Genomic DNA, 240,393 nt, shown 5'->3' on the forward strand with positions numbered 1-240,393 from the left:
AGCTTGTGGAATCGATGTCATATCTGTATTCGAGGACATTGTGAAAACTTTGACAAAGAGACAATTTCAGACGTACTCATAGCTCAGAATTCAGTTGTTAATAACAATAATTAGAATTGATTGCAATGAACCTTTACAGGTATGAAGAATCCAGCAAGGAAGTCGTCTGTGTCTCTGCTTGATATCAAAACAGTCTCTGAATTATTCAGGCCGGAGGGTGTGAAAGAATTAAACTTTTGAAAAGTCAACATGTTGCAGCGATTACAAGATGTTTAATCAAATGAGACACATCTCATTAACAGAAAGGTCCTCCAGCTGCCGTGGGTGGTAGAAAGCCATCTGTTGTTAGCTCTGAGCGTCTCTGTGAAACTTGGCGTTGACTCGGATTGACTCATCCATCATGTTCGCTCTGGGAGGAAACAAATAGGCAGCGATCAGAGGAGGTGAAAGAAATGAATCAGGCCAGGTTCAAGTGACATCACTGATCTACATGTTTACCTACAGGGGTGTTTTTTCACATATTGAAGAGTCATTTTCACACAGTAATTTATTTACTTACCTTCAGCATGTCTCACATGTCCCAAAGTAATAAACAAGGTATGGATCAGGTTTGATAATTATTGGGAGCCAATGACTTTCAGTGCTGTAATCATGAAGAAGTTATTCTGCTCAGTTTTAAAGCTCCCGTACAGTTAGCTGTCATTATTGGAATCAGGAAAATGAGTTTTATAATTAAATGCAATTTATAAAAAAGGTTATTGATTGCACAAACTTGCAAACTTGAAGTCTCACAGACAGAACAATTGTTGCAAGGTACCTGACTGTGACTGCCTGATAAAGATCAGATAAGATAATCCTCCCTCAGTGGGCAACTATTCTGTTTAAAATGATGTAAAGGAAAACATCTCAATAGTCTATTTGTACTTTTGCATTTGTTGGTGGTCCTTCTTAGTCTCTTTGTAGTTGCTTTGTTTCACTTTGTTTTTGTGTTTCCTTTTAGTTGTGTTGTGTCTCTTCATGGTCATTTTAGTCTCTTATCCATCAGACCTTGTCGGTATTTAACACGTTACATTTACATTATCTCTCTTATCTTTAATTATGGGTTTAATAATGTTCTGCAATATATACGTTTAATCATTTTCCTGGTGTTTTATTAAGTTTAAGCATTTTCTACCCGTGCAAGTTGGGTGTCTGCCCCTTTAAAATTTCTGTTCTCTTGTGTTTATGTGTGAGGTTCTCACTGTGTCCTTTCCCCAGGACTAATCTACAGTATTGATTCACCTATTGTTATGTCCTATTGTGTTGTGTGTGTGCTGACTGAGTGGGTATAGATGTGGCTGATTCCAGGAAACACCTCTGAGGGACCGTGGGCCTTAATTACAAACCATCTTAACACGTGCCCGTTTGATAACCTTGAAAACAAATTCACAATCACGTATCACAGTTTCTTTGTTAAACCTTTCCAGACTTTAAACATCCTTTCATTGTGTATCGACACGTCCTTATTCCAAAAAGCCTGGTCAAACACAGCCCGAGGTCACATCCCACCTGGAGTCTTCATGCTTGTCTGTCTGTTCTCTGCCTGGCTGCAGCCTGTTACAATATTTGGATGTGTCCTCAGTTTTATTTTATCTCAATGGTTATCCTGTATAACCTGTATTTTATGGCTTTTAATGGTTTTCTTGCTTTTGTCATACAGGCTCTCTCAGGATCTGTTTGGCTAACAGTAAGACACTGAGATGGATCAATGTGCTCTGCCCCTGCAACAAAAATAAAAATCCATAAACTCACTGTCTACGTTGGTCCCATGAGGATGTAATACTCATTAGAGACCAGAGAACAAGATTACTGGATAAAAGAAAAATGAGGAAACATACACACGGACGAGAAATTAAAAGAAAAAAAAAAAACAGAAAATGTCCTCGTAAGTACCTCAGAGGACACATGTCATATATTTGGAATTTAGGGAATGTAATGAGTTGAATGTCGGGTTTTTAAGGCATGTTTTGTTATATTTTATGGCTGCGATGTGAGTGTGCTCACGTCTGTCTGGCTGATTTCACGTGTGCAGCTTGAGGCAGCGTTTGTTCCTGCAAAGTGGAAGTGATGCATTATGAATGGGGAAGCAGACAACCTGCAATGCAGTTACTCAACACTGTGCAAACCTGAGATGTTCTCACTTAACCATCTGACACAGCACACACACACACACACACACACACACACACACACACACACACACACACGCACACGTAATATGATTCTGAGGGATTGAAACCAAATAATGTGTCCAGCTGTCTTACTGTTTGCTTTGGAACCTGTGAGTCACTCTGTCCTCCAACGCTGTCCGTAACTCAGTTTTCTGTTAGAAAAGGAGGACTGAGTTCATATTTAACGTATACAGCCTGGCACACTATCATAACTCCAGCTGTCCTGAAGGAGAAAGTGAAAATGTGAATTCCTGGATAAGAATGTGTGACATTTTTCTAATCTGCTGCATGTAAAACCAATATTTATGATGTCACGAGGCAACACCACCCCACAGATTACTCACCATAACAAAATGAATTAAGTTTGCTGATCAAAATATTAAAAATATGAGATGAAAAACATCACTCAATCTAATCCACATCTGATAAATTGTTCATTCTTCACCGTTGTGCTAATTTTTTTCCCTAATTGATAAAATTCCTGCATATTGCATCATTTCATTAATTCCTCAGTGTGTTTTTGTGGCACATTAAATGAAGGACGATGCTTCTACACACTCATTTGCATAAGTTACATACGGTGGATTTTAGCATTACCTTAATTTGCATATTGCTGAGCAGCGTCCTGCTGTTCAACAGCTGGTTGTACTGCCAGCCCCAGCCAACCTCCCCGACGTAGCTGTGCCTGGGCAGGGGAGGGTGGGCGTGTGGTGCAGCTCGGCACAAGTAACTGAGGTCACCTGTGGCCTCAGGTGATGATGAGGCGCCCACACCGATGTACCGGGGGAAATAATTTGATCTCGGCCTGTAGTCTCCAATCCCATCCGGGCCTTGTTAGAGGACATGTGAGAGAAGAAGGTAAAAAAAACAAATCCAGATGAAGCTGAATCTTTTACTCACAACCTATCTACAGACACACGTAGAGAGAAGTTCAGAAAAAGAAGAAAGAACGATTGTGCAGCACCCAAAAATAAAAGTTCAGTTATTATCATCTCACCCTCATGCTGATGGGAAGTCGGGTGAGGTGATCCACAAGATATTTTCTGGAGCTTCACAGACAAACAGTGTTGCTGTAGCATTCTCCTAAACAACTGAAGAGGACGGAGACTTTAAAACATAAAAAACAACTGAAAGAAAACATGGAATGGCTCCAAACAGGTCATCTGGTGCTGTCTGAGTCTCTGGAAGTCTGGAGATCCCAAATTTGATTTGAAAAAATATCACATGAACCCCTTTTTAAAGATCAAAATCAATTTGGGATCTCAGAGCTTCGGCAGACTTGGATTATGCCGGACGACCTGAATGGAGACATTTGATGTTTTTTCCTGGTTGTTTTTGTAAAACAAGTCCCCGCCTACCTCAGCTGGTTAGCAGAATGCTGCAACGCTGTCCTGCTGTGGAGCTCCACAAATGTTTTGTGGTCTATGAAACATCACCTATCTTTCCAGCAACATGGAGATGAATAGATAGCAACTAAATTTTCATTTTTGAGTGAACTTTTCCTCTGAACTGAAACTGTCTCAGTGTAGCAGCCGTTTAGCTGAATTCAGAATCAGAATCAGAATCAGAATTCCTTTATTTGTCCCGCAAATGGGGAAATTTCTTTGTCACAGCAGCCAAAGGACAGTAATTACAATAAACAATAATAAAAAGTAAAAAGTAAACAATATAATAAGTAGTATTATAATAGTATTTCAATAACAGTATCAACAGTAATTCAACAGAACTTGAGAAAACGTGAGGCAGAGGATGATTAAAAAGATAAATATGTATACACTATTCATGTAAAGTAAAAGAAAAACAAGACAGACGGGATCCATTCAGCTTTTAGCTTCAGGAGGTTTGTTACAACTAATTATCTTTCAAGAGGAATTGCAGCGAAGGATCGGTGTTTTTCATGCATTCTCTCTGATGTTCCCTTTGTTGTTCAAGTAAGTGTTTATCCTGATTAATAACAGTTACATAAAGAAAACATAAATTATTAATCCTGAGAAAATGCTTTGTGATATCATGAATAGACGGTAACACAAAACACTGTCGGTTCTGTAATGTATTAATGAATGCAGTGGATTGGAGCTCACATGTCCTGGAGCAATGAAGACACATTCTGTAGAATAACACAAACTCACACAGACACACACAGTTTGTCTCACTCTGGGCCTGGTTACAGTGCCATCATGTGCCCAATTACAGTCACATTTGCTTGGACAGAGAACATATGCTCGTATACTCGTTAAACCAAACTCTGGGGTCTTTGGTTAAATCTCACAGGAAACTGGGTTACAGCAGTCTGACAACACATACTTTCCCACCAATCAGCTGTTTTGTTTGTGACAACAATAACAGCATACCACAGCTACAACAACTTTTTGGCAACACATTCCCAGAATTGCACTCAGTTGCACTCAGACACAACAGAATTGTCGTACCTGTAAAGATCATCCTCTGTCCGCTCTGTGCTCGTCCTGCAACTTCCTCACTTTTTTGCATCATTTTTCCACTGTTATGTTTGGAGTATTTGCAGACTAGATGTTCGTATATATAATGAGTGCCCCCTGGGTGAGAACTTGAGCCCAGCGGTCTGCTCCGTCCTTGGGGTCATGGCTGGTTGTCATGCAACCACCGGTTGTCATGGCGTCAGTGGTTGTGTCCTAGTTATATTGTAAAACCAGGGGACGTGTCCTCTATTGAAGCATGTCCGCTAAATATACCTCCAGGGATCTTTGTTCTGTTGATATGATGTTTTTTTTTAATCTCATGGACATGTTTGTGTTTTAATAAGAATAAAGTTGATTCTATTCTATTTGTCTAATTAACGTGGAGGCAGAAATGTGAAAAAAATCATCTTTGCATTGTACTGAGGTAAAGTTGTTGTATACCTTTTCTAGCATGTTATAAACAGAGTAACAACTACAGCAACATTCAACGTGTATATTGTTAAATACATACATATACCTATAAACTTATACTAAATATGTACTTCACACATCATGGCTGCTGGAGTTTCACCCCTGAAGCTGCTTCTTATGCTCATTTCTTTAATCTCTTATTTTATTTTTTATTTATTTCATGTAAGAGTTCTGTGTCTGTTTACCTCTTAGGCTCTCTGTGCTGCCGTAACTTGATTATCCCCTCAGGGATCAATCAAGTCTTCTTATCTTATCTTAGCTTATCTTACATTTTAACACCCTATGCAGATACACAGTGTAATGGTCCCTGTAGGATCTTGTGACGTTGAACATCTCATGCCAAAATAACTGAAATCAGGGTGACTTTGCCAGAGACGAGTTCCACAGGGAACTCTGTGAATAAGCAAATTCTTCCCTGTGAAGCACTGAAGCAGCCTCTCTGGTGTTTCACACACACATTCATACACTGATGGCGGAGGCTGCCATGCGAGGTGCCAACTGCTCATCAGGAGCAATTTGGGGTTCAGTATCTTGCTCAAGGACACTTTGACATGCAGCTGGAGGAGCTGGGGATTTGAACCAGTCACCTTCCAATTGCTAGATGACCCGCTCTACCTCCTGAGCTGCAGCCGCCCCAAACTTTACCTTGCAGTACTCTGTTATTCCACATTATTGCTAATATTGCTACAGGATGTTTATACTAAACTACCAGTGGTGGAGTGCGTTTACTAAGTACAATTTTTATGTACTTGTTCTTTTGCTTTTATGCGATACTACTGCTTTGCAGATTCATATTATTTATACAACATATAAATCCACCAACAAATGATGTATTATTACTGATTAAGCTACCTGCCGGTATAAAAAGCAGTTAACATTCGTTCCACCTTTACCAGCAGCAATATTACTGATGCTTACAAATGAATGTGTCACTGATTATAATACAATAATATAAAATGATATGTATTATTCTGAAATGAGGCATTCTGCATTATGAGTACATTTACTTTTGGTATTTTAAAGGACCTCTTTGGTAGAAAAGTTGATTTTTGAGTCTCATTCCCGATTCATCAAGGTCGGCTACCATCCCAAGGCGTCCATTTTTTGACAAATTGTGAATGAGCCTCAAGAATCAACTTTTCTTACAAACAGGCCCTTTAAGTACATTTCAATGCAAATACTTGTAGCTACTTTTTATTATTCAGATTACAGAAATTGTATAATTTTTTCTTATTTAGTATTTTTACACTGCGATACTGCTACTTTTACTTAAAGGTGCACTGTGTAGTTTTAGATAAGAAACGCAGAAAGGTAACATTTACAATTTTAATAAAGGTGATTATACAAACTCCGATATTTATGCATTTATTTAATATATTTTCACCAGGTCACACTGTTCGAAGCCAGAAATGTGGCTACTTGGAAGGGACCTGCAAATATAAACAAAGTCATGAGTGTGTTTTAGTTTCTTTATTCAGTGTATTCAGAAAGCCAATCAGTGGAGATTGTTTAAGTGCACCTCTCAGAAAAAGATCTGAATACTTCTTTCTTCTTCTGTTTTCTTTCTTCTTCCCCACCTGAGCCTGCAGGACCTCTGTCCGTCACTAGGTGGCCCCACAGCACCGCTCCGCCGCACCGCTCTCCTCCTCCTGTTCCCACTGTTTTTCCTTTCTTGTTGGATGGACTCGCCCCTGGTGACCGAGGCTGTCAAGTCACACACGCATACACGACAGTCACACAGGAAGTGCCATGATTTCACCTTCAAAATAAGATAGTACATTTGATAACGCCGAACATGCACAATTACAAGCAAAAACATAATTTAGACGCTACAGTCACCGAGTCGAAAATATTCAGTGGGTTAAATATTGGAATAACTAAAAACAGAAGATTATAATTGCGTCATGGCACGTGGTTGTCTATGGTAAAATTCATTGCATGTCATGGAGTCTATTGTGTGATTCAATTTGACTTTTTCGATGTAATGGGCAGCTACACGTTTCTGGTATCCTTTGCAAACGTTTTGTGTATTTAAAAAGACCCTCGTTACACACTGTCTTTTTGCATTAACTGCACGTTTCTGCCGATTTGAGTAGTCTACGTGCAGATAAAAAAATGACATCATGGCTTTTAGGGAACAGACGCACACACACGTGCATTTACCGCATCTTCCTCCCGGAATATGCCGCCGCCTTTTCATTGTCTCTTTGTGTCGCCGTCAAACACGTTGTTCTCTCTGGAGCTTTATTTTGAAAACCCACCACGGAAGTGCGACCGCTAACTGCGTCCGGCTTCACCCCGCCGCGTCAGTCACCATGGTGGCGCACAACAGCGCGCAGCGGCGGCGGAGCTCTCTTCACTCTTAGACCCAGGAAAATGGTGATATGATGAATCTTCTCAGCGAGCGCACTCGGGTCCAGCTCTCGTCATGGACGCCAGGCTGTCGCTGACGGGATAGCAGATAGCAGATAGCAGGTAGCAGATAGCAGGTAGCAGTTAGCAGTTAGCAGTTAGCGTACTTTCTGCGGCTCCGACGCGGATTTGGGCTCCGTCGCTGGCACAATGCTGAGCAGACGAGGACTGGCTTTGATGAACGCTGCCGTGAAGAAAGGGACATTTTCCAGCCTGAGAAAATAACTTCCAGAGACAGTTTCAGCCGCGCGTCGTGAAGCAGTCCGCTGCCCCGGTGTGTCGGCTACAGAGCGGCGGACAAACCCCCCCGAGGAGACCGCTCGGCTGTCGGGCTCCGGTCGTGGCCTGGCCGCGGGCACTCCCAGGCTCACCCGCTAGCATCGCAGCACAGGCGACACGAAGAGAGCGAGACGGCGGGCTGGACTTTCCTTCTGCTTCGTATCCGCGACGCTGGATATTAACACACAGTTTCTACTGGGATAGGAGATTCAGAGACTCCTCCGGACGGCGTCTCCCGAAACAATGGCGTCTTATGTGGATAACAGCTTTCGGCAGGCGGTGATGATGAATCCGGCTGAAAGGACGCAACAGGTCAGGAGGAATAATCCCTCAATGTGTGTCTGTAACTGAAGGGATCTGTGTTTAAGTGGTGATTTCTGCCGTGTTTCACTGTTTACACGGGACCAGCCGAAACTGCAGCACACTTGTGTAGGTGTGTTTGTGTTGTTGGGTTGTGTGGCTCCGTATCAGCGCAGATAATCAGCCACTCAACATAACAGGAGCTGCGCAGCTTTGGTGGCTCTCTAACCTGAAGTTTGTGCCTCTTGTTCCTGCGTGTGAGGGCTCCGGCATCGCGCACAGGTGCTCCTGGGTGAAACCAGCTTTTGCATTTTGCAGAAAAATTAAATAAAAGAAGTTAAAAACAGTGAGATGAGTGTATGAGAGGTACAAGCTGTGGCTAATCCTAACTTAGCCATTAGCCCATCAGCAGCCAATCAAATCAGAGCTTAGCCCTCATCTTTCTTCTTCTTCTTATTGTTCATCTGAGACACAGTTTAAAGATAAATGCCTCTAAATTAGTAGAGTTAATTAGTAAACAGCAGTGAAATGCTTTATGAATCATTTATAAACAGATGCACCTTTTTATAATGCTCATGCTGATAATGTCACAGTATTTAACATTTACCAAGTATTTTAAACATCATTTGCAACTTCAAATTGAACGATAGCGTAATAAATAGTTTACAAAGGTTTTCATGTGTTTGTTAACAGCTAAATAACTATTCACTATAAGTTAGAGCCCAACCGATATATCAGTTGGCAGATATTATATATTATTGGCCTATCGCACGACGTATATGTTGTCTTATATGCACCGATTTGAAATTATTTTCTTTAGAGATTATAATGCAGAAAAAGATTTTTTGGGTAATATAAAAGGATAAATTCCCAGTGAACTGGTGTCCTTTCAGACAACTCATTTTATTGTTGAACTGTAAAATATCCTGCCTCCATTACAAGTGTTTTATAACCACATTAAAGGGGTCATTGCTAAAATAATGTGTATATTGGCTGATATATCGATATAGTATCAGTAGTATCGGTCAGGCTCCACTATAAATTTACCATTTAATAACGACCATATAGTTTGTTCCTGGTCTTGTTCTTCATTGTGATTTAGGACTTTATTGGACGTCACGTGTTGCCTCATAATGTTTTGCCATTAGTTCCTCTGTGACCGCGTTTTTATTGGATGATTCCTGCTGAGCAGAAGGACAAACGTGGTTTCAAGTGTTGCAGTTACAAATAGATATTATTTGTTTTTCTTTAAATCAGTGCCTTCCCAACGCATTATCACCTCAGTGTCATCTAGAGCTGCAATAAATAGTCAATTAACCATCAGGTGTGACTATTTTGATAAACAACTAATTGTTTCAGTCATTTTGCAAGCAAATATGTCCACCATTTACTGGTTCTGACTCTTTCAATGTAAGGATTGGCTGCGTTTCTTTGTCATTTATGATAACGAGTGAAGAGTCATTGGGGTTTGGACAGTTGGCTGGACCAAAGAAGCAATTTGAAGATGTACCTTTGGACTCTGATAATTGGTGAAAGTATTCAGTGGATTAATCAATAATGAAATAAACGTTTGTTGCAGCGTTAGTTTAATCTGATCCATACCAGTTTTTCTGGGAAGTTTCTTGTGTACTTCTGAATGTGCAGTTCCTGGTTATTACCCTTGAGCCTCACACACACGCCCAAGCTCGCATGTCTTGAGTTATTAACAGTTATATTTCGCTGATAAATCCAGTTTGGCTGTGAAGATGGTATCATTTCATTTGGGCAGCGCTTTCACTGCGATTGGATGCTGCTTCAGCAAAGGCTTTACACACAATGGACAATCAATAGGCCACCACTTAAACCAGTGGGCTACATTTAGTGGCACGGCCGCCTGCCCGTCTATCTGACATTGAGGAAACAATTATGGTGTCATTGACAGCCTGTTAGCTGGACCAGGCTCATGGTCTTTACAGCTTTATGCAGGCTATAATTTGTCGAAGTGACAGATGCCGTAATGGATATGAAAACAAGGGCACAGATACTGACTCTCAATGGCATCAGTAGCAGCAGTGTTCATTTAAGACATTAGTAGTTTACATTCTGGCTGCAACTAATGATTATTTGCCTTCTTGATTAATCTGACCTTTGTTTTCTGGATGATTTGTTAAAAAAAATCTCAAAATGTCTTTGAGCTCGTAGTGATGTCTTTTAGCTGCTTGTTTTGTCCAACACTCTAAAACTCGGTCTAAATCCTCACATTTGAGACGCAGGGTCTAGATTATGTTTGGTGTTTTTACTTGGGAAAATAACTCAAATGATCAAATGAGAACAGTTGCGAGGTAATTTAACTTATCGATTCAGCCACTAATTGTATCATGTGTGGATGGGTTGAACTGCCAAAAATGGCTGTTTTATTCAGCTGTGATGGTCTAGTTTTTGTTTTATTTACTTGAAACTCAGAGATTTCCTCAGTAGGAAATAGCCGTTTTGATGATATGATCCTTGATATAATCACTGGAAACAGATTTTTAATGTTCCTCACTCATGCTATGGAAGCGAGGATGAGATTTAAACACATGATGTAATCTGTCTCATCCTGCTAACCCAAAGTCTCAAAGTTGTTTTTGGACCTTTTTGAACCTGAAAAGAATATTTGAAAGTTAATTAAGCACTTGGAATTTCTGATGTGGAAAATGCGGATGAAAAGATACCAAGGCTTGGACAAAATATGTCCTACTACTGGGAGATTGACCAAAAAAACTCTGCTATGTCTGTGGTCCTTCAACACTTGGAGCCGTGGTATGAACTCATGGTGTGTCAGTATGCAAACATTTCATTCGGGAGGTCTTTGAAACAATGAAGAATGAGCGGAGAGGCGAACTATGACGGCTTGAACAATGACTAAATGACAGTGTTTCGAAGTGATTTAGTCAGAGGTAGAAGTGTAATGTCCTGACAGGATTTGGAAGTTTTCAGAAACACCACATCCACGTCATTTTGTAGTTGCGTCACAGCGAGTTGCACCACTAGGAAGCCTGTGATTATCCTGCGGAAAAGCAAGAAGATATGTTTATAATAACCAAGAAGTCTTGTCAACACAAAGCGTCTTGGTTCTGTCGGTCTTCGCTTCTGTGTTTCTGAACAGTAACACCTTCCCTAGTGTGTCTAGCAGCTCTGGTGGCTGACACAGTTTGTCCTAATGGTGTTGGCAGGGTCTCTCTGTCAGGATTAGCTAACGGTCAGAGGGATCTGTCTCTATCGCTCAAGACTGACCAGAGTGGGATTTGACCCTCTGCCTCATCCCCATTGTCACATGGCAGGTTAAATAACTGACTGCTCGACAGCTAGCGTTCACATTAGCACACATGGTCAGTTTCCTTTTCTTGATTTTTGGTTGTTCACCACTGTCAAAATTCTAGCGTGCAGAGTACAAATGGGGCAGACTGATAGTCTGGAAAAGCAAAGGGAGGAGGGTACGTTTCTCTGTGAAGCACTGCTGCACATTTTTGCAGTCGTGATGTGAATTAAGATAACATGACATGGCTATTTTATCTTTAATTTCTTTTTCATGTCCAAATTGAATAATCTACTGGGGAAATGACATCCCTTTTTAATAAAAAGAAGGGTGGTTCGCAATAACACCCAAATGTTTTGCCGGGCCTGATTTGGGCCCGTCCAGTTACAAGATGACTTTGAGAACTATGAGGAACACATTACAACTATTTTTACCCAAATCCAACCACAAATTTTCCTTTTTTTAAAAAATGTAATCTTAACTGTGTTGTACAGCTGATGGATTTCATCAAGTAGACTCAATCATCATTTTATCTCACCCAAGCTTCTCCTCCACTGACTGCCCATAGGGACGTATTTTTCCCCTCTGTACAGATGTCTGCAGGAGACGGTCACATTATCAGATTTGCAGACGAGGCAATGACAGCGAGCTGCAGCAGCAGGATTCTATTATGGACCCATATTTAAGCACCATATAGTCATGTTTAGCAGACTTGCTAAAACTTAATATAACATTAATCAGAGATAAGGCCGTTGATTTTGCAGGACACCACAGACTCTCGAAATACCAAACATTCTGATACAACTTTTTTTTTTTTGCAGTTTTGAGTGGTTGCTTTCTTTTCTTGTTTCTCTTTCGCCTCTCTTAACTTACGGTGGGTGCTGCTCTTCATTGTATGACATGTGTTGAATAACTAGGGCTGCAAAATAAATTGAAATATTATCCAAATTGCAGAAGCTGCAAAAGGTAGAATGAGTCACAAAGCAGCATCATAATGAAATACCATTGTGCTGTAGAGATGCCCTGGCCTAGATCTTCTTCTCTAGGTGTAAGAAAACATATTTGTTACATACAGACTACATCTGTCAAAAATAATCGCAATATGAGTTTTTTCCCCGCTATATCATGCAGCCATATCAGTAACCTGATCAAAATGAAGACTAGTTGCTTCCTGCGAGTGCATGTTCATTATCGAACATGAAGCCTGGGCGTTGTGTGTGAAAGTTTTATCTATGACGTATGTTTGTTTGTCAGGTCAGCGAGTGGGGGTTGGGTTATCCTTAGCTGTCTAAACTGGGCATTGAACTCTGAGATCTAGGCTATCAAAACACAAGTTTTAGCAGATGGGGAAGCTTCAGTATTATACTCTATAGCTATTTCCATGAGCTCTTCAATTTGGAAATAGTTTTTAAATTGGAACGACGGGTGCTGTCTGTATTGAGAATTGCTTGTTTATGTTGTTGTTCCACATTTTGCTCAGGGCCACACATTTAATCTCATTACTTTGAACCATAAAGGCACTGAACTGAACTGCACTGCTTTGATGCAGCATCCATCTCTTAATTGCATCAATTAACTGTGTATCGTGAAGTACCAAGAATGTGAAACCAAAAACTGCACCTCCCAATCAGGAATTAGTGAGTAAAATCAATTTCTTTAGTGGTACAGGAACAAAAATCTGGACACACACACGACTCTACAATGAACACTTCTACTTTAGCTGGTCTGTTAATCTGCTGCAGGTCGCTAGCTCAGGACTCAGGACAGACATCTCTCCTCTTGTTTAGCCAGGTGGCAAAGCTAAAGGCCACAAACGACAGTCCTCTGCTGCGGTGACCCTGCTTCACAGCCACATAGCTGCAGGGACAAGCTGCCTACTTTACATTGTTTCCACATATTCTGGACCAGCACAGGAGATCAGTGCAGGCGTGCAGTGACTGTACTCTGCAGAGATGAGAGAGAAAAAAAATGGTGGATATTCTTGACCCCAGTGACTCGTAGTGAGCCAAAAAAATCTTAATTTCTAGGTCATTAGCTGGTAATTACTCAAACTCAGATACAAACAGCGAAGACTTTAATGGTCCAGCTAAAATAACAAACAGACTTTTGTCTGAATAACAACCATGGCATGATAGAAAACATACTAAGTAGAGACATTAACGGGTCAAATATAAAAAAGTATAAAGTAGCAGAGAAGCAGAGAAGCAGTACCTCAAAATTGTACTACAGTACAGTTCTTGAGTAAATTGGAGGAGGTTACAGTCCATCAGTGGTTATTCTAGATTTGATTTAGAATAACTTTTAATTTAGATTTTAATTTTTAATGCAATCAAATATTAGTTATCAGTTTCCTTGATTACTAATAATTGTGAAACATATCCGTTGATGCCCAGTGCGCATTCTTCATATATAAAATTGTGTAGCGGTGTAGAATACTGGTCCATTGACAGTATTTGTGAATCACATTTTGTTTAAAATGTTGGCTTTAGATGTAAAAAAAACCCAAAACAAATCCATTTGCAGAGGTATAATCATAATTATGGTTATTTTTAGCCAATAATGTGCAGCCCATGTAAATGAAAGTGTACATGTCTATAAACCTGCAGAGGAAGTTCTTGTTACAGGTTGTAAACTGACTGATGAGCTCGGTGCTGCCCTGTCTCTCAGCATCCTGCCTGGTGTAGGCAGCAGGAAGAGGAAAGGCGTCAAGGATGCATTTTGAACTTATGCCGGAAGAAAGGTTTCACAGCAGAACCTCTCCCCCCTCAAGCTGTTTTGATTTTCTGAAGCTGGGTGTTGTTTCATGACTGCTTCCTATTTCTGTCAGGATGTCAGGAGCATGTGAACGTCTTTTTAAAAACCCTCCAGATTTGCAAGTAGGACGGACTTGTGCTGCAAGTTTTTGTGCTGGAGTCTTAATGGTGCAATTTTCCCAGGCAACGCAGGGTTTTCCAATTCTTCAAAAAGCTCCCATCCGTCCTGTAAATTTAGGCAGTGCTTGCCTTGGCGTTTTGCTTGCGCTCTGCAGAAGAAAAGTGATGTCACATGTTATTCCTGTGTTGAAAGTGGAGGCTGAGTGTAGGCAGAAGTGGTTACACACCGCGGTCACAGTGACGTATTCCTCCCAGTTTAAATACAGAGAATGATTTCAGGAAGGGAAGAGAGAAACAAACGCACCCATGTACCATACCCACACAGGAGACTAACACAGCTTCTGATTGGCTCATTTGAATCATGCTTTTAAATCCACAAAAGCCTTTTTTCATAATATTGTGATGGCAATAAATCATAGCACTGTCTACTGGTCAGTGGAGCCATAAACGGTATTGATTGTTGTATTAAAAGTATTGATTCTTCAGTGTTATGACTGTACAGGGAGCAACTGATGAATAGGTTGAATCTTAAATCATACATATCGCCTCTTTACTGCAGGAAGATGGCACGTATGGCTGTTTTACAGTTTAATTGCGCTGTTACAGCTTCACTGTACAGATAAAGGTCTGATATAAGGGCGGACTACAAGCCAGAGAACATATGCATTCCAGAAATGTCCTTACTGGAATACACCAGGATGTTTGTGTAGTCCTGGGCGCCTGTTACTCCCTGAAATCTAATAATGAAAAGACCAATCCAGTGTAGTTTGTGTTTGAATGCACCACTGAGATTGAAGGAAGTCAAACACACTCAGTGGTTTTCAAGCCCTGAAGCCTGATTTTACACAAGTAGAGCACAAAACCAAACAGGAGCTTTTCATTGTTTGCTAACGTTTGTGTATTTCTACTTGTCGTCACACTGATATCTTTACTGATGTCTTTACTGGTAGGTACATATTTTAATATTGCCTTGAAATATAGTTGTAGATTAAAAGATCAAGTGACATTTCATCCTCAGACACTCCTTATCATATTTGATATCAGTCTAAGATGAATGTTCAGCTAAATTGCAAATTTTTTGTGCTCTCTTGTGGTGCACATGTTTGAAAACGAGTCGAGAGATGGCACGTGGCAGCATTGCATGGAGATCTGCCCAATGATCGTTTACCTTATTGATCAATCGTCCAGGCATTTTCTCGACCACTCTGTTTGGTCTATGAAATGTAAAGGAAGTAGTGCCGAATTTGACATATTAAAATAGCTTGTTCTGTCCAAGCTGCATTAAAAACCCAAAGGTACTGAGTTTAATATTGCAGAAAATGAAAGAAACCAACAACTATTTTTATTTTAGAAGCTAAAACCAGAGAAGTTTTGGTATTTTTGAGGTTGATGCCGATATTAGGGAGTAAAAATAGATTATCGATATATGGGTTGATGTACACACATTTTTTGCAATGATCCCTCAGATGTGGTTATCAAACACTTGTGACAAAGATCTGAATGTAATGGAGGCAAGATATTTTATAGTTAACACTGAACTTCATTGTCCCAAACTGCACAGTGCACTGACGCAGTAAACGTCACTGTGAATTTAATAATTATAAATTACCCCAAATATCTTTTTCTACATTAAAAAAAAAGTTTTAAAATCAGCACATACTGGACAACATGTATGCTGATACAGATGTATCTGTGTTAGGCCAATATGGGCTCTATTAAAGACTAAAGAAACCAATTAAGAAGCCACTTTCAGTCATCAAAATTGTTGCAGATGTATTTTTTGTTGTTTGACATCAATAAACAGACGAATCATCTCAGACTGTAGAAAGATTCTGAGGGACTGAGGCTAAACCTGACATTTCCAGCTGGTGTTTAAGATTCAGCGCCTGTGGCAGAAGTAACTGAAGATGATACGTCTTGTGCAATGTTTTGAGAAAGTACAGTGAAATATAAAAAAGAACAAAACCAAACAGTACAAGATTTTTGACAGCGTTGAAGGTGGACATTTCCTCAGTAGGTGCATGTGAAAATGTTTTCATTCTGCCACGTTTGCAAAAGTATCCTTGATATCCTCCAGCAGAATTATACCAGTGCCTTTTTAAACAATAGAGGGTTGGAAGAAATTAAATTAGCACATTTCTTACATGTTTATCGAGAGACCCCATGCTGGCTTCTGAGCTGCTAACTCTGCAGTCTTTCTGTCTGCTGATACTTTCATATTCCTATCTTTGAATCCAAGCATATGGAGGGCTCACCCGAGGTTGTGTCATTCATACACTGCTGGTTGCTTTGATCTGTTGAACCTTTCTATTTTATTTATTTTTTTAAAGGGAAATGATGCTTTTCGTTTTGTCAGATTGCATTTTTTAGTCTAAAGCTCGTCTTTTTCTATTTGATTGAAAATGTCAGTGATCGTGTGTGTTTCTGGGGTTGTGTTGCCACCAGATTTCATCACATCAGATGGACGGGGATGTTTCCCCCTCAGGGTCACACTGTACATTTGTTGCAACTGAATCACATGCATTGTAATGTCAGAGGCATGTTTCGGTTCGTAATGTTCGCATTCCTTGAGATATTTTTAAAACAAAGAAAAACAGCTATGGAGTCGAGGCTCCGGGAATTCCACTGGCCTTCACAGCAGAAGGCAGTGGAGCTCACGCCACTGAGCGACCACAATCTTTACATAACTTAGCCCGAGACCCACTTGGCTGCTTGGAGAGCTTAGAGAATAAACCATTCCTGACGTGCAGTATTTACATGACTGCTATTGAATTACACTACTTGCTGTGGCTGTCATTAAGAGCTTCATTCCTGAATGAGAATTTGGAAATTCCAGCATTTGGAAAATGTGACACCTACAATACAGAAAAGATCGATAAATGAAACAAATCTTTGTACTTTGTAACCCTAAATCACACCACATCTCTCTATTGTAGTGTCACAGAATAATACTGAATATATGTTTATGAAAATTGTTTTTATTATCTGTAATATCATTGATGTAAACAACTGCCAGACTTCTTTGAGTGAGTGTGCATGTTAGCCTCAGTCCCACGCAGAACAGGCTCACTCTGGTGTATAATCTGCTGTATAATCCTCCTCTTGGTGAACTGCTCAGACATGAAGTGGATCAGATGGAGAGCTGATTAATTTGTGTGATTAGAGATCTCTAAATCCCAGTATATGGGTTCACCATGCAGCTAACGCTTGTTTACAGTGTTTGTAACAATGGCACTTAAAGATGCTGTTGCACAAAAGGGGTCAAGATCAGGGCGTCGTTTCCGTCGGAGCTGCGTATAAACAAAACTATAATGCTATTGTATAAATAAAAGTCTTTATTTGGCAGAACACATTTTTTGTTGAATTAGATTTATTGTGCAGACGTGTTTACTATCACAAGTGTTTCATCAGGAGAAAGCGCCATTGGCACCTTATGTCTCCATCCTACTCTTCAGCTGTGGAGCCACAGCCAGGTTCATTAGCAGTATGGCTCTATGTATCTGTCCACTTGCAGCAACTAGAGCCAGTTTCATTAACGCTATGCCTCCAGTGGATTACTCACCTTCTTAAGTTAAAGCTTTCAAATATTCATCAGGGAGTGACTTCCTCCACTTCCTAACCTTCCTTGCTGCACTCACAGTACTCTGAAATCTTTTACAGTCTATATTATGTTCAGTTTCAGAACCCATAGGTCTGAGACAACCGAGCCTCCGGGACAACGGCCAATGTTTCAGGGCTTCCGGTGTAGTCAATAACAGATATGTGGGCCAAGACTTCCTCTTCTTTGTATCGGTCATTGTTCACAATCTGATTAGCTACTTGACGTAAGAAAGGATTTGGAGTTGAGAAATCCCTGTGAACAGATATTTGCATATGAATGCAGATAACTTTTTTTTTAAATCGTCATCACGGTAGCCACTGGGTTGCAAGATTGTGTTTTGGCCAATGCACTCCAACTTTTTTCTTCTCCACATGGACTTTTTACCTGCATGCAACCAAAGCACGCTCAAATGTGATCAATACTACTTGGACTGCAAATGGACCTCAGAACACTTCCAATACCAAAGTCTTGTCCCTTGCTGAGAGATTCCACATTCATATGCAGATATCTGAATATAGATATTATAGTATATTCTGCCAATCTCTGTGTTTAGAATATTATTATTTATTTACAATATTCACAAATCAGTTTTGTTCAGGTTGGTTTCTTATTCGCCACTCTCCTTTTTTTTCTTTTTTTTAACTATGTTACACCTTATGATGTTGGACTGCTACAAGACATTAGCATACGTATCCTGCAGTGTATGTTTGCAGGGTATTCTTAGATTGTTTCCTCTTCATTTTCCTTGATGATGAAATATAATCATATTAATCATTTTATGACAAACCATACAGTAGAGTTTAGTTTAGTTTATTGAAGGGGCCTTTATATAACATTTTTTTTGTAAATGTATTAATCACTTTTTTTAGTGCCCACATGTGAGCAGAGTGTAACGTCACGTGAAAATGAGACCTTCCTCGTCTGTCTTGGTTGCGTATTCAAGCCTATGGACTATTTGTTTAAGTTGTTTAATGCTGCTGGACTCTGGACTTCTTTGTGGAGGACTCAGGTTGGATTTTCCATGACAGTCCAATGGATATGACTCTACACATGTTCTCGAGTGCCTCGTATCAGTGCCTCTTCTTGGTCAGCTAACAGAAAGCAACAGTAGCTAACGTTAGTTTAGAAATGGAGTCCGCTAACATAAACTAACACAACACAGAACTTCTGGAGCCCCTTTGAGGGGGCATACATGTCAATGATGACATAACAGAGGCTTATTTCCATTGTCGTTCTTGATGTAAAGATGGCAGAGTTGCAGTCAAATGCCTATATAATTACAAAGACACACATTTTAAGTCAAACATAAAAAAGACGTATAAATTATAACTAGGATGTAAAGCTTCCACATATCCTTCTTTGAGACCTAACAAGCATAGTTTCATATATTTCTGTAAGCATTGGGTAAGTGCCAAACTATAAGCCAATGAGATCGAAGCAATACAGCTCATCTCCTTCCGCCAGCCAGTTGTGTTACAGCATGTATAGTAAAGGAAATCCACCCTTTTCCAATGTAAACAAATACACACCACAGAGTGGAGGAGGGCTGGTGTGTAAAGTGAAAGTATGAGGTGATCAAAACAGAAAAGCGTATTTTCATCACGTCCTTCAGCCGAGACATGTTTCACCTGGTGGCTAATTTTCCATTCTTTGGTGAACACCTTCCAGCCAGTGTGCGGCTGTAACATTGAGTTATACTGTTTGGACTGCTGGATGTGCCTTTGATCCTAATGCGGCCCGTCACGCCTCATGCAAACTGTGGTTTATTAACAGCTGTGCTGGTGGCGGGCAGGTAATTACTTGCCATGTGAGCTAAAAGAGGTGATTCATTACAACGTTGGTATGAGCAAAAACAGCTGTCTTTGCTAATGGATGCTTTCGTCAAAAGTGAAACTGCTGCAGCAGCAGTCCTCGAGTTCTGCCAGTGGGAACCTGAGGCAAAAAGGGAATAAAGAGCCCTACGGAGACCAAAAAGACAGCAGTCAAGACGAAAGGAAAAAGCGTCCACACAACATTGTTTTCCCTATTTAAAAATCAGTGATTAGGAATACTGTTGTTCCACTTCCTGTGTGCAGTAGAGCGGATTGGTGTACAATATCTATCTTGTTGTAACCTTATCTTTGTAATTGGTCCCTGAGGGTTTGTCGAACCTGTGTCTGGTCACGTTTCCAACTCTGCAGCCCTCTGTCCCTCCGTTGGCCATCAGGGAAAATGTCCGTTCATTACCAAGGCCTCAACGTAATCTGATTCTTGCTGGAATGTTTGACAGTTTCTCCCCGCTTCCTGCTTTTGGGAAGAAGGGCATAATTATCTTAGCTCGCCTGAACTGAACCACCGATTACATTCTCTTTCTAACGGAGTACAAATCGCTTTGGTGCCAGTCTGAGATTATCAGGACGGTCTCTCCTACTCTGAAACCACAGAGCTTGTGTGTGCCCAGATTTTTTAGGATCCTACCTCTGGGACAAGTTTGTGGAAACACATTTATTGCTGTGATGCAACATTCCCCTTTCAGCCCGGCTGACATTGACTTCGCTCTGGTAACATTGTGGTATGCATTCCAGCAAAAATGTCTCACTAAATGCGGTGATGTCAGTTACAGAGGAGCATTATTTATTAAACGGCATTGGTTCATCGGCGCCTCAGACCTTGACCGGGCTAATTGACACTTGCCTCGGTTGACCTCAAACAGCCATCCTCTGCCAGACGTTTTCCCATATGGCCCTATATTTCCTTCACACTTAAACCATTCCTGCTGAGAGCAAACCCTCTTCATTAATCATTCTTGCCACGATTAGTATGCAGATCTCCTTATGTATTTTGTAGCCTTGATGAAGAAAAGAACAAGTATCAAAAAATAGGGTTACATAATGCCACATTAGCGGTTCTTCAGAGAGGCTAATGCCTCTGCAATCTTCTTATATTTGCTTACCAGTGTTTGTGATTGAGTAATGCGGTTAGCTCCTCTGTTCTGCAAGCAAACCCTCACAGGAATAGGCTGCACAGTGGACTATTATTGGGGAAAAGGACCGCAGTATGAACTGTACAACACAACACAATGGGAAACAATCAATCATAGTAACAAAGGCCTGGTGACGTCAGTCAAAATCGCAGAATCATGATGGTCCTGCAAGTTTATTAGCTGTGAAACCTCGGCCTCTTGAGTGCATTTTGCGTCATACATATTGCTAATGTGAGTCTGTGTCAAGAGTGAGTAGTTGTACAGTTTCGCTGATCAGTCAGACGCTGCTGCATACGCGTGAAGTGAAAAGATGATGAGAAATGATTCAACCCAAGGACAGAGAGAAATGGCTGATGCCGGGGCGATATTTCTCCCACTTGAAAATTAAATCCTCCTAGGTGCAGTAGTGTCGCAGGAAATGAATCCAGTGTAACTGACAAAAAAGCTCCACATTTCACACATCTTTTATATATTATTTACAATAATTTGACAGTGGTATTTCTTGAGATTTAACCAAAATACTTCCCTCTGTATTTGTTGGTAAAAGTCACATTTTGATCCTTGGAGAACGACTCATGTGGTTAGGGTTAGGAAAAGATCATGTTTTTTGGCTTAAAATACCTGTTTTGTTTGCCACAAACACGGTTGGAGATGTCCCAAGGTCTCGTCAAAAATATCCAGTTTCGTCACCACAAACACAGCGGAGATTTATGCCAAGATCTCCCTTAAAAATATCTGCTGGTTTCTCACTTAGAAGTGTTGAAACACAGTCCTGAACTGCGGTCGCTTGGCTTGGCCATCTCCCCGTAACTCCACCATCATGTCCTCCCCACTGACAGTAAGGTCATAAACGTGTTATGTAGAAATGTCAATATGGTACGTAGCCTGAGACCTATGAATGTGAACATATCAGTGGTTTACAGAAACGTTAACTGCCAACATGTTATCCTGACAACTGGGCTGCTTATTGTAAAACAAACATGAGAGTCACAGTCTTGAACAGGATGTCATTGTTTAAAGAGTTTTCTATAGTTCTTTAGCAGTTTGTCTAATTTCTGTGATAAATGTGATTTGAAAAGATGACTACAAATGTGACTGTGTCCATAAAGCCATGCCCTAGAGTATATTTAACTCTGTGCTGTACTTGTTATGTCCTCTCACTGTCATTAAACATGACTCACTTTCTGACAGCGTTGTCATGTGACGGTCTTGTCCCCTTGTGTAGGTCTGACCGCCTGCGTCTGTGTTATTATTGGGCTAACTGAAGACTGTATATGATTGTAATTGGAGGGAAAGATGCAAGCTATTCATGCATGCTTGGCTATAGGCTCGGGTGCTTTGAATCCACCGGCAAGTGTGGTGCAGACCCAACACAATGACTCCCTGTTACAACCAGCTTCTGCTTGTCAAAAACAGTTAAAATCAGACCAATTATTTTGTCGCTGCACTGGGAATAGCTGTTTTAGCTCAATTGTACCAACTGCAGTTGTACACATGCCAAGCAGACTTAAACAAAGACTTGTGTTATAGCCCAAAACCCCCATGAGTTACGATCTAACATCAAGCTTAGTTTTACAGGATGGTACATGAAAAAGTTTGATATTTGCAGTAAGAGAACCAACCATTTTTATGAGGAATGATATAAAATATTCACTTAATCTCTAATGTATGGAATGAATCTATTAAGGTATTTTCCATCATTTGTGCCCAATGTTTTATGGGCTAAGCAAAACAGCCGTGTTTTCAGCTTTTTAGGAAAATAAAAAAGGATTTTGATTGTTTGGTTTTTTTTAATCTAAAATCGCAATAAATCTACCTTAAAACTAACCTAGACAAAATTAAATAAGATAATAAGAATTAAGAAAATGAAAAAAGAAGAAAGATCTCCAGTATTTTTCCTTAAGTAGTGCCAAGGAAGGGGAAAACCTTAACTTGTGGCTGAAGTCCTAAAAGATCACAATGGTTCGCCATGTTTCTTTTGTAAAACATCCTCAGGATATAGCCTGAAATCCCCATCCGTCTGGAGCTCAGGCCTATTTTAGTCTGAGTGAAGTGAAAGGCCTTTGGTGGGATCATAAGGCAACTCTGTAAACAGGAAACTTCCATTCAAGACGAGGCGAGCTGGGCGCACCAATGTAGTGCAAATGCTTAACACAAGAACACTGTGATCAGTTACTGAGCAGTGCATCTCCTTTAAGAACTGACACTTTCAATACCACACATCACTCACAGCTGACATTAATGTATGGTTCAATGTAGTGCTTAGGAATATAATCCATGGTTTTTACACTGGAGGCGTGGATGGCTTTATATACTTAAGTGGCTCGCATAGCACCTTTATCTCTTTATCACTGTTGTGACTTAAAGTGGCAGCTCACACGAGCTGAAGTGTTTCCTTTCACTGGCTTTTGAAAACAACAGTCTCCTTTGGATGGCACGTTTACAGTGTGACAGTCACAGCCTTTTCGAGATAAAAAGGTGAGGAGTCACACCTCACACAGGCAGGCGTTAGACCTCGCTCCATTGTGATGGCAAATCATGAAAGAGCATAGATGACAATGTCGTCTAGTTACCAACAAAGGCAGCGCTGCTGGCTTGCTCCCAGCTCAGAGGGAACATGCTGTTCATGTGCTGATAGTCCTGCAGCCCAGAGACCCTCTGGAAACACTCCAAACATGAGACCACTGGCACTGCCAAGGCTGCATTTAAAACTCATTTATGAATTCAGTGTGCACATTGCTAAATTTAAAAACCGTGAATCATATTAATTAAGTAATATCTTTATATTCAGCTTCATTCCTGCATGTTTTCATGTGGAAAATTATGTCTCTAATAGATTTGGTGGATTTGTTTTGAGCCATAGCCTCTCTTTGTTTATTAAATCTGGCAGTATTTCATTTTTGTACCATGTGGCTCGTGTTCACTGCAGGTACTTGCCAACTGATGGGATGACTATTGATCACGAAATATTAAGACAATGAGATATTTGATAAATAATCATCAGTAACGTGGATATAATGATTAAGTGGATAAAGGCAAATATTAGAACAAAAGTCGTAATACGATATATAGTTTCATGTCATGATATAATGCCCAAATGTTGTATCTTTTTGTTTGTTCGTAATTTTCCATTATTTGGTAAATGTGTGAAGATGTGTAACCCTGTTTCTTGTGTCAGAAAACGGCGCTCGAAGATGGAAGAAAATCAAAGTAACCTGTGCACTATAAGGATGAAAAACCCATACCCAAACCCCCTTCAAAACCCATATGAAAAAACATAAACTACACAAATTATATGTTTCTTTTTACGTTGTTTAAAAGTGATACATGCTTAAACGCATCCTTTCATGCTACAACAACTACATCAACAGTACAGGCTCCCGAACAACAGAATTTACAGGAGATGTCATACAAACAATGACCAATGCGTCCCTCTGGCGACCAGGTAGTGTTCGTGGTGTTGAGGCCCTGAAAGAGAAATCCGGCTTGTGTGAAAGCGGTTCTCGTAATGAAAAGAGTTTCTCTGGTTGTTCCCTAGCAACCAGCAGCCAGAGGAGCACTGTAATGCTGGAATTGCTTTTTGCAGAAGGCCATAGGAGAAAGCGGCAGAGATTTAAAAGATTGATTATTGAATTTCATAAATATTTCAATGGGATTAATGGCTCTACAGGGGAGGAAACAGACCAAATGGATGCAGTCGCAGCAAAGTATTGAACGCAGGCAGAGTTGGGAATCAGTGTTATTTTTCTCCCATTGTGGGGCTCTGGGGGATTTCATTAGCAACTCTCCTCCAGCCTTTGGCTTCTATTTGTGTCAAGTTAATTGGACAGAAGAAAGTGGGGGAAGCTGGAACCAAGCATTTTTGGATCATTGAGGCCACCAAGTAAGCCATTTGCTCTGGGAAGATTAAAGCACATCCCCGTCCCATTTTACCCAGCCTTCCTCTTTCTCCTTGTTTTCCCTTTGAGCTCTCGTGAATTGATCTTTATATGATGTTGCGTAACTTTGTGATGATTACGCTGCACCTCTTTGAGGCCTTTGTTTGAGCGAGATGGAGCGGGTTTCATTTGGCCGGACAGTTGGCTTTGTTCCCGGGGACGGACCTGCTACGATGAGGTTCAGTAACAGAGCAGAGAGATCTCTTTGTGTCCAGTATTGGACTCTTTGAGTCCACCGTTGAATCTACATTGAGCCATTGTTGTGGTTAAGGCTGCATGTTTGTGGCTAAAATAAGTGTGGTGCTTTTACACAAGATATCATGGTGATTATTAAACAGAAGGGTTGGTGCACATTTTCTTTTTATGATAATTTTAGCAGAGCGTGGTGTTAAAATAAACGTAATTAATATTGCTGATGCAGTATTTGTCATTGGTTATGCAAAGATGACATGCATATGTAAAAAAATGATTTTTGCAATTAATCCTTTTGGTCTATAAAACAACAGAAAACACTGAAATATTCACTACTCTCTGGAGCCCAAAGTGATGCTATACTGTAATGTTCTGGTGCTGAAAGTCTTTGAAATGCCCACTCTGCCTCTACAGGATCTACATTGTTGCTTAAAAGATACATTAATGAGTAAATGATAATGACAGTGGTTACAGATTAATTTTCTATCGATGAACTAATCAGTTTATCGAGTGCAGCACATATACTGCATTTACGACCATGTGTGGTGTTTGAAACTGGATCACTGTCATTTTCTCAACTGAGATTCCAACTCAGGATTTGTTATTATTAATTGTGTAGATGCAGTGTGTGCGCTGAGGCTGTGTTTATAGTTGGGTACAGTGGTTGACTCTGAATGAGCCTGCGGTCAGAGAAGCGGTTGTCATGGTGCAACACTGTGGTCAAACACTGTGAAAGAGGCAGTGCAGACTGGAGCCTGTTTGCTTATATTGAGACAAATATGGTCCTGATTTTGGTGTAAAAATCATAACTGGTGTTCAGTACAGATGGATGGAAAGATATCACTGTTATCCGGTCCAAGAACAGACTGTGTTAAAGCTTTAGAGCTAATCTTGACAGCAAATTAGTTGGTACACAACAGCTTGGAAAAACATGTTCTAGCAAGTCTGCTGTTTGGGGATATAGTGATGACAATACCCAGAGAAGACACTCAGTAGCTGTAGTTTAACCTCCTCAAGGTAAATCTTTAAATTCTACATGTACTGTTGACACTTTTCGTATGCACAGTTGTGCTGAAAGCAGCTATAGTTGGTTATTTTATAATTACAATAATAGGGGGTCACTCGTAGTGATAAACCTACAGAGACTTATCACCCGAATCTGCAGCTCACCCTGGCTTTACAGAGCTTATAACAAGTGTCAGCTCAGTGTTTAGTCCAGGATGTGTATTATTTTTACAACCTACAACTCTTGTACTACGAAAGCCTCGGCTGCTATGGGAGTCACAGGGGTTGTAGTTGGATAAGTATTGATATTAGGCACTGAAGTTTAAATGAGACAAGAAATAGCCAACTAGTGACAGCAATAAAAGGGACATGATGGGAATGCAGCTGTCAAGGCCTTCTTCATCCAGACGTTTGCGTAGTTTCCTTAAAAGTAGGTGGGAAAATGATCGATGCATCGTGTTCCCAAAATGTACTGCTTTAGTCCACCTTCACAAGTCTCAAAGCATCATTTACATCAGGCAACTGTTTTCAGGAGGAAAGCTCTAATCTGCACCAATCAGCAGACAGACACAGTGGTGACAAGCTGATAGTGGAGTAAATCTTCTTAAAGAGCCAGATATTTCCCTCAGGAGCTGGTGGAGACCAAAACCAGAGCCAAAAACAATATTGACTATTGGACTTGCGTCCACCAGGTAGACACAACTGAAAGCTAATGTTGCTTCTTAACTGCTGCAGGCGTAAAGAAGCAGCGTTACATAAGAGGCTTCCAAGTTTGGCTGGTAAAGTTTAATCCCAGATCTTTAATTTATTCTGGTGATGCTGTTGATAGCTTTGACTCCTTGCCCTGTGTGACAGCACTCTGGTATTATGGGGTGCGACTGAGTCAGCAAATATCATTCCGTGCTAATTAGATCGCTGTGAGATCCTGTATCCGTGGGGCTTGACTAATGCTATGTGGACAGTATTAAAAAGGAAAGTTCATTCTTTCTTCTGGGACAACTTCTTGGTTTGTTTTTACCCTCAAGGACAGCGGTGCAGTATTGTGTCCTTACAGTTTACTGCAGATTCTGAATTAGTAATCAGTACACACTATGCTTTCTCACCTTTTGCAGTTCTGTTTAAATCGTATTGTTAAATGAATTAATAAAATGTTCTGCACTTGAGCTGTGAACAATGCAGCTCTTCTTTAATGCTGACCACAAACTCCTTCATCACCCTCCTCATAAATTATTTCCTCTCTTGCACCTTAACTTAGAGCGACTCTTCCTCGGGTACAACATGGTGACTGCAGTATTTTTTTTTTTTTCTGTAGAGCTCTTCCATGTTTCTTTACTTTAATACTCATAAAAATGTCGGTGTCATGTCAGAGTCAAGGCAGGGGGCCGTAGTAGTAATATTAAATTGTATCAGATCAGCAATGGTTGCTAATTGGTTGTTAAACTATCGTATTTCTAATATTTTTATCATTTTTTTCACCTGAAGTGTTGTTTTTTTGGCACTTGCTGATTTGCTATCACGCAGCCATCAGACAGAGATATGAGCTGCAGCAGTGAGCTGTTCTCAATGCATTCTGATCACTGCAAGATATATTTTGACATGGCACGACGATACTCAAGCCGATTCTTTATATAACATGATCTTTATCTTTAGAAGAGGTCGCTGTAGCTTTGCTTGCACAATTCTATTTTTTGAAGCTCTTGGCTAAAGACACACACACACACATGCACTTTGAAACCAACATCTGTGTCAGCTGGCTGCAGCACTGATCGAAGCAGATGGGTTGGAGAGGTCAGTCAACCCTTAACATTCATTTTGACATGCATACTGCCAGGGCAGATTTGTTAGCTTTCTATGAAACATGCACGCCTTTTTAGAACATAGCACATACCCTTGAATTGCTGCACAATTCTTGCAAAAAACTTCTAATGAAACTCTCTATCTGCTGCTGCCTGTGCACTCTAGCATGCACCTTAATTTCCATGCCTCAAGAGACCCAGTGCATTTTTGTTCTTGAGGGGTTTATACTGGCAGGCAGCTCAAGTAGGTGCTGTTAAGCTCATTCACATGCCTCCCTTGATTCCTGTTCCAGCCAGTCACCATGTCCACCAGCTGCCTGACCATGGTGGGAAATAAACAGCAGCTCCCAAGTGCTTTTAATTTTGTCTGTGACTGCGAAGTCGTTCTGCTCCACTGGCCACTTCAGCCACCCACTGTCATTCAGAGGTGCAATTCTACTCAATAAATTAAATCAAGAAGTGAATGAAGTGAGAGTGGAGAATGGCTGGACTCGCTTCCTGTAAGACAAAGAGGCATCTTTTTTAAACATGTCTGAGCAGGTGGCAGTGGAAGTGTGATTGTCTTCCCTGTTCTTAATTCAGCCTCCAAGGCAGTGACGAAGAAGCAGAGGGCCATGTGATCTGCTAGCTTAACCTGTTGAGTTAACACCAAGTGCTTACTGTTAATAAGACTGCTAATTAGCTTTGCGTAGTATGTGCCAACTTCATTCAGGTGGCACATGGTTTTAACACAGTCCTAGTGGCAAAACACGAGGGACACTGGAACAGTTGTGTTCTTTTTTTAATCAACAGTTTGGAGAGTGTTGCTTGATGCTCTCATTCTTCGTTAGTTAAAAATAGGGCTGCAACTAATGATTATTTTCACGATTATGTCTTCAGATTGTTTCTTTTGTTCAACCAACAGTTCATAACACAAAGACTCTGCATTTATGATCATTAATGACAAAGAAAAGCAGCAAATCCTCACAAGCTGGAGCTACTTGATTGTGACACGTTTGCTTGAAAAATGACATGAAATAAAAAAATACTCAGCTGACTCACTGTTGCAGCATTAGTTCAAAATATTAAGACTTGGTTGTTAAATTGCAGTGAGCAGCACTTAAATTCTGTCTGGATCCTTTTATTTTCTTTAGTATGGTTATCAGCAGTTTTGTTTTGTCCCCCCCACACACACACTACATTCAAGGAATGACTGTAGTGTTTTGGAAATGAGCTCTGCCACTCTGCCAGTGAAGCCCTTTGCTATCATCACATGCTGTGTCTTTGTTAAACGGGCACTCAGACCTCGACGTTTAGACCGAACAAGCCGCAGATAGCAGCGTAGCGGCACGGCTTGTCACCGTGTGACCTTGTTGTAGCCCACAAAGCCTCCACCTGCTCTCTCACACAGGCTAATGGATAAAAATACCCAGCAGATCCCACACTCTCTGTCAATAGAGACTCAAGGACAGCTGCTGGCCACCCTGTTAACAGAGAGAATGTACAAACAAAGGCAAGGGAATACAGACATGCACACACACACACACACACATATTAACACAAACAGACAGACATGCACACAGTGGCACCCAGTGGAACATCACACTGCTGCCCCTGAGGTGGATGATGAACGTTGTGCACATTTTGGAATAAACTGCCGTCGCTGCTGTTTCGTCTGCTTCAGGGGGAGGGGGCCGTCTTCCTCAGTCCCACTTGGCACACTGACACAGACATGCTGCGGCGTTTGTGCTGAGGAGACAATATAATGCAATATATTGCCATTAGCAGATACTGCACTGTAGGCAACATGACCTTCCAACCTTCAACACTGGCTGTCTGACTCCCAGTGGTCTGTTTACCTCGTTACATGGCTACAGGCTGTTTACCTCCCCGTACAGCAGCTTTATCCATTTCATTATGCTCCAACACTCTCTTTTAAATTGTTTTTCAGTCTCTGATGCAGCCATATGCTCTTTATTAGACAGCCAGACATCGATGAGACTGACATTTCATTTTAATGTAATGCCGCATTAAAGTCCACTGCGGAGATCTGGAGAATGCACAGAAGGGTTTTTGCTGCCTGTGGTTGCTTTTTAATGGAAGTGACATTTAACAGTTTAACTAATGACTGGCACTAAGACCTGAGCGACAGTGTGTTTTGATGTGCTGTCGGGTAAATTATAGCTGCAGCTAACAAATATTTTCCTCATGGATTAATGTTTTGATTCATCTTTTGATCTTTGAAATGTCAGAAAAGAGAGAATGCTGTCCTTTGCAGTAGGCGTCCACAATCTAATTTTCAGGTGAGTCATAGAGATCCTGTTATTAGCGTCCTTTTACTTATTCTTTTCTCTCAGTTAACTGATCAAATAACTGAGTCGTTATCAGCTCTAGTGTAAATATACAAATCAAAACTGTAATCGTAATGACAGAGTGAAGAATTTATGCAAATATAAGTGACGACTTATTTACAAGCATCTATAATAACGGTACTTTGAGGCAGTTCATTCACCCTGCTCGTTCTGTCTTCATTGTTACGCTTAAGATTTATCATTAAGTGTCGTTTTTTAATGGGAAACTGCAGAAACATCAACATATCCCCAATTATGTAATGAAATACTAAGGAAACGCAGATCACTTTAATATGTCGGTATCTCTTGGATCTGAAACGATAAGTCCAGTCTTCAATCATTAGTTGATCAACAGAAAAACTATTGGCAACTATTTTATGTGCAGTATGTAGAATTCAGGGTGATCTATTGGCAGAAATGGATTACTTTGGATCCATTTCTGCCACTACTGGACTTTCATTGATGTTTAAACACTTGAAACTAAAAACCTTTTTGCATTTTTCAGCAGACGCCATAGAGTAGGTTGAGGTGAGGGGTGTTGCAATCTGCAACTTAATTGCTAGATGCCAGTAAATCCTACACACTGGACCTTAAAGTATTTATTTAGTGAAAATACCATACATGCATGATATTCTCTACTTCCACCTTCCTAAGTTAGTAGCTTCTGATTTTTGTCTTATGTTGTGGGAAACTGAATATCTTTGGGTTTTGGACTGCTGGTTTCGAACAAAACAAGTTATCAGAAGGCATCAGGAATTTATGCTCTCGTACAAATTTGTCTTTTCATTATTTTATGATGTTTTATAGATCAAACAGATCAACTGAGAAAAGAGTTAGCAGATTAATTAGTGAAGAAGATGCTCATTAGCGTAGAACTTGTATCTTTCAAGTCTGGCAGTGTCCCTGCAGGTCCCCCACAGATGCATGGTGTTAATAGTTGACCCAGATGCCTCCTCCACTTGGTATGCTATATAGTACCTTCCATAGGTTGGCCAACAGTAGGGGGTGGGAGGCTCGACTGAGATGGCCTCTTTAGGCCGTGTGTGTGTGTGTGTGTGTGTGTGTGTGTGTGTGTGTGTGTGTGTGTGTGTGTGTGTGTGTGTGTGTGTGTGTGTGTGTGTGTGTGTGTGTGTGTGTGTGTGTGGACACTGAGACATTATCTAGCCAGTGTCATCTGAGGAATGCAAGCCTCACCCCGGCCTGACACACAAGACGGCCCCAACGCTGTCACGGTAACAGGATCCAGGAATACCGAGGCATCACTGAATGAGGGGTCGCTGGTGCAGACAGGCAAACCTGGAAAAGGTCAAAACTTCAAAAGGGAATGTTCTGGATCATGACGTGGTTTGGAGCAGCACGAAAACGAATGGATCAATACATTAATTACAGGAAGCAGCATTTGTTTAAATATAAATATGTTGCAATTTGCTTCTAAATGGAAAAGATTCAGAGACGTAAGAATCTCATTTTTTGCTGAATAATGGAAATCAGACCTGTTTGCAAACATAAATTAGCATTTGGTAACTTTAATCATGGTTATGTCACCCTAATGAGGTGTCTTTTTTGCACAGCACGTCGTCATTGTTTGATTCCAACCTTGGAGCGGCGCTGCAGTAAAGTTCAGAGGGTGAAGGTACGGAGTTAAAAGCTCACCCCGCAGTGACAAGTGAGCAATTGTTGTAAAACTAGGTCGTCCTCTCTCCCCAGTCGCGGGGGATTAATTTGTGCTTTTCACAGCTATTTTCTGAAACAGAACGACAACAAATCCTCCCTGCGCAAAGTGCCGTGATTAGAACGGCCATTCCTTCTTTGACTGCCAGGGATCAAGGGCGTAAGCATCTTAGACGAGGATGCAGTAATGAGCCGACTGGTAGGAAGATGCAGCTTGTCTCTTGAATGCAGCCCCTAGCAAACTGGAAATACTGCAGTTGTGACGTGATGTTTAATTGCATTATTTACAAACTTTGGTCGAAATTTTTCAGACTTTTTTTCACTCCTTCCACACGTCACGGTCTGCAGTTTGTCATAATTGTAACAACAGTCGTCAGAGCACAGGCCTGCTCCTCTGACCGCCACCATGGACAGAAGGAACCAACAAAATTTACCACAGTTTGCCAGTGAGATGTTACTCAGTGTGAAAACTCATTCAGACAAGTTCTTTACAAGTTTCCTGGCAGTGCCGACAGAAGTACATATGCCTCACAGTAGGCGGCCACCCTGGTTTCTCTCCCACTCTCTCTGCCTTTCTGTTCCTCTCTCTGTTGGCTTGATAAGAATGGCAGTAGAGTTGGCAGACAGACTGGAGGGAAAATGATGGTGATGGGAACTTTTTACTTCTTTTGTGCATTTTATAGACCAAACGATTCATCAAAATCCATTAATAGACAAGAATTTAGCTTAATAGAGCCTTTTTTTAATTTAATCAAGCCTGTGTTTAAATTCATAAGATCTGGATTTTTGTTAGGATCGTACTACAAATATCTAATAAATACACCATCCAGATGAATTTGTTGTTCCTTGAGAAGTGAAGAGAAATGTTGAAAACACCCTTTCTCACAGTGTTAAAGAAAGATGGAAAACATTCTTGGATCGGTCTTTTTATCCAGATCTGTACCAGAAGTTAATGGGGTCTATTCTGGGCCAAGACCCATCCTCCATCCGCTAAACCTCGGGTGAAAACATAACCTCCTTGGCGGAGGTAATAATGATAGTTGTTGTTCATTAAATCACAGTTTTAATTGTTTTAAAACCATGATTTTGATTTATACCACTCGCTAGTCCAAACAAGACAGATATAGATGTCACTTTGACAGACTGTGCATTCAAGAAACAAAGCTCAATAAAGAACAACATGTTTTGTAGTTTGGCCAGAAAGCAACAAACAGTTTCCTCGACAGTAACCACGAGGCGTGCATGCACACACGCAGACAGCTGTGGATGCTAATGTTGTCAACAAAGGAGACACCATCATTGATTTACTCTGCTGGCTGACTCAGAGAGGGCAGCTTATCACTGAAACAGCCACCATGCGTCTGCTTTTATGGGTTTATGACACTTAATCGCTCATTCCTAAACCAAATGAAAGCATAACCTCATCGCCTGCAGTTTGCTTTAATAGTCCCTGGACACACATTATCAGATCAGTCTATCTACTGTCGATGGTGCTGGTACCCCTTTAAATCCACAGTAGTTTGTGACAGCAGATTCACGATCAAACCAGATGTTAAAAACAGCTGATTGTTGTTTTAAACTAGACTCCTTGAGATATCTCATCCATCAGATACTGAGGTCATCAGACATGTCCTTCACCTCCCTACCTGAGACTCTTTTGTTTTTCTCTCCCACAGTGACTCATTGTGTCTGAAAGGTTTTAGCCCCTTTCTTTGATGTGTGTCTACAGTGGGTGATAGATGCATGCAGAGAGCTGCTATCTGCTCTCAGCCAGGGCCAAATGAATAAATGGATTGACCATTTGTGCCGCAGTGAAAGGGCCCGACTCGAGGAAAGCCTGCTATCTGGCAAACAGACACTGTGGTGTTAAGAGATAAGAAAAGCAGAGACATTTGCTAAGTATAGTGTGGGGTCACCCAGGGCCGTGGAATTATTCCAAACAAATACTTCAGCTTTTTGCAGCGGTTTTCATAATTAATCAATTTATCAAGCAAAAATGCATTATCTTGCTTATTAGATGCCATGTTTGCTCATTTTGTACATAGAAATGTAATTGTAAACTCGTTGGGGCTTTTTGACTGCTGGTCAGACAAAACAAGTAATTAAGGAGATCAACTGGGGCTCTTGGAAATAGGGTTGCATCTGTATGAGATGATGATGATGATGATGATGATGATGATGATGATGATGATGATGATGATGATGATGATTATTATTATTATCAATGACAATGACCTTTAAAGGAATGACAACAGAAGGGTTTTCTCAGCTTACCAAATGTTTAATATTAGGCATAATTTCACTAACTATTATGACCTGACCGACATGAAAATTTACGTAAATTGAAATATATATATAGTTTAAACAGCACTTTTATGTTAGAATTCAATCCTGTAGATAACCAAATGTACACAGTACGATAAGTGTTAGTTTTCATAAGTTGTGATGAACATTTTACACTACTTCTATGCAATACATGTATACAAAAACAATACTCGAAGTCCTAGACACTTAATAGGAGATTTTTTTTAACCCCAACCCAGACAACCCTGCACACAGTACTGGTGCCTAAAAGGTCAGTGAACACACACCAACGCATTTGTAAATAGAATTGCACTCAGTAGAGCGCATACCTCCACCAAAGCCCGACAGTCCCCTTTAATTCAATCAAACATAATCCAGTATATCAAATGAATCATATTTAAATCGGCTAGATTTGCATTTTTATTTGGATCCGCATCAAATTGTACTCAGTCATAGATACCAACCACCTGAAAGATGTCCTGTCTCGCAATGTTAAAGAAAGTAAGAATAAATTCTGGATCCGTCCCTTTTTCCGGATCTGCACCAAAACTTAAAGGCTTCTATCCGTCCTCTCGTTCGTCCTATTTGTGTAATCCTGCTGACCAACCAACCAATCAACAATCAAACAGACTCTAGTGAATACATAACCTCCTTGGTCGGGGTTTAATGTTAATATCTGTGCAGCCTTGAGTTGATAATCTGATTGTTGACTTGTTTGTTTTATAACTTCAATACTTTCAAAACTATCAAATGCAGACATCGTATTGTTTTGAACACATGTTATTGAAAAGTAGCAATAAATTAATCAATAACTCTAGAAATAAATAAAAACTGTTGTTTGCAGCCCCTGTTCAATTCATAATTTCCTTTACCTGTTTCCTTGTGTCACCGTTCACGTGAACGAAACAAACAGCATTCTTCTTTTCACCAGTCTGACTTTTTACACCGATACCGTTTCAAGTGAAACTGTAATTGTCTTCGCTGCAGCCTGAATCTGTTTTCTCGTAAAAGTCTCAATGAACACAATGCAGGAAACACATCACAACTTCCTTGACCTGCCTTTGCCCACTGAATGCTTTGCCACTCAACAAGCTGGCACCGTGCCCGACACTGCACCATCTCCCTCTGGGCCTGAACATAATGGGTGGAAAATGGAGGGCGTCTTGGTGTGTATGTGTGTTTTGTGCCCCAAGCAGGGAAGACAAGGCTCGCTATTGTTTAATTTGTATCCAGGAGAGGAAATGCCTCCACTTGTTTGGCCGCATTTCACTGCTACCATCTGTCTTACAAATGAAGGTGTAAAGCGATGACATATTGTGTTGCATCAAGGAAATAACTGGGGAAGGTTAGAAGAAGGTTCGATTGACAGTATGTAACTGGTATGCAAGGAATGCCACGGGGAATTTTGCGCAAACAGCTTTGAAGCATCGACGAGGGTTTATCAAGAACAGCATCTTGGTTTGTTTTCCCTTCAGTGGGGGCCACCTGTGTTCCTGGAAGGATTACTGTGGAAAAGGAAGGAGGAGGGATTAGATGGTGTTTAATGGTGTAGAGTTTGAGCTACACCCCAAAAGCCCAAAAGCCAGCACTTAAAAAACAAAGAACAAGCTTTGTCTTTATTCAGCAGGCACAATGAGCAGAATTTTGGCTGGATGCAGCTTTCATCAGCATGTCCTACTTACAGCTACCCACTACTCATCATGGCCTGATCTGCTTCCTGTTTCTGTTCTTTGTGAGACTGCTGGTTCTTCTTTACGCTAAAGATGTGAATGAAAGTGATGCACGTCACCAAAACGATGCTAAAAGATTAGATCGAACACAGTAAATCTTCTTTTGATCTCTGAACTGAAAGCCAGTGAGAGCTTTTATTTTTGAATGTTAAATTGCTTGAATTAATTCTGTTTAGTAAAATGAAAAAGCACTGAAACACGAGTTGGAATTGCAATGGTTTAGTTGTGATTTAATGATTCTGCCCATGTCCTGAAACTGTCCTGTATCCCCTCTCTGTGCACTTTGTGGTGATTGTGTTTGGCTCCGTCCAAAAGGAGACCAGACAGAGAAAAAGAAAGAAAATGAGACTGGAAAATGTAGGGCCCCGCGAGTGGAAAAGATGGGGTCCTTTACATTCTTTCCATACAGTCAATCTGAAATATTTGAGACTAAAGCCACAATTGATGGTTTTGCATATTTCTCCCTGTGAGGCAGCTTTTGAGTGGCGCTGTTTTATTCACAGTGATGTCACTGTGGAGGGAGAAAAAGAAACCTGCAACACTGCCACCTAGTGGTGACCTTCTGTCTGCATTATTGGATACTTGGTGCCTGAGATGTGAAGTTCTTCACTCCATAGCCAACACGGTCAAAACTGACCTTTGTGTCACAGGAAGGTGTTTGTAGTGACTCTACCTGTTGTGTCGCTTTTCATGTTTGTTCATTCTTCTCTTGTTCACTTTCTGTTTAGCACAGTAGTCAGTGACAGGTGGTGTGTGGTTACAGTGGAAACCGGATGTGAACCTTTGTGGTTACAGAGTTACATAAATGAGGATGTTGCAGGTGCTTTCTGTTGCCGTTGATGAATCAGAAATATAACAGATTTGGTGCAAAGTTGTTGTTACTTTTGTCTCTTTTCCACTCCAGTAGATAAGTAATCATATTTCATCCAAAGGGGGACTTAATGTATTTAATGTTTTAGGTGTTTCAAGTCTTTCAATGAAGTTTACTAAAGTTCAAATACTTACACGATGTTAGCCCTGGAACTGTAATTAACTGTTTGTAGCACAAAATAAGACTTTATAAATCTTATAAATCCACTAAATAAATTACAGAATAATCAGCTAGATATTTTTCTGATGAATCAATAAATCATTTGGTCTATAAAATATCAGAAAATGGGGAAAAATACCCTGCACAATCTCACAGGGTCCACTTTGATGTACTCGCATTGCTTATTCTGTTGACAAAACCAACACATTTTCACATTTGAGAAGTCTGAACCAGTAATTATTTTATTTTGATCGGTTAATTAGTTCTGTGTATAATGTAATGAGTTAATTGGCTTATAATTTCAGCTCCACCCTGCACAGAGTTAAATACATCCCACAATATAAACCTGAAGGGTTATATTCAGATAATTACTTACCGACTTCTAGTTTTCATCCATTTCGTAACCTTCTATAAATGAGGTTGACATTTTAAATTGCGTCTGCAGTTCAGTAGAAATGTGTCTCATTAGTTGTGACTGTGTTTGTGGTATTTACTCCAGCTCAATATCTAAAATGCACCCGGTTATTAGAGGCTGTAGTTCCTCAGTTACCCAGTAGGTGGCAGTATGTACCTGAGCTCCTGTGCATGCTGCTCCACTGACCACAGACACTTTGAACATAAGGATTCAGTTAGTGAGGATAACACAGTGTGATGTAACAGGCCCGGCAGCCCCGAGGACACGTTTCTTTGTGTCCGCTTCATAAAGGCCAAACCCAAATATTAAAAAAAAGGACTTCAGGGGACAACACCCAGTCATGTAGTTTCATAACAGTTCGGACATGAATTCATAGACTGCAGTCATGTGTCACATATTTGTTGATGATTAGATTTACATGGTTATTACTGTCAGGTGGTGAGAACAGTGAGAACTACACTTTTACTCACGGAGTGTGGTGTATTTTCACTGGCAGAACATAATGGGCGTGTTTTCTTTATGTGTTGCTTATTTGCCTGCTGGGTTTTTAAATGTTGTGTGCTTTATTACTCCAAGGTCACGTGAATCATAACAAAAGAATAATGTATTCACTTAAGTCAGTCTTTGACTCACCTGCACACATAAGTCAAACACTATAGTTTCTACTAGGGCTGTCACGATATTCACTACTCGATTATTATGACCAAATAAACTCACAAGAACAGTTTTATTTATTCATGAGTTTATTTTACAGGGACAATACATGAAGGCATTGTTATATTTAATGTAGAGGCAACCGATACAATGTATACAGGACTTCTAACCATAGCCAATTTGCAGTCCTTGTCCCTGGTTAGGCTTTTGGGCAATAAAATCCATGATACAGCACTCAGACATAAAAACCAACAATAAAACAGACCAAGACAAGCAGCCACTAGAGACAGTGGTTGTAACAATGATTGAGAACAATGACTGAAAATGACAGCTAAGGACAGACAAAAAGAAAAGTGATGAAAAATAAGGTAATATGATCACAATATCTAAAGAAAATCTGTCAGTCAAATCCATCTTTAACTGAGCTTACGGTTTGTTTTGTCTCTTTTTTGGCAAATACATGACGAGTGTAGAGAAGTGGAGGGAGAGCAGGTTTTTGTACAGTCATGGTTACAGACTAAAAGAACGATAACACTAAATAAATAGTGAAAAGGCAACAAGATGAACTGACAAACAAAAGATCCACAAGGCCTAACATCTGCACTGGATTATTAACACATCAATTTTTCTTTTTTTAATATCACGGTTATCATCAGCACCGATACATCATCACAACCCTTGTTTGTACATTGTGGGTAGTGTCTTGCATTGAATATTGCATCAGAAACAAAGTAGTTGTTGTGTTACCAACGTGACTGTTTATTATTTTTGATTTCTTAAATCATCATGGATCAGCCATCGAAAGGCTTCTTACACTGCTGTGATTCTGGCCGGTTCTCCTCTCCTGACAGACATTTGGACACCAAACCAGCACAAACAAAGTGTTATTCAGCTTCTGTGGTCAACATTTCATAAAAATCTTCAATAAGCTTATGATTGCAGTTCTGAAACATAACCTAGAGACAGGGTGGCCTTTGTGTGCGCTTTCATATGTGTGTGTTTGGGGTCCTCACACAGGGTCTCTGTTATCCCTCCGCTTCGCCGTCGCCACATCTACCTCCAGTTGCCGCCGACAAAGGCATCCCAGTAGCTGCAACCAGCACCGCAACACACACACACACACACACACACACACACACACACACACACACACACACACACACACACACAGCGTCAGTGCCCCAGTGTGCACAGATAGACAGTGGAGGAGCTGTGCTGGCTGCCAGCTCTCAGAGAGGGCCACTTTGTTTCACCTCTGGTTTGGATTCACGCCAAACAATCTGAGAGCAGCTCACTGGGTCACTTGATGAAGTAATTGAATGGGGAGTTCATAGTTGTGCAGTGTACTTCCTTTATTTTTATTTTTTTCTTCGAGTTGCTTTATTGCTTTCTATTCCAGTGTGCAGTGGCACAAATCAATGTCACTGTCTTTGTAAAAGGTTTTCTGTTGTATGTGTAGCCAGTTTGTCCACAGCAGAATGAGCGATCAGTATTTTCAGCATCAGTGCGACTACACAATCACTACTCGGCTGTTTGAGGGTGTTTCTGTTGACACTTTTTGCTCATAGGGATGGAGTAGGCGTGGTGAAACGATTAGTGAATGAAGCAGATAGTTTGTTTGAATGAAAATGAGTTGGCAATTCTGATAATCAGTTGATCTTTAAATCATTTATTAAGGAACATCTTCAGTAGTTTCAGCCTTACAAATTTGCAGATTTTAAAAGTAATCTATAATGCAAGTTATCTTTTGACCAGCCAGTTCTGATTGCCAGCTTAAATGACTGGCCACTGCAGTGTGTTTTTGGGTTGTATTTCTCCAAAGGTTGATCCTGTATAAACTTTTAACTACAGCCTGAACGCACTGCGCTTATTGAAAATTATTGGAAGGACTGTCTTTTTTTAAAGCAACCCCTGATTTGGTTTGAATGAGGTCTAACTCATATTTTTGGCCGCCTGGTTGCATTGCACCAAGAAGTTAACATACATATGACATATGGTCTTCTTATAAAGTTGATGTGGAGGAATTGTTGGCGAGCAGTTTTCCTATTTCCAAAATATTTGTCTCCTTAGCTGCTGAATGCTCCACCAGCTAGTCGCCAACTTTATCTGTCTGCCATTTGGCAGAAGGGAGTGCACAGTGGCTTTATCAGAGGTCGTTCACTGAAAACAGCTGCCTGCTGCGGCTGGAAAGAGGTTGATGAGAGCTGTTAGAGTGAACCTAAACAGTTACAGTAACAGTCGTGGGCCATAAAACCAAGACGAGATAAAAGTGGCTGTGAAACTCCGCCGAACTGAGGGAAACTTGAAATTCAGTCATAACATGGTCATTTTATACATTGTTTATATAAAGAATATTTATTATCTTTAAAGTTCCTGCATCTAACAACACGTCTCCTCTGTTCCACAGGACCTGGAGATCGTCTACTCTTATCTCCATGGGATGGAGGCCTTGTCCAACCTGCGAGAGCACCAGCTGAGGTCAGTGTTTGCACACATTCTTGTTACTTAATTAACATAACTAAGAGCTTAATATTCCAATCACATGAATTTCAGATGCTAATTAAAACCCAGTGACAATTCTTCAGTGTCTGCTTCACAACGGTTGTAGTGAGGGCTGGAAAATGAACACCGAGCCAGCCAAACGCTGGAGAAAATGGTCTGGGCTTTTAATACAGCAGCCAGGCTGCATTACAACCACTCATTGTTTTACTGCCTGAAAAGCAAATCTGCCTGTGAAAAATCAAAGTGACTGAAATTTGGCTGTTACTGTGACTTGTACATATAAACTTACATTTTCCAGATTGGTGTAAAAAGTCTAAAACATAATTTAAAGCACGATTATTTGTCAGTTTTTTAGTACTTGTTGAGCTTATCGCTTTTCTAGATAAAGTGATAACATCTGTTGGTTTGTGTAAGTGTGTACACATTAACATGATATGAGATGTATCAACCTGCAGCTGTTCTGAAAGAGGGATTTATTTTGGTTTTAAGTCAAATGAATAATATTAAACCATATCTGACCCCACAATCCCAGCAGTAAGCTCATATTTTTCAGCATTTGCACCTTCAAATAAATCTGTGAACTCTTTTAAAATGACCTCTGAATTCTCCAAAAGTTGTTGGAAGCAGGGTTTTATTTCTAATTCGTGGATTGGCATTAACAGGGAGGTTTTAATTTAGCCAGGAATTTTTCAAAAGGCTCTATTGTTATATCAGGGAATTTGACATGTGAAGAAATTAACACGTGCCCTCAGATCAAGTGTTGTTAAAGGGGAAGTCCTCCAATTTTACACATCAAAGTCTGTTTACAGGTGTTGGGGGAGACTTTTACAGATGTAAAGAGAGACAAGTTTCACACCAAAAAAACAAACCAGCTAAAAACAGGCGAATGACTCTGTTGTGTCGTGATAAATGTCACGGACACGCTGGAAAACAGGGTAGAGCGCCGCGTGGAGGCCAGTCACAATGATAGGGTGGTTACTTCTTTATTTCTTTTACTTCAGTCTCTCTTTTAAACTCAGCACCGACTGAAGGATGTTCGAGCGCTGCTTAAATGAAGAGTGATTGAAAACTATTCACGCTGCAGTGTCATTCAGCGTTCATCAGAGCATCACATCGGAAAAGGGACGAAAAATTGGCAGGGCCACCGGGTTTTATGCTATTGGAGTCATTTAAAACAGGAAGTGAATACAGATTGTACTCTTTTCCACTGAAGACAAAAACCAGATGTTATCGGGTTTTAGTGTGGGTTTTTTTTTTATGTGTGTGTGAAAGGGTTTAAAGTTATATAAAAGCATCTCTCGGCTCAAAAGGGAGCAATTTTTATACTTTTTTTAAACTGTTCATCATGAGTCTGACAGTGTTATAGATGTGCAATGCCAAATTGGTGGAGTATTTTTGAAATAAAGGTGTCTGTACGTAAAAATCTCAAAGTTGACCATACTAGCCGGATGTGAACATGCTGTCCTGGTCTCCATACATGATTTTGCCTTTTGCTCTCCTGTCACCACGTTATCCTTCCAGTCTTTTCTGTCTGGCAGAGACTTTCCAAACACTGCACGTCAGAAGTCTGTTCCCAGCATGCCTTGTGTGCATACATGTGGATTATACTGGCGACGGAACAATGTAGCAGTACATGACCCGTGAGCTGGAACATTCCACTGTGTGACCCCTCGGAGGCCTCCCACCCCACAGTAACCCTTCTGCCTCCTCCCTGTTTGGATCCCGAGGAATGTCCCCGTGGTCCCACAGACCAAACCACCGCTCCTGCCAACTTTGGTTTTCACAACTTAAAAAAAAACAACAGAAAAGTCTCCCAGGCGTCCAGACATCCCACTTACTATGGGATTATCTTATAGTTCTTTTCATTTCATCTGGGAGGAATGTGTTGTTTTTCTTCTTCTTTTTCACAGCGACTTGTTTTCTAGAGCCAGGATTGTTTTTTCGGTCGTTGTGCAATTGGGGCTGCAACACGCCGGCCGCCCCCGGCTATTTTTGAAGTCTTTTGTGTTGTGATCAGCTAGCTACTGTTTACTATAGCTGCCTGTCTGTAATGTTGATGCACACTTGTCTTCTCTGGAGGCGTCCTGGGGAAAGCCTGATGTGGATGACTTTTTCACACTTCATGTTTGGAAAAAAACATGTTTCATTCCAAAATCTGAGATTTGAAAAAATGTGACCCATTATTTACCCTCACAAAAGAACTTAAAGTTAAATCCTTGATTGAATCATGAAAGTGCTTTCAAATTATTTTTTAAACACTACTTAACTTAAGGACAACAGAGCTTAAATTCACTAATGGGAGCAGTGGGAGCACAAAGTGAGTCTAATTTAGGAAGAGAAACTAGTCCCACCGCAGTGAGCTCCATCATTTGGTTAAACCTTCACTCTCTAAATATGCATGTGACCTTGATAAATGACACTGGCTTTGGGAGCAGAGGCACAAACAATTTTGTGACATACAAACGTTAATTGTTAAAATCTGAAACCTTCCTTTAAAAACATCTCTCATTGTGCAGTTGAGTAACTGTGTCCCATTCTTTCATCAGCGCTGTCATACACAACAAACCATTAAAGTGACAATGGATTAAAAATAAAACAAAAACAATATAACAAATAGAAAAAAAGATGATAAAAGGGGAAAAGGAAAAGCTTAATAGCTGATGATGTAAGATTCTCCCACATAAAAGCCAGATTAAAACGTCTTCCATTTCTTATTAAACATGATGAAGAAAAGCTAATGAGGGAGTTTATTCTGCAGCGTAGGGACATGAAAACATAAAGCAGCCTCACCACATTTTATAAGAAACATCTCAAAGAAAGCTAGCAGAGATCTGAGCCTGGGATTAGTGTAAACCATCATTTTTGCATCACATTTTTCATTTTCACTAACAGAACTTTTAAAATCCTGATGATGTGATATTTGTTTTCATACATCTGAAGAACAAGAGTTGTAGTCCATCTCTAACTTTCAACTTCATTATGCTGTTTTGCCACACAGTTTAACTTTATCAAAATATTGCAGCTTCGTGCGATCTGCATATTGCAGTTAGCCATATTGGGATGTAGACAGTTGAAAGTAGGAACATGTATCTGAAACTTAAGCAGTAATTGTTCGATTTTGGTGTTGGCCCTTTGAAATCAAAGTTCAAAGGCTCCTGCGTAACAAACTCACATTATAACCAGGAGAAACAGAAGAGGCAGAACAAACGACTTCCCCTCTTTCAGTGGACCGCCGTACAGACGGAAGTTGTTATTCTCCACATTTACGATACGTTATAACACAATTATAGTTCTCATCAGCGACACGATCCCTGCCTGTCACTGATGGTGGCTGAAAGTCTCTCTGATAATGTAGAGAATCACTAGATGTGGGTCTGCCAAAAAAAAAAAAAGATACTTGATCTTAAAATGACTCAAAAATCCCAAGATTATGTTTAATTATGTAGTAGGATCAAGAGTTGAAATTAAAAGGATTTAGTATGCGAAGCTACACCCTTTTTTAAGTCTCGATCTGTACCTATTTTTTCTGTTTTCAAAACATTGCTAACCAGCCAAAGTTATTTCCTCTTCTTGTTTACTGACTCTGACTCTCCCCTCCCTCTCTTCTCTGTCCCTGCAGGATAATGTGTGAGACGGTGCGTTACGAGAGACATGAGGCCAATGAAGTGCTATACTAGTAAGTACCACAATGCCTTTAACTGCATGGGCGTGAACCTCCGTGTGTAGATGGATATTGATGATATTTGGTCAAAATATCTCTACCAGAGTATGATCACAAAAAAAAACAACAGGGGCGGCCGACTTGACAATATTTCAATTGTGTGTGTGATCAAAACACACGCCGGGCCGTTACTAAGAGTTATTGATGAGCTGAAGCACACCGGGTCCACTCAACGAGCGACCTGGTTGACCGAAATGAAAACAAATGTCCATAAAGCACAGAGGCAGTCAGATGAAGCCTTTATTTCGGCCTCTGTGTGTTTTTCACTGTCACACAAAACCTCTCTACAGCACTGCTCAAGACAAAGAAGCTAGAAGGGATTTCCAGTCTAATTTCAGCCTGATTCAGTATTAAGTCAGCGTGCATTGAAGTGATGAAGAAAAACTGTAGCTCTAATACCTCCTAAAAGCATTTCCTTCAAAGGGGAGACGGCTGGCCAGTCACTAGCGGTAATGCTGTATGCTTCCTCCTTTCAGCTGGGTGCTGCGGAGGGTCAACATGATGGTAAAGATGTATTGACAGCTTCCTGACAGCTCTGAGTGTGTTTGGACCCTTTTTGAAAGGCTGCCACAACTGTAATAAGCAGAGAGCACACGCAGTGTTTGACTGCTGTCACATGTTGACGTCTCCCGAACACCCATGGTGAGAATTAAGACCGTTAATTAACTCTATCAGCCTCTCGAGGGGCTACAGAGAGGACGCTTTGTCCCTTTCTGCCTCCTGATCCCCTGTGTAGGTTTGTGTGTGTAGGTTTGTGTGTGTGTGTGGGTCTACATGTGTGTGTGTGGGTCTGTGTGTGCGTGGGTCTGTGTGTGCGTTGGGGGATGTCGGGGAAGAGTCAACACCTCATTAGAAGCCCACTCGGTGGTGTGGGAGCTGATTAAACAATAGGAATGCAGATTAAGCTGTGGTCGCATAATAGACTTCAGTTTCAGCAAGATTCCCTCAGGTCTCCACACACACACACACACACACACACACACACACACACACACACACACACACACACACACACACACACACACACTTAAAGCCTAGCCTATAGATAAGAAGCTCACTTTGCATTTTTAGTAGTATTTAGAATAATATGTCAACATTATAAAATGATTAAATCTTTAAAAATGCATCGTTTTTCTCTCAGTTCTGGCTTCTGCACACATTGAGTTTGTGTTTCTCATACATGAAGATGGTTTCATAGTGGAAGCAGACAATAAACCTCTTGGAAGACTTCGATGTAAAGTGTAAACCCACTTTAATGCCACCCAGTGGTTTGAGGACTATCGTTTTGAAGCCTCGAGTTTGGTATCACGGCCGTCACCATCTTGGTTTTTTGGAGCCAGAAATGACCAGATTCTGACCAGATAGTGGAGCTGGGCAGGATATCCTGATTGGATCTGATTTAGAATCGGAGGGCACGCTGTGGTAGCCACGCTCTAAAGCATACCTCACTTCATCTTCTATTTCACTATAAGTGGGACCATCATGTTTTATTGAAGATGACTTGAAACTAGCGACTGAGACCATAAACTCATCAGGAAACTGATTACTGAGGTAATAAATTGAGTGCGAAGGTCATTTTCTCATAAGCTTACATAGAAATCGGGCTTAGTGTTGTGACCAGTAGAGTCGAATGCAGGTTTAAGGCACCATCTCCATCCATCTTTTATACAGCCAGTGAAAGCTGTCTTGTAGTGAGCATTAGTAAAGTAAGAAAGCCAACTTTCTGTCGCCTCTAACCTAATAAATCATTTTGAATACAGCTGGCTAAACAATAGTGTAATCATTAAGCTGTTATGTTTATTGTGTCAGTGTGGACATCATTTCTTACATGCAAACAGTATTTCCAGGTGTAGACCGCTCAGTGTGAAGGGAGTCTAATACCCCACTTGGACCGTCATGGGTCAAACGTGCATCAGTTTACACTTCCTCACGACTTGGACGCTGTTGGACTTTGGCATGAAAGTGTTCCTTAACATGTGTTGCCACAGAGAAACATGATTGAGATTAAATTGAATTATATTGATGTGTAAACATCGTTTTATCTGCTTCCATGAATGAGAGCTATACAGCAACAGAGATAGAAAACGTGCCAATGAGAGAGGAGGCGTGTGCACTAACAGGAGGAGATAAATTAAACTAAAACACTAATGTTATTTGGTGATTGGTAATAATGTAATGTGATTCAGTGTAATTCTCTGGTTTATCAGTGTAGTGTATTGATCTGCGCTGCAGACTGGAGTCTCTGCCAACAGTGACGACCACAGATCAATCTGTGAGGCTGCCTCACATGATTGGGTCCAGTGCAGGAGGAGCATGCATTAAGTAGACCTGCATCATAAATGTGCTTCCTATATACAAGATGATTAAGAGTAGAGGAGAGTAAAACTGTCTGTCCTTTTCCTAATTTACCTCCAGGCTAAAGCATCAAAACACAGCAGGTTATTGTGGCTCTGGTTCATTTAATTAGCACAAGCATCGAGGCATCGTTTCAAGTGTTTGCATGCTTTTCTGTATATGTGTACACGTGTTTGTGTTCATGCATGTGTGAGCCTATAAAAGTCTGCCACTGCTCTCTCTCCCTGATAAGAGCCGGGTGTTAAACAGCAGCAGATTAGATTGACTTTCCTCCTCTGCCAGATCTTAATCAACTTCTCTTGTGAAAATACACGCTTTTAACAGCCCGTCTTCATTTCCTGGTCTGTTTATAACAATGGCAATGATATGCTGCGGAACGAGGGCTCTAAAAGTCAATGGGGGAATTTAATTGTGATAGTATCTCTATTAAGTTGTAAAAATTGTATGGCCTGCGCATTGAGACATATCTCAAGCGGCTGTAAAGATAGTTCAGTCCCTTAAAGGCAAACGCCACCTTTAAAGATGCTTCAAGCAAAGCAAAGTGACTTTTGTTAGAGGGAAATGTATGTTTTCAGTCGGAGTAACTGTATCTTAACGTTTAAATGGACATTTGTATTTGTAGGGAGTATGTCTTGTCATATAGCCTGACCGATGTGCTCAGTCCTGGAAGTGACTGGAGGAGAACCGAAGGATTGAGGATGTGATTACCGGGTCTATTGGATATATGTGATGACATGTCAAAAGCTATATAGTATACTGTATTATGGATATAGCACATTTTCTTGTAGTTAAATTGAGAAACCTTTAATGGATAATTCCATCTGATAACACTGGGTGTCATTTAAAAACTGAACTTGTGATATTTTAAAACAAATCCTCCATATCAGTGAGTAACAAACCAGTGTTGGGACTTCACCAGGTGCTGTTGCAAACACATGAAATAATCTTTAATGATTTTAATGAAATGTGATCACCAAAATAGAAGAATCATTTTTGTTAGCGCTGCAACAAATGATTATTTTCCTTTTTGATTAATTTGGTGATTCTTTTCTTGAGTAACTGATTCATATGTTGGTCTATAAAATATCAGAAAATAATTTAAAAACTCATAACTTCCTTTAGCCGAATTTGGGGTCTCCAAATCACCTTGCTGTTCAACCAACAGTCCAAAACCCAAATATATTCATTTTTCTATCACATATCACAATCACATGCTTACTATTGAAAACAGAACCTTTGACTTGAATGATTAAAAGATCAATTAAAATGTATGTTAATCAACTAACTAGCAAAATTTTATTGGTGATTGTTTTATCTTTTGAAAAGCTCCAAAGATCATTCGCCAAACTGTAACACAGCCTCGAAGACATCAAAACAACGTTTTCCTTTTCCTAAGCTGCAAATATTTTGGCCCCTTCTTCGTATACTGGAACATAACTTTTGTAGCCATTTTTCTTCTGGACTTTTCTCCTTTGATTTAAGAGAAGTTGACATCCAGAAGAACATGTTACATTGGCTGATATTTATATATATATTTTCAAACACCCTTAATGTTGCATAAAACCACTCAGAGTCACACAAATGACCTAGTTAATGACCCGAACACTCACAATCTCTCTCTGACTATCCTGAACAGTTGGCAGTCCAGGAGTAATGAGAGGAGGAAAACGGTAATAGTAATAAAAGTACTCATTTTTCCTGCCTGGGGCTCTAGATCACTAGAGTGCACACACACACACACACACACAGTCACACACAGTCACACACAGTCACACTCAATATCTCATGAAAACATCCCATACTGTGAGCGCCTGAACCTCTCAGGATTTACCATCCAGAGATTATAGTGCTAAAGCCCTCCTGAGACGGAGGCTGACCTGGCACTTTTTTGCAGTGGCTGGTGAAGAGCACTAGCAGCTTCTCGTCGGCCTTTAACCTTTTTTCAATGCGACCCTCGACCTTTGACTCTCTCTGGTCTGTGTGGTCCAACTGAAAATCCAATGCTTATGATTTTTCAATGGATTGGCGCGTTGCTGTTTTCTGGTCGAGGAGCAGGATCAGCCTTTTTTGGGAGTCTTGTGTTTTTGTGAATTTTGAACTTCGGCCATTAGAGCCCAAACTGTAAGTATTCCAATTAATTACAGCTAAAACATTAGACTATTTATTGATTAGTCACTCATATGACCTTCCTTTACAAGAATTAATATTTGCATTCTGTGACAGTAGACTGAATATCTGTTCAAACTAGACATTTGGAGACGTCACGTTGGACTTTTTTCAAACATTTTTGACTGTCATTGACTGAACAATTAATTGAGAAAATAATTATCAGGTAAATCAGGTTTTTTTTGTTTTCTCATGAATAAGGCTAGGTGAAAGGGTCTTTAGGTTATATCTGGATACACAATATATATCTCGATATTTTGAAATCCCCTCAAAAGCAGATTGCAAAGGCAGTCTAGGCACTCCAACAGAGAAAATATCAAGAAACGAGGAAGAATAAATTAAAAAGCCTTAATTGTCGTGGCTAAATAATTTAAAGGCAATAATTAAATCATTCAATATTCATGCTTCATAAATGCTACGACTGGGTGACAAAATCAAATAACATGATGTTTTTGACCAAATACCTTGATTTTAATTTTGAGACGGTATGGTAGGGATGACTATTGATACTTATATATACAAAAAAAAAAATCAAAACAATTAGATTTTTGATAAATAATCTTCAGTAAAGAGGATATAATGATGAAATGGGTAAAGGCAAATATTTAGTAAAACAGTCTTGTAAGTTCAGGAAATGTCATCACTCTTCTGTGATGCAGCCTTTAAAACTACAGAAACATAATCTCCTATCGTGATATTAGAATATCCTAAAATAAGTCTAAGACCATATATAATCTCATATCACGATTACAATACAATATTGATATAGTGCCATGCCCTTGTCATGGTGAATGTGAAAGTCGAGCCAAAATGCCACAAAACTGAAATCTTCCTTCTACACACGTCTGATTTTTCCGCCCTGTGTGACCGTCATACTGACATCCCATTTCACCCCCACAGTCAGAGAGCTATACATTTTGATTGAAATTATTAAAAAGAGGAAGAAGCATCTGTCTCTTGACTGTGGACTGAATCAGCCCAAATCAAACAGCTGAGTGCATGGCAACAGTGTCAACAGTGAATCTCAGTTTACCAAAAACTGCTCAACCAAAGTGTTGCCAGGAGAGAAAAACAAAAACACTTATTTTACAACCAGCACTGCGACAGTTAGGTGTGGCAACCCACAAACAGTTGTTTCCTTCCTTGTTTGCCATATATAAATAGTTAATATTGGTCATTATGTATCATGACGATACTACAGAAGAACACTGTTAGTACACTTTGATATTTTAACCTTTTTAACAAAGGAGCTTCAGTGTGAGTGACGCTTCAGTGCAGCTGTTGGAAAACTGTCCCCCTCACGCAGCTCCTGATCTCTGTGATACCGTGAAACTGCTCGCCCTCAGAAACCACGTCACAGCAGGCCACACGAGGAAACTCAGTGAAAGATGGAGCTGAATAACTCATCACATCCCAATGACCAGTTAGCCTACATGATTATACATTCCAGTACATGCAGAATGGCGTGTTTTCACTTGGAGTCATTAGTCATTTGAGAAGTATCTGGAATGGAGGCATATGAAATTCAGTAAAAATGACAGAAATACCATAATGTTTATCTGGAGTGATGTGGTCCGGAGCACACAGTCAGAGTTGGAGCTTTTTGATAAGAACAGATCTTACTGTGACCATGTGCTCCGGACCTTACTGCTCCAGATCCAGACTTTAGTGTCCTGTCTATCAGAACCATGATTACCAACAAGGGATACATGTTCACTGGGTGGTAGAAAGTTTGTGGAACAAATAGAAACATGATCTAGTAAAAAGTAAAAACTATATATATTGACATATTTTGTGTTTAGTAAGATAATGAAAACACAAACATGATTACAAACTGGTCTGAGGCTGATCTTCAGTGTATTCATTGTCACATGAAGTAGCTACAGTGAGACTCAGTCAAGCACAAACCTCCACCAAGTCACCTTTTGCACTCTTTCTTACCCAAATACACCGCATTTTGTCATCAAGCTATGAATTGTTCCCTGAAAAACTGACAAAAATATTGAAAAAACGCAATGTTAAAGAAAGTGGATCGGGCACCAAAAGTTAATGGGGTCTATTCTGGGCCGAGACCCATCCTCCATCCAAGTTTTGCGGAAATCTGTTCAGTAGTTTTTGTGTGATCCTCCTGACAAACCAACCAACCAACAAACAAAACTGACTCGGGTGAAAACGTAACCTCCTCGGTGAAGGTAATCAGCTAATGACTGTCAGTAACATCTTTTTCCTTGAAATTATTGTTTCCACTTTCTTATAATCCATTGTGTCAATAAAGTCCAGGTTAAAATCAGTTCAAATTAAAGTATTTGAACATGGCGGCTTGATGTTGACGATACAACACAACATGTTTGGGAGACAAAGGAAGCTCATGACACAATATGTTGGTGTTGTGCAAAATCTGCCAGTCAGAAATATTTCATTGTATTCAGACTGTGCCTCTCACACCCCCTGAGCTTTTTTTAGCTTTAATTTTTGGAAAAACAACTTTGCTTTTAGGACAATTGGACGATTGCAAAAGCAGTTTGAAAGCTCTATTTCATAATGTCCCCGGAGTCTCGTGGTGAAAACATCACAACAATTAAGATAGTCATGATTTAATTTGCTTGTTTATGTAGGGCCACAGAATATGCCTGTCAGACATACTGTACCTCTGTTGTGTTGAAAGACGACCGTCCTGCTGTCCAGACCCAGAGGCACATTGTTATATCCTGTTAAAAAATTAAAGTACAATCTAGAGTGAATGTCTGAGCCTACTTACTATTACTGCAAATGTGACTCAGTTTCACATTTTCGAAAGGGGCATTTCATTCTTGGAATTTGTAAAAGTAGATTTCCTGAAGGTCTTGATGCTAAAATCACCCTTCCCGCATCATTTTACCTCCTACCCGCGCCTCCATGGCACTCATATAACCCTGTTCAAGGCTTCCCGAGAGGGTTTGGTGGATGATGTTTAGCATTTGACAATCGCTTCCAGTACGAGTGACCCAGTTCAGTCAAGCTGTCGTGGCGCATAAGAGTCTCCTATCTCCTACTTTTTGGTGTTGTATCTTCTCCCCCTCTGCCTCCTCTCTCTCAGCCGTGAGAGGTTCTCCCCTCGTTCGGCGCATCTGCGTGCCAGCAATTAATAATTGAGCATTTCATTCGTGTCATCTCTGAATGCGAGGAGGAACCATAAAAGGATGGAAGGAGCCTGAAGGGAGGCGGGTAGAGATCAGTAGGGGGAAAAGGAGACTGTTGGAGGGAGCGAGGGAGATTTTGCACCGTGTCAGTAGGGTGTGCTGTCTGCATCCTCATTAGCTCTGCAAGGAAAGTGTGGTGAGGAGGAGGATGAGGAGGAGGCGGAAGGAGGGGCGAGACTTTGTTCTCAGTAATTAGGAAAAAAAATCTCGGTCAGCACTGACGCTTGGTGTGAATATATGTGTCTGTGTGGGGGCGGGTGTGTAATAAGTGCACCCATCCTTTACATTTCTGTAAGCAGAAACCAGTCCCACCTTGCTGATGTCTGCATTGATTTTCTTTCCCCTCTGGTTTCAATTAAAGAGTCTCACTCAGACCAGGTGAAAATGTTCAGTGATAATCACTTAAGCTGCTGCCTTATTAACACCAAAGCACCTTCAAGTACAAGGTTTGATTTCAGCTTGATGAGCAGACGTTCTTTCTCCGTGATGAGGCGGCGTTTCAAAGAGCCAGCTGTAAACACACAGATGCAGGCTTCACACAGAGAAACATCCAGTTGAATTTCCAGTTGATGTAGTGCATTCATAGCAAAGATAATTACAGGTTTTCACACCCCTTGGTGAAGCTTAACGGTAATACCTGAACTGATGCAGACTGATAATGAAGCAGCCAATGTTTCATTTGTTTTGTTCCTTTTCCACAAAAAGTGTAACGTTTTTTGCTTTCTTGCCCGGAGTACCACTCGTGTCTGTACGGGAAATTTCAGAATCAGAATCAGAAATCCTTTATTTGTCCCGCAAATGGGGAAATTCCTTAGTCACAGCAGCCAAAGGACAGTATCACACTTAAACAATAATAAAAAGTAAGTGGTGCTATAGCTAGCAGCCAATTAGCTTAGCATCTTGTCTGTTTAATCCATAGAACAACAGAAGTGCAAAAATGCCACGTCGAAAGGTTTTACACTCGTATTAAACCTTGGTTTCTGTACAGATGAAACAAACAAGATATAATGTGTTAATTATGAGCTTCAGAGGTGCTGCAAGCTGGAAATTGCTGCCTTTGGACAGAGACAGGCTGGCTGTTACCCTTGTTTCCAGTATTCGTACCAAGCTAAGCTAATCTGCTGTTGGCTTTAGCTTTATATTCTCTGTACAGACTTGAGAGTGGAATGGATACTCTCATCTAAGTCTCAGTACAAAGGAAATAAGCATTTTGCCCAAAAGGCTGAGCTTATCCTTTAAAGAATTATAAGAGTAACTGTGGCTGTTATGTGTACTTTAAAAGAGTAACAATAAATACAACTTCATTGTCATAAAGACAGTTAAGGGAGCGAAGATTTGGCAATTAATCGATTAGTAAAAGAAAATTAATTCCCAACTATTTTGATAATTGATTAATCGTTTGAGTAATTTTTCAAGTAAAAAATGTCAAAGATTTACTGGTTCCAGCTTCTTAAATATAAGGATTTGCTGCTTTTTTATTTTGTTGTTATGTAGGATAGAAAAGTCAGTGTCTTTGAGTTTTGGACTGTTGGTTGAACAAAAGAAGGCATTTCAAGACATCACCTTGAGCTCTGGGAAACTGTAATAAGCATTTTCTCGACTGTCATAGTCTAACTTATTAATCATCACATGGAAATAATACTGAAAATAATCGTTGGTTGCAGCCCTGAAGTTAAAACCAACCTGACAGATGTTGTCAACATAAGTTAAACATTTACACACTCATAATGTCTGTTGAGTAATAAAATTGTCAGGATGCTGAAATAAAGAATAAAGGCACCAAACTGAGACAGTTAGTCATAATTCAGCTTTAGTGGTGACGAATCTTCACAGCAGAATGAAAGCATTTTTGTACGCGTGGTTATTTTTGTCCACCGCTGCCAGAACTTCGGTGTTCATGTCCCAGCACCGGGGGACGGTGGTATCAGTGTGGCGTGTCATGAGAATACTTCCTCCTGTGGATTTCCACTTCCTCTTTACTGTCAGAGGGCTGTGAGGCGACGTGTTTGATGTAGACTATCAAAGGAGGCATTTTTTCAAAAATCAGAAACGACTGCTTTGTTCAGCTCCGGAGTAACAAATTAGGAATTTATTAACGAAATCCAGGAAAGTAGTAGTAGAGCTGGTCGGTTCCAAGATTTCATATGTGATGTTTATCCTTTGAGCCCTCTGGCCAGTTGCATATAAATGAAAGTGAGCATTAACTTTCTTATCCATCTCCATAGCATTTATTTACATTCTCGGTAGGTTAGCATGCACGGCCTGTTTTGATAATCCTGGATGTACTGAGCGTAGAAGATTCAGTGCATCTCCGCCTCGTGAGATTATCTCTTTGCAATCCCTCTGGTAGCCACGAAAGTCCTGAGATAAGCTAGATGAGCATGAAAACAAAACTGATACATTAAAAAAACACGGTTCTTACAGCATGCTTTATTCACACTGACAGGCTGAATTAATTTCATATTTAGGGAGTTGTTTATCTGAGGGAAAACTCTCCTCATTAGAATCTGGATGTTCCCTCCTCCCAACGCCACGTGATGTATAAAACCTGAAAAAGTGTCCATAAGTTAATTTAAATGCTAAAAGTGCCACATGAGTGTGGTGGAGGCCTGTATGTGTGTTTGTTTACCAGTCATGTTGTAAGAACTTGACAGCCAGCAGCATCATCCAGGGGTCACTCTGAGTTTACTTTGTCTGCAATGCCCAATTTCCTCGTCTGTGTGCTTCAGCAGGGCCATGGGTGGGTGGATGAGACATGATTCCTCAGTTCATTCATAGTTCTCTCTCTCTCTCTAACACTCTCACTCTCTCTATCTCATGTCTTCATCTTTCACTTTTTTTTTTCTTTTTTTTTTAAAAGCAGTGATCTGTGTTTGGCAAAGTGAGCAGTCTCACATTGCTGACGCATTAGATCGCAGCAGCATGTAGATCAAGTAAATGACAACGCAGATGTACCAGCGTTATATAACGCAGGCTTCCAAAAAATATCATTTTCATCATGTTTAATCTTTTGATGTTTTTCCTGGTTAGTATATCAAGCTGTCAGAAAATATTGAGAAGTCCAAGTTTTGATCTCCTTTTTATTTCTTGTTTTGTCGAACCAACACACTGAAACCTTTAGATATTTAGTTTACAGTCTTACAGGACCAAGATTAATACCAGATATTAACATCTGAGAGACTTCAACTAGTGACTTTTTAGCTGTTATGCTTAAAAAATTACTTAAACAATTAACTGTTAATCTTAATGGTTAATTTATTTTCTGAATATGTTATTCAATATGTGCATCTTAATCTTGATCTTATTTTTGTGGCAGGGCCTTTATAGTATGCTACATTACAAAGTAGTTTTCAAGAAAATGACTCCTGCAGTTATTCATTTAATAAATTAAGAAAAACTCTTTGATAAGGGTGTTATAATCTTGTTACATGTCTTTCCTGTACCTGCACACTCGTGAAAGAATAGATTTGCTTTAATATTGTATAGTTATGTGATTTTGGAGACCTGTATCTTGCTAACTGTCTCTCTCTTTCTGTCTTCCAGTCCTGACGACATCGGAAGCTGCTGGTACATCCTGTTGTCCGGCTCCGTCTTCATCAAAGAGTCCATGTTCCTGCCCAGAAGCAGGTAGGATCATCTGCCATCGTAGTTCAGGGCGTCGTTTGAAGGCTTGATCTTGGCACTAACGTGTGAACAGCTCCATCTCCTCAAAGCTTATTTAGAACAGTCACAGAGGGAGATAAACAGCTAATCCTGGACTGGCAAGAGAGAGACAATTTTAATGTATTCAATCTCAAAATAGTTTGTTTCCCCTCTTTTCAACCTTCTCTTATCCACAGATGTAAACAGGAGTGATTCCTTTTACCAAAATGGGCTTATTAAACATTGTTAGCAGAGCAGCTACTTCAGGTCACAGAGGACAGATCTGCCTGTTGGGTTCCACAAGAAAGAGTTAAAACCAGATAATTGCTTTCTCTATCCAAAAAGTACATTTTATTTATGTTGTCACAGAAAATAATCACTGAGGAGGAAGAAGTGACCACTGCTGCCAACTCAGGGATTTTGCAACCTTTGATTTCTAAAAGTAACACATGTATTATTATTGTCCAACCACTGCACAAAATGTGAATGTGTTGACATTGGATAATTGGTGCAGATGAATTTAATTTGCGCTGCTTGCTGGTATAATCCAAACAAACTTGTATCCCAGTGCTTCTGGTGCATTTTATTGCAGGACACCAGAGATGATCAGCAAAACTTTCCTGCAGTTCTTGAGAAACAAAGCATTGGCACGGTCTGTTTGCATAAATGCTGACTGTGCCTTCCCAAACAAAAGTCCTGATTTGAAAAGAAGGTGGCATAGAATGCACACAAATATGACTAACAAAATTCTCATTAAAAAGAAAAAACTGACTTTCTTTGCATCAATTCCCTCTGTCACACCATGCAAATGCTAACACGCCAGCCAACACGGTCTTAACAGTACATTCTTGCATCACAAGCTGCTCCGCCTCGACAAACATCTCACTTCATTAGCAGATTTATGTATTCGGATAGATAAGACCTAAGCTCCAAAATGTAAAAGTAATATTACGTTTTCACTTTCCAGATATTGAAACTGACAAAACACAGAGCAAAGAAAATGCGAATATTCCCAAGAAAAAGTCCAGAATGAAAAGAGGAAGTAGAGGAACACCGCAGCACGGCCAGTTCACAAGAAGACACAGCGACTAAAGTTCCTATTAACAGAACTCAGAACATTCCCCTTTAAATGTACAGATTGTACATCAGGACGTGTTTACTCAGATAGTTGACATGTCCTCTCAGCTGAATACAGCAACATTATTTTGTTATAAATCATCTATTGAATGTTTATGCTTGCATTCATACCAATAAGAGGATGTAAAGTAAAGTGTTACACATGAATTAATATTGTCCCTTCCATAATTTAGCACAACAACAACACACCACCGCATTTTAACATCAACATAAGTCGCACTGTGTAGAAACAGTTGCTCTGATTATAGTGTCGGCTTCACTGAAGGGAAAATGCAACAATCTCATTGTGTTAATGGTTAAAAAAGTGTTTTAGGTCTCATGATTTACATATAACTCCACACTCCTTTTCTGATAAGGTAGGTTTTCAAGAAACAAATGTTTGACGAGGATTTTAAAGAAGTAAAGAGTTGTAGACGGTGAGTGTGTCACCAGAGCCCAACCCCCATGATGGATCATAATTATCTACGACACGTTGAGAGGACTAATGTTTCCCTCTGCAGCTCTCAGCCATCAGCTCACAGCAGTGATCATCGCCTCTAAAGCCAAGACCCAAATGTTAAAAAGCTGCAATTTCACAAGCAGATCTGTTACATGAACCATCTCTGTGGGCGTCTTGAAAACAATGATCTTTTTATCCATTAGGCTTGCATAACACACACCTACGACCACTCAGAGCTCGAGGTCGCCACTTTGGCCCGTGCAGTAGAGCTATCCCAGCAGCACACTGTGGGGGTCGGCAGCGGTCATTCTCTGGATTCACACGAACGTGGGAGGCATTTAAAACGGAAGACTTGATCGGAAATGTGCCAAAAAGCTGCTCCCCTCTTAAAAAACGACCTTTTCAGTTTTGACAAGGTGAAAGTGGGTGTATGGGATACCGGAGGGGGATTTGCAGGTATTGGCAGATTAAAGTTAATGCCCGACTGCAGTCGCTGGGGAAGACTGAGCTCTGAAAATGTTTACTAAGCATATGTTGCAAGGAAGCCTGTGTAGGAGTCCACTCTGCTGCATGAGACTGTATGAAGTTAGCTCACTTTGTTTGAGAGATGCCAGCTGTGTTGCACAAGACTGTCTTAATTCTGTCAACTGCACTAAACTAATCATTCGATGCACAAACTGGAAATTGAGCTTTAGCAGTCAGAATCACTTCAATCAGGATATGGAGCAGAGTCAGTTTTGGGAACAATCTTAAAGAGCATAGCAACAGATAGGCTGCTAAGCTCCATTTGTATAAATTGACTCAAACTAGTCAAGCAACAAATGTTTTTGTCATTTTTTTGGTGATGACAGTTTCTTGTGGGGCTTTTCCCACCGGCACGTCTGACAGCGCTGATTTAAAATCGTGCCATTTTAACCGTGTCGAGCTGAGCCAAGCCACGCCCGAGATGGACCTTCACTGGAGTGGGACAACGGTGCACCTGCCCCGCCTCCAAACAGGCTGCGGTGACTTCACACGACTGTGGCCAACCCATAACACGCCCCGTGTCTCACCCTCAAGCAAACATGCATCGCGATTGTGAGACTAATGTTTGTGCAGTAGACCAGAGAGAGAGACGTTTCAAAAGTCTTTGCGTCTTCAGCTCTTAGTACCTTTGTAGCTTCTCTCCTGCGGCCTTGTTTACACTTTCAGACATCTGCTTTATTTTACTGGTTCATCATGTTCGCTTTAGGCTGTTTCAGGAGTTTGGTGAAGTTACAGCTGGTCCAAGCTAATAATTTCCTGGTTTTGCTGCGTCATAATAAAAGCTTTTATATAACTAAATATTGGGGGACTTTTATTGTGACGAATTTACGGTAAGTGAAATGTTTTTATTACTGAAATAGTGAAGCAGCTATTCTTGGATAATACTGCAGGGAGGAAGAGTGTTTACAGCCGCTCCGTTGCCCAATTCTCAAGACAGCCACGTCAACGGTTACAGACACACCTTCGAGCAGGTAGCCATGTTGTATTGGAAATTAAAATCCCTGCGGAGCTGGTCTGCCGTAAATATCGTCTGTCGGTGGAAGTTATGTGTCGCTAGAGCTCCACAAAACCTCTTAGATTACAAGTCCGCAGCATGATAAATGAACAGTATATTATTATATAGATACCAATAACTACTCAAACCATCAGTACATGTTGACTTCTTTCTTGTGTTGACTTATCAGTTTGTTCTGATTGAGTGTGACACCATGACGGGTCACAGATTCTGTACTGTGTGCTGATTGGTTGGTTGAGTATCTGGCATGTTGTTATTGGTTGTTGTAGATATAATTGTCTTCAAAATTAGATTAAGACATTTCATTCATTTTAACTGATAGGAGCTGTTGTTAGTAGTACATGTGACAGTTGTGCCCTCTTCCACAGCCCTCAGTGTGCAGCTGCAGAGAGAAAACATCATCTTTGTGGGTGAAATGAAGCGAGGCCTATTTCCCCAGTGACAAGAAAACATTTTTGAAATGACACGCTCAAAATGACACGTTCTCATTCAAGTTTTCAAGGACTTCTGGGTCATGAAACTCACTCAGCACTCGAATTCAATTTTCAGTTGAAGAAGGAACCATTTTTTTGACAGCGGTTTTATTCCCAGTGACGGTTCCAGAGAAATTGTTCACTGTCAGTTACAGTAACGGCACAATATTGTGCATACACTAGAAGCCAGCTGACGTCACGGGACGGTACATGACTGTCACTCCTCAACAGGTGTGTCAGTGTTTTCACCGAGGTGTTTGAATATAGAACAGTTGTTTACATGTTGAGGCATTTCCAGATTACTATCTAAGCTATTGTTGTGTTGTCAGTTTACAGTAATTTTCGGTATTTCCTTCCTTCAAACTTGGAATGTTTTTTGTCATTAGAGTTTTTGTAATGGCCGTAATGACAAAGAAAAAAGATTAGAGGAGAAATGGTGAGGTTAAAATGGCTCGGAGGGGAAATTGGTTGTGACACGAGGAACTGAATGGAGTCCAGCGGGACTTCCTGAAGCTTTTAAAGATGTGGTGGAATTGGGTTTCATGCAGGCCCTGCCCAGAAGTGGCTGCTCATATCTACTCTGGCAGCAAGGTTGAAAACCTGATATGCCTCCATCACTTCTCTCAGTGCTTGTCTCTCTCTGCTGCCCTCCCTTCACCGGTCTCTGTAGTGAGATGTGATCCAGAGCAAGAGGAATGACTCAGTCGTTAGGTGAAAGAAACTCTGTGCTGCATTTAATTCAATATGCGGGGTGACACAGAAACATGTAGAAACACGTGCTGTATGAAGCATGTTCTCACAAGAAAATCTTAAATCTGGTGTTTTCATGTCAGGGTCAGGCTGGACGACAGTGGTTTTTGTCTGGTCCTGGTGGAGAGACGAGGCAGACTGCACAGTGGACCAATCACAGTCCGCCATCTTTTATAATACAGTTAGGCACACATGAGTCAATCATCAGAGAGTAGTATATACGTATACAGTAGATATGTGTGCAGAGGGTGACATCGCCACTTCAGGAAGGATTAATTTGGCATTTTCCTGACGAGAGCTCCAACAATTTATCGATTTATCGATTGGTCACTCGAAAGGAAAATTAATTACCAAGTATTTTGAAAATCAGTTAGTTGTTTCAGTCATTTTTCAAGAAAGAATTGTCAAACATTTTTTGGTTCCAGCTTCTTAAATGTAAGGATTTGCTGCTCTTCTTTCTCATTTATGATCCTAAATGAAGAGTCTTTGGGTTTTGGGTTGTTATTCAGACTAAAGATGAAGATTTTTATGTGGGATCTGGGAATTTGTGTTGAGTATTTTTCTTTTTTCTTTTACTTTATATAAACTAAACGACTAATTGAATAATCAGGAAATTAGCAGATTAACTGATAATGTGTTGGATAATCATTAGTTGCAGCTCCACTCCTGACTTGATGATAGTGGTCAAGTGGTTTCAGGTTTGCTGAACAGAAAGAAAACATCATTGTTCTTTTGCTTCCCTTTGTCTCAGTTACAAGAGCACACACGGCTTTGTTGTTAAATATGTGAGGCAAAGCAAAATCTGACACGCGTCAGTCTTTTTGTCATTTCTTGCGCTGGTTGTCTTCTAATCGAACACATCACACTGGATAAAAACAAGCAATTTCCACAAACGACTTACATATTCTTTCCAGATGCTCCACACATGTGTTGGTTGGGTCACTATCAAGCTCATAATGTGTCATCTGATCTTGGCATTTGTTCAATTTATGTGAGATAAGTCTGATTCTCTGGATTTAAAATCCTCTCACATTTGCCACAGAGTTGTTGGTTGGTTGTTCTTGTTGTGAGTTATTTATAGATTGATGTGTAGATGTGTTGATGCTGCAATTCTCCGTTTCGCTGCAACTCAGCAACTTTCTTCAAGCAATGGACAGAACACTTCAAAATATATAAAATCATAACACTTGAACTTTGGCAAAACATGTAAATAAAAGCTTTCTCAAACCCCCCAAACAGCAACATTTATGATCACATTTTCAAATGTGTTACATGTTTAAATATTCTTAGTTACAGTTTGAATAATATCCCCCTGTATTGAACTTAACTTCCACCATGATAGAGACTTTATTAACCTCGAGCTGGTTTCACTTCCTCCCCTCCTGCTGCTGCCTACATTTACTATCAGATGACTGCTGTCAGAACTTTACTTCTGGTCATTCGCTGAACAGTTTTCAGATCATCAGCTCTCCAAAAACGCAACTGTTCACTGAATCAGCTCGTATCAGCAGCCAGGGGGATGTCATCGGTTTTTCCTGTGAACTGCTGGGTGCTGGGAGAAAAGGTCAGTAGCGTTCAAATCATTTCTTGACAGTCAGCAGCAGCTCAGGCAGACTCATCTGTGTCTGTGAAATAAAAACTGATTCAGTGGTAATTCATTCCCTAATTGTGCAAGTACAGACCCAACTCATCTCTTTTCAGTGCTGGAAGCTACGAACAGTTTATGCTTGAAAGGGGATTTTTATTCAACGACACTTACTATATCTGTAAATGTTGTATTTGCTACTTAGATTGAAAGTTTATGTGGTCAAGTTTGAGTTTCATGACTCTCGAGATGTTGAAATTTAGATCTATGTGTCATTTTCAAACTGATTTACAGGCGATGAGAGTTTTTTTCCTCATTTTAGAGCAAAACATTTAAAAATAACTTCTGTTTTTTGTAAACAGCCATTCACATGAGTGCTGGTACCAGAGTGACAAATCCATCCACAGGCCACCACTGAAGACTCTGTTATATACCTGTAGAGTCACATTATGAGTGACTAGGCTCTTTAATTTTAGAATTGAACTGAACTACTGCTGAGTGGCTTTTTCATGAGCTGTTCTAATGTAAAACTTGAAGTGTTATTGTAATTTGAAGGGGATCTCCACCAATTTTTACACATTTATATCAATTTATTAAACATAGAAGTTCTACTTAGCCCATGTATAACGCCTCCTGTGGCTCTGCTGCAGTTTTGTCTGAAAAAAATAACCCAGCTCAGGTCATCAAGGTTGTCTTGACTTTCTCTCTGGATAGTTTAAAAATTAATAGAAAGTTTGCAATATTAATTTGGGCCATGGAGTTTGAAGAACCTACAGTACCTGGGAGAGACATTTAATGAAGAGACATTACTTAGTTACATTACAGGAATGAGAGCTTCCAGGATTGTCTCTGCTGCTTGATGCATCACTCGGATTTTGATTGTATTATTTTAAAAAAAGTTTAATTTGTCGTTTCCCTCAACTGTACAGAAAGATCATTCAACAACTCTTCACTGAGGGTTAAATATTATTGAGATTTGCTCGTCGCCAATTATGTTTATTTTTTCACCAGTAAAGCAGTCTTAAGTCTAATCCTTCATCCGCCGTGCTGCCGACTCATTACATCTTGAGCTGTTTGTTAGCCTTCACATTCAAACGAGGATCAAGGCTGATCCATAAGTATGAGATCTGTGGCTGAAATTAAAAAGTATGTGGAAGTGGTTGATGTGGAAAGTTTTGCATTAATTCATTTGGCAGACTTGCAAGAAGTACATTCAATAAGAAGAAGCCAGAGTTAGATGTCACGAGAAATGTAAAGTGCAGCTCTCAAATAAACTAAAGTGTGTTCAGAGAGCGACAGGACCAGTGGTTTGGTTTTGATCTTAATAATGGTTATAAATTTAATCAGAGGATGGACCATGTGCCCATTACAAGCTTCTAGCATGTGACTTTTAACAAAGTAGAGATAGAAAAACCTTTGGGAGAAAATGAATTTAAATACTCTGCTAACAGGAAGTGTGCTAATAGTCTAACCATGTTTCCGTAAACTAGGGCTGCTCTAGGGCTTTTTTGGATTCACTGATCAGTTGTTTGGTCAGCCCAGTCGCCAGGATATAATGTTAGCGATTAGCTTTTCTACAAACCACAGATATGTCCAAGGTTGACATTTGTACCAAATGTGGCATATCACGTCCACATGATATGCTTGTTAGCCACCTTTCACATCAGGAGGTGGAGGAAATTGTGGTGGCGTTGCTACAAGCCAAACAGCCGACCACAGTTCAAGTCACACCACTGGCTATTTTTAAGGAGTACTGCGGATATTTCCAGCTGTTTTTGTGGCAAACAAAAGAAGTCGGACCATCGCCATCTGTGTTTGTGGCGTCCGAAACAGGTATTTTTAAGCCAGACCATTTTTTTCTGAACCCTAAACAAGTGTTTTTTGTACCTGAACCCAACCAGAGCAAATACAAAATTCAACAAACGTAAAGCTATAAAATAAAGAATCTGTGGTTTTGTAGAAACCTACCTAGCTAACATTTATTCTTTTGATTGGGCTGTATTTTGTCTATATGTCAGAAAATGTTGATCCCTGTTTCTCCAAGTCAAAGATGGTGTCCTCAAATGTCTTGTTTTGTCACAACCCAAAGATATTCAGTTTACTGTCACAGAGGAGTAATGAAACTAACACATATTTACATTTGAAAAGCTGGAATCAGAGAATTTAGACTTTTTTTCCTTAAAAAAAATGACTCAATCCGATTAATCGATTATCAAGATAGTTGGCAATTAAATTAATAGTGTGCAGCCAATCAATTAATTGTTTCAGCTCTATCAAAAACTAATTTGACAGTATTCATGTTAAAGATCTATTGATTTTTCTCAATTGATTACAAAAGTTCATGAGCAACTTCTGAACCGAAAGGGGAGGATACCAGCTGTCCACACCTCCCCACTCCTCCGTAACACACGCACAAATACGTGCATGGACACACACCCCACCCTCTCACTCACTTGTAACTCTGTAGCAGGAAGTGAGTCGTACGCTGGAATGCTGGCTGCAGTCAACGCACCACATTACACACAGAGGAAGAGAGGGAGAAAGGGGGCAGAGCCAGCGGGCAGAGGCTGATCCACACACACTTTCCGAAGCCACACACTCCCATTCTCACAGACAGCAGCAGCGGGGTGTGTGCAGGACGATATGCCGCAGTCACACCAAAGTGTCAGGACTCGGGACGTGATTGTCGGACTGACGGTGGGACTGTGGGACTAACCGCGGGAGGATATTTTAGAAGGAGGGACCCTCTTATCTTATCAGGTGGCGGTGTCAGTCTGGGAGCAGTTTGGCGTGTCGGGGGTGAGTGTCCAGACTACAGCAGTACTTCACTCCTGTGTACATGACTCACCACAGCTGTGCCTAGAAACTCCTGTGTGTTTTTAGGTTGTAATTTAAAAGTCTGACTCGTCTCCGAGCCGGGAGCTGGTTGTAGTAAAGCCTTCAAATCTGGAATGCGAAGCACGACTTTGATGTTATTTTGGATTTGACAGTGTGCAGTGTGTGCTGCCAGTAAAAGGGGTGTGTGCTCTTCAAGTTCGGGGGTGGGGGGGAGTCGGGGGGGTGAGTCAAGACTTTTGGCAACTTTGAAACCAAAACAAAGATGGAGCTCCTGCTGAGGGGAGAATGTGTTAAAAATGGATGATAGGAGCAGAGATGATTGATTGATACGTCTTGGAGAAGTTTTGAGCGGCTAGCCTAGTCGTGCTGCCTCTTAACTTCAATGCCCTTTCCTCTTCGCCTTCACGATGTCGGTGAGGTTGTATTTCGGGTAGGAAAAAGTCACGAGTCAATCGCACATTCTTGGCATCGGTGTCTGCCTCTATTTCAGAAGTGGCGGGGCAAAGGTCCGGGGTATGTGTGTGGCGCGGCCATGCTGTTACTGTGAGGTATTCTGTTTATGTTTGGATGGCGAGAGGTGGCTGGATGGTCAGCTGCAGCTCTGAGAGGATGCTGGTAAACCCTTCTAGCCTGGATGCTGTTTTCATTGACTTAACAGCCGTGGACTCTTGAGACTCCTTCCTCTCCTTCCGCTGACCTCCCCTTCCCTCCTCCTGTGCTGGGTCTAAAGTCTTGCATAACCAGGGAGTTTAATCTTTGTCCTTCTTAAGGGTCTGGTGGGTTAAAGAAGCCGGTGTGCCCTCTCACCACTTACTCAGTTAAACTGCTTAACAGAGTGAGGAGCCCCCCCTCGCCCCTCCACCCTCCTCCTCCTCCTCCTCCTCCTCCAGCTCGGACCAGGGGTGCAGATTAGGGATTGCACTGCTTCATTCAGACAGCAGAATGGATCTGAGGCTTTGGCGGTGGGCTGCCGGGCTCGCAGAGTGAAAGGCTGGTGATGCATGTGGACTGACATTCCAGACGCCCGGGCTTGTTGTATAACGGGGGGGAATGCGAGGCCACTGAGGCAGGGGAGATGTCAGTCTGTCAACTGAGAGAGAGCTTCAGGGTTTAATTTGAAAGGGAGATACTGGCTGCCTGTCTGAAAGCAGCTCATACAAAGTGTCTGATGGCTGCAAATTCAGGAACTTTTCAAAAGGAGAGTAGAGGAGCTATTTAAAGAATCTACGTTTCATGTGTCTGCAGTTGGGTCACTGTTTATGTTCATATTAGCGGCTTGCTAACTTGTCGGCCACATGTAAAGCACTTGCTGATGCACTTGAATTAGCTGAATTAGTTTCTTTTATTTTTATGTTTTAAATGTATTCATCCATTTATAGAATTTTACAGGTTTTTTGTGAGTAGCATAAAGGGTCTACAACTTTAATGTTGTTGGACATGTTTGGAAGATGTTCTACGAATAAAGTTTTATTGATTGATAATATATAACAAATGACACAATTTTAAGTGTAACACCAAGTCAGGCTCTAAAAAGGAGAATTTTCCACCAAAATAAAATATTTGAAAAGCAGACAGAGAAATGATGGTCATATGTTCTCAGCCTTTCATCAAATCTCTGCTCAAATTTTATTTCATTTCTTGATTTTAAGTAGGAGTGAGAGTTACAGAGTAACTAATTACATTATTAGGATAACGATAATATCACGACAAAAGACAAAAAAATACCCCTCAAAATGCACAAAAGCAGTATTTTTGAATGTGTAGAAAGTAGGACAGGCGGCAGCTGAAGAACGTTATGAAACATGAAAGTAGGTTAGTGACACAACTACGTCATGTGAGGTCATCTTTAAGCAACAGGTGTTGCACCACAGCCAGGTGCATTCAGGTCAAAATCACCCTTTGAAGGAAAGGTTGTAGCTGTTACCTGTAAGATAAAGGCTTTAACCATAATGTTGGTTTACTGGATGGATGTTAAGCAATGGGAACGACTCAAGGCAGTTGTATAATTGAAGTTGGGGTTACAAAATGCTGTAAATCAAGATCTTTATTCGTTTATTATTAAATGTGGTTTTATTACCTTGAACAAATTACTTTGATTGACATGAGGCATTGATTGACATTAGAAAGTTTTGCGTGTACATTCATTCAATTAATGTACTTAAATACAGTTTTGACGTACTTGTACTTTACTTGAGTAATTTCATTTTCTGGTACTTTATGCAGAATGCAGCTGCATCAGAGCCAAGTTAATCAATCAGTTAATTTATTTTATTGCCGGATAAAAAAAAAAAAAACACTGATTCCAATCAATACAGTTTTTACATATATATAAATTATACTTGTATTTTTATACTTGAGTCGATTAATTGCCAGAAAACTTTTGATACATAAGTACATTCAATATCAGATACTTAAGGACTTTTACCAAGTACTATTCATGTGTGCCTTCATGCAAATGCTATGTGCACGTCAGAAACTAGTATAAAAGTCTTTTAAGAGTTTTTGAAGTTATGTCTGTCTACACATGTATATGCAACGTGTTTATGTATTTATGTATTGCATGTTGTCTGTTGTATTTTTAATGGCTTCTGCAGAGTGAATTCCCCTTGAAGGGACAATTAGGTGAAGATAATGATGTTATATAAAGTGTTGCAGCACATACAGCACTGTTTTGAAAGTATGTCAGTGATAATCTTTCCTCAGCGCTGTTATCAAAGCGTTGGATACCTGTTCAAGCATCTGGCACCCTTCTTATCGTTATGTTTCCTCTTATCTGGCTTTGTAAATTTGTCAGCCGACACACACTGTAGTTCTCAGGAAAGAGAGAACCTTGCATCAACTTGTGGACCTGGATTTCACACTGCTGAATTATGTATTGCAAGTAGACTGTGCACATATTTCAGCATCCTTAGTAAAGCTAATAGAAATTAAATATTTGCATGGGTCAGACGTGATGGTGTTGATTGCTGCAGAAATGCACACACCCCAACGCAACCAGGCATCAACTGAGAAATTCAAATGTTTGTTTTAGACATATGTTATTTCTCTAATAGGCATTCACCCACTCATTAGGTTTTACTTTATATTTGCTCAAGACTAGTCATACAGCAGTGGAGGCTTTAATCTCCAAACAAGACACTTTTGTGTTAGAAAAAACGCTCCCACCCCCTCCCTCACTCTCCACTTCCATAATCCCTTCTTTAATATCTCACGTTGCCAGTGGCATTTGCCTCCTGCAAAATGGTGGATTGGATTACAAATGTTCAGAATGTAATGGAGGAACATGATTGAACATGTCACTTTGGTGTTTGCATTTAGTGGCCAAGCGTGTTTTGTGATGCAGAATGGGTGGAATCACTGCTCCCCTTTCCACAGTTGAGCCAGCCAAGAGCGGCTCAACAGGATCAGAGCTGGTACCGACTCTAAATGTCTGTCAAGACCGGATCAAAAGCACTCGTTCGTTCCTCAGAAGCTGCTGCCCGGCTGACAAATCATCTTTGCTGGAAATAAGTTGGAAGAGAATTCCAGCGTTTGTCTTCTTGTGAGAATGTGAGTGAAAATACTGAGTAAGCTCTCCGTACTGTAGCTCCGCTCGGCCCTGTGGTGGAATTCAGCCTCGCGTATGTCGGGGGGCTACAAGCAGAGCTGAAACGCATTAAACTAGAGCTCAGGCAAAGCAAACAGCAACCATCAGCATTAACCCCCTGACTGCCTTTATTCACTCAGCTCGTCGTGGTCCGGCCCGTCACTGACTGTTGTCTTTGATTTCACTTTATGCAACCCAGCAGTAGTTCACTACAGTTCTTTGACAAACTGTTATTCAGAAGGTATCATAAAGTTGACAAATTAGTCAAGTAAAACCGCAGCACCGGCAGAGAAACAACAGAACGGCTGACAAAAGAGGGAAAAACACAAAACCCAACAAAGGCTTGTCTGTGAAAGGCGGCAGAAAGAGAAAAGCAAAGCAAGCTAAATCGACTTTTAGAAAATAAAAGGCTCCATGAAAAATCATTATTTGCTCTTTGCCAAAGTGGCAGGTAGAGTATCGCCAGCTCTCTGCAGCTGGCTGGCGTTTGTCTTCCAGCCTGACCAGGCTGTACCCACAACATGTAGCCACATGCCCAGGGCTCCGAAGCATTTAGGCCATGCTGTGCCTGAGGTCTGCACCTGTCAGTGTGATCGATGAAAGCTGCCACCTCCACAACCTTCGTGCAGATAGCCACACAACATACTCACTGCTCACTGCAGTGTGAGTACTGAGAACGCTCTACACCTGGGGTTAGTCACTTCACATCAGCCACACAGTGAAGTGTAGGAACCAGAGGAACAGGCCCATTTTAGGAATTAAGAAAGAACATCAACGTATGATAAAGACAAACAGCGACCTGGAACCAGTACAACTTTGAAATTAATTGGCTGTTAATTTTTTTGGACTCAGTAAGCGATTGTTGGACAAACACTTACAGCTCTGATAAAGTAAACGCATTAAAAACTAGACAAATGGTGCTTTATGAAAAAACAAGCATCCATTATTGATGTTACAACACCAGTTAACTGTTGAATCATAGATGTAATATGCACAATATTTTTGGTTTTACCTTATTAACTTGTGCTCAGTTTTGACTGTTTATTTACTCAGTGTCTAGTTGAATTGTCCAAGTTTAAACTTCTGTTTAAACATCAGGGAAGTTAGTCTTTATGATCATCCTCAGTATAAAATAAAAAAGTACAAAAAAATACAAATGAAGAAATAAATGAATCGTTCTACCCAGTTAAAATCACATACAAAACAAACATATATAAATGAAATGATTAGGGCTGCAACAAGTGATAATATTGATTATTAATCACTGTGCTGACTATTGTTTCAATAACTTGATCACTGCCTCTTGGACGAGTGGTGAAACATCTTCAAGAAACTGAAACAAGTCCAGTTGCCTACGATGTAGCACTTAGATGTGGTGTAGATTTCCATTACAAGATTCCCAGAACCCACAGTGACATTTTCAAATTGTTGTGTGTAACCAACAGTAAGCATATTCACTTTACTACCATAAGAGTCCAGGAAAACTGTTCACCAGGAGAACTATTCACTTCTGAGAAGTTGGAGACAGTGAATCTAATCCATCTTTACTGGAAACAAATGCAGTTTCATGATTGCTGCGACCTGGTGCACACAGACATCCACACGTTCATGCATTTAAATCCACACAGGCAAAATGTTATGAGTCTGTCTGCATATCTTTCTCCAAAGTTTGTTTATGTTACATGATTTCATTAAGTTGTTGCAGATTAATTCTCTGTCCACTGACCATCAATTAACCAGGTTATTATGATTATTTGAGCACCGAATATTAATTGTTATAATTCTGTGTTCTGTGGTTATGTGTGTTGTCATCGTTGCAGCTTCCAGGCCACCTTTGACTCAGTGTGAATTTAAAGATAAATGTCCCACTTTTGCTGGTATGAAATCCCAGCTGGAGAATCTAAATAATGCAACACAGCACGCATGCACGGCACGAGGCAGGCACATGAACTCGACAGCCGTCTGTTCTTTTGGTGTCACTTGAGTTTATCTAAAAAAATATCAGCAAACCAACAAGATGTGGGTCACATTCTCAATCGAAAGACGTTAAAAATAACAAACAAGGAAGTCCTTGTGTCTGCGCATTGAGGTCTTGTGCTGGACAAAGGCTGCATTCTTCATCAAACCCACAAGTTGGGTCTCCTAATGCTCAGAGTTTCCATGGCTGCTGCCCTTCTTTGAGACATTTTGGTCTCTGCTGCTTTTAATATTCCAGCTCCCCCCTCTCATTAGGAGCCAGGCATACTGTACAACTTGTGACATCACGAAAGTGGACTTTTCCAGAGGCGGGTGTTTCCCTTCAGGTGGGAGTGGTCACAGCTGAAAGGAGGAACTGTCCATTCAATGCTGCTCTGTTCAACATTTTCTACAGAAATTCCATACTGCATATTTAAAATGTTGTGCAGAGTCACCTGCAGTCTCACGCAGATATTTGGATGATCCGTCTGCTTCTTGGCCATCAGTGTGCCGTCAGAACTCAAAAGAGATACACCATTTACAAAGGGGTGCTACACTGCTCCGCTTTTGTTAACATCGACTTGTTACCCAAAATTGTTTTTCTCATCATTTCATTAATGTCTTTTTCTCCCTCCAGTTTTGGGAAGCGATCAGCCGGCAGCCTGCGACGCGGATGTGAGTGCATCGTCCTGGAACCCTCAGAGATGATTGTGGTAAGTCCCGTCGTTCAGACTTTTAGCACACAAGTGTCAAAGTCATCACAGCGTAACATACACAAATCAGAGTGATACTTGTTTCCTGTCATACAAACACACAAACAACAAATAAACTCATACATCGTCTGTAGGACTGCAACTAACGCTTACTTTCATTATCAATTAATCCAACAGTTATTTTCTCAATTAATCGATTAGTTGTTTGGTCTAGAAAATGTCAGGAAATGATGAAAAATGTTGATTAATATTGATTTCCCAAAGCCCAAAATGGCGTCCTCAAATGTCTTTTTTTTGTCCACAACCGAACGGTATTCAGTTTGCTGTCAAGAGAGAAAAGAAACCAGAAGGATTCAAATTTAAGAAGCTTAAATCCAAGAATTTTGAGTTTTTTTCTTGAAACAATTTTGCAAACCGATCAATGGATGATCACAATAGTCGGCAAATAATTTAATAGTTGACAACTAATCGATTAATCGCTGCAGCTCTACTTGTCTCTGATGTTAGCATGGAAAATTACTTGTATAATAACTATTGATTTTGTAATTCTTTCACGTAAGAGTGAGTTGTCCCCATGTGGATCACTAAACCTACATTACCTACAGCGGAGTAGATCATCTGAGAGTTGGTCCTGTGATGTTTTGTGCTAATCTTTGCAAGTGCCTCCTCATCACAACCTTAAAACACAGCTGTAGTTAACTGTTTCTTTGCTGGAGTCCAGCATGTGCAGGGGTTCCTCGAGTCCAGGACGGATGACACAGTTTAATGGGAAATCAAATGTTGGCTCAAAGAAGAAGTTTGTTGAGAACAAATCATTCCCTTCTCAGAGGGGCATAGAGGCAGGAGGTAGCAGCACAATACAATCATGTGTTGAACAGAAGCCCTCTGAGGCCTGCACATCAGAACAGATGCAAGTTTTGCTGATGAATTTGCGCTAACAGGGAGGCAGCATACTGGAGACAGAAATCCATGTTGTGCAAATTAAACAGCTGTTGTTCACAGTGCTGCGAGAAAACAGACTTGATGAAACATGACAGGATAGGAGGTGAATCCAAACTGGATTTAAGTTCTCTGAAAGCCTTCCCCAGTGTTAATCTAATAATATATAGTGAATAGTTCTGGTATTTATCGCCTTGAGGTCCTTCCATTGGAAATAAACAAATACTAAATAGAGCTGCAACTGACAGTTATTGTGATTATCTATTTTCGCCACTAATCGGTTCATTGCTGTAAAATGTCAGAAAATTGTGATAATTTCCTCAAACTAAACCGTCCAAAACATAAAAATATTCAGTCATCTATCACACAAAACAGAGAAAAAGCAGCAAATCCTTGCAGATGAGAAGCTGGAAGTAGAGAATGTTTTGCATTTTATGTCTTAAAAATGACTCGAAGGATTTATTAATATTCAAAGTTTATGCATATTATTGTTCTCCTGACTGACGATCAATAAACCCAGCAGCTCTGGGGATAAATGCTTGTAATATTTCCCGCAACCAGAACTGAGGAAACCTTTCAGATGAGCAGGAAACATCTTGAATCTAACCTTAAGACCAGTGATTCAAATTCATACTTATCCACGCTTTATGTCAAATAAATGATTGAGATAAACCTTAAAAAATTTCGCAAATCCATCCTCAAACAGATTCATCCTGAAAGAGGGATTAAATTAGGAAAACAGACCACAGAACACCCCTGAAAAACATAATTAACCAAATTTAATATTTTGTTGACCAGTTGCAGGCCAACAGCATGTCGAGAGGCAGTGAACAAAGCTGCGCAAATATTTTGACTACTTTGGCCAGAAACCTTCAAACACTGTGGAGAATGGAGCCAACATGTCACATTCGTCCACTGATAAAACGCAGGATACTCTTTCTCCACCATTTCAAGCTCGTACAAATCCTTTCTTAAAGGAAGACATCAAATATAACCCACTTCTTGCCAGCATGTGATAACGACCGGTTGTTGCTGCTGCCGTCACCGCACATCTTCACTGACCTCCCTCTCACATACTGTAATTGCTGTGTGTCTATGAATGTGCGTCGTAGATGGGGGGCTTCTGTTAACTGAGCCCGTATCAGCTTCACACGAACCCCTCAGTAATAACAGCCTCTGCTCTGCTCGCTGCAGACAATCTGGCCTTACCCCTTTTGCTATAATAGATGCCAACCCACCCTGTAATTACTCAGGAGGGTTTTGTGCTCATGGATATGGATACTCCACTTTACTACAAGTTTGAGGAACGCACCGAGAGATGCACACGCTCACAACGATGAGCGAAGAGACGTCAAAAGAAAGAAAAATAAGCCGCTCACGTGTCCGTACTGTACACACACACACATGTTTGCACCCGTCGCTCAGAGATTCGCAATTAGACACACAATCACACTTATGCTCTCACTCACACGCAGCTCCCCTGCCGTTGTCATGGCAGCAGTTGGTACGGCGGAGAGAGATTTTAGTGGTGTAATCCCAAAGGCTGAGCGCTGTGAAATGTGAAGCCGCAGTGAAAGTAGCAAGTGAGAAGGGAGGAGGAGGAGGAGGAGTGGGTCCCAAAAAAAAGAGAAGAAACTTAAATATGTTGTTCCATCATGACCCAAAGCCGCCAGGCAACAGAGTGGTCCCATTTAAGAAACCAAAAATACTTTAGAAAGCTGTAGGAGATGACTTCACTGCCTGCGTTGTTTGAGTGGCATCCTGTGCCAGTTTCCACTTGGAAAATATCTTTTTTTCTCCTTTCAGCTCATTAAAAATGAAACAGGGATTCTATCTTGTTTTAACATGTAATTTCATTGTGGTTAATACGTTTAGCAGAGACAGAGAGAGTTGAGAAATTTCATCTGCTCTCTGTTTATCACCGTCTTCCTCCCTCCCTCACTCCAGATTCCTCTCTCATCCCCGTGTTTCTTTCTCTCTCCGTCTCTTTTCGTATTGTGAAAACCCTTTGACGTAGGTGTGCAACCGTGAAGCCCACACACACTTCTATTTTTACGCAATAAGAGGGGCGGGAGTAAGAGGAGGAGGAGGAGGAGGAATGGGAGATGGAGTGTAGGAGGGTGGGGTTTTTTGGGATGTGTGTGTGTGTGTGTGTGTGTGTGTGTGTGTGTGTGTGTGTGTGTGTGTGTGTGTGTGTGTGTGTGTGTGTGTGTGTGTGTGTGTGTGTGTGTGTGTGTGTGTGTGTGTGTGTGTGTTTTGGGGGGAGGAGTGGGGATGGGCGTGAATGAAGATGAAGACAGTCACTCCCCTCTCTCTCTCCGTCTCCCTCCCTCCCCATCCCCATCATTTCCAGGTGGACTATATGGATGAAAATGAGGAGTACTTCCAGCGACAAGCCTCGCACAGACAGTCCCGTCGGCGCTTTCGGAAGATCAACCAGAAAGGGGAGAGGCAGACTATCATCGACACCGTGGATCCATACCCCACCGGCAAGCCGCCCATAGCCCGGGGATACCACACGGTGAGTTGCAGCCTGCGCTTCAGTTTGCTGTGTTTACCCTCGCTGCGGTGGATCGCTGTGTGCTCCTGAGGCGGCTCAGTGTTGCTCTGTTTGTGTGTCGTGCTTCTCCTTCTTCACGCTGAAAACGTGTGCTCCCTGTTTAACCAACTCTGTGTTCGGTAGCCTGAGCTGACCCTCGGCTGTAGGATGTTGTGTGTGGATGTGTTGTGTCCTGGAGAAGGGCACCCTCGTCCCCACAGGGTGCACTTCCAGTCTGTTCTCCTGATCTTGAGCTTTCTGCCCTGTAAGTGTTTGATTGTTGTTGTACCCTTCCTCTGCTAGATTGAAGTTGCTACACTTGTGTGTAATGTTTGTAGCTTCTGCTGGCTTCAGTGTGTTGATCTACCCTCTGTTTATAAATGTGTTGTAGTTCATTGAGCATCCTTTAGTTTCCTTGTCTGTGCTATATCTGCCTCTTGAACGCCTGTTTGTTTGTGCTTCTTGTGGTTGTCTTCTGATGTCAGGTGTTCATGCTTTTGACCCAACATTTGCACCTGAACACACCTGCTCACTTTAGCACTTGTCTTCAGATGTCTCTACACATGTGAAGAGGATTAAAATGTGAGCATATTCCAAAGCACACAAAGGTGCATAAAGTCATATAGTTCCTTTGATGTGCAGCCGAAAAATGACAAGAATGCATGAAACTTTTTCTCAAATACATGTTGCTATTTGATGATGAACGAACCAAGAAAAGTTTTTCGGTTCGAAAGTTTTGTCTTTAAAGCAATGGCTCCCAAACCAGGGATTTATGGTCTGAGATAAATGGAAAGGCTCACGAGATGATTTTTGTGGTAAAAATGATCAAAAACTAGACTCTTTTCTAGCGTTTGCCTCTGTCTCCTGACGTAGTGTCTAGCTTAACATCTTCTGGCCTCTTCAATTATAAAATGAAAGGAGCCTATGAAAGGAAAACCACTTGAACTGTTCTGCTCACAACTCTTAGACTTTGACCTGTGACGAGGGACCACAAGCAAAAAACGAAAACCGATGCATCTTTGCACCAATAACATAAGATAGTTTTAATGTAGAGGGCCCAAAATACACCTGACAATTTGACTGTTGAACACTTTAATGATCTGTTAGTAGTATAATATTTGCAGCACATAAGATGAAGAAGAGGGCAATAGTTGACGATGACAATACAATATATTGTGATTTAATGGAGGACGAAGAAAGTTTGGGAAATGGAGAACAATCTTAAAGTTGTTCTACACATGTACATCTACACTACTCATTTACATAGTCAGCAGTTACTATACACACATACACTACTAATGCTTTGTATTTGATATAGTTCTCAGACAAAACTCCTTATTAAACACTGCTTTAGTATGTTATAGGCTGGATAAATCAGCAAACTTTGTGTTTGTAAGATAGTTTAATGATGTCGACAATCAAAAATGAAAGCAGAAATGTGACAGTGTAAAGCTTCATCCAATCACAGTGCCGTACTCGTGGAGGACTTTAACCTTGTGAGGGGATTCGACTCCAGCAGAGGAGGAGTTTGTTTGCTCGTTCTCCCCTCTCCGCTTTCTTTCCCTGGGAATAGGAAGCTGAGAACGTTCACAGTAATGATGCAAATAACCCAGCATGCAGTTGTTACATGCAGTTTTTCCTGTTCTGCACAATTTCACTGCATTCCCTTCATTCCCGGCGCTCCCTTGGGGGTTCTGTCAGTGTACTCAGTTCTCCTTGGAACACTCTGATACAATCACGCTCAAAAAAGGGAAAATGCGGCAATCGTCATCCTCCTCCTCCTGCCTCCCTCCGGCCCCACCCTGTTTCCTAAATTTAGACTCGCTGTGTTTTACTTTCAAAAGACTGCACTGAACTTTCTCATGGCCCGACATCTCCCGTCACACACTCCACTCTCCTCGCTCTAGTACCGCTCCTGTGGGAAGGATGGAGCGGGTGCCATGGCAACCAGCAGTCCCAAATGGGCTCTGCTCGAGTGCACTTAGAAGTACAGTAGGGAAGGGAGCTAAGTTAGCAAGAGCGCAGTACGCTGCCTCTGCTGCTGCCTCTGCTGCCTCTGCTGCTGCTGCTGCTGCTGCTGCTGCTGCTGCTGCTGCTGACAGAGGGGTGGAGGGGAGCACAGCGACAGAGAAGCTGAATCTGGGCAGATGCTAAGCTGACATAGCGAGCTAATCTCCAGCATTGAGAATGCCAGGCACCGCTCAGATTTTCCTCCCTCCTACCCCGAGGCATATTTAGGAGGTGAGAAATGCACCGAGGAGAAACTTGGGATTGAAGAAAGGAAATCTCTCCAGCAGGCAAGGTTTTTATTCAGCTTAGTCACTCCTATCGAGGCAAATGTGAGGCTAGGTAGGAAAACATCAGAGCGGCCACCGATCTGATGTTTTCAATCTGCTCAAATGTGCTTCATGTAGGGCTGAGATGATTGTTTTCATTGTTGATTACTCTGCTGATTATTTATTTTAATCGTTTAGTCTATAATATCGTTGGTATAAGACTAAAGAGCAATGATGTCTCAGATTTCTTGTTTTGTTCAACCAACAACCAAAAGTTATTCAATTAACAATGTTATAAAAGTGACGTCCTCACATTTGAGAAGCTGCAGCTAGTGATTGTTGAGCATTTCTGCTCAGTAAGTGACTTAAATCGTTAATTGATTATAACTTCAGTTGATTGATTAATTAACAAGTTGTTTCAGCTCTTGTATTTTAGCTGCATCTCAAATGTTACATTCATGTTAGAGACAGTTGCACAGTATTATTACTGATGCATTTATATACAAGCAGCATTTAAATGTTGTAGCTTGTAGAGTTAATGTTGACCTCACTGTTGGGTAGTTTGTTCTGTAACAGTTAGGTGTGTCAGAGTGTCTGAACAGCTGCTGTCCCTCAGCAACACACTGGACATGCTCAGTCATTGTAGCTTAATATCTCAAAATATAAAACTAATGCTACGTAACAACTGGGAGTGCTGACACACGCGCGCGCACACACACACACACACACACACGCACAGCCACCACTTTTCACCATAATCTGAAGCAGAGCTATTATCTGTATAAAGTGAGGATTATTTGGCTCTTGGGGTTTAAACATAATGCGAGCTATTTCTTGAACATAAATACAGAGTTTGGCCTTAATGGCTTCATTTGGATGTTGTTATGACGATTATTATGTCCTGGAGGTCGAAGGTGAGAGAGAAATGTGCTTAATAGTATTTGTCAGATACGTCGACTGATTAAGTTCAGAATCAAACAGTCAGTCGATCTTGATTGAGGCAGCACCTTTTCATTGAGTCAGTTCAATGTGCTTCACAGTTAAACACAATAATAACAGACTCAGGAGGCGATCGGGCCTGTCAGTGAAATTATTTGGGGATTTTTGTTACTGCTAACAGTCTCATGTACCCTGAAGTCTCTGCTCCCTCATCAGCTGAATCAGAGTCAGAAGATATGAACGGGTCTGTCTGAAATGTGTCTATGAAGAAGCCTAATAATCCAAATTCATTTCCATTACATTTTCAGTTATTATATTATTATTATTATCATTATTATTATTATTATCATTATTATTATTATTATCGTTTGACGCTTTCTCCTGCAGACACTAGTTCATTACAGTCATGCAGGCTTCTTGTGTTTGAGCATTAGGAATCGAAGGACCTTTGTGATAATAAAGTGAAAGATGGAATAAATGAAGCAAAAGTTGGCATGAGAGGGTTCTGAAATTGATTAAACTTCAAACCCACTGTATCTAAAGGCAGACGAAATTAATCATATTTGTATCGAGATTGCAATTTAAGTACAGACATGTGATGTACTTGGTTGTTTTTCCAACTGGGAAAAAATCAATGAGCAAAACACACAACCTTTGTGAATGACTGAACGAAATGCAGATTTTAGCAGCGGTTTAAATTTGGTTTTATGTAAAGTTCATGGCAGAACTCTTCACAAGTTGTACCTGAGCGTCTTCCTCATAAGCTCACTAGCTTGTGGCTCCCATATGAGCTCATTACAGTAATGCAGGCTTCTTGTGTGTGAGCATGAGGAATAGACTGACCTTTGCAATATCTCTAAGGTGAAAGATGGCAGTTTTGGCTTCTCTTCTAATGCACTGGTCAGATTTACAGTCCGAGTCAAACACTGCGCCTACTACTAAACATGAAAAGCTTCTGATTTAAGGCATGATGTAAGATTGCCCTATTTTATTTTGTTACCATCTCTCTCTGATTACATGAGGCAAGTTTTATCCTCATGTATCTGAAGGACGTTGTGCTCTTATAAAGTTAAAATTAGCTCAGTTGTCATGTGAAATATCTTATCACATTTTACTTGCTCTCATTTAAAAGAAACACAGCTGTGTTTTGAGCTTACATTTGTGGTTGGCCACCATTAGAAGCAAAGATCCAGAAACGTAAATGTCTAAAGGTTTAAGAAAGAAACATGAAACTATAAAAAATAAGAAAGTGTCTGTTTATAGATGTGTCCTGGATAAATCAAGGCAGTGAAAGAGGACAATGTTTGAGATTCAACACACGTCTCCTGTGTGCTCAGAGCAGTGGGTTAACACTTGGGTGCCTTGTTCAGAATGGACACCAGTTATTTCTGGCATCACTCTCTCACTCTGTTATGTACACACACACACACACACACACACACACACACACACACTTGATCTTTCTATATTCTCCTTTGCACAGGCTCATAATCTCCATTCCTCAGTTGCTCTCCATTTTGCACTTTATCTCACACTCTATCTCTTCACACTCTAATATCAGCAGCCATTTGTGCTGTCGACCTGTCGCACACACACTCACACACAGACACACACACGCACACACAGATTTACTCCCTGATCTCTCGCTCAGCAACTCACTTAACATCTTTGTGCAGATTCTGTCTGTCACTCACTTTAAAATGAAATGGTGATGTGTGGCCTCGTGTTTACTGAACGCTACGCTGCTGATTTTTATCCGTAACAGGTTATGGTAATTTCCATTATCCTGTTTACCCTTTGTCCTCTTTTTCTTTCCCTCCTCTCCTCTGCATGCTTTCATACTCTCCTCAGACACCTCAAACTCTCTGAGCAGATGAGTAATATTCCTCCTATGGGTTTACTCAGTAGCCAATAGGGCATCCAAGGCCCCAAACAGCTGTTCTATAATTATACAAGCAGCAGGAGGCAGACAATCAATACTCCTTTTACTCTTTTCCTCCACCCGGGCGGCCTGGTGGTTAGGCGACGCCGCCCTGTAATCAGAAGGTCGCAGGTTTAATCCCTGCAACAGCCAAAGTGTCCATCAGCAATCGTGTGCTCTGTTGGAATGTCCTTGACGGTGACATTGCTCACTCATCTACTGAATACTTTTTAATCACTCCAAGTTATATACTGAAGGGGAGTTATTGCAGATAAGGATGATTCACTCGTCAGTTTCTCTGATAAGTATTTATGTTTGAGAGCTCCTATAAAATGTTGAGTGCAGAGCGTCTTTGCAATAAATGAATGCAAAGATTGCCGGTCTTCACAGGCGTCTGCAATTGATTTTACATCACCTGCCACAGCCTCACTTCACATGAACTTCAAACTCGCTGTATCTAAACTTAGGCAGGCAGAGAAATTAATTATACCTGAATCAGAATTGCAGTTTAATCGAATGTGTTCGCTGGAATATTGAAGCCTTTTGACATTTTCTAAAGGAAAAGTCAGATGGGAGGATTTTGTACCACTGTCATGTCTGTATGTTCGATATAAAGCAAGATCCAGCAGCTGGTTAGCTTAACGCAGCATAACAACTAGCCTGGTTCAGTCCAAAGGTCACAAAACCAGCATCTGACAAAGTTCACTAATCAACATGTTATACTGTATCTTGTTTTGTTTAATACTTAAAAATCAGAGTATAAAAACAACAAGTTCATGTCTGTGTCCAGTCTTTGTGCTACACTAAGCTAACCAGCTGCTGACTCAAGCTTAATATTAACCATGCAGTCATAAGAATGGAAGTGATCTTCTCATATAACTGTCAGCAAGGAATCAAATCAGTGTATTTCCCAAAATATCCAACTGTTCCTTCAATAGGAACATTTTTGTTGAGGTAGCTCATCCTGCCTGTGAAGCTAGCGGTGGCACAAGCGGCTGAAGTGCAGAGTAGTCGTATCTGTGAGCTGAATTAATGTATTGTCTCGATTTTGTTTCTTCTCTGGCTGACCAATTTGCTTAATTCATCATTTCTTGTGATTCTTTTAATTTTGTAATTATGCCTGTTAAATGTTTGATTCAACAGATAGTATATAGACCACAAACACAAGCCAGTTTCTTAAAACCTTTAACGATTAATCTGTCCATTATTTCTTCAGTTTTTTCAGTTTGACCTACATTGAGAATATCTAACACTATAACTAAAGCTGACTGTACTGAGATGGGCTACAAGTTCTCTCCACTGTGGTCTTATGTGTTTGAGGCAGCTGCACCAAAGGTTTCAAAGTTAATTCGGAAAAGATAAAGTTACTTTTAAAACCGCTACACATATAGCACCTTATAATTGGAGTCTTATTGTCTGTTTAGAGGTCAAAAAATGCCCTGCAGTGTTAATAAGGAGGTTCAGAAGTTAAAGTGATCTGTTCAGTAATCTGCAGGCATGCTGAACGGAAAGAAGTGTGTGCAAGCCAGAATAATAATGCACGTGTCTGTGTGTTCCCTACCTGTCCTTGGCTCAGAGCACCGAGAAAGTTGGATTTTCACCTTGAAATTGTATTAATCTGCTGAGTCCCAGAACTATTGAAAAGACTTTGGGTTGATATAAACTCTGTTTTCAGTACAAATACAGGTTTACCTTTGAGCAGTGGAAAGAGTGGAGTTGTCTGCCTGACATGGAAATCACATGCTGTATAGAAATTAATGTGACCAGAAAATCAGCAAGCATAAAAACAAACAAGAGAAACTAATCAAAGATTTGATTCTCACTCGGCAAAGAAGTAAGTTTAGGACTAAAAAGATTTTTAAAGAAGATTTCAGGATGCAGTCACATGCAGTTATATTCATTCTCTGTCTAACATGGAAATTCTCCCAGTTTGGTGCAGAACGCTGCATTTTAACATGTCAGAGCAGCTTCCACCCACTATTTCTCACATCCTCAACTCGCAAGTGGCATGTCTGATAACTTTCATCTCCTCTGCTTCTTTTCATGGCTCTCTCCTTTAACTCGGCTGCCAGGAATGCAATAAACCTCAGGTACTGTATCTATTAACAACGTTGTGTGTTGTGTTCACTTTATGTGAGTCTGTGTTTGTGTGTTCTGCTTCCTCTAGCTGTCTGTGTTTGTGTTTCTGCTGGGGGAGGGTTTATCTGCGTCTGTTCCCCATTTGTCGTATCTGTAGCTCCTGGTAGACTTCCTTATAAATACCTTCCATTTGCTGGCATGGATGCTGATAAAGAGGGAAGCCCGCACCACACTCCAATTGTATTAACCACATCATCAAACCAGCCTTGATAAAAATGCACCTTCTTCCGCTTCCATGCATATTATCCTGTTTTTGATCAGAAATATCAGCACGCTTGGTTGAGAATGGACTTCACGTTGTCGGATGACGACAGAGAAATGATAAACATCTCTCTGGTGGAGCTTACGGGCCTGTGAACTGAGATAATGGCAACAATTAAGCTGATTGATCTCAAACACTGTGGCTCTCTGCTGATGTGCTTGATAATGGTATTGACTGTCTTTAGGCTCTATGGATTATTATTATCCCCTGCTGTGGGGGTGTGGTTCTGTTGGGTCTTGCCTTACTCTGTCAGTGGTGCTGTGAATGTGCTAAGTGTTTGATTATGATGGCATTTAAAGACCTTTATCCAAGCATAAAACAGCTATATATAGAAATGAATACCAGTATATGCAGCATGGACTTTAGTTATGAAGCACATAAGCACGGTATCACCATCCCCAGATATGCCTGGTACCAGTGTATACATCACCTCTGAGTATTTCATGATGAAGTCCTGCCGTGTCCGAGCAGAAATGGATTGCAAGTAAGAGGTTGAAAAGATCAGAGCTCAAGGTGTTGAGCAGTCGGGCCTGCTGAGAAATGCGAGAGCAGGGAGAACAGACCTGCCACTCTCGGCCGCAGAAAAAGCCAAGCTCCTATTTTTAGAGCTGTCCTTTGTGACAACCTGCTCTGCTTCAGCTGTGCCCAGATACAAAAGCCTCAGTTTTGAATAGACATTGTGTAGGAACTGCAGCGGTGAAAGAAGAAACGGAGCATTGTACACTTTGTTTTCTTGCCTCCCGCAATCCTTTATTTTTGGGTGTTTGTTCAAAATTATTAATAGCAGCTTTTTAGGGCTGCAACTAGGGATTGTTTCATTATTGATTAATCTGTCAGAACAATGGATCAATCATTTAGCCAGTAAAATGCCATAAAGTAGAGAGGCCCGTCATAATTTCCTGAAGCCCAAGTTGACATATTCAAATTACTTAAACTGCAGCTGCATTGATGGATTGATTAGTTGTCAACTATTAAATCAATAAATGGGTTAATTAGTTAAGTATATATATATATATATATATATATATATATATATATATATATATATATATATATATATATATATATATATATAATATATAAGGCATTCTTCTGGCAAAAAGGTTTATGAAGCTTTTATTTAGATCACTATTTCATGCTGAAAAACAATGAGAATGAGCAGCTACCCACATGTAATGTCACAAATGCACTTCTTCAGAAGCAACTAATTTATTAATGGAGAAAATAACCATCAGATTAATCGACAATGTAATAATTGTTAGTTGCAGCCCGACACAAACCCCAAAGATATTCAACTTTTGGGGATTTCTTGCTTAACATCTAAAATACTTGCTGATCAATTTTCCGTCCATCATCTGATCAATTAATCGACCGATTGTTTCAGCTGAAGAGCTTATTTTGTATTCAGTAAACACTATGAAGATGACAAACATGGTAATGCAGTAAATATGCATTCTTGTTTTCAGTTGTCGTGTTTTCCTTTGTTTCTGTGTTCTCGTCTCTTTCCCAGCACAGACACCGAGAGCTAAATCTGTGTTTATGGTTATAAATAGCCAAATATCAGACATTCTGCTTTGATGGAAGTAGAGCAGATATTTTTGGTTAGTCCTCATACTCCATTAAAACAGCTGAAATTGTGGGTTGTGCAAGTGAGAAAAACGAGCTACTCATTTACAAGCGGCCGTGCTTCATTTCTCAACCAGTGTTAGAGAACATGCTAACTGACATTTGATGTGCTTTTCATGTCAGTTCTGACATTCAAAGACCTTTTTGAAAGCTGAGTATTTTCAAAAGGTTTGGCAGATGACATTTATTTTCCATGGTAATGAGGCTGCGTGGCGATGATAACAAAGTGAACTGTTTTTGTTGTTTGTGTCACAAAGATTTGATCAAAATCCCTCCAAACAATTCACAGCAGAACGGTTTGATCTGAGCTGGTGTTCGACAGTGCTGCGGGAGATGCTTGAGATATTAATAACAATGCTGATTCGGTTTGTCTGGTTTAATAAGGGTTAAAATATGTTTCGTATGAGTCTAAAAATAAAATTTGTAAAACTGTCGTGCTTCATTTCGAGTGCACAGTCCCCTGGATGCATCTTAACATTGAGAAGACAGATGATGAAAGACTGGGATCACAGTGGTTTGGTGCAAGTCTGACATACAGACATGAAAAGGAGACTTTCATTAAACCTTCATATAAAAGTGTTGTATTTAAATGCCTGTAACACTGGTATTAGCCATGAGAATATTAAGCAGTAAAGTGGAGAATAAAAGCAGCAGGATGTAATATCCTCTTACATAAAGTTGCACAATGTGATGAACTGTTGAGCTTTAAAGGATAATATCAATTAACACATCAGATTCCACATGAACAATTATGGCTCACCCAGAGAACCATTTGTGTCTGACTTTACATAACAAATCACACGATAAAGCAGTTTAAAGCCTTACATAATGACTTCGATTCCCATCAAGGAAATATTCTCTCTCCACTCTCCAGTCCTCCCTCTTACACATTTCTGATTATCACTGAAGTTGTTTTAAGGCTTTGTTGTGGCCTCTTCTCCCTGTGGTTGTATATTTTTTATAGCCAGCTAGCCAAGTAGTTTGTGGATGTTTGAGAGACTCTTTGAGTCCAACACTAAAAAATAGTTTTGCGACTGCATCGCATTCTGTTTTATCGAGGCTGCTGTTTCTCTCTGCCTCTTGTCTGATGGATTTCATCCTGTTTGGTCATTTTTAGAGGCATTGCAAATCATACAACAGTGTAGTGCTTTTAAAATAGGATATTCTAAGTGTGCTGATGTCAATTAGTAAAAAAAAGAAAACCATATTTTCATCATCATCACGATTTGAACACATGCGATAAACACACTGCAAGAGACTGCCTGAAACGCAATGCATAAGTGCCATGCATTCACAGTCAGCATGCGACCATTTGACCTATCAGATGGATAGCTCCCAGCTATGCTCCTATTAATTGGTGGCAGTTTGGAGGCGACTGCAAGGTTAGCTAGCAAAGATGGCTGAGGAAGGAGAGAAGAACTAATATGGGACAATATTTATTTAGGCCGATCGCAAGTTGTAGATTTTCCTCATATCATGCAGGTCCAATGTTAATCTGTCCTTCGCTCCACCACGTCGGTCCAGACTGAAATATCTCAAAAACTATTGGCTGGATTGTCATAATTTGTGCAGATATTCTTGTTCACCATGAGGTTGACGTTTGTCGTCATGGGTGAAATATTTCTTTTAATAGATGCATTGCCATGAAAATTGCTCCAGATATTCTTGTCCCCCTCATGTTAAATCCCAGAAACTTTGGTGATCGTTTAACTTTTTATATGGCACCATCTTTGGGTGAAATATTATTTGTCAGTTGCTTTGTTTTATGGCCAAATACCTGCAAAACAAATGGCTGTTTACCAAGTATTAGCCTGCTGACATGCTAAACTATAGTAAAACTATACCTGCTGAACACCAGCATGCTAGCATTGTCATTTTAAGAAGCATGTTAACATTTAGCTCAAAACACTGCTGTGCCTAAGTTCAGCCTCAAAGACTCTTTTTTTAGTTTAACACGTGCATCTGACACTTTAAAGTTAAAGATTGTCTTTGCCTTTTCTTTCCATCTCTTTCTGATACAGAATGAATGGGAACCGGAACATTTCGAAACACGCCGTCTGTAGCTGACTGACACACCACCACTTCAGTCCACCCACTCATTGCAAAGTTAAAGACTTCCAGTTCATAACCTTCCACAGTTAGTCTTTAACCCGATCTGGAAATGTCAAGCCACTGATCAACTTTTCACTCGCTTCCCAACAATCTTACTTTGACACTTATTCTCCACGAGCATCTCTTTTCATTCTCTTCTTTTGATTTATGCACCTTGTAGCAGGTGCTGGGGCACGACAGATGTTTTGCCCTTGTGAACCTACAAGTGTAATCTCTTAAACGTGCCTGGCTGCCTGCATGTCTGCCAAATTATTTTCAGAGCAGCGTGCAGGTGACAACAGCTTGATGAATGAAATAATCCCTCGGGCCGCAGCGGCTATGAAAATGTAGTCTCTTCATTAGATCACCTTTCTGGTTCTAACAATGCTATTTAGAGCCGTCGTAATGGGACAGACGTCGAGGATTAATGCACCGAGCTGGCAGTCAGCAGGGCTGTGTTTTCTCTACATGAGGCGTTCAGTTGGCTTGGAAACAAAGTCAGTGAACAAGGATAGACACAGATCAATAAATCAGAGTACGTTGGGTTTGATGCTGAGTGTGTGTCCATGAGAAGTCGTGTCCTGTTGAAGTCTTATTGAGCAAGATACTGAAAACCTGCTCGCTCGCTCCAACTCAGGATGTAGGAACTGAAGTTTCTTCTTCTGGTGATGATTTTGTTTCTTTAGATGTCTGCTGGTCGATCCTGTGTTTTCCTGCTTCTGGTCTCCTCCTAGTTTGAGTCAAGTCCCCAGTGTTTTTAGAAAATGATTGAGCTTTTAAAAAACATGTCACATTTGTAACCAGTGTATCACGACTTACATCTTAAGAGGTGCTACAGAAAGGAAAAAAGAAGTCTGGAGTATTCAAAGATGGACGAGCCCAATGCTAGTTGTGGTCTTTCATAGGATTTGTTGGTGTATGAAAACAGTCACACCAAACTCCATTCAGGAACTGTTTGAGTTCAGGATAAATCCAAAGCATTTCTCCAGCCTGTGTATGTTCTGCTACCACATCACTGAACCCAACCTCCAGTCTCTTGCTTCTAAGCAGGTTTAGATGAGAGGGCACACGGAGGTCTCAAAACAAAGAGTTTTGGATGAGGAACTGAAACACTGGATGAGGAACTGAGTCTCAGACATTCAGTCCAGATGTCAAAGCTCTTTGGCTTGTTTACGTTTTTTGGATGGTTGTGAGTATGTGGCTGACTGTAACTGTAATTGAGTGAATGATAAAAGTGTTATTCACATGCTTTACTCTGCTGAAGGACTGTTTTTCCTCTGCTCTGTTCTGCTTTTTAATGCTGAAAAAATGCAGAAGTATGTCATGTTGCTCTGCTGGTTGTTTGCTCTGCCAAATGCTTGAAATGCAAACTGCTGTCTGTATGTATTGTCCTGTTTATGAACATGAATTGCAAAGAGCGGAAGTTAAAGAAGGTGGATGGTGGATGCTGCCATGTTTTTCTGCTGCTCGTTTGTGTGTGTGTGTCATGTGTGTGTGCACGGGTGTGTCATCCAGCAGCGTAATGAGGTTTTTATGGCTCTAATGCTACACACCAGCAAGCAAAACACCATCACATGGCCGACCCTATAAATGCACGCCGGGTTCACAGACTGTTTACAAATGGCAGATGAGACAGGCACCGCCCCCCCGACCCTCCACCTCATGCATTTAGCACGCTCTGCAATTGAGCACGAGTGCATTATTGTTATTCTCAAGTGGCGTTTTTCACGTCACTGTCACAACCCTCTAAGATCGATGCTCCCCTGCCTCTCTCCCGTTACATTTAGCTTCTGATTAGTCAGTAAAAAAAAGATTAATTGGCTTGTTGGTTCCTAGAAAGCTTTAAACGAAGTGGGGGTTGGGCAGAAAGGACTGATATTCCCCAGACACGACCCCGTTGCCGCGGTGATGTAATGATGCCCCGGTCGTCTCCCCCTCGGCGATTGTTGGAGTCGTTAATGATCGGGCTGCACAGCGAAGCACCTGAGCTTTTTTGTTGTTGTGATACATTACATCATGGCTCGGGGCAGGAGAGGTGATGTCATACCGGGTCTCCAGCCTCCCTCCCCCCTCACCTCCTCCTCCCACTCACCTCCCCCCACCCACCTCCCCCACCATTACTTTGACTGGAGCAGCTCCAAAACCAGCGAGTAGTACGCTGCTTTACAGGCATTGTCTGAGGCAGAGCAGCCAAAACAAAAAGCTCCAGCCTCAACTGTCTGCACACACAAAACTATTTATCTGTCTAATGTGTAATTGGTTTTATTAGAAACTGTTTTTATATTTGAAGTCTGTGCATGTGAGTGATTCTCAATTTTTGGCACAATTTAGACCTGATCATCATTTGAGAAGCTCAGATTTAGCATCACGGTTCCTGCAACTGACTATTATTTTCATTGTCGATTGATTTTTGAGTTATTGTTTAATCTGTAAAATGTTTTTCAAAAACAACAAACGAACAAAGAAAACAACAACAAAAACATCCCAGTTCTCATGTCTAAGGGTGACATCGTCAGATATCTTGTGTCTGGCCAACCGTCCATCCAAACACAAAAATACACAACAAACAATAAAATCTTCTTTTTTTTTTTTTTTTTATCTGGAAGCTCATCTTGGCTACTTTTAGCTCACTAACTAATGTAACCAATCATCAGAATTGCTGTTTAGTGTCCTATAATCCTTGAGATAAACGTACGAGTAGCTTCTGTGATAAAATGATGGTTTAGTTGTTCATATTTCTTCATATGCAAAGTATTGCAGGCAGTTGTAAACAGTTGTATTAAAGAGTTGCCTTCATCTGTCTCTTTATTTTTTGAAACATCAAAATGACAAGAAAATAACAGTAATGGAACAAGATGACAGAAAATGATTGACATTGTCAAAATTGTAGAAAAATGATGTGACAACAAAACGAAAAGCAACAAAAGAAAATCATATCTACTTTTTGAGGTGTGATGCTTCTTGTTGATGTGCTGCTTCATCTGCTATAAATCGTAGATGGAGTGTAAATTATGACAGCTGTCGTTGATAGGAAGTCCTTTGTGTCTTGGTTGTGAACTGAATTGCTTATTATATTTTGTGTGATGTGGATATGAGCTGCAGCAGGTCTGGTGTTTATTGTCTTGGCTGGCCTTTAAACGCTTCATTGTTCCCTGTGTCCTTCTGTCATCTGAAGTGCCGTCCTCACGTCTCTCCGTCAGGAGACCTTCATATACGGGACATTTCATGTATCCAATATCGGAGTCTCCAGAGACGTTGCCTGCCAGCTGAACACAGTTATTGTAGTTTTTATTTCGTTTAAGATTTTTGTTTTCAATTCAGTTTGGTTGCAGTTAGTTGTTTTTGTTTTACTATAATATGGGGGTGAGATTTCAGAAGTTCAGAAAAGGTATTACATAACACACAACGCTTTTTAAAGGCATTTGTCTTAAAGTCATGCAGAGACCCCAGTCTCAACTAGCATGGCACTCAATAGAGCGCATACCTCCGCCAGGGCCCGAATCCAATATCAAATAAAACATATTTAGATCCAGATTTTTATTTGGATCTGGATCAGATTTTACTTATTCATAGATACCAGCCACCTAAATATGCCCGTTTCTTTTCATCATGATCCATGAATTATTCCCCGAGAAACCAGCCAACCAACAAATGGACCAAGGTGAAAACATAACCTCTCAGCGGAGGTAATAATCAAACGCACGAGGCCTTCTCATGCTTGTTGTGTTGAAAGTGTTTGACCAAAGTGACGACATTTCCTCAAATGTTCACTATTTTTTTTTTTAGTTTATTTTTTAAAGATAGTTCTTGATCTTCTCTATCGTCTAGTTTTTGTTTTTATTTCAGTTCAAATGCTTTTTTCACACCTAGAGCTCAGTTGAGCTTTAGTGAACTATAATAACCTTGCTTAACACACACACACACACACACACACGCTTCATACACACATATTTTCCCTCCTTCTGTGTCTGCAGCGTTGTTTATCTGTCGGTGATGCTGCTGCTCATTGTAGTACAGCTGAGTGAAGGTGAAGTGGCGGTCTACTGCCACTTCTTCTGCCTCTTCTCCTTTACACACACACACACACACACACACACACACACACACACACACCCTCTCCTCTCCCTCCTCCATTTCGCCATGTCTAGCTGCTTCCGTCGCCACAGCAACTGAAAGCCCTGGAGGGTGATGGGTGGGGGGGGCTGGGTGGTGGATGGGTTGGAGGCTGAGGGGGGCTCGTGCTCACCCAGTTGCCATGGCTATTCCAGCTGAGCGACAGTGACAGAGTGACATCATTGCTGCCAGTGTGTGTGTGTGTGTGTGTGTGTGTGTGTGTGTGTGTGTGTGTGTGTGTGTGTGTGTGTTTGCTGCCCACTCTTCTTCTCCTCCATCTTCCAGCTCCATCTCCCTCTTCCTTTTTCGAGATGTGATGCCACTCTGTCTCTTTTTCTTTTTGTGTCTCTACCTCTTTTTACTCTCTCCCTCAAGAGGAAGTGCTGCTGTCTCCGTCTCCGTCTCCGTCTCCCCGCCCAGGAAATGGCTTTCCTTCATCCCGTTACTATGCCAACCGGCTCCAGCCGAGGTCTTGTGCCGAAGTGAGCGTGATAATGGCATTACTCCCACCGTGCTCCTCGCCTCCCTCCACGCCTTCTATCATCCACCCATCTATCTACCTTTCTCTTCCTCCCACCACTCCACTGTGCATCAGCATCCTTCTCCTCCGCCCGAGCCCCTCCAGAGGAGCACAGCCATATAGTGGCTGCTCTTACAGCATCACTGTCTGGCAGGGAGGAGGTCCTTACCCCCCTCCTCCTCCTCCTCCACCACCACCACCACCACCACCACCACCACCCCCCTCCCCTCCTCCACCCCTGACACACATACACACATCCCCCCTGCTCCCCGTTACAAACACACCGCTGGGTTTAACGTACAGTACCTCGGCGGAGGCTGGAGGCGTCTCGGTCTTCAAATAATCTAATGGTGCATAAAGGCGTTTATGTGTGCGTGTGTAGCTTCACTGGAGGGAGGGGAGACGGAGAGATAGAGAGGGGAGGCGGAGGGAGCAAACGTGAGTGAAAGTGTTGTCAGCCATTTTTTCTCATCTTTCTTTTTTTCCCCTGTTTTCTGCTTTATTATCGGCGCGCCGCTGCGCTCCGGCTGGAGATGTGATAGTCAAGTGCGCGCAGAAGAGAAGAGAAGAAGAAGAAGCCGGCTCGGATAAAAAAAAAAAAAAGGGATATTTTTTTCCTCCACCTCCTCTGTGGGTTTTGAGATATTTCTGTGGGAAGCAGCGGGGAGGCTGGTGTTGGTGTTGGGAGAGTGTAATCAGGCGAAGGAGCAGCGGATACTCCCAAACCTGACAAGCCGCCGCCTCCTTCCAGAGAGACGGCGCAGCCGAGGGAGGGGAGAGGGCTCGGATGAAGATGGGGGTCTCCGCGGTGGCATAGAGCAGGTCCGGGATGTTAGATTTTAGCCCGGAGAACATTTTTTCATTATGAAACCATTAGCAGCATCAGACAGCAATGGAGTCCCGAGCCAGCAAGATAAAACCCCGGTAAGTAGCCTATCGACGTGCAGCGTTTTCTCTCCATCTTTCTTTTTTTTATGACCCACTAGATATGATTACCGCGCCTGTAATGGATGTGCATCGGATTTCTATCGAGCCTCGACAAGATGAATGAACGCAGGGCAGGCCAAGGACGCGACAGACGCCCGGACACAGGCTGCTTCTCGCCCCGCGAGCCTCCGATGTGTGTCAGTGTGTTGTACTAGAAGCGGCCGCCATGTGCTTGCTGTCACTCAGGCGCGCAGACACACGCACACCATGGACTGTATCGATCTCATAGGCCTCGCATGATCGCTGCTTATACAGATATTTCATTAGAAGTGAAAACAAATGATCCACCGGGTCGATGCGTGACCGGTAATAAAGGCGCACGCACGTCCAGCGGTGCAGATGTTTGCGTGTTTAACGACCGACGTCTCTGCCCTCATTATGTTTTACGACAGTACTTGATCGTAGGTGTCTGTGAAATTAGCAGCCAGATGTCATTTGCATCGGAGGAGACGCACACTGAGTACAAGCGATAGATCAGGGTGGTTGGATGGGAGGTGATGTCATGCGTGCAGAGACGGAGCTGCCCTGAATTCACTCACCCCACCTTTTAACCTCGAGGAGCTGTTACAGTACGAGCACAGAGCGACTGAATCCACCCTGTAAATGAGTGTAGTGGGTATTTGAAGGTGTTTTCGCCTCTCGGTGAGCACCAGCTGAAGCTCCAGCCTGACCCTCCGGTGCTGCTGCTGCTGGTGGCGCTGTCCGTGGTGCTGGAGGCAGCCGGCAGCTCCAGCAGCTCCAGCAGCTCCGGCAGCTCCAGCAGCTCCAGCAGCTCCAGCAGCAGACACCCGGAGGAGGAGGAGCAGGAGGAGGAGGAGGAGGAGGCCTGAGCTGATCTGCACTTGAACGGTAAACGGATTGATCGGCTGTCAGCGCCGATGGCATCACTCACACACCGGGACCACACACACACACACACTCACACAGAGGCAGGGCTGTAAATCATCTTGATGGACGTTTCCTGGGTCGCGGAGCAGGATGCCGAACGAAAAATCACCGTAATATTCCTATAATAGTCATAGATGTGACATTGTTGATGACATATCTCATCCGCCTTCTCTGGCAGCTTGTGCAGCTTCAGTCAGGGAGGCCTGAGCCACAGACACCTCCATCTGACAGGAGTTTCTTCATCCACAACTGTAGTATTGCTTATTTTAACATCTGTTATGAATACGTGTTGACTAAGTTTGCATTTTCTAAAATTGGTTCATACAAATGCAATGTGTTTTATACTATATCTTAAGTGTGGATAGTACTGATTTCTGTAACAGTCGGTCATATTAGAGGCAATTCAGTGCTCAACTGTAATTGTTGAATAATCCTCTGAGCATTTCCTTGATTAATCAATTAGTTGTTTCATCTGTAATATCTCAGAAAAGGGTGAAAAATGTCAAGATGACGTTCTTGCCGACCTAAAAATATTGAGTTTATTGTCATAGAGGAGTAAAGAAAACAGAATATTCACTTTTAAGAAGCTAGAATCAGAGATTTTTTACCTTTTTTCTTGAGAAAATGACACAAATTGATCAATTGTTTATTAAAAGACCATTAATTGCTGCAGCGCTGATGTTGATGCTGAATATACCTTGATTTCAGCACTATTAGCATGCTAATATGATATGACTGACCATTGATTTGACTGGTTTTCAAGGAATTTAGCAAAAACATTCAGCCAAGTGATTAGTAGCCACTTGACACACTTAAAATATCCTTAATGTTAATCACAGGGTTGTTGGTTACGTTGACGTGGAAAGGGAGGTAGCTAGCTGTCAACTAGCACTTCCTTCTAATTCAAGAATCGTTATTGGCAGGAAAGAATAGTTTCCACAGCCAAAACATGATGGAAGCTCAACACACTCATGTTCGACTAAATGAGAGAGAACAAGTCAGCAACTGTACAACGAGAAAAATTAGTGCAATCATTTAAAATTGGCTCGTTTTACAAGTGTCTGTATCTCAGCATGTGGAAATTAGCTTCATAATCAGCAGTCAGGGTAGAACGGAGGACAATTTGGTTTGTTTTTTATTTTGGCACTGATTTTTCAAATTAATTGTTTTCTCTCTAGATTTCATCTCTTCTCTCTTCTTTCTCTATCCTCTCTCCCCTTCGTTCGATTTTCGTTGTCTTGTGTTTTTAGCATACAAAGGAAGCCTTGTGTAAATATTCATTTAGCCCCAGCAGGAAACCCACCGAGGGTACAGTCAATAACGGCCACCAGATCTTATTACAGTAATGACATCACCGCAGTCGGCTCATGACCATTGGCTGCTATATGTGTAATTCCCTAATTACTTATCTTTCCCCTGGAGACCTGTGATTTCCATTCACATAGCTGCGTTTTATCTTTACTGCAATGAGGCACGTGTTGACTTACACCATCACAATACCATTCATGTCGATTTATGAGGTTGTGATGGAGGTTTATGGCTTTATCTCTTGGCGATAGCTTGGCCATGAATACTGTCTCCTTATCTTTATAGAATTGATGTTTATGTAGTGAAGCGCAGCTCCCAGATGTGTTAGCCTTGCTGGGCTTGGATAAAAAAATCAGATACAGTACAACTAATATAGCCTGTTATAACCTGACATTGTGTCCCTCATATCCTTTGTAATCGTGTTAACAACAGGCAGTAATATAAAGAAACCTGACAACAAACATACTTTCTAAGATTTATTGATATTTTTCATCCACAAACAAACCAAAGCAGCAACAGTGATTGTAAAAGCAGTGTAGTGGACTGAGTTCCTCACTGTAGCTAATCATCTCCTCTTGTCTAACTGCTGGCTTGTTTGGTACTGACCGATGGAGCTGTGACCAGGGAGGGGAAAGCCCAGAGAGCATATCAGGCCCCTTTAATCGGACACCCTGCAGAAAGGGTTTTAATCTCTTGATCCGCGAGGCTCAGGAAAGCGAGAAGCAGCCACCATGGTCAAGGGAAACTCTTGGATGTGTCTGCTGTCTCTTAGCCTTCCAAAATTGGCAGTGCTCCATTTTTTTTAACATGCAGACAAAGTTAAAACCACATGTGAAATGTTTAAAGGAGCCGCGCAAAGCTTCAGGCGCTTTTAGCTGCTTGGAAAATCATTTTGTTGTTGTTCTTTGCTCCATAATTTAAACCTATTAAACCAACAATTTGGATTTGACTCTTTTCAGCAGAAGTATGAGGCTGTTTCTGAGATGTGTATTGCTTTGTGCACCGTGGAGGATTGTGTTCATTACAGCTTGGCCACCCACAATATTGGACATCTAGTGTAGTAGCACAGATTCACCCCCAGCATCTAAAGGCGGTAAAGAGATTGAGAGCCAGCCAGCGCTTCCACCCAGGGCTTCCACCCAGCAATCTAGGTCATTAGGTCTACAGTGTAATTTAAGGAGCGCCACATCTGCTCACATGTAGGCAGAACTGGGTGTTGTGGCTCGAGCATTAGAGCGATGCTTAATCCTCCTGTGACAGCTGATTGTACGTATTTTCGGCTCGCGGTTCGGCAGAGCTCACTTCATTTGTTTGCAAGGGAGCATTGAATTCGGAGCGAAGGAGTGCAGAGACCTATTTAAGGTAGGAGAATAATCACGAGAGAATAATGCCGCGGTTGGTGTTGTGCGTATAGATTTTAGCTGGTTCAGACTCTGCACATCGATCGCTGTTAACAGTTCACTGTACATGTTCTGCCGTGTCGTCGTGCCACTGATTGAAAAAAGCTTAATGAGTGCGTGTCATTATTGTTGTACTGGCATCCATCTTGGCCCAGTCTCTTGCATGCCATTGGGCCGAAGAGGTCAATGGACCACATGCTTATAGACTGAATGGACCGTGGCTTATTGACCAACAGACGGATGACCTAAATGAGTGGAGAGAAAGGATTAAGTGTTTATTATCCTCTCCCTTTATCCGTTGTTCCTGCCCTGCCCTTTATCTCTCCCTCTTTCCGGGGGGAGGGACCTCTGGTTTTTGGGGGTTTGTCCGGAGGAGGTGGGACCTTTTCTAGCTCGCTGTGGAAACCAGTGGGGATATTATTATTGACATGTGGACCAGTTCAGTGCCTGGTTGCAAGGCCGTATTGACAAACTCCACATGACCAGTCAAGTACTCTAAATAATGAGAATATTCAATTATTTGCCCTCTGAGCTCTTTAATTTATTGAATTTACTGGAATATGTTAACAATTTAGGCATCTACTTGACATCCGTTTTTGTATACAGTATTTCTTTTTAATTTTAAAGTGTATTCTTCTCTATCCTTCAAGTATAAGGCTGGTGATATTCTGTGTTTGTTATTTTCCCATGTAAAGACCAGTGAGAATGTTTTAGTCCTTCTCTCGACTGTTCCCGACTTCCCTTCAGTGTTTGTGGCTCTCAGCCCCAAGTCCATTAATGTCTACTGTAGGGATTAATGTTGTAAAACAGGTCACAAATATATACTTTCACTTCTTAAAAAAGGCCAAATAATGTCCAAAAATAAAATGTTACTCAAACAGAAGTAATCTGCAGTTGTTGAGGGTTATTTTTAGCCACAGATTAATGATCTTTTGCTGCTCCTTTGAGTATTAACTGCAGCAGGATGGTGTATTTGTGACAGAGCCGTGGTTATTGTTGGCAGGAACATGTCACAGTGCAAAAGTTAAGCTCATTCGGGCTTCATCAGGCTTCAGTTAGACAGATAAGACTTGATTTTAGGATCAATTCATTGTCGGATTTGAATCTTGGAATTGTTGATTAATGAGAAAAATATAGAATATCGACAATATCCTTTAATATCAAGATGTTTTATAGTTAATGTTACTTTAGTACTTTGACTACAGGTTGTTTTTGTTACATGGACGATATTCAACCCAGCAGAAATCATTATGACTTGATATTAAGATTTAACTGTTTACATGGATACTAAAAAGTTGATGCTGTTGTTTTGTACATTAATCGTCCCTGTCACTCTCTGAAACTCATCCACGTCCTCTGCTGTTGCCTCCACGTGGGGCTAAAACACCTGAATCCTTCTGATTCAGGCGGTCACATGACGTATTTCTATTCTGATGTGGCTATTATTCAGATAATTAGTGGAAAATTAGGGTCCTTGTAAATGCAGCTCGTGTTTAATGTCCAGCTGGAAGTAATATTTCCTTTATAACAATAAACTTGAAGTTTGATTGAAGCCTCAAAGCCACAACAGTCTTACGACAGATGTCCAGTGATAAATATAAATGGTCGTAGCTCCAACGTAACTTCACTTCTGAGGTTTATATGACATCAGTGATATACGGCACCATAATCTCCTCTGGTCCTGAAAGTCATCAGCAGGATACGTGATGAGGCTTCATCACAGCGGCTCTGAACAGACAAAGGGATTCGTCACACTAACACAATAATGTCCAGCCTGTAATAATAATGTGGAAATCAGCTGGAGGCGTCCAGAGTGAAGTGGATGGGAAATAGCAGCCTGAGGGGGGTTAGTGACTGACTGGGCCCTCTGGTCGACCATTTTAGTTAGTGCAGCCAGCCAGATAATTAAACGTGATGGCAATCTTTGACACAGTGTAGTCACATCACACCTCAGTGCCACAGGAGCTCGACTGTCTGGCTCTCAGACTCTTGTCACCGAGGTGCTCTGTGACGAGATATCTTATTTTCTCATTTTCTTCCAACAATCAGCTCAGAAAGGTCTCCAATATCTTGCCACACCTTCTGCCAAATCAATTCAGTGCCACAGCACCTTCAAGCCCTTCAGTCTTATTGTGGCCCGGTCTCAAAGGGCAAACCATGAATATTGAGAAGCATTTTAGTCACAACTACTTTTCCAGTATTTCACAGTGATAATTCTGGCGGCGACACACTTTCCCCCACATTTCAAAAACTCTTTAATTAAGCCGTAATGCAGATGAGTGCTTCAGAGGCTGTGACGACAGGCGTTTTCGTAGACTACATTCAAGAGATGACGGCTCAAACCCATTTAGTTGCAAATGAACCTCCCAAGATGTATTTCTACCCAATCTATTCCATTTGTCATCCAAGTGCAACTTCATAGTATTGCCTCTGCAAAAATTATTTGAGGCAGTGTAGTTATTTACAGCCCAAAGTGCATTTTGACACCGACACCCAGACTGCTTCAGAGCTGATTTTTTAACTTTAACAGCTCACACGAGAAGAGATGAAAGTCTGGCTGCACAATCTGTAAAATGTCACACCTGCACCAGATCGACTGGAGCACAGTTTGTCATTTTTCCATGAAATGTATAGTCTGGTCTTTATTTACTGGCTCTTATCAAAGCTGGGTTCAAAGTTTTAACTGTCAAGAAGAAATATTCAAAATCACTGTATATTAATAAATTCTTGTTTACTTTCCACATCTGGCATCATACACATGTAAAAAACAAACCGTAAACTGACTCTCTAGATGTTTAGATTCAGCTCTGATACCATCTGATGAATGAAGCAACCCAGTTAAATCAGCCACATTTGACTTTTAGGTGTAAAAATGTAATATTGATGATCTTCCACAGCCAGAAGTGGAGTTGAAAGCGGCTCAGAGCGGTCTCCCTGCTGAGTATCAAATATATATTGGTAAATAAAACATTTTGCCATGAAATATTCACGTCTGTAGACCCCGTGAACCAGTTTACGCAGTTGTATTAAATTCATAATTCAGCCCTCTGGCATTCTAGTCAGATATGATGAGATTCATACGAAAAAATGCTCGATATTGTGCACATTTAGAATAATATATAAAACGTCTGATGAAATAGATTGTAAGCCTTAACATTTGTTAAACATTTACAGATGGTTGATGTGTTTTAAGTAAAAGGCTTGAGATAGCAAATGACTTAATTCACCTCATGATTATTTTCATTATTGACTCACCTGCTTATCATTTTCTTAGTAAAATGATCATTTTGTCTATAAAATTTCAGAAAACATTGACAAATGCCCTGTTTTACTTTCCAGAGCTGAAGTTGTCACAGGATTAGTTTTTTGTTCTGATTAAAAGTCTGAAGGCCCAAAATATTCATTTATAATGATAGAAAATGTCGGATGTGCTCACTCACAGGTGCAAATATTTGCCAGTTTTGCTTAAAAAGTGACACAAACCATTAATCGATTATCAGGTATCGTAGTTGCAGATACATTTTCTGTTGGTCAAAGAATCGCTTTAGCTCAAAAAGGTATAAGACACTTTACTTTTCACTGTACAATAACATGGTAAAAACAGTAAATGAGGTAGTTGCAGATATATTTTAGATAAATATGAAGAGGTAGGTTCTCCATCTATATATTTATAAAATAAATGCACTTGGATGAGGCAGGTCGTAGCGTCCAGTGTTATATTACAACTTACAAAAGTAACGTGTTACAGTAATATATTACTTTTAGCAGGAACAGAGTAATATAACACGTTTCTAATAGAACCGAGGGAATATTTAATTCAGATTCGCTGGCATGGTGACCAAAACAGATGGTGGTGACTCCTACCATGGGTATGGCGCAACAAATGATATACTTAGAAGGCTTTTACACCTGGCAGGTGGATTGTGACAGTAATATATACATGTAGATAAAGATACAGCACATCCTTCAGTAAACCTCAGAATCTGTTGCTGCACTAACAGCTGTATTTGTTTGTGTTTTATTCATCTGCCTCCTAAAATGTCAGCAGGGGGTTTCTGATGTGTTTTACATTTCAGGGTCATCTCCACAGAGAAGTGGGTTGGCTCATTTGCGATATGGCTAATTACAGCACTGCGTTCTCGTACTTTATACAGTATGAATTACTCAGAGGGGTTTCCCCCCATTACTGCCTGGTGTTCATTTAGGTTATGCGTGTTGCGTGCTTTAATGAGGGAGTTTCCTTGATGTATGCAGAGTTTCTTCTTGTTAGTTTGCTCAGTTCCCAAAAAAGAAGCTCCAGTGCTGATTTCAGGAGCTGTAAAAAATGATGTGACTAAAGATTATAAACTATGAAAGTCTGGGGTTCATGAGACCTGTTTGACTTTCTGATAAATGACAGCAGGTGCAGTTAAACTGGCACGTAGAGGAAGGAGACTCTTTTATTCAGTCCTACGTTCTGTTAAATTTGATATATATGTATTTGACTAATTCTGTGGAAGTCGGATGATTTAATTAACACCTCCTTTTTTCTGCCTTTCCCTTGCTTTGATAAGAAATTATGTGTAAAGTTGAGTTCTTGCAGTGGGACTAATTAATATCTTTTGTTCTGTTAACATTGTATTATCACAGCTGTGAAATAAAGATAATCCCTAGTATTCATGAGTAGAATTGAATTTATGAGTGTTTTTAGGCTACTTTCCAATTAAAATTAACGGGGCAACTTTTTTTGTAGTTCGTGTGTAAGTCACACAAAAAAAACCAATATTTTCTTACAGCAGCCACTGTTCAGTTCATCAAATATTTTGCTTAACCAACAGTATTAAGGGCAATGATTCCTGTGTCCACTTTAAAATAGGAAAAGAAAGAAATACAGCAACATCCAAGTTGTCTTGACGCTTTATTTTCGGACACACTGCAGGGCTACATGCTGCTGTTGTGTGTTTCCACATGGCTGGCAGTCAGCATGAGTGTTAGCGTGAGTGAACCAGTGGTGGCGGCTGAGCTGGCTGATACTGACCATCTGTGTGTATGTCGTGTGTGTGTATGTGCAGCTCCCCGCAGACTTCAGCAGACTTCACCTGGCCGACGGCTTGCACCCACAGGTGACCCACGTCTCCTCCAGCCACTCAGGATGTAGTATCACCAGCGACTCTGGAAGCAGCAGCCTGTCAGACATTTACCAGGTAAGGACGCCCCCCACTGGAGCTGGATCCCCAGTTTGGACTCCACCTGGAAAGTTCTGTAGGTGTGACGTTTGTCAACTAGAAGATCGAGTCATAAAGTTGGTTATATATGATTAAACCTCCCCAAGTCTAGCTACCTTCCCAAGTCTAGCTAGGTCTAGCTCGTCGTTCATTAGCTAATTTTATTCAATTTCACTTTAACCATGAAAATATGCTGCTTAAAGAAAATGTTCAGCACTTTGGCAAACGCACCGATTCACTTTCTTGCCGAGAGTTACTGAGTCTGTACAGTACCACAGAGGTACTACCAGCGAACAGTTAGCTTAGCTTAGCTTAGCCTAGCTTAGTTGAAACTTTACACAGGACAGTTTTTGTACAAGTGAAACAAGCAATATATGTTTATTTTCCAGTTTTAATAGGAGATTTTGTTTCCTTTGGACCGAGCTGTTTCCAGTCTTTTTGCTAATATGAAGCTAAGCTAACCAGCTGCTGCCTTCATATTTACTTTATTCACCACAGAAGTGGGATCAATCTTCTCAGTCTTCTCGCAGCAACAATGCAAAGGAAGCGTACTGTAATTCCCAAAAATGTCAATTTATTCCTTCCTTTTCTTCAGTCCTGGTCCTCGGGACCCTCCTGCGCTGCATGTTTACTTGCTCCAACACACCTGATTCGAATGATCAGCTCGTCATCGAGCTCTGCTGAAGCCTGATCACGACCCATTCATTTGAATCAGATGTGTTGGAGCAGGGAAACCACCCAAGCCCATCCACAACATAACATCCATAGAGGGTTAGTAGAATACAGCTGTTGATAAAAATAAGGGGATTATATATTTATTTTTTTTTACACACTGGACTTGGATCGGTACTCGGTATCGGTCAATATCGGTATCGGAAAAGTTGATATTGGTTACGGTTCCCTACATGAGATGTAGTACTTAAAAAGACGTGTTAACTGTATAGTGTTAAATCAGCTGTTAGCTAATGCTTCTTACCCAATCTACATGGATCCGGGTCCAGGCCATATTGTTCCAAAACGATGAAGCTCTCCTTGGTGAAATGACAAATGTACCTCAGGGACACCAGGTTAGTCTTGTTATGTAGGACAAGAGAATTTGGGAAAGACTGTAAAAGCTTGGCAGACAAATGAGCTATAAGACACTAATAGGACACTGTCACTGCTCAGCGGGGGACGAGCAGACAGGCCGGCGGCAGCGAGCAGGTGGTCCAGCCTACATCCTGACTCCAGCTCTCTGCCTCTCATCACCTCAAAGAAAAATACAGAGCTCCTGGGGAGCAGTGACGTACAATCTCGAGTGATAACGAGCTCTATGAGCATTTTTAATGCTAAAACATTACAAAGACGAGCATGTTTTTGTGGTTAGAGTGTGACTAAGGTAATAAATAAGTAACACTGAAGAAAGAATAAAGGGGAATTTTAAAATTTTTCCATCAACCTTTACCTCCAGAGGTAAATAAAACACGATTCAGCTCAAAAGAACACACACACACAAAATCTCGTGACTGTGGACTTGACCCAAACCCTGCAACTAATCCTCTTAACACAGAGCACCCACCCTATTGGCTCCTAATACTGTCACCTGCTGTGTGCCTATTTGTGTGTGTGTATGTTTGTTTGCGTGTGCGTGCTTGTGACAATGCTCCGGGGCATCAGTCGGACTCACTTTGTGTCGTACGGACCTCTTCTTGGCGTGTGTTTGTGTGCTGCCGTGGCATTAGTTCAAACTGTTTGAATACAGCTTTATAATTGCGTGTGAGGCCTGTATGAGCGTGTGTTGTGTATGTTAGGCCATGCTGTGGCTGGCTGGGGCAGGTTGAACAGGCTCTACTGTCCCCAATCTGTGATCCTGGTCTTAGAGCCATCTGCTAGCAGCTCTCTTGATTTCTCTCTGAAACACACTGTCCTGTTTTCTCTGCCTTGTCTCCTCTAACAGCTTGTAATCTACCTGTAGCAGCAGCTGCTGTCTGTGAGCGCTGAATCTGCTCAGACACGTCGCTTTAACTTGCTTTGTCTCAGTCTCAGTGTCACGTGATCAAACTTGTCTGCTCAGCTCACTGGTGATCTACTTACTGTACGTGCGTGTGTGCGTGTGTGCGTGCATGCGTGTGTGTGTGTGTGTGTGTGTACGTGTGTGTGTGCGTGTGTGTGCTACATCTGGATTACCTGTTGGAAGTTTCTGTTGTATGAAAGTATGAAAGCTGTTTTTCTGGTGCACTTTTCTTCACAGTCCCACGTGAACGCTGAGCTGAAACAATACGTTGATTGATATGAACAATAATCTTTAACTATTTTGATAATCTTTTAATCGTTTGAGTCCTTTTTGTAGAATAATGCCAAACATACCCCAAATTTGAGGATTTGTTGTTTTTCTTTGTGTTTTATGATTGTGAACTGGATATTTTAGGGCTTTGGACTGTTAGTTGGATGAAACAATGTCATTTTTGTCTCTGGAATATTGTCGGAGGCATATTTCAGCAGTTTTGACATTTTATAGACCAAAGGATTAATCAAATAATTGAGAAAATAATCACTTGATCATTTGATAATGAAGAAAAGCCGTAGTTACAGCCCTGTTTCAATTCAACCACAGTTTTCGAGCAGCAGTTCCCACTTTCATATCAACCATGCGTGTAACTGTTTGCATATTTATGTCTTTGGGTTGTGATCAGTTTAAATGAACAAAATGTTTTTCAAAGTTTCATTTGAATAAGTTTTAGAGGCCTGAAGAAGTAAAATCATCCAATAATTGGCACGAACGTCTGAACAGAAAATTCTCTAAAATTATTTAGCAGAAATATTTCTTATTTCCCTCTCGTCTTAATCATCTTCTGACTTCTCAGATTTATCTTAACACTGCTCGGGGTACCAGCGCACCACCCCTTTAACAAGGATTAAGTGGAAGTTGTTAAATAAAGTCGATAAGTTGTCTTTTACTTTTATCAGCCGGTCTGCAGGGTTTCTGATCACGAGCCCTCCCTCCCTTACGTTCAGTCCACTCACAATCAGCACACATAATTAAAATGTTTAAGCATTAAAAATGGAGGAAAGGATTAAAATCCATCTCTTACTATCCCAGGGTACCCGCCACAAGTCCCCAAACTGTTTGTTTTACGCAACATTACTTTTTTATCGTTAGCTAAAGTCGCACCCTGCAGGTTTAGACTCAATAATGTGGTGCAGTAGATCACCAGCGGTGCTTCTGGTCTTCACTTGGGGAGTTTTTAAATAAGCAGATACCTTCCTGTGGTCTCTTTACACTTGAGACCACAGGAAGTTGATGGCACAAGTAAATAAAGTGTTGATTTTTTTCAGCATTTTCAAGAATTGCAGAGCAGGTAGAGGTACAGATGTGTGATGGTCCACCCTGCAGCTGTGATCTCTCTCACTGCCTCCTGCGGCCTCTACAATTGAAGCACCCCGTGAAGAGTCCGCATCACTCTCACGTCAGCGGCAACATGGCACACTGTTTTGTTATGAATAAATCATGAAATTGGTCCTTCAGAAGGACTTTGAAAGCATTGATCCAAGAATAGCCCTGATGAAATATTAACAGCACCTGACTTGCCCACTGACTCTTAATGCTTACTGCACATTTATGGATTTTTGATGCATAGATGACACGAAAACGAGCGTGCGCACGAATACAAAGGCAGACAGGCAGCCGGTATTTACATACAGCAGGCTGGCTCTCAGATGTTTTTACAACCTGTTACAATAAAATAAAGTCACTGAGGCATCCATGAAGGAATATGCATCCTTACACAGATTTATGTCCTGTGTTCCTTGAGATATTTACTGCTGATTACAAGTGTGGTGTTCCTGTGTAGTGCAGTGTCCTCAGTCCATCTGTAGATAATGAGCAATGAATATTCAGCTGTCTGTGGTTTTAGGACAAAAGGTGTCCAGGGAATGCTGTTAAAATTTATGGAAGAAGTCCTTGTTTTTGATTTATTTAATTTGGAGATAAGATGTGCTGCTCTCTCCACTGTCAAAAGGACTCATACAACCAGATAATCTGCCCCGCCCACCAGGGTGTGTGCACTGGTGACGCCCAAATGGCCACTCAGACACAGGCCTGAATCATTAATGAGCCTTTTGCACATGGCGTTTAAGCAGAAATGACATAGGGTTTCAGTGAGAGACCAGGCACGGGGACTCTGAAAAATTAAAAGCAGGCTGACAGTCTGGGAGGTGAAGATGCGTCTCGCTCTGGGATTTTGTGGACAATTTGCAAAGGCGACCTTTTCTTCTCTTTCTGTTAAGAAGGTTGGGCTTCATATCGAGGTAAGAAGGTGTTTTTGTGTGGTGAGGGTGGAGGAAGCGGATGCTTTTAGTCCCGCTTTGGTTTGTGAGAAGGTTTCATGTTTGTGAGCATGAACCAGCAGGCGATATGGCCCCTCTGTCATTTACAGATTCTTTGATGATAGCAGAGGAACTCCATTAGTATCACTCCTGCACAAGTAATTTCATTACTTTTGCTCTTCATCTCGATTCATTTTTCCCAGCTCCGCTCGTATTTCATCTTCGTGCTTTCAAAGAACAGGATCTGGCTGCGAGGCAGGCGGTGGAGTTTGAGGAGGGGGAGGAGAGGAAAGTTGAGAGTTAATTAGCTTGTTACTATGCATAGCAGACTGTTTGGTATGCAGTGTTGACGCCTGTCTTTCTCATACTGTACTGAATACCTCTAATCTATTTCATGAAATGGGTCAAATGTGTATAACAGTTTTACAGAGGCTCCTTTTTTATGTTGCTTGTGGTTGGGAACGCACTGTGTCGCAGCTGATGTTTGTACTATAAAATGATCTCAGCAGTGTGTGTATGTGATGCGACCAGCACCCCTGTATGCTCAGTATGCTGATTTTTACACTGGCTGTTTGCAAATGAGTTTACTCTGTCTGAGTTTTGACAGCTGAACACGAGTTTGGTCACTTGCTTGGTCAGCAACTGCCAACAATTTATTCGCTTTTCAGGAATGTAGCTGACAACCCAAAGTATTGTTTGTAATGAGCAGGTAGGTAGACATAGATGGACACACTGGTCCATCTGGACTGTGTGGTCATGCTGTTTGCCAACTGCTGGCGTTGGATGGAGACACCAGATCCCTCACCTTGTTGAGCTCTAAACGCAGATAACTGACTCATTTCTCACCTGTGTATTTATTCCAGGCCACAGAAAACGAACCAGGCGACATGGACCTGAGCGGCTTGCCAGAGACCGCCGTCGACTCGGAGGAGGATGACGATGAGGAGGACATCGAGCGAGCGTCGGACCCCCTCATGAGCCGGGACATTGTGCGGGACTGTCTGGAGAAGGACCCCATGGACAGAACTGACGATGACATAGGTGAGAGACCAGTCAGGGGCTGTATTGTGCTCTAACAAACTGTGAATGTGGAATAGTGTTTGTGTCTCAGTACAGTTTATGAATCACACTATTGTAAACGCAGTGTTAACTTTTAAAAATACCCCGTCTATTTCTGTGCACGCCTTACAGTCGCATCTTTGCTAGACTTCTTTAGAGAACGGTCTGTTTTCAAAGATATCGGTGAAAAACACAAGCAGCGTTGTTCCCGGCTGAGACTGTACTTCCTGCCCCAATTTTAGAATAATTTTAGTGCTGTATGAAAGCCACACCCTCCTTTCTTATTTAAATCGGTCACAATAAATTTACATTCGTCTGAAGCCTTCCCTCTCTCGTTTACGATGTAGCTTTCGAGTAATTCTCAAAGCCACACCAGGCTCGCGGTATCATATCCCTTAAAGCTATGACTCAACTCCAATGATAATGATAGGCATGTTTAAAAAAACAAGTACACACTCTCTCAGAGCTTAGCTACAGATGTGGACTGGGGGAGGATGATGCTCTGGATGCAGAGAGCGAGTGCCAACCGTTCTCCCCCTCCCCCCTCTTGGCTGATTCCCCCCGCGGTACACCCCTCCCTCCGCCGGCAGGCTTTTCTAGGTCACTCCGGCACATCCTCTCGCCTCACCTCTCCCAGCACATTAAACTTTCAGTGCTTCCGCAGCTTCACACACAACGCTGTTGCCATGCCAAGCACAGGTCAGCCAGAACGCCAGACTGCTGCTGCTGCTGCTGGCCGGCCAGGAGGGGAGAGCGGGTTGGTAGATGTGGAGAGAGAGGAGCTCAGTGTAGCTGCAGAATGTCTTGGATTGTACACAGTGTTTCCCTCAGTGACACACCCAGTCCAATACAACCAGTGTTAAACCCGTTCACCTAGATAATAAAACGATATAAGCCCTTATGTACCACTAGCCATCTTAGGTTTTAAAATATCCTGCTCTGAAATATCATGCAAAGTCATAACAGTTTGGAAAAAGCTTAGTTTTCACTGTTATATTTTCAAGGTTTTCAAGGTCAGAAATACGCTTGATTTCAGTTTAGGGCTGGATGATATATCGATATTATAACATTATCAGAATTTGAGATTAAATGATTTTGGATATTGTTATATCGTGATATGACATAAGTGTTGTCTCTTCCTAGTTGTAAAGGCTTTATTACAGTAAAGTGATGTCGTGTTCTGAACAGACTGTTCTAATACTTGTTTTTACCCAGTTATTCAGTCATTATATCCACATTACTGATGATGTTTTATCAATAAGCTCATTGTGTTAATATTTTAGTCATCCTAAAATATATTTTTGAGGAGATTTCAAAGCATGGAGATATGAGATATTTATCATGATAAAGCCTAAAAACATTACAATGTGATTTTAAGGCCATATCGTCCAGCTCTAATTTGAAAACTGCTCGATTATCAACGTGTGTCAACGTGTTTCATCAACACAATCTCTCTCGTAAACCAAATATCTTTAATGTTCTTATCCCATCATCTTATTAGTTTGTCTCCTGGTGTCTCACACCAGACTAACCCTGGATTAGCATTGAATAATTAGGATCAAAACATGTGATCAACGTTAATATAAACAGCTGGTAAAATGAACACAGTGACAAAGTAAAGTACAATGATTTCTTTGGGTATAAAGGATTTCTCTGACTTCATTTTATCAAAGTTGCATTTTAGATGCGATGATAAAAGGCTTCTAGGGTCTGGAATATTTTGGTTTAAGTACCTTGAAAGTGCTTCATGAACAACCTCAGTGCAAAGCAGGTGAAAATAATTGTGTATGTGCTGCTTAAAACAACGAGAAATGACATTTGATAAAAAAAGAACAGCGACTTGTCTTCACAAAAACAACATCCTGGATGCTCTGCTTGATCCACAGACCTTACTGACAGTTTTCACTAGACTTTCTACTGAAGAAATCGTCCCTTGAAAAAGTGCTCACAGTGAAGTCTGTGGATTATCTAGAGTAACATGAAACTTGTCTCTGAAAGGCAGGTTGCTTTGCTGTTGTTCAGATGTCATGTAGCAGCAGCAACAGAAAATGAAATGCAAGTAACAGTGTTCTAGAAATTGTGTTTGTCAGCAGAAATGGTAGCTCTAGCTTTAGGATTCACTGAATTTCTTTATTATATATGAGAGTAAACGGTTTATATTTGAGTTTTGAGCTGTTGGTCAAATAAAACAGGTGGGAAGTAACGAGGAGACAATCACTGCTTGCAGCCCTAATGTGATTTTTAAATGCTTTTGGCCATACAAAGAAACTGACATGCAACAAAGCCAGAAAATATGTTTCCTGGGTTAGATTTTGTTTTGTCATTTTGTCTAACTCATCCTTTAAACGTGATCATACCTGACAGAGCAGGAAATACAATTTTGGATTCAGCGTCTGTGATTAAGTTCTTTATCTCACACTGAGGTCATTGAGGTCAAGTGTCAGCAGTTATTCTTGGCTCACCTTGATCGTTTATATCAATGCTATTGATATTTGGCTTTATGTTCTCCTGATAATGATTCCTCTGTTGGCTATTCACTGTGGTGACGATCCGTTCTGATGCTCAGCCTGCAGCTCGTGCCTTCTTGGCTGGAAGCGAGGGCACTGCAGGCCTGCCAAGAGCAGCGCTGCCTTGTCCTCTTTCTCTCCTCTGGGTGTCAAGACGCTGGGTGTTTGCTCTTTTTTTCTAAACCTCCTCCACTTCCTCCGCTGTCTCTCCTCTTTCCCTCTCACAGAGCAATTACTGGAGTTCATGCATCAACTGCCAGCATTTGCCAACATGACCATGTCAGTGAGGAGGGAACTCTGCGCCGTCATGGTTTTCGCTGTGGTCGAACGCGCCGGCACCATCGTTCTCAATGATGGAGAGGAGGTGTGTTATTCATGCACACATCAGCCCTGTCTTGTGACCTGCCTTTAATTCTCTCTCTATGTGTGTGTGTGTGTGTGTGTGTGTGTGTGTGTGTGTGTGTGTGTCGAGAGAGCTGAACCTTCACACCAATGAATCTTTCTTCTTCCATTTGATGTTTTTTTCTGCTCTATTAAACCTGAATGGCGGACAGCCCTTATCAGCAAGCCTTTCTAGGATCCCTTAGGCAACTAAAGCAGGCATCACTTATTCTTTGCGTCTCTGGTGAAGACACGACACGAGTTTCAGTGAAGACAATTTGCTCGGTTTTTGCCGTGATGCACTCAAACAGTGAAGAGCAGACATTGCCTCGAAGGCCGGGACACTTTAGTAAATGTGCGGTCGTGGAGAATTCAGGGTTCACTGAGCGTATTGTTGCTGTTGGGGAAAAATATGTGAAACTCAAATGTCTGCTTTTCAGGAATTCTTAAAAACATCCTTGTTGCTTCAAAAGGATAAAATATATGCTTTTTCAACTTTGAGTTTATTGCAACATATCCTATTTAGCTCTAATAATCCACTTGTATAGCTGTATCCCTCTGAGGAAAGTAAAACAACCATCTGTTAGTGCAGCAGTTCCCTTGCAGTGTCTGCATATGCTTCTTTTGATAAATAACTTTGACTCATTAAGAGACACCAGCTGCTGGGAATATTACTTGACTAAACTGTGATCTACAAAAGTTATTGTTGTTGTAGTGTTTCAAGTGTTTCCTTTTCTTCTTTCACATCTAACTGCTCTAATCGTGTGTTTTGACTCCAGCTGGACTCGTGGTCGGTGATCCTGAACGGTTCGGTGGAGGTGACGTACCCCGACAGCCGGACAGAGATCCTGTGCATGGGGAACAGTTTTGGGGTCTCACCAACAATGGAGAAGGAATACATGAAGGGCGTCATGAAGACCAAGGTGGACGACTGCCAGGTAGGATTTGGTTGTAAATTACTGATGTGCGTGATTAGACCACTAGTTGATGACTCTTCGGCAGTGTTGCTGCCGAGGAACAATTTTTGGGGTGCCTGACTCTGTATTTATTTTGTTTTTCCTACTCTGTTCTAGAGTCATCATGTATTTTAGGTTTCAGAGGTTTTTTTTTTGTTATTATTTAAAAAGATGTACTTGGATATTTTAGACTTCCATATGAATTTTTGTCTACATCCGACGTTTCCTCAGCAAGTTACAGTCATTTCTTATAATATTATTGTGTGATACCACTGAAAAGCTGAGAAACTCCACTTTACATGAGCTTTTAAAACATATTAGTGGCTCAAAAGAAATGAAACATTTTGGAAAAATATCTATTTTTTATCTGCTTTCGCCTGTCTGGATGTTTGAGGGTTAACTGTCACATCTGTGATGTAATGTACACAATATTTTGTGGGACAATATTTAACCTTATAGATCAAATTGTGCTCGATTTTGATCGAAATGAACATTTTCATAGTTAAAGACTAGTCAGTTGGTCCAAGTCTAAGCTTCTGTTTAAATGTCAGCGCAATTACCCGTTCAGAACCTCCCTATGTTCCTAAATGTTCCTGCCTGGGTACCAGTGGGTTAAGGGTCCATTTCATCTGCATCTCAGTGTGAAGAGCAGAGCACAGTAATGTTGGGTATTAAATCCCACTGTGACCCACTCCCACTGTTTGCACTCATGAAGTACAAACTTGCTTCGTGCTGCAGCATCCACTTAAATGTAAGAAACAAGCATTTTTGAAAGAGAATAGGTCAGCTCATGTGAAGATCACACTATTTAGATCATGTGTTTGATCAGAGTAAAGTACCGAACAGAGAAAGTAAAGTCACTGAAATGTTTTCAGTCTTTTAATCATCGTGAGCTGAGCGTCAGGCTCAGTGGCTGGGATGAGAAAATCTTTGCTTCTAATCAGTAAAAAACCTTTTTCATAATTTATCACGGGGGATAGTAGTTTGGGTGCGATGCAGAGTTTCTTTCTAGTCGGTTGTTATCAGCTGTATTGATTCAACTTTGAATTAAGATGCTCCAGTTCCAGAAATATCATACATGTTTAAAGATCCCTTCCAGACATGATGTGAGAGTGTGTGTATATATATATATATATATATATATATATATATATATATATATATATATATATATATAGATAGATATAGATATATAACGCTGCACTTTGACTAGTAAAATCTTTCTGATGTGGTTTTTTCCACAAAAAAGTTCTATGATCTTGTTAAAATCCTAAAAATGACATGTATGTCATCTCCCTCATTAAATGATCCTGACTCTATGTTTCAGTTCAGCAGTGTAACTACCTCACAAGAGATGCTTTCTTCTTAGCAGGATAAACAAAAGTATTAAATCTCTCTCTAATCCTTGTTTTACGCCGTCTTGTCCAGTTTGTGTGTATAGCCCAGCAGGACTACTGCTGCATCCTCAACCAGGTGGAGAAGAACATGCAGAAGGTCGAGGAGGAAGGGGAGATCGTTATGGTGAAGGAACACCGTGAACTGGACCGCACCGGCACCAGGAAAGGACACATCGTCATCAAGGTGACCAATCAACTTTTTTAAACCCAAAAACAAAATGAATATAAACGTATTCTAAACCAATAACCACGTTACTTAAAACCTCAGGGCACATCGGAGCGTCTCACCATGCACCTGGTGGAGGAACACTCAGTGGTGGACCCCACCTACATCGAGGACTTCCTGTTGACCTACAGGACCTTCCTCTCCAGCCCAATGGTCGTGGGCAAGAAGCTCCTGGAGTGGTTCCACGACCCCAGTCTCAGGGACAAGGTACGTGAGCAGGACCACCGTATACCTGCATTAGCTCAGGAAATAATTCAAATATTAATCAGAGACAGAGACAAGAAAATGGAGGCTGCATAATGCAATTACACACAAGTGAATGCATAATGACTCTCTAACACACTTCAGCAGAGGGTTTCTGTGAGCCCATAGACGTTTTTAGGTCAGGACGTAAACTACATAATGCACACTCCCAGTCAACCAGTAAACTGTGTGTTGACCTGTGCTGATCATGTGATTGCTCCAGGTTACACGGGTAGTCTTGCTGTGGGTAAACAATCACTTCAATGACTTTGAGGGTGACCCTGCCATGACTCACTTTCTGGAAGAGTTCGAAAACAATCTGGAGAAAGAAGTAAGTGTAACAGCTACATAGAGCGCAAGCATACAAAAATGTATTTACTGCACTTTTCCTCATATCTGTGTTGTGATTTCTCTCCAGAAAATGTGTGGGCACCTCAGACTGTTAAATATAGCGTGCGCTGCTAAAGCCAAGCCGCGGCTGGTGACACTGACCAAGCCGTCCAGGGACTCTCCTCTGGCCTTCAGCCTTCTCGGAGGTCAGGAGAAAGGTTTCCGCATCTTCATCGATGCTGTTGAGGCAGGGAGCAAGGCAGCAGAAGTCGGCCTTAAGCGTGGAGATCAGGTAAGATATCTGTGGGGATAATTTCAGAACAGGCTCATTAATGAAACAAGTCTTTTCAAGTCCTTTTCTTTTAAAAAATCTTGTAGTGACCAAAGTTACATCAGTACAATAAATACACTCAACATCGACTGGACAGTGCAACATCATGACGTTACGGCTGCAACTAACCATTATTTCATTGTCGATTAATCTGCCGATGGTCGTCTTGATTAATCGATCAGTTGTTTGGTCCATTAAATGTCAGGAAATTGTGAAAATGTCAATCAGTGTTTCCCAAAGGCCAAGAGGATGTCTTTAAATGTCTTGTTTGAAAGAGACTCAAAGATTTTCAGTTCACTGTCATAGATGAGCAAAGAAACCAGAATATTCACAGTTAAGAAACTGAAATAGTTAAAATAGGTTGTGATTAATTTGGTAGTAGGCAACTAATTAATTAATAGATTAATTGTTTGAGCTCTACATGACCTACAGAGAGACAATCAAGCTACTCTGCTGACAAAGGATGAGCGGAAAGAGAAGGAAACAGTCCCAAAGTAAAATTTCTAAATCTGGATCTCTAAACATAAATGTGTCTGAAAGTTAGGAATTCAAACCAGAAATAAAATATTTTGTTTCTTTTAAGGAGTGGTCGGGGAACTACAGATGCTCCGTAACATTATCTTCATCACCTTCTAATTTGAACACATAGAGGGCAGTTTAATTTGTCGGACAGTATTCATGGTTTCTGCTGTAAGAGTTTATCTGCAGGTTGTTAAATCTTGGGAGTAAAACTATAAATGCAGCTGAACATAGTCACAAGTTCTTCATGTCTGTAGGCCACAGTTGTGAGTAGAAATCCCTCCTGTCACACAGGCCAGAACTCAAATTGCTCTTTTTCCTCATGTTGAAGTTCATTTTTCTTGTAAAATTGGTTTTACATTTCCTCTAACTACCATTAAAAAGGTTCTTTAAAGAAGTCTTGAATTGAACTCCCCAGTAGCGGCGGGGAGCCCGTGTTGGCGCTCGCTCCTCGCAACTTGACTTCTCAACCGTTTTCACACTCGGCGGTCTTCAGGGCTTTAAGCAAAGTCCCTTAATCCTTGAAACCATCTTGAGAGTGTCTGGATGCGAGTTAAGCCCTCTTGACTCCAAACATCCCCTGCAGCTGTTTCCCCCAAAAGGAAGCGAGGAAGCTGACATCCTTGGAAGCATTCACTCTCTCATACGCGCTCACACCTTCCAGCTTTAGCAGCTTCATTTTCAACCATCATTCGCTCAGGACTGATCATTTAAGAGCTTTGGTATTAGTGCCATTTGTTCAGTCATCGGGCCATTAGCAGCAGTAAACTCCAAGTAATGTCTCATCAATCGCTGCTGATCCCAAAACAGACATTTAGTCTTGTAAGTCAGTGTTGGCCTCACACACTGAAGCGGAGGATGGCCTGTGCTTCAGCTCCTGTCAGAGGTGATTTCCTCTTCCACTGAAGAGGAAGAGGCAAAGGCTGGAAAGCAGATTGTGTTGAAATGCAAATATCCGGTTCACATACAAAGGTCAAGCTGCTAAGGCAAAGACAATTTGAAGGTGACACGGCCCACATTAATGTCAAAACCATGCGTGGGACTAAATGCCACGATGTAAAACATGCCAGAGGATTGAAGTTTACGGCCTCTTTGTTCACTGGATGAAATATGGAGTTCAGAGCTCGTTCTCTGTAACGAGTTCAAGGTTTAACTGAGGCAGAAAACACATTGTTGATTCTTTCTTCATTCACATACATAACAGGCAGCTGTGGCTTTAGATTTGGTTTGTTTTTATGAGAGAGGACCCACTCACCTCAGTGAGAGTGAAAGTCCTGGTGAGAGTCGTCCACTTAACCAATCACCTGCCTGCACCTGATATATTTCTTCCTTCTTCTGTCTGCAGATCTTGGAGGTCAATGGGCAGAACTTTGAGAATGTCCAGCTCAGCAAAGCCAACGAGATTCTGAAGAACAACACCCACTTGTCCATAACTGTGAAAACAAACCTTTTAGGTAAATTTCTTGGATATGAAATCTTGTCAGCATTGTGTGAGATCTTTTGTCATGTGTTCTTGTAAAGTGAGGGTTTACCTATTAAATCTTTGCTCTTTTCTTGTGAATTTGTGCATGATTTCACTTACTCAGCACTCACAAGTCAAGATTCCTCGGTTTTAAAAGGGTTCGGAAATGGTGTTTTAAATCAATTATAGCCAAATTCAATAATTCAAACCACCCTGGGTCCTATTATTTAATGAAAGAGACAGAAGTGCTTAAACACTCAAAGAAAAGAGCGAGAATATTCCTCTCTGTCACTTTGAATGATTTTTATAGTATTTTCATTAATACAAAATATATTTATCTCCCCTTGACCAAATTTTCGTCTCCTCCATGTTCTGATTCAGTGTTTAAAGAGCTGCTAACCAGGCCAGAGCACGACCACGATTTGGACGGCGAGGAGGAACACGACAGAAAGAACGGCGCACCCCACCTTCCAAAGATCGGAGACATCAAGAAGGCCAGCCGCTACTCCATCCCCGACCTGGCGGTGGACGTGGAGCAGGTGATGGGCCTGGAGAAGGTCAGCAAGAAAGCAAAGACCAACACGGTGGGAGGACGCAACAAGCTGAAGAAGATCTTCGACAAGACGCTCACCAGCATCCTGCCGCCTAAACCGTACAAGTAAGAAGAACTTCTATTATCCAGAAAATAATCGTAACCAAATATAAAAACTGCACAGGATGGCTTTCCAAGTGTAGCTGGCAATATTTAAAGGATATGTAATAAGCCAGCATCCTTTATCTATTTATCTGCCAATTATTTTCACGACTGTTAAGTCTATAAAATGTCAAAAACTTGAGAAAAATGCTCATCACAATTTCCCAAAGACCAAAGTGATGTCTCCAAATTTCTTTTTTTGTCCAACCAACAGACCAAAAACCAAAGACTCTTCATTTACTATCATAAATGACAAAGAAATGCAGCAAACCCTCACATCGAAGAAGCAAATGTTTGACACTTTTGCTTGAAAAATGACTGAAATGATTGATTGACAATCAACCAGTAGGTGCAGCTCTGATACGAAAGGCATGAGAGAGAGAGAGATGTGACATCTGAGAGTCAAAGACAGTTTGTAGATTTCTTGTAGTTTCAGGTTAATCGTATGCAGTGTGCAGACGGGAAGCTGTGATTTTGTTTTACGTTTGATTGCAGCTGATGAGGCTGTTTGTCTCGACTTTTCTGAGATTGTAAAACTCTGGTTTTCTTTCTTTTTTCATCACATTGCGACGCTCTGATTGATGGGAAGCGAGTGCACAGTGTGACTGATCAATCACTTGCTGAGCTGAATCAGACAGATTTTCACTGATGCCATCGCAGCCATTAGCTGATAATGACTCAGAACATTTCTGAATTTTAGCTGTGATCCGGCTGAGAGCGCACAGATAAATACTGAACTGAAAGTAAGTTTGTAATAAAAAATAACTTTTCAGTTGTGCCAGTGCTGAGTGTTTGTAACTCTTCCCTGATGACAGAGGGCTTCTCATTCACTTATTCTAATGTTCCAGCTGCAGCTGATCTCAACATGATATTTCTGCTCACTGACACAAACTGAACCCAGTGTCAGGTGTGAAATGTGGGTGTATTTCTTGCAGAAAACAGTCGATGCTCTCCATCTCCTGCCCACACTAATGTCGCCCCCTGCCTTTTGTTGACAGAACTGCTGTCTCACCCCTCCCGTGCTCTCCCTCTTGTTTCCATAGTGACGTTTGCGTGGGCCAATCGCAGGACGACAGCATTGTGGGGATGAAGCAGTCCAAACAGATCCCACCACCTCTGCCCGTCAGTGGCAACCTGTCGTCATCAAACCCAGACCTGCTGCAGTCTCACCACCGCATCCTGGACTTCAACAACCAGCCTGGTGTGTATCAAACTGCTGTGTGGGCAGATTGTAGCAACAAACCACCTTCAGTTCATTTTGTTAAAAACATCTGATGAATAAGATCTAAAAGTATATACGATTATGTCCTATTTTTTAGACTCATTTTCATTAGCAGCAGTTGGAGGCCTCTGAAACCATCAATAGGCTTTTTATTTTTTATTTAATTTATTCAATTTTACCTTTTTTGCCCAGAGACAGAAATATCTTCATGTATAACGTTTGACGAATTAATAAGTCGGCCCAAATAGTTCAGAATGAGTTGTAGACAGCATTTCATAAGTTTATATAGTTTCTCCAAATGCAACAAGTCTCAAAATTGAGCATATTTGTAAGGGAGTCTGGGATATTGCCATTGAATGGTTGGTTGGTTGGTTGGTTAATGGTTAATGGTTAATGGTTAGCACCTACATTCAGAATTTAAATTCTGTTTGTTGTGAAGTGAAAGTGTTTGTCAGCTTTTCATTGAGAATCTGTTAAAAAGGCTAAATTCAAAATATATAAATGTCATTTTAAATCTTAAAAGTAACCTGATCACATTGATGCAACAATGTTTAAATCCTTGTTGCTGTAAAGAAATCCTAATTTAATCCACAACTGCATAAATGCAGTTGTAGAAAAACCCTCTTTATTCCATCTTTATTAACTCCTGTCCATCACATGTTGTTTGTGCTCTTCCAGTCCCGGTCGTACTGAGTGAGTACCTTATCTCCTTGTGATCCTGCTTCTCCTGCCACAGTCCAGCCTTTGTCAGTGCTGTCAGCCTCTACTGTATTTCAGACTTGCAGACATCAATCAGCTTCTGTGCTGCAGTTTGTAACATAAACTCAGTTAATCTGCACTAATTGAGTAAAGCTAACAGCACTGCATTGACTGCTGACCTTTAAATCTTCTGTGGGCACATGGGGGTTGATTTTGTTCTGGAGATTTTGGGTCTTATGATCTGTGGGGTCGTGGTTCTGATCAGTTAATGAATGATCCATCACAATCTAAAGATGCTGGTGTCTTAATGCTCCGAGGGGAATCTGGGAAGATGGACTGGCTTCTGATAAATCTTGGAAAACAAACAAAAACTCATTGCTGTTACATGCTCACATCTCGCAGTAATAACAAGGCTAATAAGTGAGCCTTTAACCTCATTATGTGTTTTTACATTCCCAGACATGTCGGATCAGGTGTTACGAGTCTTCAAGGCGGACCAGCAGTCTCGATACATCATGATCGGGAAGGACACGACGGCTAAGGAGGTGGTGGCCCAGGCTATCAGGGAGTTTGCCCTGACTGCAGCAGCAGACGCTTATTCGCTGTGTGAAGTGTCCGTCACACCAGAGGGCGTCATCAAACAGAGGCGGCTACCGGACCAGCTGTCGAAACTAGCCGACAGGATTCAACTGAGTGGAAGGTAAAGACATCCTTACGTGGATGTGCATTGTTATTCTTCCTTTCCTCATTATTCTTCTTTACATGAGTGTTAGAAAATAGTTAATTTTAAGTTAAGCTGACTTGAAAAACTGTTTAACAAACCCCACATCTCCTCTATCATCAGATACTACCTAAAGAGCAACATGGAGACGGAGACATTATGTTCGGACGAGGACGCTCAGGACCTCCTGCGAGAAGGCCAGATCTCTCTGCTGCAGCTCAGTACGGTGGAGGTCGCCACTCAGCTCTCCATGCGGGCTTTTGAACTCTTCTGTGCCATCGAGCCCACCGAATACATCGACGACCTGTTCAAGCTGCGCTCCAAGACGGGCTCGGCCAGCCTGAAGCGCTTCGAGGAGGCCATTAACCACGAGACCTTCTGGGTGGCCACGGAGGTGACGCGAGAGCCGAACCAGCTCAAACGCATGAAGACCGTCAAGCACTTCATCAAGATCGCGCTGCACTGCCGCGAGTGCAAGAACTTCAACTCCATGTTCGCCATCATCAGGTGAGACCGAATGCCTGAGGTGTTATCACTTCTGCAGAAATTAATTAGCATAAACTGGGACTATGTTCCTGTGCTAATGCTTAATATGTCTCCCCTCACAGTGGTCTGAACCTGGCTCCAGTCTCCAGACTGAGGGGGACGTGGGAGAAGCTACCTAGCAAGTACGAGAAGCTGTTCGGGGACCTGCAGGACCTCTTCGACCCTTCAAGAAATATGGCCAAGTACAGGAATGTCCTCAACAATCAGAACCTCCAGCCACCGATCATCCCCCTGTTCCCCGTCATCAAGAAGGACCTCACCTTCCTACATGAAGGTAGATCACATGAACAATGACATATATATGACATATACAGCCGATTCCACTTGTAATATGGTTTTACTTTCTGTGTTTAATGTTAACTTATAGTTATACTGCTGTGACATTTTGAGGCGAGCGAGCCGAACTGTGTACCGGAAGATGAGCTACTGTGTAATACTGTAATATTTGCCGTTTTTTGTCAGATTGTTTTACCCAAAAAGTACTGGCATGGACTCTACATAGCACCTAAAAAAATATCAGGATGAACTACTGTACTCTTTTACACTAAACTAGTGTAATAAATGTATCTATATTTTACATATGTGACTTAAAGGGAGCTAAACCTCACCTATCCCACTATTAAGAGGCTGTGATGTCCAAAATGGTTGATTCAAGCTCTTCAGTAAGCTCATTGTGTCAGCTGTCAAACTGAGAAAATAGATTTTTAGATTACAGGAAACACAAAGGAAAAAGTAGCTAAATGTAGTTTCAGCTAATGCTAGCTGTGGCTATCTCATCAGCGAGATTTAGCATCAACATACTTTATGTGTGAGTAACCTGTATTCACTTTCTGTCTTTCTTCCTCTGTTTCTCAGGCAATGACTCTAAAGTGGATGGCCTGGTGAACTTTGAGAAGCTGAGGATGATTGCCAAAGAAATTCGCCATGTTGGTCGCATGGCCTCCGTCAACATGGACCCGGCCCTCATGTTTCGGACCAGGTAAGACACCTCTCTAAAAACGAAGCCGGATATGAGATGAATAACGATCCTTCACCCTCTCTGTAGGACCAGTAGGCTCTCCACTGACTAACCAAACCTCTGTGGGGTTAGCCGGTTCACATAGATCCAATAAAGATTCCTGCATCACGCTTTTCTTTCAAGCAGCTGTTCCCTCTGGCAACTGCTTCCTCTGGCAACTGTTCCCTACACACATTGTTGGCATAAGATGTGCACAGTGCTCCTGTGAAAGTGTGTCTTTGTCTAATGATGTCACTTCCTAGCGGTGTTGCCATTTGATTTCCTTCTCCTCTGACTTCCACGTGGGTCTTTGGTGAAATTGCTTCTCTTTTGGTGATCTTGGTGGTCTTTCCTGTCCTAAGCTTTTGTCTCCTTCTCTCTTTCTCTACTCGTCCACCCCTTTTCCCTCCATGCTTCTCTGTTCATGGCACCCACCCTCTAGGAAGAAGAAGTGGAGGAGTTTAGGGTAAGTTTGGTGACCCTACAACCTTTTGCCCTCCCTGAACCACGGCTGTTTTTCTGCCAGTTTGCGTGCTTCTTTTCTGAAATCCTGTTTCCACTAACCGGTTTGAGTCGAGTCCTCCCACTAACACTGCCTGACCCTGACTGAAGGGCACTGAATGAAACAAAGGTCACTTTGCTAACATTAGGAGGACTATTATACATTCACAGCTGTTGTACCTACATGACATTGACATATATCCTAAATGTACAACAAACTAATATTATTGATTGGAATCCAGTCTTACTTTAGCAAATGTGACCTTTTCTGACATGTTATCTTAGCTAACAATATGCATGTGGCTTCAGTTTCAGAATTTGCCCTGTCTTTGAGGTTTTATCTTCATATCAAACCTCCAAACAGCCAGAGATTCTGGATAAATATGTTTTTTTATCATACTTTACATTCTTGTGGTCAAATGGGACATCGTTGTGCATTCACTGGGACATTTAATGGGAAACACATGGAAGCACATTGCAAAAAAGGAAATCTTTTCTGGTAATTATGACTTCTGTATCTCGTAATTGTGACTTGGCATCTTGTAATTATGAGAAAACCATCTTGGAATTGTAATTATGAGATCTTAATCTCGGAAATGTGAGGTGTTAAGTCATAATAACAAGTCAGAAAAGTAGTAATTACACAAAACATTTTGTTTTTTTCCTTTGAATGAAATGTGCATCCATCCTGATTTCAGTCAGTGTATTTCAGATGCGATTCTATCCAAACGATCCGTATCAGAAACGCCTTGACAAACTTCTGAGACTCGGTGTTTTGTGTACTTTTTGACTGAGACCATGTGCAAGTAAAGCTTTTACTACTTCTACTACTACCAGCTCTGATTCAAGCCACAGAAATGTAAACTATGACCGTGCTACACTCGTAGATCTCCCCCTTTCTACTCCCCTGTTGTTTGACAGCAGCCATCATTCCTCACCCCCCTCTGCTGCCTGGAATGTCTGGAATGTTTTGGAGAAGAGAAATGCCTAAAGCTGCTCTCTGCATGTCCAAGTTCACCTACCATACTCCCTGTGTAGCCCAGTAGTATCACCTGTACATTTATAATGAAATATAGGCTCATGTACGCACTAAAGCAACATGTTAATAAGACTTTCTCTGTTCTTTCTATTTGTTTATGTGCGTCTTTGTCTGCAAATTTGTGCCCCTCCGTATGTTTTGGTGCATGTTTCCGTGTGGCTGCCCGTGTGTACCATCAGGTCCTTAAGCCAGGGTAGTGCCAATGCGGCAGTGCTCGACGTCACCCAGACAGGCGGGCACAAGAAGCGGGTGCGACGCAGCTCCTTCCTGAACGCCAAAAAGCTTTACGAGGACGCCCAGATGGCCAGGAAGGTCAAACAGTACCTGTCCAACCTCAGCCTGGAGACGAACGAGGAGAGTCTGCAGACGCTGTCGCTGCAGTGTGAACCCTCCATCAGTACATGTGAGTCTGTGGCACACAAATACATAAAGGAGTCAGGCATCCCTCAAAATCTAACAGGAAATATGAATATGAACAGGAAATATGAATATAGTATATAAGATGACCTCATCCTGTTTTATCTCCTTGCAGAGGAATCATATTCTTCTTGAGAGAAACATGTTCCAAGGATTTATAGCAGAGATAAACAGGGTGTGACCTCTGGAGTAACAAGACACTCAGTCTTCCTTCAGAACTCATTGGCAGGGAATAAAAATGATAACTGGGCCAGTTTCCCACTGTTAATGCCAACACCACTCGCTGTTAATGCATTGATAGACAGAAGGTCAAAGAGACTCCCTCAGGCCAGCAAACGCACAGTTTAGATCCCTGAAACAGCTTCGACTGTCCATCAACACAGGTTTTCTCAAGCTGGGCAGCAAATTCCTGCCTTCTCATAAGTCATTTTATGTGAGTGTGTTTGCAGTCTTAAATTTGAATCTAGAAGATCTTAATTGCCACAGATATTGTATTTCATTTCACTTATCCATCGTTGACTTTATTTTTGTCAAAATGAGTCAAGCTCTTCTACGTCAAAGTCCATATTTCTGAAGTTTCAAATCTTTAAACCTTCTACTAAACTGAATACTGTATTTTTATACCTGCACTTACCTATTAGCCTAACTCACTCTAATAACCATATTCATATATAAAACCTCTGCACTGAACCACACATGTATACCTTTATACTTACCTGCAATGCTTGAACAAGATAAACATGATCCGTCCAACAATCAGTCTTAAATTTAGTAAAAATGACCTTGAGGATGTCTTGAAAAGCTTTCAGTTTAAGTGTCTGGCACCTGGAGCCACCCTAAAATCTGAATCTAACTTGCTCGCTCTTTCTCTCCCCACCCAGTGCCCAAGAATGCCGGTGGGAAGCGACCAGACACCTCCCCAGTGGTGTCCAGAGCTGCCAGCCAACAGAGGGGCCAGCTGGCCAAAGGAAACCAGGCCCTGCAGGTCCCCGCCGTGGCTCTTTACCCATCCCGAAAGAAAGTGCCAGTCAAGGATCTGCCACCGTTTGGTAAGAAGAAAGTTAACCTTCATTAATTCTAATTAATGTTTACCTGTAAGCAGTACTCTAAGTCGCCCTAATACATAATAAAGCATATTTATCTGGAAAAGTTTGAGGCCGCAACATCTAGTGGATTGAAAGACAATCAATTGCCTACTATGTTGAAAATCAACAAATCGTTTTAGTCGAGATAAGATTGAGTGAACTGAAGCTGCTCCTGTTCACTTGTCCTTCTACGTGCCACCACTGCCGTGTTTTCTCTTCCTCATCCTGTTATTTGTAGACAGCAGCAGAGCCAGCCTTTCCCAGCTTCTTCAGGGCAGTGCTGCCACCTAGAGGCTGTCTGGCAACAAGCAAATAAATTAAACAAAAATCCCAGACAATGCAGTTTAGCATCCCAGCAGCCTCGGGGCGGGATGGCAGTGTTCCTCATGCTAATTCTGCTCATCTTCTCGCAAATGTCCACAGGCACCAGTTCCCCTCAGTCTCTGAAGAAGATCCTGTCTCTGTCAGAGGAGGGGAACGAAAGGCACCGCAGGCAGCCAGAGGACACCGTGTCCAACGCCTCCTCCCAGCTCTCCTCCCCTCCCACCTCCCCCCAGAGCTCACCCAAGAAGGGTAAGCCAATAATCCTCCTCCCTCTCACACCATTCTCCAGACTCCTTCGCTCTGTCATCATGTGTCACAAATGCCACCTGGTGGCTGCCAGCAGGCATCGCATCATGTCTCAGATATGTTGTTGGGTACTGATGTTGTTCCTTCAAAATAAGACTCCGCTTATTTCAAACATAGATTCTTTAGTGCCAGAATTACTTTTGAGATTCTTGCAGATTAAGAAGCGAAAGATTATGTAAAATGTGTTGCAGGTAAAAACAGCAGAATATGATTCTGATTCCTTCTCCAGAGAGGACGACATGCACTGAAAACAAGAAGTTATCACATTCTTGCTACAGAAAAGACAATAATCCATCAGAACTTTAAGCCGCACTAAGGCCTTCAAATTCCCGCCCAGGCTCAGTCTATCAAGTGTTGTTGTTCAGCTTGTCTTGATGACAGAAATACATGTTCCCCTTTAAAAACACTGCAGACGCAGGAGAGTTTTGTAGAATTGAATTGGCCTGAGAACCATGTAATGTTTAATTTAAGCTTTAAAACCTGCATTTTATGTTGCAATAATTCAATCATCGCGCTACTGCTTAAATTAACTTTGGGCCTCCTCTCTTCGGACTCTAAAGTGTAGCCAGGATTGAAGCAGTTACTCAGGTGATTTATGCTGATAGTCAAAGTGAAACATGACCGCCGGGCTGTTCTGTCTTAGAAAGATGCCACAATGACGTTCTTTTACAACTAGAACATATGTACTTACATGTGTCAGCAGTCAGCACCAGTGATTTCTCTATACCTCCCCACACTTTGTTGTGGCATTCTCAGTCTCTTCACGCTTATTATCTAAACTTTCCGCACTCTTCAGCGCCGTGTTGAAACCCTGAGCCTCGTAGTAAACTGCTGTTTCAGGAAGAATCTAATGCGCTCGTCCGCAAAGAGCTTGTTGGCTTGGAAATGACACTCTACAATTATCCCTGCAGTCTGTGAGGGATGCCTCGACTGAGATAAGATATATGAATTAGAGATGATTTATGATGAGAGTTAAAAGAAGTTAGTTATTTTAATGTTAGAGGCCCACTCAGCACACAGGGGGCCAAGTTAGGGCTTTATCATCCCTTTTATCTTCGGAACGAGCTTCACAAGACCAGAAGGATTTGAATTTAATCTACTGAGACTGAGACACTTGCACTAAGTCGAACATATTTTTCTTTTTTCTTCTTCTCTTCTACAGGTTACAACCGGATGGTAGACGCCTACTCAGACTCGGGTCACAGTGAGATCTCCTCTCGCTCCAGCCTCGTCAGTAACTCCTCTTTCGACATGGCCCAGGAGGAGAGGAGGCTCCGTCACTCTGGAGGAGTCGGAGATTCACACATTGTGGGAGCACGACTGGAACGAAGAGCCACCACCGACCCCGATCAGTACAGCCTCGGGTAGGAACACTCAGAATTGTATTGACTGGTTGGTTTCTTATGATCCATTTTATTTATCTGACTTCACTTTTGATTCTTTGGCATCACAGGTCGTATTCATCGATGCAGGACTGTCGGGGCATTTATACCGGCTGCCCCACAGTTCTCTCCTCGCCCAGTTCAGAGGAGCTGACTCAGGATCAGGGCGATCGCGTTTCCCTCGACGCTGCAGACAGCGGCCGCGGCTCCTGGACTTCCTGCTCCTCTGGTTCCCACGACAACATCCAGACCATGCAGCAGGGGCGTAGCTGGGAGACTCTGGCCTTTGTAACCGGAGGCGGAGGAGGCATTGGAGGACTCCCTCCAGGCGGACCGGAGGCCTTATTGGGGGGGCCTGCTGCACTGTGGGCAGCCCAGGCCAGGGGGAGCTGGGCGTCCGCCAGCTCCTCCTCATCCTCAGCTGCGTACTGGGGGGAGGACTCTGAAGGAGACACTGGCACCATCAAGAGGAGAGGAGGGAAGGACGTCAACGCCGACCCAGAAACAAGTAGCATCACATCCACTGGGTCAGAGGAGGCCAAGCAGCTCGGACGGCCTTCCCCGTCACCGATCACCGCTGGGGGTAAAGGCCTCATTTGTGAGTCACTGAACTTCACAGTAAAGCACACTTAAACAAATCACATACAGGCACTTTATCTTTATCTTTCATCTGCTGTCGTGCTTGTTGACAAGGTGCTAAAATCACATCTTTGAGGATAAAAAGATGATCCGACACTAAATAATAACATCACTCATACAAGTAGTAATCTAAAAAAGTTGTCTTCATCATCGTCATTTCTTTTGTGTCCCTTCAGCGCGGAAAGAAAGCCGTTACCGTGAGCCTCCCCCAACTCCCCCCGGCTACACCGCCCTGACCATCTCCGACCTCGCTGAAGGGCAGCACCCGCCCCCGTCTGTCCCCACGTCCACGGTGACCCACACGGGCCGCCGGCCGCCAGACTACACCACGGCCCTGCAGCGCTCGCGCATGGTCACTCAGTCGCCCGACTCCCACCAGGCCCACCAGGGGGCCAAACAGCGGGCGGGCGGCCTCCACCGCACGCGCTCACCGGCCGAGGATCAAGATGCTGAGGAGGAAGAGGAGGGTGAGTCCTTGTCTCCCAAACTAATCGCTCTGAGGAAGCCAAAGCCAGTGGCACAGCATACACCTGAGACTCCCAGACCATGAGAGTGTGTGTACGGGGGTTAACAGGCAGGGCCCCTCTCCCCAAGGCAGGTAAAAACTCATTTATCAGGTCGCCCCCCCCTCCACTCCAATGAACCTGCATGTGAACAGGAACACACACTCGGACTGAGACCATTCCTTCACACAGCACCAGTAGGACCGGTCCCGCTCCAAATCACAATCCTCTAACAGCTGAGTTCAGTCATTTAGTAATAATGACGTGGGAATTGTTCATTTGGAGCTGGACCCTCACCTTTAACCCACAATATGTCATCATGCATGAGTCATACTGGTGGCAGCAGACACTCACCACCTCTCTACCACCACACATCCTGCTCTCCTCTCTCACCGTCTCACACACTGTGCTGATAGCATCCATCAGCAGGCACAGTGCCGCCAGGATCCTCTCACCCATGCAATCAAACTCAATGCCTGAAAACATGCACCTCCATCCTCCTGCACCAGCACGCACCTGAGCAACTCGCCTGCAGTCACTCTGGATGATTCTGTATCATTGTAGGAGCTAGTTTCACTCATGCAGTTGTCCAGTGTTTTTTAATTTCTAATCAAGTCTGGTTTTCAGGTTTGGAAATTAGTTTTGAAATCAGTCATTGGTTTCCATCAATAAACACTAATGTAAAAACATGATTTCTCATTTGTTAAAAACACAATGGCACTCAGTAGATAACATACCTCCGCCAAGGCCCAACAGTCCCCTCACTCATCGATACCAGCCACCTAAATACGCTTATTATTTCATCCAGATCCATGCATTCTCCCCTGAGAAATTAACAAAAATGTCTTGCAATGTTAAAGACAATGAGAAGAAATTCCTGGATCCGTCCCTTTTATCCAGATCCGAAGTCAAAAGTGTCCGGGTCTGTTCTGGGCTCAGAGACATCTGCCATCCAAGTTTCATTGAAATCTGTTCAGTAGTTTTTGTGCAATCCTGCTGACAAACCAACAAATCAACAAATGGACAAAAACATAACTTCCTTGGCGGAGGTGGATAGAAACATGCAGAAGAATTCAAACCGACCAACGATTCTCCAAAGCTCTCAGAAGATCTTTCTACCGGCCAGCTGTTGGTTTCTGTTCGCTTCAGTGTGAGATGAAAATCAATAAAAAACAGACGTGAAATTGAGAGCTTGAGAGGTTTTAAACCATCACAGGGAGAGTTTCATCACATTGTAGGGACGAGTGAGTACACCTTTATTCTCTGCATCAGTATCTGAACTCCAATGGGTGGGACGTCACCTGGATGTTTATTCAAGCCTGAAATCGATAGTTGCTGCATTTATTATTTATTAGAAAACTATTTACAGAGCAGCCTCTTAGACTAGAAGAAGTCTCTTATAAACTTGAATCAATAACTTCAGTCAGCGACACAATGAGGATTTTTCTTTAGTACGGATATTGACACATTTTACTCAGATGATACTTTTATTTATGTATTTTGATTTGACCTTTATTTTACCAGGCGAGTCATTAAGAACACATTCTGGCAAAGGGCAAATTTATTGAGGGCAGCAGGAGCTAAAAATCAAGTAACAGATCCAAACATTCTGACGCACACTTGTTTCAGCCGGTTACTCACTCAACCCTTTATATTGTTTTTTAAAAAATAAATTACAAGACAAATACTAATAGTTGTCCAGTTAACAGAGTAAAGTGCAGCCACAAAACATCTGTCACCCAACGTGAATAAGCTGCAAATGTGTATTTAAAACATTTGTAAAACAAACAAATTTAGAAAATAAACTATTTTGTCAATTTGGCTGCGACTCAGATAAACACTGGAACTGAGACAAGGCAGCTGGGATGCAACACATCTGCATCCAGAGTTACAAGTTCACCTCAAGTTGATTTTCAGATCGCTCTGACGTGAATCGAAGGCAGGAAATCAATCAGAAACATGTTGCCGTGCTCTGAGAAGCTGTCGGGCAGTAAAGTGCGAGTGATTGATGGTCTGTGAGACAGCAACTAAACACTCTGCTCTCTTTAGTTTTCAACTTTCACTTGTACATACTACAAGGAACTTTTAACTGGATATAAAAAGTCCAGTCCCTCTATTTGGCAGAAGATGTTTCTATGTAGTTATTATAGTTATTTTTGAAGCCTGACACCCGATCAGATTCTGACTGATCCGGTTTGGATAAGTCGTAAAATTAAAAACTATTTTGTGTGAGTGCTGAGGTTGAATTGAGGAAAAACTCCTCCTACTAACCTTTCACTGTCTTCTCTCTCCACAGAGGATGAACAGGTGTCAGCGGTCTGAGGGACAACATGGACGTCCTTTTGCAGTAACTTGAAGTCCCCCTGGTTTGGGGTGAGACTGACAGACAAACAGACAAACAGACAAACAGACAGACAGACAGACAGACAGACAGACAGACAGACAGACCAATGGACTCATCATCAGTTACGTACGTGCCTGCCTCCTCCACTCGGCTCTCCCTCCTGATCGGTGGACTCCTCTGCTCGTCTCCCTCCCCTGCCTTAAAGCATCATCGGGGGTTGAACGACCCTGCATGCAAAAAATACTGTGAAGAAGAAGAAGAAGAAGAAGAGATGGAGCGAAGGTCAAAGACGATGACATGAAACGCCTGGCACTTTGGAAAAAAGACTACAGAAACCTGAACTGGCGCCGGGAGGCAAACACACAAAACCACATTAGATGTTGCTGTTAGAAACGAGACAAAACCCCCAAAACTCACCTGTTAACACAACAGCATCATGACGTGTTGAGCTTCATCTGCACTTTCTCATTTTCTACTTTCTAAAAAAAACCAGAACAAATAAAAACAAAGACTATCGTCTGAAGACGGAGAGGAACAGCGGTTGACTTGACTCTTAATTTCTCGATTTCTTTACGTTTTTTGTTCTTTTCTTTGATTGATTGCACTCTGGAGGCCGAAAAAAGAGAAGTCAGCCGATTTCTCTGCTTGGACTGAAACAACCCATCTGTTGTCGAGTGTTTGAACTCTGAATCCAGTATTATCTCATGTTCCACATGTGAAAGCTTATCAAGTGTTGGTTCAAATCAAAGCTAGAAGGAGGAGGAGGAGGAGGAGGAGGAGGAGAGAGCCCGGTAGGGAGAACCGACATGCACAGTGTACTGACACACATACACACACACACACACACACAGAGACACACAATTCATTTCTTAAAAATAGCACTTTCAGCACAATCCTAGATGTTCCCAGACATTCTGGCCTGGATACCAGGGTATGAGTGAACCATATCTGACTGTCATCCCACCTCGGAGCTCGTCTGGTTATATCAGAGTCTTTTTATCATCCTGTTGCTTGCTGTTACGTAGAGAGTGTTTTGTAACCGGCCTGTAGGTGATATCGAAAAGCACAGAGCTGAAAAACTGAGCGAACATGTTGGTCTCAAATCACAAAGTGCAGCCTGACGTCAGGTGTGAATCAAAGGACAAACTCACCGACCGACCAACCGGGGTGGGAACATCAGCGTATTTGAGAAGCTGCTGTAAATTGTGAGTGAACCCTGAACTGATCTTGTACAGAGTCTTATAAAAACCCATATCGCCCTTCAGAATAAAAGCATCCACAAATTCAGATTTGGCTTCTTTTTCCAACCTGAACCACATGTTTTGTGAATGTCCAAAGCGCCTTACGATGCCATGATTGCATACATTTCTTTGCGTGTGGTTGTTCCCCGTCACAAATCACCTTGCTTCAAGAGCGGTCTTGAATCAAGCAATAGTGGAGTGAAATGCCTTATTCAAGAACTTCCCCTGATGTTTTTATAATATATTAAGACTCAGTACAAGATGAAGCCGAGCATATTCTTTCTGTTTCGTTCTCACATGTTACAGTGTCGTAGATGTTTTTCTCCCTCTGCTGTTGTGCTGATAGATTCCTCCTCAGAAACTCACCTGTTACAGACATCAGCTCCGCGGATGCTGTTTGTATATCGCTAACGCCTGCGTCCAGTTTTTCCACCATATCTCGCCATCGAACGTGGAAGAGACTGATGTTTTTTTATTTCTTTGACTCCGGTGGGGAAGTTGACATATGAAGATTTTTTTCAAGGCTGCCAATCAGAACGATTAGAAATCCAATTGTGAAACTTTTTTTGTTGTTGTTTTCTTCTTCTTCTATCACTGAGTCGCACTGATCACATTGATCAGTCTCAAACTACAGACTGAGAAAAAAAACCATGAATGAGTGCAGTGTTTTCCACTGTGTTCTGTGACTACACACTAATAATTTCCTGGGTTTCTTTTTTTTGTTCTTGTACTTTTTTTGTAACGGCTGCAGATAGATTGTTAATAATTTGTTTGTACTACAGTGGTGACATGCATCATTCACTTTCATTCAACTCTCTGATGATAATGTGCATATTAGCGGGCAGAGTCCTATTTCGAAAAACAAAAAGTTGCACAAAAATGTACAAGCGTAAAGATAAGTGTAGTAGGTAGAACTGCTACTCCTGTTTGATGTGTGATGTCAGTGAGAAATGTACATTTAGCTGGTGATGACCTTCTTTTCTTCATTCTTTCTTGTACTACTTTGACCTGTATGTCTTTTAAAAAGACAATTGGTGGAGTATGTATCAGTTGTTTTTGTATTTTTAATACAATAATTGTAAATATTGGTTATATTTTTGTTCAAATGTACTATGTTTATGCCTCAACATCCAGTTTATATGAAGCTGGGAATCAATAAATACTGCATAAAGAATCAACACCTAGGTTTAAATGCACTTATTCATTTCGATGTCTTTCTTTTCGTTTTTTTCCTTCAGAGGTTTTTCCCCCCAGATACCGTCTAGTGTTTGCACAAGTCATGGAAGCAACTTGAAAAGTGTAACTCTCATACTTTTCTATCTGACCGCGGTGTGTCAGAATTAATAAAAAAGAGATATTGAAGTCTCCCCTTGCTTTTATTTACTTGTTTTGTATTGTCTTGTTATCCAGAGTCCCAATTTCAATTCATTCCTTTTTTGTTTCTTACATCAGCTTTTTCATTTCATAATAAAACTCCAACTCACTCAACAAACCCACAATAAGAAGAATGATTACCTTTGGGCGAGTGTTCTGGGGAAACATGCTGTTGTAGTTATTTCTCCTTTAATTTGTGCCTCATTTTTCACCATAATAGCTCAGATTTACTTATATTTTTTAATAACTCCAACGAAGATTAATATACTATGAATAAAACATAAGAGAAACATTTCCATTTATGCTGTTAGATTAAAAAAACTAATTCAAAATGACAAGAGCCACCTCAGGCAACAAAATAAGTAAACTGAGATAATTAGATGATTAAATAGCTTCATATTTTAATATTTTTAAATCTGTACTGTAGGAATAATGAGGAGTTTATCAGACGGGACCTGCAGTGTAGGGCTTTGAATAAAACATGTAAAAGTCAGCCACCAGAGTGCGCCGCATGTCTGCAAATAACAACCAACACTGGGACTACTTTAATGTTATACAGTCTGTTTCATACTGTGTGAACATATATTTGTTATACTGTCTGGTGGTTGTGTTTAATTAGTCATCAAAAATGATGACTAATTGTTTTCTTCTCATTAAATATATGAGTAAGTTCATTGTTCACACACTCTCTCCACAAGACACCAACTACTTAATCTGAATAGTTAAAAGTCTCATTAGTTGGTCCCTTAACGCCTCAGCTTGTCTATAGGAGAGATGGTTCAGATGGGAAATGTTCACTCATTTAACCCAGAAAATACATCAGCCTCAGCATGAAGACAAACCGGTGAAGAGAATAACACTGAACTTGTTATGATGTGACGTTCTGCTGGGAAACCTGGAGTCCTCAGATTTATGTGGATGCAGACCTGACGGCAGGTGTGTTGTCCTGCAAGGTCAGTTTGTTTATTCGGTCATGAAAACAGAGAGTTTGGTTATTTAGTTGGTTTCAGTCTAAAGAAATCAGCCAGTGAAGATTTTTCTCTTCTCATTACAATTTCCTCCCAAAAACTACATAGTGCACCTTTAAATGTGGAGGCTGATCGGTGCGTGTTGTGGTAGAAACCTCATTTATAATAAAGACACAAATAAGAAACTTTGTTTGAAATGGTGATAAAAAGCAGAAATAATAAAAGCTGAATTATAAATAAATAAAACTTTGAGACTAAACAAAGCAATTAAAATGTGTCAGTTTGTAAAGTCTGACATTGTGACTGTTGTGGTAGTCGACACCGTATCACAGCTCTGCTCATGAATAATTCAGGCTGGCTGGTTCTGGTTCCCTCTATCACAGAGCCCAGGGCCCCAATTTGTCACACTCACCAGAATATGATACACACTCCGGCTGTGAGCGACGAGGAAACGCCCTCACAAACACACACGCTCAAACACAAACTTTCAGCCCAGTAAATAAAACAGTTTAAATATCTGTTTCACTGTTTCTCGCTCCAGTTCTGCCCTCAGTCTGTCCGAACACAGAGAGGAGGCTGGATCTGCTGAATTTGTGCCGATATTTTTGTAAATTCGCCAAACCAGGAGGTCGATGTTGCCCCGAGCAGTTTGTGTATTTCATCAGTTTCGTGCCCTGCAGCAACATTCAGCTCAAACGTTGGTAAAATTAGTTTGATTTGGTGAGTTGTTTTACCAAAGAGCCCATTTTTACCACATTCATGTTTGATATGTGCCGTTGGAGAGTAGAGGCTGGGCAATATGTGGATAAAACATCATTATCATGATGTGAAACTGTATATATTGGATTATCGGCATATCGCGATATCGCATGTAGTGTTTTTGAAAGCTGTATCACAGTAAAGAAAGGTCAACTGTCAGCTGACAGAAAATAAATGAACTGAGACTCGACTCAGACTTTAAGGTTATGACTCAGTTAATTAAGTACAAAATTAGACGATTTAACCGTCACTGTCCTCGTACTTCCGTGTGTCCTTCACATTGACATGGATATTATAGATCGAAGATGACATCACATCAGAGGAATTAAGAAAAAATGAAAATATTAAGCAATACAACCACTAGAGGGCGCCGCTCAGGGTCAAATCAGTCTCACACAAACCTCCACTTTTTTTTTTTCAGACAAAATGAACACAGAGCACGAATAGGAAAGAGACTAAATGTTCCCAGAGCTGACGTTAACAGTTGTTCTCTAGATATTTAACACATGGTATGTAACTAGGGGCCACCAGGGGGCTCTCAATCAAAACAAAACAAAAGGCATAAGTAGTGTGGGATCCTGGGAGTTGTAGTCTTCAGTGACAGCCACCATTGTTGATGGAAATCAGTCACAGATTTACACAGAAGAACTACGTACCAGAAGGAAAGATGGCGCCTGATTCAAACCAGTGAGAATCGCTCGCCTAGTGCACACACCAAAACAGTTTTCTAGCTTCCGTGGTTACTTCCTGGTTACGCGGCCCGTTGGATATGTGCAGTGGAGTTTCCCCTGCTGGCCCCGCCCACAAGTTCCCACTCTTTGGGCCGTAGGGGAAGTACCACCATGCTAGATTGGACACAAAGCTGAGCGGCACACGCCGAGGCCTGAAATCTATCTTCATAACTGGCAGATATGCTCAAAGATGAGTTATTATATATTTAGTCTTGTTCGCCAACTTCACTCCTCCCTCTCTGACTCTCTCCTGGAAGTGACAGGTGACCCAATCAAACACACTGGTATCTTCAATTAAAATTACAACTTCCTCTGGGTTCACACATTGTTGGAAACATTTGGGATAATGTGAGAACAGCTCAGCAAAGTATGTGACAAAAGTCTTTTTGGAGGCTTTAATGCAGAAACGTCTCACATATTATATCTTTACACAACAGTTTAAGGGTTAAAATCCAAATCAGTATTTTATTTCCATCCAGCAGGAAGCCGTTCACTTATTCTGAGCTCCCTCCATTCAGCCAGAAACTTGGGACTTAATTATAACAGGCTGTGTAGCGTTGATTTCTCATTATTCACGAGGTGTAGCCCCACAGAAAGAAAGCTAATGTCAACCACAGCAAAAAAAAGTGACATTAAAATAGCTCTATATATCTTTTTTCTTATTTCCCCCTCCAAACAAATGGAGGTGCAGCCCTAACGCTGACAAATCATGTCTCCATTGTGATAAAGTATTGAAGAAAAAACCTTCTCACTGCAGTCGCCTGCATTAGAAAGATAACTGTGACTGACGCGCAGACGGATGTGGAACCAAAACAACACAAAATTACCCCAAGCACCGCTGCAGTGTGAAATTAGAGAGGAAACGCTGCTGTAATCTGTGTCCGACAGTGAAACCACCCCCTGACTACAGTCACAGGCACTGATGTGTTTGCACCTCACCTGGCTGTGTGACTGTGCTGCGCCCTCAGAGGCTCCAGGGGGCACTGTTCACTATGAAATGCCTCCAGATGGAGCGTCCAGTCTTTCCCTGGGCAATGGGCCTTATCAAGGGGTAGCAGGCAGTCAGTGGTGCTGTGTAGATAGCCGGCCGGTTATGTGTGTGTGAAGCCCGGGCCCGGAGATGTCGACCGTGTTCAATCGAGGCAGCCGTGGGTTATATTATGGGACTGTCTGGACTCCTTTCATGGTAAATTGGATGAAGGCAGCAGCACTAGAGCTGAGGGGAGTGGAGATGTCATAGCGTTCAACCGGCCGGTGTCTGGACTCTACACGGGCCCGAGCAGACAATTCAGTTAGAAGCTGTCAGAGTCAAAGAATTGAGAAAGAGAAAGATTAATAAAAGCTATAGCTGCTCTGCTCAGGTGCTTTCCTGTGCAATTTTCCGTGGAGGTGGAGGTGGAGGTGGAGGTGGAGGGCAGTTCAGAGCAGATTTCACTGCTTTTTTGTTTTGATTGAGAGAAATGTTCCACATTCAGCACGCTTCATAAAGGGATTGATGCCCCAGACAGAGCCTGTGATGGAATATCAGCATGAAGTTCTTTAATTACTGAAGGTGCTTTCCATCTTAATGACTCTTTTATCTGATTGGAAATAATCTAACAGCTATCTGTGAAATATGTCTTCATATTATTGGATTCAAGAAGAAAACTGTTTTTGAAACTACACTCACTGACACCACACTAACCCCTCCCCTCGCTCAACATTCAGAGCTCCATCTATACGTTCTGATATCTTATGACACTTTAAAGAAAAAAATCAATACTACAAATAAGCACAACACCTACAGTATTTCTAGATAAGCGCCTCCAAAGTATTCGGATCTGTTATTATCTCACATCGACCGTTTCGTTTTATTTGTGAGAGCTGAGCCGTTTTTCTGTTCTGTTTGGTTCTGCTCTCCTCGGCGCTGCCGGTTCCTCGACTCTGCTGCTGCTGCTCCGGCTCTCCAGTCCCACTGTGGCAGATTGTGCAGATAGTGAGGTCTGCCTCTGACAGAGCACCTGCAAATGTGCAGAGATAAGAAGAGGGAGCCACCCTATAAACAGGGAACAACACCAGCCGCTGTAGCAGGAACATCACTCTCAGGACTCAGTGTTTCTGCAATGTTCTGTCTCTTGATCTGCCTCTATAATATATGATAATGCCAGTCTGTCTCTCCGTCTATCCATCTATCTATCCATCTATCTATCTATCTATCTATCTATCTATCTATCTATCTATCTATCTATCCATCTATCTATCCATCTATCTATCTATCTATCTATCTATCTATCTATCTATCTATCTATCCATCTATCTATCTATCTATCCATCTATCTATCTATCTATCTATCTATCTATCTATCTATCTCTCTATCTATCTATCTATCTATCCATCTATCTATCTATCTATCTTTCTATCAGAAGAAGAAGAAGCCCTCCCACTGCTCCCAGTGTCTCTCACACACTATTCCAATAAATAAATCGGTGCCGTTCTGCCTCCCTGTTGCCTCTGAGAAGTGACTTGCTCCACCTCATGCAGTAATGACTCTCTTGTTATTCATGGTGCTCGCAGAAGAATCACAGAGCGGGAAAACATCCTCTCAGCATCTGCTGTGGGGTAGAATAAAGATCTGGAAATGACAGAGCAACACGACATGAAGGTTCACGTGTTTACTACACTTTTATTTGGATTTTTTTGCCTGCATTTATTCATTTTGTTATTGAGAGACAGGCTAGATAAGAAAATGGATACCATTCTCATATTTATGCCGTAAATATGAAGCAAGGAGATGGTGAGGTGGTTGGCTTGGTTCAGCATAAACAGCTGGCCTCAGTTAAGAAACAGACCTGTACATAACGCACTGTAAAACCTCATTTAACCTTTTATTCTTAGGTTGTTGCACAGCTAGCAACCTGTTAGCATTACTTCCTGTTTTATTCAAAGACTTACAGTTCAGTACAGTTCATGGTTGGGGTGGTGAATGTCCGTCATGATCCTGGTCGCTCTGGACCTGCGCCGCCTGGTGTAAATGTCCTGAAGGCAGGGCAAGGCAGTTCTAGTTTGGAGAGATTTCCGGTCCGGGGCGCAGCAGCTGCCGTACCAGGCGGTGATGCTTCCAGAGATGACAGACCGGATGGCAGCAGAGAAGAAGGTTTTCTGCAGCCCTGTGGAGATTTCCTCAGCCGTCTGAGGTGATACAGGCGCTGCCTCGCCTCCTTCACCAGTGAGATGATGTGGGTTGTCCATGTTAGGTCCTCAGAGATATGAACTCCGAGGTACCTATAGCTGGACACCTTCTCCACCGGGGTCCCGTAGATCTGTAATTTATTTAAAGATTTTGTAAGGTTCATCCTCATGTGTCATGTTTCACTTTTCACTTCCTCCCTTTGTCTGTTTTCCCGCCCTTTTTCTGTGTACACCTGTGTCTCGTTGGTTAATCACCCCTTGTGTATGTAAGCCAGTGTTTTGCGCTCGCTCTTCGTTGCTTTGTCTGTTTTGCTCCTGTGTTTCCTGAGTTGCTCGGTCTCGTCTTCTCATTGTGTTTTCCTGCGTTTGCTTCCTGACTCCTCGAGTTATTTCTGGTATGTAACTTGTTTTTTGGTTTGTACTTTGTTTGGCTTTTGGAGAACTGTTATTTTTGCTGTTTGCATTTTGCTGCTTGTGATTTGGATTTCGTCTTTGGACTATCAGCTTCATTAAAGCTGACTTTTGTGTGCGTTTGGGTCCCTTTTGTGTTGAACTTGATGAGACAGGAGTCTCAGAAACAGCTAGTTGCCTCAACAAAGAAATCGGTCGTTATCATAGGCTTCATCACTTTTAGACACCTAGCAGCTCATTGTTTCGCTCATCGAAGCACAGTGATAGGAAACATGAGGAGACGGCTAGCTGGCTATAATCGACACTAACAAAACCCTCCAAAGCTCACTAATTAACACATCGTATATCTTCTGTTTAAAGGTCTAATGTGTTGGAATTCTGGTTTAAATGTCTAAAAATGACTACACCTTTGTTGGATTTTTTTAACAATGTTTAAACCCAGAGAAATCCACAAGTTTACTCAATGTAATGGTGCATTTAAAGGTGTTATATGTAAGAATTTGCCACCTCTTGAGCTCCAAACAAGTAGGGGGCAGCATATCACCAGGATAACTGCCAACTATAGATGCTGTTAGCTTGTTAGCTCAGTTAGCCATGCTTTAATCTGGGCGCCTGCCACTACTTTTGAGTGAGAGTGAGAGACTGAGGAAGGAAGTCGGCAAACGTGATTAAACTTAACGTGAATATAACGCTAAAGCATTAGTTCATCCTTGAACACTTCTGCCTGAGTCACGTCAGAGAGGTTTTCAGTGCAAAGCAGGATCATTTGTGTTTATTTGCGTACTCGCAGAAGCCAGATTGGGCTACTTTACTGTATATTAGCTGTTAGCTAGCAAGCAACAGCACACATCAAGGGCGTGTGTGTGTCTGTGTGTTTGAATTCAGGTCAACCTTTCACTGAGCGCAGCACTCACCAGAGACTCCAGTTCTCTCTCTCCTTACAGCAATGTTAAGTTTCATGAAGTAAAGTCCATTTCCCCTCCAGCTCCAGTCAGCAGTCAACATTGCAGAACAGAAACACCCGACAATGGAGGTCACCTCCGGATCACTGCTGCAGTCAGGTTGATAAACAGGAGTGAAGATAAATCCACTGTTTAGTCCCAAAGGTTTAACAGTAATCTCTGCGCTCTCCTCTCGTCTGTAAACTGCTTCAGATTTCCAGGCTTTGTACTAAGCTAAGCTAACCAGCTGCTAGCTGTAGCTTCATGTTATCATATGCATGAGATTAGTGTCAATATTGTTGTCCAACCTTCAGCGAAAAGCAGATAAGAGTATTTGGTTGTAGTACTGGTTGCCCTAATGACTGTATTAGATTGTAAAAAAAGCAAGATGTTGCCTTAATGAGCACATACAGATTTGATTAGAGGACATCTTTTGAAGGTGAAAAAAAATAAGAATTACTTTCTAAAGTTTAACTGGAGTAGAGTCACATAACAATACACTGTGTAATTCTAGACATTTCTTCTCGACTATATTAAGTCATATCCATGTTTATTTGTGTACCGTAGCTCTTCAATCAGTAACATCTTCCACATAAACTCAAACGCTCAACATCCAGTAAAGAAATAAATAAAAATTAAACGCTGGAAACATATTTTTCGTAATGGAAATGTGTAGGAAGCATGAAACTCAATAAGTGATTCTCTTGTGTGATTTCACATGCTGTGTTCTGCTCCTTTTCATCGACCCTGAAGGATCCCATTTGATCGCTATCCAAGCTGTAAATATAGCTGAGAGCGATGCTTTGAGACGCCTTGAATTCAAATGGTCCTTTAAAAGGGAACCGCCACCCATGGATTCGCTTACAAACCTGACTCACAATCAGCTAGTTGGCATGCAGAGGGAAGAGCCTTGCCCTCCATTTCAATAGCCTGCATTGGCTGTGTGTGTTAGCATGTGATTAAAAGGTCTCTGGTCTACTGAAGGGTGATATTTTAAAATGGAAAAAAATGGTTTAAAGAGTCTATTATAGAGTAATAAGCTGTGATTTACTGTTGGGCACAGTCTACTGAGCCATGTAAATTTTCTGTATGCTTTAGCATTGTTTAAAATATATGAATATGACAACGTTACCCAGGGATCATTGTCGGAAATGTCAAAAGTAAAACTGTTAATGTCATAATATCCGATTTCTCCATGGGGATCATTAAAGTTCCATTAATCTTCTCTGAGAATGTATCTGCAGCGTTGGCAGAGATGTTACATTTATTAATAACTTTCATGATAATCCATAGTGACATTTACATCAGCCACCCCTCGAGGCTGCATGGTGTTGTTGACCTCAGCCGACCTCACACGGCCCTTTCATTCTTTTAAAAATGTAAAAAATGTATGGAAGTGCTGCCGGGATGACGTAATTGTTTGGCTAAATGCGAAGTTAGCATCCTCCTGGTTCCCTCCACAAAAAGACAGCAGGATTTTTCCATCAGATTTTGGATTATTTTTTAAGCATACGTGCATTTGCCAGAAGTAAAAAGCTAAGGAAGCTTGTGTAGGAATACGGTCGTTGTACGGTTGAGGGAATGTAGTGCCAAAGGAAAAGGCTGTTTGATGGCAACGTAAAGCACCAAAAATGCTCAAAACATCAACAACAGCGTACTCTTAAACGGATATACATTTTTTATGTGGGACTTCTTTTAGGTGGCTGAAATACATCTGGCTGCTGGTCACTACGAGCTGCTTCTCCACACAGGCAGAGGGCTGACGGTCATCTGCTGCAGGTAACACACTGACTGGGGATAAGTTCATACAACCCCACATCAAAAGACCCGAACTACACCTTAATTAACCTCAATATGATTTAAACGAATGAGTTATATAAATACAGTTGGCATGACCAGAGAAACTAGCCATAAAGACCAAAATTGTGTTTTGTACCTGGCTGTAAACACATTTAATCCTGCTCTGGTGTTTGACATTTTAACATGGGGTCTTATGGGGATTGACACACTTTTGGATCCAGAGTCAAGTGGCCATTTGAGGAACTACAGTTGTTTTTTGTTTTTTAGCACTTCCACATTGGCTTCATTTTTCAGCCCTGGAGGTTGCCACTTGTTAACCTCCAGTTAAAATGACAATGTATCCTTTTTGTATATATATTATTTGTACAGATTAAATGAGATTTTATGAGCTTTAGAGGTGTTGGACAGGTCAGACTAACTATTTCTGCCTGTTTCCAGCCTTCATGCTAAGCTAAGCTGGGCTAACCTGCTCAAACATATTGTCCATCACAAAAAATGCAGGTTTCCATCCTCAGATGGTTCTCTGGATCTTTTACAGTCAGTTTTGTATTTCTGTCAACAGCGCCATCTGTAGTCAGCACATGGCTTGACATCCATCTCTTCACCTACTTCAGATGCAAATTAAAAAATCAAGTCAATTATAATTAATATCTGTGAATTTCTCGGCGTGCCTGCGCTGATGGCAGCATCCTGAGTCGATGTCACAACATAAGAAATTCAGTATTCAGTGTTCCCCCCTCAGGCGGTATACTGTATTATCCAGCTGCTGTGACAGTCATCAAAACAATGAGCTGACATTCACCTCCCTTCTGAACCACTAATTGGCTATTAGGCCTAACTGGGTTTGAAGGGCCACAGACACTTTCCTCTCACATCACGTCCGACCTCTGATAGGTCGGCTCACCTCCACACTGTCTCGCTGCTCTGGCAAGTGGCCCACATAAGGGGGGGGGACTGGTGCTGGTCATTATTTGGAACACAAGTCGTCTGAGGACGAGTGCGGACGCCTGTCAAACCTCTGGTGCATTTGTTCTCTCTGTTGCTTGACGGGAAATGACAATTAATTATTTAAGTTGTTTGTCAAGAAGGAAACAGCAACGCATTTCCTGACTGCTGCAGAGTCTCAAATTGGAGGATTTGCTGCTTTCCTCTGTTTTGTGTCACTGATAACTGAATATCTTTTGGTTTTGGACAATTGGGTCAGACAAAACAAAACACAACTTTGGGCTCCTGGAAATTGTGAAGGCATTTTGTCCACAATAATCTGAATGATTAAAGACTAAATTAATAATTGATTATCTAACTGTAAAGCAAGGAATCTCTGTCCGTCTGTCTGTCTGTACAATATGTTATTCACATAACTGTTCATTTTATCGATTTCACACATGGCAGGTGTTCTGCCAAGGACGTACAGTGTCGAATTTGGTGCAATTTGGGCACGTGAAATGTCCAATATAATATATAATATCAATACATTTTGAATAAACAACAAACAGTGCTGAAAAGGGAGAACAGGTTGCAGTGAGAATAAAGCAAAGCAGAATTTAAACGACTCCGGATGAGCGTGAAGACGCAGTCAACACAGGTTTTCTGTTCTTCGGTCAGAACTGGACGTGAGATTTTCTAGTTTCTGTCAACAGTAGTATGCTAGCTAACGTTAGCCTCAAGGGCTAGAACAGAAAATGGAGTTCAACATGTTTCAAAAACTTGCTGCAGTGAGAAGTTTACAAGTGTGTTTACCTCCACACACCAGTCATATTTCTGTTCCTGAGCCAATAATGAATAATGGCCAGAAATTTTTTTGGAGAATGTGATGATGTCACAATACAGTTGACCTTTGGGATATAATATGTCATCACATCATCATTTTAACCCACAGGTCAGATAACCCCTTTTTCTTTATATGTATATTTTTTTGGCCTTTTATGCAGCTTTATTTATATTACAGCTCAAGGTGGACAGTAGAGGATGAGAGAGAGGGGGAGTGACATGCAGTAGGGAGCCCCAGGCCGGGACTTGAACCCGGGGCCGCTGCAGCGAGGACAAGGCCTCTGTACATGGGACGCCTGCTCTACCAACTGAGCTAAATGGCGCCCCAGATACCCCTTTTTGACCAAGGTGGTACCATGCTGAACCAGTACTAGCACCAGCCCAGAACCAGCACTTGATTCGCTTTTGTCGAGCAGCGACCCTTTCACAGCGGAAAACCCAAAAACAGAACAAGTCTGGTTCTTCAGCGACAACTCGAGGTGAGATTTTAAGTTTCTGTCAGCAGTGGTATGCTAGCTAGCATTAGCCTCAAGGGCTACAATGTTTATTGTGCCTCTGACATTGGTTGTTGTGGTCCGGCTCAGAAAGTACCGATGTAATCTCTCAAATGTTAAATTGTGCATATCAAACATGTTTGATATTATCGGAGCGGCTCTGATGAGTCTGTGAGCAGTTCAGGAGGCTCAAGACTGGATCAGTAAACTCCTCATGTACCAGATCATCTGTGCAGTACAGCTTGTTCTGAACGAGGACTTCACTGGTCCAAAATATAAATGACTGTGACGGCCCCAGGCCTGGGTTCTGTGTACAGTGCACTGTTGGTTTGTTTGTTTGTTTGTTTGCAGGTCCGAAGCAGTCGTGTCATTAGGTTGACAGGGAGCACCTGGCCAGCGTTCCCAGTTAGGCCTATTTAATCCCGCCTTCCCAGACGCCAGAACTCTCTGCTCTGCTCTCTCCACTCAGCACCAGACCAGCGTGCTGGTCTTGTCTTTTTTGCGTTGCCTTATTTTGCACTAACAACATGCACCACACATTGACCATAACACCCACACACTCACCTACACCCCTGATACTGACTTCCACACCCATATGGTTGAGTAATTTACTTTAATAAATTGTGGTTTGTTTGCAACTGAGTTTGTACATCTCCTCTTTTGTTGCGGCCTACGAGCCGGTCGTAACAATGACAGGTTCATTTATAATGAAAATAATCTTTAGTTACAGTCATAACATCGAAACATATTATTGCATTACTATATTTTCTGTTGAATAATTTTGTATATAAATTGGATTAATCATAAAAAAACACCAACTGATTAACTGAATCATTATATTAAACATTATTAGTATAGACTACATCTTCAGTGTCTCTAAGTGTCAATACAAATTGTAATAATGCAATTATTTGGCATCCCATCACATTAAATAAATGACTAGAGGTTTGTTACATTAATGTTTAATTTGTACCTCTCAGTCTATTGTTTCTATAAACAGTATGATGCTACAGGCACTTATGACAGTGTTGTAGACGGCATGTGGTTGCTGTCAAAACCCATTTATTTCTAAAGCACTTTAAACAAACAGGTTTTCGCTCGAAGCTTCGTAGGAAACAAAGGTTACAAATATAGATCAAAACAAGAGAAAATCAGTGATGGAGGTACAGTACTGTAGATCTTCATGGTCGGATTGACTGAAAGCCAGATCTGAAACGCAGGACCCTGCTGCACACGAACACACAGTTCACGATGAACAAAAGGTAAACTCACAGGTCAGAACATCAGAGGGCTCTTTCATGTCCGCCGGTGCTTAGACGGAGAGTTTTGTCCACATCGAGGGACATTACCGAGGCCGGGCTGTCACTGCTTCACAGCACAGCCGACTATATTAATCTGGGGCTCTTTCTGCACAACATGAAGCTTTAGCATTAGCTCTGCTGCTATTTCTGCTTCTCTCCATGGACACTAAAAACCACTGCAGCCAGGTTTAATTACAGGCTTATTATCTGAGTGGTCCTTTGAGGTGGGAAGTAGTGGGCTGGGGACAAATAGATGTAGCAGCTAATGAGCAGCATTATGAATCCTTTCACAAAAAATATATTTAACTCATATATTGTTTGATAATTGAAACATGTATGCCCCACTTTTAAAGATATCTCCACTTAAGACTTTGGTGCTGCTGCTGTAATAACCCTTTTTTTAAATAGAAAATGACTTACATTAACGAGAGGAAGTGTTGTCGAGGAGATAGCCTCAGTGAGCAGACAGTGTAATCCTTTAGGGCACCGCCGACTGTCAAAGTTACGGCCTCGTGCTTCTTTTTGTCACTGACAGGTTGAGGTTGTTGTTCTGAGTGTCCGACAACATTATGGAAACAATCCCTTTGGAGATCAACCGTTTGGTAAATAATAAGATCCTTTCCTTTGTGACCGGAAACAAAAATCTCAATCAAGGAGAATTCTCTCTCTGAAATCTCGAGAGGTTAGTTGTTACAGTTTTTGCCTCTTTGTCAATCTCAGTTAAATATTCAGCCTCAACTTTGGAAATAAATTCTTGCTGGCAGTTCCTCCAAACACCAAACTCCTCTCCATCTCTGACTCGTGTTTCCACAGTCGTCTTCCTGCAACAACTCGCATCTCGCGACTTCTCACGACTTACATCGTCACCTGACACACTGGGTCAGAAGAAGTCTCTAGTGCTACATTCTGTGGGCCGCACAACACAGAAGATCCGGGTCATTTCATAGCCAGGAAGTCAAGAGTTTTAGGCTGTATGCACCACTGAGCAGCTTTCACTGGAATGAATGGGGCTCCGTCTCCAACACTGTGTCCAGGTCTTAATGTAACGTCCTTGGTCACACCTCCAGACCTACACTGCTCCCAGCATTCATGTGCAAATTGAGTCTTGTGTCCATACAGATGCAGGATGTGTGAGGCAGCCATCATGTGAACGCGTCGTTAAAAGCCAGCAGATCTTCAGCCTCGCCGCCGTGTTGTGGCTGCCAGCTGAGGGGGGGGAGCTGAAACTGCCTCTGAACCAAATTCTCATTATGCACCAATTTTATACTTCAAAAGCTTCTGGTACAGATGGTCAATAATTCATCATTAGCAGTGAGCGGTGACAGAGCACATCTGAATTTCCTACACTTATCAAATTTATATAATGCGCATAAATTTAAAAAAGTGCCGACTCATTGCACAATAGATGGAGTGAAAGTTTGCTTGAAAGGTCAGAGGGCTGCGGCTGGTTTGGTACGCACAGGGAGGGGAATGTTGAAAGAATATTTTGAGTTATATACGTGTAGAGGAGCATGAACGCTTCTGAACATCTCACACTGCCCTCTGGCAATTTACCCTGTCAATATAACCTGCGCATCAACATGTGCATGTAGTCGTGAAGGTCCTGCATGTCTATAAATAGACTGGCTGCGTATGGACATGTGGACTGATGATTAGGTTACAAAACATGATTTTACACGACTGACACCCTCAATCATTTCTTTACAGTGTGTACCATCCACCGTTTTGTACAGCGTGCTGGGGAGGCAGCACCACAGCGGGGGAGGCAGGCCGGATAAACAAACTGATGTAAAAAAGCTCTGGACAGCCTGGAGGCAGCAGCAGAGGAGAGGATGAGGACTCAACTGAACTCCATCTTAAGCAACATCTCCCACCTCCTCTGTGGTGGGCTGAGAGCTACAGACCATCTCCATCTCCAGCCTCTGCTTCAGCATCACAAGGTGCAGGACATGAGTGCTGTAACTGTTGTTCTCTTGTGTAATAAAAGCAAACTGTGTACTGTAGTTGTTGCCTTCCATGAGGACCCAGGCAGCCTCAGCAAGGAACTAAAATTAGTCCATCGAAGGAAATGAACCAACAATGATTCTAGTAACTGATAAATCTTTCTTTTAAGAAACTGTTTGGGGAACATATGGGGAAACATGCTAATTAACTTTCTTGCAGAGAGTTAGTTGAGAAGATTGATTCCACTCTCATGTTTATGTGGTTAGAATAAGCTACATCCAGCAGCTAATTAGCTTAGCTTAGTTCAAAGACTGCAAGTAGGGGGAAACAGGTAGCTGAGCGTTGCCTGAGGGGAACAAAATCTATCTCTAAAGCTCACTGTTAATATGGAAACACATTTTAGTTTAATATGTACAAAAACTTGTGTGTAAAAATTAGGTTATGTACTATTTCGCAGCCATGTGCAATGATTGAATCTCCGCTCCTGACCTGGCAACCTCACAGTGATGACAATACTTCACTAGAGTGTTGTTGAACTTTGAACTGTAGGACGACCAACTTAAACACTTTAAAGGTACCAGCTGAGGTGCTGGGACAGCCCAGTCTCCCCGGCATTTTGTGCACGAGTGACAAAATTGAAACCTTATAATTCCTGTACGTGGGCACAAATTATACATTTTTTCCATGGCAAAATTGGAAAATTCATAAATGTAGTGTTTCATTCAACGAAACGTGGTGCAGAAACAAACGATAGTCCTGCAGAGACTCACCCTGTCAGCTGAAGGATTTCAGGCCAAAACTGGTAGAAGTTTAGAAACACTGGAGCTTGGAGCCCAGACACTAGTCCCATTATCAAATAGTGATAGCAAACTGAAAAAACAACTTTACTTTGACCTGTTATTCAGCACCAGGTGCCATCCCAAAAGATTTATTTATTTTTTATAGTCTGCTGGAATAAAGTGCTTGCCGTTGTCTGCCTAATCTATGTTACAGTACAGAAAATGTATTTAAACTTTGGTTTTTACTCTTTTTTAAACAGCGGACAGATAGTGGACCTCTGTGAGATCACAGAAGACTCAACCCACTGCTTGAGCCCGCATGTAATAAAAAGGTCTGCTTAACTTTAGGTTTAACTCCCTCTGAGGGCTCGCTCATCACGGCTTCAGTTGGCTTCACTGGAGGCTTATTATTAGCACGGTTGCCAGGTCTGCATTTTTCTGCTACTTTGTAATGTTGCTGCAGCCCACCTCTCGTTCACCACTCGACTAGTTAGTGGAGCTAAAAAGTTTACAGTTAGCCAGCTGGCGCCTGGGAGAAGGAGGAAGAAGTTTCTGTTTTTCCTTGTTTTACTCTAAGGCGGTTAACGTTTGGCAATCCAAACGGGTAAACTACGATGATTTTAATTCAGCAAATACACATCCTATTAACACATATATTAATTGTGTATATCATTAAAAGGTAGTGAATCAACGGGATAAGATGTATCAGCGGAAAAAAGATAAACAAAATACTAAATTGACTAGTTATACTAAATTTACATGTGTATACTAAAAAGTAAATACATGCATTAACTATAAGGATCTGATTAAAATAAAAATCATTATTCAGTTTCTGGGCAACTGATAAAGTGAAGGGCAAAACACACATCAGCACACAGGGACGCAGGAAGTCTGTAACAGTTGTAGGTGCAGAGGGGTCGGTCTATATAATGACATCATGGTAAATGTTGTGCAACATTCATGTTTTTGTATTAATTTGAATGTCCAGGATGACATGTATCTGATCATTATTAACAACAATGTACAACATTTTGAGAACTTTTGCACTAAAGCAGATGGCAAACTTGAACACCAACATATCATGAGTCAAAGCAGCCACATCATCTGCAGCCAACAGCAGGGAGCTCAAGAGGGGGAGCAATCCCCCAGACTGCATTAACAAATCTCTCACTTCTGTGAGGTGGTGAGTTAGGAGAAACGTTATATACTTTGAGAAAGGCCGTCCAGACACATTCTTCATTATTTGGGCCTTCTTGTAAACTCGGCACGTGTTATAGCCTCGTTTAGGGGCTGCTGCAGAGTTCTGGTTTTATGGACCGTCGCGCTGGTTTGTCACACAGACCTGGCAACCCTAGCCTGATTGTTGCACCTGTGAACTCGGAGCACCTGACCAGCGGCCTCCGTCCCGACAGGACTCCTGCCTGCCTGTACGACACATGAAGTGTAAAACAACGGTGCTCGGGTTGGTAACACGTGCAGGCTGTGTGCTGACGTCATGAGTATGACGACACGTCTTCCAGCCCGAGTGGCGCGAAGCCCGGAGAGCTGCCATGGCGCCGCTGAGTCACGGTCACAGCGTCTTTTACCCGCTTTGGTAAAGACAAATGCGAAGTAAATGATTAAAAGGATAAACAGTTGGAAAGGTAAGAAGTGAGACTTTACGTCTACACCAATAAATTAAATGAAACCATAACACGGTCACTTATATCAGAAATGTTTTACAATGTTAGCATAAACATGTCGCAGTCAGAAAACCGTTACAGCTAGCTAGCTAGTGAAGGCTAGTTAGCTAGTGAAGGCTAGTTAGCTAGTGAAGGCTAGTTAGCATACAACTTCAGCCCGCTCATGAGGAGTCTCATCTAAAAGCACCGTTCACACTTACAGTGAACTGCGTGTCTGCTGTTTCACTCTCCTGCTACTCACTGTTGTAAAGCTACAGCTGCTGATTATGTAGTTAGCATGTCTTAAGCTAGCATAGCTGAAGCTCTGTGGCTACTGTCCTTCATGTCCCCTCAGGATGTCCTGTGGATGAAACAAGGTGCTTTAGCTGCTCCACCTCTGAGTCTGGATGTTGGACTAGCTGCTCCACCTCTGAGTCTGGATGTTGGACTGGCTGCTCTCCCTCTGAGTCTGGATGTTGGACTGCAGAGTTTGTCTCTTCAGTCTGGAAGTTGGAGTTTGCTGCCGGGCTGTCTGCATGGCTGTCCTCCCCTGAGACACCAGAGACCACTGCTTCACTTCAACAAGCTAAGTAATTGCTGTTTTTTCTAATTATGGTGAGTTGATGTCCTGGCAGTGTTTATCTGGGTGTGTGTGCTGTTATGAGGCTGTTATGGGTTCATGGCTTTTCACATCTGCTTTTTGTCAATATATTCCTGCTGTTCATTTCTGTTGGGAGGCTGCTGCTTTTGCTATTTGTGTATGTTTGCATTGGTATTAATTATGAATGAGCTTACTTTGTTGTGGCTAAGCTCGCTGTTCATTGGTGGTTGTTTGGCAGGTGTTATGATGCTTTCATGTTGTTTGTTTACACAGTGGAAATATGACCACTCATATATGAGTTTTATGGACATAATTGACTTTGCATATTTCCCCTCAGGTTATCATCATTGTTCTGAGGGCTTGGTTCAGTACAGGCTTGTGTCTCTTGCAGAGGCTAATATTAAACTTTATATTGGCTTTTTTTGATTGCCTTGCACACAGCTCATTCATATAATTAATTCAGTGTAATATTGGCTTCCAGAAATGCCATCTGTCTCATGTAGAATAGGTATCCGTATTCACATTTTCACCTCACGGTTCACATTCAGCTTAATATAACAGAAAAATCAACTTAAAGCAACGTGACACTGCTTTACTCTTCTACATATCATAATTGCATCTTAAAGACCAAGTTACTGTTGGGTTTCTGATTGACATGTTCTTTCACCTGCCTATCATGTTGCATGATATTAATCATGACTATTTGTGATTTTAGATTATTGATTATGTGTGGCATCCTGTTGCAAATCAGGTGGATATATGATATTTGTGCACATGCTTCATTGGGGAATGGTCACACAGGAGTTGCTGTCCAGCTTGTACTTAGTAGATTCCATATAATAGCTGTCATCAGGCTGTGTATGTAATATGACTTTAACTTGAAAGTTTATTATTTTCACTGCCTAGTCTATGCTGGTATGAAGTGATGAAGTCAGAACTTTACAGAAACTCTGTATTAATAAATGTATTTCATGTGAGGTGACTGAATGACATGACACAGAGAGCGTCATGATTTAAGCAGAAGATGTCGAATTTTGGAAAGAAATTTTGAAGCAAATATCAAATGAGTGTTGGGGGAACAATCCAAAGCAGTGTTTCATATTTTATTGCTCGTATTTCAAATTCAAGCTCTTTTAAAAATGATGTTTTTTTGTCTCTACATGAGTAAATACATTTAGCATCTTTCCACCTCTGCACATACTGTGCTGTTGATAGACAAGCTAAAGTCAGATGAAGTATGCGCTCACGACAGAAAAACAATTCTAATGACATAAAGGACGATAAAAACAAAAACCAGAGCATATAGTACCTTTTATTAATCGGTCATATTTTCACCTGTGTCTGTTCGCTTGTTAGTTGTCAGCAGGATTACACAAAAAAATAACTGAATGGATTTCCATGCAACTTGGGTGGAGGATGGGTCTCAGCCTACAATAAACCCCTTTTACTTTTTGGTGCAGATCTGCATTGTGAGATTTTGAGTTCGTCGTTAACTTCTCAGAGAATAATGCATGGATCATGATGTAGAAAATCAGCCGTTTAGGTGGCTGGTTTCTGTGAGTGAATACAATTTGATGTGGATCATAGATCTGGTGAGCTTAAATTATGTTTAAGTAGTAATGACTGGTTTAATATTAGAGTGATAACAGGGCTATCGAGTTTGGTATTGGATTAGGCTTGATCGAATTAAAGGGGATTGTTGGGCCTTGGCGGAGGCATTTTCTCTGCTGCGTGCCATTCTAGTTTTGTTTTATCTTACAGTGACTGTAATTAATTTAATTTGTATTATTTAATTTTAACTTTTTTATTTATTCAGGGAGGGTTCACTGAGAGCAGTGCTCTCTTTTTCAGGAACACATTCACACCTGGTAGCTGCTCAGAACAACCACAGTCTGATCTGCCGACCACTGAGCAGCTCCACTGAGCAGCTCCACTGAGCAGCTCCACTGGAGCTGTTGGAGTTAAGGGCCTTGCTCAAGTGCACCTCAGTGGTGGTGAACAGGGAGGGGCAGGCACTGCCTCTAACTCTCCCCCCTCTAAATTTAATCACTTATTCAGTGATTTTAAACACTTATTCAGTAGGTTCCTTCCCAATACTTCCCAATAACTTTTTCATACACACTTGAATACAACATTTCCTGCTCACGATAGTTATACAGAAATTGTAGACTGAGGATGTTTTCAATGCACATCAGCTCTTTGCTTTATTCTATGCTTTGTTGCCGTTTTCTTTCGTGTCCACTGCCTCAGTGGCCCAGGAGGAATCAGCAAAGTTGTATCTAATTAACAGACTGTTATCACACATAAGCTGTCAGGCTTTGACAGATGTATTCTAAGCACTAATATGCACTAGTACCTGCAATACAGAGACTGAGAACATGGCTGTGATTGCTTGGTTAGAGTGAAAATCCTGGTTTTGGTGACTGTGAGTGTTGGGGTTAGCTCTCATGTTTCCAAACGTCCCAAAAAGCTGTTCAGTCTTTCCACATGCCTCAAACACCAGAGTCATGTTGAGCTGCAGTTACTCATGTTGGAATCAGAGGCTTTTCCACACAGATGTCATGTGACCTCTCTTACAGCAGGGGGAAGTGGAAGGCTGATGACAGCACGCAGGCTACAACCAGCCCATTTCCCCTTCACTGTCTCTGGAGAGCAGCCAATCAGCTCACTGATATTAGTATTCCTGTATCCTGCCTTGTGTTATTTTCACCAGCTGCCCACCAAATATCTGAGCCGACGTGTGCATTTAAATGGTGTCCACTTGAGTTATCTTGAGCCATTAGCATCTAGACGGCCGCTTTCACACAACATTAGGCCAAATTCAGAAAATATCACATGAACAGGATGATCATCAGAATTAGTTATATCTGATTTTTGAATATCTGAAATATTATATAGAGAGAGGTTTAACTTGGCCTGTAATATTACCACTACCACTAAAGAGTGACTTAAAGGAAAAGTTCCCTCCAAAATCAAAAGTAGATATCAGTCCTCTTACCTGTAGTACTACTTATCGATCTAGATGGTTTTGGTGTGAATTGCTGAGTTTTGGAGATATTGGCTGCCTTCTGTGGAATATAATGGAACCAGGGCTGCTCAGTATATCATTTCAGCATCAAGATCGCAATGTGCGCATGTGCAATAGTCACATTGCAGGATGTGCAATGACAAGTAAGGTACAACTGATTGAAATATTTCATGCTACAACTTTTTTGCTGCTTGATATGAAAAAAGAAGCTCACACAGTTCTAATTTTCCATGACTAATCTGCAAGAGATGTCTGACTGATATAACACAATTTAGTCCGATTAAAGGGTTCTTACAGGGAGTTTGTTTCATGGTTGTGACATGCGTACACAGAGGAACCACCAATCAAGACACCACCCAGAGAGTCTCTGTACACATCAGCAAAAACATCAGAGAAAAACAAGGGAAAAAACAAGACATTTTATAAAAGCAAAAATATATAATGTTACATGTATAAGTACACACATCTGTGGGCACTCACACACACACATGCATACACTGGTAATAGTGCACGATGCAAGATGGCACTTACTTGTGGTGCTAAAAGCGCCAAAATAAATACATAAAAAAAACAAACTTAACAATGATGTCTCTTTCCAGAAATCATGACCGAGTTACTGAACATAATCCACCAACCTTGTTGAGATCAGATCATAAAGGATTTTTTTTCTACTGGACTACACCTTCCATCTACTGTGTGCATCTACTCATTGACAAGAGGCTTGTGGTCGTGACAGCACGGGATGTAAATGTTAATGCTGCACTCCTCCACTGAGCTGTAATGTTAGCTAGCTCATTTAGCTACTAGCCACTTGTCCACGAGTAGATGCACACTTCCTTCTGTGCAGTGATACAGGGATGTAGTTCAGTAGAAAGAAAATAGGTCCGACATGAAACTGCTCACATCAAAGTCTGTGGATTTTCTTGAGTAACCGGGTCATGATTTCAGACATCTCCACGCTTATATCTCCAAAACTTGGCAACTCACACCAAATCAATCTAGATGGATAAATATGACTGCAGGTAAGAGTAAAAGTATGTATTTATAATTTGAGGTGAATGATCCCTTTAAGCATAAATGCTACATCCTCAGATAAAGTAGAAATACTGTACAGGAAAAGCGGAAGAACAGAACGATGTAATGCATATACTGTATGTCCTCTAGCAAAAAATAATTAACTACCTTCATGCCTACTGTTCTCATTTATCTCTACATCAAAAAAAGCCTGAGGTAGCTGACAAATGGATTAGAACAAAGGTTTCTACATGAATAGCTTGTCACTCAAATCTGTAAAATGAATCGGCATGCTGCAGCATTTTTACAGACCTGCTGGAATGCATTTAGTGATGCTCGATGTTGAGTTACAGCAAAGCAGAAACACTGGCAAGTTCTGTGCATAACACACTGTTTTATCTTTTGGACTACTCGGAGGGATAAAGCTCAGAGCGAGATGGTTATTGTTTCTTCTTGAGAGCACCCTTACGGCAAAAAGCAGCCTTTGGAGCATCTCGCATTGTCATACCATGATCATTACTAATAACAGGTGAAACTCTAGTGAGTGTCTCTCAGCAGTCCTTCAACTGAGCATGCTCAAAATTGGAAAAAAAAAAAAAAATTCAAATGGCATTATATTAGCTGTGAACACCCTGCAGCTCTTAGTATAATGAGGCAAACATTATTAAACATGGCTGAAACTGTTTATGGGGCTGCACTGTGATTCACTCTAACACTCCATATTAAAAAATGACACAATTAGCAATCAAACAAAAAAACGCAGGGTCGTTAGATATTTTCCAGATGAATTGTACTAATGAGACTGGTGCTTGTTGGCAAAGTTGAAAAATTAACCACAAGACTAGTTTATTATGTTACAGTTTCTGGTAAGACAACAACAAGGCTGCACACTAATATCATGTTAGGATATAGAAGATATAGCAGTTCCTAATGTTTTAGGTGAGTTGATGTGAAGTGTGAGGTTATAACATCCACAGATGTTGTCATGCCACATTTCTCCAGAGTCATTGAAGAAACTTCCTGTTGTGCTCTCAGGCCATTCTCCCTCGACATAACATTTATATTCTGCTGTACACCGTGTACATCCAGGATGTATTGTAGCACTGTGACTATCGATTTTTTGCATTATTAATCAAGAAGATCATTGGCAGATAATTAATCTGTTAATGATTTTCGCAATTAATTGCTTGATCTATAAATGCCAGAAAATAGTAAAAAATGGCCGTCACATCTCCCCGCGTGCTTTCTTCTAAGTAGCTTGTTTTGCCACCACAGTTTAAAAAACAGTCCACAATAGTAAAAACCTGTATGTTGAAAAGCTGGAACTAAGAAAAGTTTAGATGACTGAAATGATTAATCCATTGACAGAATGAATGCTGATTAATTTTCTGTTAATTAACAGCTTATACTCTACGCTTTTGTATTGTTTATTTAGTAGGGTATGATCCTTACTTCAGCAGCTAATGTCGTCATTTTTTGTGTTCAAACAAGGGCAGCAATTAATACTCGAGCTAATGGGTTTTTTCTTATCGATTAATCTAACAATTAGTTTCACAATTAATTGATTAATGGTTTAGTCAAAAAAATGTAAAAAATCATCAGTCATCACAGTTTCCCTGCACCTAAAGTAAAGTCTTCAGATTTCTCCTTTTGTCAGCAGTCAAAAACCGCAAGACTCTTCATTTATTATCATAAATGACGAGGAAAGCGACAAATCTTTATATTTAAGATGCTGGAAACAGCAAATGTTTGACATTTTTGCTTGAAAAACGGCAATTAATCTATTATCAAAATAGTTGGAAATGCAATTTCTTTCAATAGATTAATTGTTGCAGCTCTGGAAATAACATATTGATTTAAATGCAGATTATTTTTGTAATTGATTAGTTTTTGTCATGAAATACCTTATGTGCTCATATGTTTTCCTGTGCTGTCTTCAGAACAAACCTTTAACACCACAAAATAAATCTCTCTCACTAGTGAAATTAAAACAACCAGGTTTTTGGCACGTTTGCTTGAAAAATAACTCAAACACTCAATCAATTATCAAAGTGAGTCCCAGTTAAACTTTTGTCAATCCAATAATCGGCACGCATGTTTTAACCTCGTCCGAGAGGTTTAACACCCTGCAGAGGAGAGGTTACACCTTCTTCATTTCTATTGGGTCATTAAGTTTAGTTACCTCACATAATTCCTACATATCTCCTGCCAAGTCCAACCTGAGCAGAAGTCTAAATAGCCAAAATAAGTGCACAGTGACACCTGTGTGAGTGTGCAGGACCTTTAACTATAACCTCCCTGCACTGCCATATGCTCATATTGTTGGAGAAATTCATTAAAACATTTTGCACTGATATTTCAGAATTCAGATCACAGGTCTTGCCGATGAGTCTAATATCAGCAGTATTAGACTTGTCCTAATTTGTGGACACTGGACTCTTAATTTCAAATAATCAGCTCTAACTTAACAACCTGCCAGTCAGCAGAAGCTCATTAGCAGAGATTTGACTTACTGTTGCTCCCAGATAAAAGCCTGGTACGTCTTGTTTTGCTGATGTTCGTGTTATATCTCCAAATGACGGCATATGGGCTGATTATAACCTTCAGCTATACTAAACTAAAATTTTACACCATGTGAATAATCAAAAGATGCACCAAGGCCAAGCTAATAACAAAGTTGACATGTTGGAGATGCAGGCAATATCCTTGTTAGGTTAAACGACACCCCAGACAGCCTGTTCACTTATAGTGGTATAAACATAAAGTATTTACTGTGTATACAACTGCAGGAAAAGCAAATGATAACTCTCTTTAAAATGTTCTCATATGCCTCTTTACTGCATCAATAAATCCATTGAAGCGAGGAGCATGTTTTTCCTCCAGCTTCTCTCATTAACAGTCAATAGCACGCAGCTGTTTAAATAGGCTGTATTGACAGAAGTGATGTGACTCAAATTCCTTATCAAATAATGGAACGGATAAAAGAAAATGAAGTCATGACGGTGAGGGAACATGTCTGACGCTCCTCCGTCTGCTGTGAAATAATTTGTGTTGTATTTATGAATGTTTTAGCTCTTAAGAAATCTACTGTACAGCCTCCTGAAGGCATTGGCTAGGCTTCAGACAGTTTTCAAACTGATGACTTTAAATTAAAGAACATTTGGCATCTGTTGGTTTCTGCATGTCAAGGTCAGTTGGTGAACACTAGATGAAAGTATTTTGTAACTCTTAATTGTAGGGGTCCTCTGAAAGAGCGTAAGTCCTTGACTTTGTCCGAATATTTGGTTCCAGTGCTCAGCGTGGATCTTTTCTTTATATGCCCCAAATTAAAGTCCAAATTACAGCTCCAGTACCACCGTCTGCCACTTCTGTAACCCCCTGCCTCAATGCCTCTCGTCAGAGATGCAACACGCCGCAGTAATGTGGCTCTTACATGTCAGAAATAGTCAAATTAAAATGTACCTGTGCAGGTGTCATTCACTGGGCATTTATAGATCATATGGAGCAGTGTTTGAAGGGTAAAAACCTGTGGTCTGTTATTACGGCTATGAAAAGAGGTGATAGCATAATAAGTGTTTTTAGGTTCAGGTGTTATGACCTTTCAATTTTTAAGTGTTTGATTCCTGAAGTCATGGCCCCCTAACGGCTACTGGGCCCTAAGTAGCATGATATTAGACTGAATTGCCTTCAGCTAAAAGCCTTTGAGTATGTGCAATGGAGCTGCTATGAATCTGCCATCTGGCAGGTGTATTCGAGGTCAGCTCCTCAGCACCAGTGGCTTTTAAAAGCTGAATAAATTTCTTGATCTACAACTTACCTATCTGAAGAGAAAATGAGTAGGCCTCCGCGTTGCTGATTTATGTTCCTTTGTAAATCTGATCCTTTTTCCAAGCTGATTCTCACTGTCTCCTTGTATAGCCATAACAAAGTGCACACTAGCTGCGTACATGTATGTAGAAGAAGCTACTTTTCTGAAGCTGGACTTAGACCAGTATGATCAAGTCGTGTCCAGTGGGATTAGGCAGCAAGGGTTGCAACACAATGTATTCTGACAATTTAAAAGTCCTGTATTATGCTAATTCTCAGGTTTATACTTTCATTTTGAGTGTCAAGTAGAAAATGTTCAAAATATTCACCCTTCCCACCCTCTGAAAGCTCCGTTTCAGTGTCTCTTTAAGACCCCCCTCTTCTGAACAAGCCAATCTGCTGTGATTGGTCTGCTGTCACAGGCCTGAGCAGCCACTGCCCACTGCCTTTCCACCTCAGCTCTGCTGATGTTTCTTGCAATCACAACTGTGCTGGGAGAGTAGCTGAGGGATCACAACCTTAAGGAATCATCACGTCTCATTTAAAGGACCAACTTCTGAATATGGTCTGTGTGGTCTGGGTGACAAAATCAATTATTACAATATTTTTGACCAAATACCTCTTATCAATATGCAACCTCTTGTAGTGATGACTATTCATACCCTCAAAAAATATTAACATAGTTAGATTTCTGATATATAATTATCAGTTATGTGGATGTAATGACCAGGTGGGTAGAGGCATTTGAACAGTTGTATAAGTTCAGAAAATTATATGACTTTACTGCAATGCAGCCTTTAAAACACGGAAATGACAACAGTTATGCTGTATAATGATATAACGATATCCAAAATAGAGACCATATATAGTCTTCTATCACAATAATGATGTGATATCAATATATTGCCCAGCCCTATTATTTTACAAAAAGACCCTGCAGTTTTTCTAATGCTGGATAACAAAGACTCTGAAACTGATATGATCACATACCTGTACAGTATGTAACTCCATTTGAATGCAGTTTTAAAATACTAACCACATCCCATACAGCTACTAACAGGTATGAGCTCCTACAGCACAGTAGACTTTTATGTGACATATTATTGTCATGTGAGTGTAATTTATGGCTGTGTTACAAAAGGGTAATGTATTTGAACATTTTGGGTTTCTGCGGTAATAACAGAGGATTGTGGTCCTGTTTGTTTAGGACAGTAGTAGCATGCAAAAGCCAGCATGCAGTCCTGCCGCCACCCTAGGAAAGACAGATGATCCTAAATGTGATTTGGTACCTCTCCAGCACGATTCTGATTCCGGCATATCCCTGCTGAGCCTAACAATGTACCAAACACAACAGAAAACCACACCACAATCTGCTAGAGAGGGTGCAGGCATGTGGAAAAAAGCATATCTAATCTTCACTGCTGCTGTCAGCTGTGACCATTATAGGGGAGGTAAATTACACAGAAGCCGAGACTATTTTCAAAGAGCCCATTAGTTCTTGTTAAGTGTTTTCTTTGCATTTACTTTAGTCCGACTAGCTGACAGCAGCTCCCTGTGGCTACAGCATGCATGTATTTTTCTCCAGTTTGTTTGTTTTTCTCGATAAAGGAGAACAGTCATGGTTCATTAGTAGAATATCGAGAAAACACCCTTGGCAGGTTCCCCTCTTACTATATTTCGTAGTCCAATCAAAGCACTGCCAATATAGCTGGGAGCAGCTCGAGGAAGAGAACACAATAAAAGCCATCAGCATATCTTAAGTTTAAGAGGATCAATCTTAATGTGCTTTAAATACATTGCATCCGGTTTCCTCAAAACACTGGACTGGATAGTGTATCCTCAAATACAGCAATAACATTCATATAGTGAATAATCCAGTGTGTACTCAACCTACTTTCAGTTTGGGGTTCATATTGTGGCTGTCAATGTTTTGTTCCTTAATTTGTGATATACTGTACCATAAATTAACGACTCAAATGCTGCACAGTTGATTGAACTTTAATTGAAGTTTCTCCTTTGACGTTTAATAGAAATATTAAATGAGGAAACTTAAGTGAATTAAATAGATGTTGTGTTTTTCAGAACTCAATTATCACTGTCAGACTATTTGTATATAAGCTGATATCGTGGAACTGTGGTGGCTATTACTTTTTAATATCTCTCATAGTATCTGGTAATGGTAGGCATTGTTTTTTATGGACTTTAAATTAATAGGATTGTGGTGAAGTACCTTAACTTGCTGTATTTGCTAAAACAGACTTACATGTTCAGCTTTATTGTCTATAAATGACACACAAAGACGGAGGATTTTATCTACACTCCCCACTCCTACTTTTGCAGAGGTCACAACAGGTTTAGACTCAGGTTTAGGTTACTTTATTTGTACCCATAGGTAGATGGATTTGCAGTAGAAGACATGGAAGCATCCATCATGATACACATATTGTAACAACACTGACAGTAGACAGTAGCCTGATTATCTATTTTCTGTCAGACTGCAGATTAAATAAACACATTTAAAATGTGCTACTTTGGTAACACGTCACAATTAATAGCCTATAAACACAGAATAATCTGAATCTGCAAAATAACTTCTAACTAAATGTATCAAGTTAATGTAGTTGAGAGGAAGTATTAAGTATCTGAAAATAGAAATAATCAAGTTAATTACTTGAAAATTGTACTAAAGAACAGTACCTGAGTAAATTGTACTCAGGTTTATTCCATCACCGGTTGTTCAAAATCTTGATACAAAGAGTTTCATTTTTACTGCAAATGAATATCAGTCACAAATATCAGTTTACACTCTCCTTGATTTCAAATAATTGGTATCGGTCAACCCCTACATAATACCTGATAAAAGTACTCATGGCTCCACTAATCTGGACCTGGGAGAGATAAACAATAAAATAACCGCGAGAATATAAAGATAAAATTCTGGGGAAAAAAACAACAACAATGTAACAGAGACATGATTATACAGGTTGTTCACTGAATTGAAATTTTACCTCAAGTGCTGCAGGGGACCCAGCAACAACTAAGCCTATAAATGCACAAGCACCACAGCTGCAGTGGCCACAGATGCTACTGAGACTGCAATAATCAAAATTGAGCCTTGAGTGCTTTAATTTGTTGAAGGATCCCGATGTTGGTAGATTTAATCTGAAATACACCGTACCCACATGAAATAAGCTGGCATTCTCTTAGTAAACAAACAAATATCAGCTGAGTTTCTAATACTCCATTGATATACAGCTGTGTTCTTATGGAGGCAGTTCCCACAATTTCTAATCACAGTTAGAAATAACGCAGTGTTGTTTGGCACTTTAAACAAAGTATGGAATAAAACTTAACAACTACATCAATTCTAGAGCAAACTAATTTGTTGCTGCTCACCCAGTTGATTAAAATGCAATTGGTTGAGACTCTTTCTTCAATTTCACACAACAACTGCCTGAAAAGACCACTAAGATATCTATAGAAAGCTGAGATGGCTTTTGAGTGACGTCTGTGGGTATCAGTTGTCCATTAATGAAATTTCAAGCTGAATACAACTGAATTGATGGCAGCTTACTGAATTGTGGTATCAGATGTCAGTCTGGTCGCTCTGCCTGGCTGCTAAATTAGCAATAATATCAATATCATGCAGGCATTGTTCCTTAAAATTAAACGTCCTTGGAATGTGAGTTATGAGCTTATTAAGTTGTATGTGCTTGTGTTCGTGTAAACTATTTAATTTTAATTTGAAAAGGAACACTTAGTGCATTGCACTAAAATTTCAAAGTGATCTACAAGTACAATCAACTTCTTTTGCAAACCAGGAATCACAACATTGACAAAATGTCTGTTTATGCATTATTGTGGTCTGTAACAGACACTAATTGTAAAGCATCCTTTTCATTTTCCAGCGAACGGACAGTTTTTGTTTCGGAAAAGCAGCCTGAGTCAGAAAGTGAAATCACACTTGCTGCAGTGAGAGTAATTGGTATTGATCAGCAACCCGCTTCAGGTATATTATAGTCTGTTTATACCCTGGCGCAGTAAATATCAAACTTATTCCCCCTGTAAAGAACTTTAATGGAATCCGTGACTTCATTGATTTAGGTTATTAAATTCACAAACCTGATCTTAAATATTTACTAAATCCCAATGGATCTTCGCTAGAATGCCAATAAAACTGTTGTTTCTTTGTATATACATGCAATGATGTGTTTTATCTCAGTCTTAAAATCAAGGTTATTCAAACAAAACAATACATAGTTAAAGTGAATATTGATTTCACTTAATTCTGCTGCTGCAAATGTATTGTTTTAGCTTGTATCACACTTTTAATGTGACAGCCGTGGCCAGAGGCATTATGTTTTTGGGTTGTCCTTCCGTCCATCTTTATGAACCTCCATTGGTCCATCCCATCATAATAAATGCAATATTTTAGGAGCGCCTTGAGGGAATTTCTTCAAATCTGGCACAAATGTCCACTTGGACTCAAGGATAAACTGACTAGAATTTGATGGTGAAAGGTCAAAGGTCAGTGTGACCTGAAAAAACAAATTTTGGCCATAACCCTAGAATTCATACACCTTAAGTCTTTATATCCTAAGGGCATTATTGTGTGAAGTATAGATGTGCAAAACAAAACAAGATTAAACATAGGCAAGTGGAAGAACCAGCAATGGAGTGAGAGAGAGAGAAGGAATGGACACAGCTAATCCAAAATACACTCTAGTGAATTCGCCAGGTGCACCCAGTGGCACTTACACAATCTATAATAGTTGCACTACCAGGACCTGAAGGGAAATACAAAACACAAGCAAGCAGCCCAGGGCAAGACAAAACCTACAGGTCATAGCAGAGCCAGAGGCCTGTCACAATATGTTTCCAGTATTTTTATTATATATAGGCCTTTTTTTGTATTTTTGGAACCAAAGGGTATTGACAGGTTTTTTTAACCGTAAAATGTGTTTATGGAAATGTTTCTGCCAACAAATTGTTAGAAATTGCTCTCAATTATCAAGTAATTCAGTTCATTATCAGTATTGGTCTCCAAAAAACAGCAGACACATACTTAACTTTTATCACACATTTATCTAATCAGAATACCCAAAAAACTATATATAACACACTGATTTTATTTGGACACAAGTGGGCTTTTTGGCCATGTGATCTAAATGGGGACATCTTCTGTGACCCACTGCTCCTCCACATTAATAATGTGAGTGTCACAATAAAGTTTAAAAAGCCGTTGGCCTCAACATGCAAGATGGCCGCCCATAGCTTGGTAGTTTGTTTTGCAAAGAGGCGAGTGGGGATTCACCCAATGAGGAGTGTGGGTAATTAGCCGCAGGGGCAGCAGCTGAAAGTCACGGTCTCCCTCAAAGCTGTCGTCTGTTGCATGCTGATAACATTGACATGTCCTCCTCTCACTCCACATCCTGCTGCATGCCAGACAATGAGAGGGGAGCAGAGAGGAATAGAAACCAACAGGAAAGAAATGATGGCGAGGAAGACAGTGACGGATGGAGAAGGGGTTGACCTTCGCTCATTAGTGAAGCAACCTTCTATAATCGATGAGTGGCGCCATTGCAGGCATGGAGACCCAACTGACCACACTCTGGCTTCTGATACAGACAGTTTGAGGAGGACGGCTCAGAGGGCTTTCATATTCAATTTTGGGTCGATTTTGTCCTCATTATCATGACTTAGACATTTTTTGAATGTCTCAGATGTTGTGCAAATTGCAAATATTATGTTGTCATAGTGCTACACAATTATTCAAAATATTATCAAAATCGCAATATGGACAAGTGAAACATCCAAATCACAAGAAAAACTGACATTTTTTGACAAATGTGATATGTGTGAAAAACTGCGTTATAATGAAGTATTGTAGTGCTGTGCAGATGGCCTAAACTACAAATCTTTTTCTCCAGTGGTAACAAAATAATGTTTAAGTACAGACCCTAACAAATGTCTCATCATCATGATTTTAATAGTTTTTGGAGAGAAAAAAATAACAATTATGAGACAAAATTGATCATTCTCAGTAATCCTGAATCATATTGCAATATTTGTCAAAAATAATCACAGTATGATTTTTATGCCTCAGTGCTGTATGTTTTGTGGTTTTCCATATGAATGTACATCTTTCCTATTCTTGTGAATGCTATATTTCAGAAATGCCAAGAGGGAATTTCTTTCATTTTGGCACAAACATCCACTTGGACTCAAGGATGATCTGATAAGATTTTGATTGTCAAAGGTCAAGGTCACTGTGACCTCACAAAACACATTTTTGGCCATATCTCAATAGTTATTTAATTTCTTCAGAATCTTCAGTATAAAGGTTATATTCTCAAAGTCTGAACGGACACGGATATAAACTTAAAGTTAACTGATGGAGCAGGTTACTGCCAGCAGAAAGCATATATGACACTTGAGTCTGATAACTTTGTTAGCCAATGAACTGTATCATCTCTTGGTTAAATGTTGCATTAATATGAGCATCAATATTGATTTCATCATGATCATCATTAAATACTTTTATATTCTGTGTACTGGACACTAACCACCTAACCAGAAGGCAGTCATGTCTGACCTGGACACTCTTGAGAGTACTACCGGGCCGGGAAAATTCATGAAATTACACTTGATTTGATTTATTTGTCTGGTATTTTCAGCAGTGAACTGTAATATGTTTTACACTATATCTGACAAATCAACAGCATAGACATTAAAGTCAAAGAGACTGAAAGATTTTTTTTTTTTAATTTAGGAAGCCACAGTAGAAGTTGCAGTCCGCCAAACAAAGTTGAAAAAAAAAACAACCTTCTCTGTATCTGCAGAGTATAAAAATGATATCTCCCAACTTCAGAAAGGAGGACTGCTCCATCCTCTTAACCTGACCTCAAAAGGTGAATTACTCACACAAATCATCTGTATTTGTGTCATTTAGTAATATGCCTGAATTGAGAGTTCCACTTTCAAAGTGGTTTGTTAAATGCCTGAAATTCAACATTCCTAAATTAAAATGTCAAAATCCTAAATAAACTTTCCGTTCCCTCAAAAGGTGTTCTGTAAAATTAATAATGTCATTGTCCAAATTACTGCTATTTTACAAAGTTTGTGAGTTTTTTTTCTCAATTCGCCTCGAAAAAGATGAACAAAATGACAAAAAACATTGTTCATCTCAGTACAATGCAATATCTTGCTGGGAAACCATGGGTCCTGGCATTCATGTGGATGCCAACCCAACACAATACACAGACCAAGTACAAAGTACGTCCCCCCATGGCATCTGCACTCCACAATAGCAGTGGCCTCCACAATAGGAGAATGTGGCCTGACACACCACAAAAACTTAGTTAGGAATGGGCCAAGGAATGTGACAAATAGCTTAAGTTGTCGAACTGGCTTCCAAATTCTCCAGATACCCATCCGTGGGATGTTCCTGAACAAGTCCAGTTCAAAAATGATCACAATTATTTTGGCCAGGAAAATTTGTGACATGAAAGGTGTGTTGTTTCAGCGACTTTCTGAAACATGCTGCTGATAAAGGAAGTCAACAGTGCAGACGCATACTGGAGCATTTAATCTTGTGCATTAAAGTGGACAGATAAAGCAACAGTATGTAGGCAAACGTTGATAGCGATACTGAGGAGAGATAGCTGATTGTTGATTTTTTTGTCTCATTCTGACACTTGGATTGGTGGAGAAGGATGTAAACCCACAGTGCCATTGTTGTGGGGGATGTATTTGCTAGAGTTGTCCCGATCCGATCACGTGATCGGAAATCGGGGCCGATCACGTGATTGCAGACTCGATCCGGACTCGGACGTTATGAGCCGATCAGGGATCGGATATATATATATATACATATATATATTGAAAGTCATTATTTTTATCAGTTTTTAATATATTGGCTATTGGTGATTAAACATAAATTCGAATAAAATTAGTATTTACTACCACCGCACCGCACCGAGTCAGACCTTGTCTGTGTGTGTCACATGACACACAGCCAGAGCCCTTTCTGCAAGAGACAGACAGCTCGCAGAAACACCGCATGCGCGCAGAGCACGCCTGTTTGTTTGGAAGCTGAAGCAGCCCTCTGCTATCATGTCTGTTGTGTGGAATTACTTCAGAGTGAACGAGGAGAACGATGCTATCGCAAACTGTAAGATTTGTCAAATGGGGATTTCGAGGGGTGGCAAGGACAAAGCTGCTTTTAACACCACTAACCTGATACGACACCTGAAAAATAAACACCCAGCGCAATACACACAGTTTACACAGGCAACCAAGCCGAAGGCTATCCAGCCCACAGTGGATGAAGCTTTCAAAAAGCACAATACTGGCCTTACTTTAGTCACTTTCATTTAAATTTGTTTTATTTGTTCATTTGTTTTATTTTATATTTTAATGCCTGACTGGCATTTTAAGTTAAGCTGCTATATTTGTACTAGACTATTGAGTCTGTGATTGCACTAAGTTCTAATGTTGCACTAGTAGTTGTTCTACTTCTAATGTGAAGAATATTTTTTTGTACTGACTTAAGAATGTTCAAGCTGCCTACCTCCTATGTGCTCAGTTTACAACAGTACACGTGTTAAAATATAATAAAAGGGACATCCTGCACAATTTTCTTTTCTCTTCTTCATTTTTTATTGTTTTATAAAAGTATCGGATCGGGACTCGGTATCGGCAAGTCCTCAAAATCAAAGGACTCGGACTCGGACTCGGGGGCAAAAAAACCTGATCGGGACATCCCTAGTATTTGCTCTGAAACAGTGTTTTGATGGCTGGTGGATGTCAAGTGGACCCAAGGTTTCCCAGCAGAACATTGCATTGTGATGAGATAATCAGTATTAATTAGGGATGTCCCGATTCCGATTGCGGGATCGGGATCGGGGCCGATATGGGCATTTTTTCACTGATCGGGATCGGCAATTTTGAACGTGGACCCAAGCCCAATTATTTTTACGTCAGCTGTCATCAACGGAGCACAATTTGTGGCAGAATGCAGTCGTGCTCGTAACGTTAGTCTGGAGAACCTGTGGATAAAATGTCTGCAGTGTGGAAATAATTCAAATTAGAAAGTGAAAGCGAAAGCAGTCCAGCGGCAACACGTAACATCTGCAATACGACCGTTTCGCGAGCTGGTAACAAAAGAGCTGCATTTAATACTAATTTAATACAAAAACATGAGTTCACTCAAGCAATACAGGCAAAGGCACCGAAGCAACAAACACTCGTGGATACTTTCAAAAGGAAAGAGAAATATCCTCGAGTCAGCGACATGGCCACAAATATTACAGAGAAGGTAACTGAATTCATCGCTGTGGATAACCAGCCCACCTCTGTGGTAGAGGATCAGGGTTTAGTTACTGACTTTGTTTACTTGTTGTTTTTGTTAAAAAAAAAAAAAAAAAAAAACTAATGAAAACCAATGTTGCAAAAGGATATGCAGAATAAGAAAGAGCCATATGAAAGTATTTACTTTGTTTCAACAAAATAAAAAAAGCTATTAAGAACAGCTTGGATGCGGGTGATTTTTTTCACAATGCAGCTGTATTATCTAGGAAAATATTAGTTAGGGCTAAGTATCGGATCGGGACTTGGTATCGGCAGATACTAAATATTAAATGACTCAGATCGGGATCGGGGTAAAAAAAACCTGATCGGGACATCCCTAGTATTAATCCCTTCAACCGTCTGTCCTTTTATGTTGTGGCTGTAAAACAGCAAAATACGACGATAAGATTGGTGTGAATTATCTCCCATCCACGGTAATAATTTATTACATTTTCTCCAACAATTCTTTGTCTACATAGGTTTACTTTTAAACCCATGGTTAGGGATGTAACGGTATGAACATTTCACACCGCGGTAATAGTGACCAAAATTATCACGGTTATCGGTACACTGCGGTATTTTTAAAATGTCTTCAAAATGTTGAAAAAACGCTGATACACTGATAAATTGAAATAATTTCACCAAGATTTATATTTAAGTAGATTTATTATATATTAAAATAGCCCAAATCCAAAACCTTAACAAAACACTGCAAAATCAACATTAAATAAGTATAAAAGAATGTATCAAAACTGTGCAAAATAAACCTTAAACACAGTAAATAAAAGACGTATCAAAACTGTGCAACATTAACAATAATCACAGTAAAAAATGTATCAAAACTGTGCAACATTAACAATAATCACAGTAAAAAATGTATCAAAACTGTGCAACATTAACAATAATCACAGTAAAAAATGTATCAAAACTGTGCAACATTAACAATAATCACAGTAAAAATGTATCAAAACTGTGCAAAATAAACATTAGATATAGTAAAAAAAAATATGTATCAAAACTGCAACATTAATAATTACCACAGTAAAAAAACAGATCAAAAAAGTGCAGGTTTAATTTCACATTAAGTAAACTTGAATAAGTAATTCAAATGAAAGCAACAGTCATGATAAACATATTGCACCAATAACAATATATGGCTGTCTGTCTCTCTGTCTGCTTGCTCGTCTGTTGTCAATGGACTCGGTCAATCTGATTGGTCTAATGGCTGCTGAGCCACAGGTAGACGCTGCTCCGGTGAACGGAGCTGAGATGAAAGTCAGTCATCTCAGTCAGTTTGCATTCATTAACTCAGTCCACCCAGTACGTGTTTGTCTCATATCCTCCTCACTGCAGCTCTGCATCAATATTTGGGGAATTATTAGGTCGACTTTAAAAAGTGAAATCTACAATTAATAAGCAGTTCAGATAACGGGCCAAATCATGGATCAATTTCGTTCAGTTATATCATATTATATATTATTATTAATATTATATTATATTATATTATATTATATATATTATTAATAATATTATATAATATATATATTATTCGTTATCAGTTAATGAAATTATATTTATTTCGTTCAGTTATACCACTATCTGGTCAGTTTACATTAGTGACAACAGCAAATTAGACAGAGAAAACTCGACATACACACACATCATGCACCCGAGCTTAAGGTTAACTTACCTTGCATTCGCTGAACAGTTGAGGGTGATGGTCGGGCAAATGAGTAAGTAAATTGGATGTGTTGCTGCCCCTCGCAACAACTTTCTTCTTGCAGCTCCTGCAGATAGGGCAGCCATCCTCGACCAGCTGTCCCTGAGCATTCTTATAATAACCAAAATACGCCCAGACTTCAGATTTGGTGTCTTCTTCACTACGTAACAAGCGCATGTTGCACGCTGCGCCTGCGTAGGGAGACTTGGATAAAGTATCTCGCGAGTTTTCCACACCATGGTTATCGGCCGCGGCGGTTACCATGGTAATTAAACTTAAACGGTAACCTTCACCGTCGGGAATTTTACCGTGGTTTACTGTGACACCGGTAACCGTGACCCCTTTCTGAGATATGCCTGTTATAGAGAGCAAAATAAATAAATTACCTTGAATTTGAATGACAATTAAAATGTTTGATTGCTTTTGGCCTTCGGTTCAAAGTGAATCCTCGGTGCCACAACAGATGAGCATATCTCAGCATCAAATTGCGGCTCTGCTTGTGAGGTGAAGAGAGGGAATATTTTGAGGCACCCACAGCAGAGGAGCTCATCAGACCAGTAAGGGTGATATTATATGCAGCTGTCCGGAGAACCTGGAGTCAGATGCTGAGTGATCCTGTGTGTGGCAGTAATAAGGTGGGAATTAGATGCACCTTTAAATTGCCTGGGAGGATGCCTTCAAGGGATGACTTCATATCGTGCTGCCTGGGGCGCAAAAAGTGCCTGTACTGGCTGCTGACCAAAGCATTCCCCCATCAAAAACATCACCTACAGCCACACACACAGCCCCGATCTGTATAATGAGCAACTGATCAATCCATTCAGGCTCTCACACATTCTGTTCTGGCCTCATTGGGCTGCTCTGTGATCTGTAGAATATCAACCAAGCATGTCAACAGGAAGTACTTTAATGAGGACTGAAAAGCCAGACTGAATGGAGGCATCACTACAATTCCTGAGACCTGTTATTTTTAATTCTGCTGGTATTTTGTTGCATTGTGGCATTGTTATGTTGAGGTGTGATTTGAGACCAGGGACTTGAATCTATTGATCACCCTGTCAAGGCACTGATATTTTAACTATGGTCAGAAGGGCTGGAAGTGAAACTATCCTGTTTACAGCACTTAATATACTCGTCAATTTAGGGATGACCCAAATGCTTCAAAGCTTCTAATGTTGCCATGATAATTGTCGCCCAAAACAATATTTGAAGGAAGAAAACATTTCCTCGTCTGACCTAAAAAAAAAAGACTGTTAAAATGAGCAAGAATCATCTCTACAGCTTTTAAGTAGTCTAGGAATTTTGCTCCGTGTGCGCAAATGTGGTCCCATGAGCAAGGGTCTGCGATGAGTGCGAGCTTGACCATGCAAGCTTGAAACAGCTCAACGCTGACCCACACATCAGGTTGAGTTTTGAGACTTTGGTGGCGGGTCCAGTGGCTGATGTCCTCCCTTCCCCGTCTGCCTATCCTCATCTGTCATTATACTCGTAATTAAGATAATAGCAAAGTATATTGTTGTAGCTTCAAGTCTTTGCAGGTAATTCTCCTTCCAGCCCGTTTGCATTTCAAACGTGTGAAATACAGCGGCTTGGTCAATGGCCCTATGTTTCTAAGTTTGAAGCTGTTGTTACCCATCAAAGTATGATCTTTTCCTAAACTTAACCAAGTAATTTGGTGCCTAAACCTAACCAAACCACAACATTACCATAACATATGTATCATTGTTAACTTGACCGCTGAGCTCGTCACGTGCAAAACTGATGCTAGAGGGGTAGATAGAGCATCATAGTTTGAAGCTTAAGGCACCTGACCAAGCTGCTGTATCTGACGAGTTGGGAGTGAGTACGTGTTGTCACTGAAGCTTTGAAGACCCAAAAATGGTATTCAGACAGCCTTACTTGCATTGGTCATTGTTCAAATCCACACAGTCAACTCTTCTTGTTCTTCCTCAAGTCTTATAAGAAAAGTGTTAGTGTTGTACTTAGAGGAAGAGGGATTGTGAAGAAAAACAAGTCCAAACAAAAGAATGGATCAGACAGCTAACAAGAGTCAAAGAAAAAGAGTAATACAAATTTAGAGTTAGATAATGTTAGAAAAACAGACAAAGAGAGAGAGACAGGAGAGGCTGGTGGCCAGGCAGACCAGCAGGGCAGCTGGGAGGTTTTGGATCTGGACAGTTCTGACCCGAGTGGAGCAGCAAGGGAAGCCAGCTGTTGTTCACCACCTGCCACCTTCCACCAAGGACCCAAAGACTACAGTGCACTGTATGTCCCTCTTTGGCTCTCTGTGCCCTAACAAATGTAAGCTAATAATCCAATTACAGCACTAATGTGTGGATGCAGTCTTATTAAAGCGAGGAAACTGTCAACTTTTGCGTGAAATGGCAGTGTGAATTTGCTTACACCAAAGTGAGAGATGAGGAGACGACCAGCTAAGAACTTTTGATTTTCTTTCTCTTTTTTAGATACAGTGCTTTGCAATTCTCCGAGTTTCACAAACTTTGTCATGTTTGGATGGCTGCAGATTCTCAGAGGTAGCTTTCCAGTCTTTGTGAGACAAGTTGGACACAAGCCAACCCATGAAAGCTATGCCAAACTAATAGCATTAGACATTTACAATTGAGATTAGTGTCAACACCTACACCTACACCCTAACCACTGTCTGCTTTAGAGAGGTGTGAAATAATGATAGAGGTATTCATGCAGTTCATTTTTACACATGTAAAGTGACTGCAGTATTTATGTGAAGAACTAGAAGAGGACGCTTAAGAAATGTCCCAGTGTGCCCTCAGCACACCTGGTCAATTGCTCGTTAAGTGGCCATGCTTGTTGGATTTCAGATTTTTAGAAAATTTAAGTTGTTGGACCTTTCCCTCCAATTCGGACTGTGTTTGCAGCTAAGAATTATATTTGTTATCAAATAATCTACCACTTATTTTTTAATAACTGATTAATTGTTTGGTCCTGTGGATAAAAAAGTGAAAGAGAGAAAGAGGGAAAGATGACATCATTTCCTCTATGCCTTTTACAAACTGTCCAAAATTCAGTGTATTATCATAGAAGACCAAACTAAAGCAAATATTCAAATTTAAGAAAGATACACCAGTGGATTTTTTACATTTTGGCCTAAAACCTACCTTAAAAAGAACTTATCAATCAACTTTTCAATTCATAGGCTGATAATTTCTGCCCCCAATCAACTAGAATGTAGTGAAAGGATGTGGTTTTGACTAAAGCTGCAAAGATTAGTCGGTTCATCGATTAAGATTCGTCGATTAAAAGAGAATTACTCACAGAACGCTTGATCATCCATTTTTTCAAGCAAAGATAACAAACATTTGCTGCTTTTTTCGGTCATTTCTGACAGTAAGTGAAGCGTCTTTGGGTTTTCAATCGTTGGTTGGACAAAAGAAGCAGTTTGAAGATGTCAACTTGGGCTCTGGGAAATTGTGATGAGGATTAATCGATATATCCTGAAAACCTGCAGAATATATGATAATGAAAATAATTGCTTCATATGAAGCATTGCTTTACATTTTACACAATGCCAGGGTTGCTCTTAACCATTATTGTCATTATCAATTTGAACAGAAGATAATTAATTGTATTAAATACAATGATACTCCAATAGAACTATTCAGTAGGTCATATAATATACGGAAAACACTTCCCTTATGAAGTTTTGTAAAAGTCAGTGTCACAGCATTTTAACAAAAGTGCATGACTTGCCCTCTTTAAAACTTTGTAGCTGTGTGAGAGCACTTTAAATTGTACGTTCAAGAAGAGCGTTTAACAATGCCAATGTTCAGCAACTCGTTATCCACAGTGTAAAACCATTTTAGTAGCTCAACCTATTCTTTCATATGCGTCCCTGAACCACAAATGCCCTTAACTTTCAGACTAAATCCTTTCATTGTGAAGCCAGCGCCCAGCAGATTCCAACCTGTCTTTGAAGAAGTCCCTGTGTGGGCAGTCTGAGCCAGAGCAGGAATGTAGTCATTAAACCATGTAGCCACCATCTGGTCCCTGTGCCACTGGGTTTACATCCCCATCTTCCAAACACCCACACCTCACCTAGCTTAATGCCGTCAGCTCATTTCATTCTTTGTGTTTTCTTTCATATCAACCCCTCTACATACTAATATGGAAAGAAAATTGCCATTTTTCCCCAAAGGACATTGTAGCGGTTGGAAAGAAATTTATTGGGCATTTTCAAATATTTTGGTTTTTGGAAGATTTGGCTGGTGTTCGTCGTCCACTGTGGGTTGGCTAAATTCATCTGTTGCACTCAGTTCTCACCTATTTCTTCTCAGTAAGATCTCACTAAGATCTTTTTTTCAAAATGTCAACATGGATACAATTAAATTATGAAAGAGGTCAAGTTCAGAAAGGTCATGCAATTCTATAAGGAACAACAAGAGCTTGCAAAAGTTGGAAGGCAGCAAAAGAACACTTAGTTTTAGTTTTCAGTACAAACTCAGACCTTTAAACCTCTAAGGGCAGAACACATTTGCATGCTTTACACACAGAGATCTATTTACATATGGTTAAGTCAGGCAGAAGCAGAACAATTTGCATACAATTGTGATAGAAGACATTTCCTTGTTGTCTGTTTCTCATAATTTTCATTATTTTTAAACTTTTCTTAATATTAGAATTGTTCTTGGTGCAATGTTAACTTATTTAATGCCTCCAAGGTCAAATGCATGAATGTAATAAAAGCAATGATGATAAATTACAAAATATACCCCAAATACACCAATGTAGCAATACTAACACTAGTCATTCTGCTAATACTTACAATAATGGAATAATGTATTTCGTACATTGTTTGATGAGTCCTTAAGGTTTATCTTTTTAGCGAGATTACGCTGCAGGTTGTGAAGTGTGAAACCTTGTGCAGACTACAAAACTATCAAAATATCAGAATTGCTGGACTGCTCACACTTCAAGTTTGTCAGATTACCAACAAATTAGCTGATAAATTGACAAGTTGTCAACAAAACATGATGATTTGCTGCTTATTTATGGTTTAAATGATTGTAAACTGGATTTTGGACAAAGGAGGAACAAAACTTGCACATTGGTGGATGTCACCTTGGTAACCTCTGTGAAACTGGGATATTTTCATTATTTTCTGACATTTTATAGATAAAAAGATTGATTTATCAGGAATATAATCAGCAGCTAATTAATGACAAAAATAACTGTTAGTTGCAGCCCTCTAATTATTCATGTCTGACACTATTGTCATGGGAAAGTGGTGGGAGAGCGCAGCCTACACAACAAATCTCAGATGAGCTGCACTGATTACGATATAATCTGGTTTTAGAGATGCACAATTGGTGTGAAATGTTGCAATAATCATGAAGAAAGCATTAAAATTCAGTGTCTGTGTGTTTCTGCACAAATCTCTCCATGCCCACCCTCAGTTTCTTACCTTGCTGCCATTGAATACTGAATACTGTGTTGTCACTCAGCTCACATCGAGGTCAAGAAGTGTCTCAGAACCACTCAATCTTGATGAACCATCATAACGGGCACCAGTGTGGATTTCATTACAGGTATGAATCTTCACTGGCCTCACGATTCGGTTCGATTACGATTCAGCTGTCAACGATTCGAATGCAAAACAATTCTCGATGCATCTCAGTGTATGTCATCCTCAGTGATCTATACAACTGCACATGGCTACTCTTTCATCATTTAAATTCCCCTTTTATTCAGAAAGTCCTGCAGTACTACTGCAGTCTACAAAATGAAAGCTGCATCTTTTCAATACATAAACATTACAAAAACAAAACCTTTATCCATCTGCAGTGCCTCACACGTTTGTTGTAATCTACAGTAATATTGTTTTCATATGGCAGCTTTAAGATAAGGCATCTATTGACTCTGCTGCACACACCTCTCTCAGAGTTGGACGCAAACTTGACAGCATGTCCTCAGATCTTGGCTGATTAGCTGGGCTTGCTGTAACATTTATTATTTATGGCTGCAAACCTTAGCTTCAGGTGAAAATGGCTAACGTGATTAGTGATTGTTTTGAGGCAGAACAACATGTGCCCCAACATGTGCCCTGAGGTGTCCGTTTTAAAAATTATTCAGTGAATCTTTTTTATCACTCGCAGATAATCTCTGCCTCCCTCCTACATTAGTAACATTAGCCTAATGTCCGCCCATAATTCAAAGCATGGGAGCAATGTCGCAGCTTAACTTTATTGTCCAACTGAGGCCGGACAATCAACATAAGCTGCAGACCCTTGATTGTGCTCTGTCTCGATGCAGAATCTTCCACGTCTGCATGGCAATGCATCTTGTAATCGAGAAATTTCCACAGCTCTAGATTCCATGCGACCATGGTATTTTTTTGCAGATCTAAACATTTTGTATTTTCATTTTTTTGTTTTTATTGGCTTTAAAATGCAAAAACATAAACTATAAAATCGATGAGATCACAGTGGACATCCACAAGTTAAAGAGGCTATTTTCTTCCACTCTTTTTGTGATTACTGATATCATCTTTATATTGTGAATATAGTACATTCACTACAAAAATGAATACATTCAAAATTGTATCTTTAAATTTACTGGAGAAGATGTAGACTTTAGTTGATGTAAGTATTTTGAGTTCTGATTATTCTGTTACTGTTAGAATAATCACAGGAATTATCATCCTTAAAAGTCTCAAAGTCAAAGACAAAATGTCAAAGCACCTCCCTTCAGACAGACAATTGCTATTTTACTATCAGCCTTTTAGATTTAATCTCTTTTTAAATCTGACTGACTGGACTCATTGTGAACTTGATTCAGACTGTAAAGAAAGGTGGCGTCTATGTAGATTAAGATATGCTTGCTTTAGCCTTCCTATTCAGAGTTGGGCTATTCACTTTTGTGAAGTTTATTCAAAACTTTAGCTTCTTTGTCATTCTCAGCTACTTTATTTGTCTTGTTTTCTACAGCATTTCCTTAAAATACTGTGAACTTTTAATTCAATTTTGCAAAGAATGCTGCACGGAGATTAAATTGGCAGCTTGCCTTTTGGGCTTTAACTGGATAAAGAATGTACAGTGGTTGAGCACAATAAAAAAAATCTGTCCTCTGAATTGGAATAACAACAAAATGTCCCTGCACTGAACACCACAGTACCATTGTGAGTTAAGAGAGAATCAACTCATAAGGTCTTTTTAAGGACCACATTTGTAGTGCAAGTGTACTGTGTTATGACGTAAATTGTGTTCGGCAACCACTTGCAAATCATTGTTAAGCTGACTTTGTGCTTCATAAGTCTGAAATGATATGTGTGTAAATACATCATACAGTGAGTTTCTCAACAACAAGCCAATTCAAACACACAGCTCTCTTGCAATCTAATGTTGTACTAATGCTTATATTTATGCCTGCTGGACAGTTCCAATCAAAAGTTCTTGTAATGTTATTTATCTTCACTCCAGTAAATCTGTTCTTGTGTGCTCAGCAGCCCGCTGGTCACAAGTCTACAGTCAATGACACCAGTAATGAATGTTTGGAGTGTAAACCAATACATAGATCTAAAAATTGATATGCAAATATTCTCTGGACCATCTGCTTAGAGCTGCATCACAGAGTGGCATTGAAAAATGTGACAATAGTCCATTCACAGATGTCATTTTGAAGTGTTTGAGGGGATCACTACAAAAAAAATGTGTGTATATCAGCCGATATATCAATAATGACATTTTACTCCCGGCCCCAAAAACTGTATATCGGTCTGGCTCTTGTAAGGATATTCACGATTATCCCGGATAAAGGAAATTCACCACAATCAACTTAGTGTGTTTTTATTTTATCGAGATCCGTGATATTTAATCCTCCCAAGCAGCTTTAGGGGACAATAGATTTAGCAAAATTGTCAATGAAATAGTTTTCCATACTACACCTCAACCTTAAGGGCTGAGGCAGGTAATAATATAAAATTATACAATAAAAAATAAAATAATATATTCTGTATTCCTCTTGTGATGACCAAATCCCATTAAATTCCCATGACCCTATTTAAATTTTTTTCCTCAGTAGTTGAAGCCTGATAAAGCTTATTCCTCTGAGTCATAGAGATCCATAGTTGTACAGAAACTATTAAAAACACATTAGTGACTCACACATTTGCGAACACATTGCTCTTTTGCAATTAACACAGCCCACGTGGTTTCTTATGAGTCAATTCCACAGAAATACTAAATAGTGAAAGTATTGAGGTTCAATACCCAATTCTAACCTGGAGTGACATGAGAGCAACAGCTTCATTAGTTCGGTAGTGGTCTTCCTGAAAGTTTTATACAGCAAAAAAATGCTGTATTTAAATGTAGTAAATTTAGTATTGTTTAAAATCAGCTAATTAAGCCTACAGTGGCATGGAACAAACCAGTTTGCAGGACTTAAATGAGGTTTGCATTTACAGGCTGTCATGCTGCATGATGCTAACCCTTGGACTACCTAGAGAGCAGTATCATTATTGAGTCAGTAATCCTGGTTGAAATGAAAAATGAATGATCTCCACATGTCCAAGCACAACGCTGGATGCTCTGGGTGTCTCTGCACGCAGCCAGGTAGTGCAGTCTGTTTCGATAATTCCTTAGAAATTCAACTCACTTTTGTGTGGAGTGAAGCGTGTTGTATGAGTGTGTGGCTCAGAAGAGTATCAGGAAAGAGGAAATCCATATGCAAAACTGCTTTTAGTCATGAACTTAATGGGCTGGATTGTTTGTTTTTTACATTTGGATAGTTTTAGTGATTCAAGTGGTGCTTCATGGATTATGACTCATCTCTGGTATGATGTTTTTAGTGCTTGTTATTAGACACATTTACTATTTTCCATCTGGAAACTCGTGAGGAATACTCTGTTAACAGATTTGGGGTCATGTGACTTGCTGATGGGCACCTTGTTCAGTGATGGTGGGCGCGATAGATACCATGCACTCCAGCTTGGATTTGTTAGGTAGAAAATCACTTCATATATTGATAATGCAGTGGATAAGGAAGTTAAGCAAAATTCTGAACGTCTTCGTGAGTTAGGCAACTCTGTTTCCCCCCCTATTTCCTGTCTCTCTTTACTGTCGAGTGTCTAATAAATGGAGATCCAACTGGTCCACTTTGTTGTTCTAATCTGGTTCTTATACCTGAATTTGGATATCTGCTGATGCTGATACTGGAACTGATACCAGAGCTCTTTTTTTCTTGATTGTTATTATTGTCATTATTTTTGATATTGTTGGTGCTGTTATTGGTATTATGTGTAAGGTTAGGCCTACATGAGGCTGAAACTGAACTGAACGGTTTTGTGGTGAAAAGTTCTGTCTCAGTTGACTTTGACTGACTGTGTTCAGGTTGACATCCAGTCTGAAAGATTCATGCTTGTCTTTCAGGTTCTGTTTTATTTGAGGCGTGACCAAGTTTGGGGATTGGGGATATTTCTTTATTGTTTTGACTCGAAAAGTGGTGTATATGTAGTATTTAGTATAGTACATAATGACAGTGACCATGTTATTCTAGTCTGCCTCTTGTCCCAGGGAGTGTGTGCGAGAGAGCCTTGGAGATATGTGATGCTGTCCTCCGACCATTGTGGGGCGCTGTAGCATTGTGATGTTTAAGTTTCTGTTTGAATATTACCGTGTTGCCAAGTTTTCAAAAAGGGAAAAAAAGTTAATGGTTCCTGTTTCCTCCCAAGTGACTTCCCCACGAAACTCCTGGATCAAAACATCAGACTATGAAATCTGGATCGATGATATCAGTCCAATATTCGATGAGTCAATTACATCAGGATTGGAACCTGTACGAATATTGGATCAGAGCGGGCCCAACTCTTATAATGAAGGCATAAAATGTCCAAACTTGCATACAAATAAAGAAAAGAAATAATTCAATAGCCTAAATCTTTCCAAAATCACATAAAATATCTTAATTAGTATGTAATGAAATGTACTATTCTGTATGTCTTCAGCTCCAACGATCAGTCGATTAATCGATTAGCTGTCAACTATTAAATTATTCACCAACTATATTTAATTGCTTTGAGTCATTTTTTAAGAAAAAAATACCAAATTAACTGATTTCAGAGTATTGAATGAATGAATATCTTTGGGTTGTGGACAAAACAAGACATTGTATGGACCAAACAATGGACGTGGATATGGACCAAATATCTAATCTATTTATCAACAGATTAGTCAATAATGAAAGTAATTGTTGTTGCAGCCATATGTATACCACATTGTTATATATTGCCAGTTTTAATCACATAAGATAACCAGTTTGGACAGAATTTAAGTTTTATAACAGGCGTTCTTTTTATTGACTAATTGGCCAGCCCCACTTTACAGCTTGTAATTATAGCTTTTGGCTCTCATTATTTTTCAATAGTTCATACTATGAAAAACACTTCATAATTAATATTAAGTGATAGATTGAGGGCAGAAATGGGGTTCCATACTTTGGAAGCCACTTGTCTTCCTCTGGAGTGGGAGAGTGTTATTTCTACTGTACTGACTGGAAGTCAACACACACAAGTTGATGTGAAGAAAGCTGAAGGATCAGAGCATAAAATAATTTACTCAGCAGAGGGTTGTTAATCAGTTGTGTAAACTTTGGCATATCAATACTGTGCAAACCAGTAGCGCAAATCCACCCCCATCACTCACTCACACACACTCTCTCATTCACTGATTTTCCCTAAAATGAACTAAAGCGAGTGTGCAGCTTTCTTAAAAACATCGTGCATCATTTCATGCGGCACGTCGTTTCAGAATAATTTTCCCTTCACTTGACAAAATTAAAGCCTCGCTGTCTCATTTTCAAGCAACACAGTAAGTGGAGATGGTGAAATTCATCACACGAGCCATTAGTGGCTTAAACCTATTTTTCAGCTGCACACTCTGAGAATGTAGTTTCTGGCCAAGTAGCAACCAGACCTCGGCCAGGATTGGAGACTAAATAATTAAAAGCACACTCAAATGCTTTGTGGAAATACAGAGTATTGGGGTCAAGCAGTTTTAAGACTAGTGTGATCCTTTGGCTCCTAATGAGCTTTATTTACAAAGGCAGAAAACATGAAGGGTTTTATTCTTAAAACAGCAACACATTTATGTCAAATGCTCAAATTAACCAGAAAAATTAAGATTAGGTGGGAGTTTTGGTAAGCGGTTAATATCTTTTTTAGAAATTAAATGCTTCATACATGGAAGTCAGCCAGATGGACTCTAGTCTGTGTTGCACATGTTTTGCACCACAAGTAGAAAATGTGATCTTTGAAAAAGAAGCAGTAATCTCAGTTGTATTTGGACTATTTTCCGTGGCTTTTTGTGGTGTTCTGTGCTTGTGTGTGTGTTTCAGAGGTGCTGTGAGGTTGCTGGGCGTGGTTTCCTGGTTGGCTAGAGCTGGTGGCTTACCACGACCCAGCCTCTTGCACATCTCCCACCAGCCAGCTCAACCCAGGGACTCTCGGTGCCACGCTCCCCTCGTCTGTTCCTCCCTCAGCTGACCATCTACTTGGCAGAGCCTCCAGCCTTCTCCTCAGCCCTCCACTATAATATACTCTGCTGTGTTCAGTAAACCCCCTCCTAATTACATCCCAGCATCTGGTGTCCGCTTTTGGGTCCCTCAGCTCCATACTACCAAGTGTAATAGTCAAAGCTTTCTTGCCACCATCTTGTTGCTGCTGTAGCGACCAGGGGTGTTGGATAAAAAAATGAACCTTCCCACTGAGCAGGCAACGTCTGTGGACGTCCAAAACAGGTTGATATCATGTCCATCGGGCCAGGCCATTATCTGGACGTCCATTGACAGCCAGAATTAGTCGATAAATAACGTTGAGAAAAGACGTCCAGTCAGGCCATAATCTAGACATCCACTGACATCCAGAATTAGTTGAGAATAGATGTTCATACTGGCTATGATCTGGACGTCCATGGACAGCCAGAATTAGTCGACAAACGACATATAAACGTCTATACAACGTCCAGAAAAGACGTATAAAAAACTTTCATTCTGGCTCCCCAGGGGACATCTTTTAGATGTCTTGGATGTCCATAAATGACGTCTAAAAGATGTGATCTAGACCACTTTTTGCTCACTGGGATTACTCTGCTGAAACACAAAGCTGATCATACCAATGCAGTCAGCTTCAAAGGAAAATGTCACTTTCTGCTAGTCAGAAAAGATCATCAACTTGTGATGCCCAATATATTCCAGGAGTTACTTTATGGTGATATTGCGTCATTCTGGTTCTGAAAAAGTGGAGGCACTGTGTAAAACATAAATAAAACAGAGTGTGATAATTTGCTAATCCTTTCTAACATATATGTACTCTAAGAGTAAAAAGACAATATATTTCATGTCAGAAAATAGTGAGATTCACGCTTATCTCGTGAAATACACCATGCCCTGTGACTTCTGGTCTATTGAGACTATTTTTGGTGGAAAAATGCACAAGTTTAATAATGAATCTGTTTCTGCACGCTTGTTCAATGGTGCCATTAAAACGGTGCCTCTGAAAGTACCCTTTGCTCTGTGATTCTTGCCTTTATGCTTTGGATAACTTGAGGTTTTTAAAGCAATTAAACCCTGCTTGATCTGTGCTGGATAGGCTCTGACATGTTATGTAGTCTGTATTTGGCTAATTAACAACAAAAGTGTGAATACATACCCAAATCAAGAAAAGAAAAGAAAGAAGAAATGTAGGAAACATTACCAATAGCTGTTTTCCAAAACAAGATCCTAGGTCTATGAAGATTTAGTTAATTAGACCAAATTGCAGTCCTAGGAGTCTCTGCTCCCAGCAGTTTATCTCTTAAGTGGGTTTGTGTTCTTGAAAGATGAAACAACAGTGAGCTTTTAAAAAATATTGTCTCTAATGGGAGGGAATGATTATCATAGTTTTGAGGGATATCCTTACTTTGCAAACTCAGAGAAAAACACTGGCGATAAAGTACTAATAACTTGAACAGTCAAAAAATACAGATTGCCATTAAAGGAAGAAATTCTTCAATCTAAAACAGGACAAGTGCAAAATATATGGAAGTGCATTTAAACATACTAAATTTGTTATAGCAAACAATTTTTGAATATGTAATGACAATCAAGTTCAAACATCATTAATTGTATTACAAAGAAAAAATATGAAAGTGATGTGATAACGGAAAAGGACAACATTGTTAATTGAAGGAAAGCTTGTAAAAGTGAATTTTAAGGAGACTTTTAAAAGCTGCAGTGAAGTCTGCGGATCTCACACTGAGGCGAAGGTTGTTCCAAAGCTTATGGGCTGTAAGCAGAAACTCAGGTGAATCGGCGGACCCAGAGGCATCAAACCGACATCAAAGTACTAGTGGCAACGCTGGCGACTGTTGCGTTGCCTCGCGTCACCTGTGTCTCACTGTAAAGACTGTAGCCGACGGACATCTAGCTCATGTGTTCTGCGCCTGTGTGAGAGGAAATAACTGTCCATAACACCAGGTGGCAGAAGACTATATTCGTCTTTCAACATAGCCACTTCTAATTGACAATAATTATAATAAAATGGCACTGCCGTTGTCAGCTCTTGGTCTTTTGGTTGTGGAAGAAGAAAAAAGAGGCGGAGGCAAAAAATTAAGAACAAACACTGAACAAGTGAAATCATGGTGACAGGCTCAAGGTTCTTTCCCTTTTTTCGTTTCTCTTCTCCTGCACTGATTTACTTAACTGCAAATCAGTGTGATTTCTTTTATTGACAGGCTCCCCGGCCAATTCAATGTGCTCAGTCAACCGAAAAGCAGCTGACAAGGGTTGCCTAGTGCAAATGGTGTGGGAGAAGCTTCAAAAACTAAGGCCACAGAAGGTCAGTGACAGTCAAACATTGGCTGACGGCCGACTGTCAGCCTAGTTTGTCAGGGTCCACTGATATTCGGATCACCTAATTTACCCTTAAACTGTAAGACAATAAAAAAACATTTTTGTCTGGGAGGTGAATAATGGTATGACTTGAAAAATGCTGACATGCTGAGATTTGATGTCTGGCCGCCAGGTTTTTCACACATAATAAAATGTGTGTTTTGTGGATAAACAATGATTGAAAAAGTAACTAGACTGTATGTGTAGCTACTAACTTCGATTAGCATGAAACAAAAATAAAGATATTTCTCATGTACAGCATAACCTAACGGTAATAATGCAATATTTGTCGTTTTCTTGACCCGGAATGTTATATATTCAACCATGGCTGATATCGAAGTCCTCGCTGCTCTAAAATAACAACAGATATTGAGATTTCATGAATTCAAGAGGCTGCCAGCTGCTAAGCCGCCTCTTAGGTAATAAGATTCTGGACCCACTGCCCCGCTTTCCAAACAGCCAGAGGCAAGAAGGTTTCTGGGCAAAGTGTGTAGGTGTGTGTATGTGTGAGAGTGTGTGATGAAGGGTTTGGGGCTGGTTGTCATCAAAAAGAGACGGTCCAGCTGCAGTTATGGTGATTCTTGCTGTCGCCTCTGGTCAGCGGAAGCTCAAACTCATTCCACTGTCTAACTGAAGCAATCACTGCCTGGAGACTATTCGAGCATCCTGGGGACCCACTTAACATTAACCTAATCCTCGCACGACATGTCCGCTGCACACTCCCTTCCTATACTGATACTGTGCACTAGCAAAGAAGGTTGGAAAGTGTGCAAAGGGATTTATATGCAAATGAGACTACCACTGTTGTCATCTTCTACGTTGTAGATTACGATTTTGTTTCCTTCTTCCAATTCTCTGATTATTTTGGTGCTTCTCTTCAACACTGAGATTCCTGTTCACAAACATTAATCCTTTGTTGTACTCTATCTTGTTGTCCAATATAGATGATAGTTTTGCTCTTTTATACCAGACACAGCTGTACACACCTGACTGCACGCCTGCAACCTCACACTGACAATACTGCAAATTTACTCTCCTCATATAGTTAGTCCTTAATTAACACAACTTCAACATACTGTACATGATACTCATCATTACTCTTTTAATACACCGTTACTATGATTTTCAGCTTCATCTGTGAAACACTATTATTGTGCTTTAACTGAGTGCTCACACAGCCAGCGCTCGAGATCAACTGTGTCTCAATGTGTTCGAGATGAACAGAGATCTTTTGTTCCTGGACACTTTGTGCATGTGCACTTTGTGCATTTATAGCAAATAACAAAGTGAACTGAGCGATTTCTACAACAGAGTTCGTTACCGTCACTGACTGGCAACTCAGTGCAAGATCTACGAAAAATAAGAGGCATTAAAGTCTGAAAGGCTGTAGTAAACTGAGCATCGATTTCTGTGATAATGCCACATTATGAACAGCAAATCTGTGTTGAAATCGGCAAGAAGAAGCCAGTAAGTTTTTAGCTGTTAGCAGCTGGTGGGTGTTTGTGGAGGGAGCTAAAAGCTAATGGAGCTAATAGCTTAAAGCTTTTAACAGGAAAATGAGGTGTTTAACAGTAAATTGCAGTTTAATTTTAAATGGATTATAATAACAACGTAAAATAATATTTTGATTTTGGAAGAGTTTACATTCACATCGGGATGGTTGAAATAGTTTTTCCAGGGAGGTGAAAAAAGTTGGTGTGGAGCCCTACAGACAGCTGTTACTGTATTTAGTAAACTGTCCTTAATTCAAACGTTCTTGTGGTCAGACATTTGATAGTAAATAATTAAGAACATCATAAAGCTGTGAGTGTTTCTGTTTTTACGAAATCAACTAATGACTATTTTCTCCATCAGCTGATCATTATTCAGTTCATTCATTGTTAAGAACGTTTTATTATATTGGGTTTAAAGAGCTCATGGATGACGTTGTCAACTAGCCTCATCCAATATCCAAATTTATTCAATTTAAACTGATGTAGAATAGAGAAAATCTGTACATTTACACATTTCAAAAGATGGAAGGAGCCTTTTGGCAATTTGCCATTAAATGACTTAAAAGATTAACTGAATATCAAAGTTGCTGATGGATTTCTTTGTCAACTGACAGCATTATTCTGTTTTTTATGAAAGATGGTTTAACATTTTTCACTGTCAAAAAGCTTAAATCACTTTCACATATATTCTGGATGCTGTAATAAGTGATATGAATGGATTAAATTTGAGTCAACAAATTGGATGAGCAATTACATTCTTCCTAAATCCAGACATTATATAATACAGGAAAATATGTGGATGGCAGCTCAGGCTTTAGTCTATTGTGAAGCTTCCTGCATTATTTTCCTATGAATAATTTTGGTGTAATTCACATGCATTTTTAAACCCTCCCCTGACTTTTTTGTTATGGCCATTTATATAAACCATCCTCTTTCCAACAGCGGCACTGTTCAACTCCCACACATATCCAAAGATTAATCAAATTAAAAACTGACCCTTACATAATTAAATGAATCTTTTACCCCCCGGCCTCTGTGTTTTTTATTAAAAGGTTACCTTGACAAGATTCATGATCCCATTTGCTTTTCCGAAAGTTTGACAAATGACAGCCACTGAGTGAGTGAGAGGACACACACATGTATCTATCCTGCATGTCTGTGATTTTTAGTACCCATTGATCCCCATTAATCCACTAAAAATAAACCCATCTAGTTGGTTTATGCAGTTGTGTCACTGTTCTGGCTCAGAGATCTGTTTACGATAATCTGTTGGCAGTGTCTGGGCACAGCCCCACTGCTGCCAGTTCCCCAGATGTGCTAGTAATAAGAGATGTCAAACTGATGCCAGCCAATCAGGGGCCTAACACACAGGGACACTGTGTCTCCCTCATGAATGCGCTCATACCTAAATACCCGTTGGCAGCCACAGCTATGGTCAAAAGCCACTCGTGTGGTTGTTCTGCTATAAAAACTCCCTTGTCAGATCTGTGTTCCAGGTTGGCAGACATTTACATAATTTGTTAGTAGAAAGATTTGAGTTATTGTCTCCTGTGCTGATAGCTGTTGAAGAAACCCTGAGTGGCCAGAGTTAATACCTAATGAGTAATTTCTGAAATATTGTGCATATATACAAACAAACGTTGTGGTGCTTTGCTTCAGTCTATTAGACCGGCTTTAAAACACTGAAAGGGACCAATTAGAAAAGAAAATTCTGATAAGGTGATGTTTGCTTTAGGTCATTTCATACCAACTCACGTAAGACACTTAAAGGAACTTGGGGCAGGATTTGTGAAAAAATAAACATGCATTTTAAGTTTTTTAATGCTAATGGGTGATGAAGCGCTCAAAACCAAAAAGAATGAGCCCACCCACGTATCTGTCCATTGCCTTGAACAGGCTGTGTGCTACATAATGTACTGCAATTCGGTGTCCGAATTTCCCGCGCAGTCCTGCGGACGTGACGTAAGATGACGCTGAATGCGTATCCTCGACATCTTTCGACTTGGATACGCGAAGAAGACAAGCGCGGTGGACCCAAACTAGTGTTTGGGTAGTAATGGATTCTGCTACAGCCAGCAAACGACCCACCACCACATAAAGTCCAGCTTCAGCTTGAATTGGGACTGAAAACAGATGCTGACATGGCTCATTTCCTAGTAACCAGGTAAGAAAACATCACAGGTCATGTTTAGAGCTTGATTTGAAAATCATATGAGATCACCGAGGACTCGGAGTGACCTAACGTGCAAAGTAGCGTTAGCTGCAAACATGTAACTTAGTCCACCGCTGTGTAACACTGAATAGTTACAGACTGCGCATTTTCCACGGTCCTTTAGTCTGAAACCGAAGAGTTAGAAATGTGTCCTTTTATATATGCGACCGAAACCAACCTGTTATCCGGGAGGTGACGTTAGCAGCTGGCAACGGTTTGTTTGTGTCTGTGTAGCAACATTAGCCGCTCACACACAGCCATCCCGTATCAGAGACGATATTTCTGTCCATCACTATGCCGTCTTTGCTTTCGCCTGTGCCTGTCAGACTGCATCAACCGTAACGGTAAATCGCCGCGCTTGTGTGTCGCTACACACAGCGAGCCGGCTGCTTCATGTGTGTAGGGGATAAGGCATCAGCTGCACTGCTGTGAAGAGTTCATGCATGCTCCAGCACCGGCTTATCTGATGGCTGCAGTTACCCTACCGGCCGCAGCGGCCGCCGTGTCACTATTGAGTCTTATTTCTTGATCCTGCCCCAAGTCCCTTTAATGTCATGTTAATGTCGATGTAAATTTCATCATTTTTGTGAGTCTGTACGTGTTAGAAGCCTTACCAGTAAATTATTTATCACTGGATTGGGTTGAAATTTGCAGCATGTGCAACTTTTTTTTCTACCTGAATGAAGAATCTTGAATTTTAAAAACTTAATATGTCCACTACTTTTCAAGATTCAAGATTCAAGATTCAAAGATGTATTTGTCACATGCAATTGTACAAGTACAGCAGCAGTGAAATGAAATTGCAACCACTCCGTTTACTGTGCAAAAAAAATAGCGCAACCAGAAAATACAATTTAAATAAGAAAATAAAACTGAAAAAGAGAATAAATAAAAGACTTAAATTTAAATAGAAAAAAATATATATACATCTTTCACTTTCTAGCAACCAAATAGTTGTTTCTGTGTAGTATGAACAAAGTTCTATCACATTTAAAGGAATATTTTAGTTTCCCTAAGACTTTTTTTGTGGGGAAACACATGACATCAGGAAAAAAATCTGGGTGAGATGGCATGGAAAGACAAAGAACAAATCCATAGTCCATCCCTGAAATTAATCATGAAAAACTGCCTACTAGTATTGTCTAAATGAAGCAGGTTGTGTCTTGTAATGTAGCATTTGAGGTTTATGGAGTATCATCAATTATTGAATCACATTTTGCACCACAGTCCAAAATGTATTGATTTTCATGAAGGTCACGATACTTGCAATTTTTAATTGGATTTCCTCGAAAGATTTAACATTAGACAACCATCTCATCACAGTCAACTCATTACGTGCATGTTTGATTTTTATTATAGCCCCATGGCCAGTTTGGGATGAAAATCCCTCAGATGTCAGAGAAACTGACTCTTTTCAATCACTGCCAATCCATCAGTGAGATGAATGCCAAATCATTCTTACCTTATGAATCATTACTCTGCTTTGGAAAAAGTGAAACTCCATTTGAGTTTTGAAAGAGAGAATACTCCTGAGGTATTCTTTTGTTTGCAAATGGCTTAAACTTCAGTATTAATAGAACACCCCAAGAAAGAAGTCATGATGTTACCCATGTCTGGCTTTGAGAGGAACTGAAAGGTGCAGAATCAACTGATAAAGGCAAGAAATTTAAAGCTAGCACTCTAAGCCCGAATGTATGATGAGTGCAGTCAAAAGGTATGTTCCCAATACATGACTGATTTAAGATGACGTAGCAGCAAGACGCAGCCTCTCTGAGTCTCCGTTCCAACTCCAACTGATAGGCCAAGTAAAACCAGACTTATGATAAATAATTCACGCCATGCTTTTTCCTGAATATTGTCGTCACGTTTGGTGCGCGTTTGGTGCACTTTTTCCTGTGATTTTAGGTCCAGTGCGTTAATACAGTATGTCAAAATGAAAAAATAACTGTATAGTCTAGAGTTGTTCCGATTCCGATACCAGTATCGGAAATGCCTCCGATACTGCCGAAAATGCTGGCATCCGTATCGGCGAGTACTGGAGTCCAGGCACCGATCCGATACCACGTAATTTATTAGAAATAGGAATCTATTTACTGGTTAGCTCCGTTAGCTCCGAGATTCCACTGGATACGTGTCCGCTGCATTACGGCTCCGGTACGATTTTGCTCCGTTGTCCTCGGGCAATCCCCACCAGCTGCGTTTTGAGTCCGCCACAGCGCAGCTCCACTAATCGGAAGGAAGTACCAATTAGTTATTGATAACATGAAGCAAAAGGTTGATAAGGGCACATGCACAGCTGATACATAAAATAAAACCAAAAAAGGAAATTATTTACAAGTACTGATGAATTTAAAGTTGAATCTTGGTTGACTTTACCTTCAGTCTGAAATGTGATACCATCAAAACAAAAACTACTGAGCCATAGCAACTCAGTAAATAGGGAAAACCACAATCACATGCTTGCTAACTCCAGTTGTCAGTAAAAGAAATTAAGCAACACACCCAACAGTGTTGTAAAAAGACATGCTTGACCTCATCATGAACCACAGAACATTAATTAATGTTTGGATGCACAGAAACAGAACAGAAAGGTAATGTTAATAGAGGCAGTCATCCACTGATCATCAGCCAGACTATAAAAGTTACTACTGCAGTCATTTCCTACAAGTGCAGTTTAGCAAACAACTTTAAAGCGTTGATTTAGCTAAATCAGCACATGTTGCTCTGTGCTTGTGGGCATAAAAATTGAACATTAGAGGCCTGTACAGTGTGTTCAACCTATTCTGTTGGGTTATTCATTTGCACAGCTTGTCATTTCACAGGATTTGCCCTGTAATAGGCCACATGAGGCTACTCTTTTAAACGGTCTTATCTGTGGTCGAGCCTGAATAAATCCATTATTGTTCAGCATTTAAGTGGATTCCCTACCTTTTTTCCATTTTCTCACAGTTTCGACCAGAGGCTCAATGCACTCAAGCAGCAGCACTTCTAACATTAGACAGGAAGTTAGTAGTTTTTAAGGGGCAATTTACTATTTTTGTTTGATTTTTATAAATGTTCTTTTGGTTGGCAGGTGCGGTATAAAGGATGATATGCCAGTTTAAAGTGGAATCTTGCTTGTTCTTGTGTTCAATTTGAACAGTTTCTCAGTCATGAATAGTTATCTTCCTGTGATTATGGTTTAAACAAACCATTCTTACTTTCAGAGGAGCTCGTGGCAATGTAATTATTCTCATGAAGACGACAGCGTTCTGACTAAAATTCAAATGCAAGTCTCTGTCGCATCTTTTGAATCCTTAAAACTGAAATGACAAAGCAGGAAAGAAAATAACAAAACTGAATGCAGACAGACTGTTTTTTCAGGCAGTTGGTGCCTTACAGAGTTACATACAGATCCTCAGCCTGCACCCGAGGAATGAGCCCACTTTTGTTTGCGTGCAGACGGGATAACTGCACAGCCAGATACTGTCTATATAGACATGGCAAACAATTATGTAGTGGAGTGGCTGGCAGGAGCATCTCGGTTAAACAAATAAAAACAAACTGCATTTAGGAAAGGAAAGAAAAGAAGCTAACTTTTTAATAATGTGACAAGATGAAGACATCCTTGACCGTACTGCTAAACCCTTGTACATCTTAGGGATGGAATTGAACACAGTGCCTGTATAAAGGCGCTTCGTCACAGATGGACATTATAAGAGATTAAGATTTTTGAGGTCTGAGTGTAAAACCATCAATCCTAAAGTCACTTTACAACAAGTAAAATCTCATTGGTTAGTTACAAGTCAATTCAACACATCCTCATCCCTAAACAACTGAAGAGGATGATTGCCAGTGACTCCCAAAACTACATATGTCTAAACAACATAAATAATTTAAATAATTTAAAAACATATGTACAGTATGTTATGTACTTAAGTTAGGTTATGCATGTGATGTAACTTTACTACGATGGTAACTTTAAATAACTCACCATTGACTTAAAGGTCTGGTGCTTGTTTAACCTATCCATCGATCCCCAACCTCCTCCCTATGCGGACTTTGTCTCTCTTTATGCCATTTCACCTGACTTCCTTCTTTGCTGCTGTAATAATTAATACAGCCACTAGAGATTGCCACCCAACACGTAATGTATATATGAGTCGTAATAAGCTGCTTTCACAGTCATTTTTCTGATGAGGACGGGCTGAGTCTATTGATGAAACTGTACAAACAAAAACATATCAATGATGCATTGAAATTATTATGTAATTTGTTTGTACTTGATTTTTGGATGTTTCGCTAAAACACAGAGTAAACAATCCTGCATAAGTCCACATGATGTTCAAAAATGTACTGCTGCTATTTTTCGTGACATTGTTGATGTGAAGGGAGTTAGTCCACACTGCTCTTTGTAGCCTGTTACTGTACTGTACCAATCATGATCAACATGAAATTCAACAATATCTTGGCTGACAGTTGGTATCCGACGATATTAGCCTTGTTGACTGCTTGGCAAAAAAGATGACATTCAGCGCTGCCGGTGGTCGATGTCTGTCTGATGTGTCAGATACATTTTTTGCTGGCACATTCACAAACTTCTGGTTCGCGACATCCCTGCCATTAGTTTGCAAGGTTTTGTAAGTACTGAGAAATTATCATTGTGAAAGTAGTTGCAGAGCAGGCTACAGAAGCTCTTAAAAGAAAAAAAAAAATCTTATTTTTAGTTGAAACAAGGTTATATTATAGGTTGTTTCATTAATTTGTTTGATATAATTTGTGCTCTTTCAAAGATTGTGTAATGAAGGACTGAATGACTTTGAAGCCGTTCAATTATAATTTTTTTTGTGATGAAGATTTGTTGGTCACAAAAGAGGAAATAAACTCAAAATTAACAAAACAAACCCCATCAGTGTCAGCATCATCTATCAGCCAAATTGTTGTTTTGATTTTGGCCCAGAATTTAAAAATAGGAGCCTCTCTAGATCAACAGTGTTTCTATTGCCTGATGTTTCTATTGGTTGATCAGAAAGGCTGGTGCCACACCTTTTAGTCTCGGTACTAAGATCAGGTGTATTCAGGGTGGTACCAGTACATTAATTTAATTTCTATAGGGGTATTTGTAGTTTTTAAAGCAGTCACTATCACAGATTGACGTGGATTCTGAAATGTAATAACAGTGATTCTTTTATATTGGTTTGTAATTCTTATTTCTATTTACCACTCTTAGTGTGTACAATAAGGAAGGAATTTTCAATGCTGTTAGTTCTGTGTAGTAGTATATAATATTTATGTGGTAGGAGCCATGAAAACCGACATACACTCTCCACTCTCACCAGTTTGTCCTTGTAAGCAACTGATCAAACTGCCAAAAGATTGTTGCATTCAACTCTACATATTGTTAAGAGATTTGGTGTTTAGCTCTACTGGGTACTATACTACTAGTTTTCACAATATACGTACAGTATATACATATATTACTAACCTAATTTAAATCTACAGAATTTACTGAGCTATTTAATTCTTATTGCACGTCCATATCTGTGATGAGATAAGCACTCACTAATTGGCTGTTTCTGCTCGCCCAGATAAATGCCACAGATCAGCAGCCACTGCCGGCTCCACTGAAAATAATGAGCTAATAAAGATAAGGATCATGGGAAAATTGCAGATTGGGGACCACTCATATTCCCTGTGACTGTGGATGCACATTATATGCTCTCTTGTGAAGTAATCATGGACAATCATCCCTTTCTATGCAAGTTGTCTGAAAATGAAGGCGATGGCGTTTAATGAATGAACGTTTAGGAACCTTGAGGTTTATAATACATTGTGTGGAGACCGTGGCTGCTGAGACCCTGACTGCTGTATGAAAACTCATTGTTGAAACTCCTCTTTATTCTCAGGAACTCTGCTTCAGTTCATTTCAAGGCTGAAAGGCCTCACAGCAGAGAGTTTGATTGCATATTCTTCCTCACTGCTGTCTTCTGTTTGTTATATTCGTAAAATAAAACTTCCGGGCCTTCTACAAACTTTAACATACAATATACCTGCAGCATGTGTTGAATAGCATCCTTACACTCAGCTTTTATCTTTTTTTTTTTTTCCCAGCACACATAATGCTTTTGTTCTGTGTTACAGGGAATTGCCTTTTGGTTGTGATATAGGAGAGCTAAGTCCATATATTGCAACATATAAAACAAGACAGGCAGGCAATCACCACCTTAAAACTTCTGACAGCCCGAATACATTTTTTTGATTTGGTTCTAACAGATCTTTATGTTTATTGTTAAATGTACTGTTTTCACAGAGCAGGGATTCATATTAAATATGATGAAATGCCAAACATCAAAGTCAGTCACAACATGCATCACATTAAAAAACATACAGATACTGCACACATCAGAGCGAGCCCTAGTTATCATTCACAAAATGCACAAATCGACTCCTGCATCAGTCGCCAGATCTGTGAGGTGTAATTTGTTGCCGAGGGAAAACCTGTAGTCTATTTTGAAAGAGTCAATCAAATTCAGTGAATGGCTAAGCGACCCGTTTCATGACTTTATATTCATGCAGAAAATATCCAAATGTAAATAAGATGGTAATGTGCATGACAAATAAAGAAAAAAACATCAGTTATAATAATGCTGCATTCCAGATGCATCGGAATATCAACTGTCCGACTTGGGGCTCCTGAGAGTACACCGAGTCGGACAGTTGATATTCCGACCAAAAGGGGGCGTGCCTCGGTGAAATGTCGCGAGACAGCTGTGAGATTTCCCACTTTGCAACTCGGGCGGGTGGTGTCCCATGCGTCTGGAATGCAGCATAATCACCAACTTATCAATTTTACCTGAAGAGACGTGACCACTATGAGCCATTTCCACTGTATAGCTCCAGATTTCCTTCATCTGTGTTACTACAACAAGGACCAAAGCAGCAAAATGTGACTTGTAGTGAATAATATGAATAAATAAGAGTAAATCAAACCTACAGTGAACATGGCTATCTTCAAAATTCGCCTTTGGTTGAAATCTAGAAAGATCAGATATTTGAAAATCTCTTGACAAATGTTAAATTTTGGTACGATATGGATGTCAACAATAATGCTATTGCACCCTTTAGCTTTCTCAGTGTGATCCTGATCCTCTCTGTCAAGTCAGTTTTCACCCTGTGATCAAACAGAGAAATACCAGTCATAGCCTGTCTAGATGCAAAGTGAGTTGATGGAGCTGGGAACAAAACATGCTATCAGCAAGAGCTCGATTGGCAGGCAGCTCCAATTGAGAGCAGATGAATAGCCAACAATTGCCTCCCTGCAAGCAAAAAGAAACCCTAGAGTCAAATTGTCTTTCTCTGAAGGAGAGCGATGCAGGAAACACTGCAGGGAAGGAATTTCAGGAGATGTGTGCAACCTAAAGTCTCCATAGAGCTCATCAGCTCCAGTACAAGACCTGACCTGTGTAATCCGAGTTTGCTGCCTTTCAGCCAGGTCTGCATTTAGCCGAGATGGGATTACACTTGTTCAAAGTTTTCCGGACACTCTTTCAGTTTTAGTTAGTCTTTTTCATTGTGCCTAACAACATCAATCTTTAACCTGGCTATTCTTGGTGGGAAGCAGTGGAGATAAACAGTGAGGTTCTGTACGGGTGGAAATCAAAAGAAAAGAGAAACATAGCTAAAGCAAATCTGTGGTTTTTTAAGTAGTTTTGTGCACAGGGTTTTGGTAAAATTTGAAATTTGATAATAGAAGTCATTAATGAATTGTAGTTTTATACATCGGCTTTTAACAATTATGATGATTGTTAATCGGTAGATTACTTTCATAATCAGTCAATAAATGCTTTTTCTAAAGTATTTCAGATATTTTTACACCTTTTTATAGAACAGAGTGCGGTGAAAACAAAAGACAGCAAATGAGGGGGGAGAGCGAGGTATGTGATGCAACAAAGGCTGGAGATCGTACCAAGGATGCTGCAGATATATGGTGCGCTTTAACCATTCAGCTACAAAGGCACTGACCAATCAGTAAATGTTTAAAAAAATGGTAAAACAAACAAACAAAAACAAACATGTGCAACACATACTACAAAATGATGCTTGTTTTGTCTGAAAAGATTTCATATACAACAGGTAAAAGCATTTAATCCTCACATTTGATCTGGGACCACTTTTGCTCGACCATTGGGCGATTATCAAAAGCTGGCAATGAACTAACTGACATGATTAATTTGTGACAGTGAAACTTATTTTAGGGTTGGTTCTTTACTCCAGCATATTGCCTTTTGGGTTAAATGACTGTGAGTTCAAAGTGCTTTAATTTTAGATTGTTGTCTTTTATATTCAAGATTCTTTATTGAATATAAGATAAAAGTATTAATAATAAAATAAAATAAGATGAAATAGTACTGAATAAAATACCAAGGATATGGATAACATTTTTACTAAATTGGGTGACCATTGGTGAAGAAAAGAACGTCAAACACACAAAGTCAGAACTACAACGTCATTCATTGTTTCACTTCAGATCCAATGTAAAGAGCTGAAGCAATACAACATGTGTCACTGTGTCAATACAGCGGGCTGCACTGTAGATGTAATTGGCCAGATCTGACCTAGATCTCTGTCACTGTAATGAGGCTCCTGTAGCAGGCAACATATTGTTTATTTGCCTCACGACTGAAGCTAGAGTGGTCTGATGTTAACACACACATTTTAGCTCAAAGTTCTTCCTGGTTTCTACAACAAATGTCTTTTGATAGTGTAAACCATATTATATTGTCACTTAAAGGTTTTTTGTTGATGGGACTCTTTGTGAGTAGGTGAACTAGCCAGAAATAAATCAAAGTTGGTTTACATCATTCAGTCTAGATTTAAAATGATTAGCTGATCAATCAATAAGTCTCCCTTTTTGATTATGGATGAATCATTTTCTTCATTGTTTTTAAGCAAGAATGCCCAACAATTTCTGTTTTCAGGTCGGGAACATAATTAGTGAATATAATGTCTCTGGGCTTTGGACGGTCATAAAACAAGCAATTTGAATTAGTGACAGGCTCTGGGAAAACACAATAGGTACTTTTAAAAAAATTTTTTTTAAACTTTTTTCAGGAATTTTAGGAATAAAAGAGTTACCTGAAAACAGCAGTCGGATTCGCAAATTCATCAACAACAAAATTATCTAAGTTGTGGCCCTAACTTTTTTGGCAGCATCTCAGTAGAGAAATCAAGACCTTATTTCTTATTCCTGTGGTGTTCCTTTTATTATTTATTAACATTGCTCTTGGGTTTGAGTACCTGCCCACATGCTGCTGAACCATTAAGAAAGTAAATTGATTTTAGTTAATAGCCTTCCTTTATCATGAATTCATAAGTATTAGATAGAGCTTTAATCACAGGAAAACACAATATTCACCCGCCTCCAGACAGATCAAAACACTTCAGCCTGAACCTCTGTGTGCTGCCACTGGTGAATTAACAAATATAAACACTGGATATCATCTTAACAAATGTGCTGACATATTCTACAGCTTCAAATTGGCTTTTTTGCAGCATTTCATTCTTAAATTGGCCCATTTCATGAATTTTATTTTAGTGTGCTGGCTTACATGACAGTTTTACTTTCTTTAATGTTACTCATCATATGTAACGTTTCAAAAGTCTAAACCGTTCTCAGCACGTCTCTTACGGCAACCTCAAACTGTCTCACCCAGCCCAGAAAATTGTCTCCTGTCACCAGCATAAGGGAGTCAGATCAACCCCCACGTCCCTCCTGGGCGAGCATCCGACATACAATCCTGTGACGGATTCAGTGTCTTTGTCTCCGCCACGTCCGTAGCGTAGCTGTGTTCAGGTTCAGAAGTTTACTGAGGAAGCTAAAATAAGAAAACTAAAATAAGAAGAAAGGCCTGCAGAAAAAAACTAACAAACATAAACCCCACAGCTGCCACATATGTAACTGATCATCTAACTTTCAAGGATTAATAAGAAAATAATTATCGATATATGGAGACGGACTGTCACAAATGCCAAAAACTCCCACTTCACGACAACTCTGAAGGGACACACTACATTTTTGTGCTCTCTGGTGGAGAGCCTTTGAAATCATGATGTTACAATGGTACAGGGCTCAGTAGTCGGTGACTGTCAGCCATTGGCAATGGCATTGTCCACTGGCCCAGCTCTAGCAGACCTACACTTATTTAACTGGTTCATATTTTATATTGCAAAATGTAAAATTCCCATTTTGCGTTGAACCCAACCCAAAATGGGAATTTTGTCATATCAAGTTGGCCAATGTTTGGTTATACACATGACAGTGAATCAGTTTTAGGTTAAGTACACACTATTATGGCTTCAACTAATGATTACTATTAATAATAAATATTTTGCTCATTGTTATCTCATTGTTAAAAATGTCCAAAGTAAAATATTGCTTTTTTTGATTGACCAGCAGTCCAAAATTGCAAAATAGTCAGTTCATTGTTTCATAGAAGCAGCGACTCCTCACATTTAAGATTTTTTGTATTTTCGCTTAAAGTATTAAGGTCATGATTAATTGCTGAGCAAAATTGTTGCCAAATAACTTTTTTAAATTGATTATTCAGCTATTTGTTTTGCTGTCCACAGTGTGTTGTCACCTTCACACAGTAAATGGGGTGTTTTAATAACTCACCCATTTCCAAAGAGAGATTGGAAAGCTTCTTTTCCCAATAATTTGAAAACCGAAAATAAAAAATAATGAGGCTCCAAAACTTTTGATGGACAGAACAAAGTACATCTTATTTTATTGATGATTATTATTCTATGCTGCACCTTACAATATAATACCATCCATAATAGACATTCATCTCTATGGAAAGTCTTTGAGCCCCTGAGAATTAGTTTGCTCATAGAATCCTCTAAGTCATATAGAGTGTGTGGAGTAATTTTGTCAGGTTTTGCTATAGCAGCGATTTCAGCAGGTCACATGGCATCATTCAAAGGTCCAATTGTAGTCTATAGTCATAATTGGCTGTTTAAACTGTTAAATTTGGTGGGGAAATTAGGAATCTCCCAGCCACTGTGAACTGTTAACAAAAAAGTTAAGCTTCCTGCCCTGCGAAGACTCTAAAGCTCATTAAGAACCAAAGCCACAGTCTGTCTTCGTTGCAATTTTGTCCTTTATAGCTTCCCTTGTCCTTTTTTAAACTTGCCACATTTCAAAGCAGATGGGTTACACCCAAGGATTGGCCCGCTGCTATTCATTCTCATTCTCTTTTTTAGCACTTCTTTCCACTCTGGTTGTTCCTACATTGGGGTAATTACCATCCTGCACTCTCCTGAAGGCTCTGGCTGTAAAATTCAATCAGCAACCAAGCAAGATTTAACTCCCAAACTCCCATATGTTGAAGCAGTAAAGCCCTGTCCATTGATTTAGCGGTAACATCCTCTTTCTCTTTTGGCTGTGTTCGAAGTGCTCTGGCACTGGCTTTTATATGTGAGTCCAAATAATATCGGAAATAGATGGACTTTGTTAAAGGAGGACTGTGGGGAGATCTAAAGTGTACGGCTCTCTAAACAGAGCTTATTGCTGATAGTATTTCAGTTGTTGCTGTTAAGCTGGACTGCATTAAGCATAAGATTTAATTGAAATATTTGGACACTAAGTGTCGGAGTAATGCAATAATACCCATTATGCCTTTTCCGAACAGTTGCTTTGAAACTTACCAAACATTATGCAACATCAGGCCAATTTTAAGACCAAATAATCTGCACACATCATAAATAGATGTGAGTCTAATTTCCAGAGTTCCAGCTGAGGCTAGTGGCTCTTTTGTTGAGCCCTCACACCATGTTTTGTTGCATGGATTAAAACCCCAGTTTTGCACTACTAATGTCACATAAAGGCACTCACTCACTTGTTCTCCTGTCTCTCTTCATCGGGGACACAAAAGGCAATAAAACCCTTGCAGCGGGTGCTGCGCCCTCCTAAAAGGTATTTTATCAATCAGTGTTAAGTACCTGCCATGAGCTTATTACTCTGGGCCACATGTGACTCAGCAAACCTATCAGAAGTGAACAGTTAGCATGCTGAAAAGCCCACGAACATACACAGTGAGCCTCTCCTGTCGTGATCACTGAGCTTTCAGCTGCAGTTATAACTGATGAGCTGAACAATGGAAGCTGTATATTCTCTTTCCCTCCCATCTCTGAATTCTCTCCTCTCCCCTGATTATTTCTAGGTAAACACAGATCGACCTTTGCATAAAGTCCAGCTCTCTCATTCTTTCTCTGCAAAAGCTTGCCTCACACCAGACAGGATGCCATAAAAATTTATAAAAACCTTACTATTCTTGTGTTGGTGTTGTCAATACGGGGCCCATGGATTATTAACATTTCCTAGATAGTTTTATTTCACTTAATAGTTGCAATGCACTCTTCAAATGAGAGGTTATACAGTACATCTTTTTTTTTTTTTTTTTAAGTTTTATTGTTTATTTTTACAGGGACAGTGCACAATTAAAAGTTGGCTAGCAGCTAATTTGCATCTGTTGTCCCTGGGCAACTATTGTACTTCTAGGTATAAAAGTACATTTTTCATTGGTGAGTTACCCACAACCTTGATATATTATTGCCTTGTTATGGATAATATGATAGCCAACAAACTAACACATCCTGCAGAAATGAAGCAACATTATCATCATTATCATTTTAAGGGATACTTCTGCTGACCATCAATTAAATCCCATATTTAGTCTCCTTTTAGCTCTAGTTTGGTTTCAACCAATTTGGAGAAAAGTGTTTTGCTTTTCAGTTGCCAGATATTTGACTTTTTTACCAGCTTGTTACTGCCTTTGTTTTTGTGTTTAAAGAAAGATAAAACTGAATATCTAAGTCTAAGTAATAAATACCTGAATAAATACATTAAGGAACTGAACATCAAACCGACTGTTAAACATCTGTGGAGCCTCGCTGCAAAATGGTGTTATAAGCCGACCTCTAGTCTTGAATGTATTTTTGGTCTGGTGGTGTACAGTAGGCTTATCAAAGTTTTTGAAAAATTAAGTTCATGAATATGCAGCTCGTCAGGAAATCAGGAAAACGACCAAACAGGTTGACTGTGAAAGCAGCTTAATACGACCTATATTTATTTTTCTTGTTAGGCGGCGACCACAAGTCGATGGTGAGTAACATTGATGCGTTCGTAACTGTATTAAGTAGTCATCTTCACCCAACCAACTAGGACCGTGTAACGAAGGTCCGATACCCCTGTAGCTAGTATACTGCAATGGTCATGTTGTTTTTGGAGTGACTGGCAATCAACTTCTTGAGTTGTTTAGGTATGAGGATGTGCTGTGAAAATGATGAGATGAATCTGCACAGAGAATTTGACAAAAAAACAAAACTATGAGCCAATAGATGCTAAAAAATAAAGTCTGTAGAGCTGCAGAGTTTTGTGATAATCATGTATGGGTTGCTCACTGTGAGCGCCCATTCACCAACACACATTGTCATTTTAATCAAAGTGGAGCTCCAAGAAGTTCTGCTTTTATTTTTAACATTCACAGACTGATTTTATTAACACCGAATGCCAAATAGTTTGTTATAGAAGGAACATCATTTTGCCAGAAACATCTGAAACTAAGGCCTCTTTCTAAAATTCTTAAAATTAGTAAAGTGCCTGATTTTATTTCAACTCTGATATAACCCTCTTTTGGGAGCAAAATATTTGCTGTCAGGTGGCATTGGCTCTTGGCTTGAATCATTACACAGATGTTTGATACTTCAGCCAAATTCTTTTCTCACAGTGGACATTTTGACTTGTCGAGCACAGGTGTTTCTGATAACCTTAATTGTTGCTGCACACCATTTACCGTTGGTGTGCTTGTGCTGTGGCCAGCTGACTGGCACGTTTCCTAAATGGCGCAGAGCCATCATTAATGTTATTACTTGACACCTGTGCTTCTCCTGCTATGCTAAGTCAAAATGTCTGATGTGAAAATGATCTGTTTGGCTTTTAAGCAGAACCAAATTAGACCGTTATGTGTAACTTCTAAACATCTGAGGTTAGAGCGGGTAAATGGGTAACACGTGTTTCCTTGTCTGCCTCTAGAGTTTCCTCCTCGTCCACTTGCTGGTACACTGGTAGTGGCAGGTTTGGTTATTGGCAATTAATAATCCCAACGCACTTAATGTGACACTCTCAAAACCACTGATAATTTAAAACTGAACGTCTTTATGTTGCAGCTTTCCGTTTGTTAAGGTTGAATTTATTATTTCTTTTTGTCACAATGCTGTGCTTATGCTCTCTTTAGGTTTAGGCACAAAAACCACTTGGTTAGGGTTAGTAAAACATCATAGTTTGGCTTAAAATACCTGTTGTGGTCGTCAAGATCACAGATGGCTGGAAATGTCTCCATGGCTCCTTCAAAAAACACATGGCTTTGTTTCCACAAACACCAATGGAAATGTTGCAGCTCTCCTTAAAAAACACCTTGTTTTGGGGTACCCCAATAGCTCAGTGGTAGAGCGAGCGACCAATGTACAGAGGCTATGTCCTCACCGCAGTGGCCCAGGGTTTGAATCCCACCTGTGGCCCTTTGCTGCACGTCATCTCCCTTCTCTCTCATCCTGTTCCCTGTCACTTTTTACAGTTATATCTAATGCAGCACGTCATCTCCCTTCTCTCTCATCCTGTTCCCTGTCAGTTTTTACAGTTATATCTAATGCAGCCATGGGAAAGGCAATAAACAAAAAACAAAGACAAAAAAAAAAAAAAAAAACAACAACTTGATTTGTTGCCACAGAAACAGATGGAAATGTCGGCAAGGCTCCTTCAAAAAACATCTAGTTTTGTCACCACAAACACCACTGTTGCGTGACCTCAGCTCTCCTTAAACAACACGGTTTTCACATCACAAAAATGGCTGGAAATGTCAGCAGGTCTCCTTCAAAAAAAGACCTAGTTTTGTCACCACTACGTTGTCAGGAAATGTCTCCAGGTGTCCTTAATAATATCCAGTGGTGTGACTCGAACTCCCGTTGCCTGTCGTAATACTGCCACAGCCTTCCCCTCCACCTCCTGCTGCAACAGGTGGCTAATAAGCATATGATAATGTGATATGCCATGTTTGGTACACATGTCAACTCGGCGTTACTGTGGTTTGCAAAAACGTTAACTGCTAACATTATATCTTGGGGACTGGGCTGATATGTCATAGTTTAGACCCCACTAATGGCAATTCGTTGTTGTTACTGCATTATCAGACTCATCTATAGTACTTACATTGACCACGTGGGATGAGACTGGCAAGCTGTGTTTACAAACTGTAATGATGTTAAGCACCATAATTACACTCCTCAAAGGCACCGACTCCTGCTTTGAACTGTGTCCCACTCTAACAAACATTCACTTAACCCAGTGGAGAACTTCAGGTCAGCAGACATTAACAGCTCTGTAGAGCATAAACCATAGATTTTAATTGAGTCATTTTTCTATGTCACAATATGCATACAAGGACAGGCGTGCCCAGGGCTTGTTGTCAGGCACTCGTATCACGTGAGCACAAGTCGAACCAGATGCAGTGTTTGGATGAATGTAGGACGTTTTGGGGCAGATTAGTGGGTGGATTTGTTTAACCGCAGATTAAACCAGTATCTCACACAGAAGCTCGAGCAGTTCAAACATTTTTTTAGAAGATTATATCCTCTTGAAGATGCAAGGAGAAAATACAATCATCTCTTCCCTAAAGTTTCCAAAAAAAAACCCTCCCCTACTTTAAAGGCGCTTTGGAAAGAATGTCAGATGATGCAAGTGAAGACCAAGGCAATGAAATTATCCGTTACATTGCTCATTCCAACAGCATCCAAAAACCTGAGAACAGCTCATGATGACATCACTTTGATCTTTAATTAGCAGATCTGATCTGGATCAGTGCTATGAATCTTAATTCACAATATCTAGAAACCCTCTGCTCCTGAACCTACACATAAACAGGTACACCTTTACATGTAAAAAAACCCCCTGCTTTTTAATTCTAGTCTGTTCTTTTCTATTAGGAATTAGTTACAGTTCAGTCCAAAGATGTTTTTACTGGTAAAAATATCATAAACAACTGTATTGCCACATGAGAAATGTGTCAAAATAACAAGATTACATGAATAAAACAATTATATTTCACATTCACTTAGTGCCTCTCCTGGCACACACCGAGCAGCGTTTCCATCCGTGATTCATTTTAATGAAGAGAACTCCCTGAAGTCGTCTCCAGTTACAAGGTAAAATACGTATATCACCTCTGCTAATGGCTGTCAAAATATGGGTCTGCATGCATAAAATCTGTATCCAGAGTGGCAGCAAGCGTAGACAGTGACAGAATTCATTAAGATACAGTTTTGATTACTAATTGCTTTTTCTTTTTTAATGAGTAAACACATGAATAAAAGGTTTAAATGTTGCAGCTTCAGAATAATTTTTAAATAACTTTAATTTGCAGCCTTGAATCAAATTAACACAGATGGTGTGATATTAATTACATGAGGGATGATTGTCTTTATTCTCATTTCATATCAGGTATCAGGTTCAGGTACTACACACCTTACAAACTAGAGTCTTACATTTCCCTTGGAGATTTTAAAACTTCATTATCTGATCATTATGAATCTTTGTAACTTGTTTTTTGTTCCTTGTTTGTTGTGTAGTGGTCTTGTGAATGTTTCTTGTTTTGTTTTTTTTAGGTAAAAGACCCTAATCTCACTGAGATTGCCTGATTTAAATGAAGAGTCATCAAAATCCAAAGTTTGCTTTTATTAGTTTGCGTGGAGATTCCAGGGAAGCTTTTTACAACTTTACTCAACTATTAAAAGAGGTAAAAAGTCAGATTTTTTTTTTGTGCTCCATAGCAGAAAACAACAAGAACTGATGAGGGCTGTTGATTAACACCAATAACTCAAAAGTTACAGCTGCTGACATTTTCTAGCTTTCCAGACTCATTTTCTGACCCATTTAAATTAGAGCCTGATCAATATATTGGTTGGCCAATATTATCAGCTGATGTTGGCCCATCACAGATACATCTGTATCAGCATTTATTATTTGTAATTATTAAGTTCACAGTGAAGTTTAATGTTTCAGTGTACTGATTTTATTTTAGTGCTGATAATCACATTTAAGGGATCATTGCCAAAATGTGTGTACGTTGGCAAATATATTCATACCAATGTATTTTTTTGACTTCCTGATATTGGACCCTAAAATCAAGTGAGACTCTAATTTAAATTCCCACTACACTTTCAAACAGTTGCTGAAGCATTTCAAGACAGACCTGCAAAGACACAACATGCATTTAACATGAATGCCATCGATGAGATAACAATTAGACTTGAATTATTTTTCTCTGTCTGAGTGACCGTATCAGATTCTATTTGTGTATTTTGGCACAAACTACCAGGATTTGAACAGGTGCTCCCAAGTGTAGTTAGCAGCAAACAACTGTTTGCCAAGGAGAAGATAGTCCTTTTTGAAATGTAAATTCCACATTTGTACAGTCTATCAGTCACATACTCACACACTCTCGTATCAGGTTCATGAAGCACTCAGCTGGATTTTGTCTCACAGTTAGCATTTTTCAGACTATATTTTCTCTGCAAAAGCTCCTCATGACAGTCTGTGACACCAGTAATTCTCGACTGTATTAACACGTTTCTGTCTGGTTTTGTAGCAAAGTGAAACTCATTTTCTCTCGTCTGAAACCCAAATCATCAGAAACTCTTGTAGGTTATTTTTTGGCAAACTAAACATCTCCAAGGCTGATTAAGTTTAAGGGGACTCTTGTAGTTTGGTTCATTTGGTTTGGGCTGAGGAGAAAAGCTATAAACTGATGCATTTTAGCTCTGGTTCATGTTGTCGACTTCTTACAAACAGAGGAGAGGAGTAAAAGTAAAGTGATACGGACTAACAGGTCACTCATTGATTGGAAAAGTTCAGCACAGTGAAATCCAGTTCTGGTTACTGACAGTCGTTTATATAGCTTCCAGTCAGATCAACTGTTTGTGACACAGTTTTCTGAACACTCTCTGTCACAATGAGCTCATGAAAAAATAACATTACAATGCAATGGGTAATTAAAACGTAGGTAGCGACAGAACTTAAAAAAACAATATTCCTGGAGATATATTGGATAAATTATATCATGTACTTTAATGGACTTAATGAACTTCCAAAATACAAAGAGTAAGATAAAAGCACAGCAGCCATGGTTTTAACCTCTTTTGACTGTCTGATCAGGGAAGATCCCTGTGCACAGGTGTTACCATGGTTACCGCATGATTTACAGATGTATACATGGTTAATAGAGATCAATTATAAGATTGGTTCCTTAGCAATTTCTGATCAGCAGATGGATTTGATACTCGTACCTTTTGAACTTTGTTTCTACACTTTGAAGCAGACGGAGACCCTCCTGTTTTAAGCTGTCTCGTTTTTTTTTTTATTTGTTTGATCTGCACAGTTTGATTGTCAGCTTTCACACCCTCCTTACAGACTCAAAGACAACAGAAATAGACAACTTTTCATCTTGCCCCCTCACCTTGCATTTCTCAATTTCACAATTTGACTTAGAAACCCTGATCTCAGTGTTATGTTCTGTTGCTGGGTCAAAGAGTCTCGCTGGCCTACAAAGGCTACAAACAACCAGTAATGCTTTGGGAACAGGTGTTACACTGGTGCTACCTCCATCTCTCCATCTTTAAAAAGAATATCTGATGTAGTGAATACACCGTTGTCTAGTCTTCTCATATACTGTAGTGCATCCTCCACTTGTTCAGATGTTTTTTCCAGACAAAAATATCTTCAATATTGGGGCTAATATGATATTTACAGATTGGACTTTCATATCCATAAAAAAATCAATCTAATGATGTTTGATATTATTCTTTTTAGCCAAGCCTCTTGTGATGAGGACTAACAATGAATGTGTTGTAAGTTAAGGGTAATTACACTGCTTTATCTCTTTCACATCTCAGTCTTGTTATGGTGCATTAGAGGAATCTGCGTCTCTTTTCACATTCATAATCGCTGTCGAGGGCCACTGTGAGGGTAAAAACAAAAACAAATCTGAAAGCTTTTGTAGCTGTACACAAGCTTTTGTCCTCTATAGTTTGTGTGTTATTTATTATGTTCCATAGCAAGAATATTTCACTTTCAATTCAGTATAGCTTCAGGAAGATAAATACAAAATTCCTGACATTTCCACCTTTTGTTACATTGCCTCATGCTTCAGTGAATGCACTCAGTAACACCGGAGGAATTTGCAACATCTGCTGAACATTTAGTACCAAATGTTTGCATATTAAATACGTATTCTGCTTTTAAAGATTTGTATCCCATCACATGGAAAATATATATATAAAAAAAGATTCAGTAAATGCTTCATTTTGTGATAAAATGCACATTCACACTCACACACACACACTATAATATGCACACTGCATCTGTTCCTGCTAGAAAAAAGGACAGCTGTAATAAAGGGCCATAACCAAAAATGATATCATATATGCTGGCAGCGTAGTAAAACACCATTAGCAACCCATACTGTACTATCATTTTGCACACATAGCGTGGTTTTAGATTCAAGCTGATTGCCGCATAATTTCCCTCTCCCCAGATCCAAATTAGCCAACGTGCATTAGCAGGTAATTGTCGGTTCAGCGGGATGTTGCCTTCACAGGCTGAAGACCTCATAAAAATCTGGAAGTAGTAGCAGTGCCAGAAACGAGATATTAGTCCCCTGCTAGCAGGGCACAAATGGTCTTCAACAAAAAGGCTTACTGTGGCCGAGTCTCCCTTAGAGGTGAAGATTTCCCCGAGCAGACGTGACACTCTGGGAGATCTGTTAATGATCTCCAGTTCCAACCTTATTGTGTCGGCTAGATTTATGTCTCGCTCAAGGATGGGAGTGAAACCTCATGTCTGTTGTAGGAAGTCAACAAATAAACTGTAACTCTGCACCCTCCACAAGGCCAGCGTTGTTTATTGATACTGCTCCAAAATAGCCGCATTTGACCAAGAGTGTCTTCAAGAAGAAATATTGAATAAGCTCGGCTGTTGATGGCGCACGAGCTATAAGAATATTTATAGGTATTCCCTGTGTTTGCAGATTACAGCGAGAATGCAAATCCTAAACCCTGTGCCGAAGGTCGTAAGATAGGGTTCCTCGGGCTGGGAGCAGTTTGTGTATACATAAAGTTAATGGAGCACGGGGAGGAGGGAAAACAGGAACTGAATTTGTTTTTTTTAATGGCTTAAAGGAAAATGGATGGCGTATAGTTTTGTAATTTAATGTAAGCTTAAATGTAGTTGAAGCCAATGGCAGCGGCCTGCTGCTCCACTAGTGGTCCCAGAGGGCCTGTACACACGAAGAGGAGCTGTGAAAAAGTTGAAAGTGGAGGCTTTTCTTACAGTCACAGAGGTACAGTAACTAACTTCACCTAAAAGGTAGTGAAGGATGACAGAAGTGTTACATCACATCTAAGCAATGAGGGATCTAACATGGAGGATAGGCTTTATTTAGTCAGTTCTGCTGGTAATGTTTTACGTAGGGTTGGGCACTGAGATTTAAATAAATATCCTGATTTTAATGAGAGCTGCAGTGAGTAGTTGTTTCATCAATTAGACTATTGACAGGAAATTAAATAAGTAGGATAGACTTAACATTTTCAGACTCTTTATAGACCAAACAATTTATGGATAACTTCACCCAAAAATAAAAATTCAGCCATCATCCACTCATCCCCATGACAATGGAAAGTTAGGTGAAGTTTCGTAGTCCACAAAACATTTCTGGATCTTCACAGCAAAACAGTGTTGGAGCATTCTCCTAAACAACTGAAGTAGCTGGGGACTGACTTTAAATGTAAAGAAAAAAAAACAACCAAAAATAAAAAACATAAAATAGCTCCATAGAGTTCCTCTGTCATAATCCAATTCTCTGGAGGCCCCTATGTATCCCAGACTGATTTGAAAATATGGTATTTACACCCTCAATGCAAGATAGAGCTTGAGGTGCACGTTAACGCCAGATGTTTTAAAACTTTTTTTGGGGCAAAGTCACCAAACTTTTGACTGATTCTATACATGCAGTTTTTATGTCTAGGTGACAGGTGAAGTTATGGCTCTGTCCCCATTTCTTTAGAAGGGGGCCTGGCCTTGTAATGCCAAAATAAGTGTCTGGGCTGCAAAGTGGCTAGACTTGCGTTTGTTACACTCTTAGCTCAGCTATAGTGATGATTTCGGCCTTTTGAATGGTGTAAATATATGATATATATAACATCATCGTAGTTATTGTTGAAATATTAAAAAGTGATAAAGTGTGCCACAAGCACTGCAACTGTAGCAAAGTTTGGCCATTTTCACTTCAGGGTGGGACATTTCTTTATACAAGAAATCAAACTAATGGTCAATAAATTGAATTTCATTCCATTGTTAATAATTAAAACTGAAACAAAAACGTTGAGTTTTCAATTTTCCTGGAAGCGTTTGGTGTGTATTCAGTTTAATTCAGTACAGCTTATTTTATGCCCACCGAGGCAGTCGTACGCAGCATTTCAGTTAGAAAGCTAAAAATAATTAAGGCTGCAAGCCTGAAAAACATAGTTGTGGAGCTGGTAATAAATTATGATGATATTGTCGTACCATTACACAATAGCTGGTCAAACATAGTTATTTAGAAGCACAGAAGCAAGGTTACTTTCTGTTTTGGGAAATCATAAATAAAACGAGAGGGAAACAACTCATCCAAGTCTTATATGTTCTCCATGCAGTCACCACCTTGCCATAATGATCAAGCTATTTGTACGGACCTCTGGTTTCACCCGGTACCACAACCATCTATAACTGTAAGCTATTGAAATCTTCCTGCTATTCATTAAAATATGAGGGCAGGAAACCGTGCACGGAAATGGGCATTTGACAGATTTAATGAGACTGGTGGCGAACAATGAGCCGTTGGGGTCTATGGCAGGGTGATTCACACTTACTCAATTTAATGGGGAATTAAATTCAGCTGACAGACAAAGGTATTAGTGCGAGTTTGTCACTCCCACCTCCCCCTCCGATAAAATTTTGTGAATTTAGTGAGAGGAGAGATTGAAAGCTGAACAAAGGAAGCTGCTTTCTTATTAAGTTGTGTGGACTGTTTGTGTACAACAATATGAAACCAATTATGCTGATGTAATTATGATGCAGTCATAAGGTACAGTTGGATTTGCGGAGGAGGAGCAGCAGGAGGTGGGGGTGTCATAATTGCATTTCATTGTAAAGAGAGGCTTCGCGGATGATCCTTTTCATTAAATGTTAATTAGATGTCGTACATCTGTTCCAGGTCATCGTGAGGAAAAATATTTAATTTAACAATAGTGATTGATTGAAAATGGAGCCGTGTATGAGATTATTTAATTTCCTCAGCTGATCTTCAGTTCTTCATATTTCTTAATAACAGAACAAATTCTGCTCTCATTCAAACGTCAGTCTGAGAGTCAGCAGTGATGAGGTCCAGTAGTTCTTACACCTCTGCACACCTTTTTGTTTTGTGAGTACACACGTCATCAGTTTGGGGAACTTTAAGACCAGATTCAGTTCAGTTTTATTTCACCTTTTCAGTGTTTATTTCTTATGTTCAGTTTAATCAAGTTCTCCCTGGCATCATGTTAACACCCATAACGTTTCAGCATCCAGCTGGTTCAGCCGTGAGGAACAGACAGCCCAATCTTCCCAACAAAATGATTACAGGCTATTATAATGTTGAGCTTTACATTTCTGATAATTCACAAGACAGAATCACGATGCAGTAGGAAGAATCGATTTTTTTCCCTATTACTAATGGGTCTCCTCAAACTTTATAATCCAGCCTGGAACCCGGGTGTCTTTTTTGGGGGACTTGGCACAATAAATTCATCATGATAGATCAAATATTGAATGTCTTCCTTTAACATACAGTATAATGGTATTTCCGATGATGAAAAACAGTTAGCGCAGATGCTACCCATCCATTTTGATTTCCCATAACGCCTCGGGACCAAAACAGAGAAGATCAGCAATCCCTAGAGGTGGAACACAGCCGTATGTCTGAATTGATTTTTCAATTTTGTAAGAGTTAAACCACCATAGGCAGGAGAAACCTGACCCACAGAGCCTTCCTGAAGGTGAGGTATTACACAACTAACTTTTTGGAAAAAAACACATAAATATGGAAAGACTTCTTTGGAAAAAAAACCTAAATAGTTTTGGTTAGAATCATAATTTTTTTCCCCCGATTGCCACTTTTTGCTACTACTATTTACACATCCATGTGACATCACTGCTGCATACATATTCTGATAGTTCAGGTTGTCCTGAAAAGAATGATGTATGTAACTTGGTTGTGCATTACAGGGTTGATGTTATACAAGCATTATTACACAAAAAGACCAGGCGAACCAAAAATAAAGGGAAAAAATAGGTCTCAGTTAATGTTTGTGTATGAGGGATTTTGGAGCAGCTCACAAGCCAAACCAGTGTGTGCCCAATCAGATTAAGTCAAAAACAACAAAAAAGATTTTCTAAAAATGTGTGTATGCTTAAAACACCTCAGTCGTTCACAAATATTTAAAGCTCCCAGCATGATGAGTGACTGAGGTTGTGCCACATGATTTTAAAGCGTTTCACAGTCTCAGGCAGCCTAATCTAAAGTGGTTACTCCCAATAGTCAAGGACAGGATTTCAGATGACAAACACAGGGAGTCCATACAGGTGGCAGATTTTGGGGGGCGGGGGTGTGGAAGGAGCAGAGATTGATTTCAGAGGTAATTAGAGATGACATTTTCCAAAGACTGTAGTCAGCATCAAAGACCCCGTCTCCAGAGGAGCTGCTAGTTTCCTGGGAAAAGGTTAGAAAAGACCCCTGAAGGCTGCAGGCACCAGCTCCTGTTTCCCTCTCCTTTAGCGAAGCAGACAGATGACAACCTGCTGACACTGTACATTATCACACTGTAGCTGTCACTGGGGGGAACATGAAAGTGTCTGATTGACAGAGGTGTGAATGGTAAGATACCTGTGGGCAGAGTGATGAGGGAAAAGATCTGATTTCCTGTGATTTCCATATAGAGGAAATCAGAGGAATATAGAGGAATTATAGAGGAAATCAGAGGGTAGTGGCTGCTAAACCACAATTTAATATTTTAATTTTTTTCTGCTAGACATCACAGTTGGTATTGGAAATGACAGCAATCATGAAATTGAAAAGTTTTTCAATCTAATGGAATGGTGAAATGTCACAACACAAAAGCTGTGGCAGTTTCTGCAGTCTGAAATGTCTTCAAACATTTATTGTTTGCTCATAACTCAATTTCACACAATTAATAAGTTGAAAATGTCATTGAATGTCGCTGGGACTGTCAAAACTAATGTAAATGTGAATATAAAGAAGAATATAAGTATTAGAACCAGAAGTCTCCCAAACTTCCTACCAACCTGTAGATATATATTCAATTCCTCTTTAATTTTAGTTATCCTAACTTCCATTCGGTCGATGGTCTCATTTCTTTAGTTCAGAGAGTCGACAACAACACACATTGAGAGAAAATATCAGGAAAAAGCCCCGTAGTAAGGTTTAGTAAGGCATCGCCAATTATCTTTTCCCTTTCCACAGAGCCATATCAAAGGTTTATGCTCACTGAGGAGAGAAGGCAAGAAAAAGTGTTTGAATGTCTTGTCCATATTAATAACAGATAAGACACGGCTGTGGAGGGATCATGCCCTGAAGGATGTACCATGAAACACACAGCATATCTTTCCTTTTGTCATCCCAATAGTCAGTGGACGCTAGTTTATTTCTGTGCCAAGATAATGTTGAAAGTATCAAAGAGTTTAAGACAAAACTAGTTCAAATTTTGTCAGTTATTTTCCTGATTACTTCATCAACCATTTGGTCTATAAAATGACAAAGAGTGATGATTAAAACACCCTAAAGTCTAAAGATGATGTCATTTAATTGCTAAAAATGCAAAGATATTCAGTTTATGATCACACACGACAAAGAAAAGCAGCAAATCATCACAACTGAGCAAGTGAATGTAGGGAGTGTTTGCCCTTGAAAAATGATAAACGATTAATCGGTTCTCAAAGTAGTTTTGAGTAGTATTAATTTTCACATCGTTGACTAATTGATTAATTGACTGATCGTTTCCGCTCTGAATCAAAGACTTTTACAATGTGGGCGATATTGGATCATATGAGGAGTATATCACATTGCCCTTCTCTTACTTTAGGTCATCATTATACATGTTGTCAAAATCTAAGATTTATAATAGTGATGCATACATCTAGTGATGCACCTATTTATTGGCATAACATCGGTATTGCCTGTATGCACCTTGTTGAGTGACGTTGACTTATTGGCAAATAAGATGGCATCACTGATGTTGAACTGTTGTCATTCATTCTCCACTGGATGCTAGTGCTGTCCAGCCCCACCATCTCACTGACTGCAGCCACATACCCGCATTACTTTCTCCACCACTCTGTCAATGTGCATGTGCGGATATTCTAGGGACATTTGTTGAAACTACTTCTGTCGGAAGCATTACTGTTGTAAATTGCAAACATACTATTGTACTGTTTAGAGCCCGACCGATACGGGATTTTTGAGACCAGTACCCATTTAAGAGGGGAAAATCCACTGGTTGCGATATGGTAGCCGATCTATTGAATTTTTGAGCTGAATGTGGATTTTGCACCAATTTTGAAAAATGAAGAGTTCATTTTAACTGATCATGTGTTGTATGCATTAAATATTGATCTGAAAAGTAACAAAAAGCTATAGCTGTGAAATAATAAATGCAGTAGAGTAAAAAGTACAATATTTCACTCTGAAGTGTAGTTGAGTGGAAAAAGTAGCAGAAAATACCCTTGAAATACTCATATAATGTACAAGTAACTATAAATTGTACTGAAATACAGTACTTGACTAGATGGACTGCAGTAATACACTTGCATTACTTTTTCCAGGACTCTGGCAACGTGCCGTGTACTCGTGTGGTTAGTTTTCAAACAAAAGTGAAAGAAGACGTCTGCGGTGTGGGAATATTACACCGTCTCGGAAAACATCAGTGACTCATAGTTTGCGAGATATTCCAGTGACATTTGCTGACGTGATCCTCTTGGTGAGAGCCCTGAGATGTCTTTTAAGTGCAGGCCGACACAGACCACTGTGTTAAAACAACACAGACCGCATCATTAGAGCTGTAAACCAACGCCTTGCTCTAATGGAGTCCGATCCCATATTCTGCTCCGTGACCTAACTGAATCCCTGATATAAGGAGCGCTACTTTGATGAGGATGTTAAACAACGTGCACCAGCAGCACTCTATGCCCAACTGATGGATCGGCCTTCAGCTGCCGGAGCTGAAGATGAGATGCACGTTAGAGAGAGAGCTGATCACCCACAGAGTAAGAGGACATGAAGGGACAGGGTACAGTCCACTGTGCATGACATGATTAAGGAGATTCTGGAGGAAGACGGACCAGAAAATAAAGTAGAAGGCGTCACAGCAACTTGATGGTTCCTTCTATATTTTATTGCTTTTCTACTCACTCATACATTAACATATAATTACATTAATTTATGTTACACAAAGAGAACAGTTTTGTCGAGCTAAATGCTGCACTCTCCTCATTAAGTTGGTAGTTGTATGGCAGGATGACAAGGCTTTTGAAGCAGTCTTTTTCATGGGAGAGAAGGTTAATATTAGAAGTAGTTTTATTAGAGGATATTTTTAACATCGCAACAGTATAGGGCCAGAATTTCCATATCAGTGCATCCTTAATAATTTCCAGAAATAGAGTGAGTCATGTATCTGTAATATGAACACAGTTCTCAGTGAAATAAAGTGGAACTTTTCACATTGTCAACACACCTCAATACATATATAAATATGAGGCTCAAGACCCTTTTATATCCAATGTTTGCTGCTATAGCAGAGAAAATGTGACAACATGTACTATATTCTGCTTTTTCCAATTACATTTCAAGGATAACACTGGAGATATTTATATTTGTTGTTGTCAACATATCCCATGAAAAGACCAAAACCAACAATGCATCAGTACATCTCTCAGTACCGTCTGACTTCCCCACCCTATCTGCTGCTGTCATCACCAAGTCCATTCACTCCCACTGAAGATGGGATTCGTCAAAATGGGTCACAGAATATACATTTTCCTTTTACTTCCTGTCTTTACAAGATATTTTGTCTTGTTGCTTTCCTTTGACAGTTCAGTTAGTGTAGAGAGAGGGACAGGAAACAAGGGGAGCAATATGACATGCAAGGATCAGGGATGTTGCAGTGATGTGTCATGGTATCTTAACCTTTGGGCTAACAGGGCGCTCATAAATTGTCCTTTTCAAAAAAAGCTGATTAATTTCTTTTAAAGGCTGGATACTGAAGATTTTAGCAAACGTTTCTCACACAGAGGGAAATGGTGTTTGAAAGGGATTATTTTCAGAAACAGTCTGACTATCAGTGGCTGTAAATAAAGACGGACAACGCGTCCCCACCTTCTCCCATTCTACAAAATTAGTTCCAAAATATCCTGGATACAAGCGCTGCCATCTTGTGTTCGTGATGTCATCAGGTGTTGGAGTATCGAGGTCCCGCCCATACAGGACTTTGGGGAGCTGTCATGTTGTCCTTCTTTATAGACAGTAAATCAGGGGTCGAGTTCAGGGCTGATGCCGATAATTAGAAATCAAGGAGACTGGAAACTGATATTCTTTTGCAGAAAAAACTAAAATCTGAAACATCCAGTGATGAAATAAAGTACAATATGGAAGTTCTTAACTTGAGCATGTCCACTTTCTGCTACTTCACTCCTCCTCTCCACTACATCGATTGATACATTTAGTTACTAGTCACTTTGCAGATTCAGATTATTCAGTGTTAATAGACTATTAATCGCGACAGGTTACCAATCAGGCAGACATTCTGTTGTAGGTGAGACACTGTGTCAGAGGACGTTGCATCCGAGCCAGAGTAGCACATTTTTAAATTAGTTTATTTTATCAACAATCTGACAAAAAAAAAATCACTGATACAGACAATCGGAAGATGCTGAATATCTTATGATAATCGGTCAGTGTTGGTGTTGTTCCTACACAATCGTCACCATCAGCTGACCTGTCATGTTGTTCTGATGTCATAGCTCCTCTTGAAGTTGTTCCTGGGACATCATAATGTTGATCCAGGACCACAGTTTCAACTTATGAAACGGCGTCAAGCACCACATCTGGAGCAAGCTGTTGTGGGTTGTGTGCAGGACTCTCACTTGGAGATTGGGGTTGGAACAAACTATTATACTTTTCACGTATTATTTTTACTAAGGTCACATTTTATTTTCTGTTTCTTTTCGTTTTTTTTTTGCTGTTTGGTTAGCTTTATGGAACTCAAATTCTTGGTTAGGTTTAGGAAAACAAGGTTTGGGGTAAAAATTGACCCTTTCACAGCGTTAAACACGTGTTTGAAAGGATAACTTCTCCCATGTGCATATTTTTTCTGGTCTTCCCCCAAGTCACTGAGCTATGATATTACAAAAATGTGATTTGACACTTTCAATGATGGCCCCGGAGAGACATTGATTATGATGTTCAAGGAACAACACCAACACTGTGATATCAGATCGTGCAGTCAGCCGACCACTTTGGTCCAGACTGAAGTAACAACTGTGATTGAATTGCCATGAAATTTGGTACAGATGTTCACGTCCCCCTTAGAATGAATAGTAATCAGTTTGCATAATTTACTTGAGTCTGTGTCTACCCCTGTTGATCTGCTTGGTCTAAAGACGGGCTTCTCTATGTTTACTATGGCTGTAATACGTTACCCCCTAGTTCCAGCATTCTCTGTGTAGCTGCTGTACACAGCTCCTCACTGGTCTATATGGAGAAATGTATGATCTTTTCTGTGTTACCTTCCAGTTAAACCTTCACAAACGGGTGTTTTCATATAGTCTGCATTATTCAACAAGATGCATAATCTAAGTTTGGATTTTGACTTCTATACGTACCTGAAAGAACAGAACTCAGGAGGGTGTTTTATAATTAATGTGCATGTTCGCTGTGTGTTATTTACATTATCAATGAACTGCCTGAGGCACCTTGTCGATGCTTCTCAGACGTGTCTGGCACTGAGCTTTCCCTTTGTGTGTCTGTGTGTGAGAGAGCACAGTGTGTGAGGACAAAGAGATGATGAATATGAAGCTATGAGGTAATGCCTTTTTGCAGAACCAAACGTGCTCGCTCTTATTATCACATCTTCCGTTGCAGTGACTGCAGAAATTCACACCATCTGTCCCTATTGATTATATTATGTCTCTCATTTTATCCTGAAAATAAAACTGTTAAGAGTTCGATTTTCTAGTCACCAGATGTGTTTTTAGTGGGATTGTGGCTCTGAACAGTACACAGTATTGCCCTCTAATTTCTGGGAACATTCATGATTAAAAAAGGTTAGTTTAGGAGAATGTACAAGCATTCATAACAATTGTGTGATATCTACACTTGGTTGCCTCCTTAATCTCATTTTAATGATATTTTCAATGCAAATCATTAAATAATGAAATTAGTGTATCGTGTGCCAGTAAATGATTAATGTCTTATCTCTGAACGTCTCACATCTTGGAACAACTGCTTCAGAATTACACGCTCCATTAAAACAGTGAAGGAAAAGTGAAAAAAAGGCTCATCCTCCTGGCAGAAAGTACATTGCTCTGAGAATTCCCAGTGCAGCTCGGCAAATATCCACCATGCCACCGAGAGGTCTGAATAATGATGATTCGATGGTATTAGGAGACCACTGCATCCCCCAATTAAATGATACAAAAGCGATAAATGTGTTTAGTTCTCAGAGTTTCTATCAATTCTTTGAAATTATTAGATTTATTCATCTTTGCTTTCCGATGGGAAAACACATCCCTGATTCAGGAGTTATTTTGTCTCCTACTCAGCTGAATATATTGACTCATCAATATATAATGTCAACGATTTTTGGGAACTGCTGGCAGAAAACAAAGCAACACTCAAAGCGACAGACAGGTTGTCTCCCTGGTGTAGACCTATTAACTCAATTTGTGCCTCAGCAGAGAAATGTTGGTATAAATCGGCCTCAGTGTTTCCACCTCTTTCGTTTTGTTTTGATGTTTTCTTTTTCTCTTGTGCTGCTCACATTAAAGTCACTCTATTGGGCACAATGCTGCCACACACACACCTCTCCCTGTGACAGGCCTTTGAAGCTCAGCTCCTAACACCTTCTGCCAGTCAGGACCCTCAAATGCACCACCGGACTTCCAGACAAGACCAGAGGGGCTTTCATTTGCCGACGTTTCACTCCTCGATTTTCATTTTCCGTACTAGCCTTTCACATTTTCTTGTTCTTTACATCACTCCCTAAGAGCTTCATGGTCCACTGCTCTGCTCCTTCTCTGCACCTCGGTTGAATTAAGTGGGGACTGTGACTCAGCCGTGGAGTTTTGGAGAGGATCACACGCTGAGAATTACTGTTTAAAGTGACTACATCTGTAATGTGTGGGCACTATGGTTGAAATCAATGATGATATTAAGATATTATTCTTATGATAATGATGCATAATAATCAAATTGTTGTTCAGTACAGTGATGTTCTGGTATGCATTTATATATATAAAAAAGATAATAAATTGGCAGACTTAATGTTGACGGTGTAAGATTGTCCTGACTTCCTGTCAACAATATAATTTTCTTCAACACGGATGGAAATTGTCCGGAGGTCCTTTTAAACATATCTTTAAACTGAGTTTAGGTTTTGCGGAAATGTTAACTGCATTTTATCCTGGTGACTGGGCTGTGAGTGCACAATATAAGGGCTGTGGCTAACGACTAGTTTTTGTTATTGATAGGCTACTGATTGTTTATTGAGAAAAAAGGAGAACAGTTCTGGTATTCTCCAGCCTGGGTCTTATTTCCATAATTGTAGGCTTTTTGATTGTCGGCCGTGCTAACTTTGCACCTCTGTTGTAGAGATTTGGGAATCAAGGAATATATCAGGGAAAGCAGTGCAAAGCTTTCCAAATAGTCTTTTAGTATGATTCAAAGTAAACACAGAAATCCAGCTCTACATTTGCTACTGAAGCTAAAAACAAAGGGATTTACTTCATGGGTAACTTGTCTGCTGAACAGTTATAATCATAATCCATTAATCAAAAACATAATCTAAATGAGCATAGTTTTAAAATGAGAAATGTTGATTTTAAATGCTAAAATGGATGGATTGTATGACGCTAAACAGGAGTTTAGAAACTTGGTCATCATCCAGTGTTACCTGTCATGATGCTCTCAGATAACGAACAAGCACGCTAATGGAGTAAATAAACTAAAATAATACTGAGTCAAAGTAAAATCCTACATGTATTTGTGTCCACATCCACGTTTTCTGCTGAGAACGCTGTTCACATACAGCCATTTTGAGAAAGCAAAATAGGGTGTTGGGAAAAATAAACAAGCAACATTGAAACTGAACATATCTGCAAAATGTTCACTGTTGAAATCATCAAAATGGGTTGTTGTTTTTTCATTCATACAGTACGGGGTCCGCTCATGGCAACAACAGCGAGGTTCATGCTTGATTTAATTTTAAAGCAATAAAGCCAGAAATTAAATGTAATGTTCATAGTAAGGTATTGAGAATATGAACAGTAATTCAACCTCAACCTCCTTGTCAAGCTGGTTGTACATTCTACGTTAAGCCTCCATGTACTTTACAGTATGAATGTCACACTACTTCCTGCATTGATACTACACTATATGTTTAATTAGAACATAAATCATGAAATGTAATTTGTAGGAGACATGGTTTGGGCTCTCCCGCTTTAATTCTGCTCATCTACCAGACTTTACGGAAGAATCCACATTTGAAACATTGTAACATCAAAAGTGGGATGAAAAAGGAAGTCCAAAAACATCACAGAAAATGAAAAGGCAAATAAAACATGAAAGGGGAAGCCATAAACAATACATGAACATACCTCACATCAAACGCTACATAGCATAGCTGTTTTTCCTTTGATCGCATATTCAGCATTTTAAATCCGTGCACCCTCTTGCACTCAAACATTATCGCTGAGCCCACAGGTGACAATAATCAAAGTCTGTGAAGGTCACGGTCATTGAGATCAGGCCTCCGACTGTCTCCTCCTCCAATGTCACAGTTAGCCTGTGATTTTCACTCCTGCATCTGGCAGGGAGTGTGAGGGAACAAGCCAGATGTGTCACAGTGAGTATACAGACGCGCTGACAACACTGTGTTCGACAGAGGTTTGACAACAGTTTCATTTCACGCAGGTTCAAGTTCACATCTGGTATACTGCAGCCATTATACTGAGCTGTGTTTGTCTTCTTGTTTGTGTCCGAATATCCTCGGTTTCATTTGGTTCATGTGTTATAAATGATAAACAGATTTCACCAGATTTCACCTGATATCATTTCGGACAATTGCAGAAGAAAATACCAACATCAAGTCTCTCCGTGGTGGAAACAATATATTATTGTGCCTACGTTGCCCTGATGACCCTCTGGCAGATGCAGACATACTATGCTTTTCAAAATGTACACATTCACTGGGCAAAATAAGACAATTACAACAGCTTGCATTGTATGGGCCTGTTATATCATGTTCATTCTGGGCTGATGCTGATATTTTAGTATAAAGCTGATACAGTATGCTGATATTATCATGCATACCTAGTAAAGTCTTAAAAAAAGCTTCACGCCGAACATACATGATTTTATCTCGACACTTCCTGACATTGTAGGCCAGCTGTCTACTACGGGAGAAGGCCTAGTTAGTCGTACCCAGCAATACATCAAAAAAGTGTTAGAATGTAGTTATAGAAGAAGCCGTTGTAAGATTTAAACTGCTTAAAGTCCCTATTCTGTGGTCTAGCTGGTCTACCCTCACATCATTAATAAAGCTGAATGGGAGGATGGAGGTGTCAGCACTCCATTAGGTAGTCCTACACAGTGTTGCTTTAATAGTCCACGTTAATGCGCACACACCGGCTCGTATGTTTCTGCTCTGTTGTGTTCTGTCTTCATCAGCAGTAAGTTGCAAACCTCATGTCTTGGATTTCTTTCTTTTTTTTTTTTTTACCCCTGATTCCATTTTAACATCAGCAGATGACATGTGTGTGGAAGAAGCTTGTACCAAATGATGTAGTGAACGTCTATGTGTGGGAAACACTGGTAGTTAACAGGCGGGTAGTTAGTTATCTAACAAACCAGCTAACTACTGAACTAGCTTGCTGACAGACAAGAGACACATCAGATATTTACAAAAGTCCAATTTATTTGGTGACTGGCAGGACAACATCTTCAATTTTCAATTGACACAGCTTGACTTCTGACATCTAACAAGTCAAGAGTTGGTTAAAGCTGATATCTGGCTTCTGTTAGCAGTCAGCTTGTTTGTTGATTTCTCCTGTCTAGGAAAGTCTGAAACTAAATCAACGTTTAAAATATTCTATGGTAGCTGTCTTTTATTCTCTGTCCTGTATTATATGTTGCTTCTGGCCCTACCTTGCCTCCTCCGAGTTGCACTCAAATTAGTGATCGACGGCAGTGACACAAAGGCAAACAAAGACCACCTACAAACACAGAAAAGGTGATCTGTGTTCTGACACAAATCAACATGCACACCGTGTCCGACCACTATCTCCCTGAGCCTCACAACTCACAATAAATTGAGAATAATGAGAGGCAACAAAAAGTGATACAAAACTTCACTCATGACCTTGGAAATATTGTCCTGGTGGAGGTTCAAGCAAAAACAGGTAGCGGAGTTGAAAATGATTCTCAAGATAAGAACCTGATGCATAAAAAGAACAACACTCTGATCTTAACTCAAAACATCCGAGTCTAAAGTCCCCAAAGAGCCTCTGACAGCACCAGTTCTTTATACTTTCATTAGACTGTGGAAATCCATGGGAATACAATATATCCAGTGTTTCCCCTACCGTTGTATCGGGGGGCGCCCTGCCCCCCCAACAGGACCCCGCGCCCCCCCTGAAAGTCAAGTTAATTTCATTTATATCACCAAATCACAACAGAAGTCATTTCAGGTCACTTTTCCTATAGAGCAGGTCTGGACCGTGTTCTTTAATAAATAATGATGTTATTGATCTAATTTAAGCAGCGAGGATATTTCATTTCATTTTCTTCATTGTGGCGCATCTACGCTTCTCCTCCGCTCTCTGTTTTACGATGGGCGGAGCTTCGCACCGGCGTACACACAAACAAACACGTGAACACACACCTGCAGACAGACACGGAGAGAAGAGGACAACATGTCGCGTCGACCCCCACTGCCTGAAAAACAGGCGAAAATATCCACGTTTTTTAAGCGCACTCAAAGTGATTCTGGCGAGGCAAACGTTAGCTCTGCTGCTAGTAGTAGCGAGAGTATCTCTGCTGCTGCTGGTTCAAGCACAGAGCAGAGTACATCCATGGAGCAGAGCAGCAGCCCACCTGTCCAGTCACCATAGGCTGACAGGGTTCGACCCAACTTGGCTGTCAGAGAGGAAGTTTTCCTCCTGGTTGTACAAAACTGATATTGGTAAGTACGCAAAAAAAGAGAAACAAATAAAACACAGATAGATGGATAAATAAACAAAAGTGGATTAATAGTTGTAAATAGTTGTAAGTAATTGTATCTGTAATTTGCACAAAAAAGAAAGATATTGCAAAAGTAGTTGTAATTGTTGGAGAGAAAAGAGAAAAATATTGTCAAAGAGTGTTCAAAAGTATTGTTATTAAAATGATTCCTGTTTGTTAACAGTCAGCCTGTTTGGCCTGCTGCTCCAGCACCCCCCAACCCCCCAACTTGTCAACCTAGGGGAAACACTGATATCTGTCAATTTTAAAAGATATCTACCAACCAAAAACAATTCAAATGTTATTATTTTTAAAGAAAAACACACTCTGAATGAACGAATGAATAAATGCAAATTTATTTCGGACATGTGAAAACAAACGGAAACAAAAAAAAGACAAGGAAAGACAAGAAAACAAAAAAGAAAACAAAAAAAAGAAAAGAAAACAATGTTGAATTAGTTCAACAACTAAGCATAATAAAATAAAAATCATCTTAGTATATAATACTAATACTAATGTATACAAAGTATATTCCATTAACAAGTACTGGCATGCTCAAAAAGGAGCAGGAAGAAGTATACACTTAATTTCATTCTACCCCTTCTCCACAACTCAGTAATTAATCATAATCAATTTACTTCCATTCCTCTCCGAACATAAATAATAACATACTGGTACCAGACCTTACATGCAAACAGGAAGCTGGATGCTGAATGTGTCTCACTAAATCTAATAACAAGAAATACAAGAAACACTTCCAATTCAAAGCTTGTGTCAAAATATCACTTTTTAGATAATTTTCTTGTTATACAACTTGGCAGGAATTTGCACAGTTTGTTGTGGTAATTACACTGTAGGTCTTTGTAAGACATTTTCTGTTTTATTCAACATGTTGACCAAGACACCCAAGTAAATAAAAGTGAACTTTACTTTAATGTCTGGGGCGTTGTTTAATCCTTGCAGTGCTGCGTCCATCTGTTTGGCTATCTGCGAAACATGCTGAGCGATGTACACAGGGGACTCTGTACTCGTCTTTGAATACAGTTTCCTGGATTACATGCCAACAGAAGACTAGTCATTAACATTTTCCTGCCTGTGTTTGCCTAAAAGAATTCTATATTTTTCATCGATGCATTTACAAATTAATCTACGTGTGACAACAGTTTGTTTGAAAAACAGGGACCATAATCAACATTTTATTCATTGATCATAAACACTGTTAAACAAGGTCAAATTTATGTTTACATGAGGTGAAGTTTCTGTTTTTATAATAAGACTGTTGGATGAAACTGATGTTTACTTCACATCTATGAGTAACAAACCAATTATCCGTCTCTTCTTGTCACAGTTATGGAAGGAAGGGCAATCGTTTGATAACTCAACAACAATGAGACGTGTCACTGTTTGTGTCTTCCATGTGTTTTATTCTCCACCTGCTGTTCATCGACACAAAGGCGAGGCTTGTCATGAGGCAAAATAAACCAATAAACGTCACAAATTGAACAAGAATGTGTCATTTTGAGAAAAATGAACTTTTTGACAAGAACTCAGCAAGATCTTAGCTCATTGTTTCTCACTTTTATCTACCTTAATTATACCACAAAACATTGTCTCAGAAATCACCATGACTCCTGACAACAGGGAGGATCCTTTTTTCTCCACCAGCCATTGATGCGCAAACATCAAAAACCACACTGGAGACAGTTTGTGACTGTGTATAATTAAGCAGAATGTTGTTTATATCCCTCACTCTTGTTGGACAACTAAACTGAATTGAACCTGAAAGCAAAATAGAAACTCTCTCTCCCTAGTGGCGGGGGTGTAAGCTGCCTGCAGTGCCCCCCGATTCGCCTCCGGCCAGCATCCTTTGTTGCATATCATTCCCCATGTCTCTCCCCTAATTATCTGTTATCTCTTTACTGCTGGCTATCAGACAAAAGCATTAAATGCCCCCAAAAGTAACAACATTAAAAAAAAAACACTAATCTAACATTCAAACATAAACATGAAAACATGAAAAAACTGAAAGTTGAACTAAAACTGAACTAATCTTTTTAATAATCTTAAAAATAAAAGTCTATCTCCCCTCGTCATGACAGAACTCAATAGCAGGTTTCATTGAAGTTTTCTGGATGTCAGACCCTTAGTTTTCTGGTTCACTCTCACTGTTGTAATGGCGTTGTTTTCAGATGCAGAGGCAGCTCCTGCACTGACAGACACAGTTGACACAGGAGTATTTAGCAGTTAAAGTCCTTCAGTGTGTTATATAGGCTCTTGTGCCCAAAGTCAGCGCCAAGCCAGCCGAGCCTTTTAATTCTGTGACTTCTTGCCATCACACTCAACTACACGTCACACATTTGCATAATTTATGACTATATCACGATACAAGTGAAACTAACTGGAAGCTGAAAACACGACAGAACCGACTGGAGACACTGTGAGTGGTGCTGGCTCAGGCGTGTGTGAGCTGACCAATCAGAGCCGACTGGGCATTCGAGAGGGGCGGCCCTTAAAGAGACAGGAGCTGAAACACAACGTTTCAGATGGAGGGGGATTACAGTGCTGGACAGTATGAGAAAACTGAGGTCTTTTTTAAGCATTAAAGCATGTAAACCTTTTCTAGTAGTTACCCAAATTAAAAGTATGAACCTGAAGATGAGCATAATATGTCTACTTTAAAAAAAGATATTTTTCTCAGTAGTTGATAGAAACTAAAACCAGAGCTGAAAGAGAGTGAATATTGAACTTACATTCATCAGATGGCCAGAAACACGACTCCAAATGAATGATAATGTTGCACTATAACTACTAGATCTGTAAATGTTTTACAACAAGTTCACTGGAACAATGAATTAGGTGATAGAACCACTTCTGCTGCTCCTAAATGGCAAAAAAACAAACAAAAAACAAAAGGAAACAGTAGGTTAATTGTAGGTGTAACCGCAGCATTGTCTCATCATAAAGTGATTTATAACATCTTGGAAGGTAGTGACATGATGTCTTTCTGCCGATAGGGGCATCAGGTCTGAAAATGCTTCTTTGTGTCATTGCAGAGGGCATAGACAAACAATATTTTATTGTTTTAATTTGGAAAACTTGTCAGTGATTCTTCTAAATGATGATGTATAAGAGTCTGAAAACTCAATTTACCGGTCAGAACAGAGTGTTCTGCACAAAGCAGGGATTTTGTGCACAGTACACAAAAAGAAGAAAATCATGTTTTCGAAGTCACGTCCAAAAGATAATGACATGATCAGTGACTAATGTCAACACTTTTCTCAGAAATGACTTCAGACTTTTGTGCCTTGCCTCCGCCCTATAAGCAGGTTAGTAACCTTGAGCATTATGGCGTCATTATGACCAAACTGCACTCTCATCTCGTCAAGATGCAAAAATCTCATTTGCATGGCACATCTCAGGGAGAAGAATTCCACACTGCGATATTGCGTTGCAGGACTAAATGGATTTCCAAGTGCCTTCACACGTATTACCGCATCTTTATGTGTTTTATGTAGACAGCAATATCACCGCAGTGGAAACGCTGGTGTAACATTGAGTTATCTATAGGCACTTCAATCAGTTCACTGGTAATGAAGTCAGCGGTTGAGTAATTTATTGGTGTGTTCCTCACTGTGATAATGGTGTTTTGCCTCATTAAGCTTCATACTGTAGGCAGATCTTTTGTCTTAGGGGTTAGCTGCACAGGTTTCACTCTGGCTTCAGGTGATAATTTGCTCTGTTTTTTCACAGATTTTACATATCTGCTTCCGTTACATATGGTTATGGAGTCCATAATTTGTTTTTATAATTCATGTTTGTTTTATCTGCACATCAGCAATAACTTACGACAACAATATGCAAGGCCATTTTAGCCTTGAGTCATTATTATTGTGGCGGCATTCATACATCAGTATTACATAGTACTCCGAGCACAAAAAGTAGGGGGAGTTGATAGTGTAAAAATTCATTACCCTGACAGTCTTTTTCTTCATCTGTAAACAATACCTTTAACCAAGTTCTTTGTGAGGAGTGCTGGCCATTAAATCCTGAAGCCGCTCTACAGAAGTCATTACTTTTAATGGCTACATTGATGAATGATGGTGTTGGGGCAGGTTGATGAGGTCAGGGAAGCATCTGAGTGTGATAATACCCCTAAAGACCTCAAAGGGAACAGGTTGTGTTACCGTCAACAGTGTATTTCTAGCTGTTTTTTTGTTCTCAAAACTGTAATTGGTACCATCATACACACTAATGACCGCAGTGTACTTTCTGCACAAACAGCTCTTGTTAGGATTATATGGACTAAAGGTTACACTTGCTGGGAACAATGCTGCACTGGCTTTAGGCTCTGTAGTGTGTACAGTACATGGTTGCTGGCCAAATTAATGAAATACTTTAAAAACCCAACCCCCAGTGACAGTGTGTGGCCATCTGCAGTTATTCTGAAATATTACACAGATAGTTTTGTTGCCTTTGAGATCTTTAGTTTTATACCAGATCAAATTGCTTCTGAATCTCTGCGTTCCCTCAGCCTCTGTTGTCGCTCTTTCCCCACAGCCATTGTTGTTATTGCTGTCCTTAAATTTATCACCACTACTGCCGTTTTCCCTTGGTTACCATTAACACTTTAATCTAACACAAACCCCACTGTATTAAAGAAAAAACAATCGACATAAAGGCTGAGTATACAGACATAAATTCCCATACTGCACAGTGATACAGTACATTCAGTCGGGTTTCTGTAATACTTTAGGAACTAAGAGGCCTCAGTGAGACTGAGTGTGTGAAGATATTTTCTGTCCAGCATTTCCTGTAGTTTAATTCACCAGAGAATGATTTACTTCATTTTGCCCCAGGAGGAAAAACACATGATCAACTAATGTAATTAGTTCTTAACAATTAATGTTAGAACAATCCGATAAACAGGGAAAGAGGAACGAGAGTGAGAGCGATCAATAAACATGCAACTTCTTTACTTAATCAACTAGTGGTTGATTGATCATCCGTTAAAGGCCTGTTGTCTAACGGGCATCACGTTATTGCTTTTGTTATCATTTTGAGTTGTTCTACAGGCGGCATGAAATCATCATCAGTTATCATCTCATCACTGAAGGCTAAAGTCTCCCTCCTTGAAAATACAGAAATGTCTCAGTAACTGAGACTGAGTGAAATAAAGAAGCAATGAAATTATTTGGGAGGTATCTTTAATACGCAGTGGAGCACAGAGGTGTCAGTTGAACGTTTGTGTTGTTAAAAGGAGGTTTTCTTGTAAACTAACAAAAGTTATATTTACATTTAATTTTTATATTTATCTATATAGCACTTTTCAAAGACAACTTGCAAAGTGCTTTAAAAAGACGTAAAAACAATTGAAATTACAGATGATGAATAATAGTACAATTAAAGGTTTGAGGTAATTCATTTGTCATAAAACACATCTCCTGTATCTCCTTCATGCTACACAAACGTAGGACGTATATACCGTTTTTTATATACATATACACAAACATGTATACACCCAGGAAATAATTCTGTTGTGCATTTTTAAATTTGCATCTCTGTGGATGAAAACAGCGGCAATAAGATTGTGATAATATGGTCGGCATCTTCATAATAAAAGTTCAACATCAGGTAAACGCGTTTGAGCACCAAGCATCAATGATGTACACACAGAGTCCTCCTCTCCTTGTCCTGCTGTCGTCCTGCACTGTCTCTGGGATGTTGTGGTGGAGACAGGTCTCTGTAAAGATGTGAACACAACAGTCTCTGTTGTTTGGACAGTCCCAGTTTGTCCAAGTCACATCCCTGCAACCTGATATCAGCCAGCAGCAGCTTTAAATCCAGGCTGAATTAGCATGGCTCCTATTCGGACACTCTTCCTCTCCTCTCTGTGGCGATCCAGGTTGTCAGGTTAGATAGGCAAAACATGCTATGGGCAGTGAGCGTCTTTAAGTCTGCTGCTCTTAATCCAAAACCTGTGATTTCTTTGGAAGAGCTATCTACAAAAAGAAAATAATTGATACAATAATAAAACAAGAGAGGTAAAAATCTCTCAGAAGAATGACCAAATCAGACATTTAAAAGAAGAAGCAGAGATAGCCTGCCAGATCTCCTCCGGCAGCTCATTTCAGACTCTTGGGGCCCTGAATGTAAAAACTTGGTCTCTCCTGGTTCTTGGCCTTGACCCAGGAATTACAGACCTCTGCCAGAGCATATCAGGCTGCCTGCAGGCTCCTAAAGGGGTTAATCAGGGATAACCCCAAGTAATCATTAATATTTTAAAATCAATTCTAAAACGTACAGGAAACCAGTGTGGAGATGATAAAATAGGGTTTAGTGGATATCGTGAGAATATCCTGCATTGTTTACATGCATCTTTACAAGCTGACAGTCTTCCTGTCACTTGCCTTTGTTGGTGCATTGCTACATTTCTTTGTGCATAACCGCTGCCAATTGTCAGCATCAGTCAATCAGGTTAACAGCTTGAAAGATGCAAGATGTGAATAATGTGGTCCGTGTGACTGGGAGCATGTACTGTATGTGTATCCTCATGCATAATACAAACATAAACTCAAAATACACATAATCCAAGTCATTTGATCGATGTTTTGAACAAAACTATTGCAATTAATAAATATTCCTATAGACTTTTTGAAATGTGTATAGGAGCTGACTTCAGCTAACACTGAATACAGTCTGAGCTGAATACTTGAAGGCGTAGACTTCCCGAGGCAGCATTTCTGACCCTGTGGGCGGATGAAGGTCACATGGTTGCATAACTATCTGAACTCTGAGCTGTACACAGTTTTTCTTTTAAGTAAAAATGATGTAGAAATGTTGTGTTTGTGCAGTGCACAAGCTGCCCCTTTCTCTCCCACAATTAACCACTATGGTTAAAAGAGATTTCTACCCTGAGTTTTACTCTGAATGCTGCATATTAATCAGCTCTATTGAACAAATGTGTATAAAGAACATTGAACAAACTGCAAAGCTGATAAAGAAGAGACTGTTGCAGTGGTTATAGCCAGACATGTTACACTGCCAGCCTGGTGTGACAAATACAGAGGAATGAATTGAGTGGCAGCATGTCATAACAGTGGCAGCTCAGACAGCCGAACCATTACAGGAATTCATCGGTAGTGGTCAGATATTAGATGTGAACGGTCGGAAGCACTTTGCTGTCACTGCCAAAGGAAATGTACCACATGTGGGCCAGGAAACATTGCATGAGAGTCATCAATGAGAGTGTTTCATAGAGTGTAGTAGACAAATATCTTTACAGTGTTGAAACTGTTTGTCCATTTATCAGTCAGCCAATGTCAGCTGACAGAATAATAACTTTAATAATAAGAGATCATTTTAAAATTTTCAAAAATTATCATTAAAGCAGGAACGTCTAACATTTGCTGGTTTCAACTGGTCAATTAAACAAACTATTATACTTACTATTTACTTAATTGCGAAGATTTGCTGCTTTTCTTGAGAGTAATTGAAAAGTCTTTATGTTTTAAAAAGCTATATGAAGACATCACTTTGGGCATTTTTCACTAAACGATTAATCGTGAAAATAATGGTCAGATTAATCGATGGTGAAAATAACCAGTGTATGTTAAAGCTGCTGTAAGTGATATTTTCTTATTAAAATAAGTGCTTAATCGCTCTGTATTCCAACAGTAATCACAGTTTTAAAGTGTTTGGTCACCTGTCTCTCCTCCTCTTGCTCATGCAGTAAAAGAGAGAAGACATTTTTTGGTATCCCTGCCCTCTTTATCCAATCAGGACAGAGAACTCCATAAAGAGGTGGTCCTGCCTGTTCAACATATTCAGTACACCAGATATCACAAGACTCTTGTCCAGATACATTCACATAGATGCACTGAATATTCATTTCACTTTCAGGTAGACTTCAGAAGTTCACTTAAGTCTTATGCAGCATTCAAAGACAAAGAGTTATTTTCTTTCTAAACATTTAATTCCTTAGACTTATCATTTCACTTTTAATGTCAAGTTCAAAACATATGATCTTATTAGTGTGCCGTGTCAAAAATAAACTGCCTGTTATCATGTCTGAAAATGAACTTTCGAGCGCTGCTGCAGTTGCCTGGTAAACTGAAACATAACCGCAGGAAATAAATGGGATGACCAAAAATAATTAACGTACATTTTTCATAAAAATATGTCAAAGATTAGGCACTGTGGCTCTGTGCTCAGAGAGAGTTACAGACAACCAATTTATGAGCCTGTTTGACACATGTGGTGTTCTGCTTCGATTTAATTGGTTCACGATCAGACATGGTTCACGGTATACAGCAGGAAAAACAGGCCAAGTCCAAACACTTTGTATCACCACGGCATTAAAATGTTATTGTCTGTCAGAAGTAGCGAGCACGATGGGTGACCCTTATTGATTTATCCACCAAAGGCAAATTTCACAGCATTTGTTAGAGCGCTTATTTCAGAATCTGCATTAATGAGGCTGTTTGTCAGGTTATTTAGAGACAATTGCACAAATAACTCTCTGGATAATTATTTCTTTTCGTATTGAAAGCTATCCACTTAGTCAAATTTAGAGGGCAGAGGTGACAGGTTTATGCAATATTATGTTAAGCTTTTCTGGGATACTCAATCATTGTGTGATAGGTGCTTTTTAAATAGCTTAATCCACATTAGTCCCTTAACCAGAGTATCATCGATAGCCGGAGTGCCCTGTGCATGCAAAATGTACCAAACTAGAAAGAGGTAAAGACATTTCACCAGGACAAATGTCTGTTGGTCGATGTGTTGGCCGCTGATGGGATTTAACCCGTGACTTTCAAATTACAGTACAGTATCTTTAAACCACAAAGGCACCTCCTCTCTGCTCCACCAGGGAAATCAAACTGTGGGAGAGATTTCCCTCTGGTGTTTGGTGCAGCGATGTTTTGCGTTTTCTTTTTTTTTGTTGTTGTTGTTGTCCTTGGCCTTCACTTTGTCTCCTCGTTCTCTGCTACATCTCATCCTGCTTACTGAGATGTTTCAATGCTTCCAGGTTTGGGTATCCCATGTCCTCTGAAGCTCAGTGGGCAGAGCGATACACTAACACTGCCAGGATTAAGGGTTTTATTACATGTGCAGCTCAATAGATAGAGCATCGACCTGTCACTGCCAAGGTTAGGGGTTTGCTGCTGTGACAACCCATCATAATCATGAAGCTGTATAGATGTTAGGATTAAAGCCACAGTATGGTGAAACCTGATCTTAAAAGCTCATGTTTTCCAAATCTATATATAAAACAGGTATGCACATAGCTGCCAGGTCTCTATGGTGACATCTTAACCATGGTGTACTGTACTGAAAATGGTAAACAAAAATGATATAGTATATATAACTTCCTCCTCCCTTGAACCCACTCTAAGCTGTGAGTGAGAGGTTATCAAACAATTATCAAAACCAGGGGCTGAAGTCAACAGTTATTTTCAATTCCTATCATTATTGATTCATCTTGTTGGTGAGAAAATGTCAGAAAAATGAAAAATGCCATTTAAAAAAAAAAAAAAAAAAATCCTATTGCTTAAGGAAATATCTTCAAATGGCCTGTCTTATCTGACAACAGTACGCAAAGATATGCAGTTTACAGTCTTAAATGCTCGGTGTCAATAAATTGTTAGAGCTCAAGTCACAGCACAGTAAATATATAAAGGAAGGAACAAAACACAATACAGCATCGCACACATCAGACAGTCGACCAATCCCATCATCCTCTCTCACAGACTCAGACTTTGAGGCGCGTTCCCGGTAAGTCGGCAAGGGTTTATGTCTGTCCCACTGTCACATCGTTAAGGGCAAGAGGACTCTCTCGTGAACATTTTGAGCCCTTTATGTCACTTTCCATAAGTCTGCATTTCTGCAGACTTTGCCTGAGGGAATTACCCACAGTTCATAGCATTGTAATGTTCAACACAGGGTCACCATAGGTAACCAAGGTAAGCCCAAAAACCCACAAAAAAGACGATGACATGAAGACAATGATAATAAATTTCATTATTCTATATGCAACTTTTTTTTTAATTCACAAAAAATGTAGAAGTTTTCTGAATCACTACTTAACATCTGACACTTTTTCTCCTAGAACAGATTCTCTATTTAAATATTTAATTTTAATAAACAACAAAAAGTAATAAACTCTTGAAACATGGAACTTTTCCCCCCGAAATATCTGACTGAATATGTTTATGTTTGTGTTCATGTGTACTCTGTTTTTTGTCTTTAAATTAAAAATCCCAAACCAACAAGGTAAAGTGCTGTCCCATCCTATTTATACCATTTTGACCCCTTGCAGACTCTCACTTACCAGGTGACGTCAGCTTCAGGGTTAGGAGACATTTGGATCGGGCCAGTGTTCACAACCGGGGCTCTGTGGGAGCCAACCTTTCTACATTGGTTATAAGAATACATTTTGTCAGGAGGGATATAACTTGATGTGGTGTATTGTTCGTTAATATTGAGATTTCTAATGTATTGTTCTTGTGGCTCAAATTTAAAGTTCAATACATTCTCTTTGCACTCTTCTGAAATGTCTTATTTGGATTTGCAAAGTAGATACAGGCGAGGTGACATCACAATATCAAACTGAAGATGCAAAAATATGATATTGATTACTGATATGGAAAATAGTTGCAACAGTGAAAACCGTACTTTTTGTATTTTTTAAGTTTCTGACCTCTAATTTATACACAGTGACCAACGAAGGATGATTTCATTCATTCTTCTTCTTCTTCTTCTCTGTTTTCTGGGGGATCACAAACCAACCTCTTAAGGTGCAAACAGCCACCTGCTTAGGGTTAGGGTTAGCAATTTCACTTCATATTAAAGTTTCTATGTATTAGATAGAATTTCACTAGTGTATATATAGGTTACAGATTATAATAAGTTTCCCAATATGGGGCCGATAATTTATTGGTCCAGGTTTCCTTAAGTGTGGGTAAACGTTAATGAAGCATGGATGTAAGTGCAAAATGCAGCTCTAAGTTAAGTATACCACCTTGATCCAACAACCGAGTTAAGTGAATAATACGTCCTGTCTTCTACTTTATACATGGACACGTTAATTTAGCGGTGCTTAGCTCTATAATTTCACCTGCAGTAAAATATCCACAGTGCTCTAATTGTCCAGTTAATTGAAGAGAAACAAGTACAGTAATTGTGCCAATTCACAGTTTATCTGGAAGAGCTCATCTGTTCCTGAGCTCCACAAAATACTAACAATAGAAGTGCAGCGTCTGGCAGTGTACTGTATGTTTGTTGACTTGTTTACAGACCTCAGCTCGTGCTAAATTGAGACCTGAAAGAAATGTGTGTCGCATTCAAATGTCCTCTTCCATTGTCACTTGGAATAGTTTTCCTGGAATGTTTATGGTGAAAATTGTTTGAGACAGATTCCTTGTGGTGTTTCGGGCCCCACAGAGAGGTTGGAAATTGGCTGTTCCCTCAAGGCTAACTAGGTATTTAATGGCCAGTCAATCACACATCAATGGCAACACGAGGGTAGGAGCAGTTTTCCATATACTGAAACTTTCTGCCTCTGCAGTGAAACAATTTGTAATGGTTTAAAAGAAAAAAATGGAACCAGAAAATAGAGATTTATTAAGGTTGTGTTGTATGATGCTGTTGTGATGCAGCCAAAAATAGTGTTTACTTAAAGATTTATATGTTCAGTCGGAGCCAATGGACAGACAGCTTTGGGAGGTAGATGGTAAGGCAAGACGATAAGAAAAATACACAATAACGCCCACTTCACTCTTCAAAACATCCACCAAATGCTTTACAGGTCTAATGCTGTTCTGAGTCGTTGATAAGCTCAAACATAATGTGTGTACCTGTCGTTTTAAAGAGGATAAACTTATACCAACTGTGTTTTCCTGACAAGTGTGTCATTTTCGTCATGTAGGCAACAACATGCTCATTTATCCACGTGTGCACTTATAGAAAAACACTCTAAAGCTCCTTATGTTGCCTCTCTCGCTCTCCGGCTTTATATTTCTGCCTCGCTCTCTCACTCTTCGCCACATTTCACACTCAGGAAGGATATTGATTTAGATTACTCGATCCTCAGTGCTTTGATGTTTCCGCACACCACTGTGTCCTGCAGGACATCTTTGTCTCCTCCACAAAGACGTCCTCATCAGCTCCACCGTGTTGAGAGATTATCTTCCAGCAGGTTTCACTTTTCATCCTATCACACAGACACAACGCTTCCTGTGTGAGCAACGTGAGGAACGCTGGTTGAAAAATTAAACATATGACGTTCAGAGGCCGCTAATGCTCTACACTGCTTCAAATTACAGATGTAATAAACAGTAATTAAAATAAATGAATACAAATATAATATTCCAAAGAGATTGTTCTTGGCAAAAGTCATTAAGTTATCAGACATCTTAATTAGAATCACTGACATTCTGCAAATTAAAAAAGCAACTGAGGAAAAGTCTAAAATGAAGATGGACAGATACATTTATCTGCCTGAAGCAGTGACCACAAAATTGCTCTTTAAAGTTTTTGTTGAATTGCTTTGTAACATTTTCTGTTGAGTTAAAAAGCTGACAAACAATTGTGGAATACAAACAAAAATGATTTATTTAAGTAAGAACTCTATCCCAGTAAACATTGAGTAAACTACTATATAATCTCGGTTTAGATTCTGTTGTGAGTGAACATTAAGCTCAGATTTATCGTTTTCTTTCTTTCCGTGAATCAGAGCAAAGTATGATCATGGTTAGGGATCTTCTCAGCAGCCTTGGTTTTGATGGTGCTGTTGTCAGCCCTGGTTGTTTTATGACAGGGTCTAGATTGGGTTTTGTTGGCGAGCCTTGATTACAAATGCAGCGCTGCTCATTTCACAAATGAACAGCTCAGCAGACACCACACCCCGTTTGTATCATCGACGACACACTAAAAACTGCTCCTGGTGCCAAAAGGTCCTCCTGTTGTGATACAGCACCAGCTGGTCTGTAGATCATCTGTGCATTAGTGTGACGTTGAATTGAAGACATGCTGTATCTGAGAAGAAATGTGCAGATAGGAAGATGGAGAAATGTGTCCTTCTCCTATTGATATAAGTGTTGTGTTGCTTGACATTTAAACTCAGCAGCAGGCTGATTTTCGAGGCCATTCTCATCCAGAGAATTCAACGCGTTGCATCAGGAGTCCTGTACTTCAGCGGTACAATAGCTGTTGGACATGTCACCTGCTGCCAGTGTTTATTTGCTTCAGTCTAAATGGTATGAACAGCCCGTTATGAGCTCCCTCATCTAATCCACTGCTGGAGTTATTTATACTGCTGTATTGTCACTGTGGATCCAATCTCACCAGGAGCCTGAGCACCAAAAGAGTCGTCATTGTCGTGTGTCATTGTCAGTCCAGCTCTACATGCTGCGCCTCACTACATTTCATCACCAGCAGAAATGCCTTATCTTTCTCTTTCACATAAGGTCGGGGGCAAGGGGAGCATAATGCTGCGTTTTAAAAAATATAAAGACAAATCTGATGTGGATTTGACCTTTTAACCCAGCCCGAGGTGGCAAACGATGCAAAGCAAAAGATAGAGAGAGCCAGTTAGAGCTGGGCAGCGCTTGCACTCAGATAGGCTGTCTGGGGAATACAACTCTCCGTTTGTTCCATTAGTATCCTCCCCTGGCACATCCTATTTCTTCAGGGAATTAGTCCGTCGATAAGAAGGCATCAAACCCGCAGCAACGGACGGAATCCATTTAACCAGCCTTTTGTTTCCAACATTTTTATTCGCCATCTGGAAAATGTCATGGCAACCTTATCAGAAAAGTCACACGCTGTAGTGTCGGCAGTCGGCGTCTGACAGATAGAAGAGTGTTGGAAATAATGTGACATGTCAGTTCATATATGGTCCAATCAAGCTCCTGCCATTTTACCAAGCTGGCCCTAACAAGCTGTGAGTGCTAATGCAGTCAGCGCTGAAGGGATGATTGTTGGTGTGTTTGGTTTGTGTGTTTTGTACCATTTTATTCCCACAGTTACTTTGTCCTGCACAAATAAAGTCAAAACATTATGATGATGGTTATTAGTTAAGATTGCCATAATTATTATAAGTAGTGGTAATGATAATAATTATGAACAGTTTATTTCTAGCACTAGTGCTTCACAACACACACATTTAACAACAATAAAATACCCAGTAATGTGTATCTGAATAAACAGGCAGGCATAATAAATACGGGAGGAAAAGAACTTAAAAACACTGGATGATTCAAAACTATAAGTTGAGTTTAAACTTAAAATAAAGACTAAAAGATACTTTAGATTTAAAATCTTAGATTTCTGCAATAAAATGTCAGAAAACAATCAGAGCTTTGTTGTATGTATTGTTGAGTTGTGTACTTGCATTATCCCAAATGTTTCCACAAAAGTTCAAACCTAGAAAAGTCTGCAATTTTATTTAAGAAGACGGGGCTTTTCATTTGGCTGCCTGTCTCTATAACTTCCGGAAGAGAGTCAGAGAGCGAGGAACAAAAAGGTGACGAACGAGACTAAACATTACGTGAATAAAACTTTAAAACATTACCTCTAACCTCAAAAACACAGTTTGTTCAAGGACATTTTAATGTCCACGGGAAACTGTGTGTTTTTTTTATTTTTACAATAAAGACAACAACTCCCATGATCCAGTGATCTCTAGCTGGAGAAATTACATGCTGTGCTTTTCAATTGCTACGTCAAGGATAAAGTGTTGTAGCTATAGAATTTATTAGCATAACATAGCACTAGGAGCTGTGGCAACATGGGTAGTAGTATTGATTTTGTTGATAAGTGTGAAGGTTTATTAATACATTTGGAAACATCATCATCTGATCATCTTGACCTAGAAGATTTGGTTGAACACACTGGGCAAAATAATAGTATAGTCCTTGAGTTAAGAAATCCTTGTCCAGATGTCAGTGTTTAGTAGTTACGTAGTGGTGGGTCGTACTAGTACTACCTAGTGAGCAAAAAGTGGTCTAGATCACGACTTTTAGACGTCATTTATGGACATCCAAGACATCTAAAAGACGTCCTCTGGGGAGGAAACAATTCAGGTAGATATTAGGGGTGTCACAATATGCCGATATTGACAATAATTGTGATATTTAAAATTAAACATTGATATGATGTCAATAATACACGATAATATTGTGTAAATATTCCAGTGCGTCTAAATCATTGAGTTCCTTCCTTAATGCACCTTAAAGCCACCCGGCGTAAAATGAAAAAGAGAAGAAGATGCAGTAGCTAACTGCTTAGCAACTACCACGGTGTGTTGCTGCTTCCAGTAGTGGGCAGAGCGAGACCCGCTGCGTGGGTGGGTATCATGAATGCTTTTGTCCACAGCCAATATTCTTTTAAATATACAATATACAGAATATTTACAATAACACACATTTTGCGATTATCCTTCAAATGTAGTCAAAGACTGAGGACAAAGATACAAAACGGATGCAGGATATTTTACAGTTTAACAATAAATGTCATCATCACAAATGACAGCAGCATTTTTTCTGCATTATGTTAAAAATAAAAGTTTTCATATCGTAGACAACATTTATGCCAATACCAGTGTATCTGTGATAGACCAGTACCTGCCAATAATCTCAACCAACCGATATATTGGTCGTTCTAGTTAGAAGTAGTAATGGTAGAAGTTGTATTTACTCGTCTTTCTGCATTTTCTCTTGCACAGTCTAACATACATTTGTCGTACTGTATGTGCTGTATGTACTTCTGGGATTTCTCATGTACAGTATGTTGAGGAAACCGAAGCCCATGATATCTCTATTTCAAACACAAAGCTCTCGAACACAGCAACCCCTTTATTTTTAAAGCAAATCCTCCTTTCAGCGATCGCAGTGTGCCACGGTGCAGCAGACAAGCAATTAGTCCACAAAGGCCAGACAATTACAGAGACTGCAGCAGCACTTCAAAGAGACCAGGGCATAAATCCTTAAGGGCACAGTATGCATCTCCTCACACATCCTCGCTGGTTGGCAGTTTGTTATTTTGTCTGCAGCTAGTGCAGAGAACCAGCTGGAATGTGTCAGTCTGAGTCTCCGCTGAGCCTTTGGCGAGATAAAGCGGCAGAATCAGCCTGCAAACACACACAGAGAGAGAAACCTGTCAGTTATTCTGGTGGAAGGCTTCCTCCTCTGTGCAGTTAGCATTTGCTTTCCTGCTGCTGTGAATACTTAGCCTGTGCCAGGTCTGACCTCCACTGATGTTGCACTCTGAATACACATTTGCATCTGACTCAATTGACTCTACCTCGCAGAACGTTTTGTCTGATGGAAATGGATTCACCGTTGAAATCAAGTCTATTATCTGTAAAGTTGGCAGCATGGCTTAATGCTAGAATGGGTTGTCTCTTGACTGGAAGGTTACAGATTCAATCATACAGCTGCTAACATGCTTATTACCTGTCATCCCATTGTTGTGTAAATGTATTGTGAGGAAAAGGAAAATACAGTTGTAGATGCAGCAGGAATTTTTTTAGTTTTGCTGTGATAATTGTAAAAACATTTAGCAACATCTCACATGAAAGTAAAAGTGTTGTTTGTTGTGTACTTTGAGTAAAAATTTAGAGAACCAGAAGAACCGTCATTGATGAGGGGCTGCTGTGCTCAGCTTCTCGCCAATTGCTTGATTACACTGTTGTTGATTGGAGGAAAAACACTATCATTACATCAAATTACAATGATTTGTTAAAATTGCAGCCTCTGATACATTTTCAAGTATGTGGGGCGAATTATGTGGCAGAAAAATGGGAGCTGGAAAAAATCAGAGCCTCAATATTTACACTGACGAGAATGTCACCAAGAAATAATGTTGGTACTGCAAAAGATTTCACTGTTACAAAAGAAGATATTCATACAGCATAAGCAGTGATTCAAACCTGCTGCATGATGCACTTTACTAGAATTGATAAGTTTCGTTGCGATTGTGTTTATTTGAAAATAAAAATCAAAGCAAATTAAATGTGTTTCAGTGAACTGGTTTGGAGCAAATAAACGAGGCCACTTAGAGCGCAGCTTTTGTTGGAAGTGTGTTGATGCAAACAAAGCTACTGGTATTTAGAGGCAACAGAGGAAGCAGAAATCTAGTCATATGTTTTGTATAACCGGCTCCACTGGTGCAATTTTTACGGTTTAGACCAAAACAAAGTTTTATTTATCTCATATATTTCATGTTTCATCTTTGACTTCCATTTAATGTAATTTGTATCCCAGACTCACAACGTTTCCAGAGTCTTCACTCCTATTTCCTTGAGTCATTGCACATAAACTCTAGAAAAGCAGCGATTTTATAATTTCTCCATGGATCAGTACCTTCCCCGCTGCTTTTAACCCAAGCCTTCTTGGGCATCCTGACACGGAGGTTGTTGAGACCTCAAATTTGCTGTTTTTATTTGCTTCCATGTCATTGGTTTCCATCAGGGAAGAACCTTGTTGACTGCTATCAGCCTATTAGCAATATAAGGCTACATTCACCGTTGTCAGTTGTGGCTGATGTTTATACTGATGTGTCACATCAATTTAGCCCTGGCAGAGGCTTGTGACATCCCTGCCATCAGTTTGAAAGACTATGTAAGTATAGAAAAATTCTTCTCATTGAATAGGTAGTTGTTCGGTGCAGTTCTTGTTTGCATTGCTAGGTTTTTTTACTTTGATTAGTTGAGGCCTTAACCCTGTCTGAACTGTTGTGACATGTGCCTATATGGCTCTTTTACATGGCTCTTGTATTTGCTCAGGTTTCCGGCTACATAATGGTGACAGTCTGTCACATTACTGTTGCTTAGCTGTAGGTGTCTTACTGTGAGTGGTCCATGCCAGGATCACCACAGAGTATTAATAGTTCAAATAGAGAAAGAACAGTGCGTAGAAGACAGTAACATAGTGCTGTTTTCAACACAGTCACCAGAATAAATGTTTGCAATATACTTTTCTGCAAAACACAGATATGTCGAAACTCTACATTTCTTTATGTTGCAACTTATGTTTTATTGGTTCAGTTTTCGATTTTGTGTTGTTGCAACTCTGTGCTTATGGTCCGATTAGGTTCAGACACAAAAACCACTTGGTTAGAGTTAGGAAAACATGTTTTGGCTTAAAGTATCTACTTTGATCACCACAAACGCAGCAGGAGATGTTCAGATGTGCCGTCAAAAATGCCAGATTTATCCAGTGGTTTCACACAAATATGGCAGTCGGTCTTGAACTGCGGTCACTGGCTTGGCAACCTTCTCAGCTGTAAGTCCACTACTGTTCCCTCCCCCTCTTGATATGAAAATTAGATCATTAACATGTAGTTTAAACGTGGTATGACACGTGTTGGTTGTGGTACATTTTATTCTGGCCATTCTATTCAGCCAGCCTAGTGGCTGTTTCATTTGAAATAGTGCAGCCAAAGAAAAACCCTCTAGTCTCCCCCTTAATCGGTGGAAAAGTGGTTTTGAACACACTAAGATGATGAATATGTTAGTATATTAACATCTGTGATATGTGATAACGTAAGAAACAAAGCAACAAAGAAACAAAGCATTAAAACGACAAGATTTCAGCAACATGGCTTGCAATATTCTCTGGCTGGTGTTTGGTAAAAACTGATTCTTTGATGGCAGAATTAAATATTTCTATTTGAGTTTTTGTCAGTCATCCAGGTCATGGTAATTGTAAGTGCTTTATTGTAGGCAACTGGACTTTTTTCAGTTTCTTGAAGATGTTTCACCTTTCATCCATTCTTCAGTTCCACTTGCTAAAATAGGTTTTTCCTCGTTGATCTGATATGGGTTTCTCACATAAAAGCATCCTCAAAATATGATCAGACCCATTTAGCCTCCTTCTTTTGTTCTTCTCCAACTGCTTGATTCTCACAGCGGAGTAGTCATCATGTGAAGGAGCTGCATCCCAGAACTGAGAGTATTCAGCACCAAGTGTTGTATAAGAAATTAAAACAATTAATCCAGCTCCCTGAGGGCAGAAAGGTTGCCAGGAAATGAAGCCACTCTAGAATAGAAATCCCATCCGTCACTGTGTGTGACTTAATGTTGACATTTGGGTGGTCCCATTATTTTGACCTCACCTTGTATGTAATTTATAACAGAAAGCACCCGCTGATCAGATACGCTGTCTGTTTCAGCTTTGAAACATATATATCAAAATGCTTTTCTGAAATCACTGGAGTGCAAAATTACAGCTGCAGTCACCTGACAGAGTCCTATCAAGTTTGTGATTAGGTGTCCACCTGAATGTGAACCAATATCCAGCCTTGATTGTTCTCTTGGCCACCGGGCAGCCCTCGGTTGATGATATGCCTCCTTGAAATACAGATGAGTCGTGTGAGTCACTAATCATCTGCAACGTTTTCATCGGACTCTGAGTGGATTCAAGGGGCAGGTCACCTGAAAACAAACCGGCGACACCCTCTGAATATTTAAAAAGGAGCTTCATCAATCTGCTGCTGCTACTACGGGAATCATTTATTTACCACTGCTTCGATTTGTAATGTACTCTCTTTCAAAGATTTTTGATTTTGGAGATATTTTTCTCCGTGTATGTGCTCTTCGGTCCTGCACACATCATTCTTCTCTAAGGTTAACATCTTTATCCATTACCCTGATGCTGCTATTACGTTGACACCCCATACAAAATTGACCAGAGAAGCAGAAAAGGACAGACTACTTCACTGACATGCTGCTGCTAAAACGAATAGTCTTACATCTGAGCATGGTGTTCTGCTTGACTGGATTTGTCTGCCAGCTTGCCTTTGTCAGAGCCAGACAGAAACCAAGAGAGGGAAAGGAAGAGAAATATGGAAGGAGAGACCAGAACGCTTAGCAGTCTGCCAGATGCTCACTCGCCACCGAGAGGAGACAAAAGAAAGAGCCAGAGGATTCACACCAGCGAGATCATCTTTCCTCACTCTTCACCTCATATTTCTTCAATATCTTGTTCACCTGCATGGCAGATATATAGTCATGAGCCTCAGAGAGGTGGGGGAGAGCGGACTTACTGTAGCTTCCAGCTCCCTGGGGAACAGCTAAATGAGTAAAATCCTGAAAAATCCCATTTGCTGAGGAGAACCAAGACCAAGAAAATACCCAGGCAACCAGTCTTTTACTAACAGGAGGTGTCACACTTTGTGGGTGGTGGTTTTATTTTGTAATTAAGCACTGATTACCACATGGGCAAGCTTTTAACAAAGCAGGCTTTCATTTATTTAGTTAGGGAACCATGCATATTAAATCAGCTGAAAGCTGTACCGTCAACAGTGCATTGTGTGAAGTGGTATAAAAGGACTGCATTAATAATTAGTTTTCCTTTTGCTTCCTAATGACTTTCAGTGAAAACGAAAGGAAAAACAATAAATTAAACCAGCTCCAATGAGTTAATTTAAAAACCGTGGGAGTAGGAGCCCATCTTTCGACGCAGGATGAACAAACATTCATCATCATCTTACCAACAAAGCTGGAACTCGCCAGCTGAAATCTGAATTTAGGTTTTCTGTTGGGCAGCACGTAGAGTCGAGCAGCACAGCAGTTAAGAGAGATGAGTTTGGAGGACAGGAAAAGTAATTAGAGCAGAAAAGAGGAGGAAAAGGAAATGGGATAATGAGAGAAAAGTGGAAGAAATTGGAGTGAGAGGGAAGAAGGCTGAATTTAAGAAGAAGAATAATTTAAGAAGAGTTTGAAACGAGGACAGAACAATAGTCCCCATGACTGTTGGCATTTTACATTTTCTACCGATATGTTTTTTGTATCTGTATGTTTCATACGTACCATATCTACAATAAGTGTCATGTTCACGTTACATGTTTATTACCTGACTACCATATCCAGATGTGGAGGAGATGCTGGGTGTGTTATAGCAACTGTTCCAGCCGTGTTTGTGGCAACTAGGGTTGCAATGGCATGAGATTTTTACAGTACAGTAACTACCTTGGAAAATATTATGGTTTCACAGTATCATGGTACACAATAATTTTCTTTATCAGTTACAATGACCCTTAGGGAAATGACAACAGAAGGATTTGTTTAGCATCATTTCACAAATTATTGTCCCGACAGACATGAACTTTGAAATATTTATATATTTTTAACACTAATAGAGTATAATTCAGTACCTTAGATAACAAATGCACATGGTATGATAACCATCAATTTTCATATTATGGTATACCTCAAAACTGGTATATCGCTGTAATCTGAGTGGCAACAGAACCAGCAAAAACCAAATCTTTTCCAAACCCTAACAAAGTCGTTTTTGTGCCTGAACATAACCAGACGTTAAGCACAGCATCAACCTATATGTCCAAACATAGCATAGCATAACATAAAAATACGTAAAGTAGCAACATAAAGAAATGTGAAGTTTTAACAGGAAAGTACATTGCCAACATGTATTCTTGCGATTGGACGCATTAAGGTTGCAACTAACAGATGTTTTCACTGTCTATCAATCCGTTGATTTTTTTTATAAATAATAAATTAATTGTTTAGACTAAAACATCTTCAACTGTCTTATTTTGTCAGACCAACACATCCAGAGATGTTAAACTTACAATGATTTAAAGCATAGAAAAATGGCACATGCTCACAGTTGGGAAGTTGAAGATGCAAATGTAATTTAAATTATTAATTATTGTCAAACTAGTTTGCAAGTTCTTCTCTCTCTGAATCATCTAATCTTTTCAGCCCATATCGGCTCTGATACTGACCCTTTTAAGATAATTGTGTATCCATCACGATGATTTTCTCTGTCTCAGCCACACTCATTCAGTCCCATTGGACTGCTGCAGTCTCTAGCATCATCACATAAAAGTTATTAAAATTAACTTCATAAAATGAGGAACACCAACTTTAAATCTGAGATAAGGAGCCCTGGATCTCTGTATACAATCGATCTGGAGAAAAGGGGTTAGGTTGCACATCCCTAAAGGGAAAGACATAGACAGAAACGACGGCAAGAGGAGATGTAATGTGTGGGGAAAGTGATGAGGAGGTGGGAGGAAAGGACAGTAGAAGCGAAAGGAGGGAGGAGAAGAGCAACAAGGACGCTCGGAGAATTTTGGATGTCTGCCCTGCTATTGTAATGCTGCCAAATCCCCTCTTGGACCTGAGAGCTGCTCGAGCAGCTGAGACAACTGTGGGAGGTTTTGGGATGTTGAAATCCTTCACAACTAAGGGCAAAGAAACAACTACAGCAATGATGAAGAAGCAGGTTATCATTTTCATCTGGGTATTATTAGATTATTCTACAAGTGATGCATTTCACACAGCACTTTGCTCGACTTTGTAGTCAGATTTCATCACAGAGGCATGAAATTAAAATAATCTGTCAGAGCACCTCCAGTCAAATCGTTGATCTCTCAGTGGAATTGTAAAATCGACACTTCTTTATGACTACTGCATCACTGTCAATAGAGTGTGTGATAAAATGTATGATGAAATCTTAAACTGACAATGTAT

General features: G+C 40.3%; 1 protein-coding gene across 6 annotated transcripts; it reads left to right on the forward strand.

The window, feature by feature from the left end:
• The first annotated feature begins 7,432 nt into the window (after positions 1-7,432).
• rapgef2b (Rap guanine nucleotide exchange factor 2b) lies at positions 7,433-129,360 on the forward strand. Of its 6 annotated transcripts, none has more exons than XM_073486382.1 (30): positions 7,433-8,122; positions 40,296-40,366; positions 44,010-44,066; positions 55,355-55,438; positions 70,395-70,470; positions 73,763-73,930; positions 99,470-99,601; positions 104,791-104,968; positions 107,721-107,857; positions 108,654-108,812; positions 110,259-110,411; positions 110,496-110,660; positions 110,920-111,027; positions 111,115-111,318; positions 113,222-113,330; positions 113,720-113,996; positions 115,076-115,233; positions 115,933-115,947; positions 116,413-116,653; positions 116,798-117,181; positions 117,283-117,494; positions 118,076-118,199; positions 118,660-118,683; positions 119,937-120,160; positions 121,056-121,223; positions 121,683-121,832; positions 123,052-123,253; positions 123,343-123,869; positions 124,087-124,508; positions 126,710-129,360. In XM_073486382.1, exons 1-29 carry the CDS (start codon positions 8,054-8,056, stop codon positions 124,458-124,460), a joined length of 4,950 nt encoding a protein of 1,649 aa, XP_073342483.1. In that variant the 5' UTR covers positions 7,433-8,053; the 3' UTR covers positions 124,461-124,508; positions 126,710-129,360. The 6 variants fall into 6 exon arrangements, with proteins under 6 accessions (XP_073342483.1, XP_073342487.1, XP_073342485.1 ...); XM_073486386.1 differs by having other exon boundaries at positions 124,087-124,377; XM_073486384.1 differs by having other exon boundaries at positions 123,343-123,854.
• The last annotated feature ends 111,033 nt before the right edge of the window (positions 129,361-240,393 follow it).

Source organism: Pagrus major, chromosome 18 (genome assembly GCF_040436345.1).
Source record: "Pagrus major chromosome 18, Pma_NU_1.0".
Taxonomy (NCBI): domain Eukaryota; kingdom Metazoa; phylum Chordata; class Actinopteri; order Spariformes; family Sparidae; genus Pagrus; species Pagrus major.

What these genes read in the sequence shown, in the direction of transcription:
- rapgef2b (XM_073486382.1), top strand. Translation starts at nt 8,054, where the DNA reads ATGGCGTCTTATGTGGATAACAGCTTTCGGCAGGCGGTGATGATGAAT. An exon ending in TGTGAAAACAAACCTTTTAG is followed by an intron (nt 113,331 to 113,719) that starts GTAAATTTCTTG and finishes GTTCTGATTCAG; the next exon opens with TGTTTAAAGAGCTGCTAACC. An exon ending in GCCCTCATGTTTCGGACCAG is followed by an intron (nt 118,200 to 118,659) that starts GTAAGACACCTC and finishes CCCACCCTCTAG; the next exon opens with GAAGAAGAAGTGGAGGAGTT.